The 238,717-nt window shown below is 40.4% G+C and overlaps 1 protein-coding gene and 1 pseudogene across 1 annotated transcript; one reads left to right on the forward strand and one right to left on the reverse strand.

Moving 5' to 3' along the window:
• Positions 1–20,356: 20,356 nt before the first annotated feature.
• Positions 20,357–26,261, forward strand: LOC123829951 (annotated as a pseudogene).
• A 19,581-nt stretch (positions 26,262–45,842) lies between these two features.
• On the reverse strand, positions 45,843–212,298 carry PHEX (phosphate regulating endopeptidase homolog X-linked). The gene is made up of 22 exons (XM_045856084.1): positions 212,154–212,298; positions 206,616–206,684; positions 199,062–199,223; positions 175,429–175,515; positions 174,159–174,385; positions 169,842–169,910; positions 167,231–167,347; positions 163,594–163,677; positions 162,279–162,424; positions 155,381–155,474; positions 153,032–153,160; positions 133,999–134,100; positions 109,887–109,964; positions 102,436–102,539; positions 93,652–93,710; positions 72,622–72,676; positions 66,060–66,127; positions 63,572–63,702; positions 54,762–54,827; positions 53,210–53,314; positions 48,881–48,957; positions 45,843–46,127 (listed from the first exon to the last, which is right to left on the reverse strand). The coding sequence occupies exons 1-22, from the start codon at positions 212,269–212,271 to the stop codon at positions 46,025–46,027; spliced, it is 2,250 nt and encodes a 749-aa protein (XP_045712040.1). The 5' UTR covers positions 212,272–212,298; the 3' UTR covers positions 45,843–46,024.
• Positions 212,299–238,717: the final 26,419 nt, after the last annotated feature.

Here is a 238,717-nt window from a genome sequence, read left to right on the forward strand (position 1 = left end):
GAAGCCTTTTATCTAAAAGTCTGGTGCTCTAAATACTTAAGCAAAACTTTGACTTGACTTAAGCAAACAAAAAATTAAAAGTAAAAATACACACATAAGAACAAGTAAGGGTGATTGTAATAGACTTTTGGGGTCAGGTTCTAGAGCCTTGTTTGCCTCTACAGTCAAAGCCTTTTGGAGAGTTTCTTACCCAAAAGGAATGCCCAAAAGTTCTTGGACCCTTTAGATGAATTGGGTCCCCAAACCCACCCAGAAAGTCCATTAGAATCATCTCCTATTTTCAGGTGGATCTCCCAGCTCAACAAAGAGAACATCTGCAGTGTATTAGCCCTACCCGGCATACAATACTCTGTCAGCCACACCCTCTAAAGTTCCAATCAGAACCACAGAAGCCACCATTCAGTGAGCCAGACTTGGAGGCTTAGTGAGCATTAATGCTAGAGAGAGAAGGAAAACTAGTGGAAAGCCAACCACTGAAGCACCAGAAAGAAATGCTGTGATGGTCCCTAAATTTAGAGCAAATGATTTATGGAGCAAGTAGGAACACACATACATAGAATATGGTCACAATTTTCTTGTCTGTTATTACCTATCTAGCTAATTTAACTACATAGATAACAGGAAATTACAAGGGAAAAACTAAAACTTCACGCAATCAAAATACATGTTGCTAAGTTCGTGTACAAAGCTCATGCATTCTCCTCATAGAAAAAAAACCTCAGCTCCTCACTGAGAATTTATGTGTTCTAACTTTACATGCTGTTCCAATACACTGAGTTACCTGCTTGCCACATTTTTAAAGAATAGCTGCAACTTTGAAGGGGAGATTTGTAGAAATAGACAATCTGAGTGGTATAATAAGGAGAGAAAAAGATACTTACAAAAGGAAATCCAAGGTAGTATTCAAAAGGTACAGTAATGGCAGGCCACTTAAGGAATCAAAGCCTCTTGATTGCATCAGTAGGGCTTAAAGACTCAAAACCATCACTATTCATGGTGGTAATAAATCATTCAATATATTTAGACCACGTTCAGAATTCTCAAGAGAAGGAGTCAAAGAGGTAAAAATACTTTATTATACATTTCCATCATATAATTAAAATAAAATGTTGACATGCATACAGTTTTTTTGTAAATGGAAATTTTCTTTACATTGATTACATCATTCCTCATAATGTCAGCACATTTATTGGTGATTATCCTGAAGAATCTTTGCAATGCACTGCACTAAGAAATTGAAGTAATGGAATACAAATTAGACAGTCAGAGAAAATACAGAAATAGGGTTTAAGGCTTGCTCTCTAGGCAAGGTTAATGGAGAGGCTGCATGTGATGAAGAAGGTACAAATGATGAGACAGGAGATGAAAGAGCATTTGCAGTTGGAAAGACATTATCATTTTAGATACAAAACCCCTGGACTGATGATAACATTATCAAAGCTCTGAAATCCTAATAAAAATCCTTATCATATGTGAAGAGATGTTATCTCAGAAATTTAAATCCCTGGACCTGTTTGCTTATGATTTCTTGAGATTGCAGCACCAACATCTAGGTTTTCAAGGGGTGCTTAAAATTCTCTGGAAGACAGCAATCTTCCAGGGAATGCAGCCCCACACTGTCGCAGTGCAAAGGCATCCCATGTGGGGAGCTTGCTGGCACCACTACACCTTTAAAGGCAGGTGAGCGAATGAAACAGCCAGAAGAGTTCTGGGGTGTGGAAGTGGGCTGAACGAATCTTCTTACTTCACACTTTGAGCTGGCCATGAAGCACTAAGCAATAAGATGCTTGTTTTGTGCCACCAGGGCCAGGAAGCTCAACAAATCCTAATATGTATATACACATTACACATTTAGCTGAGTCCACAGTATAAACGTTCTTTATTTCCTCCTAGAGGCACAGCATATTGATTCAACTGCTATCCCTGGGCAGAGAGACGGAATTAAGATTTCATCTATTTGCCTTTGTACAGAAAATCCTTTCCATCCAACGGGGCATGGAGGAATGACCTACACAAGCAGGGACTGGTATGTTTATCTTTCTTTCTCAGATATTTGTATTTTCCCTATATATGTGTGTATATACAGCATGGTTTCCTCCATGACTATTGAAGTGAAAAAAATTGGAATACGATGATGGAAAATCCCCTCACAGAAATCCCTACTGTCAAACAGCATCTCTTACTGAGTCATTTACTAGTCTAACTGCCTAGAAAATGGCCTCTTCCAGTGAACTAAATAGCATCTCAAGTTGCTTGAGAAATCTAATGCACCACCTTCTACCAGGCATCTGTTCTCTTTTCATATGTACCATTAGGCCTGTTATCCTTACTTCCACGCCCACACAGGCTGTTACCTAGGCAACAACATCGTGGATCACAGAATGGTCAAGCCAAAATTTTCATCCATCTTTGTGAATCAAATGGGTGGCTAATATGATCAAATGTACCAAAATTCACTTTCAAACTGTTATACAAGGAAATTTGTAAAAATACCTAAAATTTCAATGGTCAAAAGGAAGGTTAATGTGTGCACGGAGGTGTTTAGATGGTTTTAAAGGCATAAAGAGAAGATGTCTACAGGCCAGTAGAGCCAATATTTACTACTACTTAGTCTCCCCAATTCAAGTAGCAATTAACGAGCTACTGGTGGTGGTTTGGGAGATTTTGTTGTTGTTTCTTACAGGAAAATGTATGATATTATATCACTTTTGGATGTCCCAGAGGCAGATCCTGGGCCCAGGATTTGGGTACAGGCTGTTTATTTGGGAGAAGATACTGGAGAGGCAGAAAACAGAAAGAAGCCAACAAAGCACTAATGAGGTGATTATTGCTGTGGACAGTTGGGTCACAATCCCACTTGCGACCCTCTAGAAAGAATATGGAGCATAACTCAGAATTGTCTGACGTGCAGCAGGGAAGCTTTATAATGTGCTTAATATCATGCCTAGTGCTCCCTAAGCACTCCCTAAATGGTAGGGTAGGGGAAGAAGAGGGCTTGAGTGGGTTTGTAGACTGAGGGTATGGAGGGTGTGGAAAGTGAGATGTCTGATGATAAAGTTGGAGAACAGCATCCTATAGGGAGAATCAGGAATCAAAAGCATTATATTCCCTAGGAAATTCTGCTTAAAACCCTAATAATGACTCATGTTGTTGTATTAGAATTCGTTGTTTATGGGCCTAAATTTCCCACTGGACTCAACTCCTCCATCAATCTATACTTGTTGAGCTCAGCCTATGTGGCAGGCATTGTTTTAGGCACTAAAGCAGTGAACTGAACAAAGCACTGCCCTCATAGGTCTTATGCTGGAGTGAGGGAGGACAGGCATAAATAAAGACATAAACAAGTATGTAAGAGGAAGAGTATTCATGAAGGCTGAAAAAAGAGGATGAGGACATGGGGCAGGGGAGGTCAAGATCATCAACAAAAAGCTGACAAATTGACATTTGAGTAGAGATCTGATGCTAGTGAAGGAAGGGGTCACATGGGTATCTTGAAAGGAGTATTCCTGGCAGAGGAGACAGCAATACTAAAAGCCTTGAAGCACCAGGACCACCACTGAAGAGTGTGAGGAAGAGCATGGAGGCCAGTGTGGTGGCTAGTGGGGCTGGAGTGAATGGGGAGGGGAGCTGTCTGAGCTAAGGTCCCAGTAATATGAGGAGGCTGAGATCAGGTAAGGCAAGGGGTGTTAAACCGCAGTGTACAGTACAAGCATATGGGATGCTTTGGAAAATCCTGAATTTCAGGCTGTGACACAGGCAGGATTAGTTAAAATCTGGGGGTGGGACCCAGGCAGCAGATCCCCAGGAGACCAATGTGTAGCAAAATATGAGAACCACTGACCTAGGTCTTTGAGGGCCATTTTATGACATCTGGCTTTAAATATGAGAAGGGAAGACACTGGAGGGTTTTCAGCAGAGAAGGGGCACAATTTCTATTGTAAAAGGCTTGCTGTGGCTGCTGTAAGTAGAATAAGCTAGAGGGGAGAGAGGAGTGACACAGCTAAAGCAGTTCGGAGGCAAACACTGTCTTATTGATTTTTTGTATCCCCAGCACCTAGGACAATTGCAGACATAAAATTAATATCCCAAAGATATTCCCTGCCTGAAACCTCTTCCTCCAGACATGTGCATGGTTTATCACCACAGTTCCTTCATAAGGATGCCAGAAAAAAATCAGGACATCCAATTAAATTTGAATTGCAGATAAACAATGAATAATTTTCAGTACTGCATGAGACATGCTTATACCCAAAATAATATTCATTGCTTATCTGATAGTCAAATTTAACTGGATGCCCTGTATTTTTATTTGTTAAATATGGCAACTCTACCTTCAGTACTTACTCAGAGAAAGCTTTCCCAGACTATCAAATATAAAAATGAAGCACTGTCCCCCAAGGATATTCTAGCTTTTTTTATCCTACTTCATTTATTTTCAAAGCTCTGATCATTATCTGACGTGATATACACTGATTGTTTCTCACTTGTCTCACCCACTAGAGTATGCTACAAGAGAGCAGCAATTCTGTTATATTGTTGTGGTATCCGTAGAACTGAGAACAGTGTCGGGCATATAGTAGATGCTCAACAGATACAAAAGGAAGGAAAGAAGGCAGGAGAGAAAGGGAGAAAGGAAGGGAGGGAAGATAATGAATATATATACAAGATAAGAATACATGACACTACAGATAAGTTTTCTGGAGTAGGAAAGACAGTTTAGAAAGCTCAATTCTGACTTTTCCTCAGGACATATGAGTTGAGGTTATCTGGTAAAACTATGGGAGTCACAGTTGGATAGCAAATTCAATGAGAGAGGAAGTCTTTAGAAAGTCACAGTGGAGAAATGGGAAAGTGAATAAAGAGTGGAAAATGTAAAGGAGTGTTAGAATAACAAGGACTACCAGAGGTTGATAAGCATAATTTGTAGTACAGCTCATCTAGGTAGACTCACAATGATCTCTAATGGGACTCAGAAGACTAAGATTAAGAGAAAATGCACCCTGGCTGGTGTGGCTCAGTGGACTGAGTACCACCTTGTGAACCAAAGGGTTGCTGGTTTGATTCCCAGTCAGGGCACACCTGGGTTGTGGCCAGGTCCCGAATAGGGGGTGCACAAGAAGCAACCACACATTGATGCTTCTCTCCCTCTCTTCATCCCTTCCCCTCTGCCTCAGAATAAATAAATAAAACCTATAAAAACAGAGAGAGAAAATACACATAAAGCAGTCTGGGCAAAGAGCTAAGCCTTGAGGGCCAAATGGTCACGGAACCCATAAAGTTGATTCGTAACATCAGATAACCTAAGATTCAGGTTGGGTTAGGAGATGAGAGGATCTTAGGGGGAGTTATTAGACATGTACTCATGGAAGGGGCTGAAAACCAAATCTTGGTGTAGGGGGGTGTTAGGTTAGGACATTGTAGCTAAAGAGAAAAATTTTAGAGTATGAATCACTGGAAGAGGTAGTAATATTACATGAATTGCTCAGCCTTTTAAAGCTAGTCTGTTGGAGTTTGAAACCCAGCCCTGCCACTTTTTAGCTGCACAACTTTGGGCAAGTTAGTTAACATTGTTGCACCTGTTTTCCCTCATGTGAAATAGGGATAATAATTGTACTTGCCTTATAAATTGTGTTGTGGTGATTAACTGGGTTAATGTATGTACTTAGGATAGTGTATAGTAGGTAGTTTGTAAGTATTATTTGCTATTATAACAACAGGTGTGGGTAGTTTCTATTTAGTAGAAATAAAAGAAATTGTAATACAGGAGATCCACAGTGAGATAAATAAATCAAATATGCCAAACCAGTTTCATCTTGAGAAAAAGGTAAAAATTACTCCAAGTCAAACAAAAGAAAGAAAAAAGTAGAAATAAAACAAACACATAGAAAATAAACTTGAAAATATCACAACAACAGAACTCATCAAGACTTAGTTCCTTGAACAACAAGTGCTGGCAAGGATGTGGAGAAATGGGAACCCTCATGCACTGCTGGTAGGAATTCAAACTGGTGCAGCCACTCTGGGAAACAGTAGGAGGTTCCTCAGAAAATTAAAAATATATTTGCCATACAACTCAGCAATCCCACTTCTGGGTATATACATCCAAAGGAAAAGAAATCACTATCTTGAGAACATATTTCCCACTCCTATGTTCACTGCACCATGATTTACAATAGCCAAAACATGGCAACAACCTAACTGTCCATTAATAGATGAATGAATAAAAATGGTGGTATATCCCCCCATTTCTACAGGGGATATGCTCCAAGACTCCCAGTGGATGCCTGAAACCGTGGATAGTATTCAGCCCTATTTCCACATACATGCATACCTATGGTAAAGTTTAATTTATAAATCAGGCACTGTAACAGATTAATAATAACTAATAATAAAATATAACAGTTATAATAATATACTGTAATAAAAGTTTTGTGAATGTGGTCTCTCTCTCAAAATTTCCTATTGCACTGAACTCACCTTTTCATTTAAAGGAAGCACTATACAGCTCCTCTTTGGCATATCCAAATAGCCAGCATCACTATTCTTCTGCTTCGGGGCCATTATTAAGTAAAATATGGTTACTGGAACACAAGTGCTGAGATATGGCAACAGCCCATCTGATAACTGAGGCTAAGGCTACTAAGTCAGGGATAAGTGCTGAATGCATGCAAGTGTCTAAAGTGTGAAGACCCTGGATGAGTCATGTCCCAGGCAGGATGGGGAAGGAGTGCATGAGATTTCATCACTCTACTCAGAATGGCATGACTTTTAAAACTTATAAATTGTTTATTTCTGAAATTTTCTATTTACTATTTCCAGACCTCATCTAGATAGGCTCATGAAACTGAAACTGTACAAAGCCAAACTGCAGATAAGGAGGGGCCACTGTATATACAAATTCAAAGAAGGAAATCTGCTTTGCAACAACATGGATGGACCTTGATGGCATTATGCTAGGTGAAATAAGTCAGACAGACAAAGACAAATACTGTATGATCTCACTTACATGTGGAAACTAAAAGAGCTGAAGTCATAGAAACAAAGAGGAGAATGGTGGTTGCCAGGGGCCAGGTGGTTAGGGAAATGGGGAGATGTTGATAATAGGGTACAAACTTCCAGTATTAAGATCAGTAAGTTCTGGGGATCTGATGTACAACATGGTGACTATAGTTATCAGTATTATATACTTGAAAGTTGTTGAGAATAGATTGTAAATGTTCTCATGCCAAAAATAGCAATTGTGTAAGATAATGGCGGTATTAACTTTTTGTTGTAATACCTTCAAAATCATGTATTAAATCATCACATTGTATGCTTTACACTTCTGTAGTGTTATATGTCAATAATATCTCAATGAAGCTGGGGAAAAAAGACTTAGCTCTTTGGAAACTAAATCTATTTTTAAAGGTTAAAGCCAAAAAATTTTAAAATAATACAGGGCATAAAGTATAAGATATTCATATTTTAATAATTGTAATCACACATGAGCTACTGGACAGCAGAGATTTTATCTTTCTCATCTTTGTATCTGTTGCTTATTACACTAGTGTGTCATCAAAGTTTTGCTGGATAAATAAATAAATAAGTAAATGGAAAGTATGTTTACATCTTTTAATATTTATCTTCTATGATCTTGCCTTTTCCCCCTAATTTGAATAAGCTTCCAGGTGTAAAGGAATTCCTGGCAGCAAATCAATTTTGGGGTCAAGAAACAATAGAAAAACATAATATTTAGAAGAAATAGCCCTGGCTGGTGTGACTCAGTGGTTGAGTGCTGGCCTGTGAATCAAAGAGAGAAAGTGGGGAGAAAGGAATGGAAGATGAGAGGATGGAAGGAAGGTCTGTTTGAAACAATCAGAGAGCTGCTAAGGCAAATAGCGATATGGAAGAACATAAACTCAAATATATCAATAATTACATTATATAATAAATTATATTACAAATTAGTGGATTAAAAATCAAATTGCAAGTATAAGAGAAACATCTTTTTAGTAAACATATTGGGATAACATTAATAAAACTACATAAAATTTAGGTGTACATATTTATAATATGATATCTGTACACTCCATTGTGTGCTCCCCATCCAAAGTCTAGTCTCCTTCCATCACCTTGTATTTCAACTCCTTTACTCAATTTGTCCTCCCCCACCCTATCCCCTTCTGGTAACCACCATTCTGTTGTCTGTATCCATGGAAACTATACAAATGAAGAAGCAAGGTCCTTCACCCAGCACCACAAATCTACATGTCAAGTCCAAAAACAAGTGGACATTATTTGGAGCACTGGCATGTGAAATTGTTGATTCATTTATTTAACAGGCATATATTGAGCTAGTTTTCCATACAGGCCACAGTAAGGCACTGAGGTAGACAGGAAAAGAAATAAAATGTTGGTACTCTGCTATCAAGGACTTTCTAGCTTACAGCCACATTATGACAGGTGATGCTATTCAAAAAAAAGCACTGAGTCACAGTACCCTAATGTTCTCTACATGTTGTTTCTTTTTTAAAGTGAAGAAAAAGCAATACATTTTGATGTTTAAATGGTCTGGTCCTAAATCTGTTCTCTAGAGAAGTTGCTACAGATGGATGGACGGGAGGCCATCATTACTGTGTGGTGTGTACAAAGATTGGTCACCTTAATCTAGAATGGCAAGAGAAGAACCACAATCATTCATACCCCACAGCACAATGACTTCCATTTAAGCATTAATATTATGATCACACAGAACTTTAGGACTGCACATTCTTTAGCCCACATAAAAAGCACAAAAATGTTGCTCCTGTTTGAAAGTGTATTGATTTGGGGACTGTTGAAAGCAATATATTTCTTTTCAATTTCTTTAAAACAGGAACCTGCTGGGGCCTCCTGGGGAAAATAACCTATTCTCAATGCTGAAAGGACACTTGAATTAAAGTGTAAGTTACTCAATTTCCATGATAAATATCCCTCATAGCAAATATGGCCTTGAAAAGTTTCCATTTGGAGCCTGGGAGGGAACAAAGTTATTTCTTAGAAGCATGACTTCTGTAAGGTAGGTGCATTAAAGGAGGTGGTGAAAGCTGGTCTGTTAGAAGAAAACACATCCTGCCCTGGCTGGTGTGGCTCAGTGGTTGAATGCCAGCCTGTGAATCAAAGGGTTGCCAGTTTGATTCCTGGTCTAGGGCACATGCCTGGGTTGCAGGCCAGGTCCCTTGTAGGGAGCACGTGAGAGGCAACCACACATTAATGTTTCTCTCCCTCTTTTTCTCTCTCATTGCCCCTCTCAAAAAAATAAATAAGTAAATAAAATATTTTTTAAAAGAAAACACATCCTACAAATCCCCACCCATTATGAAAGGACTATAGGAATGTGGAAAATCAATGTCCTCTTCTATCACTCTCCTAATCTATGCTCCTGTATAATGGGTGGCCCAATGGTCTAATTAAAGGTAGCATTTCTTGTGTGGTTAGGTAGTTGTTGTGTGGGTTATTACAGATGCCTGGTTAAGAGTTAATTTAAGCATATTCTATAAACAGGCAACTATAGATGCCAGGCATGTGTATTCACAGAGAGTTTCGGAGAGATTCCAGTTTAACTACCATTCCTTTTTCACTAGGAAATGGCTAAAACCACTGATTAAGGATAATTAAAGGTAGCAAGCTTTTTATGGTTGTAATTCATTTTCTCTCTCAGCACATTCCTGGTACATTATACACAAATACATTTCTGTACAGACCAATGTAGGTACAAGATGTTTTGTGTTGGACTCACTCTGTCCTCACAGGTGATAGACATTGCATTTGAGATGTATTCTTGGTTTCCACATGGTAACTTATCAAAGTTCCATGTTTAAAATTCACACCCTTCATCAAGTGCATTTCTGTGGCTCCATCTCCACTGCTATTTACTAGTACAAATGGAAGACATGAAGGTTATAACTATTCTGCAGTATAAATGAGTTGTATAATACCTTCTGCCAAATCCCTGCAAGGCAAAGTGTCTTACAACATGTCTGCAGGGGTTCTTCATCTCTCAATCCTCAGGCAAGAATAGGAAAAGTTATGGTTTTAAGGTTAGGGTATCCCCATTATTCAGACCACTCTCAGCTCCCTGGAGGCAGCAGCTGAAGTTAAGAGCTGTTAAGATATGTCCATTTAAGTGTTTTTGTCTGTTACACTTAATTTATTTAACTAACTGAAGAGGTGAACAGCCCTCTTTGGAAATTGGAGACCCAAAGTTTCTTATGTGGACAAGATTCTCAAAGCCAGGGTTGGACACAGAAATGAAAAAGGGGTTGCTCTCAAATGGGAAGCATGGAACTGGAGCAGACCATACATATTCATGGGTGCAAGTAGATTGAAAAACACACAGGCAATTCAACAGAATCACTAATCCCAAGCCAGATGAAGAGGAAAAAAACAATATAGTAACAAGGCAACCACTGACCACAGTGCTCTGCAAGATTGGTTTTGGAAGATAGATGAGAAGCAGATATGTCCATCCACCTGGGGTTCTTAAACATGCAGGACTTTTTAAAGGACATCTCTGGCCCTAACTATGAATTTTAAAAAGTACCACTCACAAAAGTCTTGGCAAGTTGTCAAGTTGTCAAGTTTAATCTAAAAACAGGTTCTTGTATGAAGGACACATGGACAAAGCCAATGGGTGTGGGTTTGAGGGTGGGAAGCAGGGGTGGGTGAGGTGGAGGGGTAGTGAGGTGAAAATGGGGACAACCGTATTTGGACAACAATAAAATAATTTTAAAAAGTAAAAGTTGACCCTCTAACAAGTTAAATATTAACAAAAGAGAAAGATTGTAGGAAAGGTAGAAACTTGAAAACTATTTTTCAGAGCATAAGATAAATGCATAAAAAATATACACCAAAAAGTCACCTATAAAATTACAGATAATTTTATTTTTCAATCCTTTCCTACACTGTATGGTCAATAATGTGCATATATTGTTTTTTTAAAAAACTAAAACAATTATTTTAAAGCTATTGCCCTAATAGAAAAATAAAAATATTTTTACTTACATTCTTAAATATATTCTAAACTGAAAACCTAAGATTATGCAGACATCTGTCCCTAAAACAGATGTTTACCCAACTGCCTCCTCACTGTTTAAAATGCAGCCAAGTGGTCTTGGTGACAGACATCTGGGCTTATACAGAGCTGGGGAGGGTAAGAGCTTGTTCATATGTGATTGGAATATAACAAAGAGAGATGAGGAAGTTGGACTAAATAGAGAAAAAAAGTTTTAGGCCATTGACTTGGAAAGCCATTTCAGACTGTTGGGAACCATGAAAGGATGAGGTTAAAAGGATGTTTTTCCTCCAAAGTAGTCCATGCTAACTTGAGCCTCCTTAGACGTGAAGATAAAGTATATGCACCAGCCGGCCAAGATGGAGGCATAGGTAGACACATTGTTCCTTCTCGTACAGCCAAAATAAGAACAACAATTTAGAAACAAAAACAACCAGCACTGGCAGAAAATTGAACTGTATTGAAGTCCAACAACCAAGGAGTTAAAGTAGACATATTCATCCAGACTGGTAGGAGTGGCAGAGTCCGGCGGCCAGGCAGAGAGAGGTCGCAGCAAAGTGATGGCTGGCGGACCCCAGGCGCACAAGGCAACAGCTGGTGGATCCAGCAAGTTAGCGGATTGTGGAGGGGTGCAGCACACAAGGCAGCTAGTGGACCAGGCTGACCCACATTCCCATGCAGATAAACCAGGCAAAACTGGGGAGTGAGGCAGACCATGCAACCCAGGGTCCCAGCTTGGGAAAATAAAGCCTCAAAACACCAGTTGAAAACACCTGTGGGGGTTGAGGTGCCAGGAGAGACTCCAAGCCTCACAGGAGAGTTTGTTGGAGAGACGTGGGTGGAGAGACCCTGTGGAGGGTCCTAGAACATACACCAACCCACCCACATAGGAATCAACATCAGAAGGGCCCAATTTGCTTGTGGGAAGTGGGGGAAGTGACAGAAATCCCACAGAGAGCAGAGCAAGTGCCATTGTTCCCTCTCAGACTCCTCCCCTACATACAGTGTCATACCCAGAGACTGGGTTGCCCCACCCTGGAGAACACCTAAGTCTCTGCCCCTCACTATGTAACAGGTACACTGAGACAAAAAAAAATGGTGCAAATGAAAGAACAGATCAAAACTCCAGAAAAAATACAACTAAGTGACGAAGAGATAGCCAACCTATCAGATGCACAGTTCAAACCACTGGTAATCAGGAAGCTCACAGAATTGGTTGAATTTGGTCACAAATTAGATGAAAAAATGAAGGCTACGCTAAGTGAAATACAGGAAAATGTACAGGGAACCAATAGTGATGGGAAGGAAACTGGGACTCACACCAATGGAGTGGACCAGAAGGAAGAAAGAAACATCCAATCAGAAAAGAATGAAGAAACAAGAATTCAAAAAAAATGAGGAGAGGCATAGGAACCTCCAAGACATCTTTAAATGTTCCAACATCCAAATTATAGGGATACCAGAAGGAGAAGAGGAAGAGCAACAAGTGGAAAAGTTATCTGAAAAAATAATAAAGGAGAACTTCCCCAATCTGGTCAAGGAAATAGACTTCCAGGAAGTCCAGGAAGCTCAGAGAGTCCCAAAGAAGTTGGACCCAAGGAGGAACACACCAAAGCACATCATAATTACATTACCCAAGATTAAAGATAAGGAGAGAATCTTAAAAGACAAAATGAGAGAGTTACCTACAAAGGAGTGACCATCAGACTGTCAACTGATTTCTCAAAAGAGATCTTACAGGCAAGAAGGGGCTGGAAAGAAGTATTCCAAGTCATGAAAGGTGAGAACCTACATCCAAGATTGCTCTATCCAGCAAAACTTTCATTGAGAATGGAAGGGCAGATAAAGTACTTCCCAGATGAGGTCAAGTTAAAGGAGTTCATTATCATCAAGCCCTTATTATATGAAATGTTAAAGGGACTTATCTAAGAAAAAGAAGATATAAAACATGTATAGTAAAATGACAGCAAACTCCCAATTATTAACAACCACACCTAAAGCAAAAACAAACTAAGCAAACAACTAGAACAGGAACAGAACCACAGAAATGGAGATCACGTGGAGGGTTAGCAACAGGGGAATGGGAGGGGGAGAGAGGGGGAAAAGGTACAGAGAATAAGTAGCCTAGATGGTAGGTAGAAAATAGACAGGGGGAGGGCGAGAATAGAATGGGAAATGTAGAAGCCAAAGAACTTATATGTATGACCTATGGACATGAACTAAATGGGGGGAATGTGGTTGGGAGGGGGTGTGCAGTGTGGAGGGGAGTGAATGGGGGAAATGGGACAACTGTAATAGAATAATCAATAAAATATATTAAAAATATAAAAAAATATATATACCATAGCTGACTGACAGTAACCAGAGGGGTGGGGGGAGATGATAACAGAGGAAAAAAGGGGAAAGGTCATCAAGGAACATGCATAAAGGACACATGGACAAAGCCAAAGGGGGGGTGGGATCAAGGGTGGGAGGTGGGGATGGGTAGAGTGGGGAGTGTGGTGGGGGGAATGGAGACAACTGTTTTTTTTTAAAGATTTTATTTATTTATTTTTAGAGAGGGAAGGGAGGGAGAAAGAGAGAGAGAGAGAAACATCAATGTGCAGTTGCTGGGGACCGTGGCCTGCAACCCAGACATGTACCCTGACTGGGAATCGAACCTGTGATACTTTGGTTCACAGCCCGCGTTCAATCCACTGAGCTACACCAGCCAGGGCTGAGACAACTGTATTTGAATAATAAAAAGAAAAAAGAAAAAATGAGGTAGAACTCAAGATAAATAATATTAAATAAACAAAGTTATTCAAGAAAAAAATTGGCCTATATTCAGCATCCATTATGTTTTCCTTTTATTATGTAAAAACTATATTTGATATTAATAAAGGATAATATTATATATTACAAAAATAATATATACCATAGCAACTATGGCTCTGTATGCTCCCTGAATATGTATACGTCCCTCAGTCATGAAGAACATAGCTTAATCTTTGAGGTAAGAGCAGACCCCCATAGCTCAGCTGTTGCACAAATGGCCGCTGCAAACTTAGGAGATCCCAAGATAGCAATTCAGAAGAGAAAATCTGGAATAAGGCTTTATGCTGATGAGTACAAGACTTTGCATACAGTCTTCAGTAGTTTGATCACCAAGACTCTCAGAAACACCAGCTGCGTACATAATGTCTACTTACGCTAAATTCTCCACAATTTGTTCAAGGTTACTATGCAGTTTCTTGAAGGTTAATCATTCTTATAACTTGGATATTAAGGAGGAAACTGGGAAATAAGTTTGTGAAGATGATGAAGCCTGAAGAACATATTTAGCGTATTAAACCCTTTCAAAAGTCAACTCTTTCTATGTCTGAACATCAGATATTTGTACTCACTGTTTTAAAAATTCAGAGTAAAATTTAATTGTAACACTGGACAGTGTGTGATTCTTTGCCCACAGGGGAAAAGTGAGGGCAAAAAATGGCTTGTATGAGTTAGCTATCACTGTGTAACAAAGCATCCAAGCTCAGTGATTTAAAGCAATAAGCATTTGTAGTATTGCTCACAAGATGACAGGTAACCTGGGTGGTTCTTCTGCTCTCAGATGAGTTGCTGCATGGGTCTGTAGTGAAGTGTGGCTTAGGCTGGTAGTTCTGCTAATCTTGGCTGAGCATTCTCACATGTTTTGAGGTTGGCTGACTTTGGGCTGCTCTAGGATGGCTTTGAATAGGAAAAATGAGTTCTCCTCAATGTGTTCTCTCATCTTCCAGCAAGGCAGGCAAAATTGGTGGCAGAACTCTGGGACAGAGTGGAAGAACACAAGGCATCTAGGGTCAGAACTGGCACACGACACTTTTACCACATTCTATGAGTCAAAATAAATCACAGGGCAAACCTATATTCAAGAGGACAGAAAACAAACTCCTTCTGATAAGAAACTGTGAAGATACACTGAAAGGGTGTACATATAGGAAAAGGTGAAGAACTGAGACCAATTTTGCAATCAGACTCCCACGTATATAAACCAAACAGGAAATCTAGTCAAATATTAGGAAAAAGTTAAAACACAGCAAGCAATAGTCAATAAAGTAAGCAGTTCATCTCTTCCTATAGTGTGATGACATGATTTTTAAAAAAGTATTAGTTTCATTTGACAGAGGAAAAGGGTTCATCCCAGTCATATAGGAACTCCATCTGTATTACAGTTTACCTAGGTCTGACCTCAGAAGATGGTTAAAATACAACTGAGTTCTCCCTGTTAGAAATAAAGTATCTGTCGACTATTTTGTCTTTGAAAAAAAATGTATTATTTTATTCAGCATGATGTTTTTGCGACTGTTATGAGATGTGCCAAATTCTGACACCTTTCAGAATGATTCAGATAGAACTTTGCCAAGAAAATTCCAATACCTGAGGCATTTTTCTAAATTATCCATTTAATTACCTATTTCTTCCCCTTCCTTCATTTTTGTAGACATAGTCCAAGCAGATTGCATTTTCCCATCTGTGGTTACTGAGCCATTTGAAATTGAAGAGTAGCTATACCCAGAGTAATGATAAAAATATTTAACAAACAGGATGGCATGGGCACTGACCAGTCAGAACATAGCCTGGCACCAGAGTTTGCTCTGCTGGGACTCCCACCACCACCTCCCACTAGGAGCAAGGCATGCATGATGCCTTCCACGTCACCTTTCAGAAGAAGGGGACTGTAACAAGACCACTGTGAGGGCTAAAGAGGTGTTCTCTGGAGCATTAGTGGCACTCTAGACTGTTCTCTGGAAAATGCAAGTTGCAGGATACAAGCAGACTAATGCCCCTGACAGCTGAGGAAGCCGCTAACAGGGAGGGAGTTGCTAACATTGGGATTGACCAGCACGACCTGAATTTATGAGGGAAAAGAAAGTGTTTCTCATGGGCCAGATACTGCCCCTCAGTAGACCTAATATGAATCTGGAGGTATGAATACAACTCAGTTGAAGAAGCTGTGGGTATTGCCAGATTCGCATGGGCTGAAGGCTAAATAGGGAACTAACTGGAAGACATGCATTCATCTTCATCAAAGGAACTATAGGGAGAGATGCATAGCAATGACAGCAAGTCTTATCAACTATGAAAGTGCCCATGAAAGAATTAATTCTTAAGACTTGTAGTCAGGCCCAGAAATCACTAACTAATCCAGTGTCATAGAGTAGCAATCGAGCAAGACCTTTCTTACCTCCCTCATCTCTCCAACCCCAATCCCTTGCACTCCAACTCTGGAGGCTCAAGACTTCCACTTAGTGAAGTAGGGGAGAAGAAATAAAAGTAAATGTGGGCAAAGCAAGAAGTTGATCACAATATTCTCCCCCAACTGTTACTTTTCCACCAGACACAGCTGGGGAAGTAGGCAAAGGCCTCACCCTTAAATTAATTCCAAAGTTTGATGATCATGTCAGACTGAGCATTTTTAATTATTAACCACAGGGCTTTCTATCTAACAGTGTAAATAAAAGTCATGAGATGACCTTAATTTTCACCCGGGGACAAAGAAAATATAAGAAGCAGCAAACAGCCAGAAATGAAATAAAAATATTTTATAATTACCCATCACTCTTTGTATTTATTTCATGAACCAGTATGAAGATCCGCCTCTCTTGAAAATGACATTCTTGTGGAGGATACAAAACTAAGAAAGCAGTAAGTTATAGAACAGGTAGTGCTAATGCCATGAAGAAAAATTAAGCAAGATTAGGAAATACAGAGGGGAGGTGGGGGTAGTTCTGTTTTCCAGAGTATCAAGGAAGGTGTGTGAGCAGAGACATGAAATGAGAGAGCCAGCCATATGAAGATCTGAAGGAAGATAGGCGAAAAAACAGCAAGTACAAAATGCAGAGGCAGGATGAACTTGGTGGTCTGAGGACCAAAGAAAAGGGTATATGGCTAGAATACAGGGAGTGAGGAAAGAATGGAGGTCATGAGTGTCGAATATTCACCAGGAGACTAATCATACACAGTCATGAAAAAAGAATTGCACCTGAAATGCAATGCCAAACTATTTGGGGGCCAATTTCCATTCTGAAATGATTACCATGGCTGCTGCATACAGAGAAGATGGTAGACCCCTAAGAACAGAGACTGGATGACTAGTGACTAAATTTGTCTGGCCGCTGCTTCCCAATCAGCAAGGATAGTTATTGAAAGGGCAGGTAACTAAGCCCCACCGATCCCCCTCAAAACTACTGAATCAGAATCTCACAGGAATAAGGCACAAGTTGCTATTTTTAGCTGACTCTCCAGGAGATTCTCTCATGCTGTCAGATTTACACAGTGACCATTTTATGAGCAACCACAAAAGAACAGTATCAGACTTGTGCTCTCCCTGAAATATGCGTGTTTTGGCTTGCTTCATTGCTTTAAGTACATTTCATGCAACGTTAACAATGGTGCAGGACCTTCTGGTTCAAATTTTACTGGTTCCAACTTTAATTTAGGCTTCATTTTATTATTTATTCTACATTTATTATCTCTTTCCCTGATCTTTATTTTATTTCTTATAAATACTATTTTTTAAAGTATGTATGCTTCCATTTCATTGTTTTTGAAGATTTACAATGCCACTTCAGCAGTCTTTGGAGTAATGCAATGCTTTACATATATTTAATTTACACTTATGTTTATTATAGCTTCAAAGTCTTTTCTGATACAAGGCAAGGTTGACATTATTTTTTTTCTTGAAGAAACATTAACAGTAATCTGAATATCTTTCTACCTACCACAGCCATTCAAACAATAACTGGAGTTTACTCCTAATGCCATTTAAAAGTTTTATCTGCTACGACTTATTCATCTAATCTGCTTTGCTGCATGACACAGATTTCCTAAACCTAACTGAAAGTGAATCATTTTTTAAAGTCTGCCTTTTTAGCATGCGGAATTTTATCATGATGCTGAATTTTTTGTCCAATACAGTATCCCAGGAGGTTTCAGACCACATTCAACCCTAGTGAATTTCAATAAAAGCAGGAGAGCTCTTCATACATCATTGAGAAGACTTAAAGTGATTTTGGCTATTTTCTTATTCCAGGAAGCACGGAATGATATTGTATCTTAACAGTAATATTTTAACAGCTCCTGAACTTGGGCAAAAAAGGACTCAAGATTATACCAGTCCAAGTACCTATGAAATATAACAGAAGCATTTACCACCATCGTTTCACACTATTGCACTCTGAGCTTCTAATAACAAAGCTTTCTCACCAGAAATATTGCATTAACACTGCACTCTCAAATTGCGAGGTGTGAAAATATCACTTACTTTAGAAAAAGTGTATTAGTTATTTCAGACTGGTCAAGGTCAAAATGGCCATTTATATGATTTCTAACTTCAGCTCCAAGCTCAGAGATGTGTTGGCATTTGATCAGCCAAAATAAGAATTTGTTTTGCCTGTATCCAAGAGGATAAAATGATAAATTAGAAATCAGTTCATCCTTGGCCAAACAGAAATGTGTTCTAAATTCATATACTATAAACTCTCTAATAAGTTTATCTACATACCACACACTTCATGTTTATATTATGCAGCATTTAGGGGAAGAAATACTTCATGATGGTTTATTCAAATGACATACGCTAAGAATGTCGACCCAAACACATGAATTCTGTATAAAGTGTAAGTAAGTGGTCATCTTAGCAGGGCTCTAACAAGTCCCTAAAATGCAAAAGCTGATTTTAAGACACCTTAAAACAGCAGTGAAATTTATATAATTTAGTCATTACTTTTCTGCAATACAAAGTTATCCAGTATTCTTCACTGTTAACTTCATGCTAATATGTTCCAAGTTTAGAATCCTTTACCAATAAAAGAAATAGGAAAGAATTAATAGTTTTCTTTTATTTCAAGTAAGAGGAAAAACACTTATCAAACAGTAATAAAACCCAAGCAAATGTGGCTCTGTGACTATAAGAATGCCTATCATTAATACATTATTCAAATTCCTGTATGGCACTTAAATTGTAATTTAAAACCCAATAAGCAAGAAAACCATAATAAGAAAAGGACCAAACTCTACCATGAAATAAGGAATTATAATAAAGTCTATTCAGCCCTAAATATTTAGTTTACAACAATGAGCAGACTAGCACACACTTTATCTAAATGACAACATTTAAACAGTGCTATAATATAATATTACCTAAGACTAATAAGTATGGTACATTATGTGATTCCAACCATTCTGAAAAAGAGTACTAACAAGTACTGTAACAGCATCCCCACCAGCTTGGAGCCTACAGAGTCAATTACATTGGTCATATCTTTCCAAATGATTTAGGAATGCCTTTTAATGTTACAAACATAAATCTAACAGTGCTGGAATTCCGATGCATTTTTGTGCTTCTGGGGCTGCCTAAAAATGAAAAGGCATCCAAGTGAAATGCATTATATACTTATTATACCTCAAAGTTTCAGTGCCTAAAACGTGAAATAATTCTCTATCACTTAGCTGTCAGCCTTACAGTATATTCTAGATTTTCACTTCTAGACTCTCTATTGTACTTTGGAAAATTAGTGGTCAAACATGGTTTAAAAAAATAGTATGCGACTATGCTAAAATTTATATAAAAATAGCATTTTACAACCATTTTGAAATTTAATGCTGCACAAAGTAACAGAATATATCCCACAAATAAAACTAAAGAAAAAAATGATCCTTTTGAAAGTTAAACAATACAAAATTATTTCAGGAACTCATATTAGTCACCTCTGGGTCAATTTACCACACTAAAGGAACAAAGTTGTTAAAATACAGCTATGCTTAACAGAGCCATTTATGCGCACTACAGTATAGAACTTGAAATAAATCCTCACATCAAGGTTTAAAACCATTTTAAGAGACAATTGTGATCCTAAGTGTTTTATAGCTCTCTCTGTGAGAGATGCTTTTCCTTCCTAAAACAAAGTTGAATTCAAAGGTTGACTATATTGAAGGTTTTTTCCTCATCGGCTCTTCAGTTGAAAATACTATTATTCTTGTTAATATGATCTGTACCTTGTCTGATCTGAATGACTCGATCCAGGAAGTGAGGTTGGGGAAAGTGGACCTTGCACTGGTAGAGGAGGTAAAGATCCTTTCGATATAGGTCATATACCAGGATAAGTTTCATCTGATTGTATAAATGGAGGGCTCAGAGTTTCTTGTTCTTCAGTGAACTAGGGAAAAGAGTAAGGAGCATGACGGTGAAAAGAGACACTTACAGGTAGACCACCATGTTGAGATAGAGGAGATCCAGGAAGACAATTAATATAAGGTGATGCCTGGGCAATAATATATCCAGGGGAAGAGTTATTGGTAATGAATCTGAAGTCATGGATGGAGGTGGCACTTGACTACAGACCAAGTGAGGAGTGCCTGAATCCTGGAGAGGATGTGTCACTGGTGGTGGAGTGTTGGGAACTGCCCTGCCTGGTTACAGAGGCTGTAGCACCTTCCATGGCTAAGGTTGAGTGAGAGACCTTCAGACCATAAGCCACTAAGGAGACAAAGCTTATCTCCCTGGCAGGGGTGCTGCCTCTGCCCCTTTTACTTCACCCTGCTGGGATCCCAATGCATGATCGGTTAGCCAATGATGGGTAAGATTCCTCAAGGGAGGGGTGACCTAAGACAAGCATGATCACGGGGGTCCGCAAAGAAGGACTTGGGGGCGACATAGCAAGAGGGGGTGATGGACTCTTGCCCCTTGGCTTTGACATAGCCTGAGTCCTCATTCTGTCTGCGAGAAGTCTCCTAATCCCTTGGCTGCTTACTTCCCCTGCCTGACTTAAGCCTGAAGCAATGAAAGAGGGTGGTGAAGCCCTGTGCTGGAAAGGGCGGGTTCCCCGGGTGATCAGTCCTAAGAAAGAATACGTAAACTCCTGTAAAACCTGCTTTGCTAAGAATGCTCTCAATTAAATGATAAGGGTCTGAGCAGGGAATGAGTTTGTTTCCCAAAGTTTTATAGCCCTTTAGCTAACAGACCCTGACTCAGAATAAGCCCTTAGTTCTTTGTATGTCATCTATTGTTTGATCCTTACTACCTGACAATGATTAATGAGCTTTACCTGTATTCCTGTGCAAAATGAACCCAATAAAAGCCCATTGAGGAAAAGGCTTTTGACCCTTCTCCTTTGAGAGATTAGCCACCTTTCCTCCCCAAGTAGATCATGTTTTGGTAGACTTATTCTCATCCGTGGTGGCCGGGGGCAGGGACCCTGTGGGCAGAGCCCCCGCCACAGTGTAGGACATGGAGTTGGTGCATGTTTCTCTGGAGGCAAAATACGATAAGGGTGTGATACCACTGATTGACTTTGATATTCAGGATGACCATGAGCAGGTGCTGGGGCAGGAGGTGATGGTTATTTAGCAGCAGAATTTGAGTCGTACTGAATAAGGATGGTTATTAAGTTGCCTTATTGTCTTGTTGAAATACTAATGCTTTCTCGATGAGCTGAAGGAGGTGGGGGTGGAGACAATTCTCCAGGAGAAGCACAAAGATCCTCCTGTAACTGAGTACTGTGCTTGTGTAGCCACCACATGTTCCAGGGGAGGTGTACACAGCATGGTGCACTGCTCTGCTGCTATACAGCTCACGTGGACCCTGACTAGCAGCATTTTGGGGGTATCAGTTGTTGCTGAGGCAATGCAAGGCTGAACTTTTTCCAGTGGAGCAAAAGTAACAAGTTTGGTAGCTCTCTTATGGCCATGGTTGATATGAGCCTGTAAGTCTCTGAGATAAATATGTTCTCTTGCACCCTTGGACGGTACTACCGATGAAGAGAGAACCTCGTGTATCCTCCTCAATTAGCAGCACAAGAATACGACAGCCTGGACTCATCTCTGTTTGGTTCGTTTTTTGTATGAATTAGCACAGTCATAGCAAAAAGCATGCCTGCGTGGAATCATTTGCCCATAGACTTTAATAGAAAAATCACATTTATCACAGAAGGGAACTGGTAAATCATCCTTTCTACCTATAATGTTTACCTTACAGTCTTCCCAAAGGCATTCAGGAAGGTTTTTCTGTTTCCCCAACAGGTCACCTCCATTACAGTCATACCCTTCTTTGTTATATTCACATGCTTCCCCCAGCAGGCATCCTATTCATAATTCTTGGAGTTGGAGACACAAATCTGCCTTTGTTCATTTGCTTGAAAATGAACTTTAAAGGGATTCATCTTCAAACATCAAGGCCACCTGAGGATCCAGAACTCTCAGCACCTGGTAATCTCTTCTCAGCAGCTGTGGGACCCATGTTGGTATAACCATACCAAGCCCAGGAGGCAGAAGTAAGATCAGATTCCACTCCCAACCCATGTAGCTTTGACCTCCAATGGCTTCCTTCTCCCCTCCCCTGCCCCATCCCACTACTCTGGTGAGGGAGTCTAGCATAATTTGGACAGGGGAGAAAGAGTTTTGCTGTGTTGGTTGTGAAGGCTTTTCTGCATATGCCCTAAGAGAAAGTGGCCTTTAACTGGAACAGGGACTGATGGGAATGGAGAAGGGGAACGCAGCCAAAAGAATAAACTCTCTGTAGGCCCCACAAAGCATTGCCTTAAGCGATTTCCTAATTTTTATCCTATTGCATTTTTGTCAACTGCCATAAATCCCTCAATGGTATATGTATATGTGTGACAATGGGTATGTGCACATATATGTATATGTGTATGTATGTATACAGGCATACACTCATGTATGTCTGTATACAGATCCCTTTAAAATTTCATCATGATACAGTGAATTTAAGATCATCATTGGACGAAGGGATTGCTATATTTATCTTATCAAGGAAGAGACATGTAAAAACTAGTGAACATGGTAATTTCACAGGGCTAGACATTTGATGTCCTTGCTTAAAGAATGATTACAGGGATTAAGGACAATTTGCCCCTGGTTTCACCTTCCTGCAAGTAGAAACTGGGCCACAAAAATAGCAACAAACCATAATCACTTGGCTCCACCCACATCTATAATTGTGGTTCCTCCACACCTCAGGGGGCCTCTCCTAAACAGGCACACATTCACCCTTTTGGCTAAACTGTCAAGTCGTCCCAGAAAACACCAGAAAAAAAATACTGATCAATCAAAGAAAGTGTTTAGGACTTGCTGAAGTATAGAACACTACCTTAACAGAGCCTAGTGTCTCAGGAGAAGGCTATCAGGATAGGATATCAGGGACTGAGCTGGGTGATTTTAGGACAGACAGGTCTTGAAAGATTTATTGCGCAGATTTTATAACATGACAGCTATAGATTGGTAGCCACAGGGAGGTGAGAATACTGAAGTGAGTATTAATGGGGAAGATGTTATTCTTGCTAAGTAAACTCTTTGAGTTGGCTCACAATTGTATCTTTCAGGAAAAAGTATTTCCTGGAACAAGCAGCTAAGTTTACTTACTCTCAGAATTATTTAGCACAAGAACAGAAAACTACCCCCAGTCCCATTATTGTTTTGCATAGTGACAGGAAATTATGTTGCTTTCCTTTTCTCTGATGTAGTTTGTTGGGCTTTTGATTCTTGGCTACAGCAATGGCGAAAATACAATAATGCCCAAATAATCACCAAAGGCACCAGTACCCTCCAATGCCCGAAGTCACTACTGCCCCAGCAAAGCAACAATACTTGCTGGAGGTGCTGCTAAGTCCAAGAAGAACAATGGACTTCCTTTCCCTTTTTTCTTTCACTCGATTACATGGATTACAAAGCAATTCAGACTCAACACTTCCCAGTGTGCTAAAGAGATTTTTCTGAAATTGCTCTTTTCATTTTTACTTACTCTTAACTATTACCCCCTGACAAGGACTCAGGAAGTGCAAGCTGATGGTAGGTGGTTTAAATTTGAATACACAATGCCATTCACCTCAGTCACCCCCTCTAGTTCTTGAGCCTTTTCAGTATTCCAGGGATGCTATCTTTTGTTAGGATCCATTCACTCCCAGAAGGCAACTTCATCCCTCATGCAAATGAATTCTTTATGGGCCCATCTCATGAAGTCTCCAAACACATCTAACCTGTCTCAATTTTAAGGCCAACAGACTTTATTCTCTCAAGCCAGGCCTCCCATTATATGTTGATATAAATCTTAGATTATGTGAAATTTTTTTGGCTTTTTAAAAAACCTTTATTTTTTTTAATAAGCCAAAGTAGTTCTTAAAAAGTATGGATGTTCTGTCCCTATTATAACCAGCAAATCAGAATTCTGAGCAAAAACTGAAAGATAGAATTAAGGCATGTGAAAATGTTCCTGTTTTACAATTACAGTTACTTGCTTGCCAGGTTGTTTATGGGGGTTCAGTATTTTTTTAATTGATGTGCATGTAATTCAAATGTCATGAATACAAAGGTAAAAAAGTCTGTCAAATATAATATACATATCTTCTTTGCTTTTCTTTCTTGGAAGCAGTGTTTTTCTGGCTAAAGTAAGATATTTCTCACATGACAAAATGTTGTCCTTACACATGACCCTGAGGGAAAAAGTCAACTTTCTTTCCTAGTTGGCTAAATTTGCTTTTATTGCTCATTGGATCTACTTCAAATTATTTGAGTGAATTCTAAGTTTACCTTTTGAGTCACGGAAGCATGCTTTCCTATAGACAAGCGATGTTAACTTCTAGTCTACACACCCCAACACCCAGGATCTCCTCTGGTTCAGCACTTCCAATAGCTCTGCATAAAGTATTTGCTTGTTTACAGCTGAGAAGCTGGACCTGAAAGCCCTTAATAAATATTATTTGGTGAAATTGTTGATAAAAATAAAGGGTTCTGACCTTCCCTTTATCCCTATCATATCTGAGAAGCTATCTTGCTACACTTGAAAGCTACCTTTACAAATTGATCCTTATGTAGTGCTTTTAAACAGAAAGTTAAATGGGCTTCCATTCAGCCACCTCCTTTAGGGCACAGAGACTCTGTCCTTCAATCTCATTCTCTTAAAAGTTGCTAGACTTACATTCCATCGACAAAAGATTCAGTATCTGTTGGTCTGTAACAATAATTAGATATTTTAAAAATCACATTTGGAGATTTAAAAGAGAGTGGATTTTTTGAAACTGCTTGGATTCATAGAGGCTTCTCTGAACTCAGCTGCCTCAAAAATATCTAAATGAAGTTGGCAATGAAGAATTATGGACTGCACAAGGAAGCTCAACGTGCACAATTAATGCTGGGAAACAGGTTGAGACATCTCCGTTTTAGCCACGTTGCCATCTGGCCCAGAAGCAGTCATTCTACTAGAGTGACACCAAAGGTCGGCAGGAGTGAGAACCGTATGTCCCTCTGCCAGGCTCCTGGATTTTATTTCTCATTTAAAGGAATCTGATCTGTCATTCCTCTAGCTCCTGTGGGCTTTAAATTCACATAATCAACATATCACTGCCAGAGACTTAGTAATAGCTGAGGCAGTTTAAAGGTGAGTGGAGAATAATCGTGCTCCCAAACCAGATGCCTTCAGTTTTGCAAAGAAATAAAAAGTCCATCTCAGGTCAAAAAAGTAAGGCAAATTGCCCTGTGTGAAAAAGACCTTGGCTGTCCTCCCAAATGTGCTAGTAGCTGTATTTTATGTCCAGGGAGGGCTGGCCCTTTGTAAAAGTTTAGAGCAGTGGTTCTCAAAATGTGGTCCACAGACCCCTAGGGATTCCCAGGTTCCCTTCTGAGGGTCCTTGAGGTCAAAATTATTCCCATAATAACACTAAGATGTGATTTGCTGTTTGACATTTGTAATGGCACTGCAAAAGCAATGGTGGGTAACACTGCTGGCGTCTTAGCACTAAGTAAGCCAGTGGTACCAAACTGCACTCATCATCACTGTACTACTATTTACTGCCACACAGTAAAAAGAAAATGTCAGATTGCCTGCAAGACGGCACAGAATGTCAAGAAGCCTAAAGGACAACCTGGAAGTTTGGTTTGGACCTTACTCATCCAGTATAAGATAGAATTTTTTTATTATGGAAATTTGGAATAGTTTCTACAGGAAAAGGTTTAAGTCCATGGAAAAAATGGAAATCTTGGGAATGTTGTTCACATAGAACATTTCAAGAATAAAATCACAGTTGTTTCTGAGAAACAGTTCTCTAAAAGATATTTGAAACATCTAACCAAGAAATACCTTAAGAAGAGCAGCCTTCACGATTGGCTTTGTGTGGTTGTGCCTGACAAGGAGACTTATGAACTTCGTTACTTCCAGATTAATCAAGATGAAGATGGATCTCAGTCTGAGGACTAGGTGGAGCCAACTTTTATAGGGCTTTGCTTACTAATGAAATGAATGAAGCGTATAAGAGAAACATCTAGAAATAGACTTTTAGTTACTCAGTGAATAAAAAACATAGTACTCTAAAAAATGCCAGTTTCACTCAAGAATGTCCCTCATGAAACTCTAAAAGTTATTCATTATATTAACTCTAAAACCAGAGTGCACCTCTTTTTTCATAGTTTGTGTGACAATATAAAGTACTCATAAAGCACTTTTGCTGCATAGCAAAGTACAATGGCTGCCTCAGGGAAAGGCATTTATGTTCTCATTTGAGTTGCAAGGTGAACTATCTGCCTGCTTTGTGGATCACTATGTTCACATTGTTTCACTTTGTGGAGCACTTGAAAGGGCAAGGACAAACTATGGCTATTCAATCTTGGGTATTTGGCAGACATATTCTGCCAAAAATGAAGAAAGTTAGCCCAGCACCTCAAGGAAACAACTGACAGTGTTTGTTTGCAATTATAAAATTCAGGCTTTTGAATGAAAATTAGAATTTTGAAAATCTTGTATTTGCCACCATGATCCCGACAGCTTCCTAGTACTGATCTGATGACATTGGTGGTGATTAATACTGAATGTAATTTTGTGAAAGTGTATGATGAAATGTGTCAGGATTTAGAAGTTCTGTATAAATCAGTGAACCAATATTTTCCAATGGTTGATGTTACAGAATCATGCATAATTAAAATACCTATTTAAAATCAAGACAATGAATTTTAATGTAACAGTGTATGAAAACTTCACTAATACACTTCAGATTCCATATTGCAACTAACCTTTAGGAAATTACCACTTGCTGAGTTTTAGTAAGATATATTTACTAGATTTACTATATAGTCTTAATATCTGGAAGGCTATTGCAAAACTCCTGCCTTCTCCAACAAATCTGTAAGAACCTGGATTTTCTTTCTTTCTTTCACCAAAACCAAATATCATGAAAGACTGAATGCAGAGGCAGATATGAGAATCCAGCTTTCTTCTATTAAACTACACGTTAAAGAGATTTGTAAAGATTTAAAACCATGCTGCCCTTCTCAGTAATTTTTTTTCCTTTGGGGAAATACATTTTTCATAAAAACATGTTGGTTTATTACTGTTATTTTAAATGAAATAATACAGAAATATGTTCAGAGCTTTTTGATAGATATACTCCACATGAACAAAAGATCTTTGTGGTCATCAATATTTAAGAGGGACAGGAGCTCTGAGAGTAAAACATTCGAGAACTGCTGCTCTTGGTGACCTTCAATACCATTTCCCCTTCCCTCTCAGAGACACTGACATTTACTACCCCAAACTCTGTCCCATCAAAATCAAAGTGGCCAGAAGGTCCCAGCAGGTCCCCATCTTCAAAATAAGCAGATTGTGGCATGGGAAGGAAAAGAAAGATCAAGATCACTTGAACACCAAATGCTGTGCAATGAACCTAACATATGGCATCTCATTTAATCCTTGCGACAGCCCTATGAAATAATAATAATATGACCAAATAATGGGGCATCAGGACACATGGGGAGCCAACATTATTGCAGAGGTCAGCAAAACCACATGCTCACTAAGAATTATCTGTAGATCAAATAAATAAAAGCATCTTACAAATACATCTTACTGGTTTTCAAACATATGTGGATGTTGCCATACTGAAATAAAACTTAATTGTAAAGCACTATCAAATTCACAGAAGTTTCTGGTTATTACAGTTTTTTAAAGATTTCAACCAATGAATCACAACACATGTGTGAGATACAAATTTTTTGACAGTGTAAAGGGAACAAAGGGATACTCAGTCATCTTTGAAAAATATTGAGAATCACTGCACCATAGCATTGTAACTGCACTGAAACCATGGCAAATTTAGTACCTTCAGGACAATGCTAAGCCATTTAGAGGGATGTCTTTACCATGAGAAGCCCACTTTTGCCATCAAAGCATTTAAAACTCTAGACAGGAATATCAATAAACACACATGAAAGCCAACAAACAGCCTGATACAGTACAAGATTGGATGGGGGAAATAGAAAGTGCTCTGAGAGTACTCAGGGCATAGGGACTTTTGGCCAAGATCTTGAATGAACTAAGACTGGCTCTGCATCCTTAAAGACAGAACTTAAATGAGCACAGAAGAGAGTGAAGGGCCTTCCAAGGGAATGACATGGGCAAAAACTGATGGAGAAAGCGCTTGTGTTCTAAGGGCAATATACTTGGCTCAGTAGAAGGTTCAAATAGGGAAGCAGTTGGGAGACACAGTTAGGAAAAGTACTTTAGGGCTAAATGTTTGGAGGGTGGTCTGGATGGACTAATGAGGGGTATAATGAGGGGCACATGTTTTGACTCCATTGTTTTCCCAGACCCTGTTTAACTCTGCCTTTTCCCATAGGCAATTCAAAAATCATCAAGATGTAAAAGAAATAGACTAGGGCATAGTGTAAACTGGCAAACTGGGACAGCAATCAGAAAGTCCTGTGAGGAAGCAATTCAGGACTGAGACTGTTCAGGTCTGAGGGCAGAAATAGAAGGCAAAAAGGAAGAATATGAGGGAACCATTGAAAGGTCACAGTCTGGTGACTTACTCAATGGCAGCAGGCAATGGAGAGAGGACTCTCAAGTTTTCAAGCCCCAAAGACTCTCACATGGCCCAATTAGTGAAGAACCATTTGGCTTGGGGCACACCTACTTACTCAACATCTCAAAAGTTTGGTCCTGATCCATCAGAGGGTCTGAAGCCTATGTTTAGTGATATGAAGAAATTTTGTCTTGGCCTGAAAAGGAAAGCCAAATAGTACCCTGAACTCAACGCTGATCAGTTCTTCAACTGCTTGGCAGATGCCTGTTCTTCCCCACCCCATGTAGGTGACTGTTGCGCGTGGGTCACCGGCCAGCAGTGACCACGGAACGCTGTGGATGGCTCAATGATAAACACGCGAGAAAAAACACCACATGCACAGAGACAAACTAGTTTCTGTGGGGAAGTAGGGACGAAATGGCCACCCCCCCTAGTGGGGAGCGCGCTGATTTACCGTCCATACCTGCTTTTATTGGGATCATTTTGCATAATAATTCAGGTAAAGTACAGTACTCATTAGGGGGGAAGTAAGGAACTATAGAAAACAAAGAACTCTGCCAGTCTATTGAGTTGGGGGGTCAAAGAGCTGTAAGACTGAGGAACAAAATAACTTCCTCCTAAGACCCTTCTCATTCAACTGAGAGCATTCTAAACAAAGAAGGTTTCACAGTAATTTACATGTTCTTTCTTAGGCCTGATCACCCTGGGGAATCCACACTTCTCAGTACCGAGCTGCACCACCCTGTCATTGTTTCAGGCTTAGGTGGAGCAAGGGAACTAAGGCAACCGAGAGATAAGGAGATTTTCTTCCAGACGCTGAGAACTCAGGCTATGTCAAAGCCGAGGAGCGAGGGTCCATCACCCCCTTTTGCTGCAGCCCCCCAAATCCTTCTTCTGGGGGGCCTCCCAAAGTGATCGTGCCTGTCTTAGGTCGCTTTCCCCGTGGGGAATCTTACCCGTCTTTGGCTAACCGACCAAACTTTTTTGGGGGTTCAGTTATGAATAAAGCAGCAGAAGCAGCATTCCTGCCAGGAAGATAAGCTTTTGTCTCCTTGCTGGCTTACAGTTCCAAGGGCGTTCCCTTAGCCTTAGCCTAGGCGGGGGTTTCAGCCTCTGATACCAGTCAGGGCGGTTCCCAACAGGTGACACATGAACTTTAAGGCTGCAGCTGCCTACTCACTACTCTGGTCCATACCCAGGCTGCTTCCCTCACTGAGCAAGTCTTCTGGATTCTCCCTGGGCTTTGGACCAGCAAGGCCTTTGGACTTGGCTTTATTTTTTGAGGATGCTACCTTGGATTGGGGACCTTGGTTTTGTACTGACATCTGGACTTTCTGACCCATGGCTGAACTGTTCTTGGCTTTACTCCACAGCTGTGCATAAGAAGCACATGTTTTGACTCCATTGTTTTCCCAGACCCTGTTTAACTCTGCCTTTTCCCAGCAAATGAAGAGCAAGATCAACTGAGCTTTTTGCATAGTGCTAAGTCCAGTTCTGAAAAGTGTATGGCAATAGTTAAAAGTAAGAAGATCAGAGAAGTGACAAGAAGGAGAAAGACAAGACAAAAGCTAAAGGTGAACATTTTCAGTCTGGGGAAGGAGAGTGGTATGACGATAGGATAAATGTCTTCAGGACAGAAAAGACTATTTGGAGAGAGGAAGCATGGCTGTTCTTCCATCCAACCAAGGGCTGACCAGATGCAGACCAAGGGCTTAGTTACAGCACGGGGGATTTCCAGAAGATAAAATAATTTCTTAGACAAATGCAGAAATGGGTTTCAGAGTGGTTTTGTGTAATTACCTTGGCAGGAGATGGCTAAGCATAGCACAGCTACCCTGGCAGCTGGAAGGCCATGAGGTTTTCTGTGGAAAGCAGAGGTGAACTTGAGTCTTTTCTTGTTGCCCCTTCCATAACTCTCCCTCTTGTTTTACAGTAGGAATGGAAATTTTCACACTCTGTTAGGGCCCGAGGGCAGAGCAAAGGTTCTGGGCCAATTCCTGATATTTTTAGAATAAAATCAGCTAGGAAAGCTGTTGCCCCGGTGGTCACCAGAGCACTGCAGTGGTGATAATTCCAAAAGCCATAGAGGCAATTTCTGACTAAATGATATCCTAGGCAGACTAAAAATTGTTTCTTTAACTGAAGGGTTGCATGGCTGGTTTTTAATTAGAATGGATTAATGCAGTGTTCCCATTTATAAAAACCAAAATTGAAAGGAAGGAAATGCAATGAGGTAAAGTAAGGAAAATATCCTCCAGATCTGCGCCCACCCAAATATAACCTCAAGAAGGTAAAATTCTTTTAAAAAAGGAAAAATTAAATAAAAATGTTATTCTTTATATACCTAGACAATGTCTGTATCTAAAATCTTAAGCCCTGGGTGGTGTGGCTCAGTGTATTGAGTGCTGGCCTGCAAACCAGAGGGTCACTGGTTCGATTCCCAGTCAGAGCACATGCCTGGGTTGCAGGCCAGGTCCCCAGTGGGGACACGTGAGAGGCAACCACACATTGATGCTTCTCTCACTCTCTTTCTCCCTCCCCTCCCCTCTCTAAAAATAAAATCTTAAGAAAATAAAATCTTAAGAGTATCACAGTTATGTAAGTCTCTAGTGTGTGTGTATACATGTATAGATACACAGATGTGTATGTTTATTCATATATGTGTATACATATCTTATACCTACATAGTCATATATGCACATGCACAGGTTGCTTTTTGTTCATAATAGTATATGACAGTATATATAGGTACCACATTTTTTCTATTCCCAAAATGGCATTAACTCAGGGCTTCTCAGATAAACCACCTTTTTCTCTCTCAACTGACTCATTTGGCAAATTAAGAAGTTTGCATGCTAGTGCATAAGATGACCTACATAAATGCTCCAGTGAAAAGATATGAAATGTGTCACTGAGAAGCAATGGGAGTAGTTGGTAAGCTTTCTCTTGTTGTCACAGCAACATCCTTGGACCTATGTAACTGTAGAAAGCTGTTAAAGGAGAAATGAGAGTCAGGAATAAGGCTAGATGAATTCCAGCAGTTATCAAATTAAAGGCTATACCATTTTTTATTTACTAGGAAAAAACAGCATGTTCACATGTCACTTCTAAACTCATCAGTTGCCAAGTCCCACCAGAACAACTCTGCTTCCTTGACAGCTCTTGTATCTGTCCCCACCTCCCTATCCCATGGCACCAGCAAGTCATATTTTCAGTGGATTAATGCAATGGCTTCTTAACTAGCCCCCGCCCAGGCTTCAGTCTCACCCTTCTCCCATTATTTTCCACACCATCACCAGCTTACTCCTCATTAAATAGAAATCTAATTATGTCACTGGGTCAATTTTAATTGTTCAGTGGATCCCAGATGCCTACAGGATCAAGTCCAAACTCAGCAGCATAACCCTTCAAGGCTCTTCTCAATCTGGCCTCTGCCATCCTCTCTTGCTTATCACTAACAGCTCCTCAGCCACTGTTCAAGCTCCAGCTCTAGCAAGCCATTCCTAGCCCCTTCCAATGTTTTTTTTTTCTTTTTTCATTTTCTTTATTTTTGGTAACAGGTATTTATTTTTTAATGAAATTTATTGAGGTAATTTTTTAATTTAAAAAATATTTATTTATTTTTAGAGAGAGGGGAAGGGAGGGAGAAAGAGAGGGAGAGAAACAGCAATGTGTGGTTGCCTCTCGCTCTCCCCCTACTGGGGACCTGGCCTGCAACCCAGGCATGTACCGTGACTGGAAATCGAACCCGCGACCCTTTCCTTTACAGTCTGGCACTCAGTCCATTGAGCCACACCAACCAGGGCTTATTGAGGTAATTTTACATATAATTAAGTGCAATCAAGTGTACAGTTCAAAGAGTTTTTACAAATGTAGAAACTCATGTAAAAATCACCGCAATTGCTTCCATTATTCCATAAAGTTCCCAATTCATTGACCATTTTCTTTTTCTTTCTCTAGGTATCATGCTTAGTGATGCATAATATATTTTACATTAAATTTATTGGTATGGCATTGCTTAATAAAATTATATAGGTTTCAAGTGTACAATTCCATGATATATCATCTGTATATTTTTAAAATATATTTTATTGATTATGCTATTACAGTTGTCCCATTTTCCCCCTTCACTCCCCTCCACCCTGCACACCCCCTCCCAACCACATTCCCCCCATTTAGTTCATGTCCATAGGTCATACATATAAGTTCTTTGGCTTCTACATTTCCCATTCTATTCTCGCCCTCCCCCTGTCTATCTTCTACCTACCATCTATGCTACTTACTCTCTGTACCTTTTCCCCCTCTCTCCCCTCCCACTCTCCTGTTGCTAACCCTCCATGTGATCTCCATTTCTGTGGTTCTGTTCCTGTTCTAGTTGTTTGCTTAGTTTGTTTTTGCTTTAGGTGTGGTTGTTAATAATTGGGAGTTTGCTGTCATTTTACTATACATGTTTTTTATCTTCTTTTTCTTAGATAAGTCCCTTTAACATTTCATATAATAAGGGCTTGGTGATGATGAACTCCTTGAACTTGACCTTATCTGGGAAGCACTTTATCTGCCCTTCCATTCTCAATGAAAGCTTTGCTGGATAGAACAATCTTGGATGGGGGTCCTTGCCTTTCATGGCTTGGAATGCTTCTTTCCAGCCTCTTCTTGCCTGCAAGATCTCTTTTGAGAAATCAGTTGACAGTCTGATGGTCACTCCTTTGTAGGTAACTGGCTCCTTTTCTCTTGCTGCTTCTAGGATTCTGTCCTTCATTTTAATCTAGGGTAATGTAATTATGATGTGCCTTGATGTGTTCCTCCTTGGGTCCAACTTCTGTATATTGCAGGGTTTTTCCCACCACCACGTCTTCATGCTTTCCAGCAGCCTAGCCTTGCTGCCTGGTACTCTCTGCTCTCTACTTGCTCCCCTGACTATCTCCAATGGATGCTACAGAACTCAGGTCCATCTTTCTCTCTTCCAAGAGGGCTTCCCAGACAGACCCCACACCCAGTCTAGTCTCTTACCTACACTCCTACAACTAATGCAGGGTTCCCCAAGAGTACCAGCAAAGCAAGAGCTCCAAAAGTGGGTGGGAAAAAGAATTTTGGAGGGGTTTGATATTCATCACTTCCCTCAAAAAAAGCATCAAAGTAGTTATTTTGGGGGGAAATTCAGAACTTATGTGGATTTCCTTGTATTTATTTTACTGTTTTTTAGAACTGTACAGTGAAATATACATATATAAAAGTATAGAAACATTAATGTATGTAACATCCAGATTAATAAACCTCATATCAGCAGTATCTCAAAAGCCAGCCTTGTGGGGCCTTCCAGTCAATTACCTTCCAAAGGCAACCACTGCCCTGACTTCTGATAGCATATGTTAGTTTTGCATATTTTTATGTTTCATTAAATAAAATCATAAAGTGTGTTCAGTGTGTGTTTGCCTTCTTTCAGCCAATATGATGTTTGTGAGAAACACTCATATGTATGTAATTGTAGTTTGTTTATTCCTGTTATTAGCTGAATAAAAACCTAGTATTCAATTATTTACTTGTTGGGGATTTGGACAGTGTCCAGTTTTGAACAATTACAAATAGGGTTTCTATGAACATTCTGCTACATGTCTTTTGGTGAACACGTTTGTATTTCTTTTTGTTTTTTAACTTTTTTAAAATTTTATTTGTTGTTCAAGTACAGTTTTCTGTCTTTTACTCCCAGCCCAGCCCACCCCCTCCAGTGCTCCCCACCCCCTTTCCATTCCCACCCCCCCCCCCGTAGTTTTTGTCCATGTGTCCTTTATACTTGTTCCTGTATTTCTGTTGGGAATACATTATATTGAACAATATGAAATTGCCAATATTCAACCATTTTCACCTATTAAGACAGTAACTTAACACTTAGAAATGCACTTACTGTGTCATAGGATACATGAATATTTTAGCTGTAGAAGATATTGTCTAATAGTTTTCCAAAGTGTCTGTACCAGTTTGTAATCACACCAGCAGTATATGAGAGCTCTGCTTATCTAAATCCCTTTTTTAGCGGTTCTTCAGGTAGGGGTATGTAAATGAATCACACTGTGGTTTTAATTTGCATTTCCTCAATGACTAGTGAAGTTAAGTACCTTTTCATAGATTTTTTTTGAAATTTGGATATCCTAATTTTGTAAACACGCTCAAATCATCAGCCCAATTTCCTATTGAGTTGTCTTCCTTATTCATTTTCATTATTATTTTTATTTCGCAGCTGGGGAAATTATAATTCTTTCATTGCTTACCTTTATAAATTATTTTATCCAGTCCTGTTCCCAAAGAAATCTTGCTCACCTCTATTCGATAATATATTATACTGCTGAAATTGTTATTTACATATCTACTTTTCCTTATGAATTGTTAAATAATTTTTAAATCATCAAGTAATTGGGAGCTACAACTCCTACTCATTATATTCCCATCCTTAGAATAATATCTGGCAAGTGATTCAATAAATATTTGTTCAGTTACTTGATGTACATCTAACATTGTGCTTTTTCTCAATTTGAGTTAATTTTTTAGACTCTTTTGTATGATGCTTATTCCACCAAGGTAAACTGTATGAAGTAGAGCGTTCTGTCTGTCTCCACTGCCTTACAAAAGAATACTAGTTGCAGAAGTACAAAGATGAGGATCAGAGCAGAGATAGCTGTAGAATTTTTCCATTTAAATAAATGACTACAAGTAATAAGCAATAAAATCTCACATAATAGAAAAGAAAAAAGTCAAGTCGTAATAGCTTAATGGGCAAAGAACATTGATTGGTGTGTGGGTAATTTACAGGAAGTGAAGTAAAAATCAAAAAGTTAATTAGTAAAGCTAACAGCCAGTCACACTTTTATATATTCAATAGATGTAAAATATTAGTAAAGATAAAATTAGTAAGGCTGAGAACTCATCAGGTTTTGCTAAATGTGGTACCTTCTTATAGCATTCTTTATTATAGTTGTTGGCTACACATCTATTTTCCCCCATATGCTGTATCTTTCCTATGGTCAAGATTTTTTTCTAATCTAGTTGTGTTGTAAAACAATATGTGTATCCCCATACATACAACCTTGTTAGAAAACAATTTGTTAGTATATTTCAAAAGCCACCAAAGCATATGCATACCCCTTTGATCAAGTAAATTCAGTCTTTAATATTTATTCTAAAAAAAAAAATCAATAGGAAAAAAACCTCTACATATTAAGATACTTATCTCTGTATTATTTACAGTAGTTAAAAATGAATTCAATAATAAATTTGTAATAATAAAAAATGACTGAGTAAAATGTTACAGAAACTCTAAAGAAGATTATGCTGCTATTATAAATGGACTATTATAAAGCACCATGGACACATGCCAATACTGCTGAATGAAAAAAAAAACATGCAAAATCGTATTATGCTCTGACTAAAATTATACCACGTAATTATGCCTGGATCCAGAGAGAAACATGGAAAAAGACATATACAACAGAAATAATTGGAAATTTAAAGTAGTAGGATTATGAAGGAGTTTTTTTCTTAAATTTTGTTATTGTTCATTTATTGGCTCCCCTGCTGCACTCCTGGACACAGCCATCTCTCACCTGGATGATTGCCAACAGCCTCCTAACTAGTCTTCCTGCTTCTTCCCTGGTTCATCCACCGTCTTTTCTCAACACAACCACAATCATCCTAGAAATCATGAGCCACATCTTACCACTCTTCTGCTGAAAAGCCTCCAATGGCTTCCCCTCTCACACAGAGTGAAAACAAGAGTTCTTAACAATGGTCTACATAGCCATCAGCGATTTGAATGCCACTTTTTGTTCTCACAGCATCTTGTCTTCCACTATTCTTTGCTTACTCTACTCCAGCTACACTAGCTTCCTTGCTATTCCTCAAAGTCCTAGGGATGCTTATATGAATATTGGGAGGTTTTATTTTATGCAGAAGTCCATTTTATTTTTTCTTAGCTATTTTAATAAAGCAAGCATGCATGAACATTTAGTATTTCTCCTAAAGACATATAACTTAATCTTTGGAGAATTCATTTCAGATGAAAGGAATGTATTTCTGTCCACCTTCCAAAGCTGCCTAGGAATGGATATAGGAGAATGCAAGAATGGATTTGTCATGAATGCTCCAAAGGAAATTTTTACTTATCAGCAAGAGCTAAAGAGAGGGACCGGGGCGGGGTGGGGGGGGGGGGGAAGGAGGATTGGAAACTGATTAGCTCTAAGAAGATGTAAGCTAGGTGAGATGATAGACTAGAAAGTGGAGGGTCCTACCTTCAATAAGGTTATATGGAAAACATGCAAAGACCGTTTCAGGCTAAGCAGGAAAAGACCTGAGACTGAGAGGATAGGAGAAAGCTAAGCAAACTGAGAAACAAAAAGAAGACCAGTATGACTAGCAAACAATGTTCTGGAGACATGACAATGGAGGACCTTCAGGTTAGGGTAAGTTGTTTGAATTTTAGTATAAATACAATGGAAAGATCACTGAAGAGTTTTAAAACAGGAATGATGATGCTGTTATTATAAATTGTTTATGAAGTTTAAGGTTAAAGTCACCAAATTCTGGGTTAATCAAAATGCAACATAACTACGGGCAGTCTGCCCCATGTGTTATAGGCATACATTAAAGGACAGTTGATTTTTTTTCTTATTCTGCAGTAAATATTACTTCGTAGTTATCATTAAGACTTAGGAGAGAGAGTATGTTCATTACTACTGGCATTTGCAGAGTATTTTTAATATGCTGAATGCTTTATTTTTTATCATTTTAATTGTTGTTCAAGTACAGTTTTCTGCCTTTTACTCCCATCCCAGCCCACCCCCCAGCCCTCCCCACCTCCCTCCCGTCTCCACCCCCCTTGTTATTGTCCATGTGTCCTTTATACTTACTTGTTCCTGCAAACCCTTCCCCTTTTCCCTGAAATTCCCTCCCCTCTCCCCGATATACTGAATACTTTAAAATGGTTTGTATTCAATGTTTACAATAGAATTGAGGCACTGAGCTTTCCCTTCCTAAAGAACTATTTAAGCTTAAAAAGGCCTTTGATTGATTTCTTCCCAACAAGCTACGTGCATGAACTCAAACGCAATGTGCACAGGAGCCTACATATGTGTGCAAATGAGGGTTTGAAATGTGAATCTCCAAGAATGGAACTTGGCTCTTGTTGACAAGTAATTTCCTCCACAGCATTCATGACAAATCCACTCTAGCATTCTCCTAGATGTATCCCTAGGCAGCTTTGGAAAGTGGACAGAGATACATTCCTTTCATCTGAAATATATTCTCCAAAGACTGTTATATGTCTTTAGGAGAAATGGATTAATACCAAATGTTTATGTACACTTGTTTTATTAAAATAACTAAGAAAAACCAGGATTGACTTTTGTGTAAAAAAAACAAAACCTCCCAATATTTCGCAGTTTAGAAGTTTTAGACTCTTTAGTCTCTGATACTGATGGGCACAGGCAGTAGTTTAGTATAGCACTATATAGCAGCATTTCTTTCAAAATGAATTTTTGTTATACAGTATTTCCATTAGACATCAAAATGTAGGCTTCCAGTTACTCAGATCTTGATGAAGTATTCTCCTGCTAACAAAAAGAGGTACTAAAATATTTTTTAAGGACATAACCCCGCATGGACAAAAATAACAGACGCCTAGTAGAGGCAAGCTCAAGTGCCCTGTAGAGTACCAGAAGGCCTCAGGCCTTAGAAGCTCCAGATAACAGTGAATGTCAGGATGCATGACAGGGTTAAAAACAGGGCAATTGCTTAAAACTCTGTAACTGAACTTACAGGTCCTCTGCCGCCTACAGGAAGGGTAGCTGTTCTCTGGAGAAGGTGACCTAGAGACATTCTGGTTTCAGAAGACCAAACAGAGAGAACCCAGGCAATCACAGGGCTGAACACAGGTAAATCAACTGAACTGGGGGGTTATTCCAGCCAAGAAATCCAGGACTTAAGGTCATCACAGCTATACATTTGCCTACGGGAGTACTTGGGTAAAAATGGATTCAAATCTGGCCCTGCTGCTTCCTAGCTAAACATGCATAGGCAAGCCACTGAACTCTCCAAGCTTTAATAACAGGATAATATCGGAGTTATTATAATGATTAAATTAGATGGAATTTAAAAATAAAGCATTTAGTGCATATCGGGCAGGCACATGGTACATCCTCAAGAAATGGTACCTAGTAGCATCAGTGAAGAACAGGTTCTGAAGAGCTTTCTGAAGGAGTCAAGATAGAACTATAACATCATTAAGTACAAATCCCTGTATGCTGACCCCTGTCTGTGGAACATAACCTGAAATCTTCAGTAAGTTACAGGTTAAATTCAGGTTTGTGAATATTGTCCCATTTGCCCAATTGAGCATTAGAGAATGGTCTTTGAAGTAAGACAAAGTTGACTTTATTCCTGGCTCCTCCAATTAATGTGGTCTTGGCCAGTCATTCAAATATTCCTCACCTCTAGAGTGACAAGGAATTTGCAAGACTGCTGCAAGCATTAGCTGTAATGCATGCAAGACCCTAGCAGAATGCCAAGGACGCAGTGGGTGTCAAGAAGTGGAAGCCATTTTTATCATGATCATTATTAGGGAAAATATCATTTACAAATGCCAACTAAAAATCTGGCCAATTTTGGAAAAATTTGCTCCGGGCTATTTTTTTTCCTTCCTCAAATGTCACCGGAGTGGGAGGATTGCGTGACTATTCACAGGGGACTGATTCGGTTGACTTCTAAATCAGTTTGGAAATTGACAGAATAGACTTCTAAACTGTAAACTATACTTCTCTTTTTGCAGACATCTGCAGACATTTCAGCCCAACTGGCAGCATCAATGATACTCAACAGTTTAGGTAGCTTTTATGTTGGGGACTTCAACTTACTCAGTTCTTCTCTTTCTGTAAAGTGGAATCTCAAGCCAGTATTAATTCAAACAGTACTTTCGTGGCTTGTACACGGACACTTAATTTCTTGGACTCCTGAGCCTCAGTTTCCATTTCAAGTGGAGAAAGTATAAAACAAGAACATAATATGTAAAACTTCTCACCTCATATAATCAAGGGAGAAGTAAAAACAATTTTAATACATATTCTCTAAAAATACTAGAAGATATAACCCAATATTTTATTTCATAGGATGTTTATTTACTGTGTAAATGGGATATATTTTAAAAGCTTAGAACCTATTGGAAACCCATGGCACAGCCACAGAATCTTATATTCGGTTATCTTCCTAATTGAGACAATTAACAAAACAAAACACACATTCAAATGAAACATGTATCTAAACCATTTAGAAATAATTAAAATTATAGATCAGGTTTTCTTTCACTGATCACAAATTATGGTAATGCTTCTATGGTATTTGTTTCCCAGCTCACTTTGCTGTGTTTATTAAAATACGGTATTGTCAGATCACAGGGAGTATCTTATTTTCATTTTCATATCTCTAATTCTAAAGGGGATTAAATTATCCAATTAAGCTGTTAATTAAAAAGACTCCTACAGAATAAACTGCAGGCTACCAATTGCATTTTACATTTTCATTGTGCTGTGCTCAAAAGCAATTTCCTAAATCCTTGAGAGCTCAAAGTTACTGCTTCGTATTTCACTTTACAAGGTGTAGCTGGGATTGCTGGCTGGTAGCCAAACCCATTTCCTTTTCTTTCTGGGAACACAACTAGACTATACATCCCAGCCTCCCCTGCGGTAGGTTTGGCCACAAGACTGAGCTCTAGCCAATGGAATATGAGCAGAAGTGATGTAGATAACTTCTAGACTTTGAGCAAACCTTCCATTCAGTATTTACCATGGCCTCTTCTCCTTCACCAGCTTCTTGGAGATGAGCATGTCTTCAATCATGTGAAGAATGGTGAATCACAACATGAAAGGAAACTGATTATTAATACATACTTTGTATGTAATAAAAAAAACTTCAATTATATTAAACCACTCACATGATCTGTTTTAACAGCTGGTGTGATCTTAATCAAGACAGCAGCTTAACTGTAGGGACATTCAAATACCTTAAACCTAATCGAAAAATTAGCTTCCTTCAAATTTCGATTATATACAAATCAAAGCGGACTCAATACCTCTTGGTCTGTATGGTCTATAAAATCTATCACATAAACCATAGCAAAAGAGATGCTAAACTTCCTGCCTTCATTCCCCCAAAGCCCCTTCTTCCTGTCCATGCCTCAGAGATCGCTCATAAACTTGGTCATTTCCATGCATCTTTCCTTCTGCCACTACATTTTACACAAAAATTCTTACTTCAAGGATCAGCTCAGAAACTAGAGAAAACTCCCTAACAAGGGCATTAATAGGCTATACTCAGCTACTTACTACCCACCAAGTCTGTATCCCATCTGATGTCTACCTCTTGTACATGGATGCCATGGCACACCTTCTACAAACCACTGCATACTTTCCCAGATCTTTGAACATATATACATGCCAGAAAGATGTTTAAAATAATCAACAGCAGGCTTTACTCGCACTCTCAGCCTGACACCAAAATGCGCCCTAGAGAAGTCAGTATGAACTCTATGACATGCCTCTGGATTTGTGTGGCCCCAGGCAAGGAAGGCAAGCTTTCATTGTCCTGTACCACTAAGTCAATGTCCAGAGGTCAGCAGAGGATATAAACTCCCCAGTACTTATGGGTCTCTGAAAGTACATGGGGCAAAGAGGCTCCAGGCACATGAAGGCAGCCATCCTAGAGAGCTGAGGCTAATGCAAAAGGAAAGCACACAGAAGGTAAGGTTAGGGGCCCAGTAAAGGGGATTTGCTGGGATCTGGGCAGAGAGAGCACCGACAGTGTCCAACGGAGGAGAGATGAAGAACTGCTTCTTGGTGCACCAAACCACAACCTGATGTCCTTATATATCATCATACTTGTCACAAAGTAGGGTGATTGTAACAGGGCGGATTGTATCTGCCTCCCATGTTAGAGCTGACTGTTCATTGAGACTCAAAAGTTGCATATGATCTGCCTACACACAGCTAGTTCAGACTTAAATACACATTATGAGTGCTCGGGTTCTGTGTGCTGCATGAGTGACTATAAATTAACTAGGTTATTAAAAAAATGACACCACAGAGATACTTTGGTTTGATTGTAACTGTAATGCAGGGGTGTCAAACTCATTTTCACTGGGGGCCACATCAGCCTTGCAGTTGCCTTCGAAGGGCCGAATGTAATTTCAACTACTTAACTGTTAAGGAGTAGTTACATTTATACAGTCCTAAAATTGTTTCGGCCCTTTGAAGGCAACCACAAGACTGGTGTGGCCCCTGGTGAAAATGAGTTTGACACTGCTGCTGTGATGTTCATTGTCACTGTTTCAAGACAAACCCTATCCTGGGTGATAAGTTGCTCAGGATCGCCTTTTTCCCTCAGTAGGAATATTATTGCTTAAGCAGGAAACCACATCTGTTGACTTATGTCCTAGAAAGGAATACCATGATGACCTCACAAATCTCTCCTTGTCTACAGATAAAGTTACTACCTTCAAATCCCACTTTCCTGAGCCAAGAAACCTAGTGTAGTACAGTGGTTTGTATACTTTTGGGACAAATCTTATGGTCTACAAGAGAAGTAAATATCTTAATAGATGTAATAGATTTTAATATTTTTTAAAATAAGAGGAAACAGAGCCTGACCAGTGAGGCTCAGTTGGCTGGGTGTCATCCCACCAAGTGAAAAGTCACTAGTTTCACCACCAGTTGCATGTTCGGTCTCTGGTCAGGGCACATACGAGAAGGGCAACCAATCAATGTTTCTCTCTCACATCGATGTTTCTCTCCCTCTCTTTCTCCCTTTCTCTAAAAATAAATAAATACTTTTTTAAAAAGAGGAACAGAAAATTTTCAACTTTTTATTGTCCTTAAAGCGATTGTTCATATTGTTTCACAAGTAGGGAAAGAACATACAATAACCCTTCAGATGTATAATGTATAACACAAGATCATCTCTCTTTAAAACAGGGGGACACTGCCACTGGCAATGAGAATGTTGTTGCATGAAATAGTCATAATTTTTCTATAATTTAATATGTAACTGAGATATTATGCTAAAAATATCAAGGAAGAAGCTTATCAAATGCTGAGATTATAGAAATACTGATGGAATGAATGTATTTAGAGATGCGTAATCTAAGGGATGAAGGTTCACGCCAAGGTCAGCAGCCCAACACAGACTCTGCCCTTCCTGGCTCTGGGATGCCTGGCAAGTGATTTCAAATCCCTCTACTCCTCTGGCATGAGCATAACCTGTGTGGAAGCCATAGCTCCTACTTGCTTCTTAGCAATGCTCCAGGGCTAAATACGATAAAATTTATGTGCTACGCTTTAAGCTCCATTGAGGAAAGGAACTGAATAAACTTCAGGATAATTTATGAATCTTGAGCTTACATTAATCCTGTCCAAGTCCATCTCATAAAAGGAAAAAATGGAAATTGGAGGCCGATTCTGTGTGGTTGGTGAAAACTCAGCTAACTCTGGGCAATGGTGAGAAGTCCAAATGATACCACTTTATATACATAAAATCCTTGACTAGTCCAGGAGAATTTCACCAAAAGCTAACGCCTTCCAATACCCAGATAAGAGTTCACTGGCAGAACATCTGGTATATGATTCAGAGACGTGTGGTATGGCAGTCCTAGTCTGAGATCCAATGTCTAATTTCCTTTTAATTTACCATAATTATCTTTGTAAGACCTTATGGCTCTCCTCCAGTGGATGTGCTTAGCGAGGACTGCCAAAATCCTGTCTTCTCTTCAGAATCACATTCTTGGGCCAGCTTCTCCCTACTTCTTTCCTTCCCATCCTATTGCATTTTGCCTTCTTCCCTCTACCACTTAATCAGTATCTGCTTCTTTTAGCAATCTTGTCCCTTTTGAAGAAAAGGGACAAGAGTATAATCTGAAAACTTCAACGTGAGCATGTATTAACACAGTCCTACTAGTAAAATTGTTCTAGCTAATAGTGATTTTTTATTAATGCTTTGGTTTCATTTTGTTTTAATAATGGCCACCTTTTCTATAACTTGCAGTATAACTGAGTTATATCAGGTAAAGTTAACCATGACAAGGTAGCCTCATCATTTAGAAACTTTGAGGGCCCCAAGCGATCACTAACCAGTTTTCCTAATCCAACAAGTGACTAAACAATTCCCATTTTCAAAGTCATAATTTGATGCTTTTATCAAACACTTTCTCTGATTTGCAGGAATGGGTTTATTTGGAGTTTAAAAAAGACAAACCTAGAAGGAAAGTGCTTTGCATGTAAGCATAACAAACCTCAGCTGATTTTCAATGTCCAAATACAGGAATAAAACAAGGAGTATCTTGTGTGTTAAAAACACATCAGAATGATTCTTCCAGAGAAAAGGCATATACATTTCCAGTACCCCTAACCTAATAATGCTTGTTTTTAAAAATTACAAGCTAAGGTCATTCTTAAGCTCTGGTTAAGAGAAGGAAAACATAGTTGCCTTTTAGAAGTTTATCCATTTGGAGAAGAAGAAGTCAAGGGAAAATCACTCTCTTCTGACTAATGCAGTATAATCATTTTCCTCACGATGGTGCCCTGCATTTTTCTCCCCTTAGAAGTTCCCATGGTTACAAAAGGATGTGACACAAACATATTTTTTTTAAAAAAAGGATGACAAATCACAGGGATGCAAAATGGCTTCCTATGGTTAGTCAGAATTTGTCATTTTGCTCTTGACATTTTCCTATTGGCCCACTTAATCCAGAACCACAAACACAACGAATAATATAAAGGGGGGTTGCTATTACAAGAAACTGGAAATGCCAGGTAACCACTTTAAGGCCATTTCAATTGTATCCTGCCCGCATGTGCACATGCACATACACCCACTGGTAAGAGTTGGAGGAGTTCACGGGAAAGGATGAAGCTCTGCAGATCGAAAGCATGGTACTGCTCTTTCTCACAGTCTCTTTAGAAGAAGACTGGAAGAGTAAAAATTGTTTCTTTGAACTATGCAGAGAATTTTACATTTAATCAATAGATTCTAAAATGCCTCCAATCAAAACACACTTTCAAAAAGCTGTTTTTAAAAGAGAAGGAACATTAACTGAGCCCAAACAGCAGGGCACTTCGCGTCCTCCTCAGTGTAGTCTGGCCCTTTGCACTAAAACGGAATGAAAGCTGTCGTGCCTAACGGGAAATCAGAAAGCCATTTGCTTGGCGCCTACTAGATTTAGAAACAGGAGAATGCACATATAGGAGGGTAACAAGACAAACAGAAATCGGGCTAAAGGAACATGCCTGGCAGACAGATGTAATCACTGAGGTTCAGGCAGACGACATCAAATTTTGGACCTTTCATCTCCCGGTGTCTATGCTGTTACATGATTAAGAGTTTTGACTTCTTCTGGGACTTGTAGATGTATCCTTTATTTTTTTGTCTGTTTGATAAACTCAGGTCCTTTATCAAGTAATCTTATTCCCTGCTTTGTTCAAGCTGACTTAAACAGGACTATTGGCTACATTAGATACAAGCCATGAGGCCATTTTCATCCCAATAGAGTCCAAAGCTAAAGGCAAGAACTTCGTCAAAAAGTTTGTAAAATGAAGATACAACATATTTCAAATTTAACTGCCTTAGATTTAATAAATGCTGTGTAACGACAATACATAAAATCTAGTACCACAGTTCACAGAGCAGGAAGACCTCACAGGTATCCACGCACGTGTTCTCATCATTGAGGGTTAAAAGTTAATAGACTGAATTTTTTTCTGGGTACATTCTACTTAGGCCCCTGCAAAGCTATACATTAAAATGCTATGTACTATTTAGCTTTGGCTTACACACTAAAAAGGACAGCTACAACAATTTAGCAGATAGCGTTTTAACAAAACTAACTAGCCCAGGGATTTATTTTTGTCGGGTTGGTTTGCTAAAGAAATATACTTCGTTCACTTCTTGTGTTCCATTTTTTAAGCCTTACAACTTTGCAAAGATACTGTTTAAATCCAAGCAGCACCAAAATAATGAAGATTCATTAAAAATAAAAGTCCTCAGGGGAATATAGGCCTAAAGGAGGCAGGTGATGCATGCTCAGTGCAGCCTCTGCTGGCACCGTTCAGCTCTCCCAGGATGGCACAAACCAGCAGTCCAGCTACCAAAGTCGGCAGGAGTCCGTGCCTCTGTTCATCGTGGAATTGGAGGGACAGTTAAAAGCTTTCTGGAATTCTTCAAAGTTGCTAATTGCACCATTGACCCTGAAAAAGATATGTCAAAGCCCATGTCATTTAATTCTTACATATTGACGGATTTTGGAGAAAACTGGAGCAGCATATTGCTCGAAGGGATGTTGCATTCATTTTATCTCTTTTCAGGGGAGGCAACTGAAGCCCAGAATGGTTAAGTAAACTTCCAAAAAAATCAACAGAGCTGACACTAGAACCAGCACCTCCTGAATGCCAGGCAAACACTCCTACTAAGCTTCCATGTATTTTCAACTTCTTATGAACTATAAAATTCACAATTGCTATATACAGAGCATAGGACTGTATATTCCTATAATTTCATTAATGTCTATAAACTGTAGAACTTACCAATACTTAGCTTTTCCATTTTTAATTTATCCTTTTATGGAAGGTATAACTGATACAAAGTGTACATGTCTTAAATGTACAGCTCATAGATTTTTTTGCATGTATGTAACATACCTATGTTACTACCACCCAGGTCAAAACATCAGATATTTCCAGCACCTAGAAGGTGAGTCCTACCAGTAGTACATCCAAGGATATCTACTAGTCTGACCTCCCTCTGTTGCCATAGATTAGTTTTGCCTGGTTTTGAATTTCGTATGAATAGAATTACAGAGTAGGCACTCTTTTGTCTCTGACTTCTTTTACTCAACATTATAATGGTATCACTATCTTTAAAGAACTCATTCATTCTCCACAAATACTTTCCCTAAATTTCTATTCTGTTTGAAGGCTCATATTTCTCTAGAGTTTGGTTCCTGCAACAATAAGCCAGCAAATGGTGTCTAGTTGTTATTGATGAGTTAACTGGAGTTTACTTCAAAACCTGGGGTTTTGCAAATTCCCCCAACTGCAGTAAACAGTGCAGATTCCTACTCAGCACTCTGACTGTATTTCCATTGTGTGATTTCTGCTGCACTCAAAATCTATAGCTACTGCAAACATCACTGGCAAGCCAGCAAAAAGCTCCCCCTTCATCCATTTCTTACGCAACTGCATGTTCAAAGGGCTGACCAGAGTCAGCATTCTGAATCACGATTTCTTCCCCACTGACTTCTTTACCTATGAGCATTTGAGTGAATATAAATGGCCAATATTATACCCACCCCCCAAAATTCCCCATAATCTCCTATGTGTTAGCTGGAATGTTTAAGTAGGGATGCATATTTCATGATGTGATTCACCCTGGGTAAATGTTACAGATATGATTTAGCTAATAATTAGTAAGTATGCTCTACAAATTATCAGTTAAAACCCAACATTACAGGCAACTAGTTAGTAAAAGGAAATAGTTTCTAACAACTTATCTGTTGACTAATTAATCTACTATGTGGCTTCATCTGCACCATTTGTCAGTAGGAGCACATTTTAGTCCATTAGAGACTGACAGCATTCTTGACAGTTTGACCCAGTGGGGGAGAATTTCTAACACAGTGATTAGATTTTATGCTATTGGGTAATTTATAGTCAACTTCTGAAGCATTTCTAAAGCAAGGTTTTAGGAATAAGACTTTTAAATACAGGAGAAATTTTAGATGACTTTCCTGAAATATGCTAATGGATTCATTTAAACATTAAATATAAAAATATCCAGGTATAATATGTTCTAAGCAAAGAATGAATAAATACAAATTATTATGGTTTTGTGAATTTCCTATTATAATTCTGTCCCCTACCACAGAAAATTTCCCTCAAACTACACTACAATTGTAGCACAGGGTTAGTAATATTAACCTTAATTTTATTTTTACCTAATATTTTATAAATTCTGATAATTATATAAGACTGTTATTCATAATCCTTTTCCCTTCATGTATGAGCAACTGTTTCAAAATAAGATACCAACTAAAAGCCAAATGTACAGCTTTTGACTCTAGGTGTGTATTATAATAGCTAAATATGACCGTATGTCTTCTTTGTGTTCAGGGCTACGCAGAGCTACTCATTTATGTTTGTTGGCTGGCCACATGAAAGAACAAGATGCATTGAACAGAGTATTCCATAACACAAAACAAACCAGAGCTCTGAGTGTTTTAAAATACAGTACTGCCCTGGCCAGTGTGGCTCAGTGGACTGAGTGCCAGCCTGCAAAGCAAAGGGTTGCCAGTTTGATTCCCAGTCAGGGCACATGCCTGGGTTGTGGGCCAGGTCCCCAGTAGGGGGTGTGTGAGAAGCAACCACACGTTCATGTTTCTCTCTCTTTCTCCCTCCCTTCTTCTCTAAATCAATAAAATCTTTTTTTTCAAAGATGGAGTACATAAAATAGCATCCTTGTCTAAGAAAAGAGACTTTTTTGAATACAAAAAAGGTAGGTGGTTGGATAAATTAAATATTCCAGTTTACTAAGCACTCATGGTGTTCACTGAGCTCATGGATTGTTTCCTTTCAAAAACTCAAAGATAATAAAAAGGAATTAATATTAAAACTATGAGTTGGATTCTAAATTACCTTTGGAGTCTTGTACAATCTCATGAATCTCTTGATACATTACTAGACTAGGTGTGCACAAATGCCCACTACGGGAATTTATTTGAGAGAATGCTGACTAAACCAGCTTCCCACTGAATGAAAAGATGCCAAGTTTCTGTTTGGCCAGGTTTTTTTGTTTTTTGTTTTGGTCTGCAAAATGGAGATATCACTAATCACAATACAGGCTTTTATTCACATCACCTATTTGATCCAGCACTGGAATGGTTGCACAGGGGAAGAAAAGAGAAGATGAGCAGTGAAAAACCAGTGTCACCCATTTGCCCTTTTACCTAAACTCAGGTGGACTGTGAGCACCAATTTGAACTTGTTCTCGGGCAGCTTCCGGTCTGTAGGAATTGCACCTTACCTAGAAGAGAAAAGCATCCTGATAATCATATTTCCATTCCAATTATGCATTTTCTACTGGTTTAACTGCTCCAAATTATACTAAAGAGTAATTTTAGACTTGATGGATGACAGTTTTAGGAGATTAGATAAAACCTTCATCAGTAGTAACATTTATTATTCTAATCCCCAGAGTAGAAGTTTTTATCACTGTAAATAATTCCACAACTTGAGTAAATTAGGAAGGTTTCCAGACAAATGCAATAGATCAAGAGAACAGTATATGTACCCAGGAATCAACCAATGTATTCATTCAATTAATATAATGCTTGCAATGCCCTTTTGAAATGTAACTGCATTCATTTGAATCAGGAAAATGAATGAAGCACCCATTATTGAGTACGGTCATGAGAAGTTAGGATTTTGCACGCTGGGGGCCTTGTTTGCCTCACCCTAGAGCAGCCCTTGGGCAGGAGAAGCCTCCCCCATCTCCTGTGCAGTTGTGCGTGGCAGTGTGACTTGTGCTGACCAGTGAAATGTGAGGAGAGGGGATACATGTCCTTTCCTGGAGAAGTTTTAAAAAACTGGGAGAAGTTTTAAGAGCCTTCAGAACAATTTAAAATGCTACGTTAAGGGCCACTGCGCATTTCCTCATATTCCTTTTGTACTCCTGTGGTGACCATGGAAGCCCATGTCAGGATAAAGACTCTAAAACCCAGGCCCCTGAGTAATAACTACGAGCAGAAACCCAATACCGGCCAATGTTGAACAAAGGGCATGAACAAAAAATAAACTTCCCTTGTTTTGTCTCTGCACCATAAGCTACTTAAGCCTGGCTCGAGGCATGTCTTCAAATATGACATAGTCTTGAAGTATGAAAAGAACCAGGATGCATGAATATGATGGGGAGGCAATTCAAAGTGGAGGAGAATGGAAGTGAAGGCATATTTGAGAGGGGAAGAAAAAGAGAGACATTCAGTGTGGCTAAACTGGGGTGCATAAGGGGCAGCCCTAGGGGACCGGGGAGAAGGTGCCAGGTTTCTGAAGCCCTGAGCAACAGCCTCAAGTGCTTAAAACTATATTTAAACACTGCGATGAGCAGGGAAATGATAAAAATCCTATTTTAGAAAGATTTCTCTGGCAGGGATATATAGAAGTAGAAGGAAATTAGACACTAGTTAGAAGACTATTTACGGGCCCCAGGAAGGCTCCCGATGAATGTCTACTAAATAAGTAGAGATGCAAATGGAGAAAAGCAGAAAGATAAGAATATCCGAGGGAAAAAGGTGGCAGGTCACGGACACCGCAGGAATACGGGAAGCAGGAAAGGCAACATGACGCTATGGCTTTCCATCAAGATAAACCATCAGTCACAGTGGTTCTCACTTTAACTTTGAAGATGTTTTTGTCATATGATTCTTCAATTTCCTCAGAAACTAGCTACTGTGAAGTTGTTTCTGGCACTCAATTTTACCTGAGTTTTTTCTTATGTCATTTTTCCTCCTATTCTTACATTATTGTACAGTATTGTCTTTGCTTCATACTATCATTTCTGAGATTACTATAAACACATTATGGTTGTTACTGTTTTCCTAGTGTCTTCGTAGGAGGGAAGATATAACTTTATTTCCTATAAGTAGACTTGTTCAATGTACAAGAGACTGAAAATCCCCTCATTCTGTCAGTGGGAAAAGTTCTAAGAAATTTCTCATTAGTGATATAAAATGGCTTTCTATTTTTCCTATATCTCTTTAGTTTAAAGTAAATCAGATATGGCTTTTAAGCTTATTTGGAGACATTTCAAAAGGATGACTGTAATGTTGCTATGCTATCAGTTAGTTCACTTCATCTACAAAGACATGTTGTGAACTAGGACGTAACTAAGGTGGACTTTGAGTAAGTAAGAACCTAAGTAAGAACTGATGGACCTTGTACTTTGTCTTCTAGAATAGAGGTCAGCAAACTTTTTCTATAAAGCAAAAAGTAGTAAATAAATTAGGCTTGGCAGATCATAAGGTTTCTGTTTCAACTACTCAACTCTGCCACTGTAGCCCCAAACCAGCCAGAGGCAATAAGTAAAAGAAAGTCTGTGATTATTTTGCAATAAAACAGTATTTACAAAAATAGATGGCAGGTCACATTTGGCCATGGACCCTGGTTGGCCAAGCCCTGCTCTAGAAAGTTCTGACTATGCCTCTGTGTGCGCTTCTTTTAGCTATATGAAGTCTGTCCAGAAAGTATCTAGCCATAGAAGAAGCTACAAGATACAAGAAACACTGTACATAGGACAATGATGCCTCAGTCCCCCTCAAGGTAGGCACCTTGGGACCTCACACAGTTCTCCCAATCGCCATCAGCTGCCCCATCATATCTTCCTGAATCTTATCAATGGTCTGAAAACTCTTCCCTTTCAAAGGTGATTTTAGTCTTGGGAAAAGCCAGAATTTGCAGGGCACCAAATCTGGGCTCTAGGGGGACTGAGTCACCTGGGTGATTTGATGTTTCACCAAAAAACTCTGCATGAGATGTGATGGTATTTCAGTGGCATGTAACACAGACAGTGGTGAAAAGATACTAAAGTCAGTAAATCATGTCATGAGGCTGGTGGAATAATCCAGAAAAGAAAAGTTCAAGACCTAGCCAACAGATGAAAAGAAAGAGAGGCTGAATCTGAAGAGCATTTAAAAGAATGAAACATCTAGCTCTTGGAACACACATAAAAACAAGGATAGATAAACGAAATAAGACCTAAGAATCCAGGTTTTCTAATCAGGAAGACCCAAAGACTGGGGGTGTTTTAGGAGAAATGAGAAAACTAAACAGAAGTAATTTTGTTCATGACTCCAGTTTTGTTCATGTTAAATGGATAAGTAATATTTTGTTTAGGGCTGTCATGCCGACTTTAAGAAATAAAACACCCCAGACAGGTGGGAATCATTTAGGCAGCGTTGAGTGAAGAAGACATGGGAAGGTATGAACTTAGTGAGGAGAAATAGGAGGGAGAAGGTTGTACCGATGAAAACTTTTGTGGAGTTTTGAGCATGCAGAGACATATTTGCCCACTCCAGTCCATGTGTCAAAACCTTCCACAACCCATCCCTGACTTCTTTGAAAACAGAGCCTACAAATTTGTGACATAAGCCAGTGCAGTAGTTAATAACAAAGAATTGGCACTTGCTTCATTAGCCAGACTCTCCAATGCAGAAATGCCCCTTATTTAGTGGACATCATCTATTTCTGCTCGGAGAGCCCATTAAACTCACAAAAGAGTCACGTGACTCTCCTTGCCTTTGTTGGTTTTTTTCCAGTTGTAGTAGTCATCACGTATTCATCTGACAGTTGGGAACACAACCTATGGCCCCCCCCCCACAGGGTGAGAGTGGTGAGGTAGTCCGCAAACAAGGCAAAGGGGACATGCAGGAAAGCACGGGGTCATGAAAGCCAATGGGTGAGTCACTTGAAATGGCTATTATAAATGCTTTCAAATAGTTAACATTAGAAGTCAGGCTGTACTACCCAAATATCAAGTGAGTTCCCCTAGGGCTGGTAACCCACTTTATTAAAAATGCCAATAAACCTTGATTCAATTAGTTAATTATGTCTGGTAGTTAGGAACTGGGTGAAAAAGGAGAAGTGATTGAGAGGTACAAATTGGTAGTTACAGAACAGTCATGGGGATATAAAGTACAGTATAGGAAAGGTAGTCAATAATACTGTAATAACTATGTATGGGCCAGGTGGGTACGGGAAATATCAATGGGAACACTTTGTAAAGTAGATGACTGTCTAACTGCTATGCTGTATACCTGAAACTAATACAAAATAGTATTGAATGTAAAAAAAAGCTCCCAATTACAGTACAATAGGCTAAAAACTGATGTCTCATGGAACATTAAGAAAATGAAATTTGCCCTGGCCAGTGTGGCTCAGTGGATTGAGTGCTGGCCTATGAACCAAAGGGTTGCCAGTTCGATTCCCAGTCAGGGCACATGCCTGGGTTGCAGGCCAGGTCCCCAGTAGGGGGCATGCAAGAGGCAACCACACATTGATGTTTTCCTACCCCTCTTTCTCCTTCCCTTCCTTTCTCTCTGAAAATAAATAAATAAAATCTTTTTTAAAAAGAAAATGAAATTTATTGTGAAAATAAGCAGCAAGATAAAAATTTCAACTGAGATGAAAGTTATGCCATTAAACATTTGTTCCAAACCTTTAATCAAAGAAGCAAGACAAAGTCCCACATTTCATCTCTGATGCCCCTTCCTTGGTCTACTCACATGAGCATAACTCAGGAAGAAGAGCTGGTTGTTGGTGAATGTGATACCTGGTAGAAGAGGCTCCTCCACTCCCTGCCTCCTGTCATTTATCCATTTCCTGTAAGCCTGATAAGAGAAGCAGCACAGGTGACCCTCTGCAATGATAGCTTTTCTCCTTTACTATCCAGTGCAGAGATATTAAATATGTCCTCTACTATGTGCAAAATGTACCTTGTCAAGGTTTCCATTAAGAAAACAAACCTAGCCCTGGCTGGTGTGGCTCAGTGGATTGAGTGCCAGCCTACAAAGCAAAAGGTCAGCGGTTCGATTCCCAGTCAGGGCACATGCCTGGGTTGTGGGCCAGGTTCCCAGTCCAGGGCATGTGAGAGGCAACCACACACTGATGTTTCTCTCCCTCTCTTTCTCCCTCCCTTCCCCTCTCTAAAAATAAATAAATAAAATCTTAAAAAAAAAAAAAGAAAGAAAACAAGCCTAGAAATGCATGTCAATATTGTACTGCTTAACAGGGAAGTAGGTTCACCTGCAAAAAACCCTTACATTGAGTAAATACCAAAGCAGTAGGGCCAAAGCGTTCACTTGTTAAATAACAACCCTTCCCCACAAAAAGATGTTCTTTCTCTTCTTACCAGGGAACAAACAAATCTAACACAATGACCAGGGCTGTGGAAACAAATTTGGGGGTCAACATACTGCCAATTTTTTTATTTTGCCAGGTAAGAGGAAATACTCTCATCAATCACCATCAGCTTGTAAAATAAATATATTTCAACTAGAATAGAAGAAGGATATAATCTCAGAATAACAGCCTTTGTCTTCACATTGAATGCATTTAGCTTTTATGAAAATCTTTCCTTATCATCCTTATGTTTGTTGTTTAACCACAGACCAGTGGATGATGAAAATATTATTATGGACTCTTACCTGGCCAGCTACATAAGAACTGCTAGCCTCTGGTCATAATATAGAAGTCTGGTATTTTAAGAGAAAATTATAAGGAACCTCACATGAACCTCACCCTGAAGAGATTTCTGTAGCATGCTTTGATATTATTATGAATGTTATCTTCTGAAAACTATCTTTTAAATACATGATTCTTTTTTTTTAAAGATTTTATTTATTTATTTTTAGAGAGGGAAGGGAGGGAGAAAGAGAGAGAGAGAGAGAGAGAAACATCAATGTGCGGTTGCTGGGGGTTATGGCCTGCAACCCAGGCATGTACCCTGGCTGGGAATCAAACCTGGGACACTTTGGTTCCCAGCCTGCGCTCAATCCACTGAGCTACACCAGCCAGGCCTTAAATACATGATTCTTAATAGCAAATATTATTCTTTAGTAAGTGATTTTATACCCAAAAATAAAAGAGAAAGAAATGTAGCTCTATATAACAGAGTATAATAGAGTCAATGGCAAAATATAATACTAATTACAGAAATTCACAGAATTTACAGAAATCTTAATCCTCAAGAACATGTCTATGGTGTGAATTGAGGTGCACCCATATGGTGTTTTAGAGCTTAATTTTTTAAATCACAGCAACTGTTGCAGTACATACCCTAAAAGCTTCCCGCAGACCTCCATTGTCAGCAATATTTTCTCCCAGGGTCCTCTTCCCCTTCACCTAACCAAAAAAAAAATAGTATTTCGCAGTCAACACTATCATTCAGCAAGGGATATAACTAAGATAGCAAGAAAAAGTGCCATGTTTTAAAGAGAAAATTACATTGAATAAATAAGAGGTATGTATAATACAATGTGTTATGATCAGAAACTAACCCCAGCAAGGTACTCCTGAATATAATCATTTCTATTTTATTATGCAACACATTTCTTTCTCCCCCACATCTTTGTTCTCGCCCATTTAGCCAGCTTCAATAAAATGTTAAAAATATTCTGAGTGACTCTAGTTTAACGGGGAAAAAATAGAAATGTCAATATACAGATTACGTTATTGGATTAGCTTGCATAATGGCAGTATTGTTTATAGTGTGCTTGTGTTTCCAAAAATTTACCATCACATGGGAACAAGAGCTCCACACCAACCATCACCATTTCACCTTTAGCAATTTCCATGAAAAATTAAAAGGAAGGTAGTTCTCACGGGGAACAAAAATCAAATAGAAGTAGCACACACCACAAGATCAAGGTTTGCAATATGTATGATAACCGGCCAAGCATGGTGAAGAAATTCTTCCAAATAGTTGAAGATTGTTCCTTAAACCCTTAAATAGGCTGGGACAAAGAATCTAAACCAATACAGCCCCAAAGCCAAAAGCCAACCTGCGGCTGTGTTTGTGCCGGCTGCAAGGCAAGACTAGATTTTGGACTTTTCAGTCACTGGGGGAGGGAGGAGAATCAAAAGCAGCACAGTATTTTGTGGCATGTGAAAATTATATGCAGTTCAAATTTCAGTGCTCATAATTCAAGTTTTACTGTAACATGGCAATGCCCATCTGTGTACATGTTGTCTGTGGTTGCTTTGTCACCACCGTGGCAGGACTGAGTAACTGCAATAGAGACCTTTCAGCCCCCAAAGCCTAAATTATTTACTATCTGGCCCTTTACAAAGACAGTTTGCCTATCCCTGCCTAGGAGGCAGAATCATGCTTCCCGCCAAACAATGTCTATGTCCTAATCCCTGGAGTGTGTGAAAATGTTACCTGATGTGGCCAGAGAAACTTCTAAGATATGGTTGAGGTTAGAATGAAGACAGTAGCCTGCATTGTCCAAGTGGGTCCAATGTAATTACAAGGGCCCTTTTCAACAGAGAAAGAGGAAGTCAGGAGAGAGAGGGTCTCAGTGTTGCAACGTGAAAAGGCTCGGCCTGTCATTGCTGGCTTTGAAGATGGAAAGGGCCATGAACCAAGGAATGTGGGTGGCCTCTAAAAGCTGGAAAAGGGAAAGAAACAGATCTTCCCCGAGAGCAGCTAGGAAAGGAAGCGGCCTTGGTGACACCTTGATTTTGGCCCACTGAGACCTGAGTCACACATACAGAACTATCCAATAATAAATTTGTTATCATTTCAAATCACTAAGCTTGGGGTGATTTGCTATAGCAGCAACAGGAAACAACACACTCTGCTCTTAAACCTTCAAGCCAAGGATCCTATCAACCCTTTAGTTTCAAGCTAGCCCAGTCACCCACGTACTGGCAATACTGATGAATGAAAACAAATCTTCAGATAACACTCATCTCTGTAACCACCCAGGACCTTCTTGGCTTCGGTCCCCAAAAGTTACCACTCGTGCTTTACACACATTCTTTCACTACAGTCCTACAAGGTAAGTGCTATTGTCACCACCCTTGCTTAACAAATGAAGAATCTAAGGCTCAGAGGGTGTAATACACGCCATTGGTGGTGACACACCAGATTTCCTTTCCTACCAGGACTGTATGTCCACTCCTGCACCTGCTGCCAGCTCAGGAAGATTAAGCTTGGCTTAGGTCATGTGGAGATTCTTGGGAGGTGATACCCCACCTCTCAGTAGCTGACTGACATGCAGTTAGAACAGCCCCCTACGCTGAGCTGAACAATTTCTGTGGTACAATTCATGCTCCAGTCACCTCTTTGGGATCAGGCTGAGGCTGAGGCCAAACTTCTGAAACCAATGTGTTTTCCTCACCCTCTTATAGGTCTCTCCTGAAACAATCTCCACAATAAATCACTTACCCAAGAAACCCCTTCTTCGGCTCTACTTCTAGTGAATCTAGCTAAGACAAAATTACTAACTGAACTGCTCACATTTCACAGGGATTCAAGTGCAAGCAGTCTGTCACCACAGCCTTTGCTCCATAACATTCTACCTTCTCAAGTCTCAACTACTATATAGACTCTGGTGCTTCTCTTTATATCCACTCATGCTCAAATGTAACCTCCTTCCTTGTTCCCCTCGCCTAAACTAGAGGTTTGGGAAGTACCTCATCCTTCTGGCTCCCCCTACTCAGGACCACTTCAGTCGACCATATGGCCCTACTTTTACTTCTCAGGATTTGACACCTGCTAACAGTCTGCTTCTGTGGTGCTCCATTGAGCTCTTCCCAATTCACTGCAAAGAACGATTCAGGCACAGAGGTCTGGCCTCCACAAATAGTTTAAAAATCAGGAGAACCAAGTCAGTGTTTATAAACAACACTGCCTTTCAAAGTACACTGATTTTTTTTACCTAAATACTTCTGCAATGGTGAAAAAAACAAAAGTATAATAACTATAGCACAACAAGGGTTTGGGTGCTTTCTCAGCCCCAGTAAGATATCAGGAAGGCACACGCGTTTCGTTAAGAAACCAAGAGGCCCTGGGGAAACCATGTGAAGATATACTACTGATCTACTCCAATTTCCAATTCCGTGTGGTCCTCTGCTTCTCTTAGGTACTGTGCCCTTGAATAGACAAATTAGGAGCATACAGTGTGTGCATGTGTGGTTTACAGGAAGGTCTTCTTACAGATCCATAAACTTTAAACAAGTCTTCCTTATTGGTCTCTTACTGTCAAATACAATGAGACAAATTTCTGTCTTACAATTAGGAAAGCCGGAACAGGAAATGAAATGGAAAACTACAAGAAAAAATTAATAGTGGGGGAAAGGGCATGAAAACTAACTTGATCAAACCAACAAAATAAAGAAAAGGCAACTGAAATAAAAACACTGTATGAGAGATAAACTATACAGAGAAATTTATAAAATCATATTTGAAAACCTAAAACAAAAATCAAACAGGTGGGAAAGCATACCATGTTCTTGAATGAAATTACATTATAAAATTTAATTCCATATATTTAATGTTATTTAACTTATAATCCTATGGAATTTTCCATGGGCGGGGGGGGGGGAAGAATGGGTAAAATGATTTTGGAGTACATGCAGAGGTATATTTGCCAGAGAATGGCCAAGAATATAAAAGAACAGTGAGGGAGAGCTTGTATTGATATCAGAACAATGCATACACCCACAGTAATAAGGCTTTGGTATAGAAATCAACAAATAGATCAGGAGAACAGAATATATAATACAGAAAGTTATCTCAGGATATATGAGATTCTCATACTTGACTGAGATTCTAATAACTGACCAACGTTCAGCTCAGTGAGGGGGAAAAAAAAGTCTTTTAATCAATGATGCTAGATCAATTGGCTATCCTTTTGGAAGAAAATGAAAGTGAATTCTCATATTAAACTCCACAGAAAAATAAGTGTCACATGCATGAAGATTTAAATGGAAAATAACAAAACAACAAAAACCTTCTCAGAAAAGCCAGGAGACTACAAATATGATTAGAATGGAAATACAGAAACCATTTCTTAATAGAGAAATGTTTGATTTTTATGTCAAAAGATATCATATACAAAGTCAAATGGATAAGGAATATATTTGGAGGGAAATACTATAATGTAAATAATGGACACAATTTAAACATCTATAAATAGTTTAAAAGGCCCTAACTGGTGTGGCTCAGGATTGAGTGCCAGCCTGTGAACCAAAGGGTCACTGGTTCGATTCCCAGTCAGGGCACATGCCTGGGTTGCGGGCCAGGTCCCCAGAAGGGGGTGCGTGAGAGGCAACCACACATTGATGTTCCTCTCCCTCCCTTTCTCTCTCCTTTCCCCTCTGTCTAAAAATAAAATAAATAAAATCTTTAAACAGTAGTCAAAAAATTCTCATAAACTGACAAAATAACGCAATAAATAAATGCTCTTTTATACATAACTGGTGGAAATATAAACTATTATAATGTGGTGGTACAGCAGGGACTATCTAGCCCATAAGGAAAAAGAATATGTGCATAATAAAAGTATATGTGCAATAAAAATAATTGGAGGCAAAGTGTAACCCCTCAACAAGAGGTTAGTTGAATATGCTCTAGTACATTCACACTGTGAACTTTCAGGCAGCCACTGGAAACAATGAGCTAAAGGTGTGTGTGCGTGTGTGTCTCTATGAGCATGAGAAAAAGTGTACCAGGGTTATTAAGATGGATTACAGGTGGGTAAGTAAAGAATGATGATAATGAAAAGGAAAGGAGGTGGCAGTGAAGGCCAAAAAGGGGTAAAATTTCACACATACACACAGATGCATAAAATTTCATCTGTGCCTTAATAAAGGTTTATATATATATACATATAATAGAAAATAAACATTTTAAAAGTACACTTATTTTGTTGAGAATCCTATAACTAAGAACTCTTGACCAATTCTGAGTCATTAGTTCAAATTAATGAGGTTTTATTTCAATGATTTAAATGAAGAGGGGATTCACAGTGGGAGAGGGGGTGGGCTGGATGGAGGGGGCAAAAGGGAAAAAACTGGGACAACTATAATAGAATAAACAATAAAATTTTTTAAAATCTGTTCTCCAAGCCAGAAACAAACAAACAAACAAACCTAAGCAGTAGTATGGAAGGAAACACTTTAAAAGGAAACGGAGTGTAGATTTCTAAAAATTTTATTTTTGATCTTTGCTACAGGATTTTCCACATTATTCTACATTAATCCAAATCTAGGAAAACAAACTAATGTTTAGGCCTGTAGTTCTCACACTTTACTTTGTATTAGAAACACTAGAAAGCTTGTGACGAGAGAGACTCTTAGGCCCCACCCCCATGAGATTCTGGGTCAGTAAAGTAAGACTCAAGAATTTTCATTTCTAACAACCTAACTGTACACATAAAGGAACTAGATAAAGGAGGAAATGAAGCACAAAGTTAGTAGAAGGGAAGAAATAAAGAATAAAGGCAAAATAAATGAAATACAGATTAAAAAGACGGTAGAAAAGATAAATGAAGCTAAGATATGGTTCGCTGAAAAGATAAACAAACTTGACAAGCCACTATTTAGACTCAGCAAGAAAAAAAGAACTCAAATCAAATCCGAAATGAAAGAGATGTTACAACTCATATCACAGAGATAAAAAAGAATCTAAGAGACTACTATGAACAACTGTATGCCAACAAATTAGACAACCTAGCAAAAACAGGTAAATTCCTAGAAACATACAACTTACAAAGACTGAATCATGACGAAATAGAAAATATGAAGAGATTGATTACTAGGACATTGAATTAGTGATCAAAAACCTCCCAAGAAATGTTAAGTCCAGAACTAGACTGCTTCACTGAATTCTACCAAATAGTCAATAAGAATTATTACCAATTCTTCTCACACTCTTCCAAAATAGAAGAGGAGAGAATTCTTCCAAACATTTTGTGAGTCCAGCATTACACTTATATCAAAACCAGACAAGGATGCCACAATGAAAGAAAATTACAGGCCAATATCCCTGATGAACATAGATGAGAAAATCCTCAACAAAATATTAGCAAACAAAATTCAGCAGTACATTAAAAGGTTCATAGACCATGAGTAATAGCATTTCTTCCAGAGATGCAAGAATGGTTCAACATCCACAAATCAATCAATGTGATATACTACATTAACAAAGTGAAGAATAAAAGCAGTATCATCACCTCAGTATGTACAAAAAAAGCATCTAACAAAATTTAACATCAATTTATGATGAAAAACTGTCAACAAAGTTGTTCTAGAGGGAACATAGCTCAACATAACAAAGGCCATAATATAGCAAATCCATAGCTTACATAATACTCAATGGTGAAAAGCTGAGAGCTTTTCCTCTAACACCAAGAACAAGACAAGGACATCCACCCTCACCACTTATATTCAACATAATATGAGAAATCCTAACTAGGGCAAGTAGGCAAGAAAAAAATAAAAGACATCCAAATTACAAAGGAAGAAGTAAAACTGTCACTATTTGCAGATGACATGATATATATATATATATGAAAATATATATACACTATATATTAGAAAACCCTAGAGACTCCATAAAAAAAAAGAACTAGTAAACAAATTCAGTAAAGTTGCTGGATACAAAACAAAAAAAAATATCTGTTGAGTTTCTTTATATCAATAATATCAGAAAGATATTAAGAAAATAATCCCATTTATAATTGCATCAAAAAGAGTAAAATACCTAGAAATAAATTCAAACAGGGAGGTGAAAGACTATATATTGAAAACTGCAAGGCATGCATGAGAGAAACTGAAGAAGAAACAAATTAATAGATATTACATGTTCATGGTTTAGAAGAATTAATACTGTTAAAATGTCCATACTATTGAAAGCAAAAATACAGATTCAATGCAATCCCTATCAAAATTCCAATGGTATTGTTTACAGACATGGAACAATCATAAAGTTTGTATGGAACAACAAAAAACCCCAACTAGCCAAAACTACCTTGAGAAAGAACAAAGCTGGAGGCATCAAACTCCCTGATTTCAAACTATATTATAAAGCTATAGTAACTAAAGTAGTAGATCACTGGAACAGAATAGAGTCCAGAAATAAACCCACGCATACATGGTCAAATCATTTATGACAATGGAGCCAAGAATATACAATGGGAAAATACACTCTCTTCAAATAGTTGGGAAAATTGGACAGCCACATGCAAAAGAATGAACCTGGACTACCACCTTACACCACAAACAAAAAATGAACTCAAAATGGATTAAATATTTGAATATAAGACCCGAAACCATAACACTCCTAGAATTAAGAAAGCAGCAAGCCCCTTGACATAGGTATCAGCAATGATTTTTTAAAATCTGACAGCAAAAGCAACAAAAGCAAAAATGAACAAGTGGGTCCCCAGTGAACTAAAAAGCTTCTGCACAGCAAAGGAAACCATAAATAAATAAAAAGGAAACCTAGTGAATGGAAGAAAATAACTGTAAATCATATACCAGTTAAGGGGCTAATATCCAAAATATACAAAGAACTCATATAACTCAATAGCAAAAAACCAAATGATTCAATTTTTAAAAAATTGGCAGAGGATCTGAACATTTTTTCCAAAGAAGACACGGATGGGCAACAGGTACAGGAAAAGACGCTGAACATCATTAATCATCAGGGAAATGCAAATCAAGAGCACAATGAGCTAGCACCTCACACCTGTGAGATTGCTATTACAAAGAAGACAAGAATTAGCAAGTGTTGGCCCTTGTGTACTTTTGGTGGGAATGTAAATTCATGTAACTACTATAGGAAATGGTATGAAAGTTCCTGCCACCCCAGAATTAAAAACAATACCACTTCTGGGGGTGTAACTGAAAACGATGAAAACACTCATTCAAAAAGATATCTTTACCCCTCATTCACTGCGGCATTATTTACAACAGCCAAGATACAGAAACAACCTAAGTGTCCACTGATGATGTATGCATAAGTAAGATGTGATACACCCACGACAGAATACTACTCAGCCATTAAAAAGAATGAAATCTGGACATTTACAACAACATAGATGGACCTAGAGGGTATTATGCTACATGAAATAAGTCATACAGAGAAAGATAAATAGCATATAATCTCACTTATATGTAGAATCTAAAAAAAATGAAACTGAATTCATAATTAAAGAGAACAGATTGGTGGTTGCCACAGGCAGAGGGTGGAAATAGGGGAAATAAATGAACTGGGTTTTGTTTGTTTTATTTTTAGTTTAAATACACTGAATTTAAAAATTTTAAGGGAAAAATAAATAAAGCTACTGATTCTCTTAGCAGCAGCTGCCTTGACACTACTGCTATTCTACCCATTGAAAGAACAGTTTAGCTGGGTTCTTGATCATTGTGAGTATTGGCTAGGGCGGGAGCACACCTTGGACATTTTTTCATGGAAATATTTGCACAATCTATGGTAAAAACCTACATAAATTCATCTAGTCATTACAGGAGGTGGGTAAGAGTTTTTATTAGGCTGCTGTTCTGTTTCAGTATCCAAAACAAACAAACAAACAAACTCTGGGTGACTAGATGGCTTGTTCAGGACAAAAAGGTAGAATTTGTCCCTTATCACCCTGTGGCTACCAAATGACTGCAATATAAATCCATGCCTTTTTCAGTTAATACCGAAAGTCCCTTGAACCACCGTAGACTTGGACTTCAACTACTCCCCAAAACACAGCACGTCTCGACACAATCTTCCTACTGAAATGTGAGTGAATTGGGGAGAAAAAAAGAATTTGCATTCCTAACAAGTTCCCGTGGGAGACCGAGCTGGTGGCCTGGGAACCAAATGGTGCAGGGCTGTGCAACCCCAGCCCAGGATGGCTATGAATGCAGCCCAACGCAAAATTGTAAATTTACTTAAAACCTTTTTTTTTTTTGCTCATCGGTTTTCATTAGTGTTTGTGTATTCAGTGTGCAGCCCAAGACAACTCTTCTTCTTCCAGTGTGGCCCAGAGACGCCAAAAGGTTGGATGCCCCCAGAAAGCAAGCTAATGTATAAACAAGAAAAAGGACCCAGGACACGCTCTCTTCACCGCAGTTATACTCACATGCAGGCCAGCTTTCTTCCAGTAATAGTTGCTATACTGGTTTACCATGCACTTTGTTTTTTCCTTAAACTTTTCTTCTGAGTCCAGAGACCACCAAGGATCCAGGTTTCCATTTTTATCATATTTTCTACCTAACAAGAAAAAAGTTAAAAGGTGTTTGTGTTATTCACTGAAATTAATTTCTTCACCTTCCCTATCCATCGCCTTGATAAGCAGTCCCAGCAACAAGCACTGCTCTTGACAGCAACTCCCGCCTTCTCTCCAGCATCACAGGTCAATTGTAAAAAGTGGGAAAAGGAGAAACAGGTTTGCGAAAGTTCTTTCCGTCTCAGCAACAAAGAGCATTTTAATAATAAGATGCATCCATTTCTGGCATGCTACCATTCTTAACCAAGCTTGGATTCTTTATTTTCACTTGATCTGACCCAAAATGTTCTGTGGGTTATGAAATGAAATGGCTTCATTCAGAAAGCCCATGGAGGGAGCTGGAGCACCACTACCAGTGAAAGTCCAAATGATCCATAGGAATAGCCCCAATGAGTCACTCACACCCTGCAACGACAGCTCCCGACTCAGCCTGATAGGAACGTGTTTCCCAAGTTGCCAGGAACTGAGAGACACATAAAACCTGTGTTATGAATCATTCCACAGCCATCAGTGTGGATGGAAGGGCCATCTGTCCTGCTTTGACAAGGAAGGTTGCTCTAAAAAGAGAACTTGGAACAAGAATGGAAATCTCCAGAACATAACCAAAAAAAAAAAGATGACCATATTTTGCTGTGTATAATGTGCACCCACGTTTTTGTGCAAATTATCCACCGGATTGTCATACTCATGGTATGTAATCATTATACCCATGTATAATGTACATCCTTATTTTACCCTAAAAAAATTGGGCCAAAAAGTGCACATTATAAACGGCAAAAAACAGTAGTTAATACATGCTTTTTTACTACAGGCTCACTCTTTACTTTCTCTATAACCTTCCAAAAATGTTTGGGTGTATCTGAACTATCTTCTATACTCACTCAAGGTTACTAATGGTTTAAATTTAATTATGCAGAAAACTCTTTGTTGGGCATATAAGAAAGTTCCCTAAGCAAAGGTGTTAACTGGAGCAATCCAAAGCTGTTCTATAGGCTGGATGCCACTACCACCCTCCTGGGAGAACACAGACTCGCTGTCCTCCACCCACCAGCCAACCAATTATTAAGTAGTTATTGGGCATGTCCTTATATGTGCAATGCGCTGTTCTAAGTACTGATTACAGAGGGAAATTGCCATCATTAGGTTTTCTCCTTTGAGAAATGATCCTCAAGACCTCCAGGAGACTGAGGGAGAACAGTACTTAAATTTCCTGGGACGAAAGGCCCAGAACCAAGAGACCACTGCTGCCTTTTGTTTCTTAGCTACGATTATCTTCTGGGATAAACCAAGCATGCAAATACAGAAGGTATAGCTCTGGGGATTCAGATGACTACAAGGTAGCTATATTTTAACACAGAGGGGAGACCAGGTGAGCACCAAATCTGTGTGATTAAGGAAGGGCTGGCTAGTGGGAGCACCAGAAGAACTGTCCAGAAGGAGAAGAACCACAAGGGTCTCTGGCTCTGGGAAGGCATCCAGAAAAGAATGCCGGAGATACCACCGACATGGAAGAAAGAGGCCCCTCTATTAAATATCACCTTGGGCCAGCTGGGGTCTTGAGTCCTTGTGTAAATCTTTGTGTAGTTATAGGTGTGATCACGATGTGCTGCTAATTGGCAAGTTTTAGAGATTTCACACGGCTCTCCAGGAATATTCCAAAGTTCAAAGAAAAAGGAGTGTTCGTTTAAAATGATGATTAACACTCAAAGACTGATCATTTCTTTCATTTATGCCATAGTCTGCTCTTTCCTTTTGCTTAAATGTCATCAGGGTACATAGCATATTCTATACTATGCAGTATTAGGGAAGTGTAGCCTTTGTAAAAATCTGAATCTATGCCAGCATAGACAAAAACAGAGATTAAGCATTGCATAATCCTTGAAATAGTATGAAGGAACCAGTCAGCCAAGCTCCAGATCCCTAACTCACTGAGGCCTAATTTGGCAGCATGTACCATCCTCCTCAGAGCACAGCTCGCACCTCCAGGGAGAGCATCTCGAGATGGTGAATAAAGAAATGACAAAGGGAGGAAGATACACAGTAATTCCTATAATTATTGTGGCAGCTACAGCAATTATGATCTAAATGCAAAGCTCACTTCACTGAAATTACAAGGTCATTTTTTTCATCATCCTATTTTATCACTAGTGGGAACAATGATGTATTTATTGAAAGCTATCACTGCAAAACATGGGGGAAAGTTTTCAATCAGCAATCATACTGCACTGGATAATCTTTAATCTATGGTGATGCCACTGTGCAAAAGTAATAGCAAGAATTAACATCCATATAGTTAACATTATCCTAAAAGCAGCAGCTTATCCAGTGAATCAGTACTTACCATTATTATCAAACCCATGTGTAAATTCGTGTCCAACAATTACTCCTATAGCGCCATAACTCAGAGATCTACAACATAAATATATAATTTGGAGAAAATTATAAGCATGAATGTCAGAGCATAATCCTTTCATTCGTTTTCAATGACAAGCCAAGATAATCTGTTTTCTAGTAACCATGGAAATAATCTAATAACCACAAAACTACAGAAACTCGAAACTTCTTATAGAAATGGACAAAGAAAATATAAATTCTAACATTGTCATTATGACCATGTGTGGGCCTTATTTCTCCTACCCTGTAAAAGACATGGTTTCTCAAGTCCCTTCCAGCCCTAAGGTTTCTAGGATTCTATATCAGCTCTGGCTGTAGTTTATATTTATAAACACCCAAAGCAGTGGCAGAGTTTAAAAGATCCTGTCAGTAAATATACCATTTATTTTTTATCTGAGAACCTGTTGAAAAATCACTATAGTCACAGAAGTTAAATTGTTTTCCAAATGTAGTCATAAAAAAGGAATAGAGCCGAGATTAAAAGGGATCACTCTGCTGTCAAAAGGAGTCACATTCCTCTGCTTCCGTGACAGACAAGCTCACAAGTGAATGGCAAAGATTGTGAAGCCTTAACCAGATTTGGGAAAGACATTTTTATCATTTCTCTTCACCTCTGAAGATGCATGTGGTAGATTATCAACAAGGGTGACTACTGACAATTCCAAACACCCTGAATGCAGAGCCCCACCCCCCACCATCAAGAGGCAATCTACAGGGTCCGGCAGAAGTAAGGCCTGTTTGAGTGTGGTTGCTAGGGCAATAATATAGGTATAATAATTTATAGTTTTAATTTGAACATTTCACCTAATATGTCATGTGGTGTGACTGAGTGTGATATTGTTATGTTGCAGATTTTAGCATAAAAAAGGGGTATTATTTGTGCCAGACTCTTTATTTCCTTTCCCTTGAATCTGGATTTCCTTTTCCTTTCAGGACTTGCTATGACCAACAGAATGCAACATAAGGGGCTGAATGTGGCTTCTGGGCCTAGCCCTTGACAGAACTTGTAGCCTCAAATTTCCCCCCCTTGGAAGTCAGCTCCAATGTAAAGAAGTTCAACTAATCCTATGTAGACTCAAAGGCCTAATGAAACAAGCAAGAAACACCAAAAGCTGAGAGACTTCTTTTAAAGCAAGAGAGGCCCAGCTGCAACATGTGCAGCTCAGTTCGTTGTGCATCACGTTGCAAACCAAAAGGCTGCCGGTTGGATTCTGGTCAGGGCACATGCCTGGGTTGCAGGTTCAGTCCCAGATCAGAGCACGTACGAGAGGCAACCGGTCCATGTTTCTCTCTCACATCAGTGTCCCTCTCCCTCTCTGTCTCCCTCCTTTCCCTTCTCTCTAAAAATAAATAAACAAAATCTTAAGCGGGGGGCCCAGCCAGGCCCCAGCCATTCCAAGCCAATCCAACCAGGACACCAGACATGTGAGCGAAGCCATCTTAGATCCTCTGGTCCCACTTAAGTTGCCCTAGCCAACAAACACCAGATGGAGCAGAGACAAGCTGTCTCGGCTGAGTCTTGCCCAAATTGCAGAATCATGTGACAAGAGTGGTTGCTCAGTGGCGCTTTGTTGCATAGAAATAGATAACTGAAACAGAGGCATATTAATGATATGTGAAGGAAGCAATTAGGGGCCTTCCATAAATGTGTCTGGGATCTTCTGTCTCAGCTTTAAGTTCCACAAAGATCAAACCCTTATCTACCTGATTGCTGCTAAATTCTCTGTACCTCGTGCATAGTAAGAAAGCAACAACAATTTAACTAATTGATTGACTTTATCATTTCCTGCAAGTGACAGATTGACATGTAACTTATTTTAGTTATTTAATGTGTGGATGAGGATTATGAACAACTTAAAATTCTTGTTATGAGGATACTTCCTGAGATTTGCAATCATGCTAAAAATATTTCACAGTTGCTTCCTGACATGCAACATCAAAGTAACCCAGCAAATAGGTAGGACCCATAAGTGGAAGGAACAACAATTTTTGAAGCAACAGTTATTATGGGACATAATGATCCTTAACATGCTAATTGTTTGTCTCAACTATACCCAAGGAAGTGTTGTAAGATTTAATTTTTCCCCTTGGTGGAAATTCTTTCCTTTGTTATTTCTTTCCTGCAAGGTAATTTGCATTTGAAAAAAATGCTTCCTACTGTTTTTCCATCATTGCAAACCTTCATTAAAGAAGTAAGAGTAAAATTATGCATTTCAATCATAGAGCTATCATAGCAGTGCGGGACAAAACTTGTAATTTTACATACTGCTAATTTTTGCAGCAGTAGCTATCACTGTGCAGCCTGTAACATTGCATTTTTCTAGACCTGTCAGCCCTGAGAATCATATTAAAACCTCTACAAGCCTTGGTCAATGCTGTTGACAGGATGAATTTAAGAAATGAACAATGGAGGTTTCTAACAACTATTCCTCAGCAAATGTCCCTTAGGAGGGACTGCTCCAATCAGCTTCCTGTTTGCACAGGGTTATAGAGAATTCAGAAAATGATTGAATCATTGTAAGTTCCAATTCTCAGGCACATAATTAAAATCCTTTGGACAAGAGACAAAGGGGTAATTTTTTATGACTAAGCTTTACAATGATAACGTTTCAAGATACTAAATTCGCATCTTCCATTTTATCAATGAACATTATTTAAATTATCATGTTGTAAAAATAAGTAAGCTTTATGCCTTTTAAAATGTGACTGGCTGGCCACAATAAGAAGACTCCTGAAGAGAAAATCTAGCCTTCCAAAACTAAAAGGGCGAAGATGACAATTTTCCCACCCACTCAGTTTCTCTGTTGTTCTTACTACCCACTGGATTTAACAAATGAACAGGGTTTGCTGTCAACAGGAAATCAACTGCACTGCTGCCTGGAGCAACCCCGATCTCAGGCAGTCATCAAGTCAGGGCTATTCTATGCCTGAAATGTAAATTCACAAAAATCTCAGTGTTGGAAGCATCTCTAAGGTCATTTAGTTCTATTCTTTAGCTCAGGCGTAGGCCCCCTCTACAAAAACCCATTCAAGCAGTCCTCAGACTTCTCCTTTGGCATTTTCAATAACCAGGAGGTCATCTCCCTTCTCACAGGTGGCCCATTCTCTCTTCGGGTGGTTCTAAATAAAACAGATCTCCCTAATGTTAACCTGAAACCTCTTTCCTATTTCTTCTATCCATTGGTCTAGTGTAGTCTCTAGCTGAACACCCTCGCAACCCCCCTCAAATATAGTAAATCATTCTGCCACCTTCATTTTCTTTCAAGAAATATAAAGTTATGAGGTTCAAGTTCTTTCAACTCTTTTTCTTTAGTCATGAGTTCCAGGGCAGCATTTCTTAAAACATAGAGAAAGATGGATTTTAGTAACCTCTGGGTTAAATACATTTAAATAAATTTCTTTCTTAGAGAGCTTCTTAGGAATTTTTATGCTGCTAAGTATTGTGATTCTCCAAACAAAAGGGAGGATGACTTCCCTCTCTTACTACTTCATGGAACACACACTTTGGGATATGTTGTCTTAGGCCAATTAAAATCCCGATTCTCTCCTCTGACAACAATTCAGCTTACCAGTTTACCCATAATTGGACCCAACACTCAGGGGACGGCTAAGCTGACCAGTGGAAGCAGAAAGGATAAGCAGTAGCTGGTTCTGAATGCTATTCATCCAGATCAGACACACGTGTGGGAATCCATCTCACTGGACTGAGATCCCCATGAGTCCAGCATCTCCGTATTTCCAATGCCGACCTTAACAGAAGAGGGACAGCTTCAGTGCAGACAATGAACTCTTTAGGGAAAAAATGCAAATCTCTCTCCCACTCAAGTCTCCAATATGGCTCCATAGAAGGTTAAACAAATAGATACTGATATTATTTCCTAAGTTCCTAGAATTTTGACTTCTATATCAGAAAATCATCTCACAGACCCAATAAACAAATTCACTGAATCAATACTTTCAAAACCGAACCAGGCTATTTCCAAGTCTCCAGGTATATAACCACGATAATAGAAGCTCAGTTAAAATGCTAGTGATGAGCAGAATCAAAGAATTCCAGGACTTTTTTAGTTTGAAAGGAGCTTAGCGAATATTTGGGCCAAACCTCTAATTTCATATAAATATACCTTAATTTCTAATCTTAACAATAGGGAAAATTGATTCCAAATATCTGAACATTCATGAAAACTATGCAGCTGAGGCCTGATATTAATGGATTTGAGCAATACAAACCATTTTCATTTTCCTTTATGCTAACGAGGCTGCTTTCCTACAGCAGGTTTCCTCGATGCCTGCTCCTGTCCCCTCGGCACTCACCATTTCTGAGCACAGCAATCTAACAGCTCCCAACTGCCAGCACCTGAAACTACAGATGTTCCTCCATTTACAGTGGGGTTACATCCCGATAAACCAATCCTAAATTGAACATATTGTAAGTTGAAAATGCATTTAATACACCTAACATATAGAACACCCATAGCATAGCTTAGCTACTTAACCGTGTTCAGAACACTGCCATTAGTCTACAGTTGGGCAAAATCATCTCACACGATGAACACACTGTAGATTATCCATTGTTTAGCCTCGTAATCACATGGCTGATGGGGAGCTGCATCTCACTGCTGCTGCCCAGCAACACAAGAGAGCATCATACAGCATATTGCTAGCTCAGGAAAAGGTGAGAATTCCCAGTGCATTTTCTACTGAATATGTATCAGTTTAACACCATTGTAAAGATGAAAAATTGTAAGTTGAACCATCCATCATAAGTCAGGGACCATCTATAATTGCTTGAGGACTTTCTCCAGACACCAGAGCCCTCTTGGTTTAGGCTGGGTAATACCAGGGAGCTTATACACCTGGGAGAAGCCCCCGATCAATGACAGAAGGTGAGCTGTAGGATAAATACCCAGCTCTCTTGCCCCTGAGATACGATCACACTGAAGCATATTCTACACCTTCGCAGCAGGAGTGAGCCCCAACTGTCCAGAGTGGTAACTGGCTTTGTAACAGATGTGTCATAGGCAGAATCATGGCCACCCAAAAAATGTTCACGTGCTAACCATCAGAACCCATGAATATGTTATTACACGGCAAAGGGGAATTAAGGTTGTTAATCAGCTGAGCTTAAAATAGGGAGACTACCCTGGATTGTCTGGGTATACCCAATGTAATCACAAGGGTGCTTGAAAGTGAAGGAGAAGGCGAACGAGGAGTCAGGAGAAGATGGGACTATGGATGAATGGTCAAAGAAATTCAACTTCGCGACTTTGGAAGATGGAGGAAAAGGGCCATGAGCCAAAGAAGGTGAACCATTTCTAGGAGCTAGGAAAGTCAAGAAAATAGATTCTTCCCTGGAGCTTCCAGAAGGGAACGCAGCCCTGCTGACACCTTGTGCTCAGCCCAGTGACACCCAGGTTGGACTCCTGACCTACAGAATAATAAGCTAATAAAGTGACACTGTTTAAAGTCATTAAGTTTATAATAATTCATTACGACAGCCACAGAAAACTCCTATGACACAACTTATTGGCTTCCTTCCCTCATCTCACTTTCTCTCTCCTCTGCTGGTGTTTGTTCCCTGGTGTCACCGTCCAAAAGAACTATGTGTGCTTCAATCCATGTCATAGGGTCTGCTTCTGAGGAAGCCCAAATCAAAACCGTAGTCAATCAAATTTAAATTATCATGTATCCAAGCCAAAACACAAGAAGACTAAACTTCTAAAATCAAGACAATTTTCTCTGCATTAAATCACCAGAGCAAGCAAAGGCACATAATAAAAGTGGTGATATTATTGACAATGAATATTATCAGAATTGCCATATATAGAGAAATTCTGAATTACATTAAGTCTACAGTCTGTTGCTATTAATGGCCTTTAAACAAATATCCCTAACTCTAGGCACTGTCAATTTTGGAACTATTGTAGAGCTACCCAGGTTATATTTCTAAAGACAAATTTGATTATCATTACTTGCTCAAAAACTTCAGTATTTTCTATTGCCATTGAATGTCTAGTCTCCTTATGAAACATCAACCTTCTTTTCCAGGCTTCTTTTCCACTGTTTCCTTCCATATACCACTTGGACTAGCCAAACTAGAGTCTTTGCCCTATAAGCACACTTCTTTCCTTTTCTCACATTGTTTCTTCTATCTGGAATAGTTTTAGACCCATCACCATCAATTCAAATCCCAACAATCCTTCAAGGTCCAAATATCTGCAGTTTGAGTCAATGCATAAGCGAATAAATGCATAAAAACGAAAGCTACCTGTGTACTGGTTGGCTTTTCTGTCCAGTCATACACCCCGGGATAAAGAATCAGAAAACAAATACCTAAAATGGTGAGAGTGGGGCCAGCCCATGCCAGGTTCCATGCTGTCTTTCTGCCGAACCACCACTTGCTTTGGTTTTCGTTTTATTGGTGTTGTTGATTTTTACTTCTATGCTCTGCCAAAGCAGCCTGTTCTTCCTTATTTATTAATAACTGCTTTCTTTACTCATGTACTTACCGAGGATATTCTGTTCCCCAAAAGAAAGGCTTCTGGAGCTCTCCTGCTGGAAATCCTGGGAGAAAGACAAAGAAACAAAATTGTAAGGCATACAGAGATTGATTTGATGATACTAAGTACCTGGTTCCAGCTTTAGCATTGAAGTTTCAAAGGCCCATATGAAAGGTACTCATGGAGTCGGGGCCCTCTAAGGGATCCCACTGTCACTAAGATGGTATTGACTGAACTGAATCTAAAATAAGCACATTACATAAATTTCAAGGAAATCATTTTGCATGGATACACTACTGGCAGTGTCCAGCCTGCTATGGACTGGAGTCCTTCACACACAGAATGTGCAGGAGGCCCCCAGCTATCCAGCAGCTTTCCCTACCCAATACTGAAAGGGCCACTTTCACAGACACACAACTTGTGCAATTACACAGGGCCTCCCATGCAGAAGGACCCTGAACTTGACTTCATGTTCTTCTGTCACTGTTTTGAAAATAAATGTTATCTTTGAACGTGGTTTTGTTAAGGAGCATCCAATGGGGCAAGGGAGCATGTGTGTGAGCAAAGGAGCCATGCACGATATGGGTGCCCACGGTTCCTAGATGCCTCATTTGCATAAAGCATCCATGTTACTGCCCAGGAGCACAGAACTCTTGCAGACCCATACTGTGTGGGAGTTCAGCAAGACTCAAAGTGAGTACAGGGTAAGCATGTTACATCTAGGACCGAGCAGGTGGGGGTTCTGACAGCCCCAGAGGGTTCTTTCCATTGGAACCAGAATTGGCTTTGATAGGCATTCTAAGAAACATGAATGATTAGTGAACCCTGTCAAACTCTTTCATTCTCCTATTACTTCTGTACATTAGCCAACCACATACACCAAAAATGATGACAGAGAAGAAAAGGGAAAGATGAAGTGAGCCATAGTTTCTTTTCCTTGCAGTCCTTTCTCACTCATCAATAAGCTGAAGTAGAGAGTGTTGGTAGAATGTGTGTGTATTAAGAAGTGAAATAAAAACAGATGAGTTAGTTTTGTGCACCGTTTCTACTGTTCCAGTGAAGAACAAAATACACACATGTACAAGCTACAAAATACAAACTGTATACTTTCAGTGATTTCACGTACAAGTTGAAAGCCTTATATTTGCATTTAAAACTGGCATTGTACAATATAAAGATGAACGGTAAAATTATGCTGAAGATTTAAAATTTTAATTTTCCTCAGAACAGCATTAAATGGCAAATTTTAATAAGTGACAAGTCTAGAGGAGGAGAGGCCACAGAAGGCAGGATAAAGCTTTACATTTTAGTGCCTTTAATAGTACTTTTTCTTGCTTTCTGAACAAGGGGCCCCCATATTTTTATTTTACACTGCACCCTGCAAATTATGTAGCTGGCCCTGGGTAGAGATGAGTGGGAGAAATGTTTTGCTTTGCATTGCAGCTCACTACTAAGTTTAACACCCTGAGTGGATCCTCGGAGCTACACTTGCAAGTCATCTCAAGAATAGTAACAAAAACAGAGAAAGAGAGACGCCTTCTCCAGTGTTCTTGCCAGAGCCACTAGGCAAAGCCCCTTGAGACTGAAAGTTGTTTTCATCAGTTAAAATGCTTTATCAACATTCTTTCTACCTGTCCTCCATGGCAGGATGCTGTGAGAAATGAGGGTAGGAAAGCCAGTTCTTAATTTAGAAATGAAATGTTAATTCTATTTATTTGTAGGTACAATATATCCTTTATATTCTCTTAATAATATCATAGTTGGAGGTTTCTAGGTGAAAAAATCTAATTGCAAAACAGAAATGATTCCAGAGAGTAGTTCTCTCTCTTCCTGCTGCTCTCACATAAAGGAAAATGCATCTGACTTTGAAAGACAACATCCTAGTCATCATCTTATTCTCTACATTTCCTTTAATATCTTGTGTATCTTTATATCAATATCCCATCCTCTTGTTGGGAATTACTCTTAGTAACTCGTTCTGATTTTGAAATATATACCCATGTTTTGCTGTGCATAATGTGCACTTTTTTACCCAAAGTTTTGAGGGAAAAATAAGGATGTACATTATATATGGGTATAATAATTACATACCATGGGTATAATAATGGGTACAATAATCCCATGTATAATGTGCACAAAAATGTGGGTGCGCATTACACACAGCGCATTACACACAGCACATTATACACAGCAAAATACAGTGTTTATGTACATATGCACATACATTACACACATATACAACCCACAGTGCTTATATGAAAATTTCATCTCACACATTATATCACCAAAAACCAATGGCATTTCCTAATAGGAACAATGATCATAAACCAACGCGATTTAATTACTCAATCATTCTGGCTTTCCTGCTTGGTAATGTACCCACTGGAAGCATTTATGTCCACTGCCAATCTCTTTACAGGAAAACATCTGACACCTGCATGAGTCTCCATTTCTGGCGCTTTTGCTATTAGAGGCCCCACACTCACAGGTGGCAGCCCTCACACTCCCTGATCAGCTGTATCTTTCCAGCTTGTGGGGGCCACAGAGCCCAACACTGATCAACAGAAGAATCTGATGGCCTCAGGACTGTTTCGCTGAAGTGAATGGATTAACAGTTTAAGCTGCATTTTTGGAGACGTCAACTGGCAAGAGTGACAGATTGAATCCCAACAGGGCCACCTCGATATCTTATCTCATGAAGTGGATTAAGTTGCATTTAGCAAAGGTGGGAGTAAAAAAAATAAATAAATGAAAAGGGGATTCTTTTTCTCTCTCCTTTTAATAGGATTTGTCAGGTTTTCTTGCATATCTATTTCATGTCCCTTCTTCCCCATTTCATCACTGCCTCACCATCCATTTCACTTTTAAAGCAGCTCTTCTTTCTATCAGTATATTTATGGGAGACATTTGTCATAGTGTAAATGTGTGTGTACACACACCCATACATATGTGTGTGTATATATCTATATGAACATAAGAGATATGAGAGGGAGAGAGAAGAAAGAGAAATGTAACTATTGAGTTAGCAAAGATCAATGAATTTGATAATAGCTAATATTGTCCAGGGTGTAGGAAGCATGTTGGTGGGAGTATAAGTCATTGCAAGCATTTTGGAGAGAACAATTTAGTCATCTCTTAATGCTTTAAATACCATTTAGTAGTAAGTGCTGCTACGGAGAAAGCTCAAAAAGATGTTATCAAATGAAGAAGATCAGTGAGGTAAGTGAAAAACAGCATTCAGTGGTGTATGGGGCCCATTCATGTGTGATATGTGTAAGCGTATGTAGATAAAGTCAGTTCTGCTTATAACACTCCTACTGAAAAGGCAAATTTGTTCCACCATGACGGATATATTAGTGGAAAACCTGGGGCAATAAGGACATAGAATTCAAGCCAAGAAGGCAATAGTTCTCATAACACCCTTATACGCTTGGTCACTTAAAAGACGTGGGTATCTTGAACACACCACACTCGATCCAGGATGAAGTGGAGGCAGACTTCGAGTCGTGGGTTACTTTGGCCACTTTGGCTGAAGAGCAGGTTCAAGGTATTGGTAGTGTTTTTCTGAACTCGGCCCTGCAGGTATATCTAGGCTTCTGTGAGTGGAGAAATCATGTGGGCAGAAACAGAGTATAATCCCTCTACCCTCTAAAGACATAGCTTGGTTTCCTGCGGGAGGAAGGGTCAGAGGGGTTGATATAATAATGGAGACTACTGCATTCCCTGGCTGTGTTTATCTATTTTTTCCACCTAATCATTTCCCCATTTTCTCATTGTTTCTACATTCTGTTTCTGTGATTTAAATTTTTAATAAAATTAAAATATTAAAAAAACTGGGGCAGAACTCCAATTTCACATTTGCTCATGTGCCATTTCCTTCACAAGAAATGCTAGACGCAGGCAGAAAACTGCACCTACATGAGCTAAGCCACATAGGAATACACAAAATGCACACGTCCCAACACGGACCAGCTACCTCCATTCGCTGCACATGGTAAAAGCCACATCTGATGGTAAAACTTCCCTTCCAATTTCACATAACCCTCCTTCGTCCACTGCACAATAACTCACTAGCTGGAAGTCCTCCAGCACCCACTTCCACAAGCAAACTTCAGGTCTTTTCTAGGAAAAGCACCACATTCACTGTAGCATTTATACATTTACCCATTTAACATGGGCAAAAACTGTGCTATTTTCACTAGGCACCTAGATTTCGTTTTGTGTTACCAATAAAGTTTCTGATTGTTGTGTCCTTAACCCCTTTTTTTCCATGAGCTTTGTGGCTTCTATTGTACAATTTGCCATAGCACAGTGATGTTTAGGAACACATATGTCACATTATAGCAGAACTAATTGTATATATATGTATGTGTGTATGTGTGTGTGTATATATTTATATAATATATGTTTGTGCATATATAGACATGTATTCCTGTTAGTGCTTCTCAAATTTTACCATGCATCAGAATCACCTGAAGGGCTTACTGAAATGCAGAGTACTGGGCCCCACCCTTTGAGCTTCTGAGTCAGTAGGTCCTGAGGAGGGGACAAAGAATCTGCATCTCTAACAAGCTTGACTGTGATGCTGATGCTGCTGTCCCAGGGACCACACTTCAAGAACTACTGCGTGCCAGCATGGATGGAACTGGAGAGCATCATGCTAAGTGAAATAAGCCAGGTGGTGAAAGACAGATACCATATGATCTCACCTATAACTGGAACCTAATCAACAAAACAAACAAGCAAGCAAAATAGAACCAGAGACATGGAAATAAAGAACAAACTGACAGTATAACCAGAGGGGAGAAGGGAAGGGATAATGGGCTGAAAAAGGGGAAGGGTTGTCAAGGAACATGTATAAAGGACCCATGGACAAAGCCGAAGGGGGGTAGGATTGAGGGTGGGGGTGGGCGGCTGGGAAAAAGTGGTGGCAGGAGAATGGAGCCAACTGTACTTGAACAACAATAAAAAAAAAAAGAACGACTGCCCAATCACTGGCTCATGTACACCGTGGAGTCACGGCTTAATCTGTAGATGGCTGTGTTGCTGTAATTAAGAAATGTGCAACAAACGAAATATCCATCAGGAGGTGAATGACAATTATGTATAGTCATATTATGGGCTGCTATGCAGCAAATGAAAAGAAAAAGGCAGGCCTTACAGCCTAGTGTGAAAAAAAATCCAAGACATTGCTGGAATAAAGCAAGGCACAAATACAGATATATAAATACCTTTATATCTTTAAACAAATATCTCATCAGTAAAAGTATACTGGTGGGTCAAAAGTAGGTTTACAGTTGTGAGTATGAGAAACACAGTTTATTCTTTTTAGAAAGATTTTATTTATTTATTTTTAGAGAGAGGGGAAGGGAGGGAGAAAGAGAAGGAGAGAAGCATCAACGTGTGGTTGCTTCCCATGCATCCTCCACTGGGGGTCTGGCCTGCAACCCAGGCATGTGCCCTGACTGGGAATCAAACCAGCTACCCTTTGGTTCACAGGATGGCGCTCAATCCACTGAGCCACACCAGCCAGGGCTTATTCTTACATTATTTATTAATTATTGCATCATTTCCCATACATACAACTGCAGACCTACTTTTGCCACAGCCTGATGTATGTAAATGTACACAAAAGGTCTGTAGGATACGTATCAAAGTGATCAGAATGGTTACTTCTTGGAGATAATTGAGATTTGGGGTAATGGATAGCTAAAGGAGCTGTGGATATAAATGTAATGTTTTTACATTTGATTAATCAAAGGTAATCAATGTGTGTAATTAAAATTAACTCTTTTAGAAATAAATGTGCATATTACAGAAAATTCTAAATGTTATCAAAAAATAGTTTATAGTTAAGTTTACATAGTAGTATTTTGTTCTTACATTCATTAACACCTTCAAGTTTCATTTCTATTTCAAGGAAAAATACAGATTATGATTATAAAATCCCAAGACTAAAATTCTGACAAAAGAAAGTATTAGTGTCTACACGTTGTAATAACCTCATTATTTGTTAGCAAAAACTTCTCTTTCTCCAACCTGCACCCAGGAAAACCACTGAGGCCTTCATTTGATTTTCTAGTTGAGTTAACCTTTCATTTTTACAGAAGTTTCTCATAACTCTCATATCAGTGAATATTGATTAACCTGGGTCGAGTCTTAGCAAAATGCTGACCATTAAAAACATAGACTGTTTTGTTAAGGACACAGTGGCCAAAGAACTGATTGCATTCAGAGGGCAACTGACCCAGGCAGGTTCAACTATTTGAGCTTTACAGCCGTAAAGGTTTATCCTAACTATAGCTACAGCTTTCCAGGAAAAGTTAAATGCCTTGATGTGTCTGGGCTTCAGTATCCATTTTATTTACTGCAAAATGACATTAACCAAGTTCTTCAGTATACACAAAGATAGAGATGAAAACAAAATTAGCCCATCATTGCACAGCTGAGACCTAAGAAAACTAATACACACACACACGTACATACATACACATACACTCAGGTATAGTACATTCACACTACATGGGAATACATGAAAAAAATAGTCATTTCCCTTTTCCCCCACTCCTACCCTACCTGGAATTTTCTTTCCACTGCTTTCTGCATAGTTAGCTTCAGATATTTACCCAAATGTCACTTCTCACTAAGGCCCTCCCTGGTGCTTTTTAAAGAAGAGATGTGTTATCCTATCTCCCTTTCTTGCTGTATATTTCACCATAATACTACCATCACTGATACTCTACATTTTACTTACTCTACATATTATTCTCTGTCTTTCCCCAGTGAGAATGCAAGCTCCATAACAAAAGGACTTTTTCTTTTATTTATTTTTATTATCTTTCACTGCAGTATCTCCAGAGCTGGAACACTACCTGGCATGGAGAAAGCACTCAACAAATACTTGTTGAGTGAGGGAATCTGCCCCTTGTGAAACTCAAGGAGGTGACCGTGTAAGAAGTACCTATACTTATGAGCACTTCTTGCTGGCCAAAGTCTAAGGCACTACATGATAGTATTACTACCACCAATGCACTACTTCTTGAAGTTGCCATATTCACTACCACAATGGGGACACATTCCATTATTCAAGTTTGGGGATTCATTTTCCTTCTATGTTAGGAATTTTATTGGTTCCATTCTCTTGTATTCATGGCATAACTAGTGTAGTTTGGAGGTCAGCACAATTTTTCCAATAAACTCTCAATCAGAATTCCATTATTGACTAATGAAAAGCTCTGCCCAGCTCCATACAAGTTCCATCACCCCTGTGTCCTCTTAGCCCTCCCTGTCACCAAGGAATAAAAGCAGCATATTCTCCTTTTTTATGGTTGTAGCATATGCCGAAAAAAGAAAATCAGACAAAACACTTCAATCAGATTCCTCTGGTCCTAATAATATTGAAAATAATCTTTTTTCCCTACATTCTTTGTATGCTTTCATTAATTTTAATGAAGTTACACAGCCCCATTAATTTTAAGTTGCATACCCGTAAGTGCACGTTTCAGGAAAGTTCTCATAGAGCAAATATTTGAAAGCATTATCTTCCAACATTTTATGTTATTTATGTACAGGGACACTTACCAACGGGGATTATCTTATGACAACTGTAACCAGACTCTCCCATCTTTTTCTATTGTTTCCATGTTTGGTCAGATTTAACGAAACGGGAGGCAGCCAACTTTCACTACCAGTCTTCAACAAACCCAGAGCATCCGCTTCTTCCCTTTCCTTATAGTAAACTACTAATGTGATGCAAGGCAACTTGAACTCATCTAAATTTGGGAACAGTTCATCCTTAAATTCAATCTCTCTTTTGAGCCCTTTGAAGGAATTAGCATTATTGAATTTGTTCAGTTAAGATTCCTCCAGTCGCCTCTGGGGCAGAAGTGGCACAGCCAGCCAGGGGCAAATGACAAAGTAAGTTCAGTCCAAAAGATGGTGATGGAGGGGAAATTCTAAAGGAGGATCCAAAGGGCTTGAGGATGCATGGACTGAAGTACACACTCAACTGTTTATGTAATTAAATCCATTTCCATATATGTTACAGCTGCTTTCACCGGAGAGCTATACTGGGGTTTCCCACCGAGTACGCATCTGTGTCTGTTTCCTTTCACTATGCGTGTCTGTAATATTTTTTTAAGGGACTGACTGTATCACATTACATTACATTGTACTATTAGTTTTGTCAGATAATAGGATGTTTGGTGTTTTGCATGGATTTATGATTGTATTAGTGTGCCTTTATTTTAGCACATGTTACGACAGTTATTTTCAAAAGCCTAAGTGTGTGCTTATATTACTGAACTAATCCATGTTATCAGTGCACATTTCAGGGCTTACTGCAACATTATTATACTTCTTGGTGAGAGTCACTTGTAGTTCTTCTGACCTACTTGATTTGACTTGTCCTGTACAATTCCTTCTAGTTCTATAGTTCACTAAATAGACATATTTTATGACCCTAATTTTAGAGATGTTAGTATATTTAAATCACATTATAAAAACAACTGGGAATCATTGTGTTTGGTTATGATGATGCTATTTCCATACATAATCACTGACCACTATCATTTATAAAAGCTCTATGATGTTCCAAGCAACAAAGGTAACTTTAGATGTACAAATGTCCTCAAGGAACTCACAACCTAGTGAGAGAGAAAAGATAAAACCAGGAAAAATATCCTATTTTGCAAGATCTAGAAGAAGAAGGGCAACTGATATCAAACCTCTCTAAAGTGAATTTTTAATTAAAAGGTTTTAAATTCAGCAAAGAAACAAAATACTGGACACATGGGAGTAGATGTGTAGAGGTCTTCTGGGAGAGGGGTATCTATACACAGGCCTATGCTAAGGGGAACAGGTGTGACTGTAACATCAGCTGGGGGTTGAGGTAGGAATGGTTTACGACACTGGTCCTCAGTGTGAGTGAGGTCGGAGAGCATCAACAGCAGCATCACCAGGGCATCTGCAAGAGATGCAAATTATTGGGCCCCACTACAGACCCGCTAAACACAAAACCTAGGGGTGGGTTCCAGAGTTTTCAACAGGCCCTCCAGATTATTCTGGTGCATGCTAGTTGAGACCCACTGGTTTAGGTCAGGATAAAGATTCTCCACCCCAACTGCACATTAGAATCCCTGAGATTTTTTAAAATATAGCCATGTTCAACCCCTGCTCCAGACCTATTAAGCCACAATTTTCTGGGACAGAGCTCTGAGCATCAGGATGCTTTAAAAGCTCCCCAGATGATCCTAATGTGCAAACAATTTCAGAACTCTTGGTTTATTTAGTAAAAATAAGGAACCACTTATATTTAACTTAGCTGATGTATATAAATCAGTGCTCCTGCCTCATTCTTCTCTCCATCACTTCTCAACAATGTGCTGGTAACATACGACTAAATATTTTTATTATAATTTTGCAGAGTGTTCTTTCAAAACTAAAACTTTACATGACTTACAAATTATGACTGTACAAAAAGACAAAAATAGTTTTAATTGCACCTGCCTTGGAAAATCCAGGATGAATGCTCACTCTAAGAAAGAAGGAGCATTACATATTATTCAGGATTAGTTCTTGTATTCGGACAAACCAGATACCATTCTTCTGGAATCTAGGGGGCCATCAATTGAGACATGGAAATTGCTGCAATTACAAAGCTCTTTTGGTTATGTTTTTCACTGTATGGGGATTTCATTGTCATCACTGCTAAGATTAATAGTGGCTTTTTCTTTTTTCAGTTTGGCACCTTGCAGTCGTTTGGTGAAAACCAACCTTCCCCTTTCCAGAAAGTATCAAATTCTAACAGCTGTGAGTCACGTCAAGGGATTCAGCAAGATGCCTTGGCCATCTGCTGGCTTCCTGCAGGTAACCTCCTGCCACCACATCTATCAGCCTAGAACTGACAAGCAGAATGCAGCTTCTAAAATCTGCCCTCCATCTTGAAACCTTCTCTCCTGGCCCTTCTATTCTTATTCTGCCATAATTACCTTCAGGCTGCAAAGAAGAGAACCTCCTCTTCTTCCCCAGGATGACTAACCATCCTATTTGCCCAGGATGGGAGGAGCTCCTGGGATGTGGAATTTCAGTGCTAAAATTGGGACAGTCCCAGGCAAACCAGAATGAGTTAGTTCCCCTATCTTGACTCAAGCAAGCAGGATTTCTTTTTAATTTGTTGCATTTTTATCGCTCACTGCTTCCCAAACTTCATAATCTAGCAGAGGTTTGACAGTTAAAATCTTAAAACATGAATTGCTGGGCCCACCCCCAGAGTTTCTGATTGGGTAAGTCAGGGCTGGGACCAGATAATGCTCATTTATCACAAGTGATACTGATGCTGCTGACCCAGGGACCACACTTTGAGGACCACTGCTATAGTTCACGATCTGGCAGAGAAAACACAAATATCCTCCCATGTGAAGGAAATACTCTACATTCCAAAAAATGCCTTTCATACACACAGTTGGTGTCTTAAGTATTCAAAACTGATGCTAGAGGCAGTGATATTTAGCCCAGGCCTGGGAAAATAGTAGGTTCTCAACAAATACTTGTGTGGGTTCAACATCCATATCTGGGTATGAGATAGCGGTCTCAAGAATAAAAATGTGACTAACATTTTCTCCCTTATCAATTGAACAAAAAAAAAAAACCCTGAGTCTCCCTATTTATCTCCTCCAATAGCATCTTTACAAGGTATACTTGGTAAGAAAGAAAATATCATCTATTATGAGTGGAAATATAAACTGGTACCACTTTTCTCAAGAGAAGTCAGGTATGGTGTATTTTAAAATCCCTAAACTGGTCATATGGATAACATTTGGCTCAGCAATTCCTCCAAATTTTACATCTACGAATTTTACCTTTAAAAGTTGGTCTCAGATTTACACAACGACTTAGCCACAAAACATCAGAGTTTTTATTGTTATTCTATTCCAGTTGTCCCAGATTTTCCCCCTCTACCCTCCTCTGTCCAGCCCACCCCCACTCCCACAGTCAGTCCCCACCCTGTAGGCCATGTGCATGGGTCATTCACACATGTTTTTTGACTGATCCCTTCGCCCTGTTTCCACTATCACCCTCCTCTCCTCCTCCCCTCTGGCAGCTAGCTATTCATCACAATCTATACATTATTGGAGGAGGTATTTTATAATAGTGAAACACCCTAAATGTCTGTTGTTAAGAAAGTAAAAAAAAAGTAAAGCATTTTATTTGGTGGAATACTATGCATGATGACTTAGAAGAATATATAACAGATGAAAATACCCATGTTACCATGTTCGGTGATGGGGGGAGCAGTATCATTGGATGAGTCCATATTAAATTTCAATTTTAAAACATGTATATGTGAACATGAGTTTGAGTGGTTTTCTCTTTTTTTAATTTTAATTATTGTTTAAGTACAATTTTCTTTTATTCCCATCCCAGCCCACCCACCCAGCCCTCCCCACCTCCCTCCCATTTCCACCCCCCTAGTTTTTGTCCATGTGCCCTTTATACTTGTTCCTGTAAACCCTTCCCCTTTTCCCCTGAAATTCTCTTCCCTCTCCCCTCGGAACACTGTCAGCCTGTTCTCTATTTCAGTGTCTTTGGGAGTTTGAGTGGTTTTCAACAAAATTATTAACCATGACTATTTTAAAATGATATTAACTTTGATTTTTAAATTATCTAAAAGTTTTTGGTATTTTCTATGATAAATATGAACTACTTTTGTTATAAGGATCAAGGACAGTTGATTTTTTCCATCAAGATAAATGACTGAGACTGCTCCCTGACTTCCTGTCCCAGTCACCACGGCTCTCTTCCGGCTTCCTGGTGCTCGCCTCACTCTGGCTCACACCCAGGTTGCTTGTGTCCCACTCACACCCTGCCTCTTTAATTGACTCTGATCATCATTCCATGCTTTCTGCTACCAGCCCTGCAGCGAACCTGCTCAGTCCTCTACTATCTGGAAACATTTGTCCTTCCCCACAAGTGTTTCCAAAGTGCCCTGCAGGTAGCAGATGGGTCCCTCTGGGCATTGGTTCCGGACTGAGCACAGTAGCGGGAATGCCATGAGATTGCAGGGCTTCCCAGCTGAGGGTATCCTTATCCTCCCATGACACTACCCAGAATGTCATTCTTGGCTGCCTCCTTGGTCGGGCCTCAGAGACAGGGGCTGTATCAGGACCTCTAAAGTCTTCAACTGGACCAGGACAAGAACATCTTCAAATAGTTGTAGGAGGTACCCTTCAACATTGCTAAGAGCATCACCTGGCAATTTTGCAAACTATTCAAAGTCTGTTCATGATTTAACTTCAGCTCACTTAAAACTTTTTTTCATAATGAAATCTCTTTTTAACATTTTATTTATTTATTTTTAGAGAGGGGGGAAGGGAAGGAGAAACAGAAGGAGAGAAATATCAATGTGTGGTTGCCTCTCACATGCCCACTATTGGGGACCTGGCCTGCAACCCAGGCCAGTGCCCTGGCTGGGAATCTTTGGTTCACAGCCTGTGCTCAATCTACTGAGCTACGCCAGCCAGGGCCACTTAAAAGTTTTTAAATCTCACAGTAAATTTTGTCAAGTAAAACATTTTTTGAGAGTATATCTAATTATTCTTTTATAAGGAGCTAATGACATCTCTCAAATATCCCCCACACACACACTCTACCTCACTCCAAGGATGCAAGGCGATGATGGGGCAGAGCCAAAGGGCTTGCAGAGAGCAACACTCTTACAAACAGAAATCATGAACTGCTGTTCAGTACTGCGGCCCTTTGGGATATGGAATCAGCAGGACCCGGGGACCACTTGGCTTTCTGACCTTCACCTGGCTGTCCACACATCCTATAAATCTTGTTTCCATACCAAACAGAAACAATCCCCCACTGCATGGGTGAGCACATGATATCACACACATTAATATCATGCTTTTCACCCTTGTCAGAGTGTGTTCATATATATAATTTCATGTAATTCTCATACTTCCGATCCAGTATGCAATGGTGTGGAGTGAAGAGTAATAGCACACAATTAGAAAAGCTGACTTATACTCCCAGCCCTACAATTTACTAGTTGTGTGGTCTTCGGCAAGTTAGTTAGCCTCTCTGAGCTTCAGTTCCCTCTTCTGTAAAGTGGACCCGCAATGCCAAGCTTCACAGCTACTGTGAAGGTTAAAGATAATACAGGGTGGGGCAAAAGCAGATTTCAGTTGTTCATACGGAAAATAATACAATAATTAATAAATAATAATAATATAAAAATAAACTCTGTTTCACATACTCACCACTATAAGCCCACTTTTGCCCCACCCTGTCTATGTTAAAATATCCGGCACAACGCTTGGCACATTAATGGTTCTCAGTGAAGGACAGCGGCACAGGACAACTATAGTCTCCATCTTAGGGGAGTCCTTCACAGCACCAGTGGAAAGTTGGGAAATTGCTACCTGTATCACCACTACACAATTATTTGAGAACAATCTTTTGGGATTTAACTTACTCCCTTTTCCCCTTCACCTCTGCCACTGCCTAAATTTAGAGCCTCCCCACTCTTTTCTTGAACCATCTGCCAAACTCCTAACTGGTCCAAGTGCCTCAATCTACCCCTTCTACAAACCTCGATCTTTAAGAATAAAACTAAGGAAAAGAAATTTAAGTTCCTTGCCTCCCAAAGAAAACTATACGAGTTCCCTATAGCCTATTCCTCAGTATGGCTTACAAGGCCCTCATCTTCTTCTTCCACATAGCATCTCGAGCATTCCTTCTTCTCCCTTGCTCAGCATTTGTGACCATATCACAAATATGGACCATTCTCTGGACCATTCTCTGCTGGGTCTGTTGCCTCTGCAACAGCCAGTCCTTCTAGCATTTCCTTTATGTCCCCACCTTCTTTGTCAAGAGAATTTCTTTTTCCTTTCAAAGCCACTCAAACGTCACTTTCATGGAGAAGCCAATCTTGTCTCTCCCAAATTATCCCTCCTCTGTGGCTCCCAGGATGCATTGCACACCCTTCTGTTGCACATTCATCATGTCTTATAAATGAGTAATAACAAGTCTGTCTCTTCTTACTCCTCAAAAGCAAGGAGTCTTAATAGCTAAGATGTATTGAGGATCTACTGTAAACCAGTCTCTCTTCCAAGCACTTTATATACATTATCTCCTTTAATCTTCATGACAACTTTATAGGATAATCACTATTATCTCCATTTTCAAAATAATTAAACTGAGCCTTAAAGATATTTAAGTAACTTGCCCAACATTGCAAGTTACTAGTGGCCAAGCTAGGAATTAAAATTAAAGCCCACACTCTTAACCACTGCACCATAAGACATTATATACCCTAGCACCAAACTCAGTACCTGGCAAGTTGTAACTTCTGTACTAGTTTATCTCTTGCTGTGTAACGAAGAATCCTAAAATATAGTGGCTCAAAATGACAAACATTTACTATCTCACAATTTCTCTGTGCCAGGAATTCAGAAACAGCTTACAGGGGTGGTGTGTCTCAGAGTCTCTCATGAAGTTGCTGTCAAAATATCAGCCTGGGCTGCATCATGTGAAGGCTTGACTACACTGAGGATCTAACCACCAGGTGCTGATTATGGGCAGGAAGTGTCAGGTCTTTCACATGCGGAACCTTCCACCAGCTTCTTGAGTGCCTTCCTGACATGGCTGCTGGCTTCCCGGAGTGATCAATCCAAGAGAGTAAGGCAGAAGCCACAGTGTCTTTTATGACCTAGCCTCAAAAGTCACACTCCGTCATTTCTACAGTATCCTACTGGTCACAGAAGTCAGCCTTATTCAGTGTGGGAGGGACTACACAGGGGTTGAACACCAGGACGTGAGACTCACTAGGGTCTCTGTAAATATTAAGTAATTGGAAAAATTACTAAGCGTTGCTCTGAGTATCGAGATTTCTCCTAGATAATAAGAAATTTGGAATTACCCGGCCATTTCAAATTTCCTTCCTTCTAGCTCCCAAACTATGGAAGACTATTCCCAAAAGGTCCCCCAATACAGCAGCAAGTGGATTCAAGAATTTAATTTCATTAAATTCCAGCGAGGCCATGGGTGTATATTTGTTAACTTGACTTCCACTTTATGGTATCAGGCAGAATCAATGAAGTATGAGAAATTCTCCCAGCTTGAAACACAGTTACTTCCTTAAAAGCAAAATAAATCTATGTTTGATTTCAGGATTAATTTTAATTCTTTATTTTATTTATTTATTTTCAGAGAGAGGGGAAGGGAAGGCGAGAGGGAGAGAAACATCAAAATGTGGTTGCCTCTCATGCAACCCCCAATGGGGACCTGGCCTACAACCCAGGCATGTGCCCTGACTGGGAATCAAACTGGCGACCCTTTGGTTCATAGGCCTGCACTCAATCCACTGAGCCACACCAGCCAGGGCCAGGATTAATTTTATAGTTTGATGCTAACATAAGTCCAGCCTCTGGACAAAGGCTTATGTTCTTGAGCAGAATATCTGTCATTAAACTGGGGTGACCAAATCCCCTATGTGCAACAGCAAAGATAATAACACTACTGGTGTTACCCCTTAGGCTGTGCCTGTTTACAAGCCAAGGTTTTATTTACTTAAAATAACACTTTAATATTATTTGAGGCATATGACGATAAACTAAAATGAGGTCCTTTGCAGATACACATTGATATTGAATATATAAAATGAGTTTTATTCTACAGACCAATCCATGTTAGTAGAAATGAAAAGCAAATGTGAGCTGTTCGCTCTACCATCCTCCCACTTCTGGTACTACCACCTGATTCGATGCAAAGTAGTTTAAAAGCTGCGTCAGATCATTCGTCAAGGGTCCCTGGATCCCATCCTCCAATAAAAGTGCTCTACAACAGGGATTGGCAAACTGCAGCCCAGGTAAACAGTTTTAGTGGAACACAGCCATGCTCAGTTGTGCATAAATTGTCTACAATGGCAAAGTTGAAATTTCTCAACAGACACCACATGGCTCACAAAGAGAAAAATATGTACTACCTGGCCCTTCACTGAAAAGTTTGCTGATCACCAGTCCATACCTCTACAGGCTTGGCCTAGGTAATCTATTATTAATGCCAAATGTCTATGCATGCTATACACTGTTCCAAATAATTTTATGGGGGGAATGAGGGTGTCACTGTACATGTTGAGGCATTACATACATACCAATTTAAATGGTAGAACACACTGTGGCTTTACATGTGTATCACCTGTGCAACCACCTCCCAGATCAAGATGATGTTTCCTGTGCCCCTTCCCAGTCAATACTGCAACAAAAATAGCCATTATTTTATCTTCTACCACTTAAAGCACAGATTGGCTTGTTCCTGAACTTAATGAATGGAACCGTGCAATGCTTCACTGAGCATTAAGTCAGCACCATTCTTACATACTGTAGCATGGAGCCACTGGCTGTTTTTCATGGCTATATAATATTCAACTGTATGACTATACCTATTTATCTACCTATTCTTGTGTTCATGGATATCAGGTTCTTTCCAGGTTTCTGCCATTATGAATAAAGCTGCTATGAACATTTGTGCCCATGTCTCTTGGTGAGCATAAGGATCCATCATCAAAAAATGGAATTTCTGGGCTATAGGAGGTATCAACAAACCGTCAGACACTTTTCCAAATTGGTTGTGCTTCTCCAATACACAAAAAATAGTGTTTTGATTGATAAAAATATTTTGAGATCAAAAGTCCAAACTACTTCTTTCCAAATTCTCTATATGTTGCTGTTCTGTGACAGACTGGCTATCCCGGGGAGTACTGACATTAAACTGGGGTGTCCAGTTTTAGACACACAAACCCTAACCTTGGCGATGTTTTGGCACTTTTTACATTCCTCTTATTAAATCTTCACTCAAAACACTGTGGGCTAGGTAACCTCAACATGTAGCAGATGAGGAAAACAGGGGTCGGGAAGCAGAAACACCTTGACCAAGGACATACAACTAAATCAGTGGCACTCAAGGTCTGCCATCGAGGCTCTCGAGATTTCTCTACCAAAAACGGGTTTTGTAGGTAGACCCGTTTTGCAGTTGTCACCAAGGCAGAGAAGCACAAGCTTGGGCACCGACACCCTCAGTTCGTTGTGTTCTTCTTTAAGCACCTTATCAGTTCAAATATAATTCAATTCTGCAAGAGTTTCTGAGTATAAGTCCATGTACAGCAGACTTAAACCATTATTATTTCACTGCACTTTGTATCTGAGGACATTGGTATCCAGCCTGACAAGGGTAGAAAAGTAGGGAAGTCTATCCACCCTGCAAAAAATCTAACATTGAAAGATGGTCACAAATCATAGAGTTTCGCACAAAGCCATGGATTTGCAAAAAAAAAAAAAAAAAACTTCTATTTTCTACTCAAGTCTCTACTGCATGCAGAAGCAGGCTTAAGTGGCATAAATCAGAAAATGATAATGGGAACTGAATGAAATTCTCATAAATCACGTTACTAAGTATAGTTACATCTTAGATGTGAAACCCAATTAAACAGATGGCCACATGCTGTCAGAATCAGCCCCTAATCAATAAAGATGTTCATTTTACAAAATCACCTCAATTTTTCATTTCTTCAGTGAAGCAAATAGAAGGCAGTTGGGGGCTGGGGGAAGTCCCAGGAAACCCAGTGGGGGAATGTATAAGAAGGAACTCCACCTGTCTCAATTTGTAGTCCAGAAAAATCAGAAAGGAGAGAGAAAAAAAATCACCCAAAGGATTCCTTGTCATCTTGCCTGGGAATGTAATTTACAATGAGAGCAAGCACTGGTCATTAGGAAAATAGAAACAGCTTGAATCTCTTAATTAAAATATTGCTTCAAATTGTTCATCACAAACCCCCTCTGCTCATGAGCCTTTGAGGAACCACTGGGCTACCCTGCAATGGCGGCTTCTTCAGTAAACCACTCATAGGATCAGCTCTTCCCAGACAAGAAGGTTGGACAGGGGTTAATCCTGGAGACATAAATATTATTAGACTTAAATCCCCAAAGGAGCAGTAGGCATTCACTGACACTGGAAAGTGAGTGTGGAAACATTGGTGAAGAGTCTATCTCAATGCCTTTTCTTGCATAAGAGCTGATTCACTAGATTAGTAAAAATGAAGTCTACCGATGCCAAGGCGATGACAATGAGAGTTGATGCAAACACTTCTGTACTTTGGAATACTAACTTTGGAAAACATTTAGTGATATCTGGTAAAGCTGAGTATTTGCATACCCTACAAGCTAGTAAAAATATAGCAGTGCTGTTCATAACAGCAAAAATCTAGTGGGGAGAGGGGAGGAATGTAGGTCTATCAACAGAAAAGGTTTGTAGAACAAGTAAGGAATCTGGGATACAGTCACACAATGGAACATTACATGGCAGTGAAAAATGAAAAACTACTGCCACATGCTACATGAATGAGTCTAATAACATGTTGATTGAAAAAACAGTTGCTTAAGATTGCATACAATGTGCATAGCATTCTTTTTATGCTAAAACATAAACAAAAAATAAACCATATATTGTTTAGAGATACTTAAATGATTTAAAATTTATTTTAAAAACCAATGATATCACGAATGTTCCAGTTCATGGTTAGGTGGTAGATTTATACATGTATATTTATCATGTATTCTTATACTTTATAATTTTATATGTTCTAAACTGTTACATATATTGTTTTGATGTACCAAATATTATATAAAGCATTTTCTTTTACAATAGATACTATAAGAATTTTCTATTGCTCAATAGGTTATTCCAAGTAATATAATTCATATTATATAAACATAATTCATATTATTATAGTGTTTATAACTGATATTCCTAATACCATCAGTTTCCATATGCAGCAAAGTTCTCAACTTGGAGTTAGATCAAAACATCATGTTGTATGTTTTAAGTACAGACAATTTTTATTTGTCAATTATGTATCAATAAAGCTGTGAGGAGAAAGCAATGGTATTTTCATGATAATAATGAATATTTTTATAGTAAAGAGAGACATTTGAAATATTTGAAATATTTAACAACTGATTTCCTTACATAAATTAATGTAAAACTCCGAAATTACCACCATCTGCTTATTTTCCTTCTGTTTATTAGCTTCTCGGGCCAGTCCTGCAGAGGCTGCCATTCCCACATTTGGCCACATGAGGGCAACTCTAAGGAGATGTGCCTGCCGGACACAGGGCTGTTCTGTCGGGATGAGGGCTAGCTAGCAAGGAGGAACTAGTGTGAGTAGGCAGGTCGCCTCACTGAGAAGGTGGCATTCGAGCAAGTATTTGAAGAAAGTGGGAGTGTGAACCTTGCAGACCACTTGGGGAAGCTCTCCCATGCCAAGGGAGCCCAGAGTATCAATGCCAGGCAGGAACATTGTCTCATGCTCTAGGAACACGAAGGAGGCCACTGTGGCTGAACAGAGGGGAGATAAAGGCAGCCTGGTAAGAACCCCCCGGCCATTGAAAGTCACTTGGCTCTTATTCTGAATGCAATAGGAAGCTGATAACAGGTTCTGAGCAAAGGAGGGAAATATGGTTGTAAAACATCTTAAAATGGCCACAATATAACATTTAGAATAGACTGAAGGGGCATAAGGACCGAAGCAGGGAGGCAAGTGAGGAGGCTATTCCATACAGGTATGGGGGTGTGGTCAAGCGTGGCAAGTCTTCATAAATTGCATCCCCACACTCAGCAACATAGAGATGTGCTTAAAGCCATGAGGTTAGATATTATTACCACGTAAGGGAGTGAAGATGGAGACCGGGAAGGGTGAGAGGGTTGGGGGGAAAGAGAAACTAGCAGGAGCTCAAGCAGGAGCGGCCGACCCTCTCCCAACAGGCCACTGCCAACCCGAACTCACTGTTTCTCATTCTCGTGTCCTCATAGTTTTCACTACATATATAGAATTGTCCTGCATGCTTTTCAGCCTTATTTATAGAGTATCACACTTGATATTTATTTTCCCAAGTTGCTTTTTTGCCACACAATCTAATATTTATGAGGCTCATCCATGCTAATGTGTGTCACTCCAGGTCACTCACTGTTCACTGCTATGTGGCATTCCTTTCTGTGAACATGCCACATCAGACTCATTTTCCTGTGGAGGGACACACAGCTTATTGCCCTTTCCCCCTTATTGTAAACAGTATTGTTATGAGCATTCTCCCATGGGCCTCACTGTATAAGACTTCTCTAGGGTGCTGGTTCTCAAACTATGTTAGAGTTGCCTGGAGGGCTTAATAAAACAGATTTCTGAGCCCCCTGTGAAAAACACATCTGGGGTGCATTTCTGACAAGTTCCCCTGTAAGGCTGTTGCTGTCAGTCCCAGGACCATACTTTGAGAATCAGAGCACTAGGAGAGATGCCAAGAATGCAAGTGATGGTCAGAGATATGCATGCACATCTTCGGCTTCTCCAGGTGTTGCGATTTCTCTGCAAAGTGAGTGGGAAAATTTACAATTTCACCATCAGTGAGTGCCTGTCTCTGGTGCCAACACTTGGTGCTATCAGATTTTTACTTTGTGTCAATCTGATCTTCAATAATTTTTAAACTTATCATGGCATTTATAATTACATGTGCCCAAAACATATAAATAGAAGACACTCAAGACAACATCCTGGGATTAATCAGAATATTTCCAAACTTTTCTTATGTACTGATAGTCCCCTCAGGCTCTACAGTCTGCCCAGTTACCTACTTGTTTTTCCCATTGATCCTAAAGAATAAACAAAATGGTATGGACAAAATCTGCAAGGCCATTATGGGAGGAAAAGTGGAAGCTTGCTTCTCTTCATGGCCAACTTCATTTTAATTTTATTTATTGTCATTTTCTTTTTACTCAATGGTGATACAAAGCTTTAAGAAACTTATAAGGTGAACAGAGTGAGGAAAACTGGGCATATGGGTATATGAGGGGTCAAACTGCCTTCAACAACATACCTGGTCATTTTGGGGGGTGAAATAAAGAATGCTCTACCCTCACTCACAGTGTTGGAAAAGTTCCTTCCAGTTTGTACCAGATTAACAAGGAGACAAGAAGCCAAGTACTCACGGATCTGGTTGGTGGATGCACTATAGAAAGCATTGACAGTCGTTGGATTTGTAAACCACCTGTAGCAAAAGAAACAAGCATCACCAAGCGATCATCATTATCCAGGCAGGAGGGCAGCAGGAACAAACAGAATATGTTGGAATTCATTAGCAAATAACCAGGGAACAATGGGGATATGGGACACACGAGGAAATTATCGCTTCAATTTAGGGCTATTGTTCTGCTCAGTAAACAATCTCATCCTAAACTGAACACGGTTCAGTGAGAATATATTAACATGCCTGGTTATTCACTGTTACTAACTTAACAGAAAAAGTCAGTGCCAGCGCTTCTGAAACAGCTTTAATGAGAAATCCTAGACTCTAAAGGGCTCTCCCTCCAGATGGAAGCACAACAAGCAGCTGATGTTTGCCAGGCCCTATTTAATGGGTCCACAGGACAGCTCAGTTACTACACTGCATAGCCTCTGATCTGTCCACATTAAAAGCTTCTGGACTAGTGTTAACACAGAGGTCCATGTAGTAAAGAGAGATTAACGAAGTACAACAATGCTTCTCAGAGGATCTGCTTACTCTGGTAGAAAGTTTGCTTGTTTAAGCACCAGAAGAACTAATGACTTGTCCTGCCTGTATCACCAGCTACCTGGGTTATGTCGAAAGAGCTGCCTACCTTCTTGGGGCTTGCTTTAGCTATGAAAATGAAGTATTGCATTAGGAGATCTTGGGAGTACTTTCCAGCTATGAAGATTCTATACTCCATCTTAAATGTACGGTAGGTTACTTAGATCAGGGTTCAGCAAATTTTTTTGTGTGAGGAGTCAGATGGTAAACACTGGGTATTTTGCAGGCAACAAAGCAAAAATCAAGGATGTTACACAGGTACTTCTACAGTGAGAGAAATTTTTCCATAAATTTTTAATGAAACTCAAAATATAATAATTGAGTACAATTTATTATAATACAGGCCTATTAATGAGAAGAATGGTATTCTTTGAGGGCAGGATAACATTTTGTATAATTGGTGTTCAAAGTTAGCACTTCCAGTCATCAAATCTACTGCAAACATTTATCTGTAAAAATCATTCTTGGCTCATGAGCCATACAAAAACAGACAGCAGGCAAGATTTAGCCCACAAGCCACAGCTTGCTGACACCTGACTTAGGTGGCTGTGAGCCTCAGCCATTGTCCTCTATGATTAAAACCAAGCAATTTGTTTTAAACTAAATTGCTTAAAATAAACTTGTATAAATTCCTTTTCAGAACAATTACTTTACTAATTTTATGTTTAATATACTAGTAATTTGTCAGTAATATGAAACTAGCAAGAAACCCAAGCGTTGATTCTAACTGGTCCACCCATACCTTCTCCCCACCTATAAAGAAGTCTATGAATATGTCATGCTACTATTATTTTTATTATTATTATTAGCTAACATTCAGTGAGCACTTACTATGCCCTATGCACTTTCTATTTATAGGCTTTTCCCCATAGCAACTATAACAATTATTAGACCAGTTCATAGATGAGGACAATGAGATTTAAAAGTATTATATACTTGCACAAAGTCTGGTCTGACTTCAGAGCAGTTCTCTTAAGTATTATATTACACTGGAGACATTACTGGACATCAAGAAAGACAGTATCTCTTCTCTTGTTAAAATTGAAACCTATACTCATTTCCATACGTGTATTTTTCTCCTTCAACTTTAGGATTAATATTTCAATACATCTTAATGTTTAACACAAACTTACTGACTGGACTTTTTTCCTGAGGAAATAAGTGGATGGGAAACTGCCTTTATGGACCTAATATTGCTTCCTATAGTAGGTAGAATCATGGCTCCCAAAAGGACATGCACATACTAATCCCTGGATCCTGTGACTGCAGGTATAATTAATTTGAAGAACCTGAAAATAGGGAGGTTATCCTGGAATACCCAAGTGGGCCCATTCAAATCACATGAGCTCTTATGAGGAGAAAACCTGAGAGATGCAACACAGGAGGAGGAGGAAGTCAGAGAGATTCCAAGAGTGAGAAGGATTCCCCACACTGTTTCTGGCTCTGAGATGCAGGGTCATATGCAAGGGCCAGAGAGAAACTTCTTGAGGGAAGAGTGGCTCCCAGCTAACAGCCCACAAGGAAGGACGGACCTCAGTTCTGCAACCACAAGAAACTTGAGCCTGGAAGAGGATTCTTCCCAGAGCCTCCTGCTAAGAATCCAGCCAGCTGACACTTTGATTTCAGCCTTGCAAAACCTGGACCCAAGAAATGAGCCAAGCCAACCCACACTTCTCACGTACAGAACTGTGAAATAATCCATTTGTCATTTTGAGTTGCTAAAGTTGTGGCGATTTATTATAGCAGTAACAGAAAACTAATACACCCCCCAAAGAATCAAGCATTTGTATGTCTGCTCTTTGGGTCAAGGGAGGAAGAATCCAGGTATCTCTCAACTTGCCTTTCAATGACATTGGACTCAACATAATATGTACAAAAGATTATGTGTATTGCTAGAGCTCATCCCTTCTCTTCCCATTCCTCCCAACTCCACTCCCTTTTGCAAAGAATAAACTTTTAGAACATTAGGGTAAGAGTCATGCAAGAAAAATATTTTTTATATTACTTTTATTTATTGTTAAATAGAAGGGAAAGGAGGGAGAAGAGAAGGAGAGAAACATCACTGTGTGGCTGCCTCCCATGCTCCCCCAACTGGGGACCTGGCCCACAACCCAGGCATGTGCCCTAGACTGGGAATCGAAGTGGCAACCCTTTGGTTCACAGGCCGGCACTCAATCCACTGAGCCACACCAGCCAGGGTGCAAGGAAAATATTTCTAATTGCTGATGGACAAAGGTGGACAAAACAAAGAAATCAACCAACCACATGGGGCCTCTGAAGCTTCAGCGTGAATACCTAAAACATCTTATTTCAGACACATGGCCACACCTTTCCTGACCTCCCAGAGCTCTTGTTGATTCTAGGGCATGTTTGGAGTCTTCATTATACCCAGAGCTCATATTAAGTGGCTGCAGCAGTAGATCCTACCAGTTATGGATGCTATTATGTCTTCTTATTGGTCAGTGCCCATGCCAAAGCAGCCATTAAATATTTTCTATCATCACCCTGATTATACCCGTTTATTTTATATTTATATGTATTATTCTCTAATGCAGGAATACCTGTGCTTGTTCTAACCTGTTTGCAATTTTTTGTATACTCCTTCCATTAAGAGTTGGGATCTAAATTCCTCTCCTCTCCATTATGGGCTAGCCTCAGGGACTCACTACCAAGACATCCAATGCAGTGAAAATGACACCACATGACCTCCAATGAAAGGTAGTTAAAGGCAATTCAATTCCCTCTACCCCGTGTGCCCGTTCTCCCTCTCTCTTTCTTAGAAAACTCACTCTTTGAAGTTTCTTGCTCAATCAGCATGCTATAAAGAAGCCCAGTGCCCACAGAGAGCTATAGAAGGCCTTGCAGCCAACAGTTAGCATTAACCACTAGACTCGAGAGAGGAAGCCTCCCACATGACTCCAGTCTCAGTCACTACCTGACTGAGACTGCATGAAAGGCCATGAGCAAGAACCACCCGGCTGAGCCTAGTGACCTGCAGGGCCACGAGAGAGAACAAACGGTAACTGTGGTTTAAGCCCTGGACATTTTAGGGTGGCTTGTTGTACAGCAGCAGAGAACTGAAACACTGAAAACTTGCCTGTCCACAGACTCAGAGCTACCCAGTAGGTTGAATTTCCCCATAAAAATGTTTCATTTGCCCAAGACAATGGTTTTAAAAGGTACTGACCTGGAATGTGTTTAAATGAGGTGTGCAATCACTAGTGCTCCACAGTCCTCTCCACCCCCTATCATTTACCCCCGCCTAGGTGGTACGCGCTGAGCAGAGGATCACTCAATCTATTTAAATGAATGTATCACTAGGTATACATCTGTCTGAATGCACAAACAGTGTCACGAATGTGCTCTAAACTCTTACTATGACCTTAGGATGTTCCTGCAGTTTATGTTTGGGGAAGGATAAGGGGGAAAGAGGTCTTATTTAATTTCAAATCCAAAAACACATAGAAATGAAATTATACTGCATAATGAGGTACATAAAAGGACTATAATACTAAAATACAATAATCTAAAGAAAAACACATTGCCACCCTGATTTCTTTGGGCCCTATAAAATAAACATACATCAAGTTTTACATTGTGCCTATCAACCCTTAAAGATAATCTAAGGCATATGGAATAGGAAAACCATAGAGTATTTATTGCTTTATTTCTAATATCCTGCAGATCACAGGTGGCAAACACAAGGCCCGCAGGCTGAATCCAGCCCTCCACCTTGGTTTATCCGGCCCAGCACCTTGTTTCTACCTGGAAGCAACACCTGAGCTCTCGCTTAACTGTTAAGGAGCAGTTACATGTATACAGTCCTAAAGTTACATTCGGCCCTTTCAAGGCAACTGCAAGGCTGATGTGGCCCCCAGCAAAAATGAGTTTGACACCCCTGCTGTAGATTATATCCTTTCCATTCCATATAATAGATAATGCTTTTACAAATAAAAATTCTGGGCAGGACCATAATTTGTATAGACATTTGATGTATTTTTACATATTTTTTCAGAAGAGGGAGAAAGAAAATCCAGTCATGTTTGGTCACAGTGGAGTTACAGCGAGTTAATGGGGAAGCTAGGTTAAAATCGTTTCTGTCAAAGAAAGGGTATTCTGAAGGAAAGAAATTACTTTTGACTCAAGCTGAGAAATGAAGTAAATCCTCCACTTTTAAGCAAGCTGATGAAATGACAATTCTGAGAACCAACCCTAAATGTGTACCTTCAGGGATGACCATCCAATTAATTTCATTCTTGCTGACATTTATCACCACATTAGAAACTTCTTAGTGCACATTAATGCAGCAAAAAAATGAATTCCACGAGAATGAAAAATAAAGGGTATTTATCTCCTACATTCACAAAGAAGCAAACTGTTATTTCAGGGCTTTGTAGAAAGATAATCACGATGTGCTATACCAAGTGCACTAGTGTAGAGGAGATACTCCAGAACCAGTCCCACTCGATTAACTCCTGAATTTTCAGACCCTGAAAGATGTCGATTGAAGAGAGTGGGTATCATGAAGTTAAAATTACCTACCATGCCTGAAAAGAACCAGCCCCAAATTTTTTTTTAGAAAATTAAGCCCTGGCTGGCATAGCGCAGTGGATTGAGCGCGGGCTGCGAACCAAAGTGTCGCAGGTTCGATTCCCAGCCAGGGTAGATGCCTGGGTTGCAGGCCATAACCCCAAGCAACCACACACTGATGTTTCTCTCTCTCTCTCTCTCTCTGCCCCTCCCTTCCCTCTCTAAAAATAAATAAATAAAATCTTTAAAAAAAAAGAAAATTAGCTGTCATACCACTTTACCATGTAAAAAGGACCTTAACTTTCTTAATGTTGCTTTCCCTGAAATAGATATATAGTCAGAAAGAAAAAAACAAGAATTACTAGCATTGTTTTCATTCCTGGAAATTTCCAGAAACAACCAATTTAATGTCCTTCTGAAAGAGGTATTTGTTTTCAATGACAGAGAATAAAACTATGCAAATCAGTTTTCCTAAGCCCACAAAGTCAGCCAGCATTTTTCCAAGGGAAGAATAAAAAAAAAATTAGAACTAGCCAAGGCTGTTAGAATCTAACAGCCCATCCATATTTTAGGATGATGTTAAAGATGACACATTTAGGAGTTTTTCAATTAGCAACCGCGGCTTTGCAACACACCCAAATAAATAATGTCATTTTGAAACTGAAGAATTAACTTGGCAGCATCTCCAATATGGAGGAATCCCTGAGAAAAATTCACAGAAATACTGGTAAGAGCTCTGAATTTTCCATAAGTTGCAAAAAAGAAAAAAGAAAAGAAAAGAGTTTCAACTGAAGTATCGTAGATGTGAAAGGGCAGGATGATCTCCATAGATCTGTGACTATCATGCTACATGTAGATGCTCACTGGGATATTAGAAAGCATTTGCTGAAGTCATTGGATGTGAGAAGCTAGGTTTAGAACCCTGAATGTAAAATTGTTATTGAATAATTTAGGTTGGGGATGAAGTAGGAGAGATGGACTAAGAAATGCTGTGATGAGAAGACAGAACCAAGGACAGTGGAGTAGATGGCTTTAAACTAGTTATCTGTCATTTCCAAAGAAGCTCTAAAGCCTTCTGCTTTCTCCCTTTGTGCTTTTGACTGGAGTCAGGGATGGGTAAGGGAGGGATTCAGCTTAGGCCTCCTCCTTAAGTCAAACACTTTTAACTAACTGTGTGGATGTGTGTTGTGGAAAGGTTTGAAGGGCAGAAGGCAGGAAGGGCTAGATGGGAATGGTGCCTAAGAGAGAGAGGTGGTAATCACAGTTTAAGCCAAGGGAGGGTGTGGGGGCTAGAGTGTCCAGAGGCCAGGATAGAGCAGCGAGTTGGAAAGAAGAGTAACAAGAGACCCAGAGAGCATAAAAAGAGCCAGCCAAAGATATAGAGGCCAGAATATCAGCCAAGTTTAGTAAAAGTGGGCCATGAAAAAAAAAATGTGGGCATGGAAGCCAGGCTTCCAGCTATGATGGGATGAAAAGGTCAATAAATCCTTTCCACAAAAATCAAGTATAAAACTCGATGAAGTTATTAACAAACAACTATTTTAGGGCTCTGGGAATCAATCTAAGGCAAACAACAAATAAACACAAAAAGGTTTAATTCTGAAAAACTGCTAGAGCTAGAAGAAAGCAGAATAGGAGTCTATAGCCTTTTAGCTCGGACTGCTCCCATCCCTCCCAGGTCATTCCGCGAGAACTTAGTTTTATTCACGTAGAGCTGGCTGGAACATCAGCAGCTTTTGATGTCACAGGAGCTAGGCTCAATTGGGAGTAAAAGTGAACACCTGCAGCTTTGTCAGCTAAAAGTAGAGAACTTGTTATAAAAAAAAAATGAGGAAAACCCACAGCTCTGCTAGCCTGAAATTATAGTTCCCATTGGGGAGAGCAAAGGACCAGCCAGAAAATTTACAAGGGAGATCCTAGAACAAAAAGAGTCATAGAAGAGTGAGATAAGCTCACCACACATCCCTGGCTGGCTGCAAAACCGGGTGCACGTACGGGGGACACCAGAGAGAGCAGACTGAGAAGCAAAATCCAAGGCTGGCTGAGAACTGGTTGTGACTTTGAATGCCCTCCCAACCCCCTCACAGAGCAACTGGCAGAGGGTAAAAAAAGCCCTACAGGCAAGAAGCGTTTGAGCACAAGCGCTGTCCTGATTCCCTGAGCACTAAACTATGCAGATACAGGGACAAACTCTAGGAGGTGAGGATAAAAACTAAAAATAAGAATTTTAAAAATGAGCAGAGACATTCATGGCCGCATACTGTAAGGAAGACGGATTCTGCACTGTAAGTCCAGGAATGATACTTTTTTAAAAGCCTCAGAAAAATAAATCAGAATCCACAGCTTCTATAATACTTTACCTAAAATATCATTTTCAAAAGAAGAAAAATGAAGCTATGCACATAAAAACAACATATAAAAGCAAAAAAGCAAGCAATAAAAACTGACTCTGAATGAGCCTCCATGTTGGCTTTAGCAGACAAAAACTTGAAAGCAGTCCTTATAAATCAGCTCCAAGAATTAAAATAAACTATATTAAAAGAATTAATGGGAAATACAATGACAATGATTCAACAAATAAAGAATCACAACAGAGACCAAAGAAAAAAGACTATGAAAAACATCCAAGCACAAATTCTATAGTTGAAAACTCCAATAATCAAAGGGAAAAATTTATTAGATGGGTCAACAGCAAATTTGAGAATACACAAGAAAGAATCCATGAATGTGAAGGCGGAGCAACAGAAATCGTCCAGTCTGGAGAAGAGAAAGACAAAAACACTGGGGAAGTGGGCTACAGCAGAACAGAGTCAAAAGTACCAGCAAGCAAGAACAAAAAGTAATGTAAACCAAAACTGAAGAATTTCTCAACTGTAAGTCCCTTATTCATTTGTGAAATGGGAACAATAAATACTACCCAGACCTCACAGCATTGACAAGAGGATAAAATGAATTAAAACATATAGAGCACTTCCAGGAACACTATACAGACACGGTAACTGTTAGCGGCTGTCATCACCACCATCGCACACATCTTGCTGGGGGAAAATCATGGCTGGCCTGGCCCCAAAAGTTCCTGAGAAAACTTTCTTATCTGTAGGGGAAGTTCCTACAGGCAAATAAATCACAACTACTACTGGAGGTAAACAATAGTGCTAACATTTCTTTAACATTCATTACCTGAATAAATATCATCTAGTTACTTAAAATTATACAATCACTTCTACATTTATAATCATACTTTTTAAAAAATATTTGTTCCTTTTAAAGATCTTCAAAAGTCTCTACCTGAGTGTGATGTTCTAGAGAAAATATATATATGTACACACACACACACACACACACACACACACACACACATATCAAGATCTAGAAATGATTTGAACACTGGCATCCAAATAAGCCTTCGTTTCTTTTCATAAGTGTTGATGCTAGGAGTGAGGGCGACATAACTAAATTGAACGGCTGACTCGTATATCAGAAATAAGAGTTGCCAAAACATAACACAGATTTTGCCAGACAAGATAACTGGCAAGCCAGCTACTCTGACTTGAGGGGAATTACAAAGTTTGATCTAAAGAGAATCCACTTCCCACCAATATATTGATCTCTTTCACTTTTTTTTTTTACTCACTCTGTTTTTGGAACAGCTTTTCTCAGCCAGAAGAAATCAGACTGTGCTAAATACTTGCGGGTCTGCAGGACGTTGCCAAAGTAGTCCGATTCTGAAAACTTGATCTGAATAAAACAAACCACAATGATCATTGTCCTAAGCGCAGATAAGAGCCAGCTCTGAAAAAAGACTTCAGCGCACAAATGAGCAATCAACAGAGAAGCTATAGTCCTCACAGCATCTCTCAGCCCTCATCGGTCAACCCAGTATTCACACAGCCATGAAATTTAATCTCAGTGATTTTCTTTTAAAGGAAAATGGAGACAACTGTACTTGAGCAGCAATAAAAAAAGAGTAATCAAATTCTTATTAGTTGTAATAAGAATTTGAATTTGTAAATTTAAACCATGAGACTCTTTTAGAAGTAAAAATTAAGATACAGCAAGTGAATACATAGGAAACCCAAAGGATCACAGCACAGATATGAATGTGTATTATACAACTTGACCATTATAGACTTGACAGCAGCCTATTTGTTAGCCAATGTCTGCCTTGGGTTTATCTGTTCCCTAACATATGGTGGGTACTTATTATGTCTGTACAGTAACTTTTGTTAGTGATTCATCTTAACAGTCTTTCCAGGGGGCCAGGCTAAAATACAAAGAAAGGAGTTATGTAACTAAAAGCACAGGGAGAAAGGTAGGAATGAAAGTATCAATTCCTGGCATCCTTGGCGTTCCACTTGGCCAACACATTATAAAGATAAGACATTAAACTGCCCCTCCCTCAATCCTCTTATGGGGGTAGCTGATGGATAAATTGTGGTATAATCACATAATGGAAACCAGTTTAGACAAATGTTCTGTATGCATGAACGTCAAATAATCTCAAAATCAATGCTAAGTGAGACAAGTGTATGCATGAGAGAATTTAAAGTTTTATAACATGTAAAACAACATCACATGTTGTTTGTAGAGAAGTACCCATGTAGCAAAAGCATAGAGAAATGCATAGGAATAATAAACACCGAATTCAAAATAGTGTTTATACCTAGGGAAGGAGGTAGGCAGCAAGGAAGAACATTAGGTAAATGACAATTACACAAAGAATTTCCAATGTATTTGTTTCATCACTTTAAAACATGTGTGTGCATGCATAAAGCTAATACAGCAATATGTTTAATATTTGTTAAAGCTCTTTGTTCAAAATATGATTTTACATACTTTCACAATGTTTGAGATTCTTTATAATAAAAAGAAATCTTATCATCGACTGTATCTTAAGATGTTTATACTCGGGCTCAGAAGAAACAGAGTAAGCTCCTTGTTTTAGGGAGCAATCTCATCTAGCAATCCCAATGCATTCCCGGATTGTATAGTTTAAAAAATGTGTCCACTGTTCAACCCTTAGCTTTCTCAGTTTGGTTCCCAAGATAGCTCTGCCATAACTCTCAGAATATGATTGTGACTGATAGAAAATTCAGATATGTTCTTGGGTTCAGAACACTTTCCATGAAGTTCTCCCAAAGGAATTTCCTTCAAAAATATTAATTTTCTGTATTATCAGTGGGGTCAGTTGTTACTTTTAGAAGTCTGCTATTCATTAAATTATCCTGTTCATCTGAGAAGAAAAAACTTGTTATTCAGGTTGTTCTATAGAGATATCAAATGAAAAACCATCCACAAATTTCCTAAAGAAGAGTTCCATGTCTAAAAATTCTTTAAGTATACGGTTCTACCACAGCCATAATAACCACAAGAAGCAAAACTCGGAGGTAAGTAATTGCAATTTGCCAACAGCTTATCATCTATGTTTAGAAGAACTATTTAAAAACTATTTTAGTAAATTGAGAATATTTGCATTTTCCTAGCTTGGTTTAGTTGATGTATTCCATTTATTTAATGTAAGTCACAGCTGATAGGAGACACATCTTTCCTGTGAGACAGGTTAAGTGTGGGGGTTGAAAGGGCCAGCCATAGTTATTACCCTGTGATAGATGGGACACAGTGTTACAGTAATTATGCAACTTGGCAAAGCAATATAGTCCAAGCCATTAGGTTCCTATTCAATGTTATTTTCATTGGTCCTAATAAGTAAACCAGTGATTTAACAGAAAGAGTACAGGGAAAGAGGAGGAGAAGGTAAGAATTACGGTGAGAGGAGAGGCAGTGACTAAATAAATCATGGCACAATTTACTGAACACATACAGTAGTTAACATAATGGCAATGAAGGCTGCAGAAGGCAAGGACAAAATAATATGTTAACTATAAAGATTGGTACACAAAATTATATAAAAACATCAATTACAGCTATAAAGATTTACACTAAAACAGATGTATTTTTATGTTTGAGTACCAATATTATGGGTGCTGTCTCATTCCTTTTCTCTATATCTCAAATTTCCACTATGGGATAATAGTTTGATAATTCCAAATACTGAACAGGCCCTTGAGTGAGAAAAAACTATGAAAGTCAGCAACCACTGGGAAAGTTCCACTTGTAGAGATGGCAACAAGAATGAATGCACATGAATATTTTAAAACCATTTGTAATCATCAAAATATGTTTAAACTCTGCAAGGGACAATAGGTGGCTCAAAAGCCTCTTGTCCTTTCAGTTACTGGTGAAAATCGAGGTCAACTTGGTAATGACTTGTAATCAGTTCCATCTCCTGACTTTTCAATTGAGTGACCTTTGGAAAATTAATTGGGGCTCTTTTCTCATTTCCTAGGAATAGCTGTCCAAATCATAAAATTTAGGGGAATCTGAATTTCTCACCAAATACCACAGACTAAATAGAAGAATAAAGCTATTACCCCACCAAAGGTGAAGAACATGTAATAAGGACAGAACGTGGAAGTGTGCTCAGCTTTCCTGTAGAATCACTAAGTATGTGCTCATTAATAACTATATAAGCCATAAGAAGTATAGATTCTAGAACACTTTTTGTTTATGTTAAATCCATTTAAAAATATGTCCAAATATGTACATGTCATGTTAAATCCGTATAGAGTATATCCAGTATGTGTAAGAAAGATTTTATATTAGGCACACAAAAAATTTTCTGAATACAGAAGGGATCCAGATTTTGTATTTACATTTTCCCTTATGTAAATAGTAAAGTAATATGCAAGACTGTTTTGTTTAGATGGCTTTGCCCATAAGTAGTGTGTGTGCACATCACACCTACATTCAAACTGTTTAACAACCTGCATACATGGTACACTGTGGAAGATGCAGTTCCCACAGCAGCCACATAAGGGCGAGGTAGCAGTAGTTAGCACATCAGCCAGAACTAGATGGAACCAGATGCCCTGTCGCCACCTCCAGGGGTAGAGGGAGGTCTTGGTCTGCTCTGGCCAGTGGAACACTCTAGAGGAAGGCCAGTGTGGGGGAGTTACGGAGGGCTGCCTGTAAGGTTGGTAGACACCGCCCTCCAGTGCCTACTCTTGACTCTCCAGGGCCACGGTGGCCAGCGATCTTTGGCAGAGCTGAGGGCAATGTTGTTTTGTTTTGACTTAATAGTACAGAAGGAGTTCTGTGTTTTAACAACCTGTCTTTGTAGAGCATTCCACATAACACTACCTCATTACCACTTTTATATACACATAAAACACACAACACATATAAATATTGATATATTTATATTCTCTCTCTCTCTCTCTCACACACACACACACACACACACACACACACACACACACACACACGAGGGCTCCACTGGCCAGAGCAGAACAAGACCCATACTGCAGAATATTACATTGATTCACATAATATCTATATATCTGCGTATGTACTCTTATATGTATGTATATTTGTATCATTCACTAGAAGCATTGATTTTTTTCTGAAAAATTACCCATATCCAATTCTCCTAAGTAGATGGAGGTCAGCTGTGTTTCTGACTTTAGTCCCTACTCCAATTATCCCCTGGCTTTCACAAGAATGAGTGGAGTGCCTAATGGTGCCGCGTATTTACCTATTGTCCCTCAGATGCATGCCCAGCCTCTTACTCTGTCCTATAATGCTGGGGCTGGGCATGTGAAACTCTGTTTCTCGGGCTCCATTGCCATTTGGCTCCCTGCCAACAGGAGGGACTGGGGCAAATCAGCAGGTGGCAGGAGGGGAAAGAATGCTGTGTTTGGTCTCTTTCATTCTTGCTCTCTTTCCTCTTTCTTCTTCTGACAATGACTCCGAAAGGATCTTCATCCCCTCCTCCGCAGCCCCAGTTGGAGTGGCAGTTCCCTCTCTGTTCTCCTAAATGATGGTACCATCACTTCCTCCCTTTTGTGCCCCTAGACGCAGGGGTGATGGTAGCTTACTGAAGTTATTAACGTCTGGTTTACCTCACCTTCCCGATCTTTGCCTTCCAACCTATTTCCTGTATTAAATTACCTCTCTTTGAAATACCTAGTGTGCTTCTGGATTCCTTGCTGACACAGCAATCTTTCCAAGTTGGTATCACACCGCTCTTAAAGTCTGTTCCTACCAAGGATCAATGGAAGAACACTTAATAAGGCTAATTTGAAAGTGGACTGACCCCTACTTTTTAAGGCTAATTAGTAGGCTTTCCTGCATTTCCTTTCTTGCTCTTGTCAAAGACTACAGAAAGATTATTATTCAGAAACATTTTTTGGGGTATCTCAATTTACCTGGTCTTCCTCAAAGAGGGCAAAAAAGAAATGTTCTCTAATTCTTTGCATTTGCCTCTAAGTTCTTTTCCATTTGCTCTTATCTGCACATAGTCCCAACTTACATTTTCAACCTTTCTCCTTGACCTTCATATAATCCATTACCTGATCTCTATCCTCTTTCCTTTTGCGTTTGTACCTGCTAAATCATATCTTTACTGTGTCAAATAAACTAAGCTGTTTTTCACTTCTAAAAGCCTCTCATGCTCAGAGCGTGTACAGCCAGACACATCTTGTAGGTCCGACAGTAGTCCTTATCTACATGTTTCTCAGAACTGGAAATACAGCCCCATTGTGTACCCACAATACTTGAGTCCTTTTGCTATTAACCTCAGTGACACTATTACTATCACATCAAGTATCCTTTACCTATTCTCAGGTTGGATTTTATTCATTGTCCCTATTGGTTTCCAAACACAACTGTATTTTTATTTCCTGTATTTGACTTTTTTTTTCACCATCTATTTTTTACAGCATTAGAAACTCTTGGGCATAATTGTGCCTGCTTTGGCAATGAGTCACATGAAAGCCTTTTTTTCACAAGTGTGCTTAAAAATCTTAGTGTCTAATGGGTTCCGTTCAGGCCCTGGAGAAATGAGGGAACAGACCCAACACTGCATCCTGCTTGGCATCTGGTTTCTTTTCACAAAAGGTACTGCATTCAGTGAGTCTTTCAATTTGGGCCACTGACTTTAAACAGTAGCATACTGCCAACAAAACCTGATGAACTAAATGTTGTGAATGAGCTCTGAATGCTATCTTATTTGATTACAGCTTGAGATTGTTCCATTTGTGCAGCCTTTTTAAATCAATTTGAGGCACCTGGATACTAGATGAGTTAATTCATAATGATTTTTCCAAACCAAAATAATTTACTATCATAAATGCAAACTGAAGGTATCACAACTCTTACGTTGCGCTTGGTGTGGATGAGGACCAGCTCTAAATACTTTATGTATGTTAACTTATCTGATCCCCACAGCAGCCTTATAAGGGAGGGATTATTATTATCTCCATTTTAATATGGGGAAACTGAGGCACAGAGATCCTAGGTCACACAGCTAGTAAGTGGTAGACTGCTACATCAAACTGGCTCTCAAATGTTGTTATCTGCACCCTTGAGTTGGAATATTTGCCAATCACATGTAACTGTACAGGTTCTCTTGCTAAGTAAGGTACTTTGTGCCCTAGTGATGCTCTTCCTAGCAGCGACAGTTCTCATACTGACCCATATTTACAGGGAGCCTACATATACATCAGACATTATGTTAGGTGCTTTTACGTTTATCTAATCTCACTTAATCAACCCAACAACACTAAGACTTGGTTATTATCATCTCCAGTATCCAGATAACTGAAGGGAAGTTAATGAAGTAATGTAACCTGCACAAAACCAAACAATTAGTAAGTGGAAGAGGCAAAAAGCCTGTACTCTTAACCACTTGACAATATGATCTCCTCGCCCCTCCTCTCACTTCCAACCAGATCTAGGCAAGCAGTTCCCACCAATTCTTCACACTCACTCCCCTGTCCCTGCAGCGAGGCTGCCTGACAAGGACCCTGCTGAACCCCTTCTCAGATTACAGGCAGGGCTTCCTGGGTCCTGACTTCAGTCCTGGCTCCGACAACTCTGTGGAATCAGGAAACCGCTTCACCTCTTTGAGTATCTACTTCCTTTTCTGCAAAATGGGGCTAAGGGCCATCTAACTTCAGAGGATCACTGTGGGGCTTAAAAGATAACACATGTGAATGTGTCAAATGCATCAGTATCTTTAATTATCATAATGATAGTGAGATTTTTCATTATCAAAACAATGTATAATAAGATGGGCTGTCTGAGCTTTGGGATACAGTGAAGCATAATTATCTTTCTGCATAGCAACCAGATCAATACTTTAGAAGGCCATATCTTGGAGGCTGATGGAGAAACTTCCTAATTAAAGCCTTCTCTCACTTTTGAATAATTTTGCAACACTCTGATATTCATCTACAAGGCTGGGATTGCTTTCAGATATGCAACTTGTCAAACCTCAATTTCAGGAAAGAGCTACACCTCAGGACCATTGTTATTAAAAGAATTCTACCAAAAACAAACCCTACTTTTTCAAGAAAATCCAGTGAGTGGTAAAAGCCGGGGTTTGCGGGGCATCAGAATTATTTATAGAAAAGGAAATAACAGTGGTTGTGATTAGAAAAGCCTGTAATGAATATATCTACTAGAAAATATAGGTCCCGAAATACTGGAATAAAAAAGAATCATTACTATTCCTCCACCACTAACTTACTGCAAATATGGAGTCCAAATCACAGTAAATTATAGTCATATGTATATGCACTTAATTTGCAAAAACACTCATAAAGTTTAATGAAGTCAACTCCCAGCTAGCAGATTTATTACAAGTCATTTAATGTGAATGAAGCATATAAAGGTTGTTTAACAACAAACACCATATATTCCCCATTAGAACATGCCCACTAATTGTAAAATACCCGATTTGCTTAATTCTTTCCTTTACGATGAAATTAGGCCAAATCCAAGTCCATTTGCTTTACGGTACCCACTTAGCTATACATTCCTTCTGACACTTCCTTTATTTGGAATCTGCTCTAAATCTTGTGATATGCCTGGCATATTGAGGCTCATATCTAGCCAAGGAATGAATCAAAAGTTGGTGCTTTCTGGCACCACCAGGTTTAATTGCTTGGACTTGGGTTAGTTGAAAGGCATGAGGCCAGTAAAACTTGCCAGAAAAAAAAACACAGTAAATTTAGCACTTACTGCTTTGAGGTCTTCATTAACATGAGTATCATTCATTATAAACTCAGGATAGCCAACTTTTGCCAAAACAGCTCTTGCCTATACAAAGGAAAAAGAAAAGTGATGTCAGAGTTGCAGCACTTAAATCATTAATAATCACAGGATGTAGGAATGCAATCTTCATCTGAAAACTCCATTTACTGAATATCTACTATGTGCAACCCACTGCAAAGGGCAAACAAATTAAGTTAGTCACTGCTCTAGATTTCATTTTATAGATAACAGAGAACTAAGTATTTTTGGTAGGAGTAACATGAGAGGAGTCATCCTTCAGCAAGATTATCCATGCAACATTGTGAATGATGAAAGACTGGATGTTTGATAACCATACTAATTATTATTCCCTGTGTTGTACAGCATAGAGGGAATGGATTTTAAAAATCATCTTAGGTACATACAGGAAGCCTCTATAGCAGGGACTGGCAAACTATGGCCCCTGGGCCAAATCTTGTCCTCCCTCTATATCTGTTTTTATAAATAAAGTTTTATTGTGATACTGCCATGCCCACTCATTTACATGTATCTATGGCTGCTTCTGCACTGCAACAACATTGTTGACTAGTTGGAACAGAAACCCTGTGGCCCACAACACCTCAAATATTTACTACCTGCCCTTTATAGAAAAGGTTTTCCAACCCTTGCAGTTCCAAGTGAAATTTTTTCTCTCATTGTTGGGGCTTTTCCCCAGGTCCCCTGGGATCCCTTTAATCACTTCTGTATGTTCCTCCCCAGCATCTATGTTGTTTTTCTTTTCTAATAACCAGCACCTGACACTCTTTGAAGGCCCCTGAGAGTTTATCTGCCTCCAAAACCACCCCCACGCCAGCAGCCCTCTTAGCCAATAACTAACTGTGCAGGAGAATGAAAGCGCAGCAGCTCCTTTGCTACAATTCAGGACAAACCGTGAGGTATAATTGGCACTCCCAGAGTTCCACACTGGACCAGGGTGCCTGAGACGTCCCTTCAAATTTCACCCTTAGCAGTCTCTCACCCTTCTCTGCCTGCCTTCCCCCGTCCCTTTGCTGGTTTCTCTTGGGAGCACTTGCTGAATGAATCATAAATCACTTGCACAAGAATCCACATCTCTAGCTCTGTCTCCAGAAGACCCAACATAAGATTCCAAGCAACCCCAAACACGCTGATTTTATTCCGGCAAAGAAAACCAGTGACCTTCTCACACTGGTCTTGGTATTGAGCTTTTTCCTTCACTCCCTTTCAATTTTCCACACTCAAGAAATAAACAGAATAATATAGTACGTTGTCCTTATCTCCTTTGAGATCATTTAAATATTAAATATCAGCAGAAACCTGAAACTCAAGGCTCAGAGGATTTTACAAGTGCCATAGGACCCAGTCATAATAGTTTTGCTGTTCCAGAGACTGAAATACAGCACAGATCAAATTGTGCCTTCAAAACCCTGTGAGTTATGCTGAAAGCCTGATGTCACTTGGGTACCAGATAACTAGAGGTTACAACTCTCCCCTCAACACCAAGCAATACGTCATGTCTATGATTTACCTTGTTCCAAATTGTTTTTATTATCATCCTCACTGTGTTTAATACCTCACTGTATTTTATCAGCTCTTCACAAGTCACAGGCATAAATACAGCAAATAAAGAGCTCCAGACAGTTTCCCCCAAAATAAAAACATATACAAGCTGAGTCATCTGCAATTATTTTCTGAACACTGATCTCTCCAGAGCATGCTGGTGAATTATGCATTGTTTTACAAACCTCACGCTCTGGGACCCCACTGCATTATGGAGCTTCACAGAATATATTATCTTCTGCACTAGATATGCAGGCCATTGAATCCTTTGTTATTATTTATTTAGCAACAGTATGACTTGAAGAGAGCCGGAACACAGATACAAATAATCCTTATTCATCTCCCAAAGACACATAGATGGAATAAGGTAACAATACTAGTAGCAACATTGCCAACACCTGAATAGAGTGCTCTTCTTCCCAAAATGTGCTGAATAAATGCCTTTATTCAAATTCAAATGCTCCTTCTGCCTGACAGTCTGTTGTCAATTCCGCACCATCCCACTCCACCCATTCTGCATTCTTCCCTGAGAAGCTTCACAACTGCATCTCTCAAAAGTCACGGGCATGGCTCCAGGTTAGACTCTGCCAATGAGAAGCACTAGCAGGAGATTCAAAAGGTAGAAGAGAAAGAGATGCCATTTATTCATTTGCTGTTGGTAGCCATAGACAGGCACAAGGGCATCTGTAGACAGCAGATACAAAACTTTGCCAGAAGCTTCCAGACATTCTCCTGAGAAGGCCCCTTCTGTGTGAGGGCAGCAGAGATCATTGGCAGACTCTGCCTTCACTCCTCAGCCTTCCCAATGGTTGCATAAGCCTCTGATGCCCCGTATTACATATATTCCTGCTTGATATACTTAGAAGGGTATCCCTTCTCCTGAATAAACTCTAACGGATACACCATTCAAGGCAAATACTGATCACATCACTTTTTAAAAATTCTTACCCAAGGATATGTTTATCGATGAGAGAGAGAGAGAGAGAGAGAGAAAGGAGAGGGCAAAAGAAACAGGGAGGGAGGGAGAAAAAGACAGAAACATCAGTGTGACAAATACCCACTGGCCTCCTGTACATGCCCCGACCTGCTATCGAACCTGCAACCTAGGCATATGCCCTGACCAGGAATCAAAACCGCAACCTTTTTGTGTACAGGACGATGCTCCAACCAACGGAGCCACTTGGACAGGGCTGATCACATAAATTTTTAATTATTTTTTTTTCAGAATAAAAGAAATGAAGCACCAACATGGTTTCATGAACGGTAAAGTCTTAGTGAGGCAGACCTGAAGTCGATGATCTCATGGGCTACATGGAGAAGAAGAAAAAGCAAGTCCCATTGCAAATACTGAGAGAACAGTGGTATACATAGACAGCAGGCTGCATGTTATATCCCGCAAAAACTATTTCCTATGCTGCTTGTGTTCATCAAAAACCCCCAACTTTTCTTTAACCAGTGCATGCACTTCCATCCCTTATTCACACAAACCTCTGGGAAGAGGCTGCTCAGGACAACCGCCCATGACAACTGCCTATTGTCCACCCAATATCCATCCTCCCTTTCTTCCCTTACTGTCAGACCCGAATTCTGCTCTAGGTGACAGTGGGCCCAACAAAAAATAGCTGCATTGTCCAGCTTCCTTTGCAGCTACAGTTGACTTTGGGATGAGATTCTGGCCAATGACATATAACAAAGTCCTTGTTTCTTCCAAGAATCCATTTTAAAAGAGAGCAGACTTGGCTGGCATATGCTTTCTGCCTTTAGACCAGTTTCTCTGTCTTACAGCTATTGACATTTCAGGCCAGATAGTGTGAGCACTGTCCATTTTTCACCCAGCCCCACAGCGCCCCCTGCCCCTGACAGCTGTCAGTCAGTCTGTTCTCTATGTATGAGTCTGTTTCTATTTTGTTTGTTCATTTATTTGGTTCATTTGATTCCATATATTAATGAAATCATATGGGATTCATCTCAGACTGGCTTATTTCACTTAGCAAAATGCTCTGCAGGGCCATCCATGCTGTCACGAATGGTAGGGTTTTCTTTTTTGTGGCTGAGTAGTATTCTATTGTGTACGTACACCACTTAAGGAAAAAAAAAGATAAAAAACCCTCATAGACACAGACAAAAGGATGGTGATTATCAGAGAGAAAGGAGATGGGGGAAGTCAGAAGAGGGTAAGGGGGGATAAATGTGATGGAAGGAGACTTGATTTGGGGTGATGAACACACAATACAACATACAAATGATATATTGTAGAAATGTACCTCTGAAACCTATATAATCTCATTAACCAATGTCACCCCAATTCAAAAAAAAGGAAATATAAGAATAAAATTTTTTAATTAAGAAAAAACTAGACACTAAATTATGAATCTCATATACTTTTATGTATTATGATATATTCTTTTGATGTCTTTAAACCATTTAAAAATGTAAAATCCATTCTTAGCTTTTAGGCCATACAAAAATAGGCAGCATGCCGAATATGGCCTGACAGCCATAGTTTGCTGGGCTGACAGAGATAATTCAGTGAGGGCAGACTGTTCAGTGAGCTGCCTCAACTAGAGGCATAGGGCCTAGTACACAGTAAGTGCTCAACAATGCTTGCCAAACAGAACAGTATGAAGTGTGTGTGTGTGTGTGTGTGTGTGTGTGTGTGTGTGTAAGTGCATGTGCACACGGGCTTGTACCTGTGTGGTTTAGCAACTTTTAATTTTTTCATTTTGCTCTTTGCTATCACTTAACATGTACATGCAACAAATTTTAATTGCCTGGGAGTTTATTTCTTGCCCTAAAATCTTAGGGCTAGAGCTTTAAAAATCACAATTTCTGTGGAGACAACAAAGAGTTTATGGAGATTATTACTTTGAGGGGGAGAAAATATCACAAATGAACTCAGAAGAATAAGGAACATTGAAAATTTAAAAGGCAACATGATTTAAACTCTCAAGCCACCCCTCCCTCCTAGAGTTTTCCACAAGGTATACTACAACTTGATAGTGCTGGGAGAAAGAACAGAACCGAACATAATTCTGCTTTATTTGGCTACGAGCTCTGAAACAGCATATAATTTTTACACAGATGAACAAACTGATTTAAAGAATGATTAAGTTGACTGCTTTACTCCTGAATTTTCAAAGCCACTTAGTATTAAGCTGATCCGCAGAAAGCAAGGAGGAAAGCTCATTTGTTTTAATCCCCACTGACTTGGCTATTTAGGGGAGTCAGGTAAATTCTCAAATGTCTTGCATGTATTACATCAAAGGGATTGCTTTAATCACATAATTAAACAGCTTTGTGTTTCTTCTACATAGTTAAGTCTCCACATATTTTGCTTTTTTATTAAATTAACCAACATGAGAAAAAATGGAACAACTGATGATCAACCGTCCCTTTCTAAACAATTTATAGTGCAACATTCTTAAGTCTGCGGTGGCTTTGAAAGCTTCAGTCAGGCTTAACCACACCAAGGCCTCATTTTCTCTGATGAGTTCTGTAATAACTACTAAACATCAATCAAAATTTAAGCACCCAGAAGTTCAGGAGACAGTGCATAAATTATGCTATCCTTCAAAATAATGGCAATTTCCATAATGCCAAACAAATGATTGGCTGAAGATATTATCCTAAGCAGAGCTAATGGTATTGATGAAAATTAGCCTGGGGAACAGGCTTTAATATCCTTTGGGGCTATCTGCATCCCACAAATAATAACAATGCAGTTATCTAACAAATCTAATTTTATCACCTCAATAAAAAAGGCACTGATGTATTATGAGTCTTCAAACACTTTAATTCTGCAGATTGCTTTTGGGTGTGGTTCATCATGCTGGGGTGGAGTACAGATAAGCGTCTCCTTGAATCAGAGAGCTGTATAGTACCAGTCTCAGTTCTGATTTTACAAGAATCGGAAGACAGAAATGCTCAGACTTCAGGTCCCCCATCTTTAACTCTGCCTGAGGAATGTTCCACTGCAGCAGATAATCCCCATTTCCCTCTGTCTGATATGGACCACAGTCTAGGAAGCAAGCTCCAAATTGTTAACCAGCTGCATCCATCAATCGTCTCTCTTGAAAACACCAGTTCCATGTATCTTGGAGGTAGGCAGTTTTCCAGTCCAAAAATGGAAACTACTCAGGCCCAGGTAAATCACAATTGAGCCATAATGGCACTAAACCTTTCCCTGGTGTCTTTGTGATGGTCCTCTCACTTGGGTGAGCACTGTATCCAACAGAGTTAAGGAAAGAAATCAGTATTTGGGTTTTCTTAGTAAATAAATGGATCAGGGACTTGCAATAGAGTTAAGAACTCAAAACCATCCTATGATTAATCCATAAAATATCATAACCCCCTGAGGGTGGCAGCAATATTACCTTAAAAATGTAGGCAACTTACAGGTATTCCCTTTAAAACTAAATGGGAGAGCGGCCAGATCATATACTTTTTTAATCTATGCCTTTTTATTACTTTCAATTACATGTAGTCAATTGTGCTCACAGAGTTTTTGCAAATAGAACAGCTCCTAGACCTGCTCAAATCAGTACCCGAAGTGTCAATTAGCTGAATCCATTTGTCTAGACATAGCCAAGATAGATATACACCCAAGAGCCAGAACAATCCTATATTACAGTTAGGCTTTTATATGGGCCAAAATAAATAATATCTGTCTCTATCCAACAGATGGGGTCCTACCATCAAGGGCCAGTAAACTGCAACCCGCAGGCCAAAACCAGCCTACCACCTGTTTTTGTAAATAAAGTTTTACTGGAACACAGTGAAGGGCTCCAGAACATGCCACTATGATGCAGGAATTATTATATTTTGAGCTGAAGACATTTGAGAATCAACAACTGCAGGAAGAGGCTTTCTCTGTACTACCCTTACCTGCCTGAAAGCAGAGCTTTCCAAAAGAATTCCACTGCCACAAGTCCCCTTAGGGGAGGAGGCTTCCTGTTCTAGGAGGAAAGAGTGGCTCTTATCACCAGAGATGAGAAATCAGCGCCAGGAGGAGAAACTGCATAAACAGACCTTACTGAAATGCACCTAACCTTCCATTAGTTTCCCCCATATATTTCTCAGTCATTTCCCAACATTTATTGCCCCTTGAAGTCCTAACTCACTGCACTTGTTAATATGATATATAAGGCCCAAATTCTTACTGCTTCTTTGAGCTACAATTTCTGTGAGCTCCCACCTGCTCAAGGGAATAAACTTTGCCATGCTCACTCATTTATGTACTGTCTATGGCTACTTTCATGCTGCAAAGCTGAATATTTGCAACAGAGAGCACAGGACCTGCAAAGCCTAAAATACTCATTATTTAACTGCAAAAATAATGCAACACCTCTTCTATATAACAGATTCTCAAAATTTTCAAAACCAGTTGTAACAAAAGCAAGGGAAGACTAAGGAACAAAGATTAATTTTTAAGGAGGTATAACTGACATAAAACATGATATTAGTTTCAGATGCACAACATAATGATGCAGTATTTGTATACATGGCTAAATGATTACTGCCGTAAGTCTAGTTACCATCCATCACCATACAAAATGACAATTTTTTTCTTGTGATGAGACCAGTTAAGATTTACTGTCTTAGAAACTTTCTAATACATAATACAATACTGACTGTAGTCACCGTGCTGTACACTACACTATGTCCCCGTGGCTTATTTATTTTATAACTGGAGTTTGTATGTCCTGACGCCCTTCACCCATCTTGTCCACCTCCCAACCCCATGCCCCTCTGGCAACCACCAATCTGTTCTCTGCATCTACGAATTTTGTTTTGTTTATCTGTTGGTTCTGTTTTTCAGATTCCACATATGAGTGAAATCATGGTATTTGCCTTTGTCTGTCTGCTTTATTTCACTTAGAATAACACCCTCAAGTTCCAGCCACATTGTCATAAATAGCAAGATTTCATAGTTTTTTTAAAAAGATTTTATTTTATTTTTATAAAGAGGGGAAGGGAGGGAGAAAGAGAGGCAGAGAAACATTGTGTGGTTGCCTCTAGTGCACTCCCTATTAGGGAGCTGGCCCGCAACCCAGACATGTGCCCAGACTGAGAATTGAACCGGTGACCCTTTGGTTCGTAGGCTGGTGCTCAGTCCACTGAGGCACACCAGCCAGGGCAAGATTTCATACTTTTTATGGCTGAGTAATGTTCTACTGTGTACATAAACACCACATCTTATGTATCCATTCATCCAGCAATGGACACTTAGGTTGCTTCCATATCTTGGCTATGGAAGCCACCTAATTATTGTAAATAATGCTGCAATGAATGTGGCAGTGCAGATGTCTTTTTTGAATTAGTGTTTTCAGTTTCTTCAGATAAACACCCAGAATATCCAGAAGCAGCCCTGACTGGTGTGGCTCAGAGGACTGGGTGTTGTTCTGCAAACCAAAAGGTCCCCTGTTCAACTTCTAGTCGGGGCACATGCCTGGGTTGCAGGCTGGGTCCCAGGCTGCAGGCACAAGGAGAAGCAACCAATCAATGTTTCTCTCGCATATGGATGCTTCTCTCCCTGTCTTCCTCCCTTCCCCTCTCTAAAAATAATTAAATAAATCTTTTTAAAAGTACCCATAAGTGGAATTGCTGAATCATATAGTTCTATTTTCCATTTTTTCAGGAACCTCCGTATTGTTTCCAGTAGAGGCCGCACCAATTTGCTTTACCCTAAACAATGCTGAAGGCTTCCCTTTTCTCTGCATCCTTGTTAACATTTGTTGTCTATTGTCTTTTTGATGATAGCCATTCTAACAGGTGTGAGGTGCTAGCTCACTGTGGTTTAGATTTGCATTTCCTGATGATTAGTGACAGTTGAGCATTTTTTCATGTGCCTGTTGGCCATCTGTATGTCTTCTCTGAAAAAATATTTATTCAGAACCAGTGCCCATTTTTTAATCAAATTATTTGGTTATTTACTATTGAGTTATATGAGTTCATTCTACTTTCTGGATATTAACCCCTAGAGGGTTAATCTTTTTGGACACTTTCATCAAGATATAAAACTGTGATTAAACTTGCATAATGCTTCAAGTTTTATTGAGGTAAATACCTGAATTTTAAGAGAGTCAGCATAAAAATATAAACCAGAAATGGGAATCAATACCATGGGGCAAAAATCCATACACTTTTTGGGGTAAGGGGAAAATGTACATAAATTGTTCAAAACCACTTGTAAATGTCAAGATTCAAAGAGCTCAGAAATGCATGTGCAACATCTGGTCCCTAACACCTAACATTTCTCAGATAAATTTAATCAGCTACTTAATCCTCCTCCAATTGTTAAATTACTTATTTAAACAAGAGGCAAGCTGGAGATTAACTTAAATAAGCATACCCCATTCTCTCATCAACAGCTCAATTGAGTGGGAATTGTCGTTATTCTTTCCATTAAGATTTACCTCTGAGAAAGACAAGTACCATATGATTTCACTCATATGTGGAATCTAACAAAACAAGTTAACAAACAAAATAGAAACAGACTCATAGATATAAGGAACAGACAGCTGTCAGAGGAGAGAGGGTTGGGAGCTGGGTGAAAAAGGGGAAGGGATAAACCAAGGAATAAAACCTCATAGACACAGACAAGAGTATGTGATTGCCAGCGGGAAAGGGGGTGGGGACAAATAGAAGAGGGTAAAGGGGGGATAGATGGTGACAGAAGGAGACCTGACTTGGAGTGGTGAACACAATACAACATACAGATGATGTATTATAGAATTGTACACCTGAAACCTGTATAATTTTATTAACCAATGTAACCCCAGTAAATTCAATAAAATTTTTAAAAGAGATTTACCTTTGACATGAACAATTCTTCATTAGCCTAAAAAGAAAACAACTTTTGAACTACCCTTCTCATATCATAGAGGGGGAGGTCCAATTAGATAACTTTTCTAAACTGTCACATATTTTTTCTGCCAAAGGGGGATGCTGTAGGGTCAATTCCCATACATACTCCTTTAACACTGGAGTCCTCTAGTTCAGGGCTTGTCAAAGCTTCAGCCTTAGACTGGCAGCATCAGCATCACTTGGGAACTTAGTAAAAATGCAAATTCATGGACCTACCTCAGACCCACTAAATCAGAATGTCTCTGGGCTGCAACCAAGGAATTGGCATTTTAACAACTTCACCATAAAGTAGGGTTTCTCCACTTGGCACTACTGATATTTGGGTCAACTGATTCTTACTGATAGGAGTTTGTCCTCTGTACGGTGGGATGTTTAGCAGCATACCTGGCCACCACCCACTAAATGCCAGTAACTCCCCTCCCCACTTTCCAGTTGTGACCAAAAATGTCTCCAGACGTTGCCAAATGTCCCCTGGGGGTACAATAGCACACCCTGGGTTAAGGATAATTGCTGTAGGAGATTGTCATACATGCTCACGTCTGACATAGTCTTTGCTCTAGACTGAAACTCGCCAAGGTTTCTGGACTCACTTCTGGGAAGCATTGACATTGTATTATCCATTCATAAGAAGAGGGCTCATCTACTCCTTTAACATTCCTCAGGGATTTCACTAACAGCCACGACTACTGTGCCATCAGGAGCACTTTACAGAGAAAACACCACGCTATCCTCTCCCACCAATTTTTGAATGTGCCTCAGGCATTTGCAGTTCAACTTGATTTCTGGCCAATGGCACCTAAATCCCAGGATGATTGGGGCAAAGAATGAAATAACAACTGGGAGATGTTTTGCAACTAGAACTCACGATACGAATATACCCCAAGATCTCAGAGTTGTTTAGATTAAAAGTTCTATTAACTTTTCTCTCAGTAATTTGGCAAAATCCATTTTTAAGCACTTTGAGTCATCCAAAATCCATGTTAATACAATTACAGTTCACTGAAAAATTAGCATGCAATCCGGTTTGAAAGCTAAAATCAGTCATAGCAGGGTAATATTCCATTTAATTATAAAGATTAATTCAACCTTCATTTATTTGCGCATGTGTTTGGTCTTTTCATTTTTCACAGAACACCCGAGATTCAAATACCATCTGGTAGAATTGCTGCACAAGTGCCAGTCAGTAGCATCTATTAGAGTTGCAGACTTTATTTCAAAGTAGAATTGATAAAAGGACAAGGGGAGGGAGGAAAAAGACGGAGGTGAAGGCAGTGGAGACTCAATTTAAAAATGAGATTTTCCACCAATTTGATGGGCCTTTATCCCTCGTTCTCCTTTGTTCCCTGCATGCCACCTGCACAAATGGTTCCAAATAACAAGTCCTGCCATTCCAATTTACCATATTTTCTGAAACAGGTAAAGATTCAAAGTGTCGTAAATAGCAGTGTGAACTATAGTTATAAATTACATGCACTGAATGTTTCAAGTTGTAATTACAGCTTCCTTAAAACTTAGCCTTTAATCTTCCTTAATCACCTGGTGATTAAGACTGACCACACTTTGCCCTGGCTGGTGTAGCTCAGTGGATTGAATGTGGGCCTGTGAACCAAAGGGTCCTTGTTCGATTCCCAGACAGGGCACATGCCTGGGTTGCAGGCCCGGTCTCCAGTAGGGGGCATGCAAGAGGCAACCGCACATTGGTATTTCTCTCCCTTTCTCCCTCCCTTCCTCATTCTCTAAAAATAAATAAATAAAATCTTTAAAAAAAAACTGACTGACCACACTTTGTTCGTCACAACGTAGTTCAATATTCGACCTTTCCTTGAATGGCTACTAATTGCCAAACAAGTACTGCAGACTGAAAAACATCATTTTAAATTCTTATTGAATTACAGCATAGACAAAAGAACACAAATATTCAATGTAGAGATCAAAGGTTTTTTAAATGCACACACACACACTTGTATTCGTAGCTCTGAGAAAAGATTTAAAATATTTACAGCACCCAGAAGGCTCCTTTGGGTGCTTTGCCACTCAGTAACCCTTCCACCCACAAGATATCCACTATTCTGACTTCCCTCCATAGGTTAGTTTTGCCTGTTCTTGAACTTCAAAGGAAAGTGTATACTCTTTGTTATCTGGCTTCTTTCACTCAACAGTACATCTGTGAAATTCACCCATGACACACAGTTCACTAAATTGTATTCCTGTCCTCAAGAAGTTCACAGTTGGTCACATATGGAAAACAAGATGCAAAAAATAAAACAAAATCAAATAAACCCACTAGAAGAATGTAGAGGATGGGATGGGACAGGATGGGACTGCAATGGGAAGGGAAGGAAAGTAGCTTCTGAAAAGGTCTTCTTCAAAGAGGAGATCTCAGAGCTAAATGAAATCAGTAACAATAGAAACAACACTCCTAATAAAAATAATTCTCTTCTCTGAGCGCGTACTGCCAGGTACTGAGCAATATGCTTCACTTCCTCATCACATCTAAATTTTACCTCAACTCCACCAGGTAGGTACAGATCATCTCCATTTCACAGCTGAGGGAGCTCAGACTCAGAAAGAAGTAACTCTCCCCAACGCCTACAGGCAATAAGGACGAAAACCAGCTTCTGAGCCTGGATTAATTTAGTTTTAATCTAAACTTAAAAAGCCCATGTTTTCCCCAAATAACCCATATCTTAATGGGTGAAAATAATATTCTATTATATAAATATTAATAATTTTTATAAATCCAAATAGACTATAGAATGCATAATATGCATGCACCTTTGCCTCAGTAACCATATTCAACATACCAGGATAAATAACGTTTTCAGCTGTAAGAATGACAAGATGCTTGCAGATCAAGTTTAAATACTTTTAAGAATTTCTCCATCCTTCCCTAAAAATCTTACCTTTGCACTTTCAGTTCTGGATACCAACAGGACTAAACTTTGACTAAGAGCTACTGGCAGACCAATGCTTGGCCAAGACAGGCAGTCAGGGCAGAAAAGGAAAGCTAAAAAGTATTTGTAGTCAGGAAATAGAAGTACCTCTATTTTTCAGACCAGTCAAGGTAATGAGGTAAATGAGATTTCACCAGTAGGAGAAACGTTCCAACAAATGGGGCCCTGGGGAAAGGAGGTTGTCAACCTCACAGAACAGATCCACTAGTAAAAAAAAAAAAAAAAGCAACCCAAACCCTGAAAAACGGAGTCTAGCATGATCATCGAGGTGCAAGGATTTTTGGCCCTCATCTTCCCATTTCAAAAGAGGAATAACCTCTCTCCCTTAGGGATCTTAAAACTGTCATAAAGACAAATGAGAGCCAGTTTCAATTTTGCACAAGAACAACTCAAAACTTTCCTGAAGCTTAACTGTGACTGGCTTTGGGATTAGAAACGCAGTAACGTACCATAAGCACCCAGCCAGGAACCTTTGAACCTTACCCCAGAAGTCCAAGAGATGGAACATGGACCTTCTGAGTGAAGAGTCGTTTGTTCCAAATTTGAGTCCCCCCAAACTGATCATCGGGTCCTGTATTATCCACTTGTAAGAATATATTACCAGCAACATGCAACTTTCTGCTGCTGTAATAGCCATACTTATGAGTATGTCACATGTCAATGTGAATTCCGTGGGTCCAGGTGCCTTGCTGCTCTCCACCTCTGCAATGACCAGAGCACCAGCCTCCATCCTTACAGACTGAACTCCAGAAGTGAATGACAGAAGACAGATAAAGGAAATGCAACCCAAAGCCACCCTGTGCCTCCACAGTGCAGAGCTGGTTATTTATTCTGAGATGCCTGTGGGGCACATTTTGGAACAAATCCTAGCTCTGTTTTGATCTACCTTTAAAAAGACAAGTCTAAGGAAGGAAATCAGAAAGGCCACCTAATCTCAAGGCAAAGCAATGAGCCACAGCCAAGGGACAACGTGGGCTGTTTGTAAACAGCAGCCTAAATGTCATCATCAATTATTCATCATTCAACAAAGCCACTGAATAATCTCTTACAAAACCACTTAATTCTTACTCAAGATTCAGCCCAATAAGAGAGGAAAGCGGCAAGATGTTAGTCAAACACTTGAGACTTAAGAAAGTTCTGCACTACTATCGGCAAGCCATGGCTTGCAGGCCAAACTCCAGCTGTTGCCTCTTCTTGAAAAGAAAGTTTTATTGACACACACCACACCTGTTTATTCACATATCATTTACAGTTGCATCCACACTATAACGGATTTGAATAGACACAGCAGAGACCACACGGCCAGCAAATCCCCAAATATTAACCATCTGGCCCTTTACATGAACGTGTCGTCAGCTCCTGCTCCACACAACCACTTCTCAAAGTCTAGTCTGGGGGCATCAGCCTGACCTGGAAGCTTGTGAGAAATTCAGAATCCTAGGCTTCACTGCAAACTCACCACCAATCTGCATTTGAACAAGGTTCCTGAGAGACTGGTATGTACACTCAGAGTTAAGCAGCACTGCTCTAACAGGGCTCTGCCTCTCAAACTTGGCTGCTTCATTACTCACCATAGTCAAAACACGGAAGCCACCTGTGTCCACCACTGGGTCAATGGATAAAGAAGTTGTGATTGACATATACATATGAATATTATTCAGCCATAAAACAAGGAAATCCTGCCATGTGCAACATATGGATGGACCTTGAGGGCATTATGCTAAGTGAAATAAGTCAGACAAAGACAAATACTGTATGTTCTCACTAATATGTGGAATCTAAATTGATTTAAAAACCCAAACTCATAGAAAGTGAGACCATATTTGTGGTTTACAGAGGCATTGGGTGGGGTGAGAGGGACCTGGAGGAAGGTGGTCAAAAAAGTACAACTTTCCAGTTACAAGATAAATAAGAACAAGGGATGTCATGTACAGCATGGTGGTGACAGTTAACACTGCTGTATGATGTCTATAAAAAGTTAACAAGAGTAAATCCTAAAACTTCTCATCACGAGGAAAACACCATTTTGCTTTTTTTAATTGTGTCTATGAGATAATGGATATTAACTAAACTGATTGTGGTAATCATTTTACTACACACGTCAAATCATCATGCTGTATACCTGGAACTCATACAGTGCTGTAAGTCATTTACTTCTCAACAAAACTGAGAGGAAAACGTGGCAGCCTTTTGCAATCACCTTTGAGGAGTTGTTTTTTAACTTCTGATAGCCTAGGTCTGAGGGGCTCCAGGCTGAAAGTTCTTGGAGCTTCCAGCTCCTTCTCATAGGGTCACATGTCAGACCCCACAGCTCTTGTTCTCATTGGATGATGAGAAGGCACACTTCAATAACTAAGCGATTGTTGAAAGTTTGAGAAGTGGGGAAGAGAGAAGAGGGGAAGGGATTCTTTCCTCTTCTACCCGGTCGAGTTTTCAAATTTGAAAAATGCTCCGATGAGCTCCTTTTTGTGAATAGTTTTTAATGGAAAGCAGAAATTACTTAGAGCAACTGACAGGACCTTCTTAGAACACAACTTATCACAGATTTCTACAAACCACTTTGTCAAACTTTAACTTTCATTTCCACAAGCCTAAAAGAACCAGCTGAATTTATTCCATAAACTTGCAGATTTGTTTCATAACTTAACATCAGAATTAAGCAAGGGCTCTGGTTCTGCAGACCTAAAAAACACCACCTCAGCATTGTCCTCAACTCTACCCTGCTCCGTGACATTGCCATTCGGCTCATTATTGTAATCCGTACAAGCCTCACCAGAAAGTTCTTGTTGGCCGGCATGGTGAGTGTCAGTGCTGGGAACACTAGGATATATCAAAAGTGGCACCACCTGCCCCTTTCCCTTAGGTCAGCAAGGACACATATTTCAACGTCAGGAGTCATTGGTTATGGGGTACATACAGGAAGTCAGTGTAGGGGGTATCTGTACTGAAAATTAAGTTTGTTTACTAAAGAACTCAAATGTAAAACTGGAAAAATGATTTGTCTGCTAGGATGGGGCTGGGTTCCTTGCAGTTTAGTCCAGTTCTGGGCTCTGAAGCCTAATAGGAATGTCTTGCATCTATGCAGAAAGGTCTTGCAGCCTCAGGCTGAGTCCTTTCCCCGTCATAGTTCAACAATAATTAGGTTCACTGAAATAATTCTGTGAGTCAATGTACATAGTGGTCTTGAGCTATGGAAAAAAAAATTCAGTCAATAATAAGAAACAACCAAACCAGTGGACTAGGAAAAAAGGGAAAAAAAGGCACTGAGGTGTTAAAGAGAGGGGGTAAAAATAGTTCAAAATTCTCTAATGCAAACATAAAAAACTGAACACAGATGACAGAGGCAAAGAATACAGACTATAGGTAGATAGTTTCCAAAGATGGATGCCGACCATGCCACCCCTCCCTGTGTGTTCACGTTGATCCTTGCATCAGGGGATGGAGTCTTTCTCCTGCCCTTAAATATAGGCTGGCCTGGTCCCTGGGTTTGACCAAGAGAATATAGCACTAAAACAAACATTCTTCGACTTCAGAGCCCAGATTTTAGGAAGACTGGCAACTTGTGCTTCCTCTCTCTTCGAGACCTTAGCTCTCCGGAAGAGTGCCACACTACGTTGCTGGAGAAGGAAGCCATACAAGGAGCACTAAGGTACCAGACACGTGACTGAAGAAGCTACTAAAATGTCCAGCCATGGCCGCCATCTGAATACAACTACACGAGAGATTCCAGGTGAGGCCAGTAGAAAAGTAATCCTGTAGAGCCCCAGGCAACTCACGAAATCCTGAGAAATAATAAAATACCTGCTGCTTTAAGCCAGCAAGTTTTGGGGTGGTTGTGACACAGCAATAGGTAACTGAAACACAGAACCACTGCAGTAGGTGAGTCATTCTACCTGCATGAAGAAAATTAAAACCTGCTCTCTTCCCTCTGGCAACTGACCCAGAACCAAAACAAACTACAAAATTCCAAAATCCTGTATAAGAAATTGATCCTTCCATCATTTCCTTCCTTTTTTAAAAAAGGAAATGTTGTTCATTTGAAACACCAAGGATAGTATTTAAAACGAAACTGAGACTCATTTTGTAAAACTGGCACATCAGAATACTCTCTATCAGAATACTTTGGTCATGCCATTTCTTCCTAGCCCTGCTTCCAACCCCAAATCTTTACCTTTTTTTCCCCAATTGCTTTCACTCTTTCCATTGCTAGTATCAGACTGTTTCTCCGGTTCATAAGTGAAATTCCGTCAGCAGTGGATTTGCTGTCATGCCCTCAGCCTGCCTTTACCCAGCTATATAGGCTCTAGGAAATGACAATTCAGAAGACCAGGTTAAATACAATTTCTCTCCCTTCACCTATTTTCCACTATCTGCCTGTCTGGCCCTCAGGTTATTAATGGAACTGACATTCCCATACAACTGACTGTGCAGGGCCAGCAGCCAGATAAGAAAGGAGCCACTGACAGCAGCAGACGCAGCCCCAGAGATAGCAGATAAACAGACACGTCATGGCTATTAGTTTCAGCTTGGGCTGAAGAGGAGGAGCATCGCCGAATATACACAGAGAACTTGAACATCCCTAAAGGACTCTTTCCCGTGAAATCAAAAATCAATATATCAAAACTGATTCTTTTAATTAAAGCAAACTAAATATGTATTTTTAATGAATTCCTAACAATTTGGATTTTGACCAAAAACAAATAATAAAGACAAGCATTAAACCTCCTCCACCCATCCCCAGAATAAAAGTAATAAATGTTCTCCATAATTTTTAAAAAGCAGCTCTAGGCTTTGGGCCTCTGGGATTCACTCTGTGGCTATCATAGCATTTCCGGATTGCTTTCAAAGGCTTAAAAGCAACCAATCCCTTGTTCCAAAATAATACCTGATATACACTTGAAAACTAAGCATTTTTATAGTACCACATTTGAATTATCATTGCTTGCTGATATTGTAAAATGTTTAAATAATTACTATTCCAAGTTTCATCTCTTAATATAGTTCCATTGTTCCACACTGTTCAAATTAGTTCTATTCCTTGGCACTAGCATTATTATTTTTTAAATGTATAGCGTGGTTACACACTAGTTCGAGATTTACTTATATTCTTGATGATCAACATTAAGAATGATCACTGCAAAAGTTTGCAAAGATCATAGACTATACACTACATGTCTGTCCACTGATATGCCCCTTACAAGTGACAATTCACATCAACTTCTCACCCATATTTCTGCAAATTTGCTTCTTATTGAAACTCTGTATTTCAAGTTGGTAAGGAGCCTCTCCCTTCCCCCATGACCAAAAAGTCAATATACTGCTCATTAGTGGAAGAACTAATTAAGGCACTGATTATAAATTGTTCAAAACAGTTTGTGATTAAATAGAAGTCAAACACAATGGAGGTTATCTTCTCATGCCAGGAAGCAAAGACACCGTCAGGAACAACCAGAGTCATGTCAAAATTCCCTAAAGGAAGAGCCTCCAATTGGCCGATATGGGACAATTTGAGCTATAAAAGAATAATGACTGTAGATTTAAACAAATCAAATACATGAAATCCCCTGAGTTTGTCATGATATATATATATATATATATATAAACTGCTTTGGCATCTTTGGAGGTACTAAGGTACCAACTCACAGTGAAAATTAATAAATGCAGACAGACACATGATGCCTTTTCAGCAGTATGTATCAGAATAAACTATATGTCAGCATAATCATGTAAGTTGATGAGAGGAAATCCTTTTTATAAAAAAAAAATTCCAGCTAGTAAATGCAGAGATTGATAGAATTTTGAAAATCGCCATTTACAACCCATAATGAACTCACATATCTATGCGGTATTATCAGTGACTTCAAAAACAACTAAGACAGTGGTTTTCAATCCTGGCTGCATACTTGTATCTCCTGGGAAACTTTAAAAAATGCTGACACATGGTCCCACCGCAGAGAATCTGATGTCGTTGGTCTGGGGTTTGGTCTGAGCATTAGGATTTTTTAAGCTCTCCAGCTGATTCAAAGGAAGAAGGCAGAGAAAGCCTCACCTACAGGCTGCAGGGACATGGACAGTGATGAAGGACTCCCCGAGTCAAGTGCCCCCATACAGCATGCTGGCCTCCTTAGAAGCTTCTTCCCGTAGAGTCACAGAACCACTCTGTGTTGCCGTCACGTTAACTAACCCTTCTCCCATCCGCCTGGCATCCACATCACTGCTATGCTCGCCTCTCCTGGGAGTGTGAAAAACCCTGCAGAAAAAGGGACTGCAGCTGATCTCCACTGAATCTGCTGCTTCTGGTACATCATCAGTTCCAGAAATGTTTGTGGAATTGCATTTGCTGAAGTGGTGCTAGAGTCCAGATGCAGTCCAAGGTGCTGTCACCTTAAGGTGAAGAAGGACAAGGAGGCCCCAGAAATAGGCCCCAAGACAAGGATTCACTTGCAAGCAGTTCATTTGGGAGGTGGAACAGACACCAAACACCAGTAGAGGACTGGGGAAGTGGGTGGATGGAGAAAAGCAGGGTATCTTTTGGAGCCGGCTGTCAGTGTGACCAGCTGGAGCTTCTCCCAATGGGGAAATTCCAGGAGCCTATGTAGAATGCACACTTGAGGGAAGAGGGGGCTGGGACACATACATGACAAACCCCTTCAATCGCTAGGTGTGCTCGTTCTCCAGACCATTGGGCCTCTTCTGTGAGTAGCACAGCAGACTCCAGCAGGAAGAGAAAGCTCTTGGGCAAAATGCAGGTGCTGGTGGCTGGAAGTCAGACAAGTGTGCAGTGATGGTAATGACAAAGGCAGCAGGCCTCAAACCTAGTGTGCATCAGAATCACCCAGAGGGTTTGTTAAAATACAGATCACAGGACCCCACGCCCGTAGCTCGGCAGATCTGAGGAGAGACCCGAGAATCTGCATTTCTAACAAGTTTGCAGGCGAGATTGTTGCTGCTGGTCTAGACACACACTTTGAAAATCCCTGGGCTCAAGATGTGCGCAGGGCACCAACACAGTTGGTACAGACTGGATACCTGGGATAACCCTAAAACCTAGGGCTGAGCAGAGCTTAAAGCTTAAGGAAACCAGAATGCCACCCCAAAATATCTCTTTAGCATAAAAATTATTTTGAGCTGAAGGCAACTGAGAAGCAGCAGATGCAAGAAAGGCTCTCTGCCCTCCTCCAATGTGCCTGGACTCGGGACATAAACTTTCAAAGTTGTCCCTCCTCTCCTCTCTACCAGAAGGTAGAGATTCACTTTAAGTGAATCACTGGAGACAACTTTAGACACGAATAACCTAGAGATAGAGACAGGAGAATCTGTGCAACAAATTTCACTAACTAGCCTGTAGCTACCATTCATTTCCAATATATTTACCTTCCCACGACTGCCACACTTGGACATTTAAAACCACTTTCCTTTGTCTTGGCATTTCGCTACAAATTCATTATTGTTTGTGGAAGATACCATATAAGCCCGAGTTCTAAGCCACCTCTTTGAGTTACTCATTTCTATGAGTTTCTCTCATGTAGGTATGCGATATACATTAATAAACCTCTGTTTGTTTTTCTCTTGTTACCTATCCTTTGTTACATGCGCCCCAGTCAGAAACTTAGAAGGGTATAAGGAAAGATCATTTTTCCTCTGAAACAGAAACCAAGCCAAAGAGGTAAGATATACTTTGGTTTGGACCTCTATAGGAAAATCCTTCCCACCTCACCCAAATCCTGTGCCCAGGAGTCATATGCCTATGGAGATGAGACCATGTACCAGCAACCCTCACACCTGCTGTGGCCAAGGTTAAGGTCTCTCACAGCATCCTGACGATACAGCCACCCTAGGAGTACCATCAGGGTCTTTTTGTCTGAGGGTGGCCAGGCAGGCATAGGTCCCAGTGGTGAAGAGTACATACAAACAATTTTTCTGAAAGGATCCAGCTTTTGGCTTGAGAATCAAATCCAGCTGGTGACCAACTGAGTTTAGGAAGCTGCTTCTCTTGGTACAACACAGAGCTTGCTAGCAGCAGCTCTGCTCCCACTGCCAGCACAGTGGCAGGCAGTGCTGTGTCCCTTCCTGTCAAGCCTCAGAATCATTGTGTAGTGACCTTGACATCCTCCTGCTCTGTTCTGGAAAAGGCAAATCTTTCAGAAGATACCCCCCAAATAATCTTTGTCACCTACACTCATTCAACATCTCTATGGTAACCAGAAAAATAACAGGCCTCCTGTCCTTTGGTGCTTATTTACCTCAAGAGCACATACTGGCAGGGAACAGAGAATCCTAAGTAAAAACTGATGCTTATTTCACCATACTCAATTTCCAGTTGAAACTTACACTGTTGGTTTCACAACACAAAACCCCTCATGACCTCTTAAGAGATGAGAGCAAAAGGCAGGGAGGCAGAGATAACAAATTTATCCTTCAGAGGAACAGAGGCATCCTCATTTATCTTTTACAGTGATCACCCCCAGCAAAAGAGCATGACAAAGCCACATCCCCATGCTTCCATTTTGAGACCTGGGTCACTGCCACAAAAGCCACGGTGTTAAGCCTCAACCCACTGCAGATATCTGGACTCTTCCAGTTCAGGTCAATCAGTAGGGAATGCTGAGGTCAACACCCCTTAGGAGGCACTGTAATTAGCTGCAGTCCAGAGCTGAACATTAAGGGAAAGAAAAATTCTCCCCCTTGCAAATCAGAACGTTTTTTCCAGCTTTCCCAATGGGTTGCCAAGTGACTCAGCATTGGCCTGTGTGGGCACTATTATTGATGAGAAATCTTCTGCCTGGGTGATATACTGCATATAACACATGCCCAAAGAACAGTGCCAAGTCATACCAGAAAGAAGGCGAATTATTCACCTCCACTTCGAATGTAGGCGAATCCTGTCTTAATGCAGGGGCTACTCAGCATCAGAAAGACAAAGCCCTAAGATCATCAGAGACTTCCTTCTAAGATTCAAGGAATTATTAGGCAGAGCCTCTGCTTTCTTGTTGACTATTAAAAGGCAATCAAATTGAGGACAGCAGAGAAAAAGGACAAGAAAAAAACAATTTTTCAAAAACAACCCCAGAGCAGAAAACTGCATAAAAGCCTTCAGCTAAGTGTTGCCTTTGTGAGTACTACGAGCTCCACCCAGAGGTCATTTCTAGAACTGCATGTTTGTTTAATTTGGAGAAAAACAATCTTCATGGCCTCACTTGCCTTACAGAACTGCTGGAAATTCTTGGACAACAGTCCCTCTTTCTTGTCTTTCACTAAAGGAACTGCTCTGAACTCTGAAATACAGGATATACTTGGGAACAGGATAGGATCCAGTAGGACAATAGCCTTTTATCTTCACTTCTGGCAGGTTGAACCCAACTAAAAGACAACCCGAAGTGTTCAAAGAATACAGCATGTCCTCAAAAAACATCATTTCATCCAACATCGTTTTGTTATAATGTTGATGAGATGCCATAGGAACTTAAATCTTGTTCATATCAATTAGCCTATGGTAAAAACTGGTCTCAGTATACATTGTTTCACTCAAAGTTGTAGAACCTATTGATGATGGTAAGTGGGGACTTACTGTACTTTTAGAAGAAACACTGAGGGTTCTCATGGAAATAAAACATAAAATTGGAGAGCAACTCTGGGGGGAGGCAATCAGGAACATGTCTAATATTAAGACTGAGAATAATTCTTCAAAAACCCATTGGCCACTTGCCTAGAAGGCCTAATTGTAAGGCCTCCACTCCCTTATGCAACTCAGGAGATCTCCCCAAGACAATCACCCTCCATACTTCCAAAAGAACTAACTGCAGTCCCCAAAACATTCCCCTGGTATCCATCCATTCACAACAGCCACAAACCCCTCGCCACTCCACCCCATCCTCCACACTGGCTACGAGGGATCGGACTAGGCCCAAGAGCCCCCGCATGCACTGAGCTGTCAACTACCCAGTGGAAAACACATCCTGTTCCACATATCACAAGCTAGCCCAACAAATAAATGAAGCCTTCAAAAAAAACCCAGTATGTTGGTGTTGAAACTTTCATCTACCATCTGGAAAGCTTCTCATCACAGCCTGCATGTTCCTGCCTTCATCAGCTTACACCTTACATGACTTAAGACAACTCTGACAGATTCTGAAGATGGAAAAAATCCAACTTGCCCTTTGTCTTCCTCCAACAGCCCCTAACCCCCGCCGTCCAATTCTTTCTTCACTGTAAATAGTGAACAGCCTTTTCTTGTCTATTGACAAAAATATCTATGGCAATGTTTATCCATGTCAGGAGTGTTAAAGCTTTTGAAAATGTCCTTGCTAAACCTCTGCAAGTTCTCATTTGAACAAGGCTAAGTGTTCCCAGAATGTTGCCCTTTTTTAATGGACTTGACTTTTCTAGAGCAGACTTAGGTTCACAGCAAAATTGAACACAAAGTTCAGAGATTTCCCATGTACCCTCTGCCCCCCACACCTGCATAGCCTCCCCCATCAACAACATCTGCATGAGACCAATGCATTTCTTACAATTGATGAACCTACGATAACACATCATCATCACCCAGAGTCCAGAGGTTACATTAGGATTCATAGGATGTTGTACATTCTAGGGGTTTAAACAAGTGTATAATGACATGTATCTACCATTACAGTATCATACGGAGTAGTTTTAACACCCTAAAAGTTCTTCCCCCTCTTTGTTTCTTGAGCATAAGGCAAAAAATATTTGTGCTCAGCATGACAATCTGACTCTAAGCAGTATTTCCTGGGCCTGCCTCGTGACAATAATCGCCAGGGAGACTGGTGATCACAAATACTTAGACCACACCCTCAATTCACTATATCAGACCTGGTTGGGGAGGGGCCCAAAAAACTATAGAGTGTCCAGACACCCCAGGTGATTGCTACCATGAGGAAAGTCTCAAAAACATATCTCTAAAAGGAGAGATGCTCCTAATTTTAGAGTCTCCCAGCTGCACAGCAGCACATGTTAAGAATGTAGCAGGTGTTCCCTATGCACTTGAGCTCCGGTTCCATCAGAATACCTAGAATTCAAGATGGGTCCCATTCTTCATTCTCAACAGCATGGCTTCTAATACTTTTCTCACTCATTCCCTTATCTTGTTGCACCGTACCAGAAAATTTTATAAGGCCTCACAAGTGTCTACTTGTATTAGGAGATATTTTTCTATTCCTACACAATTGTCTGCCACTGGTATGCAGTTCACTTGCATGCTGGTTGGATCACTTGTGCAAAATGATGGGTTAGAGAGCAAATCTGCTAGGTTACAGGAAAGGATTCGCCTAAGGGCATTTGCACACATTATACACAGAACAGAAGGACACAAGGCCAATATGGGTTTGTCTCCTTTGTGCCTTGAGGGCTCTTCTGCCAGCTGCTCCCCAAGGCTCCCCACTGCTCTGCATTCTGCCACAGCCAATGATGTTTTATGGCAAAAATTCACTGGGCAGCAAGCCATGTGTCTCTTACAGACGGCAATTAGGAGAGAAGGAAAGGCTGAATTACAAGGTGTTTGAAAATGCAGTTCAAAAAAGAAAAAGTCATCGTATTTTCTCTCACCTGCTGGTGATGAAATGTATGTATTCATCCAAAACAGACATCTAACTTTAGGGTCATTCAGAGTCAACAGCTCACTCAATATAAAAATCAAGTTCACCATGTTGTTGTTGTTTTTTCATAAAAAAAAGAATCCTTACCTTTTCTTTGGCTTTCCTTTTGGTCTCTGCATCCATCCACTCGTTTTCTTTCTCCAGCATGTCAATGAAGGCCCAGCGAACACCCTCAATCAATTCCTCCATCTACAAAACCAAACAAAAAAATACCCAAAGAGGCAGGTCGAAAACCAAGAAGCTTCAGACAAGGTTTTCTAGGCTATGGGAAATAGTTCAGTGCTAAACAAGGTAGGAAAGAGGCTCCTTTCAGCCTGACTCCACGCTCAAGCAACATGACTTTTCCTAGGAAAAAGCTCCCCTGCCGTGACAAAATAACCATTTCTTTCCATCAGAACAGCCATTAGCCCCTTCTTATCAAGGTGCGACTAATTTCAATAGTCTAATAAGGGTCTGGGAGACAGAAGCAAAGGCATGGGCTGTGCATTTCAGACAGGTATTGCAGAATAAAGTCAGTGACCAGTTGAAAGAGATACTGTGAACAAAGAAACAGGCAAGGAGAACTAGCATGCGGAAATACACACCTCCAATATAAATCACACATGTCAGGACCCCAGTTCTTTCCGAAGCCAGTGCCAGTGGTTACACCAAATGCTTGGCTGTTCTCCGTGGTCTCCCTACTCTCCTCTCCCCTCCCTCGCAGCTCAGAAAAGCCTTATGCTATTTCAAATCTCAAATGGGAGGTCTAAAGGGGGCGCTACAGAAAGGCTATCTCTTGAAAGACCTGTCCCAAGTGTTTCAACAGTGAGACCACACCCGTGTTCGTGGTTTTCTTCCAGCATTCATTTGTGCATCAGCAGAGAGGACTCGCGGTCGCGGGTACACGCTAACACTTCACTTCAGAGGCCCACATGGAACAGTCTGGTGAGGAACTGCCTGTTTATGGATGCGAACCTCTCGAAATTCCAGTCTCCCGAAGAGATGCTTCAGTTGTATTAATAGAAGACTCAAGAAAGAGTAAATAGTGGGTTTAGCACCAGAATAAAATTTTCCATTTGACATAATGGGGTGGCAAATCCATTTTTAGAATTAATTCTTAAAGGAAAAAAAGTTTAGATGTTCCCTTGGTTCTAGAATAAATTGTCAGCACAGAGCTCAAAATAATTTTTTTTTCTGTTTAATAAGTTTTCAGCTATGTTTTCAGTTCAATAACAGTTGTAAGGAACCAGAGTTGTAAATCAGTGGGCTGGGTTCCATCGTATGTAAATAAGAACAAACAGCAGATGGAAAAGGATGGGGGGAACCTCACAGCTATTTCTTCCCAACTTCGTCAAAACATTAAAAGAAGAGAAAATCTCAACTTCGGATTGGGACATGATAAAAACATGAAATGACAGAAGAGCAAAGACCTTTTAAAATTATTAAGTTACTGGTTCTCAATCTTGTCTGCATACTAGGATCTCTGGGGACAGCTTTAACCAGTGCCAAGGCCTGAGAATCAGGGTGCTGGTGGCATTGGTCTGGGTGCAGCCTGGGTGTCCAGAGTTTTAAAAGCTCTTAGGTGATTGTACAGACAGGGTTGAGACCCACTGTTCTAGGGGAAGCCATTTATTTTACAGGTAAAGAAATAAATGTCAAGAGAATCCACAACGTGTTCCAGCTCTTACAGCTAGGGAGGGTCAGAGCCAGGGCCCCACCACAGTGCTAAATGATAGTCATGAGCTCAGAGCTCCTAGGAGCAACAGGGGTGTCCCTAACAAATCAGAGGAAAATGCTAGGGAAGTGGAAGGGAACCAACAGAGAGATGCAGAAGTAAACATTTCAAACAGAAAAACTACACAAGGAGGATGCTAAAACGGCAAGGAAATCTCCAGGGACTAGATCTTTTGCCCGTGCAGTCACCAGCACCCCTGTGTCATTATGACCTCCTAATGCAGTGACACACATCATCCCATCCATTCCCTTCACATAAAGAGGTATCTTCCTGAACCAGGGAGGGGCCGTAAGGATGCAAAGGCGTGGGTGCATTGATTTGAGAGAGATTCAGTGACCAAATCAGTGGAACCAGATGATTAATTTGTATGTGGACAGGTGACGAAAGTGGGGAGAGTCAGATTAAATCCCAGGCTTCAGCTGTGGGCACCTACATGGATCCCACTGCAATTTTCTAAGACTGGGAATATTGCAAGGGAAAGGGCTGGGGACAGAAGGCAGACATCAGTGGGATGAACAGGACATGGGAAGTGGAGACAGCAAGTCTGGGGAGAAAGCAAAGACAAAGTAGAAGAGGATGTAGGGTTAAGAGAGGGGTCTGAGGGTCTGGGGTTTGGGTTGTGTGCGTATGTTTGTTGCTGCTGTACACTGCTACTGCTGCCTCTGTTCTGGTTGTTGACCATATGAGGAACTTGGAAACTCGACAATAAGAAAACAAACAACCTGATTTTAAAATGGGCCAAAGACACCTCACCCAAGAAGACATAGAGACGAGAAATAGCCTGTGGAAAGATGCTCCACATCATATGTTATGAGGAAAATGCAAGGTAAAACAATGAGATACCAGAGCACACCTGTTAGAAGGGCCAAAATGCACAACACTGACCAACACCAGATGCTGATGAGCATGTAAAGCAACTGGAGCTCTCAGTCGTGAGAGTACAAATGGTACAGACACTTTAGAAAACAGTTTGACAACTTCTTACAAAACTAAACATACTCTTACCATATGATCCAGCAATTGCGCTCCTTGGTATTTACCCAAAGGAGCTGAAAACTTATGTCCACACAAAAACCTGCACATGGATGTTTATAGCAGCTTTATTCCTAATTGCCCAAAGTTGGAAACAACCAAGCTGTCTTTCAGTAGGTTATTAAATGGGTAAGTAAACTGTGGTTCATCCATATAATCAAATATTACTCAGTACCAAAAGTAAATAAGCCATCACATCCTAAGAAAACATGAGGGAACCATAAGTACATATTACTAAGTGAAAAAAACAATCTGAAGAGGCTACATATTATATGATTCCACATATATGACATTCAGGGAAAGGCAAAACTATGAAGACAATAAAAAGATTAATTTCCATGGGTGAGGGTGGGGACAAGATGAACAGGCAGAGCACAGAGGAATTTTAAGGTAGTAAAAATACCCTGCATGATATTATAATGATGGATATGTGTCATTACACCGTTTCCAAACTCATATAATGTACAATGCCAACAGTGAACCCTAAGGTAAACTATGGACTTTGAGTGATTATGATGTACTGATGCAGGTTCATCTTTGGTAAACAAATGTAACACTCCGTTAAGTGATGTTGATAATGGTGGATACTGCATATGTGGGGTCACAGGGTATATGAGAAATGCCTGTACATTCCTCTCAATTTTGTTATAAATCTAAAAAACTAAAAAGTATCTTTTTAAAAATGAAAACAACCCCAGCTGGTGTAGCTCAGTGGATTGAGAGCTGGCCTGCGAACCAAAGGATCGCCTGTTCGATTCCCAATCAAGGCACATGCCTGGGTTGTGGGCCAGGTCCCCAGTCAAGGGCGCATGAGAGGCAAGCACACATTGATGTTTCTCTCCTTCTCTTTCTCCCTCCCTTCCCCTCTCTAAAAATAAATAAACAAAATCTGTTTTTAAAAAAATGAAAACAAGATACTGATAGAAAGGATCCAGTGAGGAAGAAAATGTTGGAAACATGGGAGCGAAAGAAGACATAAATGGTCCATGAGAGGGCACAAGGGGACAGTAACCAAAGAATACAGTTGACCCTTGAACAACACAGGTTTGAACAGCGAGGGTCCACAAATATGCGAATGCTTAAACACAATGCGGTTTGAACTCCGGGGGGTGGGGGGTGGGTGTCCACTTATAGGTGGATTTTAAATGCCATTCCTGGGCATTATAATGACTATGAAATTAATTAACATTTTAAGCATTTTGCCTAAGTTTTTCAAAGCTCCCCGTCTGTACACTGCTGATTGGCATGTCAAATGAAAATAAAAAGAAGCAAAACCATTCCAGCCTATGGCCAGGGGAAAGAATGACAAATAATTGCTATATGCAGCTTCATTCTTACTCTTCCTTTCCTTCTCACTCAGTATCTTTGTGGCCCTCACCGATGTCAAAACCCAAGTAGTAGTCACTCCCCTCTTTGCTTTCCCAAGAGCTTCAGCTGGTCTCTACTCTCGTCCTCTCAGGTGCCAGCACCCCTCGTCCCACTCCCCATCACAGGTTCTCATTTTTGTCGGTTTTGCAGCCTTTACAGACGTATATAACAGTTCTGTGAAATGGTGCTGAACTAGCCCAGCAGGCTTGAAGAGCAAGGAAAATCTTGAAGGTGACCAATGTCATCAGTACTTGGCATGTCAATGCAAACAAGAGAAAAAAATGATTTTAGCATGCTGGAACTACAGAGATAAATCAGTGAACACTTCTTATTTTTATCTTCAGACTACTCTACAGCATCACATAATAACATGGCCTTCAGTCAACTCATGTTCCCCAAGGCAGCGAAAGCCTGCTATAATTTTAAAATAAATAAGAGAAATCTTGACCTAATGCCCCAACCAGGCAACATATAACATTAATAGAAATTACTTAAAGTGGAAGTCATAGGTCGAAGTGATCCATAGAAAATATTTATTGAGTCAAAAGTCAAAATACAACATATAAAACTTAACTCAAGTGTTATTATGGTAAAACCTGGCACATTCAGGATAAGGGTCCTCCAGGCAAAGCAGTGATTTGTTAAACATCTATTTATTTTGGATTTGATGGATCCACACTATGAAAATATAGTGCATCTGATTGGGCACTTGTTAGTTTTCTACCTTAAGCAGTGTTATTTAAAAGTCAGTTCCCCTTCTTATTCCCTGCACCCCAGGATTTTTTTCCATAGTGTTCTACATCAGACACCAGACACTGGTGAATCACCCATGCCTATGCATGCAATGGTTACGCTTCCATCAAAGGTTTTTTGTAATGAGATTCTCCTATCTTAAATTACAAATGGTTTCACCTGTTGTTTCTCTTTGACCTCTTCTTACCCTTTCTCCCATCACATGGACATAGGAATTCTGTGGTTTTTTATAAGATGGTTCAATTAATGCACTTGAAGGGACATATGCCAATACTGGCATGCCTTGTTTTATTGCATTTCCCTGTATTGTGCTTCCCAGTTTTGCACCTTTATCAACATCGTGCAAGACCTGCCCCCACCAGCAAATAAGATCGCTACTTTCTGAAGGCTCGGGTGTCAATTAGCATTTTTAGCAATAAACTATTTTTAATTAAGGTATGTAACATTGTATTTTTTTAGATATAATACTACTGAACACTTAATAGACTATAGTACAATGTAAAGCTTTGTCTCTGGCAACAGAGACATCCTACATGGCCAAATCAGATCCTACCTCAAAGACATGAATCCCAAACAATTAAACCCACACTTGCAGTACCTTCTCTGAGTTCCTGTTAGGCTTATAATCGAAACATAGGTGTGTGTTCAATTGCTATTTATATTTACTTGGTTTGTCCAACAAGCTCTGTAAGCTCTGAGAACGGGAATCATGATTTAGATCAAACGAAATCGTGGGCACATAAGCAAATGAAAAAGTGTTGAAGGGGATCAGAATTTGCCACCCCGAAACATGCCTCTTTGGCATGAGGATTATTGTAGGCTGATTACTGTTAAGAAACAGCAGACATAGGAAAAGCTCCAAAAACTGAGAAGTTACCCTTCTGTAAGAGACATTTATATTTCTAAGGGAAATGATTTGTCACGGTGTCTCCCTCTCTGTGCCAGAAGAGGATGACTCAATCTCTGGAAACAAGATCTTATCACTGGAGAAGGCATAACAACCTATTCTCATTTACTTTGCTTCTCCTGATCACCTCCCATAACTGACTCTCCTCCCTCCTCCATATATCTTTTGTCTGTAGCTGAGGGTGGTACTTAAGGTGCTGTCTTGAGCCATTTTGAGGAGTTACTCAGTTTTCCTGGGTCTCTCCCATGGATACAGGAGGTAGACATGTTATTAAATTTCTGTTTTGTTTTTTTTTCCTGTTAGTCCTTTTTAGCACAGAGGATACTCAGCCAAGAACTTAAAAGGGCTGAGTGAAAATTATTTTTTCCTCCCCTACGATGCTCTGTAAACTTAAAGTGGTTAGTTTTATAATTGCACGTCTCACATATGTTTCACATGATGATTTCATCTCTCACATAGTACATATAGCAGATGCCCAATAAATACAAGTTGATTTTTGCTTTTCAAAACCTCCAGTGCATATCTAGCAAAGACGTGAAAGTGAATCAAATATTGTTTACATATGCTGCGGTATAACAGTTATGCCAGCAGTTATTTCAAATATAAACTTTAGTGGGAATCAAATGACTCAGTAAGTTAGCCCAGTTCATTCTGAGACTGGTGATTACAGCATGGTACAGAACAGATGGCTAAGAATGGTTTACAGATGTATTAATGTATCTGGTAGAAATAATTATAAGCTGATAGAGTTCTTTCAAAAGAAGAGAAAAATCTTCAAGGTCGAGTATGTGCAGTAATCTTAAAATAATGTAATTTTAATGAAATTCTTAAAGACAATGTTGAATAGATTTTTCCCATTTAATTTAGAAATTATAAGGAATATCTTAATAAAACATAAGATTAAAAATTCTCCAGTATCCCCATTGGTCTAGATCAGGGCAATGTTCTGAAGTTACAGCCACTTGATTAATGAATGTGAAAACTGATCATTACCATTAATTTATGTGGTTAGCCCTGAAGAAGCAGACTGCAATCTGAGGGAAATCCCTAAAAGTTTTCTTTCTGGAAATTTACCAAAAACTAGACATTAAATAAATCAATGCACCAAGTAATACTAAATTCTCATTGTCTCATTATTTATAATGTAACTACTTATTAAAATGGGTTTGAATTGATTCCTGATAAAGATATAAAAAATGGCATTAAAATAAGAAGCGAAGAACAGACCCATATTGATGTGGGAGAAGGGGTAAGGCCAGAAAAACTAAGGATAGTTAGAAAATGCTAAGGTTTCTGGCAACCAAGCAAGCTAATAAAACAATTCATACCAGTTTGTCAGGATTAACAAACTTGCATAGCTATTAATCGTGTTGGCAAAAGAAAAAAAAAAGAATATCGAACTATTTGAGCCCCAGACATGCTATAAAGCATGTTAGTTTGGTGGTACAAAAGTTCAGCACGTCCTTTTGTCAGAAAGCATAACTAGGGTGGAAGCAATAAGGACTAAAATCCTATCTACTGCCCTGGCCAGGTGACTCAGTTGGTTGGAACATCATCCCATACCCCAAAAGGTTGTGGGTTTGATTCTGAGTCACGGCACATACCTGGGTTGCGGGTTCAACAATCCCCAGTTGGGCACATAGTGGAGGCAATAGTGCGTGTGTTCTCTCGCTCTCATTCTCTGTCTCTCTGTCTCTCTATGTCTCTCTATCTCTCTCTCTCTCAAGTCAATACACATATCCTTGGGTAAGGGTATTATTTTTTAAGATTTCATTTACTTATTTTTAGAGAGGGGGAAGAGAGAGAGAATGAGAGGGAGAGAAACATCAATGTGTGGTTGCCTCTCATGTACTGGGGACCTGGCCCACAACCCAGGCATGTGTCCTGACTGGGAATCGAACCAGTGACCCTTTGGTTCACAAGCCAGTGCTCAATCCACTGAGCTACACCAGCCAGGGTGGGTAAGGATATTTGAAAATCTTATTTAGTAGATATGAACAGATAGACTGTGTTCTAATTTTATAACTCATCTTTCCCTGTTTCCCACTTTGCATTGCTGACAGGAAATGAAACAGATACCAGAATAATATTTAGAAATCAACCAGTCTCCCAACGATTTAGCCTTTGGCTGTGGGTAAATTTCCCCAGCAAAATAATTCAGCCTGGTCACTTCCAAAAGTCAGCTCTAGTGGAAGGCATAAATGCTTCCCTCCGGTGAGTGAATTTCCAGTACAGGGTCTTTGCAGCCCACAGATCTGGTCAGATATGTGTGACAAGACTATAGCTGGTAATGTGACAAAGGCAACACTGTCCAATATTATCCAGAGATGTAGACAACAAACAGGAAAGGCAGGCCAAATATGTCATCATTGTGGCAGCACACTGAAGAACAAGGGCAGGAGTGGTGTCCACACTTATTTCAAGAGAATTCCCAATGAGCTATCTAAATTATTTGTTGTGCTGGATGTCATTTTGTCAAAGGTTGCTTAAAAAGAGCTGTCAGAATTGGGGTCTGATGACATTCTTGTAACAAGATTTAGTCCTTAGAGAGTTGTGAAACCAGGATCTGTTAGAGAAATTACATTTGGCTCCTTGAGTAGTTTCATGACACTATCCTATGAGTCAGTTTTAGCATTAAATGATAGAGCAGGTTGTGGAATATGGCCAGGGAACTAGCATTAAAAGGATCTTTAACCCGACTGAAGGCTACGACACAGGGCATGTACGGAGGACTAGAAATAGCAAAAACCCCAGGCACCTTCCTCACTCTCACTCTTTCTAAGAGGAATTAGAAAGAAGAGATCTCAGTGCAGAAGAGTTGCCACAGTTGATGCCAGGACTTTGATGATATGAATTCTCTCCTTATGATTAATCTTAGGCATGACACACAGAAAAACGGTAACTAACAATCACTGGGCACTTACTATGCACCAGCCAGTGTGCAAAGCCTTCTACATAGATGAGCTCACTCAGTCCTCACCACGAACCAATGAGGTAGGTGCCGTAGTCCCCTTTATCTGTGGTTGCCCTTTCTGTGGTTTCAGTTGCCTGTGGTCAACCATGGTCCAAAAACATTTAATGGAAAATGCCAGAAACAAATAATTCACAAGTTTTAACTTGTGTACTGTTCTAAGTAGCATGAGAAAATCTTGCGCTGCCCCGCGCAGGGGGTGAATCATCCCTTTGTCCAATGGACTCACAATGTCTATGCTTCCCACCCATTAGTCACTTAGTAGCTGTCCTGGTTACGAGATCAGTTATGAGAGAAAGAGAGACCGACAGACAGACAGACAGATGGACAATGACCATATTGACGTAACTTTTATTACAGTATATTGCTATAACTGCTCTATGTTATTATTAGTTATTGTTACTCTCTTCATTTATAAATTAAACTTACCATAGGTATGTGTATACAGGCATGCCTCATTTTATTGTACTTTTCTTTATTGCACTTCACAGATGTTGCATTTTTTACAAATTGAAGTCAAGACCCTCCACCAGCATAAAGATTACAACTGTCTTTATTGTGGTGGTCTGAAAATGAACCCACAACATCACTGAGATATGCTTGTATAGGAAAAACCACACATATATAGGGTTGGGTGCTATCCATGGTTTCAAGCATCCACTGGGGGTCCTGAAATGTAGCCCCCACAGATAAAGGGAGACTGCTGCTTTCATATCCCTATCTGTGCTTCGCTGCCATAATGGTTTATCCCCTGCCTTTATCCCTTTGCTGTGTGGCTTTGCAGTTCCTTTCACTAAAAATGCAGAGTCTATTTCCCTGCTCTCAGGCTGGACTGGCACTGGGGCTTGCTTTAGTTAACAGAATGCAGATATGATATTATGCCAATGCTGAGCCTGGGCCTCAAGAGGCTGCACACGGGTTTCTGCTTGCTCACTTGCACCTGTGCCATCGCTATGAGAACATGCCCAGGCTAGCCAGGCTGAAGGAAGTAAAACACCTGGAGCAGAGCCGAGTCATCCGGATCACCTCTGCTGAAGCCAACCTAGGCCGGCCAACCCCCAGACATCCAAGAAGCCCAGCCAAAATAAGTCGAGTTGCCTTTGCAAACACCAACTGACTCCAGGTGTACCAGCCGTAATTGCTTATTGGTGAAGCCCACTGAGGTTTTGAGACTGATCATTATGCAGCATTGCTTTAGCAGCAGAAACTCATGTACCATTTATAAACAGGAAGATAGAGGCACAAAGAGGTTAACTAACTTGCCCGAATTAATCAAAGTAGAGCTGGGATATAAGATGCTAATGCAACTTTGCAGAAAACCAGATGTAATTTCTATGTAAGGTCAATATTTTATAACTATATATTTTTAAAAGCCCTTTAAAACTCAAATCATTTTGGTTAGCCTTAATGCAGACAGGTCTTCAGCAAAGACCCAGAGAAACTGATCTTGACAATGCAGCTGTTATCACTGACTAGACAAACAGAAACACAGGCCCTTGGTAGCCAGAGAGAACATTCTTCGCTTGACTTGTGTAGAATGGCCATACTGAGACCAACCCTCGTGAGTGGCAGCCTCTGCAAGGAACGAAGAACCCCTCCATATAAGGGCATTGCTATACTGCATGACACTGACTTTCTTGTGACTTCTGCCACCAACACTAGAGTTACATCTCATCTACTCAACTACTGAGAGAAACAGCGATGGGGGAATTGGAGAACTTGAATATTAATGGCAGTACATCGATTCAATTATCTTGGCTCACTAATGAGGTGAACTCCTAGTGTATGGAGGTTGCAAGTTCAAACTCCACCACTGCAATTGGACCCATGTGGGTACTTAAGTCCTCAGCACCAGCTGCAGCAGTATGGGGTGGGAGGAGAAACCTGTTCTTGGGATAAGAATCACTACAGGAATTGCTCACGCAGAGCAGCTCAGAAAACTGGAAGATACTGCAGGTCATATATTTCATTACTTGGGAACATGAACAATGTCTTTACCATAAAGAGAAAAAAGAATAAGCTACTAGGGTACAGGAGAAATTAGTGAATTGTTTTACACAGTAAGTAAAGTTTCAATTCCTCACTCAGTAAAGTCTGTATCTGAAGTGAAAGAAGAGATTTGTTCCTCATTAGCTAGACAAACTTTGTATATACGGAATGCTTTAACATATAATGAGAGACCAGTGACTTTAGCTTTGATTTGAGGGTTGACAAAGACCCTCTCCTTGACTAAACTTTAGTCAGGTTCCTGTAAGCCTAGGCCTCCACCCTGGCCCCCATCCTGCCCTTGCCAGGCCCACACAGCCTCCTTTTGTCGAGAATCCTGATTAAGTCAGCTGAGAGAGAATCCTCCACCCTTGACATCTGAGCAGCCTCGTCTCTGGTCAAATTCCTCATCCCCCACCCTTGATATGTGAGCACTCTGGCCTGCCTTCAGCAAAAGTCCCCTGACCCTTGATGTCTCCTCTTGGTAATTTTCCATCCACTGATCCCCTTAGTCTGCTTGCTGGTTATGAATCCCCAGCTGTTTCCTCTTCTTCGATGGGAGGGAATTTCAGGGGAAAAGGGGAAGTGCTTGCAGGAACAAGTATAAAGGACTCGTGGACAAAAACAAGGAGGGGTGGAAACGGGAGGGAGGTGGAGAGGACTGGGGGCGGGTGGGCTGGGAAGGGAGTAAAAGGCAGAAAACTGTACTTGAACAACAATTAAAATAAAATAAATAAATAATAAAAATAAAATTTTAAAAATCAATTTAAAAAATCCCCAGCTGTCGAACCCCATCTCTCCCCTACCGTGAAAGTCTTCACACCTTCTGCAATAGTCCTGAAAAAAGTCTCCCTTACTGTTTTAACAAGTATCAAAATGCTTTTTTTTCTTAAACAGGGATCACCCTATAACAAAATCACAGAAAATTTGAAGGAGCAACAAAAACGGCCTATTGGCAGAATTGACTACTTGTGAATAAGCATAAGTAGTTTGGAACACAGAGTCTATAATGAAATAAAATCATATGGTTTTTTAACTTAGCTCACACAAAAGTTTAAATGGAAACCCCAATTTTACAGAATTTTCTAGAAATGACAGTAGGAGCAGAATGAGATTTTTTTTTCTTCTCTCTCTTTTGCTTCAACACTTAATAGAAAATTGTTCTTGGATGTATATGCTCACATTTCTGCCTTAGTAACTAAAGAATGATAAATATTTTAAAAAGACTTTAATGAAAAATTTTACAGAGCCTTGGGTGGCCATGCCAAACATCAAGGATCACTCCTCAGAATGATGTAATGTAGAAAATACTGAAATTACAGCTCACTGTGTTGGCTGAACCAAAGATATACCTCAAAAGTTGCTCTTAAGTGAATTTTCTGATAATCAACTTACTTCATACTGTTTCCCTCTTACTTCTGAAAATTATGTGAACACAAAAATGCAATGTGCACTAGTTGAATCTGAATTAAGATTTCAACTGTTATTTGTCTTCAAAATACTGAAATACTAGGTGCAAAATCTATTCCAACTGTTTCCTATCACTAAAATGCTGAGAAATAGAAAGTGTGTGTCTTTTATTTTTATGGTATCTTAATATATGAATAAATAATTTTCTGGTAAGGGTGAAATAATTCTTTAAAAAGCCACTAAGTCTCCTCATTATGACAGGTCTCCTCATTCCAGTCATAAAAATGGTGAAAATTCGAGAGTTTTTTTTTTACAGAGAAGCAAGGGAATAAAGCACTGGCTTAAAGCTAGATCATCTGGGCCTGAAACCTACCTAAACCATTTTTGAGCTGTATGATTTTGGGGAATTTACTCTCTGCGCCTCAGTTTTCCCATCTGGAAAATGGGGGCAGTGATAGTAGTTATAGGTCCAATGTTAGGATTAAATGAATTAACACATTGAAAGCACTTAGAAGAGTGCCAGACATTCCGTTAAACCTCAGTAAAAGTTAGCTACTTCATCATCATCATCACCAGATTTTAAAAATATTATATCCTGACCATCACACTCACACCAGGCCCATGGTGACCATTCCTTCCTTTCCCAGCCGTCACTGGGATCTTCGCCTGCCCTCTGTGGATGTGGCTCTCTAACTGGGGACATTTATCCATACACTACAGATATAAATTATCATTAATAAAAGTGGAAGAGAAAAATAGCAAGTAATAACTTTAGACATCCCCCCTACACACACACATACCCCTAATCCTCTCTCCTGTCACGAAGGTCATGAGTATACACAGATCAGGGCGTGTCACTGGGGACTAGAGCATCACCTCTATTTATAGTGACAATGCAGCATGAACTCTCTAAGGATCCCCACTTTCATACCCTGGGTATAACTTTCCACAAAAACAGCTTGTTAAATATTTAGCTAATATGCTGTATTTCAAAATTATGCATGACCTTTGACTAAATAACACAAAAAATTAAAGACGTTCTCTGACATAAGAGGTCCTGATTCTGGGTTCTGAAGATTAGAGAAAGAATGTTTGCATTTAAAGGCACAAAATGCTATTTCCCCAGGACGTATTTAAGTTTGGCTTCCAAAGTATTGACCAAGATTTAAAATGTGGGAGAATTCCACATAAAAATCTGTATTTCTGACTTAAAAAAAAAAAACTCCAGAAACCTAGCAACCCTCGATGGGCGCCCTGAATGAAGACAGCCCAGGCTGCACCGTGGATTTCCCATTCATTCCTGTCCACCACTACTGTGTCCCAGACACCGAGGCTCAGAGACAATCACCACTCCTCACTGCAGTTGCCAGGGCTTTCGCTGATACCAGCTTAGCTTTACTCCTGTAGATCATTTAATGTTCCTCACTGACTGTGAGGGTATTTGAGCTTGGAACCCCTAGCTTTCATCTTGACTGAGTCCCTTGCATCTCCCAGGCCCTGAACATCTTCAACCTGCAGATTCCACTCCACCCAGTTGCAGAGTCAATGAGAGCCAAGCCTCCGAGAGGTACTCCATCAGAGTAGGGTCTGGAGGTTCTCCCCTCCTCTAAGCCAGTATGCCAGGGAACCTGAGACATCCTCACCAAGAAGCAGCTTGACTCCCACTCCTGCCCCATTCCCAGGCCCAGAGTCCCTGTCTTGTTTGAGTCTTTCCCTTCCGATGTTAGAGCCCTCCATGAAAGTCAGCTGGCCAGGAACCAGCGACTCCACCTTCCAACCCTGGCTACTAGTACCTGCTCACCCAGGGAGGTGATCTCTGAACTCAAGAGATTCCCCTTCAATTCTTCAGATGGTCATTGTTCCATCTGGTAACCACATGTCAATATTACAGCCACACATGGCAACTGAAGTGTGGCGAATCCAAATTGAGACGTGCTCTAAGTATAAAATACACAGGGGTTTCAAAAACTTAGATTGAAAAAAGCCTATAACTGTAACATTAATAACTTCTGGATTAATTACTCATTGTAATGATATTTCGGATTACTTGGTTAAACAACATGTATTATGAAAATTAATTTCACCTGTTTGCTTTTAGTTTTTTTAATGAAGTTACTAGAAAGTGCAGAATTACCTATGTGGCTCATATTCAAGTTCTGTTGAAGAACATTACTTGATGTGACAAAGACAGCCACAGTCTAAAGAATTCTGCCACTCCCTCCCCTGGCCTGTCCCTCAGGGACAAGTGAGGCTTGCAGCCAGTCTCACTTGGGTGAAGGCCCTGTCCCACTATCTAAGAGGCAAGAGACTGTTCCCTACCACCTCTTTAGGTGACTTTTTGTTAAAGGATTCTCCTTTTTCTACATGTTATCCTTCCCATTTGTAATGAAACTTGTAAAACCCCCAGTTATGTGTCAGTGAATATATAAGAGCATGGTCTGTACGCACACGCACACTTCCGTACAGGACGTCATAAGGAAATACTGTGGAATTGTGTGCTTTCCCAGAACTCTGCTAGCTTGGGGGTGGGGCGTGCTTTCTTTCCACACAGGAAACCTCAAAGTGAAATGCTCTCTCCCAAACTCTATGACAAAGGGTGCCAACCAGAGGCAACCTCGCCATTTGCCGTTAAGAGGCTGCAGAAACAGAAATACTGAGAAGCAGAAAGTTCCTTGGAGGAATCTAGGTACCAACTTTCAGAGGAAATCTAAACAGTTCAGGACAGAAGAAAAAAAAAAAGGCAAGAAGCCTGGAGGCCCTCACACAGGGTTTGGCAAAATCCATTTAAACCAATCTGAATCAGGGACAGTTTGAATGATCTGAAAGCTGAAGCAGTTACTTGTACTAATGCAATAGGCTTTGCTCAGTGAAGTACTGCTGCCCAACTCAGCAGCCTGCCTGGCTCACAGGAATCACCAGGGCAGGGTTTCTCACTGGTAATGGTAATTCCTTGCAAATGAATGAATCAAAGGCCTTGTTCCTTCCTCGAAGTGTGATCCCTGGACTAGCAACATCAGCATCACCTGGAAGCTTACTATGCAAATTCTTGGGTCCTACCCCTGACCCAAGTAAAAAGATCCTTGTTACAACACAGTGAGATCCTTGTGTGATTCTTGTACACATTAAAGTTTGAGAAGTACCTGAAGTTTAACCTTCTGACTGTGTTCATTTGCTTAACAGATTGTTGTAAATAAAACAAGGGTAGCCTTCCTTCTGAGGTAGCTTCTCTGGAATTTGTCCCATTGGGGATCTTTCTGTTTTCCTTTGGTCTGTAGCTAATAATGCAAAATATGTTTTCATGTAAATCAGTGGTTCCAGGTGGTTCTTGGATAGTAGCCCTGTAGCAGGGTATAAAAAGCCAGCTATTTCTCTTATGAATTTCCAATTTAAGTATTCCCTGAGGCAAATAGCTTCAGATTAAGGGATGCAAATGATTTTAGGTAAAATAGATGAGTATCTATGCAACTATCATACAATTTCCAAGTCCCGTGTACATCAAAATAAGGGGGGGGGATGCCAAAATCAACTTTGTTTTCAAATGTTACACCCTGACACATAAAAAAGGGACTTTCACACCAAAACTGAAGAAAACAAATTAATCCACATACCTTTCATATTACTTAAAATTCTTGTACTGCCAAAAAAGTCCTGCTATATAAAAAACACCCCCATTATCCCTTAATTGTTTTCGTATCCTTCCAAGAGGTTATGTTACCACAGTGATTAGCTGATAAATCTCAATCTATTTACTCCAACCGAGGAGTGAAAGAAAACACACAGTGGGAATAGTGAGTATTTTGAAATAAGACATTCTTCAGTGGAATTATTTGCAAGACGGAAACATTCAGGTTCAAATATAAAGTCTCAAACTTGGCTTAGTCCTCCAAAGTATCAAAAGACAGCAATAATTCAGGAAAATAGTTCCAATGCCAACTTCAGCACAAAATACATAGTTACGTACTATATACGGACACATGACACCAAGCAGTTGGTGTCATTATGTAGCAGCAGTACGTAAAACTAACCATGCGAATTATCATAACTGACTTTTGTCCTCTTTTTGTCTTTAAATTCAGTATTTACTTGCCACCTGCATCCAAGCTGCTCATATATTTGTATCTGATTGACTATAATGGATTGTTATTAGTGAAGGGGAGCAAAAGATACCACCCCTAAAATACGCCTCTTTGGCATAGTGATTATTTTGAGCTGATTAGTTTGGAGCGGCTGCAGAGACAGGAGAAGCTCTGAAAACAGAGAAGTTAGCCTTTTGTGAGAGAAATGAACATTTGCAATGGGAATCTCCATTGTAACAGTCTCTCTCTCTCTCTCTCTCTCTCTCTCTCTCTCTCTCTCTCTCTCTCTCTCTCTCTCTACAGGAAGAGGAGGATGGCTAAATCTCTAAACTCTTATCTGTGGAGAAGGCAGGACTTAAACCTGCACAATAACCTTTCCCTTGCTTCCTGTGCCTTTCCTGGTCACCTCCCATAACTGCCCCTCCCACCCCAACATCTTTTTTTGTCTTTACCTGGGGATAGCATTTAAGGTGGCGGCTTGGGCTATTTCAAGGAATTACTCAACCTTCCTGGGTCTCTCCCATGTACACGGGAGGTATACATTTTACTAAACTTGTTTGTTTTTCTCTTGCCAATCTGTCTTTGATTGTAGGGGATCTTAGCCAAGAACCTAGAAGGATAGAGGGAGAATTATATTTTCTTCCCCTACATTAGTTAATCACGCCTAGATAATTTGCTTCATGCCATTTGTAAAATATAATTCTTCATAGAGAAAGTGCACACCAAAGAAAAAACCTGGCTAAATCCAAATTTCTAATTCAAAATACACACCCTCCTCCAATGCAGCTGAAACAGATGAAGGAAAAAAACACTGCCAAGGTAAGGAAATGGGGACAACTGTAAGTGAACAACAATAAAAATGAACAATTAAGAAGGAAAATCATGACCTTCAAACTCACCTAGACCTTTGCTGCCTCCAGGCAGCCATACTCTATTGCCTCAGCTTCCTCATTCTCCCACTCCCCTCCACGAGTAGTTCACACCTTCTCCTGTCCCGTCTGACCTTCATCCCTGACCTCTGTCCCGAACTTAAGATTCATATACCCTGCTGTCTCCTTGACATCTCCAGCCAGAAGTCTGATAATATCTCAACTTTGACATGGTCAGAACTAAACTCCCGATCTTCTCCTCCAGACCAGGTCTTCGCACAGTATTCCCCTTATCCGTTAACAACTGCATACTCCCATTTAATCAGACTCAAAGCTCTTACTCTCGCAACTGTCATTCAATGTACCAGCAACTGATTCTCCACTTCTGAATGCAGTCAAAATCCACCCCCTTCTCACAACTTCTGTGGCCACCACCTGGTTCAAGACACCATCCTCTTTGGCCTGGTCCCTCTAATAGTCTCCTAATTGCTCCCTGCTTCTATCCTAGACGCTCTATAGCACAGGTGGCAAACACAAGGCCTGCGGGCCAAATCCAGCCCTCCACCTTGTTTTATCCCTCCCAGCACCTTGTTTCTATCCAGCGGCAGCACCGAGCTCCTTGCCCCTAGTTAAGGAGTAGTTACATGTATACAGTCCTAAAGTTACATTCGGCCCTTTGCAGGCAACCACGAGGCTGATGTGGCCCCCGGTGAAAATGAGTTTGACCCCCCTGCCCTGTAATCTCTTTTCAACAAAACAGCCAGGGTGATCTCTCAACATAAGGGAGGTCACATCAGGCCTCTTCTCAAAAGCCTGCATTACATCCCCACTTCACTCAGGGTAAAAGCCAACATTTTTATGATGGCCTACAGGCCTTAGAAAGTGCCACCATCCCTATCATTGCTCTGACCTCACGGCCTACTTCTCCCACCCTCGTTCACCCCACTCCAGCCCTGTGGACCTCCCTGCAATTTCTGGAGCACTCCAGGCACTGCCTTATGGCTTTTGCTGTTCCTTCTGCCTAGAACACTCTTCCCCCAGATAGCTGCCATGTCTAATTTTCTCACTTCCTTTAAATCTCTGCCCAATGTCACCTTCATAGTGAGGCTTGCCTTGACCGTCTTATTTAACCCTACAACCCACTCCCCACATCCACACCTTGCAGCGTGCCTGGTTCTTCTTTACCCCAACTCCTTTCTTTTTTCCAGAGTCCTTGTCATTTTCCAACACACTTGTTAATTTAGGCATTGTGTTTTCTATTGTCTGTGCCCCGCCCCCCGCCATTTGGATGTCAACTCAAGGAGGCCAGGAAGCTTTGTCTGTTTTGTTTTCTTATGTATCCCATGGCCTAGAACAGTGTTTGGTGTGTAATAGGTGTTCAACAAATATTTGTTGACTAAATGAATGAAACTAAACCTCAGCTCTTATCAGATGTATCTGGCCGGGCCAAATAGCCAGGGACCAAGGTACCCGGAAGTTCATTATACTGTTCTTCCCACTTTCGTATGTTCATATGTTTAGAAATTTCCAAAATAAATGGGTTTAAGTTTGTAAAAAAGTACATATGCAAAGTGTTTTCTGTGAGAGAAGTGTCATACTCCTTTAGTTTTTAGAAAATAGCATAAGAAGAGAAGAATAAAAGACGTGCATCTTATTTCTATTTCTGAGCCACTTAATAACTTAAATATATTACAAATCATTCCATTTCTGGGGCTCCAGCTTCCTCATTTCTAAAACAGAGAGGCCTGACTAGAAAACCTCTACCTTTTGTAATTACAGCAGCTCAAATATCCAATCAAAACTGATCCAGTCCCCTTTTTTCCTAAGCATGGACCTCACACATTAATTTCTATAGCAGAAATTCTGACTATGGCATGATTTCATGCTTTTCTCACTTCTAAATTTCCTTAATTTTCAGGACTACATTCTATGTTTGAGTTTTCAGTTAACATGAAACCGAGAGTGGCCTGCGGACCATATCCGTGTCAGAGCCCGTCAGCTGCCTTCGGTTTTAGGTTGGGGAGAAGCACTTACCATCTCCTTCTTATCTTCCTGGAAGTGCACATCCACAAACATTTTTCCAGCAACATAAGGGAGGGCGCTTTCGATAAAGTTTACACATTTGTCCCACTGAGGCAACAAAGTCGTGGTCCCCTGGATTACCTGTAGGAGATCATTGATCCAGGTTTAGTTTCACTTGGATCAAATCTATGGCAGAAACAAATTCAACAACCTGAAGAAAACAGTCTGTGAAACACCGCACACTCCGACCCACACACATGTGTCTGATAGTAAAGCCAAAGGTGTAATCAGATGAAAACCATTCTGCTTGTCCCCAGTTATATTAAAAAGTAAATGAAAACCTTTTGACAGTAGAAAATAAGGTATTTCTCCTTTCCTTCCACTTTTCCCCAATAAACAAAGGATTTAGGCAATAGCACAGCTTTTCTGCAGTTTATAAGGATATAAGGAGATGCTTTCCAAATGGCCGGCTACTGTTTAATATCTACTGAGAACTGAGGTTACGCCAAGGAAGGTCTGGAGTCGATTGGTGGTCAAGGTTCCTGCCCAGCGAGGGTTTCCTTGCTCCAGGTAGTACGCTCACAAGGCAGGCCAGGAGCACACGGCCCACCGTGAACAACCCAGGAGCGTATTTACATTGTGTTCCAAAGAACACACTGGTAACCAAGTAAAAACCAGATGTAAATGTTTCTCTCATCTGTCCCAATTAAATCATCGTAAGAAAACATTTACAAACAAGTAAAGAGGTTCCCAAGCAGGACTTGCAAGGCTCAAAGGTTTACTCTTGGGGATGAAAGCAGAGAAACAAATATTATGTGGTTGCACTGGGAGGTGGGGAGTTCAGAGCACTCACAATGCGAAGCGAAGGCCGGCAGTGAGGAAGGCAGGCCCTGAGCCTGGTGGCTGGAGGTGTCCCTTGAACAATGTTAGACCCAGGCTGTTGCAACATGGTGAATGGGATTAACAATGAAGTTCATCTATTCTTTCTCTACTCTCTAGTAACGCAATCCCTCTCAGAGATAAGGAATGAATCTATTTTTAAAGCCTCTAGAGAAAGAGGCCCTATAACTTTCTTGTGCAGGTCAATATTATATTTAGCACTTAACATTCAAAAAACATCCCCTCGTACCTAACCTCAAAATTTTCACACTCTACTTTGTACACCTCTCTCTCTGATTATGCTCACAGTGGGGGTGAAAAGCAACTGTGTGCCATATTTTATGTGAACCATAGGGAATGGATGTGTGTGTGTGTATGTATATGCACATGCATAGGAGGAGTTTACATATATATACATATATACATATATATACACATACATATATATGTAAAATCTACTTGCCTTTGTAGCTTAACCCTTTGATATGACCTCAATATGCACAGTTGTTTTCTGCTATTCTATATAAAACTCATGACTTTATATAGCGACTTTAAAAGGCCAAAATGTATTCAAAATCACTGTGTTACTACTCAAGAATAACGATCCACTAAGAATTTCTGTACTTACCAGTATCTGTAGTAACTAAAACAGCTGTTAAATGAAATCATAGCTTATAAAATTCATCACTCTCTTAATTTCAAATTTAGAGAAGAATAAAACATTGTTTAAAGTCACTAAATTCTTAAAATGCTCATTTTTTTTAAAAAGCCACAAAATCCTGAAGTCCTCTCGTGGTGGGAGAATTATTCAGACAAAAGCTTCTGAAACAAAGACAAGCGGTAAAACCTCTGTAAGATCAGGATAAAAGTGGGACAGAAGCAAAGATCAAAGTGCCAACTGAAGGAGGGGGAGGAGAAGAGTGTTTCAGACAGTTGAAGGAGGTCTCCAAGGAGTCTGGAGTTAGGCTTCTCCCGTTGAGCAGAGTTAGGATAGGTTCGGAGATTGGAAAGATCAAGGTAAAGTTAAAGACAAAAATTGATCCCTAAATTAAAGATGAAACTTTACCATCTAATACATAGAGCGTGCACATTTTGAATATTCAGAATGCTAAAATGAAAGATAGTTAAAAATGCATCACTAAGAAATATTAGAACTGTAATTACAGTGGCCCAGTTAAAAACAGTGGCAGAAAAGGGGAAGCAGCTGATGAAAGTTGGGGAGTGAAGACAGCGTGATGGTCCCAAGCACTGCCCTACGTGTCTTCATACAGCCCCATCAAAGCAGGGTGCGAGCGTACCTTGCTGTATGTAAGGTTCACCTCAATAAAAAGAAATAAAGCAAAAAAAAAAAGTAGAAATTGGCGAGCAAAACTCCCTCTGTCCAATGCTAAAGATGAGTTTTACTGGATTAGTTAACATGTGGACTATTCCTACGTGTAAAGTTAGCCAGCGAGGTAACATTGCAGTATTTTTAAAGCTTACCCTTGAGAATTCCAGCCACCTATACTGAAAGCGCCTGCTAAGGTTTGGAATTCTGGAATAAACCATCCTCCACACCAAATAGTTGGCAATAGTCCTGTTGACAGAGAGAGATGCACATTTGTTATACTTAGGTTGCTATCTGATGCTCTGCAGAACACCATGGGGAAAGCTGTTGGCAAAGCTCCATGGAGGGACTTCTGGCTTATAAAAAACTGCATGACTTTCACTTGAAAAATGGCGTAGGATGATAAAATGCCAATAAGCTCAACCAAAAATGGCCTGCTTTTCACCACCTACTAGAAAAAGAGGAAATGAATATTCCATCTCCAGGCCTCCCTGGAACGTTCCGCTTTTCCTCTCAGGGCATGGAGTCCACTATTGCCCAGCCTTTCATGTCTAGAAATTGGCCACACCCACACTGTTGAATTGTTAGGTGACTTAATAAAAATGCAGATGAATTCTTATCTTTGGAAGCAAACAGCAATATACTGGCGAATACCAATTACCTAGATTGGCGCCCCGGTTCTGTACTCATGACATGTGAATTTGGGCAAATTGCTAAAGCTCACTGATTGCACCATTACTTGTCATACAATGCAAATGACCCCTACCTTCCAGGGTTCTTGTGAGATTCATATAAGTAAGAAAATGCTTCACGAAGAGTAAATTCCAGATTTCTACTGTTTCTGTCCACTTCCAAACATAAACACCATATGCTCATGTAATATCCATAATACATATTGTAAAAATCCATTACACTTTGTTAAGTGTTGGCTTTTTCTATAAGAAAAAGATGCCTTGACCTCAGAAGGATGCGTGATCTGCGTTAATTTCTAACTCAACAGTGATGATGAATTTTTAATGACCCATCTCCTCCCAGCTGTGCCATTATTGCGGTGACTAATGACACACATTCCTGCAACGGCTCCTGAGTCAGCCAGCCGTGTGAGAGCGGCGTGACGTGATGAGGGCAAGGGCTCCATGAAGAACAACTCTCACGTGTACTAGACCTACTGGGTGATCGCTCCCTAAGTTATGTGTCTAGCCACAATTTTGGATGTCTGAAACTAACATAATAGTGTGTGCCAACTGCAACTGAACTATTTAAAATATTTTTTAAAAAAGAATACTCATTTGCATGGCACTGAGTAAACTTACCCATTTGAGTTGAACCCAGTAGATGTGCACTCCTAGCACTAACATATTTTTCAACATATACACACAACGTGTGTTTTATTTCCATGTATGTAAACTAATATTAGAAATGTTTTGACAACTGTAGAAATAGAAATTTCAAAAGATAAAATGAAGCCCTGGCTGGCATAGCTCAGTGGACTGAGCTCGGGCTGCGAACCAAACTGTTGCAGGTTCAATTCCCAGCCAGGGCACATGCCTGGGTTGCAGGCCATGACCCCCAGCAACCGCACGTTGATGTTTCTCTCTCTCTCTCTTTCTCCCTCCCTTCCCTCTCTAAAAAAATAAATAAATAAAATCTTTTTTAAAAAGATTACTTTCACAGTGTAGGGCTCATGAGAAGCTCCCCCCTCCCTTGGAAAAAAAAGATAAAATGACATAAAGATATTTTCAAAAATCATTACTTAAACGTTTAAGTATCATTAGTTAATCCTTGAAGAAGCATTATCCACATAGGGTATTACAGCAATGACGGGGGGCGCAAATCAACATTTCACAGAGTTTCCTTGGCCACTTCAAAATATCTGGAACCATACCCTCGTCAGATCTGGCTATACCACTACTGTCTTTACCTCGTCACCGGTCCAGCCAAGACAGCACACTAGCATTGGAAAAGGGCCACTTCTGCCAATCTCTTGCCATCCACTTGTGCTTACTTTACTAGCAGTAAGCTTCAATTCGTGTTTCTGTGCAATAATTTTAAAAGCCATGCGTCCATTTTTTAAAGAGTAAAGTACATAACAAAATTCATTTCTCTATAAGTGTATATGTGAACAGTTCAAGATTATTTTCAACAGAGCTAATGAAAACAAATGGCCAAGGGTGGCAATGTCCCTCCCACCCCCATGCTCATGTGTCCCAAGCAATGCAGCAGGGCCAATAGCCATCCATATAGAACTCTATAAAACCTAATATTTTCTCAATAAAAATAAAGACACAGAAATGTTAACATTTTCTTCTTGAATTCGGTGGGTATTGCTGGGAAATGTGCACTCACCCACAGAGACCACTGCTCTTATCAGTAAAGTCTAGCCCTAATTCATGCTGTGTTGAGGCTACTGTGATAAACACATAGTTTTACATCATTCCCTTGGATCTTCTGAGTTCACGTCGCCACTCATGAGCAAGACAAGAACTGCCCACTGAGCATTTACTGTTGCCCACGTATTGTTCCAGGTGCCATGAGGAATGTAAAGAAACAGGTACCGGGGGCTGACATTCATAGACCTGAGAGTCTGGTTAGGAGACACAGGACGTCAGATTTCAGCCTATTCAGAGAACCAGGTTTCTGAATCGAAGGCACGCATAGTAACTACATATGACATCCTCCCGTCACTTGAGCAGCACACCTGGAGCACCTAGGTATGTACTAATAGTTCTGGGCACTAGGGAGATGGAAAGGTGAGACAGATATAGTCCCTGGTCTCCTGAAGCTTGTGGCTGAGCAGGGAAAATGGAGCAAGTGCATCAATAATGATTTGCCAGACCCTAGCACCAAAAAGTGCCTGCCAGACACTTCAGCAGAAGGAGCACACAGCTCAAACTGAGGGATGAGAGAACTTCATGAGAGGGGCATGAGCTACGGCCAAAGGGTGGGAGGCTTGGGGGTATGAAGCAAGAACATGAACTGTGGACAAGCTAAATAATGAAGGACAGCTTATGTGTTGGCGGAGATTGTGAGCAGGGTCATCACTCTCAGAGCCAAACAGCCACTAGTGTAGAGAATGTCAGTCAGCAGGGGAGAGGCTGGACCTAACACAAGGTATGTGCGTTCTTCAAACTTAAAATCCTGCTTGCTGGGTGTGAGAGCTATGCTGGATCCATAGGTGTGGATTAGAAGGTCCGTGGCCACCAGCTGTATTACGTGAATTCAAAAGATATTCCCTCAAGGGGGCAGTGATGAGCCAGATTAACTGGGAACATTGTTAGGATGGGGCCTGATGGTGGTAGAAAAGGGCCTGGTGGTGGAAGCTTACTGGAGTTTAAGAAGTGTAAGCCTCTCCAACTCCCTTGAAATCACACCATGTTGGCATTATCTAGAACCCCCCACAGCACCGCTATAGGAGAGATGTTATTGTGCCCATTTTAAAACCAACGAAACTTGAGGCCTAGAACAATTAAGTAACTCCTCATGATTATATAGTCAGTGGGTCTCCAACTTAGTAAAATCACCTGGGGAGTTTTAAAAGTCCCCATGTTCAGGTCCCTTCACCCCAATTACACGAAAATCTCTAGGGTGTAAACCCAGCATGCATAGTGTTTTCTTAATCCCAATGACCAGCCAAGCTGGAGAACCAGTGTAATAAGCGATGGGAGCTCGATCAGATCCAGGCATGTCTAACTCTAAGTCTGTGTGCTATTCCCCGTTCTACACAGTGATGCACAAATCCCCATAATTCAGCACCAATTTCCAGACCGATCATGGAGACCCGAAAATACTCTGACAAAGTCACTTAGCGGAAATCTGTAGGTACAAAGAAAGAACAGCGTGTGAGGACTTCATGGGCAAGGCATTACTAAGATGTCAGCATTACAGGACCTCAGAGAGCCGGGAGATGGACCGCAGGAAAACACACGCAGTCAGACAATGGCACTGAAGAGCTGCTCCGCTGTGTGATACATACCCTGATGGAACTCGGGGAGCACACAGCTTGAGAGTGCTAATATTACCACACCAGGAGCAGATCTGACCATAATGACTGGATTGCTACTACCTAATGCTCAGACACACCAAAAAAAAAAAAACCAAACCACTCACATTCAGCAACAGTCCTTGAAAATAACAAATACTATCTTTTTTCCAAAAAGCATTTTCAGCAGTATGGTAATTTCCCCCAAATAACAATAAATAAAGCAGAGGAAGGCAAAGCATCAGAAGAGAACTCACTACTATGAGAGCAACATGAAATCATTTCTGAAAGCCTCTGACTGGGAAGCTTGTTTTTAAAGAAGCTTTTGCTGCCCTTTGTTCTCAGTTAGTGGCAGCTTACACTTGCATTGCATTTGAGGATCATACAGTATCTTTAATGACGCTCATGGCACTGCTATGGGTAGTTATTATCATCTCCATTTTCAGATGGAAAAACAAAGGTCAGAGGTCAAGGGATGTCCAAGGATGTGTCAAATCCAGGACTAACGTTTAAGCCTTCACATCCCAGAGCTTGCATTTGCTCCTCTGGGTCATACTACTTCAGGTAAGCCAAACGATTTCTTCTCAAAACCCCTCAAAGCCAAAGGAATCTTCCTAAATCCTAAAGGCTACTCAGAGCTATGCCTAGGACTGGTTCCAAAATTGTGTCCCCAGACCAGCAACTTCAACATCACCTGAGAACTTGTTAGAAAATTCCTGGGCCTCGCCCCAGACCTGCTGAATCAGAAACCGTGGAGGTGGGGCTCAGCAGTATAAGAAGCCCTCCATGGGATTCTGATGCTTGTCAGGTTTGAGAACCTCTGGTCTCAGAAAACTCCATCTTCTCATCTTTCTGCACACACATAAAGTAGGACTTTCTAAAACCCAGATCAGTGCTTCTTATACTTTATAAATCCCCTGGGGAGCTCTTTAAGTTGTAGATTCTGATTCAGTGAGTGTGGGGCAGAGCCTGAGGTTCTTCTCCTACAAGGCTCTCATGCAAAGGCTACACTGCTCTCCCTGGGCCATGCATTGAATAGCCAGGCCCTTGGTCACCCTCAGCATTGCTGAGTCCTGTTAAGAGGTCCACACAACAGCACACTTTCCAGGTAGCCTCTAGAAACATCTGTCCAACAAGAGTCATCTCACTTTAATGTACACTGTGCTTCTTTTATATGAAAATGAAACTGAAGACAAAAGGGATCACAGAGGCTTGGCAAAATCTCCAAGGTGTTGTTTTAGGTCAGCCTGCTAAACACACCCATACACACACAATTCTGATGCAGATGAACTCCAATAGGCTAGGCCACGCCTTGCCGGGAAGAAAAATCTCTTTGACTCCATCTTTCCTCAGCCTCTCACCTCCCATTCTTGTTCCTCAGAACAAATTAGGTGGTATTGAGTTGGCCAAAAAGTCCGTTTGCTTTTTTCCACAAGATGGTTATAGTAGGCCTTAGTCATCTTTAACTTCATTGGAAACAATTTTGTTAGATTGTATTGTGACAGCTGTCATATCGGCCTGCATTTAAAAAAATTATCAAAATTGGTGAATTTTTGTGAAGCTATTTTAATGGTAAAGATGGCAGAAAATAAGTAACATTTCTGGCATAGTATGCTTTATTATTTCAAGAAAGATAAAAATGCAACTGAAATACAAAAAGGATTTGTACAGTGTATAGAGAAGGTGCTGTGACTGACTGAACGTGTCAAGAGTGGTTTCAGAAGTTTAGTGGCGGAGATTTCTCACTGGATGATGCTCCACTGTTGGGCAGACCAGTTGAAGTTGACAGTGATCGAATCAAGACATTAATTGAGAATAATCAATGTTAAACCATGTGAGAGACAGCCAACATACTCAAAATATCCAAATCAATCAAGTTATTGGTGAAAATAAAAAAAACATGTCTTTTCTTGGATGAGAAAAACTAAGCCAGCTCAATACTTCATCAACTTCCATGGAGGAAAGGCCTTGGAATCTGCATTTTACCATGGGCAGTTGGTCCGTGACGTGCAGTTTGATTATCATGGCTCTACTCCACACAAACACTATCTACCTCTAGATTCAATTTTCACTTACAGAATTTTAAAAGAATCACTGCTTATCTTCGGTAAAATTTTAAGTGAGTTTATTCTTCCCTCTCTCCCTTCTCTGTATGTATACTGCTCTGTAAGCTTTCCTCAATGAACACATAAGTGCTTTTTCCATACGAAGATATCATCTTAAAAAGAACAGCAGCTCCTCACAGGTCTGTGTCTGGGTAGGTGGGGAGGAATGATAAATTGTATTCTTAGGACTTTCACAGGTGCCTTTGTTGAAAACATCACTCCTAGCAACATAGCCTTGGCCAAGTCCAAATAAGAAAATATGGTGTTTAATCATGGCCTGGTGATTAGCCTTTGTCTTTGTAAACTAGCTGACCTTTCTGTGCTTCGTTTCCTGTAGTCACAACCTAAAGGGCTTTACATGAAGATGTCAAATTCTCTTTCCTGGTCATTTTTAGGATTTCCTTGTTCTGTAGTGCCAAAGTAGCACAGCAACAGATCCTAAAACATTCTCTCAAATTAAAAAAAAAACAAAAAAAACCCTGTCAGTTCCTGAAGTTGTTTCACCAGTGCAATTTCTCTACAGCTCTCGGAGTGATCTTACATCTTTTCAATATAGGTACTTCACTTTATTGCCACAAAGTGACTTACTGGCTAAAAAGAAACCAGGAAAAAGAGCAGCAAAAGACCTAGAAAAAACTAGGGGGAAAAAGATGTTTATATAGAAGCCTCAGAAAACAACATCATTATATAACTATTTCCCAAAACTAACAACTTAGGTTTTCAGAGGGAAAATATGGAGAAAAACCAGAAATAAGGGCAAAACCCTTGCGCATGTGCTGTTATTGCAGTAAGCACATTATAGCAGACAATGGTTTGGGCCGATTTGTCACAAACAGCACCATGATTTTCCCCAATGCTCTTCTGATGTAACTTGCATTAAAAATAGTTTCCAAAAGACATGAGAGGGGAGGCCTTATAATTTAAAAGGAACAACAAAAGTCACAGCAAAATACACAGGGAAGCTCTTACTTCTTCCTCTCAGAGCCTAATATCCTAAACAGGTCCTTAAAGTACTGAGGGACGCGGACGACCACATTCTCTGAGGGGCCGATGTCTTTCAGGTCAGGGTAGAGTCTAACATCAATGACCTTCTTGATGTAGCCGAGCCAGTCAAACTGCAGAGAACAAGAACAAAAAGCAGAGTGAAAGTTCCTCTTGTTACGTGGCAAGCAAGGCAAGCAAGGTAAGTATACAGTCAGTGAAACATAATCCATTGCTTGTGATTTCAAACCAAATAATTAAGGATGCAACTGCTCAAACCTATACAGTAAATGCCCGATCGCTGCCACCCAGACCTACTGCTGGCCTCATAGTTGGAACATGTGTTCTGTACCATCTGCGTGTGGACACTCACCTGGTAATATGCACACTGACTCTGCGAGCCCCCCCAGCACTCTCTCACCCTCCTTCCTCAACTCTCCTCTCCTTCATTCTCTCTCCCCTCCACTCCATGCTCTCCCTCTGTCCCCTCCTTCTCTCCTGCATTCTCCCTCCTGTCCCCCCTGCACTCTCCCTGGCCCCCATGTTCAGTCACTGCCTACTTCACACAGACACAGATGCCCGAGGACATTACTGGTTTTCCCTCTGGCACAGCCTTTCTTACACAGGGGAAACAAGCTGCAACGAAAAATAATGTGTCCCCTCTTCAGAGCATCATTATCTTCTTGTTTTCATTGGCTCCCCCAAAAGTCATTTCCAACCTCCTTTTGTTCTCCCTTGCCTGCCTCCACTATTGGAATGGAAAACCGGTTACTCGCTGGCCCAGCCTTCCCTGTAGTCAGGGATGGCCATGTGCCCCTATTCTATTCAATAAGAAATAAAAGGAAGACATCTGAGAATATTCTAGAAGGGCCATCACTGAGCCTTCCCCATTCTCCCTGCCCTACTGGCAGGTGAAATATATGGACCTGTGGCAGGCACACTGCCAGCCTGAGTCTTCGAACATGAAGTCAAACAGCCAACACACTAAAGAGAGGAGAGCGGAAATAAACAACTTGGGTCTTTGACAACATTGTTAAACAGTTAAAGCAACAGCAATCTCCACCTATGTCTGGACTTTGGTCATATAACAGAATGGGCTGTGAGTTTTTAAGCCATCTTGGAAGGTTTTCTGTCCCTCATAGCAGAAAGCATCATGACACACAGACAACAGATATTTTATACGATAATGGACAAAGATGATGATAACTGACAGGATGGATAGTAGGTTTTACAAGGCAGAAATTTACACACAGATGAAATACAATCACTTGTAAAAAAAAATCCGTGGATGATTTTTACCAACCTGGGGAATCATAGCACTCAGTTCAGAAATGTTCATTTTGTTGTACATCGCTTCACTGGTTCGGTTTTCATGTGGAATCATTATCTGTTGGAAGGAGACTTTGGTTACTTTTTCAAAGGAACCATTTCTTACTGCACAACACTTTCTACACCACATGTACCCAAGCATCTGCATGGTGTCATACAGTTTTTCAAGAGTTTGCTGTGGTGCTGAACTTGGGAGAGGAAAAAAAGACATCGGTTTAGGCAAAATTAAGATTAAGAAAAGAAAAAGAAACTCCTCTGTCCTGTTCACTGTGAAACGTTTTCCTCAGCACAAAAGTAACTACCCAGAATCCTTTCCTCATTTACACTGTGGATGGATAACATCTATTATTGGCCCAGTTTTGGCAGGCAAACTGAGGTTAGTCAATTGAGACAAACCTCCCACCTTCGCCTGTGGTGTCCAGATAATGACCTCAGTGTTTCATGAACCACGGCCGATCCTTCATCCCCGGGGCCACATCTTCACTGAAGAACACTAGCCTATCTGGACACCACTGCCACCTGCGACCATTCTGTCAACAGACCATTCTCTCACTTCCCATCCTCCCTCCGCTTTCTCTGGCCTTGAGAGTCCCCTGGCCTCACCACTGGGGGCATGGGTTGAGTGACCATCCAGACACACAGTTCCAAGTCTGCATTTCCAGCCCTTACTCTCCACACTCTTTCCATTCCCAATATGCCTGCCATTGGCCATCTTGCCAACACCAAAACAAATGGAAGCTTCTAGCCTCTGTCACGTTGAATCTAATGTAGGAATGGCAGAAATGATCTTCTTTCTCATGGGCCACCCTAATCACTTCCACAGACAGGCTTTATTAGCTCCCCATACATAGCCCTGAATCACATCATCTGATTCTCTTGCATTAAACTTGCCACCTACCACTTCCCACAGGACTGTCCTACCCTTGCGCCCTCATCCACCATCACCACACCCAGGGTTTGAACTATGATTAAAGACAAGGTTCATTTCCTCTGTCAAGCCTTTTCATTAAACTCCACTTGGCTCCAATCACAAGGGCTACTCTGTCAATAAGACGCCCCCCGGTGCACACATCTCTCTAGCTGGGACTGGTTAAATGCTTCCATGGCTGGATCTACAATGACTTAATTTGTGCTGAGCTAGGCTGCCCTGCCTCCCCAGGGAAGCTTTAGAAGTTTCCGTAGGACTATGTGCCATTTTGAATGGCCCCGGTGACCCAGGGTGTAACAGAGGTGAGCGTTACTAACAGGCCAAAAATTCACGTACCATGGATTTTCGAGGCAAACTCACACAGGGCTGAGTGGCAGACATCTGCCCGCTCTTTTTCTAAATGCTTCAGTGCCCTTAGCTTCTCCCCCCTCGCCCTCCACCCCTGCATCTTACAAACATCTTCTTGGCTTTGTTTGAATCATTGCCTCAGAGACTGTCCACTCCTCCCTCTACTCAGGCTCGCAGCCCCAGGTTGGAGCCCTTTGGCCTCAAAGCTGTTTTCAGCTCTCTGCCAGCTGCTTCCCCCCACCCCGTGGATTTGTCACTTCATTTAGCCTCTTGACAATTCCAGTCTTGCCTCAGCCCAGCTGTGTTTAGTTCCCTTTTTGGTCTAAATCCCAGGCTCATGGCAAGGCCTTCCCCGATGCATCAGAGCTTCGGTCCGAATCAGAGCTCTGGGTCTCCTCTGTGCCTATGAAGGGTATAGAGACAGCCTTCACACACGGCTTAAGAGGCATAGACTTTGAGTCCAGAACATCTGCAGTGGTCTTCACAGTCTTCAAAGGTGACATGCAGGAATACGCTTTTTGTGCTGCAAGTAAAACTTTGGAGAGAGGTACATGCATACATCACTGCTACTGAGGGAGAGACGAATTCCTCCTCGTTCTTATCCATCACTCCAACTCCGCACTGCAACACCCCACCACCACTTCACCAAACACGAAACCAGGCAACACTGGGACTCGCAGGCACTTTAGGATTTTTACCAACTTCTTAGAGAACACTACCAACCCATATACAAGTGTTTCTTGACAAAAGTTCTTTTTCTTTTCACTACAAGGTACCCCAACAAGCAGATCTCACTATATTTGTTCTCTCTGGACCTGGGAATGTGTAGGGATTTTGTACTTTGGTTATTCTAGAAAAAAAAGTTATTCTATAAACAAAGCAAACCATTTAGGATCTGTCGTTCTCCCTCAACATTGTTCTCATATCTTTTTATCTCCACCATTTAGCCTGAAAGAACTTAAGGTGACTTACACAGAACATAGTATAAGACAAAATGACATTCATTAAAGTGGGGCAAAAAAAAATTAAAAACAGGGCTGGGTACAAAGTAGCACCAGAAAGGCAGGTAAAAATGCTCACCAGCATGCCCCCTATACACCTTCTACATCTAACTGTGTATACAGTGCGGGAGGACAGACTTCCTGAGGTCTGCATCTTAGGTCAGACTGACCCTGAGTGGGAATGGGGAGCAGGGGTGTCCAACCTGTGGCCCCCGGACCACTTGAGCCCAGGATGGCTATAAATGCAGCTCAACATGAAATTATAAATGTACTTAAAACCATTTTATTTTATTTTATTTTATTCATCAGTTTTCATTAGTGTTTGTGTATTGAATGCGTGGCCCAAGACAACTGTTCTTCCAGTGTGGCCCAGAGACACCAAAAGGTTGGACACCCCTGGAAAGAGTAGATTAGATTAAAAATTACCTTCCACTCAAACCAAATCAATAAGGATAAGGATTTATTAAATACAAGGGGGGGACCCAAGAAAACTGGAATTTATTTATTCAAAATTGTATGTTTCTTCTTACATGTTTAAACTTCCATCACCTTCAAAGTACTCTCCATTTGATACAATACACCTATTGAGACGTTTTTCCCACTGCTCAAAACAGCTTTTGAACTAGTCCATTTTGATGCCTTTTAGTGTTCCTGCCGTTTTTTGTTTCCCCTCTTCCACATCGGCAAAATGTTTCCTTTTGAGGACTTTTTTCATCCAGGGAAACAAAAAGAAGCCTCTTTAGGAGAGAATGGGTTAATAGGGAGGGTAGGGCAGAGGGCTCATACCGTTTTTAGTCAAAAACTGCTGAACACTCAGTGCGCTGTGGGCAGGTGTGTTCATAAATCACCCATCGTAAAATGGGCAAACGTGTTGAGTCTTCAAAAAAATTCACTGAAGCCAAACACAGCCTCTCACAACAATACCAGCTGGTACACCAATTCAGACAGGTTCCTGGGACACTCACCTAGTGGGGAAAGCCTGTACTATAAGGGGCCCACCCTCCAGGAGACAATTTTGGGTTTTTATGCAGGGTGCCCCCTCATATCTATTCTTCTATTGGAGCCACATAGGAATTTCTCTTGGAAAACACAGTCAGAGGGTCTTTGGCCATAGCTGAGCAGTATAAGGACACTGAATGGGCTTCAAGTGAGAAGGCCAGAGGAATAAAGAGCTCTTCTTTCTGTCATGGTTCTTCTTCCTGTTACTTTCCTGAGTTCTACATTGGACCCAAAGGACAATGTCACAGAATGCCATTTTATATAGATTTTTTCATTCAGGATATATATTGCCTTTAAAATAAGAAAAAGAAAAAATAGGTTTTATATGGTCTTACCTCAGCTATCTTAATTTCTAATCTAAGCACCGACTTCATGTCATGCTCTGCTCGGGAGCTATTAGCTCCCAGAAGTACGGCAGTATCCACCATGAACTTGTAAAGGGCATCCCGATACTGTAAGAGATAAAGAAGCAAGTGACCATGACAACAATCTATTAGGAAATACGTTTCAGGGACAGAGGGAAGCAGAGACAGCAGGTGGAAATACATGCCCTTTACCTTCACCTGTACTCAACGTATGGTACAAGCATGACGTCACACCAACCACCCACGCACCACTTTAGGAGAAAGAGGAGTGATAGCTACTTGGATACTGTTTCCATGACAGACAGAGATGTCCAGCCACCAAGAATCAAGAGAACTAGTTTTGTGGCAACCGACAATATTATGGATATGTGAAACATCTCCACACGCGCTCAGAATAGAAAGTTAAAGGTCAGGTTCCTCTTCCCAGGCAAGAGAGGCTTTAGTAAAATAATTGGAAAGAGCTGTCGCTAAAAGCAGGCAGCATGACTAAAAAATAAAAGACCAGCAACTGCAGCCTTATGTCTTTTCAGTGCTGTGTAGTTTTTACAAAGTTCTCCTCGCCACCTCAGGGAAAAAAGGAGGGAGAGATGAGAGAATGATGAAGTGAAACTGAGATAGCAAATATAGAATTTCCTCCTTGCATGTCCATAAGCCCATTTTCATGACATTCATGTCATTGGAGGGGAGAGCTTTATTTTGTGGGAAGTGAGGAAACTCATTGGCAGTCACCTCTCCTTTCAGATATACTTGTAAGAACTCAATATACCAGGTATTAAACAACCTCAGCTATAGGACTAGGATTTCCTGACACATACCTTGATTCTGTAGGCTATGCTGACTGTGTTAATGACCTTGGAATGTATACTGTGTTTGGCATATAGCAGGCCCTTAAAAAATACTTGTTGAATCAGTGAGCAAGCTTTGCAAATACACATAATTAGAAACAATGCTTCACAATTCCCAGTTAGATTTAAAGAATATTTAATAAATCAATACATGTGCAAGATGTCTTGCTAGGCATTATGTGCATTTGGGAGAGGGGGTACAGATGGAAAATTAAATAATGCTTAAGTCTGATTTCCCAGTGTGTGATCTGGTTCTCAGTGTGTGAGGGAGATAAACATGTAATTACTAACTGTAACATTAGAGATACCAAAATAATTTCCTTAATAAAGCTGCTAAGTGCTTGAAAACTCAAGAGCTGGAGAAGAATTACAGCCTGGAGAAATTGGGGACCCAGTGTTTGCAGAAGACAGGTTCAGGAGCAGTGAGGAGACCTCCTGTGAGGGGTATGAACTGCCTTTGTTAGGGGAAGAATAAATAAATACATGACACAGCAAAGGTGGTTTGGGAGCAGGTCACAAAGAGGCCCTGAACTCCCTCTAAGGTGTTTAGATCCTAGCTCATGAGCAAAAGCACGATGGGGGCTGCACTCTGAGAAGAGATTTTATCAAGTGGTACTATGGAGGCGATGAAGGGAATGCAGGAAAGGAGGTAACACACAATCAGAAGGCTATCTGCTGTAATCAAGCCAAGAATAACCATGGGCCTGACTTAGAGCTGTAAGAATAGAGAGGGGAGACCAGGTGGAAGGGAGATTTTGAAGGTAGAATCCACAGGACTTGAGGTTATAAAGGGAGACGATTTCCAGCCTGGTTGCTGATAGGGTGGTGACCCCAGCAGAAACAGAGGTGCCCCCAGATTGACAAAAGTTCATTCCACCCACTTTCAAGAAGAAACCCCTGCCAACCTTCTCTGATGACTGCCCTTGGCCAAAATTCCCTTCCTGCCCTCCAGAGCCTTCTAGGCTTTAGTATCAGCAAACGAACAGAGACTTACATTGTGAGCCAGCACTTCCCAGTCTAAGTTTCTGCATTCTCAGCCTGGGCCAGAAACCAGAGAGCTCCCTGGTCAAGGGGACCCTGGGTCTGAGGCTCCTTTGGGAGTTCAAGGAAGTTTCCAAAATGAATTCAAGGTGTCAGGAACGGACCAAGTGTAATCTAATAAAAATCTAGGTTTCCAAGTCAACCCCAAAAATCTAACTCAACTGACCCCCCCATCTGGTTCTCATTAGTCTGGGTCATTTGTTAAGAAAACAGATTCCTGGGTCCCACTTGACGTTTACTAAAGCAGACTCTCCAGGGCCGTGGGCCAAGAATCAGACATTTAACAGAAGCTTCCCAGATGATTCTTAAGCAGTACATATGATTTGAGAATCATTGGGTGACTGGGTATTCCTCCCCAAACATTACTTCTGTGATGTGCAGTGAGCTCTCCTCACTTCTGAGGGATGGCTGCAAGCTCATTTCTTGGTTACTTCATCATTTGGGAATGCTGTCTCCCCAGGTCAATCATGAGGGCACTGCACATGGGCACACATACAGCCTTGATGCCCAGACTTCCAGAAAACAGGGAGCGCCATTTACCTATCTAAGTAACAGACCTTTGCTCCCTGTACTGGGAATATGGTCATCAAATAGCCACATTGCTCATTTTCAGTAAAGAAGCAGGAATTCTTGAACAACTTATGAACCCAACAAAGGCCTGACAAAGTGCAGAGTTGAATATGAGTAAAACTTACAGACTTGGCTTCTGTGCTATTATCAAGGTAGTCTTCCCTCACAGCTAGGGAGAGTGTCGCCTGGTCCAGCTGTTGAAATAAAAACAAAGTATTGTGCTCACGCTGTCAATTCTTACGTACCATGTCAATGAGAGTCATGAGCTCTGCATCCCAGTCATACTTTGAGCTTGTGTTATCATTATAAAAACAATTCAATATGCTCAGAGCTACATGTAAATAGGCACTTCAGCAATGATAGATATTATCAAGTATCAGAGACCTGTCTCTGCTTCCCCAACTCATGGTTTCTAACCCTTCCAAGGTTCTGTCAATACTAAATAGCATCAAAGCTTTTGGAGTGGGAATAGGTCTTAGAGATTATCTGGTTTCCCCCCTTATTTGATGGGTGGAGAAACAAAAGCCAGAGGAGTGATGTGACTTTTCCAAGGCAACACGGCTGGGCAGAGCTCAGAGGAGAATCGCTGTCTCCCATCGCCAGATCCAGTACTCCTGTCACTGCAGTATTTTGCAAAATGCCAATCTGGATGGAACTGCTTAATGAGATTGTCCACTTCCCCACCCCGAAAATACTGTATTGCATTGATTCATTTTATTTGAAAGGAATCAAATGATAATTTTGAAAAATCTTAGCAAATTTTAGAACCCTCTGTAGAAAGCTTAGGATAGGTGATTAAAAAAACAAATAATAGACAACAAAAATAACTAGGATTTTTATGGAAAAGTATAGCATCATTTTGTGATTTAAAACTTTCAGCACTTTAAAGGCACTCAAAAGGAAGAAGACAGTTGTTTCAAGGTATGTGCTAGAACCAAACAGGACATCCATGTATGAAAAAAATGAACCTCGACTCATAGTTCACACCTCCTACAAAAATGAATTCAAAATGGATCACAGACCTAAATGTAAAACCTAAAAGCTATACAATTTCTAGAATAAAATATAAGGGAAATCTTGTGACCTGAGGTTAGACAAAGAATTCTTAGACACGACACCAAAATCATAATCCATAAAAGAAAAAATAAATGGGATATCATCAATGTTAAAAACTTTTTCTCTGAGAAAGAACATGAAAAAACAAGCTACAGACAGGGAGAGAGTATTTGAAAACTCACATTCAGGATGGGACAAAAGGTTTAAGTTGTTTATATGGAAAATAATACAATAATCAATAAATAATAATACAAGAATAAACTCTGTTTTGCATACTTACAACTGTAAACTTATTGTACTTTTGCCCCATCCTGCATATGGCAAAGGATTTATATCCATAATATATAAAGACCCCTCTCAAAACTCAACAAGAAAACAACAACCCAAATTAAAAGTAGCCAAAAGATCTGAACAGACACTTCACCCATGAAGACATACAAACAGAAAAAAAGCACATGAACAGATGGTCAACATCACTGATCATTAGGAAGATATAAATTAAAACAATAAACACAACTACCCATCTATTAGAATGGCAAAAAAAAAGATAACACCAAGTGTTAGTGAGGATTCAGAAAAACTGGATCACTTGGACATGGTTGGTAGAAATGCAACATGGCAAAGCCCCCTTGGAAACCAACTGACAGTTTCTTATAAAGTTAAACATACACCTACAGATGACTCAGCAATCCCCCCCTACATATTTACCCGAGAGAAAGGAAAACTTATGCCCACACAAAAACCTGCATGTAACTTTACTCATAATCACCAAAAACTGGATACAACCCAATAGTTCTTCAACTGGTGAATAGATAAACAAACTGTGATACGTAATGGCATGCTACTTGGCCATAAAAGGGAACATACCTCTCATACATGCCATGACAGGAGAATTTTTATCACATTCTGGAAAAGACAAAACCACAGGGACAGCACATAGGGATTGGGGATGGGAAACCGGCTGACTGCAAAGAGGCAACACAAGGCAATTTCAGGGGATGATGGACTCTTCTGTTTCTTGATGATGGTGGTGATGGCTGTGCATGTGTCACAACTTACAGACATATGCACCACAAAAACTGAATTTAACTGCATGTATATATATTTTTAAAGATTTTATTTATTTATTTTTAGAGAGGGAAGGGAGGGAGATAGAGAGAGAGAGAAACATCAATGTACGGTTGCTGGGGGTCATGGCCTGCAACCCAGGCATGTGCCCTGACTGGGAATCGAACCTGTGACACTTGGGTTCGCAGCCCGCGCTCAATCCACTGAGCTACGCCAGCCAGCGGCTGCATGTATATTTAAAAATGAAATTTTCAAAAGATCTTTCTCTAAATCTATTGGAGTTTTTTTTCTTGGATATCAACAACTGCCTAAAGGCTCAAAAAAGTGGATCACAACAGCAGGTTGTCACATTTAAATCTGATTCACACATTAAAAAGTTAAGTCAAATTAACGGTATGTAAAATCTAAACAACAAATCAAAATTTAGTAGCATGCTAGTAAAATATTAATTACATTCCCATATCATTAGTTTATACAATGTTATATTCCTTGGATCTATCTCTACTTTCTTATTCATCATAATATAATCTCAAATATTTTCTTTCTTAATACTTAAAATCTGTATAGGATCATAGTTTTCCATGAAAATCCCCTTCATACACAACAAATTCTACAAAGGCCAAGTTAAGAGTTAGCAATGTGCCCTGACTCAATGGATTGGGCGCCAGACTGTGAACCAAAGGGTTGTGGGTTCAATTCCCAGTCAGGGCACATGTCTGGGTTGTGGGCCAGGTCCCCACCATGGGGCGTGCGGGAGGCAACCACATACTGATGTTTCTCGCCCTCTCTTTCTCTTTCCCTTCCCCTCTCTCTAAAAATAAATAAACAAAATCTTTGAGGAAAAGTTAGCGGTGTTATGAAAAATTCAAGGAAAAATATTGTTTTTGTTTCAAGAGCAAAAGAGATGTTTTCGTAACATCCATTTTGTCCATGTGTTCCTAAAATCCTCAAATTATTGTGTTCCATTTTCTTCTCTAATTGGCCCCAAACCCCAAGTCACAAACCAGCCTGGCTTCATCATAATGCAATTCCCAATGTACCACCATTTCTTCCAAAAATTAAGTAAGGCAGGACCACAAAATGCAATATTATGATTAAGATGCTTTGGCTTTCAATTAGATTTGGACCACTTGGAGAATCTTTTGATCTTCAGTCTCACAGGAAAGGAAACTGTGTAGACAATATCAGGAAAGCCAAAGCTTCCCTCTGCTGAAATGAAGTTTAATCCACTTATTATAAAAGTCTCAATGATTCAAATGAAGTTACCAGACTTTTTTAAACCTTCAGATTGTTATGGTTTCTAGGGAACATTTTAAATACACCAAACAGATTGAATAAGGTCTGTCAACTAAATCTCATTAGAAACATACCAAGTCTTGAGGCAAAAGACTTTCTCAAGAGGCCAACATTAGGACACTGTGTTATTTGAGGGGTTTTTTTTTAATCCTTGCATCTGAATATTGCAGGTTAAAAAATAAAATGTGTTTAGGAAACCCAACACATTGAACTGAAACAGGAATTTTTTCTCCAACTGCAATAAACCTCAGGAAACAAAATAATAATACAAAAAGAAACATCTGACAAATTAGGATGCAGCAAAAGGAAAGACAAAAAAATTAGAAAAACTTCATTTCCAAAAGTGTCTCTCCTTGTCATCCTTATGGATTTTGCTATGAGTCACGCAAATATAGGCCACTGAGTAGAGTGGTGATGACTTTAAGTCGCTGTTTCAGTGACACGTATATTTAAGTCTTTTACTGTCCCTTAAATCCTCATTCTTGCTACCCCTTTACATAAAATAAATGCAAACACATATAACAAGGTGTGGTTTGGGGCCTCGACTTCTGTCATTTCCTGCATGTTTCTATTTAAGCCTGTGACAAACCCTGTGCCATCTCACCACAGGGGAAACGGAAGTCTAAGAGCACTGAGGGAGGAGAGTTTGGGGTAAGAGAGACTTCTCGTAGAGCACAAAGAGGATCTCCTAGGCAGCCAAAGAAGTTCAAGCTTCTCCTGAGCAGAGGGACCAGTGAATGTCCGTAGAAAGTGGCAGGATCTGAAAGGGAGCGAGAGGCCCAGGGCCTCAGCAGCAGAAAAGCGCACTTGAAGGGGAAACAAAGGCTGGGATAGTGGGTTTCTTTTCAGAAACAGATACCCGATGATTGGAGGGTCTCCCAGTCCCCAAGAGGAAGGCTGCTAAAAGGGGCAACCAGGACGTAGGGACGTGCCAAGACTGGTTCAATTTCCTATTAAAAGGTGGGTGGGAGCGCAGAGTCAGTAATGACTGAACAAACGAGATGGCCGAGTCCCCACTATACCTTCAAGATGTGTTCATTGGATGCCTTGTCATCGGGGGACACATACAAGCGGATGAACACAGAATTGCTGTATTGGCCACGAAACGTTGCAAGTGTGTGCAGAAGGCTGAACTTTCTCTCTGACCAAACCCCTTCCGGACCAATATTAGACTCGAGCACAGGCCAGCGAAAAGGTGAATGCCGCAGGATGTGTAGCAATGGCTTGGCGTCTGCTTTTTCAATCGCTTCTGAAAGGGAGCAAATATGAAGGGAGAGTTAGAATTGCAAACTGGATCACCAAACTAGAATGTGAGGATATCTTCTCAAGAGAAAATTCCTGTAAGGCCCCAACTTAACATTTCAGCTGGTACAGAGAGGTGCAGTGGACTGAGCCTAAACAGGCATAGAGCCACCTATGAGTCACACCGCAATGTAGCTGTCTAAAGCTGGTGTTCTCGCCAGGAGAGCGAACTAGGGAACCTGCTGGATGTTCCCTGCAATAAAAAATAGGCTCACTACACTGACCCCAGGCAATGAGTGATGTTCGGCTGGTAATACTCTGCAAGACTAAGGAACAACCCTGACTAAAGGAAACTGCTCAATAAAACCAATCACTCCCCAATAAAAGTGAATTAATGCCTCAGATTCTTTCATCATCTTTGACTGCCCGCTTCTAGCTAACAGAATAATGCCCCAAGCCCTAAACAAGTCAACACAGAGGCACTGGCTTCTTCCTGCAATGGCCTTGAGAAAGTGGACCAGGTAAAAGGACAAGTGTCTCTTTTAATTCCAGTCAGACCCAAGATACTGAGACATACCTAAGACACCCAACAAAAATGACTATTAGGCTGGTGGAGAAGCAGAAGGAGACTGGCCTTCCTGGGAATCTGGATTTCTCTAGGCCCCAGGAGGTCACTGGGGGACACAGTAACACTCCCACGGGCCCTCCCTCCCAGGCTCCTTCTCAGACCACACCTGGCCTCTGGATTCTGCATCACAAAAGTGGGGTTTGTCCTTCTGACCCTATCCAAGTTTCTCATGGAGTAACTGATACCCGAAAGAATCCATGCCATAGAAATAGAACTGTTTTCTCCACCAAGCAAGCAAGACAACATTAAGACAGGGCTAGTCAAAATCCGGTTTTTAAAAGTCTTTCCTTTCCTTAAACAAAACCTTTAAACATTAACAGAATTCTTAGTTCTCCTTTACTTTCAATGATATCTTTCAACATTAAAAGAACTCCCAAGAATAAGGGTGGTGAACATGTTATTTGTTTTTCTTCATTACTCACTCTCATTCATGCAAGATGAATAAAGGATTTTGGCTTTCTGGATGGCTTCGATGTCCCGCCTTCTACTGATCGATTTCTCCAAAAGTGCTAGGAAGGTTAAGAAAGGATTCATTAGCACCCGTCCGCATGTGGGGCTGGGTTGGAGGGCATTGATAATCACAGCCCCAGCCTCCAGCCTCCAGCAAATTAAAGGTAAAGACAGGCAACCCTAGAAAAGACACATCTATAAAAGATATGCAGACAGCTGAATCGATGCCAAGTTGCTTGAAGTTCAAATAAAAGCAATTTACCATTCCTTTCTCAAAGGTTCTCCTAACTCAAAGAAACCAAAAGTTCAATTTCCAACTGAGACTGGACCTTCTGCAGGGGTTAATGTTTCCTGCCACCTACACAAAAGGAAACAGAATTCATTTATTCAAGAACCAAAAATAACTGAATTCTATTCCTTGTTTTCTGCACCGAGTAATAGTCTCAACGGAGGCAATTTCATCAGGGTCGGGTTTCTTAAGATTTCTTCACAGCCGAGCCTCTCAGGAAGGTCACCTGGAAGAAATTTCCCATTAGAAGTTTTATTCAATGTTGTATAAACATGCTGTGGACATGGAAGACGTTGTTTAGACAGGAAATGTAGAGGCGAGACTGGGAAGCCTATCCAAATTGCCTGAAAACTTGCCATTTACACATTTGAAGTCCTGACCATTTAAATGAGGCCATGTGTATAAAACGGTCGCCAGCATAGACCTAAGCCTGCCTGGGAAATGATTTCTATTTATAAAAGTCACTGATGCTATTGTTTGAAGGTGGAAAATGACAGCTATCACCACTTCATTAAATAAGGAAAGAGGAAAGCCAAACTTCAATTAAAACCACCCTCCCTGCAAAAGACCACCTTGGTTATACTGGAGAGGACTGAATTACCAGCAGGAAGCCAAGACAAAGTATCCCTGTGCGGCTCCGTGGCACTGCCTCCATCGAGCTCTACTATCTCCTGTTGTCAAGACATTTGAGGTTATTTCTGAAACAACCCAGCAGCCTCCAAACGACGGTACAACAGATGCTCCTACAGTACGCCGAATGGCTTCAAAACACAATGTACAGTGCTAATCAAATTAGGAAATAATGACATAGTCTCTGAAGAGGAACTGACTTCTAAACTAGAAGTTCTGCATTTCCAAAAAAAAAAAAAGCCATCCAGAGCTCCTGTCCAGCTTTTTAAAGTACCCTTACTTCCAACAAGTCTATGTAACTAGATTCAAATAAAATAAATTGAGTTGGATGTGGGCATTTTCTATTCTTTAACATTGTGTGTAGTGCTTATTTCTTGTATATTACACAGAAATAAAAGGAGGACAACTAGCTCTGAGGATAAAGAACAGAGGGTTTTTTAAGAAACAAAAAGCTCTATAGCTATATCCACATATATTTCTATTCAAATCAGATCATGTGCCTTTCCACCATGTTGCTTCCACAGTCACTGATTGGATTGTCGGGAGACACATTTGGAAGTAAACACTCCACATTTCATTTAGAGATGCGACATTATTCCAATGCTATAAACATTCCACAGGCTGCAAACATGAAGGCCCTGAGGACCTAAAACAAGCCACAGCAGCAAAACAACTCAAAGTATGAAATTTCTACCTGCGTGTCCACTGAGGTACTCTGTATCACAAGGAGGAAAAAAGAGGACTTGTATATGCTAAGTAGGGTAATCCCAAAATGCTAACCATGCTAAATATCAACAATGTATAGATGTCAAAATTCTAGTTTCTGTAGCAGAATTTGGCCTTAAGAAAAAATTCAGCTACCACAGGTTATTTGTCTTACCCTTTCCCTCGTCCTCTTTTTCTCTTCGTACCCAAGCAGGCAGGAGAGCATTGATATGCAGACAGTGATGTGTCAGTCAGTTGGCAGCATCCATTTTATGTACCTCTGTATTTGAATTAGTGGAAAGAGAAATAAAATCTAGTGTAGGGAGTCATTAATGAACAGAAAACAAAGCCTGCCTATCAAAGGCAATTACTCAGGTTATTAAAATGTCCCTAAAGCACAGAGATGGCCTCACAGGTCACCCACACAAGGGCATTCCTGTTATAATCAGTGTTATTTCATGGAAGATTTCTCATTTGTCTCCCCACTCCACATCCAGGTATTCCGAACCATGTTACAGGAGAAAAGGAAAACTCCAGTTTATAAAAACCTGTAGTGCACAAATCTCAGACTTTAAAATTGATGTCAAAGTGCTTCTGGGCTATCAAGTCTGAACTTTACATGTATTATGTAAGTATTTTTTCCTCATTATGCCCAATCAAAAACAATTTTTTAAGGACAACGTATCCCCATGTCAAGGGGATGAGCTTTCAAATCGCACAGACACAGATTTCAGCTGCAGCTTGCTGATACTTTCCAGCTGAAACCTGAGCAAGTGATCCCATCTAATCCTCAGTTTCTCCATCTGTAAAGCTGGATAATAACAGTGCCTGCCTCCCAGAGTGGTGGTGAGGATCAAACATTTTAATGCACAGGAAAGTCCCGATTTCAATGCCTGGGCACGTGATAAGTGATCCATCAATGGTGGCTTAAACAGGATTACAGGCGGAGTCAGCCCTACCCAAAATTGTAACTTAAGCTTATTTCTACTGTTTCCTCCATAAACGGTTTTTCCTCTGCCTTTCTTAGGATACTGCAGCCAAAGGCCTTGTGCTAACCCAAGACACTGACACTCGGTATGTAGGACAACACACACTGGACCTGTCCTGCCGTCTTACGAAGTCCCATGCTCCCAACACTTCCCCCTGCCTTCACAACAGAGGCAATGCTCCATGAAGAGAGATATTTTGCAGGCAGGGTTAACCTCTGAGAACATTTTGTTCCTCCTGGAAACGAGACATTTTCCTATTTTATGTAAACTTTTTCAATGACATTACAGAAAAGTACACTGATCATAATTTTTAAGACTTTCACACAGTGAACACACCCACATAATCAACATTATGACCAAAACCCCAGAAGCCCCTGGGGCTATCCCTTCTAATCCCTACCTGCAATCAAGACAACCAACATCCTCTTTTGTGAAGGGCTTACTCAAGTCTATTTCCCACATTTCTATTGGGTAATCTACCTTTTATTGATTTGTAGAAGTTCTTTATAGACAAGGTCTGTCCAGAAAGTATCCAGCCATGCACTATGAAAAATAGACATGTATTGAAGAAGATACAAGATACAGGAAACACTGTACATAGGGCAATGATGCCTCAGCCCCCTTCAAAGTAGGCACCTTGAGACCTCATACAATTCTCCCAGTCACCATCAACTGCCTGATGAGATTTTCCTGAATCTCATTGATGGTCTGATATCTCTTCACTTTTGAAGGTGATTTTACTTTTGGGAAAAGCCAAAAGTCTCAGGGTGCCAAATCTGGGCTGTAGGGAGCCTGAGTCACCTGGGTGATTTGATGTTTCACCAAAAAACTCTGCATGAGACGTGATGCATGAGTGGGCACGTTGTTGTGATGAAGCTGCCAGTCACCAGCTGCCCATAGCTGCAGCCTTCTGAATCATCTGAACAGTTTCTGCTGGGGACTGTTCAAACTTAACACAAAGTTTGATGCAGATTCATTGCTCTGCTCACTCAGTCATTTTGAATGTGATGGCCACACAATGTACACGCTCACTCAATGGCATCTACTGGCGCCACTGACTAGTACAGTGAAGTCATCATTGTTCACACATGCACATTCCAGTCCACTCTCTTTGGCTGCCAGGTTACACTGATGTCACGCAAATCATTCTCATTTTATTAACAATGGCTGGACTTTTTCCAGACAGGCCCCATATTCTACATACAAGCCCTTTGTTGAATATGTGTATTGCAAAATCTTATCCCATTCCATAGACTTCATTTTCTTAATGTATCATGTGATGAACCAAAAGTCTTTATTTTCATGTAGCCCAATTGCCCATTTATTTTCCTTCTATGATTAGCATATTTTGTGTCCTATTTAAGAAATCTTTGCCTGTCCTAAGATCATGAAGACATTCTCTTATATTTCCCCCTAGAATCCTTATTTTTTCAGCCCATGTGAAATTTGGTTTTTTCCTACAGTGTGCACAGCCATGCCTTTGCAACATAAGCCTGGCCTCACAGGGGTGAACTCCATGAGAATTTTAATGAAGAAGGTACTTTTGGTCACCGGGCCTCAAATATTATCACCAAAAATACAGTTGGTGCATAAAATTGGCATTAAGAATGGCTATTTTCTACTAAATTGAGTAGTCTTTGGGCAGCGACTGGGTCACGTTCATCTTTGAATACTCAGGGCCTAATGCTTGGCGTAGTTGATGCTCGATGCACACTTGCCTAGGTGAATTCCTTACAAGAGAGTTTTTAATCACACTGAAAAGGAACTGTGAGAAGTTAGACTGACTTCTTTTATTATTTCTTTTTATAATCAGCAATGTTCTGATTATGCTAACATCCATAATCTCCTTTTCTCACATTTTAGTCTGTGTATCATACAAGGAAATCCAGGATACAGCCTGTTTTCATGAACAACAGTTGTTAAGATGCCTAAGTTTCATTTACCGATGGTCTCAGCTAATCATCTACTTCTATTTCACTCCCAAGCTGGGAGCAGGGGATTCTTAGTATGTGACTTCCTTAAGCACAGAAGCCAGACAGGACTATCAATTCTACTCACTCAATTCACTTCTTCTGCTCAGACAGGCCCTTTATTTAGAGCTCTGGAATAGGGAAAGAGAATTCTCAAGGAAGAAGAATGAGACTCCTGAGGACTTGGCACTTCCCTGATGAGTCAAGAGCTCAGACAGATATTTGAAGTTTCTGCAATATTTAGAGCCTTCCCACTACTACTGTTTTCAAAAACTCCACACGCGTATTGCCTTGACCATGTGGCTCAGTTCGTTAGAGCATCCTCCCATAACGGAAAGGTGGCAGGTTTGATTCCCAGTCGGGACATATACGTAGATTTCGGGTTTGGTCCCCAGTCCAGGTGTGTATAAGAGGCAACCAACTGATGTTTCTCTGTCACATCAATGTTTCTCTCCCTTCCTCTCTCCCTAAAATCAATGGAAAAAATGTTCCTACGTGAGGAGTAAAAAAAAAACAAAAACAAAAAAAACAAAAAAAAACTCCACATGCACAAAGTTTTAGGCATTTGAGCAAACATCTACCAAGAACCTCAATGTTGAGCTGGTGCCATTTTTAACGAGATGGCTCAAGAGCACAGAATTATTTCCGTACTTGCTCCTCTGTGTTCTTTCCCTGACCCTGCACCTCTTCTATGTACCTGTTCTGAAGGGAATCCTCTGAGCTGTGGCTGCTTGCCTCATTTGCTTAACAAAAACAATAACTGCAATGTAAAACCTTCATGTCAAATGTCATCATGGTGAATTCCCAAGTTCACGTAAACTATACCAAGATTTCTCCTTTAGAAATCACAGGGAGTGTCCTCTTAATTCTAGCGAGAGAGAGAACACAAAAAATAACTACTCTGGAAAACCAAATCTACATTTTAAGGAAAGGTGCGTCCTTCCACACCTACATAATGAACAGAATGTTCTCTAGACATATATATTTTTTAAACCCATCATAGCATTAGCCTGGCTTCTCCTTTGGTGGTACTTAAAAACCACCTTCCAATGGTCCGTGCTTGAATGTCGCCTCTAATCTTACTATTTTTAGTCCTTGTTGATTTTCCAGGCTACAGACTTCAATTTGGTTTCCAAACTCCTCTGTTTATTTACCATACTGAAAAATTTCATTTTTCTAGCTCACACTGCATGGGTATTAAACTCATATGCAGTCAAACCTAGACACTCTAAATCAGCTTGCAAAGCCCATTGTTATTCTCACTAAATAAAATTCAAGTTAACTAAGTCATGGTCTGTGGATTCCATAACCCTCATGTTTTCACGTGAATTGTGTGACACTCGACTCCACCGTTCCTAGGCCCCACAGCCGGTCAAGCGTGGGATTAACTGAGTCTGTCTGACACACGGAAAAGACAATAAAAGGTGGTATTTCTCATTCTTCTAAAAAACTCCCACCTAAGTATAAGGAGAGAAACTGTCAGAATGCTTTTCTCTGTTCATTTTTTATGATCACCTTATAAATGATAATTGCTGGTTGGCATCAGCCTAAGAAAAAGGGGCAGAGATTATTTCAGGGGAATCAGGAACCTCTAACTCATCAATCTAAATCATAGGTTACCAAATAACATAAAAAATACCCCACTTTTAACACAAAAGACCTCTTTGTCCATAATGAAACCAATTTTATAAAACTTCCAGACACTACAAAATTCTAATGGAAGATAACTCATTTATTATCTTCACTTATAAGAGAAGTTATAAGGATTAAACTTATCAGGGTTACACTTCAAAATAATTTAAATTAAATTTTAACATTACTCTTTGATAGCATAGTATTACAATGAATCTGCCAATATGATATTTTAACTCATAAAATTAGCCTTCCTACTTAGATAATTTGTATCTTAGCAGATAATTCAATGTAAGGCCTGTGCTGAACTTAAAGTCATTAAAATCCACCTTCAGTTCTTTTCCTATAATAAAAACCCTAATTACATTTTTCCTGCCTCCTATTACTACCATTTTAACATTAAGGAAAAGACCATATATGGTTATATATTCCCTGCAGTGGTCCTTCCTGAGCTGTGTCCTCCAACATCCAAGGACCCAAGGGTGACAGCATTCATTTATTAAGTACCCGCTCTGAGCCAAGTGTATGACCTCAATTAATCCCTGACCAACCCTAACAGGCATGTATTATTAACCCCATTCTATAGGTGAGAAACCTGTGAGAACCTATCCAAGGAAACTCAGCTAGTAAAGGTTAGAGTTTGGATTTAGACACAGGTCTCTAACTCCCGTTCATTCCACCAGCAGGTAGCCAGTAAAACTCCACAAGTTGCTCTCCTGTGTGAGAACTAGGCCCCAAGCAGCTGCACCAGAGGCAGCACTGCCCTCGTGGACGTCCCTGACAGATCTCTCAATCATAACGGAAAAAAAAGTCTCCCCTGGTTACATAGAAGACTTGTTTTCTAAAGTGGTGGGATGACTGTGCTGAGCCATCTAACCCCTCTGCCCTGTCACCCTATTTGTGACCAGAGACATACACTCCTGAGACACCTAGCTAGAGACAGGAGGCCTGGTAAGGCTAGAACAGAACAGTTAGCTGGTCCCTAATGTTGGACTCCACATTATGATCTAGTCCAGTAATTCACATTACTAGTCCAGACCAGTGGTTCCCCAACCGAGCATGCAGAATCAGTATCATCGAAAGGGCTTGTTAAACAGTGTTGGGTCTTTTCCACCAGAGTATCTGATTCCATAGACCTGGGTGGGGCCCAGAAATTTGCATTTCTAACAAATTCCTAGGTGATGCCAATGCTGCAGGTCGAGGGAACACACTTTGAGAACCCCTACTTTAAGCCAACAGTACCCACCAGTCCTTCTTTTGTCCCCATCTTTATTGAAGTGTGGTTAACAATTACCACCACCCCTTCAGGCCTGTGATCCCAGGACAGGTCACCAGTCCAGATTCCCTCCTCCCCCACTGTCCACCCAAACCCAAAGGGAAATAAGGAGCCTTTGTCTTATCTGCTGTTTTCACTGTGCAGCTCCACTTCTTCGAGGATATCACTTCTTTGTTTTATTCTGGAACACTCTCTTTACATTGGCCCATTTAGGTATAAGTCAGTGAGTATCTGAGTTCTGCAAAACCAGTGTTACAACGTTCCCTTCTTTTTGTTGAATTTATTGGGGATAATGTGGTTTAATAACGTATGTTTCAGGTATCCACTTCTGTGATACATCATCTGATTACTGCACTGTGTGCTCACCACCCAAACTCTAGTCTCCTTCCGTCACCATGTACTTGACCCACTTTACCGTCTTTACCCTTCCCCTGCTCCCTGCCCTTCTGGTAACCACCATACTGTTGTCTCTGTCTATGATTTTGGTTGGTTGGTTTGGTTAGATTGTGCTTTCAAAAATGATGAAATATTGCTGGGTGCAATGACATGGATGGATCTCAAGAGTATCATGCTAAGTGAAATAAGTCAGATGGAAAGCAGTATTCCATGTCATGAAAGGCAAGGATCGACATCCAAGATGACTCTATCTAGCAAAGCTTTCATTTAGAATGGAAGGGCACATAAAGTGCTTCCCAGATAAGGTCAAGCAAGTTAAAGGAGTTCATAATCACTAAGCCCTTATTATATGAAATGTTAAAGGGACTTATCTAAGAAAAAGAAGATGATCAAAACTATAAACTGCATGGGGGAGGGAGGTGGGGAGGGCTGGGGTGGTGAGGAGGGGTGGGGGAAAAAGGCAGAAAACTGCACTTGAACAACAATTAAAAAAAGAAAAAAAGAATCAACCAATGATTCTTGTATGTAAATAAATGGAACAATAAATAAATAAGTGGAACAATAAAAAAACTATGAACTGTAAAATGACAACAAACTCACAACAACTTAACCTAAAAAAAAAAAAAGCTAAGCAAACAACTAGAACAGGAACAGAATCACAGAAATGGAGATCACATGGAGGGTTATCCGCAGGAAGGGGGAGGGAGGAGAATGGGGGAAAAGGTACAGGGAATAAGTAGCATAAATGGTAGGAACAAAACAGCCAGGGGGGGGTTAAGAATAGTACAAGAAATGGAGAAACCAAAGAGCTTATATGTATGACCCATGGACATGAACTAAGGGGAGGGGAGGTGCTGGTGTGGGGGGGAGTGCAGAGTGAAAAGGGAGAAAGGGGAGGAAAAAAACAGGACAAGTGTAGTAGCATAATCAAAAATACCTTTTAAAAAGAAAAGGACAAGAACCATATGATTTTACTCATATGTGGGATATGAAGAAGTTCTTTACCTTTCTCAGAGACAAAATGCAATAGAGGTTTGAGAAGACAGTCAATTCACTAGTTCAAAAGGAGAAAAACTCATCACTGTGCCAGGAAGACTCCCAAAGTGAAAAAAAAACAACAACAACAACACAGGGCAGCTATTTTCAAGTCCAACTTACACCACACCCTGTGAGGAGGAAGAGTGGGATAAATACTGCATCCCTAAGATCCTAAAAAATCTGAGCTCCAGACTTTACAATTCCTCCCCTCATCTATGACAGCAGCATCAGAATACTGTAAACATACGTTTAAAAAGCCACTTCCCAACTAACCCGTTTTCACGCCCACCTTCCACGAGGAGGTGAGAGCAGCAAAGTTCTATTCTTAGCTGTTCAAACCACAGTGTGTGGTCGAGGGAGGCTGTCCCTCTAACACTGGGTTTCTGACAGTGAGGGACCAGGAGCTGGACTCGCTTTCTTTCTCTATCCAGAATCTTCTCCTCCAAAACGGGGAAAGCAAAAGCACCTCTGACACAAGTGAAAGATCCAAAGGAGGAAAAGGGCTGGTGAGTTGAGAACTCACTTCCACACCCACTGGCTGCTGCTGTGGCTTCCACAATGGCTTCTGCTGGGTGACTCGGCACAGCACCTCTCTGACTTAAAAGAAACCAGGAGCTACAGAGAAGACACGATGACCCTTTACTGCTGCACTGAGGAGAAAAGAAAGAAAAGGATGCCAAATAATGCTTGGGGGTTTCTGTAACAAGGAAGACAAACTTTTGTCTGGACCAAACTAGGAAACAGAACAGCATGATGGGGCCTTCTGAACCGGTCTCCATATATCAACTCCTTCCTCTGAGCCATTCTCCACATGCAGCCAGTGTACTATGGAAAAACACATCACTCATCGAGCCCCTCATCATGACATTTACAAATGGCTTCCCATTGTCCAAGCACAGAGGCTAAAATTTTTACATGACCTGCAAGGTCTGCATGCTCTGCCCCCCTCCCATTCTTTTCAGTTTTGTCTCTTGTACCTTTTCCCTTACAATTCTGAGCTCCAATCACACTGGCTTCTTGGGTTTCCTCAAAGGCACCAGAGCCTCTGCTCATGCAGCTCTTTCCGCCTGGCTTAAAATGGGAGACATTTGAAATGTTAGACCCATAATCTGTGGGGGACAAATTATATGGCTGGACCGGTTTGGGCAACTCACATAATTTCCTTGACCTTCGCTTCCTCAGATGTAGGGCAAAGACAGAAATAAACAATGATGGCCGACATCACAGAATTAAAGTGAGGGACCATAGAGAAAACAAATGATTTGCTAAAGGAACGAAATTAGTAACAAAAAACATTTGGGCCTTGGGGAAGTGGATTTATGAATTCAGAATAGAAAGCAGGTAGTAGAAGCAGTTCGATTTGGAACTGAATTTAAATGACCACGACAGGAAGTCTCCGGTTAGTGACACAGGCAAACTTGTGAGAACACCAGCACATATTTGTGTGTGCATGTGTGCGCACACACATGCACCTCTCCCTCTCTCTCTCACACACAATTATAAGCTCCCACATTTATCTTAATTGTTGATGAAAATAAAATTGCCTTCTCACTGTATGAAAAGTCCATGCATGTTTTCAAAAGTATCTCTCACTGTGCAAATATAAACACCAATGAGGCTTTCCAAACATACATATCTTCTTTGTGACAAGCTATTATCTAACTGGCATATAATTAATTTTCCTGTTATGGGTAGTGCCTTTTTTACATGGAATGTTCTCTTGACACTTTAAAGCAAATAGTCCTTCATTACTAATTCATTAACCATTCGCACAGATGCTATTCATCACAATGAATTAATGTGGTATTAATGGGTAGGTTATTAATCTGCAATTATAAAAGATTTTCTAATAAATTCAAGTTGCCCATGTGTTTTGAAAAGGAAGGCAAGAGAAAATGAAATGAACAAACCTTTCAGAAAACAAATTAAGGGGAGAAATATTTCTCTCTGTATGATAAGACAGGATATACAAAATTCTTTTCCTTTTATCCTAAGAAATCTCTGTAGTGACCCAATACAATGACATTTACAATATCCAGGTCTTCATTGAAATAATAATATGAATGGAGGAAAAGCTAAACTACATGCACTCTGGGAAGGAGCTGAATTTCTTCAGTGATATACCATGTGCTTAGATGTAGTAAGGCCTGGCTACTCAATGTGCGGTCCCCAGAACAGTAGGGAGGTCATCACCTGAGAACTTGCTAGAAATGAAAACTCTCAGGTCCCTTCTCAGACCTACTGAATCAGAATCTACATTTTAACAATATTCCCAGGTTATTCATACATTCTTTAAAGGTTGGGAAAAACAGTATTAAGGCACAGCTTTAGCCTTGGCTGGTGTGGCTCAGTGGATCGAGTGCCAGCCTGCAAATCAAAAGGTCCCCAGTTCAATTCCCAGCCAGGGCACATGCCTGGGTTGTGGGCCAGGTCCCCAGCTGGGGGTGCGCAAGAGGCAACCGCATGTTGATGTTTCTCTCACTCTTCTTTCTCCCTGCGTTCCCCTCTCTAAAAATAAATAAATAAATATATTTTTTTAAAAAGTACAGCTTTATAGCTGCAAATTGGAATGGAAGAAGGAAGTGAGAGTGTGTTGCTTATACACCATTGGACACTGAAGCCTAGGTATGCTGAGGATGTACCATCACACAAATCTCATCGAAATTCTTTAAAGCACGTAAAGAAGGTGGATGTGACAAACAACTAGGGGGCCTGCATTATGGAAAATACAATTTACATACCACAGTTCATCAATTCTAAGAAGCATATTTTCCACATCTGAACATCTACGAAATTGGAATCCATCTTAAAACTGTCAGCCAGCCACAGGCATGATGTAGTGGCCGTTGCCTGCCCATGCGTGAACTTGATCAGGCAGTTCTTACAGTTAGCGCCTCAAATGAATTGGTTGCACGGCTAGTAAATTGTCACTGAAAATATCTGCAGAAAGATTTCACTACAGTTTGGCAACGAAATGAAATCTTACTGCATATCCAAAAAGGCAGCCTTGGAGGAAAAAAATCCCTGAAACTATTGGCAACACTTTTTAAAGAAGTGCTGAGTCACTGCTGTTGTTGATGGAAGAAGGACAGTATTTGGTGAGAAAAAAAGCACTGATGATTTAAAATCAAAAAAGACTGAACAACTTTTAGGAATACCTTAACCAATCTCTTTTGCTTGCACTTTCCATTTTAATCATATTATTACATATGATAAACATTAACGTCGGAGTCTTAAAGAACCCTTTCAATGAAAATAAAATTAAAACCTAAAAAAAAAATCTCAAGTGATATGGAAGCATTATGCAATAGCTTAGTGTTTATTAGCATACATGAACTAATGGTACATCCTAGATTTGACAGCATTTTTGATTTGATGAAAGGTGATACTGACTTAGTTAAGGCTCTGGACGACTCAGCAGTATTTGTGTGTTCTCTGGCTTAATTTTAAGTCAAATACAGTTAACCAAGAAAACTGCATGTAACTATAGTGTTACCACTAGAGAAGACCAAGTATTTTTTTTTTACTCTAGGAAATAATGTGCCTGGAATAGTAAAGCTGTGTTTGGATTTAAATAAAAGAAGACATTGTAAAAATTATTCCAAAGTACTCCCAAAGCATTTTAAGGACACCGGAACCTCCGGGTGAGATGAGACATTTGAATTCCTGAATATCAGGTTTCACATCCAGGTCTCAAGGGCAGAAAGACAAGTTTGGCCAAGTGGGAAGGTGGTGTGAGGCCTCTGGCAAGAGCAGCTTCGTGGGCGTCCTGCCACACCGTGGGCTGTGCAGCCTTCAGACCTCAGCCGAAGCCACAATTGCCTCCTTTCCTCACCCAGCACTTCCCATGCATTCCGCACTAGGCATGTTTCGTTCTGGCAACAACCTGCAGCTTTCAAACCCCAACTTCCTCTTCTCCACAGCTCAGAGGTTCCGGACGGACACCAACACCTCTGCCCTTCATTAAAATAATAGAATTTTATGTCTTCATTTACCTGCACTGGAGTGTGTAGATCAAGGAGGGAAAAGAAATCTTTTCTTTTCTTACATTATCCGGGGACTTGGCCAAAATGTTGGGAAAATGTAAATTGAGAGAAAGTAATAAATTAGGTAGGGCATTACCTCGCATTCTTTGATGTCAACTAGAAAAGCATATTGCCAGAGTGGTTATTTTGAATGATTCTCATTTCAGAGAACTCACAGAATCTCCATCTTCTCCAATGGGTGGTGGCTACAGTTCACTAGATTAGTTTTGGCATTGGCCTTGAATAGGTTCCCAACCTTGGCTGACCATTTGAATGGCCTGGGGGAGGCAGTTGTTAAAAATCCAAAAGCCCAGGCCACACCTCAGACCCATTACGTCAGAACCTCTGAGGATGAGATCCAGGTGTCTATGTTTTTAAAGCTCCCCAGTGAGTGCACTATGCAGCCAAGGTCAAGAGCACTGCTCTAGAACTGCCCTGTCCAGTACAGAAGCCAGTAGTCACATTGGGGCTATCAAGTGCTTGAAATGTGGTTGCTCTACATGGAGATGTGTTGCAAGTATGAGTACCGGATTTCAAAGACTTAGTAAAAAAGAAAGAATGTAAAATGCCTTGTGGAAAAGTTTTTATATTGATTACGTGAAACAGCAATATCTTGGATGTGCTAGGTTAGATAAAAGAAAGAAATTTACCTGTTTCCTTTTTACTTTTTTAATGCAACTGTTAGAAAATATGGAAAATTACATGTAACTTGCATTTGTGACTCACATTACACTTCTATTGGACAGCGCTGCTCTGGAAGTGCCTTTATAGATCACTAGCTGCATGAATATAAGTGAATTACTCAATTTCTGTATGCCTCAGCTTCCATAACTGTAAAATGGAATAAATCATCTTTCCAGTTTTCAGGGATTTTACCAGGCAATAAGGGTCAACCCATGTGAATTCTATCCTAGCTCCATTACCTATTAGCTGTGCGATCTTGGGCTGGCTATTGTACTGCTTAGTGCCTTTATTTCCTCTTTTGTGAAGTGTGGATAAATCTTACATCTTATAAGCTTATTGGGAGCAGTTCGGTTTAGCAAGTTCAACAAATAGTAACTAAAAGTGCTATTAAATAAGGTCACCTCTCTATAAAGTACCTGGCCAGAGTAGAGCAATACACTCATTTATGAATGTTCTTTGAAATTTTTAAAGACTCACTTCACAGCAATGAGTAGAAACACCCCATTAGAAGTAAAGTGGGGGAGAAATGGGGATTTGTCACATTGTGAAGATGCTCGACCTATCCACAACTTCAAGTTGCATGTGAAAACTTCTCAGAATTCAGGGTGTGACCACAGCTGAAGCCATCTCCTCATGGAATTCAGAAGTACAAGGATAAAACTGTCAATTCAGTCTGGTCATGCATTTTTATAGGCAACCAACTTTTTAATTTTTCTAGTGCCCAAGTTTTGCCATTGACCAACCGGGAGTATAGTAAAGGTAAAGAACTGACCCATTTCTCTGACACACAGGTTCCAATTCAAGTCCCAGGAAATGTGAGTCATCTGTTCCTGGTAGGAAATCTGGATGACTCTCGGAAATCCCCGCAAATATCCCATATTCTCAGCTCTATTATTTTTCTAGCTTCTGGCAACCAACAGCAGGAATACATGGGGGCTTGGAGGAACTTGATTCTTCATCTGCCCATCTCATTCCTGTCATCTCTCACCAATAGCCCTGGTCACTCCTTCCAACAAAGCCAAGTTATATTGATTCAGTCTTCCCCTTGGAACCTCACTCACGGAACCTCCAGTTTTATAATCCTTTTCTTATCCCTACCCTTCCAAGTTCAACCAAGAGTCCCTGTCCTCAAGATCAGATAAGAAACAAGCTTTTACCTCTACCATATAACTTATACTTATGGATAAAGACTCTACTCAGTATATTACTATTTTCAATTGTTTGCACTGTTTGCAAATATCTGTTCATTACACCACAGCAAAAACTCTATCATCTCTAGTTGGGCACTGACCTTTTAACTGTTTTCATGATAGGTATGTGGCAACACTCAGTCATTTAATCTATAAATATATTTATTCCATTGGTTTAAGTAATCTCATAAAGCTTACACTTAATCAGTTCAAGTCTTGGCACTGGCACAAATCCCCAAACACAAACCTTTGGTTCCATCTACTATCCTTATAAACACAAACTAACTGTCAGTAATGTATTAACTGTCAGTCACGTGCCCACCACCCAGGGATTCTAGACAGTGGACTGTTCACAGATTTGGGTATGAGCGGACCTATGGGGTCACGTAATTGCCAACTGCACTCAAAACACCTGGATTAGGATGCATCAAAAGGCTGAAATTAAATAAAACTACACCTTCCTGAGGCCTATCCCAGCAATCTTTACATAGGCAAGGGTTCTTAATCTTCTTTGTGCCACACTTCCCCTGGGCAGGCTCTTAAAACCTACAGACCATTCTCAGAATAATGTTTATAAGTGCATAAGATAGGGAAGACAGGTTTACAAAGGAAACCTGTTATTCAGAAAGACAGCTAACAAAACAGTTGTTTTACTGTTTGACATCATAATATTTGTGATACTTCATTAACTCATTCAATAAGATCCAGTTTGGGTCTAGCCACGACTATGATTTTGAAGGGGTGATGTATGCAGATAATACTTCAAGACACCTGTAACACATGTATTAAGAGAGAAAAATAACAATGACTTGCATTGATAACAAAGTCACAGCTAATAATATGAGTTTGTTGCCTAGGGTCAAATAAAGAAAATGTTAAAGTTCTGTCAGAGACGAGTAAAACTAAAGAGAGAACAGACAGTGGGGAGGACAATATGCAAAAGGGAGAAGAACAAGGAACAAGGAAGCCAGTGTACAACAAAGATTTTCAAGTGGCTAGAACTTCCACAAAGGACATTAAAAGGGTAATAGGACACAGAAGGACTGGAGATAGCAATAAGGGATTGTTTTTATTAAAGGTGACCTCTGCCCCTTCTCTGTCACTGAAATATATCTGAATTCATTCCCAGATAACTCACCTTTCTCATGGCCTCTTCAGGGCTCTAGAGCAGCACTGTCTCATAGAAATATTATCAGAGCCACATATGGAATTTTTAATTTGCTTGTAGCTACATTTCAATAGGTTAAAAAGGTGAGATTATATTTAATAATGTATTTTATTTAACCCAATATGCCTTTAAATATTATCATCTCGATACATAATTGATGAAATAAATTAATTAGGCATTTCATATATTTTTAAACTCTTTGAAATTTGATATGTATTTTATTTATACTTACAGCACATCTCAATTCCAGCTAGCCATATTTCAAGTGCTCAAAGACACATGTGGCTGGCAACTCTCATGATTAAACTGTGCAGCTCTATAGTCTTGATTACAATATCTATTGAAACATTTTGTGATGTGCAGATTTTTAATTTACACAAGGATAATCTTGGGGACTTCATTAATCTCTGCACTTCTGCATCCTCTTGTATCTAACATGATGCCTCTGCTAGATGTGAATGAAAAAATGTGAATTCTGGTTGCTATAGGCAACAATCTTATGACTATACAGGCTTAGAAAGAAGCACAAGACAGCAGATGTCAGAGTAGAGAGAAAGAAACATGAGCTTTTGTGACACAGTTCCGCTGCTGGATCAACCCTCACCTAAAGTCCACATTATTACTAGACATGTTGGTTACATGAGCCAGCAAAATTTCCTTACTCTTTAAGCCAGTTTGAGTTTGGGGATTTTTCACTTGTGACTGAAAGCAGTTGGTGCCAGGAAAAGAGTAAATGCTTGGTAAACAATCTTCAGTTCACAGATTAATTAATACAGTCACAATGCTGTGCATTTCCATCTATTGAAAGTGAATGCACTTCCTCAAAATTAAAGAGCACACGACTCAGAATGAAAAGATCTGGTTGTTATCAAGCATACTTATGTGTAATATTAACCACTATGACAGAAGAACTACATAAAAGCCCTAGGGGATAAGATCAGATCTTAAAATCAAATGCTTAGAACACATAAGAGTCACAAAGTAAGACAAAGAGATGTACTGGGGGTGGAAAAAAAAACACACAAGGAAACTGTGAAAACTACCAGAACACAAGCTTTTACACAAGATGGCCATTCTCATGGCCTCTTTACTCCCTTCAGCCATTAGAAAGAGAACATATCTCAGAGCTACATGAACATTTTTCACTGCTTCATGAAGAATTTCATTTCTGTACTTGAAGTGAATGTCTCCTAACTGAACATTTCTAAATATTTTTAATTTGACAACTTCTTCCCCCTCCTCACACTCCATGCATTTCCACCCCCATCCAAGCCCAAATGGTGGGTTGAGATTAGGAGAAAAGGAAACAACCATACCAACAAACTTTTGTAGGAAAATCATTACACTTGACATTCCGCAAGTCCTCTACACAGGTGCAAGTCTTCATGCAGCACCCCTCTATGCATACAGGACTCATGGTGACATGTGTATAATCTAGCAATCTGTTGCTTCCTGGGTGGCCACATGAATAGGAGCCAGCGTGGTCAGAAAAATAGAAATCTTCTCCAACTGGGCGCGCCCAGTTTATATAGCAGATTATTGAGACTTACAGGGCCTGAGTTTTCACCAGGAGTAAAAAGCCCACCACGTTGACTGGGTGCTCCCTAGCACTTCCCCACCACACCCCATTTTGTTTTTACTAGTCTGACATCATTGTTTCAAAAATCTTAATGATCTCAAGGCTAAGATTGGTATAACATTACGTTATGTCCATGGTATGAGGAAAATGGCAGTTAACTGTATATTCAATAATCTGATCTTCCTAATTATCAAATGACTTTACAGGAGCTGCACTGAAGTTTTCAGCTTTCTCTTATCTGTAAAAGTTTACCTGGCTAGGATTATTTGCAGGACAAAAAAAAAACAAGAATATAGAGTGTTATTTAATTACAAGAACCATTTGAATCTAAGCCAGCGGGTTATTTACAAATAAAGAACTGATCTATGAATCACCATCATCTTTCTCTGCTCATTAATGCATAAACCCTACTTCATCTTATTGTTCTGCTGGTGCTGTCTGTGTTTGAACATAATAATATACTGCATTCTTTATAAAATATTGGCAAAGATTGCTATTCCATAATAGAGATGAGCTGGCCCTACCTTAAGTCATCTGTCTTTTGTTTGACACAAGTGTTCTGTCTCACTCATTGCCTCATGTTTCATAAGTGCTCATTTGCAAAATTTTCATCTGCTCGTTCATAAGCAACGCATGCTATGTCATCTCCATGGCCACATGAAGACAAATTTGAGAGGCTTTGCAGGAAGGAGATTTTAAGACATTCAAACACATGACTACACGCAGGCTTTTTAAAACAAAATCCTGCTTCTTGAAGAAAACAAGAAATAGTTTTATTTTCCAAGTAGAAATCTGAGTCTTATATGCCATTGAAAGAAAAAAATTCACAAAGCCAGGCTGCTGACTTCAAGAGAGGGCAATTTTTCATCAGCCAGGTCTGTCAAAACCACTTTATTCCACAAATTGGATAGCTGTATCTGTGTGTTCTCTATCAGCCATAAGAAAATGGCTTTCTTTTGATTGGTAGTATTGGGTTTTATTTTTGGATGTTCTCTTTATCAAGGGTAGGGGAAATAGCTAGACAATATTCAATATTTTTGAAAGCATGTGATATTTACAAAAGAGCAGAATAAAACTTAAGGATCTGATAGACATTACTCTGTTAGTCTTAGAACTATCTTTGAGATAAAATGGAGAAGCAAAGGACAAATATTTATTGAGGGCCTGCTGTATAAAAAGAACTGGACTGGGAAATTTACATGGGTCATCATCTTTAGTCCTCACAAACCCCATAAATTGGGTATCCTTATGTCCATTTGAAAGATAACAAAGCTTCAGCTAGCCGAGATAAGTAATTAGCCAAAAGAGACACAGAGGAAAAATGAAAGAAACCAGGACTCGAACCCAGCTCTGTGGCTTTAAAACTCAGGCTCTGAGTAGCTTACAGTGAGTAAACAACCCACATGGCAACATAGGAATTGCTTAAATAAAGTGTAGTGTACCCACACAAAGCAGTCATGGCAAATGATGCTATAGACCTATTTTTATTGACATGAAAAAATATTAGCATGTAAACATCAAGTAAAAAGAGCAGATTATAAAAATAGAACATACTATGTAATCCCTTTTGAAATACACATATAATTTATATGTATATTTGCATTTAAAAATTATCATGGGGGTGATAGGATTTGAAGTATGTTTCTTCTTGTTATTTACTTATAGTTGCTATACAATTAGCTTGTAATACTTAGATGGTTGAATGAATGGGTAGATAGATGTATAGATACATACTTGGATATAGAATATATATAGATAGAATTTAAAGATCTAGTGTTTAAAAAATAAGATTTGTCAGCATATCTGATATTTGAAAAGCTCGTTTATATACTTTAAGAATGCTCATCTGCAACATACTTGCAGAGTTCATAAAAACACATCTACAAGTGTATCTGTATATCAATATCTATACGCTTATATTATTTTCTCACTATCTATATATAAATGTACAAACATAGAGAATGATACAATATCTAAATTTTTATAGAGAGAACAAAAGAATATAATGATAAAGCAAATACAGGAAAATGATAATGATCAGGGAATTGGGGTAAAGTGTATATTAGAGTTCCTTGTGCTATTCTTGCAACTTTTCTGTAAATGTGAACTACCTCAAAATTTAAAAGTTTAAAGAACCAATGTACATTTTACATTTCCAACACATAGGTAACCTGGTACAAGATGATGCCAATTTAAAAAGTGACACTACTCCACCACTTGGTCTCCTTGTCCACACTTGAAGCAAGAGCCTGTGATCCATTTTTTAATTCACCTTTTACAGTCCTTGTCACAGAACAGCTCATGGATTATTTGGCTGTGCCTTTCCCAGAGCACAGAAATATATGGAAGCCTCCCATTTTGTTTCACAGGGCCAGCATGATCTTGAGAACAGAATATGACAAACCTAGCACACAAAAATCCATCAACCAACATGAATCTTAAATACAGACACAATATATAATACAAATACTAGCTTATGCAAGTCCAGGAATGCCTTAAAAGAAAAGAATAGGTAGGGTTTATTTCACGATTATAAGGTAAATTCAGCATAAGAAAATCTAGAGAAGTTAAAAGAGATACTCCATTTGAGTCTCTTGATAAATAGTGAAGAGAGGTTTTTCTTTAGTAACTCCTTTCTGCAAACTTAAACTAACAGAACATAATAGAGAAGACTGCCTATTACAAACAAAAAAGAAATCTATTTGGGGGGAACACTAGAGACATTAGCACCCAAGCTAGGAATAAGAAAAACATACCCATTATTATTGCAATTATTCAACACTGTTCTGGAGGCTCCAGCCAATACAGTAAAGGGAAATTATAATTATTTCTTAATTTCATGATAACTTATTTAAAAAATGCCAAAGAAGCCACCAAAACCTATTAATTCATAAGGCAGTTTTAATCAGATCCCATATAGCTATATCGAAGCTTTGTGCCAAACATCAGGAGTTCGCAAACTTTTTCCATAAGGGTCAGAGAGTAAGTATTTTAGGGTTTGTAGGCCACGAGAATTCTGTAGCAACTATTCAACTCTGCCATGCAAAAGCAGCCATTGGAAATACATAAATGAATAGATATATCTGTCTTCCAATAAAAGTTTTAATAGTTCATTTTATTGTATTTCTCCATCACCATTTATGTCCCCTCTACCCTCTTCCACCTCCACCCACGCCCTGCCCCCCAGCAATCACCACCCTGTTGTCCATGTCCATGAGTCTTTTTCCCCTTTTGTTTGATCCCTCCACTGGCCACACCCCCCAAAAGCTGTCAGCCTGCTATCTATGAGTCTGTCTGTATTTTGGATAAAACAACTATGGAACATCACGCAATGGAATACTGTTTGGCTATAAAAAGGAAGAAAAAAATTTTTACCCTTTGTGACAGCACGGATGGACCTGAAGAACATTATGCTAATGAAACAAGCCAGCCAGAGCAAAACAAATACCTTACGATCTCACTCATATGTAGAATGAACAAACTGAACTAACAATACGACTTTATTTACAAAAACAGTCAATGCGCTGTATCTAGCCCATAGGCCATAGTTTGCTGACCTCTACTTTATACCGCAAAAAAAACAGCTGGTGGAGAAAAGTTACCATGTCCAACAGTAAGAAAATGTATAAATAACTTTTGAAAGGCCAGTTCAGCTATATGAATCAAAAATTAAACTGTGGCCCTAACTGCTGTGGCTCAGTGGGTTGGGCATCATCCCACAAACCAAAAGATCACCAGTTCCATTCCCAGTCAGAGTGCATGCCTGGGTTGTGGGCCAGGTCTCAGACTGGGGATGCATGAGAGGCAGTCAATCGATGTTTCTCTCACTCTCTTTCTCCCTCCCTTCCCTTCTCTCTAAAAATAAATAAAATCTTTTTAAAAATTAAACTGTGAATATTCTTTCAACATAACAAGACCATTTCTGAGAATTTATACTAAGGATATATTTAGGAAAGGACATAAAAATGTGTACACATGGCCCTGGCTGGTGTAGCTCAGTGGATTGAGTGTGGGCTGCAAACCAAGGGGTTGTCGGTTTGATTCCCAGTCAGGGCACATGCCTGGGTTGCAGGCCAGGTCCCCAGTGGGGGCCACATGAGAGGCAACCATGCATTGATGTTTCTGTCCCGCTCTTTCTCCCTCCCTTCCTTCTCTCTAAAAATAAATAAAATCTTTTTGTTAATGTGTACACATGGATATTTATTATAGTGTTATTTGTAAAAAGAAAAAATATCTAATGACATAATCCATGTCTACAACAAACAGATCAATTGTTAAATTTTTTTATTTATTGATTTTAGATACAGGAAGAAAAGAGAGAGAGAAGAGGAGGGAGAGGGAAAGGAGGGGGTGAGAGACAGAGAGAGAGAGAGAGAGAGAGAGAGAGAGAACACATCAATTTGTTGTTCCACGTATTCATGCGTTCAACCATTGCTTCTTCTATATGCCCTGACTGAGAATTAAAGCTGTAGCTTTGGCAGATCAGGACAACTCTCTAACCAACTGAGCTACCCAGCCAGGGCTGAAATAGGCTGAAATACATCACTTTTAAAAAGATGTTATTTCTTTATTTTTAGAGAGGGGAAGGGAGGGAGAGAACGAAGAGAAACACCAATGTGTGGTTGGCTCTCGAGTGTCCCCCACTGGGGACCTGGGCTGCAACCCAGGTATGTGCCCTGACTGGGAATCAAACCAGCAACCCTTTGGTTTGCAGGCCGGCACTCAATCCACTGAGTCACACCAGCCAGGGCTGAAATACATCATTTTTTAAAGCAGATGACAGAACAGTGTGCATATCAGATAATTTTTAAGTATATGGGCATGCAATGAGGTTATACATATATACTCACAAATGGGGGAGAAACATGGAAAGATACATACCCATTTGCTTTCTACAGGTGGACTTACAGGTAACATTCTTCTTACTTTATGCATGTTATTTTTGCTCTTTTCTATTTCTCTACTGAGCTTGGAAATGACTTTTTTCACTTTTTAAAAGAAGTCAGCAAACAAAAAAGAGAACCAGTGATGCTCTGAACAATTTACTCTTAGTTCTATGAATTTTAAAGAAGCCCATATACAATATCCTCCTCAAACAAAGCATATCAATAACGATTTTAATCGTTCCTTAGTTGTTATCATTCATGTGTAAATTGATACACATTTAATTTTCATGCACTTAAAATCTTGGGAAAGAAGAGGAGATGGACAAGAAAAATGATGATCCTTGTAACTTCTCAGAAATTCTTTGGAGGTATGACTGGACACAAGTTATATGGCGTAACTCACAGTTACCAAAAAGAGAAAAAAAAACTTTTGCCTTCTCAAAACAACAACCTTATCTGGCTTGGAAATCTACTAATTTCCCTCATGAAGTGGCTTTCTCCAATAGCTCAGCATAAAAATTCGATCCATTGCAAAGAGAAGATCTTCTAGTAAAATACATTTTCAACGTCTGAAGTGTGTGTGCACACACATATTTGAGTATGGGCATGCATGTACACGTGAGTAAGTGTCGTTGCTAAGAGAGGCCATGGGAAAAAGATGGTCTCCCCAGAGCCAAATTAGAAGTCAACAGGAATAATATGACAAACACAAGGTCATCCAGAGTTCTCAAAAGTGATGTCAAACAACGATGAGGTGTTAAAAATATTCTAGAAGCCATCAAAATGTAGGACACAATGAGCAAGTGGTGAAGTGTGCTCTGAACACAAGCGACTAATAAGCACACTGATATAACATGGTTTTCATTAACTATTCCTTTGCTCCCAATCTCAATCACATGCTATGTATCTTTCAGTAGCAGAAATCACTATTGTCAAACATGAGCATAATGACCCACACTAAGCCTGTGTTGAGATTGAGCAGATTGGAATTCCACAACCTTCCTTTCAATCTTCCATTTTTTTAAATCTTCAACATAAATTCAGTATAGCTAAGAAGTGAACAGTCATGCTTCAAATTCAAAATTATGTTTTTCTTGTCAAATACTGCTCTCTGTAAAGGGCATCACCAAACCCCAGTAGAAACTTACCCTTCAACTTGAGGTCGACATTATGTCTCAGCCAAGGATAAACCCCATAGCTTGGCATATCTTCAGGAATTGGGTTACTGCTTATCCAGCCATCACAAGCAAACCGGAAAAAATTATCACAAGGGTCCACAGACGGATTTACTTTACTCAAGATGGCAGCAGCTATTTAAAAGGAAAATCATAGGATTAATGACAATCACTAAATGTTGTGTGCTGGCCTCTTCCAAATTAAACATCAGTTTCTTATCAACCAATTCCTAAGCCTTTTCTTTTACATTTCCCCTTAAAAGACTCCCTGAATCAACTGCACCATACCCAGTTACCACATTCAGAGCGTGTTGGTTGAAAGTTTGCTATTATTGCTGTTAGGTTTTACAGGACCACTCCTAATAATCTTTGGGACATAGGACAGGCATACAAGTGGAGTATATGCTAAATTGTTTGCAAAGGTGCATGTGACATTTCTTTCCAGCCCTCTCATCCTTCTGCAAGGTGATTTTGCCACTCTTCCCATCGAATGGTAGGATCTATTCCCCCTGCCTTGAATCTGGACTGGCCTTGTGACTTCCTTCAACCAACAGAATGTGACAGCCTAAATCTTAACAGGCCTTGCATCCTCCATGTTAACTCCCTTTGACAGTGACCAGATGGGAGAGGGGAGGGAATTTCAGGGAAAAGGGGAAGGGTTTGCAGGAACAAGTATAAAGGACACATGGACAAAAACTAGGGGGGAGGAAATGCAAGGGAGGTGGGGAGGGCTGGGGGGTAGGCTGGGATGAGAGTAAAAGGCAGAAAACTGTACTTGAACAACAATTAAAATAAAATGAAATAAAATAAATAAATGGAACTCCCTTTGAATGGAGCCCTGCGACTGCCCTGGAGGAGGTGAGGCCACATGGAGAGGAACCAGGCCGGCACCAACTACCAGACTGAGGCCGTCATGGACTTTCTAGGCCAGGCAACCCTCCAGGTGAATGCAGCCCAGCAGAGGAACCCCCACTGAAACCACAGAATCATGAGAAATATTAAATCACTCTTGTTTCAGGCCTCTAAAGTTGGTTTATCCCACAACAAAGGCTAACTGAAACAGAAGCCCAATGTCATATCTAAAGATTTAAAAGATATATTTACAATACACCTTCATAAAGACCTAGAAGGCCAGGTGTGAATCCTCAAGCCGCTTGACATTCAGAGCAGCTCTCAGGGTAGTGAACTCACCTATGAGACCCACACAGTCTGTGAAAGGAGGCATGGGAGTAGCTAGCAGGGAACTCTGGGCTGTAGAAGGCTGCTACTTGGCCCAATAGACTTCTTGACTAGGGAGGAGGGCAAAGTGGGGCATTCTGAATGACGGACCAAAGGCAGAGGCCTCTCCTCCCCAGGTCTAAGAGCACAACTGAGTATTTGTGTAAAGTGAACAGAAAAATACAACAGACTGATGTGGCATTTTTCCCCTTTCATAAGCCCACACACAATTACATATGAAAGCTTAAAAATAATCTTTCATTACAAAATGAGAAGGTTCTCAAATTCCCAACATTGAACTCCAACTCTCTTCCAACTGTCATACAATTGCTGGCTACCACTCTAGCGCTGAGATATGCGCCAACTGATTTGTTTTCAAAGACAGCCAATATTTTAATGATATTGGAAAGATGACATCCTGGGTAGTTTTCATACTCTAATTAATGCCAGAATACATTTCTATTCAAAGTAATGAAAACCCAATGAGTTTTCAGCTAAATTTGAATAAATTGTCCCCAAAAGTATAATCTTCATAAATTTAGATACACATATTAGTTTGGTCACATATGTGGTTCCCCCAGGTTTAAAAGTAAGGCTAGATATTTCTCTTGCCTTGACTTTCCATGAAAATTTCAAAGAGCTTTCTGTCTTCAATGAAGCAAATAATATACAAACCTCCTAACTTCTATAGGACTTCAAAATCCCTACCATTTTCAAACTCCCCAAAAAAGGAACAAAGAAAAAAAATGGTTTAGAAGTCAGATAAATTTAAAATTGGCTTTATATTTTCATCTTTCAGAATGTGGTTGTCTCCAATTACATTTTTACTTACTGCTACTGTTTCATGATGATTTAATATGCAAATACGGTATGCTAGGTCATAAAATCTTCATTACAGCTTGTACTTATAGTTATACTGGCTGTGCAGCCACAGAATGAATATGCTATGTAACACCTCAGGGTCATTGATCATGCACGTTTCCGTCCCACACAGTATTTACACTCACACAAAGGAACCCTTACACACATTTTTATTCACATAAGCACATTGTTTTCTGGATGCCTCCCAACTGTCAAATGTATCCTTCCCCATCTCCTCAATATTCTTGCAGGTACCTAGGAAAACTGCAAGGTCAGCTCTGACCTCGGCCCTGATATAAAGTGGAGGAATACATCACTCACACTGAATTTGGAACTGAGCCCGCTGAACAGGAAAACTCTAGCTTCAGCCTCCCAATTCATCATTCACAATTCACAGCTGGGCACCGAGCTGCACTTTCAGAAAGGGAACTGTGACTCCAAATTGCAAGGGACCATAGCTGTCAAGACACCAAAACTCTCTTCCCCTTACTCAGCTTCATGGAGAAAATCCAGAGAGTCTTGTTTCAATAAGAGAAATATGATGATGAAGGAAACCTGTTCTATGTATTCTCTCAAATCACTGCATATAAGGTAAATTATTACATGGTTTCCAATTAGTGTTTATGTAGTAGAGGGGGCGGTATACCCGGTATACCAGGCTGTTTGTAAGTTTAATGAGGGCTGAAGAGAGAGGAGGAAGGTGTTAATAAATATTGGGCATTTCCTCTGTGCCAGAACTATGCTAGCCCTTTTCAGGCAGTATGGCATCATCGCAGACTCCAGAGCCAGACCACCCTGGTTTGAATGTCAGCAATACCATGCAATAGCTATGTAACCCCAGGCAGGTTACTTAACCTCTCTATGTCTTAGTTTTCTCATTTGTAAAATGGAGATCATAATAACACCCCATAGGATTTTCATGAAAATTAAATGAGTAAATACATGTAAAGTGCTTAGAACAGTGCCAGGAACACTGCCAAATAATACAGTTGCCAGGTACAATACAAGGTGACTAGTGAAATTTGAATTTCAGACAAATGACTACTTTTACAGTATAAGTTCACACCAAATATTGCATGGGACACTTATACAAAAAAAAAGTAGTCATTGTATGTCTGCAATTCAAATTTAACTGAGCATCCTGAATGCGTGGGTGTAGCTAAATCTGGGAACCATGCATGTACATTTTCAGTAGTATTATAGTTTCACAAACACTTAACTGAAACTTGAGGCCAGATACTTCAGACCTCATAGATGTTGAAATTTTAGAAAAGTAATACAGTGCATATAGCACAGATTATATAATGCCTCCGGCAACATCTGGAGTGGCACTCCTAAAAAAAGCACATTAATAATTCTATTGGGACTATATACATATTCTCATAAATAAGAAAAACAAAGTCTAAAACAGCCTCACATAAGTTAACGTCCAGTTTTGCCACCACAGGAGTTGCGGTCAGGTCCAATCTTACCAAGAGTTACCATGCTTTCTGGGTTTGGGGTTAAGGATCTGGAATTGTAGACCTGGGATACTACACCACCATCATTTTCTTCTAGTCTCACAACTAGCATGTCAGGTAAAAACTGTTCTTCTCACTCTATGACTGTGAAACTGAGACTTTAGATGGCTATGATCACATGGCTTGTAAGTGGCCAAATCCTGCTAAAAACCCAAGCCAGACTGTTTGCCCTTATCCAGCATTAACATACCTGTTCCTTTCATTCTTCTTCTCTTCGTTCTCCACTTCCTTTTTAATGATTTTATTTATTTATTTTTAGAGACAGGGAAAGGAAGAAGAAAGAGAAGAAACATCAATGTGTGGTTGCCTCTGGAGCTCCCCCTACTGGGCACCTAGCCTGAAACCCAGGTATGTGCCCTGACCAGGAATCAAACCAGCAATCCTTTGGTTCACAGCCCACATTCAATCCACTGAGCTTCCCCAGCCAGGGCTCCACTTCTTATTTTAAAAGAGGGGTTAACATAGGAGGAAGTGGTAAAGGGGAGGAAAAGAGACATACATAGGAAACATCTTAGAGAGGGTCCACCAGCCAATCACTTTCTAGCACGCAGTGCCCACACACGCACGTGGCAACCACACATGCATGCACGCACACAGCGCATGTGCCGGCATGCTGGCATGCACAAAGCACCCATGCATGCACGCACGCACACACGGCACAGATACACACATGTGGGACCATGCATGCACACACTCCAGCATACACAATGCACTCAGGCACGGTGCACGCAGGATCACAGTCAGCACGTGGCGCCACCCAAGCACTCACCCACAAGACACCCACGCATGCGTACAGCACGTACGCAGGCATACTGGCACGTACAAGGCCCCCACGCACACACGCACGCATGCACAAGGAACCCACGCACGAGGTGCGCACGCAGGCATGCACGCACGCACACGGTGCGCACGCAGGCACGCACGCACACACCCGGTGAGCGCGCAAGTACACTGGCGTACACAAGGAGCCCATATACGCATGCGCTCAGGTACGCACAAAGCAGGTACGCACACAAGGTGATCGTGCACGCACACAGCATTGTTCTGGACTTTCTTTTCGCTGCAAATTGTGCGATGTGCAGTCTGCAGCTATTTTGCAGAGCCCTGTGCGTAGTGGGGTTCACATTACACTAGAGGACTGTATCTTTGGTGAGTCTTTCACCACAGAAACAGCAAAAATATTTTTTTTCAATATTAGAAAGCCATTCTCCAACGTGAAAATTAAAAACAAGATGGCAAGGCAAAACACACTACCTGGCAATATGTGAAATATTATGTAAGTTTTACGCTTGCCTCATTATGATTCATTATAAAAAGACAAAATTCATGAAATAAGTGGCCCTCTGTACGAAACGTTGACTAAACTCAAAATGAAAATGTGTGCGTTCAAAAATTTCATTTTCACACATCTACAAGAACCTTACCACAGCAAAAGCACAAGGTGACATAAAGTCCAAAACCCGGCCTCATAGTCCAACCTGATGCCCCACCCTATTCGAGGTCATTCTCTCTCCTCCGGAGAAAAGCCTAGGTCAGCTCAAGCTGGGAACAGGAAAAGGCCTGGAAATTATATTTTTCTTGCCCTTCAGAGACAAGATCAAGAAGCTGAAAAGGTTGCCTAGTCACTCGACTCTAGTAGATCTAGTATTATGATAAAAAGAGCAAGACAGGGCAAGGATCAAAGAGAGGTATCTGGCATGGTGTTGTGGCACTAAGGGACAAATGCAGAAGAGCCAGGCATGAGTGTGAAGTCCAGCGGTGCTGCTAACTCAGGATGTGACCCTGGGTGAGTTAGCTTCTACAAGCCTACATTTTCTCATGTGTAAGTGAGCCTGGTGATAGCACTGACTTCATGGGGTTCTTATGTAGATTTTATAAGATGGCACATGTAAGTCACTTAACACATTTCCTGGTTAAAAAATATATATATAAATATATTAATAAGAATGGAACAAAAAACACTAATAACATAATTATCTACCCCATTACCTTTGCATAAAGCCTCAGTTTTAAAGCTCTTCCACCTAGGTCTCTCCCATCTCAATAAATGCCACCAATCAACCACCACCAAAAATCTAAGCATCACCGTGCTCTGCATCTTCTCACAGCCCGCATACAATCTTTCAGCAAACCCCCCATCTCCTAAGCACTCTAATCTCCCTTTCCATCTCTTGAATTCAAGACAGCACCACCTCTCACCTGGCTCACCAAAATAACCTCCTGACCCAGCAACTTCATCCATTTTTACTCCCTCTAGGCTCTTCTCCATGCAGAAAGACTTTCAAAGAGTAGCTCTCCGAAGAGAGAGCCAACCTGGCCATCCTGTCACTTGCTATCACACCATTCTATTTTAATATTTTGATTTTCTGCATAACATGTATCACCAGCTGATGTTTTCCTTGTGTACTGATTGCATTGTGTGTTTGTTAATTGTCTGGCTTCCCTTACCTGGTCATTCTGCTTCGCTGCCGTACAGGCAGAGCCCAGAGATCCTGCAGGTTGGGTTCTGGACCGCCACAATACAGTGAGTGGTGCAATAAAGTGAGTCATAATATTTTTGCTGGTGGAGGGTCTCACTTTCAATTTGTAAAAAAAAAAAAAATGCATGCCCTGGCTGGCATAGCTCAGTGGATTGAGCTCGGGCTGCAAACCAAAGCATCGCAGGTTCGATTCCCAGTCAGGGCACATGCCTGGGTTGCAGGCCACAGCCCCCAGCAACCGCACATTGATGTTTCTCTCTCTCTCTCTTTCTCCCTCCCTTCCCTCTCTAAATAAATAAATAAATAAATAAATAAATAAATAAATAAATAAAATGCAACATCTGTGAGGCACAATAAATTGAAGCTCAATAAAGTGAGGTATGCCTGCATTCCCAAAACCTAACTCAGTGCCTGGAGTGCAATAAATATTTGGTGAATTAATCCATTAATCTCTTTAAGGCCAACAGGAAAGTTAAAGGGTCATGTGCTTAACTTATCCTACGGCTTTCTCTTTGGAAGACACAGTAGTGTCCCTGTCCACCTGAAGAATGGGGATAGGGGCTGGAACCTGGGTCCTGTAAATCTAGGCCCTAACACTGGCTTATGGGGGAAATCTAATAGCTATGACAAAACTGAGACAACTTTAAGCACCCAGCTTCACTTGAGCGAACCCACTGCTATACGGCCAGATCACCTCAAGAAAAATTTGACTTGTAACATGGATTAGAAGGACCCAAAGGGATTCCAGGTTACAGTGGAATCATGAATGTACAGAGGGTCCCCACTTAGCTGCAAACAGTTCAGACCTACTAACCAGAAGATTCAGAAAGACTGCTTAAGATAAATAGGAATCTATATGCAGTTGAGGCCATTGGAAGGTCAATGGTCTCTGTCTTTGGGCCTTAAGGGAGGCCATTCAGCCTTCCAAGTCCCTTCCTGATTTCCTTATACAGGAATACGCTGGCGTCTTCAGAGGGAGGTTTCTTTCTTTTTATTAAGTTTATTGGGGTGACATTGGTTAATAACATTACAGAGATTTGAAGTGTTTTTATTGCACTTTGTTTTATTGCTCTTCACAGATGTTGCGTTTTGTTTTGTTTTTACCAACTGAATGCAAGACCCTCCACCAGCAAAAAGATTCCTACTCACTTCTTGCAATACTCGCTTTATTGCGGTGGTCTGGAACTGAAACCGCAATATCTCTGAGGTCTGCCTGTAATGACTTGGAATACCGCATGGCTGTTTTTTTGCAAGGAAAAAGAAAACAGGAAACCTGCGCTCCACGACTTCACACCAAGACTTGAAAGTAAACTTAAAATTTCATCAAAATTGCATTTCATACTTGGTAAACCTCAAGCAAACAGAATACTAAAAATACCACCTGTTTTCTCTTCCACTCCCCAAGGTACCATAATTATAACTTGACACAGGATGGAAAACTGACTTACCAGCTTCGATGCATTCTGGCTTCAGGCAGTACTCCTGTTTAGCTTGGAGACTTAAGAAACCTTGACTCACTGAAAAAACAGACCAAAATAAAGAAATGACTGGCTTGAAGCAGACCACCATCAGGTAACCCACCATCAGGTAACGCACCGTCAGGCACATATGCAAGACATTGGACATCAGTTCATGCTTCTCAGTACTGACACAGAATTCAAAAACCCAGTGGGCTCAATATCACAGAACCAGACTCTGGTTTCTAGCTGTGTAACCTTGGTGAGGCTCTTGGTTGCTCTGAAACTCAGTTCTCTAGAACATAAGATGAGTGGGGACAATTGGACCAGTGCTTCCCTGGGCAGTGGCAACAGCATCACCTGGGAGCTTGTTAGAAATGCAAATCACTGAGCCCTGCAAACCTGAATCAGAAATGCTGGGATGGGGTCCATCCATCTGCATTTTAACAAGCCCTCCAGGCTCACATTTGAGAACCAGTGGGCTAGAAAATCTCTAGTCTCTTCCATTTCCTATTATATGCGATTTAAGCCTCATAATTTTACTTTTTGTTTGCAACTACATTCTTGTGTTAGTGATGGGAAAATTGAAACTTATGTCATGTGGAGCAAATCCTGAGGGAAAGGAGAAAGCTGACACGTGGCGTTTAAAGTTCTGGATCTTCTCTAAACCATCCACATCGATAAGGCCTAGAAGGGGCAGTAGGTAATACACAGGGTCTGACAGAAGTAACGCCTGCTTGAGTGTGATTGGTAGGGGAATAATATGGATGTGATGATTTATAGTTTTAATTTGAACATGTCACCTAAAATGTCATATGGTGTGCTTGAGTGTGATATTGTTATGTTATGGAATTACATGCTTATGATTTTATAATAAAAGATTTTGTAATAAAAAGGGCATTATTTCTGTCAGACCCTGTATATTGTATTTAACTCAATCATCTAGCAAGATAGTCATTATCTGCTTGCCCTGTACCCCACACACCATCCTCCCTCCAGACCCAGCCTAGCAACCAGACAGATGCAACTCCATGGACCAAGCTTCCAACTACTTCCACCAAGACAACAAAACAGAACAAAACCCAGGAGGATGGAAGCAGCTTTTCACCAATAGCTTCATTTCCCCCATCTGGTGCAACATTATCTAAATGGATTTCTGCAGGAATACAGAACGGTGCCCCATTTGTAACCTCCAGGTAGCACCTGGGCATTAGCAAATGTGAGTTGAGATTTCAAAAATATTTTTGGTAGTCAAGGAAATTGTGGAGAAACCATCATCACTGTACTCTGTGGGCAGAAATAAGGAATCATTCGAAGATGTGGCCATGGGGGCATGGATGGTGGGGGCGGGGAGAAGGGGGAGCCAAGGTCTTTCCTGGCATCCTCAACTGAGAAGCAGGATCAGAAAGCGCGGCAGTACCTACATTTCTGCTGGAGATGGAACGCCTGTACATCACTTGCCAGGGTGGCAATTTGTATTATTTATTAACCCACATTCTAAGAGGAACCGGCTTTTCTTTATTCTTACCTCTGCTGCCATCCTCCAAAGAGCCTTTTACTTGTGTTACACTATAGATTCAAAAAACTGCCTATGGAAAATCTCAGGCCTATTTTAAGAAATAGTATCATAGCATAAAGGTGCGTTTTGATTTCTCTAAAAGGCAAAGAAGAAAAGTTAGGTAAAAATATATCTGTGCAGTGTGTAAAGATTAGTACTGAATATTTCAGTGTGCCTGGGTGGTGGAACCATGGAGGAAATTTTCCCTTTGGTCTACTTACATATGTTTACCAAATGTTCTTTAATGAGCATGTGTTATTTTTTATAATGCAGAAATAAACTTTATTTTAAATAATAATGTTATGATTCTGGACAAAAGTTTCTTGATACCAGCCTTGTTTAATTTTAGAAAAAAGATAATGAAGTATTTACTTTGAAGACTTACTACTTTCAAGGTATAAACTTCCAGTTATAAAATAAATCCGTTATGAGAATGTAATGTACAGCATGGTGACTCTTGTTAATAATACTCCATTGCATATGTGAAAGTTGATAAGAGAGTAGATCTTAAAAGTTCTCATCACAAGAAAAAACTATATAACTATGTACGGTGATGGATCATAGTAGACTTATTGTAATTGTTTTTGCAATATATACAAATAATGGATCATTATGTTGTACACCTGAAACTAATATTATTTGTCAATTATATCTCAATAAAAAATTTAAAGATTTAGTCCTTTAGTGGAAAATAATTCTTGACCCAAAACCTATAAGGGAGCAGAACTAAACTCAGATATCTTTATCTGATGATGAGTTAAAGAAAGGTTTAGCCTGGCTGGTATGGCTCAGTGGATTCAGTACCAGCCTAAGGACCAAAAGGTTGCTGGTTTGATTCCTGGTCAGGGTACATGCCTGGGTTGTGGGCCAGGTCCCCAGATGGAGAGTATGAGAAGCAAGTGATCAATGTCACACATGGATGTTTTCTCCCTCCTTTCCCCGGTCTCTAAAAATAAAATCTTTTTAAAAAAAAGATTTAAATTAAGTAATTAAGATGGAAACAGACCCAACCCCTAAGGAAGAGCATTATATCCATGGTGGGGCGGGGGGGGGGGGGAATTATCTTAAGACCCTGCAAGTAAATAAGGGTCAACAAGCCCAGATAATGTGAAGGTGTACGTGAATAAAGTAGAGACAACAAAGAAAATCTTCTTCATACAGGAAATGAAAATGTTAGTTTTTACTGATTAGGAGCTTTTAGAAAATTTAAAGAGCAGTTTGGTTTCTCATTTTGGATTCCTCTATAACCAGCAGAAATGACCTCAGAGCGCAGTGGAGTCATCCACAGATGGAGAGCATGAGAGTGATTGACATAAGCAGGGTCAGCAAGCATGGCCTGTGGGCCCAGCTAGTCCACTGCCTGTTTCTGTATGGCCCACAAGCTAAAAATGGTCCTTAACATTTTGAATGATTGTCACAAAACCAGTTAAAATGGAATAATATTTTGGGACACGTAAAAATGATCTGAACTTCAAATTTCAATGTCCAGAAATCAAATTGTACCAGAACACAGCCGTGCCCTTTGTATACATATTGTCAGTGGCTGTTTTTGTGCTACAACAGAGTCGAGTAGCTGCAACAGAGACAGTATGGCCCGGGGAGCCAAAAATATTTGCTATCTAGCCCTTTACAAAGAAAACTTTGCCAATCATTGCATTTGAGAAACAGATCCTAGGGAGAAAGGGTGGGGGAAGAGGGAGGAGGAAAAAGGAGACTTCAAGATAATCTGGTTATAGGCATATTGTTATACTTGACATCTTAACTCCTAGTGCTCTAAGTTCTCTGAGACCACCCCGAGGCCTGTGGCAATCCCTCTTACTGTAGAAGGACTAAGGTTGAGAAAAGAGATTATTACCCTAGAGCCTAAAACACAAAGAGGTAAAGAGAAATGCTACAAATTGCAGACATGTGACTGAACTTGAACAGGCAGAAGAATATACCACAAAGTCAACCTGGAAGCACCTTGAAGAGAAGAGGACCTTAACTAGAATATTGTCACAAAGAGCATTGCCTAACAGGTCCCAGGGGATTTTCAGACAAGGACTTCGCTGGGTACAGGGTGCAGGTGGGGGGCAGAGCCTGCAGAACTAGGTAATGAAAAGGGTGGGGGAACAGAAGGAGTCTGAAATAGTGCAGAGATGTTTCAAAAAATATCATTTATTTTTAATTTGAGAGTGTAAATATATTTTAAAGCAAAGCAAGTGTCTCTGAAGGTATGCATCCAAATGGATGTGGTCACCTGAAGCAATGCTTCTCAAACTTTAATTTGGTGAAAATGCAGATTCTGCATCAGTGGGGCTGAGGTGGTGACGAGCAGGCTTGCAAGTGATGCTGATGCTGCTGGTCCACGGACCACACTTTGAGTAGCAAAGGCATAAAATGGTCACACCTAAATTCATTAGAGCTCCTCTTAAAGATTCACGGTGAGAGCCAGGTTATTGGGCACACTGAAAAGTCACTTTTTTTCTATTACATGCAGACCTCCTTACCCATAACAGCATTGACTGGCTTGGTGAATTTTCCTGTGCTCTAAAAACTTCAGAGGTAATCCCAAAGAATCATATTCTCTCAAAGAACAAAGATTTGCTGCCATCAAGAATATTCCAACTAATACGCTACAGCCTCGGAATGTAATCATAGCAATGGAATTCCAAAAAAGTTCAAGCAGCAGTAACATCATTAAAAAAGAGTACATATGGTAACATAAACAATCATCATTTGGATTTTTAGGTTGGGAGTGTTTTCAAAATACAAATAGTGTAACTTTGTGGTCACGTCCCACATGGTATATAGTGCCTTACCATGCCCTTATCATTTTTCCTCCAGGTTTGAATTTTTGGATAGGACACTTGCCTAAAACCCAGGTGCCAAGAAATCTCATAACAGTTTACAAGAGCCACGAATTTGGTCGCAGGAGTAGGAGGTTTAACTGTACCAGAAAGCTATCAACCCATCTAATTCCCTTACATTTTCAGCCACAGAAAACATGGAAAGATGGTTTGCTCGTTTTAGCAGAGTTTTCAACCATACAACCCTAACTCTTTTAAACTTTAATTACTGGTTTTCCCCTGCCAAGATAAACATGGTCTCCTGCATCCTGTATATGCCAAGGAATGTTTCCAGGCATGCTCCATTTCAAACTGCACCTAGAATCTCCTAAGTATAGTGCTTGGTCCCACACAACTTTCAAACTAATGAAATTGTACAGGCCATATGAGAAAAATACAAAGGCTGATTGTCAAGGGTTCAAAATGCCTACAGTCTTTCCAAGGTATCTCATTTTTTTTCATGGAATATGTTTTCATCAACACATATTCTCCCTGGGTACCTTATTCTCACCAAGAGTTATTAAAATAATTGAATCACTATCCTTTTCAAGTCTTGGAAGAAAACTTGTTTTCCTTCATATCAATTTCTAAATCTAATGGAAAGGTCAAGTTAAAATTTTATCCCACCACAGTCACTGGATTAGAAAGGAATCGAAGAATATCATTAAAGGTGCATTTAAAAAATGAATTTGTATTTTGTGAGTTAAATTTCATGATTCATCCAGGCAGAATTGACAAAAATCAAATGGAAAGAAATTCCAGCACGGTTCTGATCACAGTGCAAGTCTTTCCTCACAAAATAAATGAAAGTATCTGACTATGAATTCATAAATGCTCATTTTGCTAAATGTAATGCATAAAAACAATGTTTGCCCGGTGTAACTGAATCCTCCCGCCACTTGAAGCCAGTTTATACCCACTTCGCATTCTACACTATGCACGGTGTACTTGCATGTATTTATTTATTTAGCCTTCTAAAGAAAAGGCTTCCTCTATTTGCATATTTAATAGAAACTAAGGATGCACCCCCTCCAACACAAGCAAACAGCCCTCCACCTGCATCCTGACAAGGTCTGACAGAATGAAGCACAAAGAGATTTCACTGCACTTGCCCAGCTCCCTCACTTCCAGCGTCCCACTTACCTAGAAAGAGGACGGTGCCCAGCACCAGGGTGCTACCGATGAACACCACCAGGGCGATTCGAGTGCCTCTGTTGGCCACTTTCCCAGTCTCCATGCTGCTCCCCGTTTCTGCTTCCATCGGGGAGGATGTGGAGGCCACGCCAGAAAAGAGTCACCGTTTGTGGTTTGTTGGCTGGTCTCAAGAATCTGTTAGGTGTTGACATCCAAAGTACTCTTGCTCTTCTACTAATGGGCAGCTTTAAAAAGTCCCATCAGGAAATATCCCCTTGCCACCCCTTCTCAAATAGTTCTTCGCAAATGAAGTAAAAGAAACCCAAAATATTGGTTGCCTTGGCTTTCCCCCTGACCAGACAAAACAAACACTGGTTGCTTTATCTTGGTGTGCCCCCCCCAGCAAAGTCCCTCTCAAGCGATTGTTTGGCAGGCTCTTCTCTCAGGCGTTCCGGGTGTACATGTTTTACTGTGTTGCTGAACAGATGTTTTAGCTATTTAAATGTATAGTCACTTGGGGAGGAAAAAACAATTGTCTTTATCAAAACTGGATTCTCATCAAATGCCCCCTGACCATGATAAGTTAGGTGGCAAGGATTCTCCAGACTCACTTCAAGATCGCAAGGAATCATGTAATTCTTCTTGCAATAATCATTCTGCGCTCCTGAATTGTCTTCATCAAAGATATTCTTTCAGTGAGCAAGTTCCTTTTTAAAGCCTTCTAAGAGTTCCTGGGATATCCTGGAGCATTTTATTTTAGGAACTTTGTGTATGACAGCATGTGCCAAAAATCAGAGTCATAGTCCAGTGCAGTGCAAAGTAGCAATTAAGACAACCTACAGAGGCTGACGGTTTGGACTGGAACTTTTTATTTTAAGGAGGAAGGAAAAAAGCACGACCTGTCTGCAGTGCTAAGAATTGTACAAAAGACAGGTAAGTTTTCAAATTAAGCATATTAGCAACCAAGAAAAATATGGTAAAAGATTTCTGTGCCCTGCATGGATTGATGAAAAATGTCCCCCATGTATTTTGTCCTCTTAGTCCCACAGAGGCAGCCATTGGTTACTACATTGTTGTGTTTACATAAAGTACCCGTTTTGGCAGATTCCCCAGGATAAATTCAAAGGCAATTGGTTTCATTGGAAAGACTGATTAATGGCTGGATCTTTGATTTCTTTTATTAAGCTAAAGTTTTAAGTTACAAAAATCTGCTTTCTTCCTGGGAAAGGGCAACCAATATTCCAATGCTTTTGAAATGACATACATTTTATAATCTGATTACAGAGATGGGTACAAGTAGGTTTACAGTTGTGAGTATATAAGAAACAGAATTTATTCTTGTATTACTAATTAATTATGATATTGTCTGTTATTATTACGAAGCTACTTTTCCCACCCCTGTATATAGATATCATTAATTCACAACACAATTATTACTTACCTGTTCTTGTCTTACTGGAGGTCATAAGAAAGTGGGACTGAGAAGTGGAGAATTCAGCTACATCGAAAAACCAGTGGAGCATTTTTCTCGTACAAAATTTGTGCCTGTGGGCCTGGAGGTCACATCAGAGCTCAGTAGAGACTGATGAGCCTGGAATAATGTGGCCCCGTGTTCATGGTCTTATCTGGCTGATCCCAGACAGGCTTTAGACCCTTAGCATAGGATTCTCCCAAGATTTTGAACTTATTTTATAACATCCTACCTTCTTACTGTCTGCTCAGTGCATGTTGCCTCAAAGTCAGAAGAGCATAACCCTTGTCCAAATTATATCATAGCATGTATAGATATTATGTGCTCTTTGGCTGTTGATTTATATATTTTTTGTTATTCTAGAACATATCCTAGCAGGCCTTAGTCTCCTAGGTTGTTCTTCCAAGAGCTTTTGGATTTGACTCCACAATGCTTCTTAGACTGTGAGTTCCATGAGGTCAAGGATCATGTCCATCAAGTTCAGCGCTGCAGCTCCAGCATCTACAATTCCTCACCCATAACACCAAAGGGAGAAATAAGAGCAATGAAATTCATCCAAGTTAGTCCTAGCTATTTGTTCTTAAAAAGCAGCTTCAGGAAGCTCAGATGCTAGTAGCTGGGGGGTTTTCAGCCTCCTAATTCCTTCTAAATGCTCAAATGATAATGATAGGTCACAGGGGCATAGCACTTTCATATCCCCTGTTAACCTCAGGGCAAACCCATATACTTGATAACAAGGGTATTTTTATCTCTGGTTTACAAATGAAAACACTGAGGCCCGAGGACCCAGAAAATGGAAAACTGGTGAGGAGGACCACTGTCACACATATGCTCCAAACCTCCTCACACACTGTGGGTGCAGAGTGACCTGCAGTGGAGGCCATGGGCTGCCAGCTGGCATAGCCTCTACCCTCCTTAGACTGGCAATTTCCCCACAGGTAAGGGTACCTGGGGCTTACCCTAATGTACACCTATCCATCCCTTATCAACATGAATTCTTTTTTAAAAGATTTTATTTATTTTTAAAGATAGAGGAAGGGAAGGAGAAAGATAAGGAAACAGCATGTGTGGTTGCCTCTTGTGCACCCCTAATGGGGACGTGGCCTGAAACCCAGGCACGTGCTCTGACTGGGAACCAAACCGGTGACCCCTCAGTTCACAGGCCAGCACTCAATCCACTGAGCCACACTAGCCAGGGGCAACATGCATTCATTCCCAAACATTCAACTACTAAGTGAAAAACCATAAACCAAAAGAAAATAGTTTCCATAATTATAGCAGAAAAACTATAATGCATTCCATCCCAAACCAAGATACACAAATGCAGATAGAAAAGTATACTAATTGAACGATGAAAACAACTCTATAAAAATTATTCACAGCTTTCAAAATACTGAAAATTTGTATTGATATAATATAATATAATGAAGACTTATTTTGCTCACCACAGGAATAAAGGAAGACTTGAGATGAGGTGGGAAATGGTAGAAGAAAGGGTATGGGTGAATCATTCATTGTAAGGTGCATTCTTCATTCTGTGCCATTGTCCACATTAATTTCCAACCTTTGGGGAGATGATGATTATCTTGTATTCAAACTGCTTTTAAAAATAAAGTTGTGAGCCCTGGCTGGTGTGGCTCAGTAGATTGAGTGCAGGCCTGCAAACCAAAGGGCTGCCAGTTTGATTCCCAGCCAGGGCACATGCCTGGGTTGGCACCAGGTCTCCAGTAGGGGGCATGCAAGAGGCAACCACACAGAGATATTTCTCTCCCTCTCTTTCACCTTCCCTTCCCCTCTTTCTAAAAATAAATAAAGAAAATCTTTTTAAAAATAAATAAAGTTGTAGCACAGAAAAAAAAATCCTCCTAGGGAAAAATAGAGAAGTCCAGAACACAGAAATAATGTGTGCTCATAAAAGATGCAAGAGTCTGAATGCTATGGCACATGGGCCAAACTCAGCCCACTGCCTGTTTCTGTAAATAATGTTATATTGGAACAAAGTTATGCCCATTTGTTTACATATTATTTATCACTGCTTTCGTGCTACAAGGTCAGAGTTGAGTTGTTTTGCAACACATATAATATGGTCTGTGAAGCTTAGAATATTTACTCTCTGGCCCTTTACAAAAAGGTTTACCGCTCTGCACCATAAAAGAAACCCTCAACAAAATGAAAAGGGAACCCATTGAATGGGAGAATATATTTGCCAGTGATACACCTGATAAAGGGTTAATTTCCAAAATATATAAGGAACTTCTACAACTCAACACCAGGAAGACAAACCATCCAATTAAGAAATGGGCAAAGGACCTGAATGCACACTTCTCCAAAGAGGGCATACAAATGGCCAATACACATATGAGAAGATGCTCGATGTCACGAATCATCGGAGAGATGCCAATTAAAACCACAAAGATATATCACCTCACACCTGTCAGAATAGCTATCATCAATAAATCAACAAACAACAAGTGCTGGTGAGGATGTGGGGAAAAGGAAACCCTAGAGCACTGTTGGTGGGAATGCAGACTGGTGCAACCACTGTGGAAAGCAGTACGGGATTTCATCAAAAAACTAAAGATGGAACTACCTTTTGACCCAGCAATTCCACTGCTGGGATTATGCCCTAGGAATCCTGAAACAGGAATGAGAAACAATATATGCACCTCTATGTTCACTGCATCGTTATTACAGTAGCCAAGATCTGGAAACAGCCCAAGTGCCCATCAGCAGATGAGTGGATAAAAAAGCTGTGGTACACTTACACAATGGAATACCAAGTGACTGTGAAAAAAGAAGAAACTTTTACCCTTTGCAACAGCATGGCTGGACCTGGAGGTTACTACACTAAGCAAAATAAGCCAGTCAGAAGAAGAGAAATACCATATGATGTCACTTACACGTGGAATCTAATGAACAGAACGAACTGACAAGCAAAATAAAACCAGAGTCATGGAAACATGGAACAGACCAACAGATATCAGAGGAGAGGGGGGTGAGAGGACTGGAAGAGAGTAGCCAAAGAACATGTATGATATATGCATAGCCCATGGACACAGACAACAATGTGATGAAGGCAGGGTGGGTGGCAGGAACTGGGTGGAGGGGGGCAAAGGTGGGGAAAATGGGGGACATGTATAATAGTCTTAACAATTTTTTTAAGAAAAGGTTTACTGACCACTGGACTAAAGAGTAGTAGATAATGCTAACTGTTCACCCCACCTACATGGTGCACATAATCAAAAAGTATTCATTCACACTTGACCTGCTTCTCAGTGGCATTCCATTCAGTGTGCTCCAAAAACAAGCCATTGTGTCAGGGAAATTGGTCGATATGTTTTTGCCTGAAACCACAACATATTATTTAGTGTGTTTTGGGGGTAAAAAGTCATTATCCTGGAATACATAGGGCGAGTTGTCCAAAATTTTATAATTTCTCAAGAGCTATGGAAATTAGTTAACTGAAGTCACTATGCATATAAATCTGTTAATGATCTCACCTGCACCCACCCAACTGTTTCAATGAAGAACTGCCAGGACTACCTTGAGCCTTAACTGGAATCAATCAATGAATCAATAGAGGTTTCTTAATATTTCTGTTTCCTCACCCCGTGCAAGGTCCTGTGAGGGAAAGCGAGGAAGCCGTGCCAGAGATTCTGGACTAGTAAACTGGGCTCAGTCATGAGAATATACAAAACCCTTAGCAACCTAATTACAGAACACTAAAAGCCAGTAAGTATCCAGAGAAATAGAAAACCCTGAGCAGTAGATTTGCTGGGAAGACTTCCAGGAGGAGAACCTGCAAGAATGAGCAGTTTGCTTCTAGGTCAAGACCCACCCTGAGATGGGAGTTGCCTGACCATTTGCATCTGTTCCTGCAGGACTCACAGGTAAGATTATTTATTCGGAGATTACTAAACCCTGCAACCTCAGTGCAACTTCAGTGGCTGAGATGACAACTGAAGCCGAGTCTTTATGCGAGACAAGAGTGCATCTGGTCATTATTTGGATGTGCGGGGTCTTCTGTTTCAGGCAGTAAAATCCCATGTGGACCACAATTTCAGTGAGAAAGAAGGAAATGATTCAAATCCTGAAAAATGTATTCCTCCATCCCCTGGAAGGAGGAGGGAGAGAGAGAAGAGAGGAGAGGGAGAAGAAAGCTAAATGCTGAAAACTCAGAGCTGGGGGTATGGCGGGAGTCTGATTTGTTGGCAGGTCCTACGGACTAGGGAGGCTTGAAGTCCCAGGCCTTTCACTAATGAGACTCATTACTCATATTATATCTGATCTTTTTAAATATCTTTCTTAGCGAAGTGTTCTATCTCCCTTTACAGATGAGGAAACTAAAATTCGGAGCTGTTAAATGATTTGCCTAAGGTCACATAGCAGATATTTGTCTTAAGGCCTGAGGGGTTTCCAATTCCAACCTCTTTTCTTTCTGCCACGTTAGCTGATAAATTTGCTTATCTACCTCAGGTAATTAGTGAAGGTAGGGATAGCATGTCAAAATGACACTTGAGCCAAGGAAAAGCGATAAACTATGCTTCCTCTAATTTTCTTGTTGAAAAGACTAATTATCAAGTTTCATTTCCTGAACAGGAACAGCAGCCATCATTTAATACGGGGGAAAAGATGTTCAGTTCCGGAACAAAAATAGCAATATACAAAATATCTCTTGATTTGAACATTACAAAGAACATATACATTCGAGAGGCTATTATATTGATCTGTGTATTGTACTTGTTCATTTCCAAGCCTAAAGGGGGATATTATTCCTTGATAGTCTCATGTCCTTGGCCACACAGCTACTGTCTCTTCAGGGTGCACTCAACTCTGTGTATTATCATCAGTCCTTATAGGAAGCAGTCTTATGACATAGAAATCTTTTACCACGTTGCAAAGCTAAGGACCCTGAGGCTGGCAGAGGATAAGAAATAGTCCCAAGGTCACATGATGGGTAAATGACAGAGCCCAGTTGGAACTCAAATCAATCTGACTCCTGTTTCAAAATGTCCCTGGACTTTGTTTTCATCAGGTATGGTAAGAGGACAGACAGAGAGACAGCCTTTGAAAGAAGAGGTAATTACTCGCAGTTTTCAAGAGGAAGGGGCATGCCATGCAGGGCCATGTGCAGAAGCACCAGATCCAATCGGATGGCAGGAGTGACGGGAAAGCATGCGCAGAAAGAAGCCTGTACTGAGGTTTTCAGGGGAAGAAATGGGTAAGGCAGGGTAAGCAGCTGAGTAGGTTCAGGGTTGAATAGTCTGAGTAATTTCAACAGGCTCTGGTCTATAAAAGTGGTCTCTAGTTGTCCAGTACCTGGCCCTGGGGTAATTTAGGGCAGGAGGTTAGTGACCTGGCCTGCAGGAGCCTGATGAAAGGAGGTGAGTGACAGTATGGACTTGGGATTGCTTGGTTTGCATTTCAAAGTTATTTCAAGTCATTTACTATCTCCGGGGATTAGCTACCTCTGGGGTGGGGGGCAGCCCCTCCCTGGATCCACAGGCCCCCAAGATGTCAAAAAAATCACAAAATGTAGAAAATAAAAAACATGATTAATACAGCTCCAAAACCTGTAAGCCCTTTTCCAAAGCATTCCACTGCATAACCCTTTTTAAAATGTTTTAACTATTCATCCAACTAGTGTTTACGTGCTACTTCCTCAAACTGATCAGACCCACCCAGACCCCTCAGTGAGGCTACAATGATATAGAAGTTTATGCCTTCGATTAATTATAGCTATTTGTTCAAGGATGGCTTACTCAGACAGTTATGAAAGCAAGAGGCATAGAGAGAGGAGTGATTCTCAAATTTGAGTGGTCAGTTATCAGAATCCTCTGGGGGCTGATTAAGACACAGATTTCTGGGCTCCATTCCTGTGGGGTCTGATTCAGCAGGTCTAGGATGGTTTGACGTTTGCATTTCTAACAAGCACGCACGTGATGCCAATGCTGTTGGTCCAGGGACCACATTTTGAGAACCAGTGGCTTCAAGAAACCATTGAATCTTTTGGTGATGTAGCAATGTGAACTGAAGAACTAACAAAACTAAACAGTAAAGTTATATCATGAAATTAGGGATGACATTCTAAATATTTAACATCCGGTATGGCATGGTACTGACCAGGGGACGAGTAGGACTACTTTCAGTGGCCACTTAGATTCTATTCTGATAATCTCTGTAGAAATTTGTTCCATTACAGATATGTTGAGGGACATCAATTTTAAGAGGGACTTTTATGAAGCTTTAACTAGCTCTACAAATTACCAGCTGGCAACGTAGCATAATTTGACAGGATGTTTCTCTCTTAATGGTACATAGTATTGTGGTACATCTTATAATCAGCTATAGCTTAGATTCAATGAAATACATTTTTCTCCTCTATATGCACATCTCCTTGTACAATACTGAGCATGTAGGGTATGTTTTTGCTCTGAGCCCTAACTCTGAGCAAAACCCTTCCAGCATGTGGAGCGTCACATGGGCAAACCTTGCCAGCTGAGCTCCTGCTTGATTCTGTCAGTGGGAGGTATTAGCCTGCTTTGGTTTTCCTTCACTGCTCCTGCTTTTATCTGTAGCCCTGGCGGGCAAGTGTGGGCTCCTACAAGAGTAGAGCCAGAGATGACAGCAGCAGAGGCATACAAACGGCTGCCAGCGACCGCAGACTCCAGGAGCAGCAACGTGACTGTGACTCCTGGGGTCCTGCTCAGCAGCAGCCGCTGCAGGGGAAGTGTGCTGAGGACACAGGATCAACAGCTCCCCTCCCTTTGTGGCTCCAGCCTGGAGAGCAGCAGCAGCTTTCCACCGTTACTGACCTTAGGTAACACCATCCCCTCTTTGCCTCTTCTGCCCTTCCAATACCTTCCGCAGCCAATTCACTGCAGTAAACACACTCTCTTTGAAATACCTACCGCGGTTTCTTCCTGAACCCTGACAGCTCCAGCTTCTTTCTGTAACTAGTGCTGGCGACATTCAGGTTGGTGTGCATTGCCATGACGCCAGGCACTACAGCACAGTGGTGACAGTGGTTAATTGCATGGAATCCACGACTGAACTCCCTGGGTTGGATTCCTAGCACTCACTGCCACTTACTTCTATGCGACCTTGAGAAATGTGCTTAATCTCTCACATTCTCAATGTTGTCATCTGACAAATAAAGATAACAACAGTGTCTCCCTTATAGTTATAAGATCAAATGTTTAAAACGGTGCCTGAAGAAATGTTAGGCATGATTATTGCCATGCTTCTTAATACTGCATACATTTTATCACCCACGAACATACCCATAGATGCCTTCTATTGTGTGTGTGTTTTTTTTAATTTTTATTTGGAGCTGTCTATGCCTCTGGGAGGTATTCAGTGCAGATTTGTTGGAGAATGGAAGGAGGAAGGGAGGGAGAAAATGGAATGGAAAAGAAAGGAGGGGAAAGGTAAGAGATGAAAAGAAGGTTGGAGGGGAGGGAAGGGGAGACTAGAAAAGGGGAAGACACGGGAGTGGGCCAATGCAGTGGGAAGCATTGAGGGTTCAAAGCAGCAGGTACTTTCCAAGAGGCATAGAATTATTTTAACAGTCTAAGAATCAGCATAGCCATGCGTTTGCTTGCCTGCAGAACATCAGCCTAGCTCCCTTCCTCATCCATTATTTTTTCCTGTCTCTTAGATCTTCTGGTATCCAAGTGGATTTTTTTCTTTTCCAACTACAGTTTCCATTCAAGACTATTCTGTATTCGTTTTACATGTACAGCAAAGTGGTTAGAAAAGCATCACTTTACAGAGTGGTGCCCCCGATGTTTCAGTCATCTATTATCTTAAAGTCACACCAACTCCCACTCTTCCCCAACACAAGATGCACAGATTAACTCTGCCAAAGGCACTGCTGGTGGTTTTCTCTCTGCCTGGAAGGTATATTACAATGGTGTCTGTCTTTCATATCCAGAATACATACAGAACATGTCCAAAGTAGTAAGACAGATAGAAAAAGTGGACCAAAGACTAAAAGGGACACTTCAAAAAGAGGTTATCCAAGTGCCTAATAAACCTACATAAAGGGGCTCGACTTCATTACTCATTAAGAAAATGCAGCCTTGGCCAGGTTGCTCAGTTTGTTGAAGCAACCAAAACCTTCATCCCATACACCAGAAGGTTTTGGGTTCAATCCCCAGACAGGGTACATACCTAGCTTGTGGGTTCAATCCCCAGTCGGGGCATGTATGGGAAGCAACTGGTCCATTTCTCTCTCACATCAATGCCTCTCTCTCTCTCTCCCTCCCTCCCTTTCCCCCTTCCTCTCTCAAATCAATGGATATATCCTCGGGTAAGCATTTAAAAAATAAGAAACAGCACGGGCTGGTGTGGCTCAATGGATCAAGTGCTGGCCTGCAAATCAAAGGGTTGCCAGTTCGATTCCCAGTCAGGGCACATTCCTGGGTTGAGGGCCTGGTCCCCAGTGGGGGGCATGCAGGAGGCAACCACACAGTGATGTTTGTCTCCCTCTCTCTCTTCCTTCCCCTCTGTCTAAAAATAAATAAATAAATAAATAAATAAATAAATAATCTTTAAAAAAAGAAACTACAATTTAAAAAAAAGAAAGTGCAAATTAAAACCACAACAATGTCCCCTTTTCTCTGGTTCCTCTTCTTGCTCTTCAATGCAGACCCAGGTCATCCTCCAATCCTAGGTGCCTGTGTTCCTATCGATAGTAAAAACAGTTAGGCATCAACATATACCTCGGATTGTTTCCTCCAGTCTTTGAGTCCCTTGAGGGCTGGGATCAGGATTTGGATATCTTTATGCCCCCAGGACGTGACAGAGGAGGCACTTAACATCTTATGATGGACGCGACTGGAATCCCAGTGAGATGACAGAAGTGAGCTTGAAAAGACTAGGTTCAGAGCAGGATTTTGCAGCCAGAATGTGGAGAAAAGGACAGAGGTAGAGGGCTGATAACAGGCCCTTTCTCTGAAGCTACTAGACATGATCAAGGACAAGAAGGAAATAATTTCTTTCAAGGTCACAGCTGAGGAGTCTTGTTTGTACCATCTCTGCCATAATAACTCACCACCGGACTCCTTAATGTCAAGCACCCTCTGGATACATTGAGCCTGGCTTTTATCAACTGAAGACATATATGTATTCTCTAGAACTTTCTGCCAAGGCAATATTTAGTAGAAAAGGAAAAAAAAAGGATGAATGGGCATGAAGTAGGGCATCTTATGCAAATGAAGGGAGGGAACTAAGGGAGTTTTTCTGGCTTCTTCCCAGCCGTCCTCAAATAAGAGAGTCAAATCAGAACTGGATGCTGTGGCCTGAGCTGCCCATGAAGTGGCAAGATCTGAATGATATGCCAGTCTTGATTTCAGGATGAAAGCGAGGGTCCAGCAGACACTGTTAACCCATCTGTGTATCCTCAGGCCAGCGTACTGATGGAGAAGATGGCTCAGGGAGCTCGGGTGGCCTCAGCTCTGAACACCAAGCAAGTGGCCAGGCGGCCAGCTTCTTTCATACATTGAAGTCTGCTTAAGGAATAGGCAGTGTTTCTTTTTTACTGTCAGATTTTCACATTTGACTGATCATTTTCAGTTTTATAATGCATTTGAAAGTTTTAGACTCTAAAAAGAGCTTGTTTGAGCCATGGCTTGTGAGGCTCAGTGAAGTGCCGGCCTGTGAAGCAAGGGGTCACTGGTTCGATTCCCAGTGATGGCACAAGAGGCAACCACACACTGATGTTTCTCTCCCTCTCATTCTCCCTTCCTTCCCCTCTCTCTAAAAATAAATAAGATCTTTTTTAAAGAGCTTGTTTGAGGCATTATCACATTTGCCATTGTTCCTCCCTCCAAACGTAGCTTAATGAGTACTCACTGTCCATATTTTTTTAAATATAATATAATTCCTCAGGCCTACTCTTACATAATGGAGCCTAAGACCGGAGTACAAACGAAGGTCCATCCACATAGCATTTAAAGCTGTAAATCAGGCCACAAACGTTAAATGAAATACATTCTATCCTCCTAACTTGAAAATATACCTCACATTAATCTGGAAGACCAGGTTCCAATTCAGAATTCTCAGACTGTGAAGTTCCATGCAGAAACATGCTGGACCCCCAGCCCACTCCCTTCTCCCTGCGCACACCCCCACCGCTAGCAGCACCTTTACCGTTTAGCAGCCCCTGGAGCTTGAGCAAAGTCTCACATCAGGTTGATGGGATAACAAACTGAGAAAGAGACCCCCATGGGCCCTGGAAATGGGCTCTGAGCAGTTTGGACAGGAAATTTCCAGTCTTGGGAATACAAGGGGAAGCAGGCACATCCCTTGGCGCTGCAGACCGCTCACCCTGTGCTGAGGGACAGAGCCAGAGGAGAGCCAGAGGGAAGCCCTCTGCGACCAGGACCCCGGGCCAAGGGCCAAACGGGAGTCCTCATCGCACAGCTTACAATGGTAATCCTTTTGCATCAAACTTACTCAAATGGATTTAGATTACAATAATTTGTAAGACTTTATTTATTTATTCTTAGAGAAGAGAAGGTAGGGAGGAAGAGAGAGAAACATCAATGTGAGACAGAAACATCGATCCGTTGCCTTTCGTCCATGTCCTAACTGGGTACTGAATCCGCAACCCAGGCATGTGCCCTGACCAGGAATTGAACTGGCGACATTTAGGTTTGTGGGATGATGCTCAACCCACAGAGCCACACTCATCAGGGCTACGGGAATTTTGTTTAAGCAGAGAAATATAGACTTCAGGTGTTGCAGATGAGCTACCTACTGCAATTGAGGGCCTTGACAGCTAAAGCAAAAGGGAAAAGACCTCAGTAAGGTATTCTTAAAGGAACTTACGCAAGTTCATTGGTTTAAGGAGGCAGTGTTTTTCAACATATAGAATTCCAGGAATATTGTACTGGATTGTATTAGTATTATATAAAATTCATCAGGTCATATATGAATTTCAAAAATGTAATACATTATATAAACCGAAAAGGAGGTAATAAATGCTACATTACACAATAGGCTGCCTCACTGATATTATTAGCCATGCATTCCACGGGGAGTTGACTGCTCATCTCAAAGACTAAGCAATTTAACTGTAATAACTCTGAATCATATCCACTCAGATGATCAATTCTGTTTAATCACTGATGTTCCTGTAATGGTGAAAGGCTGGATTATTTTTGTTTGAAGCTAGCACACCAAGTCCCATGGTATGGTATAATTAAGAACAACTGTTTACTTTTTCTTAAATTCAACACCCCTCACCCCCACCTCAAAAGCTAGACATTAAAGTACTAAATATAATGATCTTGGTAAACCAAATTGCTATGTTCCTGGCAGCCCTTCCCTGCTGTTTCCCTTAAACATTTCTATCTGAAATGATGAATAAAAAAAGAAAAAGAAGAAACCTGGAAAATATACAGCTACCCCTTCACTGTATCTTCCACCTAACCAGCAAAGTTTCCGTCTGAGTACTTCAAAACACTCACTCCCTCTTTTCGGTCCCTTTTTGACCATTTTAGATTGTTACTGGCATTGTTGCAATTGTCCATGGGGCACACATGCAGGATCGTGAGAACGCAGCCCACTACTTTATGCCAGTGAGTTAGCTTCCCCAAAGAGACTGGGGTGTCTTTTTGAGGGCCTTCAGTTCACATCTTGGTTCATTCAGCCCCTTTGCCAGGGCCTAATGCAGAGAAAACATTCTTAATGTAATTGAATAAGTAAATGATCACCTTGTTGCCTTCATGAAGTGCATAGGATTGAGTTACTCTGGCATAAAGAATATCAGAATGAAATAAACAAACAGGACTACATCAAACTAAAAAGGTTTTGCACCATAAATATCTGCCAGGAGAAGATATTTGCAAATGATATTTCTGATAAGGGGTTAGTATTCAAAATATAGAACTAGTAAAGCTCAGCAACAACAAAAAACAACCTTATTAAATTATGGGCCCTGGCCAGAGTGACTCAGTTGGTTGGGTGTTATCCCACAAACTGAAAGGTTGCCAGTTCAATCCCTGGTCAGGGCACATGCCTGAGTCAGTCCCCAATGAGGGCGCATGAAGGAGGCAACTGATCGATGTTTCTCTCTCACATCAATGTTTCTCTCCCTCTCTATTTCCCTCCCTTCCCCCACTCTGGATCAATAAAAAGAAAAAAAAATTAAAAACAGGTAGAGGATCTGAATAGACATTTTTCCAAGGAAGACGTAGAGACAGCCAACAGGCCACATGTAAAGATGTTGGCCGTCACTAATCATCAGGGAAATGCAAATCAAAAGCACAAGGAGTTATCGCCTCACACCTGTCAGAATGGTCATCATCAATAAGTCAACAAACACCAAGTGCTGGAGAGGTTGTGGGGAAAAGGGAACCCTAGTGCACTGTTGGTGGGAATGCAGACTGGTGCAGCCACTGTGGAAAACAGTGGAAGTTCTTCAAAAAAATAAGAATAGAACTACCATATGACCCAGCAATCCTTCTTCTGGGTATTTATCCAAAAACATAAATTCAAGAAGATATATGTACCCCTATGCTCAGTGCAGCATTATTTACAGTAATCGAGATAGAGAAACAATTTGAGCGCCCGTTGACAGATGAATGGATGAGGAACACGTGGTGCATATCTCCAACGGGATCCTACTCAGCCATAAGGAAAGATGATATACTGCCACTTGTGACAACATGGATGGACCTTGCGGTTATCATGCTAAGTGAAATGAGTCAGACAGAAAAGGACAAATACTGAATGATTCCACTCATATACAGAATACAAAACAAAAAGATACAAATGAACAAACAAAACAAAAACAAGCTCATAGATACATACAGTAGATTGGTGGTTATCAGAGGGAAAGGGGTGTGGGGACGGGAAGGTAAAATGAATAAAGGGGCTGAGACATATGGGGATGGATGGAAACTAGATTTTTGGTGGTGAGCACGCCCTAGTGTATACAAATATCAAATTTCAATGTTGTATAACTGAAAATTACATAATGTTATTAACCATTGTTACCTCAATTAAAAACTAAAAAAACAAGTAATGTGTACCACATTGGATAAAATATTTGACAGCATCTTCAGCAATTTGTTACAATGCAGTTCTTTAGTCTTTTATAACTGATCCCACATAACTGCTAATTCAAATGTTTAAATTTAATGTTTAAAGATAAATTACATAGTGGGACACCAGAAACAATTTCATCTAAATTGTGATCATCTTTTTCCTTTTCATAATGGTATAAGATGAAAATACAGGGGTCCGGCACAAATAACATCCCTTTTTTATTACAAACTCTTTTATTACAAAATCATAAGCATGTCCTTCTGTAACATAACAACATCACACTCAAGCACACCACATGACATTTTTAGGTAAAATGTTCAAATTAAAACTCTAAGTTATTACACCCATATTACTACCCTACCAACCACATCCAAGCAGGCATCACTTCTGCCGGACCCTGTATAACCCACTGACAGTCTGTGGCCATCTGTATATCTTTTTTAAAGTACATTTTTGGCACACAGCCCCCATTCACTATCACCTTCTCCAAGTGCAAAAAATCTGTTGCCCCAGAAATGAGCCCATGAATAAATGAATAATTTAATGTAGAACAACAAATGCGTTTCCAATCATTGGGGAATGAATGGACAATTTAATCAAGGGTATTGGAACAAGTGGTGATCACATGGGAAAAAACTTTCCTTACAGCCAAAAACAAAAATGAAAAACAAAACAAAACCCTTCCTCACATCCTACCAAATACAAAAGGGTAGGAGGGAATGCCAGATAAGCAAAAGACCTAATTATGAAAAGTAAAAGTGTAAAATACTGAAAAAATACTAATTTAAGGGAAAATTAGGCTAGGAAAAGGTTTCTAAAATGGACACAATAAATGCAAACCATACAGGAAACAGACTGACAGATCTGACTATATTTAAATTAAAAACTCATGTGCATCCAAAAATACCATTAATAAATGAAAAGACAAAGCAGAGCCAAAGCTAGTCTCCTGATGGTTATAAAATATAATTAAAACAAAATGCTTCTGAAAAAGATTTCAAACAGGCAGTCTGGGAGTAGATACTTGTAACAAGCAACACGGGATTACTATCCTGAAGATATACACACAATAGATCAATTAGAAAACAAAAGCTCAACAGGCAATGGACAGAAGACAGGCATTTTTCCAAAGAGGAACAGTGGCTGGCCAAGTAACTTAGAATAATGTGCCCAACCTCATTGGTAATCAGGTGAATGAAAATTTAAACCACAAGAAATTACCATTTCACACCCCCAGACAGGCAAACATTTTAAAGTCTAACAATGCCAAGTATTGGCAATGGAGCAACTTCAGCTCTCATGCCCTGATTATAAGTGTATAAACTGGTACACCAGTTTGGGAAGCAATTTGGCAACATCTAACAAAGCTGAAGCCTAGAGAAGCAAACATGTGGGAAGACACTGGAAGAGCTGGGGGGTTTTGTTTTTAATGAGTCTACAAGGAGGTGGCTATTTCTAAAGGAAATGCAAATTAAGGCCTGGAGTCAAGTAGTGTGGGTAGCAGATAAGAAAAAGGATACAGTTGTAGATCGCCTCTAATACGCTTTGCCAAGTGCCCTTTTAACTTCTGACAGCTTTTGTTTATTAGCCCTTCACATGCAGAGATGTTTTAAAAGAGTGATTTTTTTTTAAAAGGAGCTCTTTGGTGCATAACAAAAACCTACAGTTATGAGAACATTTTCCAACTTCTGCATTGTTTTTTTTTTTTTCCTGGTAGCATTTATTGGAGCATTCGTATTCTTTCGGGAAGATGTTGACATTAGTCTTCTAAATTTTGAAGGCCTGTGGGTTTCAGCTTGGTTAAATGTATTCATTCCATGAAAGAGAAGCTGGCCAAGAAGCTTTTTTGGTGGTTAATTTCTTTCACAGGGCTGAGTTAAAACATAAATCACTTACTATTCTTACTGGTATGTTGAATGGCCTAAGTCCTTTGTACATTACTAGGTTTTCCATACCCAAACTGCCAGATGTTATCTTTTTCATGAGGTATACTTCATAGTATGACTTGGATCATTTACAGTTCATTCTCTCTTTATTGGGTACTAACTGTGTGCCTGGTATACTCTGAGGATGCAAAGCTCAATAGGGCAGTCCCTGCTCTCCAAGAGCTTATGTAACATAAATATCCAACCTTAACGAATTTTAACACACAAATGGAAAATCACCAAAACCCCACTTACATGAATCATTCCAGGACACATCAAGAACATCTAACCTTACCCTGGCTGGTGTGGCTCAGTGGACTGAGTACCAGTCTGTGAAACAAAGGGTTGCTGGTTTGATTCCCAGTAGGGGTGCATGCCTGGGTTGTGGGCCATTTTAGGCCCCCACTAGGGGGCGCATGAGAGGCAACCACACACTGATGTTTCCTTCTCTCCCTCTCTTCCCCTCTCTAAAAATAAATAAATAAAAAATTTCAAAGAATTAAAGAAAAGAACCTCTTTACTGCTCCCATCTAATTATCATTTAATATAGCCAGTTACCTTGAAGACATGTGGAGAAATTGGGAAAAAATGAGCATTTGGGAGAATTAAACTAGTAGGTTTTTAAAAATTACATAAAACCAATTCTGTATCATTGTTCTTGGTGAATGTGAAGACTGGAAAGGGCATGGTACTTAACAGTCTTTAAGAACCCACCAGCTGATTTCTTCCACAGGTAGCAGTGCCGTGGCTCGGAATACTAGACAGTCTGGCTGCACTCGTATAAATTCTGACTTTGCATAACTCCATTTTGGAACCTGATACTTGTTGGTAAATAATAAGAGCTAATGTTGGAGCAGTTACTCTGTGCCAGACACCAATCTAAGCATGGGTTATATCATTTGTTCCTCATAATCCACAGGGAGATTGCTGTACATCGAATGTTTCTGTTCCTCCGTATTCACAGGTTGAAATGCTAACCGCCAATGTGATGGCGTTAGGAAGTGGGGCCCTTGGGAGGTGACTGAGTCAAAAGGGTGCATCGCAGCCCTCAGGAACAGGATTAGTGCCCTTATAAGAGAGACCACAGAGAGCTCCCTCAACCCTTCCACCACACTGGCGCAGAGAGAAGACACCATTTATGAAGCAGGAAAGGGGCTCTCACCAGATATATAGCACCTAGATCTTGGACTTCCAGCCTCCAGAGCTGTGAGCAATAAACATCTATTGTGTATAAGCCACCCATTTAGGGTATTCTGTTAGATCAGCCTGAAAAGACTAAGGCAGAGGTGGCATTACTGTCTCTCTTTCACAGAAGCAGAAACAGAGGGCCAAGATCCCAGAGCCAGGAAGTGGCAGAACCAGGATTTGCAGCCAGTGGTTTGAGCCCAGAGCCTATGCTCAAAACCACTTCTATATCTTGCATCTAATGAAGCAGCATTTGCAGGAGTTGCCATTGTTTGCCCTGTATACTGCAACATCACTAAGTACTTGTGAAGCACTATGGACTTTTATGCCTGGGGATTTAGGGTGGTTTCTCAAGCCAGTCTGGATAGCACTACTAAAAGCAAGGAAAGGAGGAACAATGCTGCCTTCCAACTCTTGACTTCTAATTCCGTCTTGTGTTTCAGGGTCCCTAATTACCAAGAGAGTGTGTTCACCAAATGACACCTTTCCTAAGTTTCCAGAACAGCGCTCCTTCCAGGAAGCCACAAACGTTGGCATCTCATACCAATGTAGGATGCATACGCAATTCAAAGCTCCGTTTTACTCCCGAGGTAGACACAGTGCCTTTGGTTACTTCCTTCAGATGTACATCATCTCTTTGCTAGTAAGAGGCCATCTATTGACTGCTCCACTGAAAAGTGTGATACGGGGCTCTAAGATTCTGTCTTCTCCCATTTGTCACAGTTAAGGTAGACAATTTGCGTTGCTCTCTCTGAATAAAACATTTTCCTCTTTCCTTAAACACCATGAATTCTGAAGAGGGGGCATTAAGTACTTCTTGAATTTTACATCAAGTTCTGAAGTTAAATGTGTTAGATTGAATTACTGTTCCCAATTCTTCATTCCCCTGTCATTCATACCCTGGTTATGGCCTCATTGACAGAGTGGACTTCCTTGCCTCCCTGCCTCAGGCTTGGCTGTGCAATGTGCTTTGGCTGATGGCACAGTGACAGACATGGCAGGAGGGGATGGAAACGTGCTTGCCCTCCTGCACTCCCGTCTTTCCGCATAGCGTGTCTCAGGTAGCCACTGCTCCAAGGAGGTTGAGAGACATGTGAAGCAGACTTAGACCCAACACACAGCTTGGAGCAAAGCCCAGCAGAGCCTAGCCTGGATCTACTCAACCCCAGCCAACCCACAGATAGGTGAAAGAGAAATTAACAGTTATTAATCTAAGCTACTTAAGTAAGAAATTGATCTAAGCTATCTAAATAAGAGATTTCAGGTTTGCTTGTTATATGTAATATTGTCACAATAATAGCTAATAGATAAACTGTCCTACATCTGCCGTCTATTTTGAAGACCATCTGTATTCGTTTCCAGGGGCTGCTGTTAAGAAAGCACCACCAACTGGGCTGCTTCAACAACAGCAATGTTTTGTCAGTTCTGGAGGCCAAAGGCCTGAGGTCAAGGTGTCAGCAGGGTTGGTTCCTTTGAGGGCTGTCAGGGAGGATTTGTTCCAGGCCTTTGTCCTCAGGCATTTCTTGGTTTGTAGGATGCTGTTCCCCCTGTATATTCACGTTATATGGGTTTCTGAGTCCAAATTTCCTCTTTTGTACCAGTCATATTGGATAAGGGCCCACCCTAAGGAGCCCTCCTTCACTTGATCTGCAACGAACCTATTTCTAAATATGGTCACATGTACAGGTACTTGGGGTTGGAACTTCAGCATTCTCGGGGGCGGGGGTTGGCAATTCAACCCTAACACTATCCCAGGTGTTTTCCCAGTAGGGGAGAAACAAGACTCGAAGGACCTGATGGCCTTTTGGTTAATGGGAAAATCTAAGAGTTTATCTTTCCACATAGCTGCAGCACAGATAAATATTAGGTCTTGCTGCCTTCTTCTAAACGTTTGCTGTTTTGCAAAGCACTTGTAGTAAATCACCTCCATCCCTCCCCATCCCTTAACTGAAACACGTGTGCCTTCTTTAGAGCCTTCGCCTTGGCAAGTGTACATTTACTCCTTCATACTTCTATTTCCAGCAGCCCTGATGGTACCCTGCTACTTTGGGTTGGTGTTTTATGCCACTTACTTTTTTGCAGCTAAAGACACCGCCCACATGTTTTTTCCTCTATACATTGACTTGAACGTATCTCATTGTCTTCTTTGACCCCTTCAGAGACTGTGGCAAAAGTGGCCAAGAACTGCTACTAAAAGCTGTTTTAGTACACTGTCAAAACTGAATCATGAAACCTCTAATCCTTCCCCTTATTATTCTTTGTACTTGGAATAAATTTGAAAAAGACCCAGGCATAAAATGAAATTTGTTCCAGTTTTACTCTCCACGGAAATAAACAAACTTACCTAACCTGTGAAATCAAAACACAATCCAGACTTTCAGTAAATTGCATGTTTGGTTGAATCAAAAGCATAATCCACCCTGGCTGGTGTGGCTCAGTGGATTGAATGCCGGCCTGTGAACCAAAGGGTGACCAGTTTGATTCCCATTCAGAGCACATGTATGGGTTTCAGGTCAGGTCCCCAGTAGGGGGCGCTCAAGAGGCAACCACACATTGATGTTTTTCTCCCTCTTTCTCCCTCCCTTCCCCTCTCTCTAAAAATGAATAAAATCTTTTTTTTAATATAATCTCTTATCCTTGTTTAGAACCTTTTAGCTGTCAAGGAAATGTCTGCACACTGAACAGAGTCTCAGTATCTTTTCAGAATTGCAGGGAGGACTCCCAAAATTTCTGCACTGCTCATTGCTTCAAAGTCTCCGTTAACTGGTTCCATCTACGACCAGCTTTGTCATTTTTCATATGCTGGGGGTATAAATGCCTTTGGGGGAGTACTGGGAGGTTAAAAACCCAATTGCCTTTTTAACGAAACCTATGCCAACATTTCAAACCTTTGGAGATTAAACAGGAACTCATTTTAACCACCACTAGGGCGACATCTATTGATTTTGAGGCTGCTCGTAACAACAAATTGATATTTAAAACATTTCAATTCAGCAGTGGTTCCTGCAACAGCTTCCTGCATTTTTCTGCAGTGCAACCCATCTGATTTCTCACTTAGCAGCACTCTAGCTCAGTACCAGTCAAGGCATGGTCCAGAGACTGGCAGCATCAATGTCAGCTGATCAGTCAGAAATGCTGAGCCCGGGGCCCTGGCCCAGACGTACCGCATCAAACTATTTGAAGAAGGTCCTCAGGTAACCCCCATACGCACTGAAATTTGAGAAGCACTGTCCTAGCTTCTGTTATTTCTAAAGAACAGGGCAACTACACTTCCAGCTGAACCTCTTAAAGTCCTCAGCCAGTCTTCTCAAAAAACTAATCGAACAGCTTTTTAATGTGATCCCATTTTCAAATGTAAAAGATTACAATACAGGGCTCTTTGGCCTGAAGTTAAAATAAAAAAGGGAGGGGGATTCTGGCCCAGTCTCACTCTCCATTCCTCTTCTGCCACAGAGGACATGGGGAAAGAAAAAAATAACAAACCCCTCATGCCCTGCAGTGTCTTAGCAAACATCCAACAGCAAAGGAACAGTGGGGTCTTAAAAGCAAGATCTTTGCCCAAGGCCTTTTGTTTCTAAGCCAGCAGGACCCCCAAGAACCCAAGTGTGGACTGAGAGCCAACCGCCACACCATCCTCTTACTCTTGGTGGCATCTCCCTTTATCTGCACTGCGGCAGACATCCTGGGTTAAGCCCCACTCCCAGGACATCCATGATGTCCTGCGGCCCCGGCCCCTGCCTCGGCAGCACTGGTTTTTCCCTTGTGGAGCAGACTCTCTCAGAAAGTCTCAAAGACATGATTTAGCTGGTAGAACTTCTGCCTCACGAACATTACATTTTACTGTCTCCTGTGCTACATCTTAAAAGCAGCACATGCTTATTTGGGTGCCATGCAGGCCCTTTGAACTTTATTCGTTAGGTTTTTGATTGTGTCCAAAAATGTGCCCTTATGTCCGTCGGACAGTCAGGAAACCAAGTGTACCAAGAGCATTCCTCCCTTGTATTTTTTTAAATAAAAGACTTTATTTATTTTTAGAGGGAAGGGAGACAGAAAAAGAGAAACATCGGTTTGTGGTTGCCTCTCTCGTGCCCCCTACTGGGGACCTGGCCTGCAACCTAGGCATGTGCCCTGAGAATCAAACCATCAACCCTTTGGTTTGCAGGCCGGCACTCAGTCCACTGAGCCACACCAGCCAGGGCTCCCTTGTATTCCTCAATGTTTAACGTTAATTTCAAACTCACGAAGTTGCAGTATCTCAGTGAATTGAATATTGATACAATATTGGTATTCAAACTACCATTCCTGGACCTGACTGGTGTGGCTCACTTGGTTGGGCATCGTCTCGTGGAGCAAAGTGTTGCAAAGTTCAATTCCCAGTCACAGCATATGCCTGGGACGCGGGCCAGGTCCAGTCGGGGCACATGTGAGAGGCAACCAATCGATGTTTCTCACATTGATGTTTCCCTCCTTTCCCTTACTCTAAAAATAAATAAAATCTTTTAAAAACCCTACTGTTCCTATTTCAGTTTGTCAGTTTATACGATAAACTTACCAAATACTGCCTAGATGGTGGTGATAGGCCCTTCTCAGAGTGCGGGAAGCACGATGTCCATCTGCTGTTTGTTGATCTTGATCACATGGTCAAAGTGCTGCATGATCTCTCCACTATAAATTTTTCTCTTGCAATGGGTGCATAAACAACAGCCCCCTAAGGATGTCCATACCATACTGTAAGTTCAGAACTTTAGGTTACCTTACATTGCCAAAGGAACTTTGCAGCTGTTGTTAAAAATGTTGAATTGGGGAAGGTTACTGTGGATCGTCCAGGTGGGCCCAAGGGCATCCCCAGGGGGCCTCACAACAGGGATGCAGAGGGGTCAAAGAGAGAAGGCAATGGAGGCAGTGGAGTCCGAGATTGGAAAATACTACACTGCTGGCTGTGAGAGTGAAGAGGAAAAGAGCCAAAAAATGTAGGCTGCCTCTAGAAGCTACAAAGGGCAGGAAATGGCTTCTTCCCTAGAACCAGCCCCAGACACCTTGGTTTGAGCTGTTCAAGATTGTTTTCAGACTTCTGACCTCCAGAACTATAAGAGAATTCAAGGGACTGTGGTCAATTTGTTTGAGCAATAGGGAACTGATACACAACTCATAAGTAATCTGTGGAAGATTTAAAGCGACATTAAATATGCTCCTCAAAACTACCCAGATTTTTCATCAGTGGACGATTCTTGCCTGATTTAGTCTTCATTGTAATTGCAAGGTGCTCATTTTTCAACTCCCCCTTAACTACTTATTAATCAGCATTCTATGGTAAGCACCTGACTGATTTATGTGTCCCCCCCCATTCATTTGTATATTTGTTTTCCATACACTCTCATGACTTCCCATTTTGTCAATGGTATTACAGCTCATTAGTATGCCTAATTAGTTCAGTGCACAAACCTTTCTGGATTTACTCAGTTGGAGCCAAAGGCCAGGCTCAAACCAAGCACAAGCAGCCAGGTTCAGAGTCTCTTGCTATTATGTCCCTCAAGCAGCCAGGATCAGTGGCCTTACTGCCTGACCTGCATGCAGTGGTATGCAAACCTGAGCCACGGTCGTCTTTAGGCTGGCAGGGACTAAAATGGAGGCCACGTACAAGAATCCTATCCAGCCCTGGCTGGTGTGGCTCAGCGGATTGAGCGCCGGCCTTCCAACCAGTCACTCGTTCCATATTCCCAGTCAGGACACACGCCTGGGTTGTGGGCCCGGTCTCCAGTCGGGGGCGTGTGGGAGGCAACCACATATCAATGTTTCTCTCCCTCTCTTTCTCCCTCCCTTCCCCTCTAAAAAGAAAATAATCTTTTATATTTTTTAAGAATTTTATCCAATGGGTGGGGCATCACCAAGGACAGACATAGTGATGTCGGTGACAGTGGAGTGCAAACGGAAAAGAGAGAAGACTCACAGAAACGGCCGACACCAAAAGGGCTGCAGATCCTATACTTCTGGTTTCCGGTGTGAGTTCCTCCTCCTCAGGCTATAGGGCCATCAAGAAGGAACCCAAAAGACACAAATCACGCTGGAGAGGACCCCTTTCAGCAACACAGCGCTTTCACTCATAGTGGGAACACACCCTTGTGCTAGGGTGTGGGGGGGACCTTCTTCCTCCTTGGTGCATGAAGACACGGAGACTGCTCCCTTTATCAGCATAGACTGGTTTTCTTGAACATGCCCAACCTTGTTTTTGTTTTTTTCACATCAGTCTGCTTTCTCCGTGTTCCACTTGGAAAATATAACTCCGAGAACTGCTTTTTACAGTGAACTTAAACTCCTGAGTATCTGCTACACGCACAGAGCATTAAACAAACAATCCTGGGCTTTTCCCTCTAGGCTGTACCCCTCCGGAAATTGGAGTGCTTCTGTCAAAATACACCAGGCTTGTTCAGTCTGCTTTACCTGCAAGAGCCCCCTGATATTTATTTTGTTATACTGTTGTGCAAAGCTGCAGAGGGGGCCGTTCCCTAATGCTTCATCAGAAAGGAATCACACACTGAAATAACCACCACACCGTTGGATGTTGTCCGAGCACACCATCTGCATCAATGAGCTGGCCGGGGAGTCTCCGGGACCCCGGTGCAGGAGATGAGCCTACCTGTCCAGTCACATTTATCATGATTTCCCAGGGAAATCACGTCCAAGAATACTCACATAGCTTTCCAAAAGCTCTGGACTATTTTTTCTTGCCCATGATCTCTTTCTCATTTTTTTAAAAAAAAAATATTGAATAAAGCAAGAGTCAGTGAAATGACCACACTAGTTAATTGAGATTTTAAGTGGTTCTGGCTGAGGAAAACTGATCTGCCAGTACTGATTTGAGGCTCTGACATCAGGGTGAAAAGGATCCAGCCACCCCTCCCCACCACCTAAATACAATAAAAGCAAAAACTGTAGGTCAGGCACTCCTAACCTGAGGCCCATGGACAGAATTCTATGTGTCCCTCAACTTGGATGGGAAAACATTTCCATCTTCATTTTCACTAACTCCTAAAACTGAAAATTTGCATTTCCTTTAAACATGAACGTAGGTGGTAAGACATGTTAGTACTGGCAGTGTCTATGACTTTATCAATAGAAATCAGATGTGTTATTACATTTCAGTTGGTGCAGATCTTATAAATATCTGTGCTAATTACTACTTCAAAATTACGGTATTCAATCCACCACTACATCCAGCGGTGTAACAAGTTATTAAAACACAAGTATTAAATCGTAAGGTTTTGAAGAACCATGTAACTTGTTTCCTTATAATTACCTCCACTTCGCGTACCGAAAAACATGTTTCTGAAGAGGGGCTCACAGGTTTCACCAGGCTGCCAAACGAGTTCAAGGTGCAAAAAAGAGTAAGAACCCCCGATGTCCGCTTTCAGATGGCAAATTCCAAATGCTAGAACCTAGACTCAAATGGTTACTAGGCAGGGGACCCCAGGCATACTTTAAAATCTGACTGCTGGCCTACTCTGGAATATTAACATTGAAATCACAAAGCTATTTTAAGGCTGAGGAAGAAAATGTAAAGTGCTTTATTAACCAAAAGCACAGAAATGTAAAAGATCATTTGCCCCAAAAAAAGACACTCAGCAACAGGGCAATAGAAGGAGCTGTTTCTTCTAAGTCACACAGCAGCTCCGATCAAAAAATGCAGCCCAATGGCAAAGTGCTGTTCTAAGACTGGATAAGGAGCTTGAGCCACCACATCAATCAATGAACTGCTTCTTTCACAGAGAAAGCCTTCTCAGGAACAAAAATGTTCAGGAGCAGCCCTGGCTGGTGTGTCTCAGTGGACTGAGTGCGGACCTGCAAACCAAAGGGTTGTTGGTTCAATTCCCAGTCAGGGCACATGCCTGGGTTGTGGGCCAGGTCCCCGGTAGGAGGTGTGTCAGAAGCAACTGCACGTGGATATTTCTCTCCCTCTCTCTAAAAATAAAGAAATAAAATCTTTTTTTTAAGTTCAGAAGTATGTGTTTAGATGTGTTTAGAAAACAATTGAAGGACTTCACTTTCAGCAGCACTGCTCTAGAACATCAAATATAGACCAATGGTATATAACATCACTCATGCACTTCCTTTACCCAGCCCCACGAATCATGGGAACAGAAAGAAACTTGCCAATTTATCGAGACAAATGCAAGCAATGACTCTAATGCAAAGGAGGGGACTAGTGCACTGCACAGGAAACAGTAGCACATTTTTGATATCAGCACTGCTCCAGCCCAGTCAAAACACCATCAACCCTGCCCTCCTCCAGCCCAGTCACATCACCATTAACCACTTTCTGAAAATATTCAATCACAGCTTCAGGGTTTTCATCTGCTGATGAGTTGGACAGAACTCAAACTACAGCTGTATTTGTCTTCTGTTTTATAAAGGGGGCTACACGATACTACAACTTATCCTTACTTTAGATTATAAAGGAGACAATAACACTATAGCCATTAAAGTGAAACAGTGCTTAGATCTTATCACATTCCCTTTAAAATGCAGCAAAAGGAGAGGTTGCTTTTAATCATCAGAATTCAGAATTTGCATACTTTTATAACAATTACAAAAATGTTCAAAAACAATCAGGCACCATCCTTTCTCCAATACAATGTGGGTATGGTCAGCATTTACCATCATCACCCTTTTAAATTAAAAACACTGCTTCCCATTCCCTTCTTCCTCCCATCCTACATTCCCTCTTCTCCCCTGAATGCATACTTCCGTGGTCCGGCACAACCTGATCCACCTCATTCCTGACTCTCAGCTCTTGGCAGGACCTGTGTGTCACCAGATACATCAGTGGAGGCCTCGGCCTCAAGCTTGTCTTGAAGCATAAAGCCAGGCCCACAGATTAGTAAACACTATCTCCAGACATCAGATATACTTCGTTTCTTCTCTAAAATGGAAAACAT

The sequence above is a fragment of the Phyllostomus hastatus genome, unplaced genomic scaffold (assembly GCF_019186645.2).
Source record: "Phyllostomus hastatus isolate PE091 unplaced genomic scaffold, TTU_PhHast_1.1 phas_scaffold_12, whole genome shotgun sequence".
Classification (NCBI taxonomy): domain Eukaryota; kingdom Metazoa; phylum Chordata; class Mammalia; order Chiroptera; family Phyllostomidae; genus Phyllostomus; species Phyllostomus hastatus.

Coding starts and splice junctions, on each gene's coding strand:
- PHEX (XM_045856084.1), bottom strand. CDS start 212,271: ATGGAAGCAGAAACGGGGAGCAGCATGGAGACTGGGAAAGTGGCCAAC. Junction 66,128..72,621: donor TGGGGAACAGAATATCCTCG/GTAAGTACATGA, acceptor TTTATGTTGTAG/ATCTCTGAGTTATGGCGCTA. Junction 48,958..53,209: donor TCTTCCTGAGTTATGCTCAT/GTGAGTAGACCA, acceptor TTTCTCTTCTAG/GTAAGGTGCAATTCCTACAG.